Source organism: Triturus cristatus, chromosome 1_2 (genome assembly GCF_964204655.1).
Source record: "Triturus cristatus chromosome 1_2, aTriCri1.1, whole genome shotgun sequence".
NCBI lineage: Eukaryota > Metazoa > Chordata > Amphibia > Caudata > Salamandridae > Triturus > Triturus cristatus.
In genome coordinates, this window is record NC_140580.1 from 756,695,857 (window position 1) to 756,932,909 (window position 237,053).

The 237,053-nt window shown below is 46.6% G+C and overlaps 1 protein-coding gene across 4 annotated transcripts; it reads left to right on the forward strand.

The window, feature by feature from the left end:
- The first annotated feature begins 5,679 nt into the window (after window positions 1–5,679).
- On the forward strand, window positions 5,680–220,338 carry MTG1 (mitochondrial ribosome associated GTPase 1). Of its 4 annotated transcripts, none has more exons than XM_085608706.1 (12): window positions 5,680–5,791; window positions 77,130–77,255; window positions 90,821–90,885; window positions 110,795–110,899; window positions 128,615–128,695; window positions 143,883–143,939; window positions 144,728–144,818; window positions 173,823–173,884; window positions 174,606–174,702; window positions 207,167–207,248; window positions 216,504–216,616; window positions 219,675–220,338. In XM_085608706.1, exons 2-12 carry the CDS (start codon window positions 77,153–77,155, stop codon window positions 219,770–219,772), a joined length of 954 nt encoding a protein of 317 aa, XP_085464832.1. In that variant the 5' UTR covers window positions 5,680–5,791; window positions 77,130–77,152; the 3' UTR covers window positions 219,773–220,338. The 4 variants fall into 4 exon arrangements, with proteins under 4 accessions (XP_085464832.1, XP_085464834.1, XP_085464831.1 ...); XM_085608708.1 differs by lacking the exon at window positions 5,680–5,791 and adding an exon at window positions 70,354–70,732; XM_085608705.1 differs by lacking the exon at window positions 5,680–5,791 and adding an exon at window positions 70,364–70,469.
- The last annotated feature ends 16,715 nt before the right edge of the window (window positions 220,339–237,053 follow it).

Here is a 237,053-nt window from a genome sequence, read left to right on the forward strand (position 1 = left end):
CGTTAAAGACGACTTGGGGGGATTGGTGGGGAGGAGGCAGTGGTTCAAGGGAGCGTGATATGAAGGCGTGATGTGTCCATGCTTTTTTAATTTAAGAAAAAAAGTTCCTCTACTCTTTCTGAAGAGACAACCGCTCAGGATGGTAATTCCGACATTTAAAATGCTTCAGCTAAAGTGCAAGGTGGGGAGTCTCCTGTGCTGTGAAACCGAGGGAGGGGCAGACAGCAAAACAAGCCTTCTTTCCTGGGTGCCTGCTGGCCTGAAATGTAATGTGCTCAACTGATTAGTCGGAAAATGTAAAGGGTGCTTGGAAGCCCGGTATTGGCTTTAATTGACGGAATCACTTGAGGCTTCCTGATGACACAGATTTATTATTTTTGAGTGATATTGCAAGAGAGATGCCAGCTGATCAGTGAAGTGTGTACTTCTAGTGGACAGTTAAAAAGAAAATCTGCTCTATACAGTCTGAGTATTAGTAAAATCTTTATTTTGGAAAGCACTTTTTTATCTTAAAAGTTTTGGACATTTTGTATCAGCCTATCTTTTATTGTGTATAATGCAAGTTTACAATAATGACATATATTCACAGTGCTTTGTGTCACAGACTGGGACCTCCTAGCCAGGAGCCTTGTCAACTCCCCCCCTTCCCAGCTTCATTGGGGTGGGGCTCTCGATGGGCCTCTTCTGTCTGCAACTCTGTAAACAAAGACTCATAATTAAAATGGAATGATGGGAGGGCGAGTAGATGAAGGGATGGATGGGTGAATGAGTGAATGAATGAAAGGATGGGTGTAATGATGGATAAGTGAAAGGGAGGAAGGATGACTGGATGGATGAGTAAAAAGATAAATGGTTGGATAGATAAGTGAAAGGTTGGATGGATGATGAACAGGTAAATGTGTAAATGGATGAGTGGATGGATGGAGCAAAAAGGCTAGGTGGATGGCTAGGTGGATGGACAGGCTAAAAGGGTGGATGGATGGATGAGTGAAAGGATGGATAGATGAGTAAAAGGGGGGCAGATGAATGACTGGATGAAAGGGTGGATGGATGGGTGAATGGGTGGATCGCTGAGTGAAAGGATGGATGAATGGGTGAGTGAGTGGGTGAAAGGATAGATGGATGAGTGAAAGTGTGTATGGATGGATGGATGGATAGAAGGGTGTGTGAGTGAAAATATGGATGAATAAATGCATGGGTAAATGAGTGTAAGGATGGATGAGTGAATGGGAGGGTGGGTGGATTGAAGGGTTAATGATTGGCTGTGTGGATGAGTGAAAGACTGAATGGAAGGAGGATGAGACAAAGACTGGATGGACGAGAGAATGAAAGGCTGGATGACTGAAAGGGTAAATGAATTGATTGATGGGTGGAGGGATGAATAGATGGAGTGAAAGACTGGATGAATGGACAGAGTGAAAGGGTGAATGTATGGACAGAGTGAAAGAATGGATGGATGAGTGAAAGGATTGATGATAGATAGATGAGTGAAAGGATTGATGGATGGATAAATGAGTGAAAGGATGGATGTGAGAATGGATGAGTGAAAGAATGGACGGATGAGTGAAAGGATGGATGAATAAAAGGATGAATGGATGAGTGAATAGGTAGGTGGATGGTAGATAGATGTGTGAATAAAATGGAATATGGATGGGTGAGTGAAAAGGTGGGAGGATAAATGCATGAATGAATAAGGGAAAGAATGGCTATAAGGATAGATGAGTGTATGGGAGGATGGATGAATGGATGGATTGGTGAATGGATGGACAGACAGAAGGATGACAAACAAACGGATGGACAGTAAGATGGACAGGCGGATGGACGGATGGATGAGTGAAAGGGTGGATGGATGGAGGGTGAGAGAAAGGATAGATGGATGGATGAATGAGTGAGTGAAAGGATGGATAAGTGAAAAGGTAAACGGATGGATCGATAAGTGGATGGATGAATGGATGAAGTGAAAGTCTGGGTGGATGTATGGATGGAGTGAAAGGATGGATGGATGAGTGAAAGGATGGATGGATGAGTGAAAGGGTAGATGGATGGATAGATGGGTGGATGAGTGAAAATATGGATGAATGAGTGAAAGGGAGGGTAGATGAGTGGCTGGATGAAAGGGTGGACAGATGGATGAGTAAAAGGATGAATGGATGGATAGATGAGTGAAAGGGTGTGTGGATGAGTGAGTTACTGGATGGGTGAGTGAAAGGGTAAATGGATGGATGGATAAGTGGATGGAAGGGTCAAATGGTGAATGACAGGATGGATGGCTGAATGAATGAAAGAAGGGTGGGTGATTGGATGAGTAAAAGGGAGGATGGATAGATGGATGGAGTGAAAGGATGGATGGATAAGTGAAAGTGTGGGTGGATGGATGACTGAAAGGATGTATGGATTAATGGATGGAGGAAAGGGGATGGATAAGTGAAAGGATGGATGTCTGAGTGAAAGGATGAATGGATGGATATGTTTGATGGATAGATTTGAAGATGGCTGGATATGGTTTGGATATGGATGGGCAGGCAGAAATGGATAGATGGAATGGTGAAAGACTAAAAGTTGGATGAAAGACTAAATAGATGACAGCATGTACAGGTGAAATGGTGCATATCAGCAAGTGGATTGACGGATGAAAGGATGAATGAATGGATTTCTGATGCAAGAGACAAGCAACCTCTTCTATGGAGGGTCACAATGACTTGTTTCACTTGATTTGTGCCATGAGAGCTTTGGTTCAAAGTTGGAGGTATTTTAATTTTCTGGCTACTCCCTTGCTCCTAGCACTACACATACACAAGTCACTATTCTACCCTGCACCAACCAGGATTCCATTCTATGTCTCTCTGGTTACACACAAAAACCTCTGCAGATAATTAACTAATAGAGGTTTCATAACGTATGATTGTGCATTACCTACTGCTTAACTTAACGTGCATATATTTTTCTTTTAAGCTGTGCATTATTTTATATGTAGTTACCTAAAGGAGAAAGACTAAAAAAACTGAATATTTCGTTTTTGTAGCCACCGCTTTTGACATTGCCCGCATACTCACTCATCCCACCCCATTGCACATACCATCTTAGTTCCTATACTTTTTTTAATGCACCTCGACTGCTTGGAGGGGACAAATATTCTACCAGGGTGGTCTCTGAGTAAAGGCCAGCTCTGGAGGCAGTCACTCTGTGCTTCCTATATCTGGATGGGGATTCCTGCTTATCTCATAGGGCACTGTTTGAGCATTTTGTGTTGGCTGTTTGTTTCTGGTGTAGATTGTCTTTGTGCTTTTGTGATTTTCCTGAGCCAGTGCTGGGTGCAGCTTCCAGTGTTTGGCCTGCCACCAGTTTGGGAGTGTGTTGGAGTAGAATTGGTGAGGAGGAAATGTAAAATCTCCAGCCAGTTCTGTTTTTTTTTATTTAGAGAAATTGTTTTTCAGTTCACCGTACATATTAACAAGCATTTACAATGCAATGGTCTCGGCATTGTTAAAGTTAGAGCTATTGGTATTGCTCATGACATTATTTTTGTTTATGTTTTTGTTTTTAAAACATTTAAAGAAACGGCATTGTTATTTACAATGTCAATAGCAAGACTACAATTTCTGAAATACACCGATTTGTTAAAGAAAGACCGGGGTGTGAAAGGGGTCTGAAAGGGGTGCTCTGGGTCATCAAGTGAACCTAACAAGACAAGGGCGAAGCCAACAGGGCAGGTTGCGCACATGCACAATGGAAAGCCAGGGCAAAGTAGGCATAACACAAAACACAGTAGGCGGTGCATTGGAATATAAGACGGGCAGGTCAAAGGTTCAAATGGCTGGCAGGGGACAAGTTGGGTAGAGGGACATCAGACAGCCAGGGTTCAAGCGTTCAGTGGACACAGACACTGAGGGGAAGGTATGGCATGAGTCCATAAGGACTAGGGTCATAGCTTCAAGTCACTTGGACGAAACTTCTCCAGCCTGGGATCGACTTTAACAAAACATTGTTTCCATTGTGTTAAGCCCATTGATTCAAAGGAACGGACCTAGGTCTTTATTTATAGAGTGTTAAATTAAAGTTCGGGGGTAGAAAACAGGTATCCCGGTGGGCATGGAGTTATCGAGTGACTAGACAGTGATGGCAGCTGACCAGAGAGCAGGCGGGGGGCAGGCACATAAAGCAAGCTGGAAAGGGCATAATTACATAAAATTAACAAGATATAGGGAAACCGAGTGATATGGCCAGAAGCACACTTAAAAGAGTAAGACGGAGCAGACACAGAACAGGCAGGGAGGGCTTCTAGCAAGTAAGATACGGGAAAATAAAGGAGACAAGGAGGGCCGGCAGGATTTGACGTAGATAACACAGAAGACAAGCGAGGAACAGGTACATCGATATATATGAACGGCATACAGAGCAGGGATGGTGACATATGAACACAGAGCAGGCGGGTAGGGTGCGATCGGCACTGTATGGTTTAACTCACCAACAGTCACCTCACTCAGCAGCAGCAGCATTGGTAGGAACGTCGTAGGGACGGCCATGCCTGGGATCCTTGCTTCAGTCTGCCGTGCCTCCGCTGTGGCCTCCTCTCACCAGGAGACTCTGCTCCTTGTACATCTGTAATCAACCGTGTGTTGAAGTTTGGGCTTTTTTGTAAATGTAAAACAGAAATGGCCCCTCAGTGTCGCAACAGGAATGGAAAATCTTTGGTATATACACAAGTCTTATACAGTGGAACATGGCCTATAGCATTTAAAGACGTTGCAAGGAATCAGCCCTTTGCGGCTCAGGGCTTGAAAGGATGATCTGAACGAAGGAGCACAGGCTCTTTTGACACACATGGTCAGGGTACTTCTCTATGGAGTGAAGACTGGTAAAGCTATACGCACCTCCATGTACGAACCTGCACAGGATTATGGAAGCAATGCTGTGGCCGTGATTAGGCAACAGGACATTAAAATTGAGATATTCTGAGAGTAAACCCGCTCTTTTCCATGTAAGTTTCCTTTGGTGAAAAGACAGGGTGCAGCGTCGGCTGTCAGAGGACATGCGGTCCAGGGGCTCACATGCGGACTTATACAACCCGAGGACCAGGATTCGCACCCAGGCTCCTCCACTGCCTGCAAACGTGTGACCGTAGGCAGATCATGTATTCTCCCTGTTTGTCAATGCAATTGTTAATGTGTGAAATGCAACTGAATGGGGTGAATTCCCCTGTAGATTTAAACGATTTTAGCTGGTCTCTCGTCTCCCAATGAAAGAAGCACAGCGCTCCGATGCCTCCGAGTTAGTAACTCGCTTCATTTTATTTGAAAAGAATATTGGTAACAAACACGCGCTACCCCTAAGCAACCAGGATGCATGCCCCAGGGCAGGCCCCGTGTTCCCTGGCTCGAGCTATGAGTATGCCCGAGGAGGGGGGCTTCGAGCTCTCATTTCCTCCCCCTGCAGGCTGCCAATCAGCCCACAATGCCCGCACATCCAGTCTGTGGGAAGGTGGCCGTTGAAATCTGCATTCCTTTTCTCTCACACAGCGTGCAAGGCCGAAATGTGCATTCAGCACAGCGGAGAGTCCCGGGGGAGCAGCTGACCTCTTAACACCAGCCAAGTGGCCAATTAGCTGCTAAAATGATGTTCCTCTTTAGTTGTGTAGATCAGGGGAGGGGGGCGAGGGGGCTGTTCCACAGGTGATCTAAGCCAGCAGTCAAGAGGCTGGGCTGAGGGGAAAAGCTGGAAGAGGACGCAGCGCGTGGAATTCGGAGTTGGTCGTATCCGGCTGCGAGACTTGCCGACATAACTCTAGCCAAAGGTAGTTCGGTGGGCTAAAGCGCTTGCTCCAGCATAACGTGTTTAAATCCTTGCGGAGGGAGGTTGGCTCTGTTTTGTGCCCTTCGAAGTTTGTAAGATGCTTTCTTTTCAGCTTTCAAGATCTCAAACAACCCGTGGAATAAAATGTGAGGTAGTATTGAACACTTGCAAATGTGTTTGATAAAACAGATATCGTCTACTCCGCGTGATTCACCGCACTCCTCTTGTCCGGACTGGCGCTCCTATGTGTCGACTGGTCGCCATTTCAGTTTGCTCTCAGATTGTAAAATTGCAGAACGGGAGTATTTCGCAAAGCAGCTCACGCACAAAAATAATTTACATTATTTTGGTTAGAAAAGATAGTGTCTCCCCCAAACGAATATAGGTATTGAAGAATTTATGAACGCCAAAAAGGAGCTGTGCGTTGAGGAATAAACATTTTAAAAACAAACGCAACAGGTAGCTCCCTGAAAAAGTAGGACGTTTCTCGATTGGACATCAAACTCACGAGTTCTTCTTCTAGAAGTAGTAAAATTGTATCCACGATCTCCCTTCCCTTAAACGTATCCTAGGTTTCTCCGAAATGCAAACGGTCAATATGAAGGGGAGAAATGCTCGTGCTTGCTAAAATGAACCAATTATGTAAATTAATCAAGGAGTCCTCTCCCCTGCCTCCCTGAAGTCAGAAGGCGCTGAGCAGGGGGCTGCCGGGAAATAAATAAAAGTTATAGACTTACGGCTCGCGCAACTGTTGTCTTTGCCAGCGCGAGCTCCGCCAACGGGGGCCAGGAGCAGAGTGCCGGTGATCAGGCTAGGTCGACGGATGCCTCCTCCTTCCCGGGGCTTTAATCCCCCTTTGTCCGCGTGTCTGGGTATTTCATGGAGCTCAGGGCTTCGGGGCCCTCCCGCTCCTGGAGCAGAAAGAAAGCGCAGAGCTCGGAGGCTCGCCGTCTCCTCCCCCTTCTAGCTGAGCGAGATGTTGTTGAGATTGAGAGCAGATGGGGCTGGTCCCGGGCAGCGGGAGCCCCCTTGGTGAGCTTCCTGCTCTGGATTTGGAGGGGGTGAGGGAATCACGTGTTGCAGGCATAAGAGTCTGAAGGAACACTGCGAGTGTTATATTAAAAAGTTTATGGATTAAACTGGTCGCTTTGCAAACAGTCAGGATGCTTCTGCATCCCGTAAGTGGCAACAATTAACCAGCGTCCTTACAGAAAACGAGCCGAGCCTAGCCTAGCACTTGGATACCCTGAGCTTTAAGCACTACTAATTATTATTAATGACGAAACAGCTTGCCTTTCCTATAGGTCCCGTCTTTCAGATGGAGATGTGCTCCGTAATGTTGCACAGTAACACTCAAAACAACCACAGCACTGACCAAAAATATCATGGAAACTCGTGTGAATATAAAATGGACGAAGTCTATTCGATTTCAGAATCTGTCACATTCTACATAGCAGGGAGCACAGACAACCAAAGCCGATCGCTGAAGATTAGCCATAAAAGTTAAACAATTCATTTGGCGCACGAGTGCCAACCTCTGGACCTCATTACGCACACACCTGAGAAGCCAGCAAAAACAAATAGCCTGCAAGAGTTTGAAAACGTTCCTTTCTCGACAAGCACACCACCGCCTTTCTCCGAGGCAGAGCAGAAATGCCTTGGAGAAACGCAGCGTCCTTTTCGGATTCGGGGGCGTGTTTTGCTGTTATCTCCTCTTGACATTGGCTGGAGGAGATAATTAGACTTTCTGCAAAAAACACGCCCCCCGATCCGAAAAGGACGGGGCCTGATCAGAGTGACGGGACCTCTTCTCCAATGGCTGGCCAGCATTGAAGAGGCCAGCCAATGGAGAACAGGGGAGAAGAGGGGCGGGTTCAAGCCCCTCTTCTCCAAGTCATTAAATCTCGGATCGAGACTGCGCAAGCGCAGCCTTCGAGCCGAGACCTAAAAACAAAACTATGCGTCCCAGAACGCAACATTTTTACAATTTAAAGGTGCCACTTGTGCATTGCATCTACCTGGCAACTATGTACACACATAGTTCACCCAATATCTAAACGTTTATTCAGGGTAGGTGTGGTCCTAGGATGAGAAAAGAGACGAACCAAAACCACGTTCGTAAAGAACTCACATCAAGTAAAAGGAATAGGAAGGGCCTCAAATAAGATGCGTGTTTAATGCTGGTTTCGAGACCCTTACATTAACAAGCATTGGCAAAGCTAATAGGTTTTGCCTACGCAAAATCTATTGGCTTTGTCAATGTTTTATCTTACATGTTGAACAGCAGTTGATCTGCTGAGCAACATGGCTTGAAGTGGACTAAAAAACAATATGACATGGCGAGCATTGACTGCGTCACTGTTATTTTTTTTTTTTTACTTATAAGACTATAAGACATATGTGATGTTGCACAGCAGCTCACTGCTGCTCTACATGAACAAAAGAGCGCATCGACAAAGCCGATAGATTTTGCATAGGTGGAATTTATGCCTCTGCCAGTCTTCTTTTTTTAAATAAAAGAGATGCAGCTCACATACATATATAACCTGGTTTTACATGTGAACAGAAGTTATTTGGTGCACCAGAGTGCATCAGATAATGATGAACTCTAGTAAGAGGGTTCTCGCTGTGAAAATGTTTAATTTGTGGCAACTGTGGCTAACTGTGCACATCTTAGGTTTGAGTTGGGGTTGTATAGGTGTTAGGTATTATAAAACAAAGATTTACCCAATATTCCTCACTTTCAGTCATAAAAAGTGTGTTTCAGTAAGTAAAAGTTCACAATCTCACCTTAACCAAACTGCAAGTTACAGTGTTGACTGCACTTGTCATATTTTGCCTAGATGCCTTTATTTATGTATCTGGTTTAGCACATCTATACCGCAGCTCTGTGCTGACTCTGCTAGGTGCTCTCATCCAAGGATACTCAAGCACACACCTCGCAACCAGCACGCTACACACACATTTCAATTGAACACACAAACGCTTGACACAGGCTGCCGAGTTCAATTCGCTTGTAGGTTTACAAGTGTAAGACAATAAACACAGGGGTGCTGAGTAAAACTGAAACCAAACTCTTACTGACCTGGTCAATTAGGGAGAAGTAGAAGGAATAAATAGCTGTTTGGCCAGTTAAAAGCGGCGCTGCTGATTTATACTGTCAAATGGCTCATTATAACAAACAAATAGGTGTTCTCTTTTAGAAGAACTTTAAGGCTGTTATCAGTTCTGGATTTCATCCTTTAAATGGAGGCCTATAAAAAAGGTTTCAACTAGGTGCAGTCTGATTAGTTCTTACTAAAAATATAACATTTTAAAGCACTGTAAGCACTTAAATACAGAGGGGCAGATTTACAAGCCCCTTGCGACACTTTTACGCCGAAGCATTGCTGGAGTTGCGTCGTGCTTGCGACACGACTCCAGCAATGCGTTGCTTTTACGCCAATAGATGCGTCACACATCTATCAATCCTTGTGCCACGGTGCGCAGCATTGTAAAATGTGACGCATCCATGGTGGCACAAGGTTTTTTTTGCGTGACCCAAATTAACTGGCGCATCTCTGCTGAAATGCAGAGATGCGTCAGTTCTTGTAAACGCACCTTCGGTCAGCTGCCTTTTCCTTGAGGGGAACGGCTTTCTTTTTTCCTGCTTTCTTCAGCCGTGAGGGGAACGGCTTACCTGTATGGATGTCCTGCCGTGAGGGGAACGGCTTATCAGCGTGAATCTCCTGCCGCGAGGGGAGCGGCTCTGGGTCCCAGGCATTCCATCTCCCAGCAGGCGTGGGCAGTCGCCTGCCGTTGACGTCATCCAGAGCGCCAGGAGGTGCGATAAGAAGCTCCTTGGCCTCCCGCAGCGTGGGACATGTGCGGGCGGCGCCCGGGCCAAGGGCGGGCCCGTCCTTGTCAGGAAGAGGCAGGGCCACCCCTCTTGCATTTTGGGGCCCAGGCCTTCGTCCTCCACTAGAGTCAGCTGAAAGGTACTGTGAGATTTTTCTTTAACTGCCCTTGCATTTGCAGTTGATATTTCCCCCCACATTGACATTTGGAACTGGTATGTTCCGTGGCCAAGTTGACTGGGCATAACATTAATAATTACCTTCTATTCCAGCGTGGTGTGATTGGATCCTCTGGGACTTGCTTATACCTATAACCGGGACATTGTACAACGCACTTTATTGACAGTAACTTGTTCATATGCCCATTTGCTGCTAAATACATTAAGCACATCGCACTTTTGTCCTTTGGGGCCAGGTCTTGTTAGCCTCAGTACTTTGTACCTTCTGGTCTTTCTTTACACACCCTTCTGCTCCCAAACATATTAAGCACGTTTCAATTTTGTCCTCAGGGGCAAGGTTTTGTTTGGCTTCTGACTAACTCTGAAATCCAGTTGATTGGTTATTTGTCAACCTGATTCTTGGGTCTGTGTTTACCTAGTTTCCTTTTTAGGTCTCGCCTGGCTATCGCATAAGCGATCGCACAGCGAGACTTATGTAGCGGCTTCAGAAAATGCTCCCAAAGGCTTCCCAGGCGGATCGGGTGGCGGTTACGCCCACAACCACGCGCATTCCATTTGCCACCAGCTACTTCCTGTGCGTGCGCCGCCTCACGCATTCAGAGAGATTTAGTAAGGGGCACAAGACCTTAGGAATGTGGTTTATGGCCAGTGCATGTGAGGCATTCAAGCGCGAAGCTGGCATCTGGCATCGGACTTGAAAGCAGCAGATTGCTTTTGCCAGCGCGCGCTCGGCCTCACTTCCTGCATCCCCTCTTACAACAATTAACTTTCGTTATAACTCACACCCCATATGCTCGTTCCCTCCCACCCTTCCTTTGATGTCCGCTTTTCTTGTTGTTTACAAACCACGCCACACACTGCTGCACGCCACGCACTGCTGCACACCGCACACTGCTGCATGCCGCACACTACCGCATGCCACACACTGCTGCATTACACACTGCTGCATTACACACTAGTGCACGCCGCACACTGTTGCACGCCTCACACTGTTGCACGCCTCACACTGCTGCACACCACACACTGCTGCACGCCACACACTGCTGCACACCACACACTGCTGCACGCCACACACTGCTGCACGCCACACACTGCTGCATGCCTCACATTGCTGCACGCCGCACACTGCTGCACGCCTCACACTGCTGCACGCCGCACACTGCTGCATGCCACACACTGCTGCACGCCACACTGCTGCACGCCACACACTGCTGCATGCCACACACTGCTGCATGCAGCACACTGCTGCACGCCGCACACTGCTGCACGCCGCACACTGCTACACGAAACACTGCTGTACGCCTCACACTGCTGCACGCCACACACTGCTGCACGCCACACACTGCTGCATGCCACACACTGCTGCACGCCACACACTGCTGCATGCCTCACATTGCTGCACGCCGCACACTGCTGCACGCCTCACACTGCTGCACGCCGCACACTGCTGCATGCCACACACTGCTGCACGCCACACTGCTGCACGCCACACACTGCTGCATGCCGCTGCACGCCACACACTGCTGCACGCCACACACTGCTGCACGCCTCACACTGCTGCACGCCACACACTGCTGCACGCCGCACACTGCTGCACTCCACACACTGCTTTTATGCAAGTGTATGCTACTTACATTGTAGATGACAATGCCTTTTATTTGTTTTAAAACCAAAACATAAATAAAAGGCATTGTAATTTTACAATGCAAATAGCTCAAACTCGTATAAATGCGAGACCTATTGCATTGCAAATGCTTGTTGTATTATTGTATGATTGTTTCTCCTCTTGCTTTGGATATGGGGAAGCGTGACTGTGCACCCAAAAAAAAATCCTTCGGTGTTAATACCGGCCCCACTCCCCCAAACTTCAATTGATAGGCTTCAGAGAGCTATCGGGGTAGTCTAGACTGAAATCGATAGTCCAGAGTCTATCCTTAGCCCACTAAAATCCTTACCTGGACCAAGCGAGACTTTGTTATCACCCTTACAACCCTCCCCAGCAAAACCAAAAACCCGTAAAGGTAGAATTAACACTACTTTACCTAAAGCCGTGAGGTGAAAAACGGGCAATGGGACAGGTTCAAATAAAAAGACCAGTCCAGAAATTAGCCTGAGGGTGAATCAGTCAGACTGGTAAGAGTGGTAGAACCCCCCTCAAACTCTTATAAAAATTCTGACTGCCCTTCATGGGTGAGGAACTTGATAGTGGAACTAGAGGCACAGATGAGAGCCATTGTTAAAGAAGAATTAGCGCTCCACCTTGGGAACAGAGCTAGCGGCCAGATGTCTGCCCTGTGTGTACTGGGAAACCCTCTGGTTAATATTTTGCCGGCTCCAGTGGAGAAGAAAGACTGTAGCTCACAGATGGACAAAGTAGGGCAACCTCCACTAGCTAGAGGTGGCACTTCCACCATTCCATCATGCCCAGTCCCTATGAGTGCTGTCAAGACAGGGGCTCCTAGCGCTGCTCAAGAGGGTAATGTTCACTCTCCTGGTGAGGAACCCGGTACATACCGTGCTCAAATAAGGAGGGACATTCCTAGCACCAGGGGTTCTAGCACGCAGAGTGCGAGTTCCCATCCTGATCAAATGATAGATAGGGAAGTGCCTATCTCAGGAGATAATGTGAACGCAGGTCCAGTCCCCCCGGCCCTGCCAATAATCGATTTACCCCCAGCCTCACTCCCTTATGTTACAGTTTTAACTGGTGTACCTAAAATAAAAACTGCACAGAAAGAACCACAGCTGGAATTGAGAAACAAGTGCCTTTTCTGGCTCACCAGGCATGGACAGTTCCCCTATGATAGGGCGGGTGAGATACTACTAGTTCGAAGAGTGGGTTGGGTTGGCAAGAACCCTAAGACAATCAAAGGAGATGGTATAGTTATTAATTTCAGTAATCCCCGGGAAGTTCGAATTTTGGCTGACCAGTCTCCCAGCTTTCATGCACCGCCTACAGGGATCCAACTACACACCTTGGCCTTTTTCTATTCCTGTAACTACCCATCACCATGAACCCCTTGCACTAGAGCTCCAACTACACACCTTGGCCTTTTTGTATTCCTGTTACTACCCATCACCATGGACCCCTTGCACTAGAGCTCCAACACATTGGTTACAACCCCATCCTACATTTGGCCAGTCCTGCAGAATACAGTATAATGTTGCAGTAGCAAATAGGTTTGGGGCACTTGAAGGGGTAGATTGACTTTCAACCCCATCTGATCCCTCTTCTACACAGGGGCTAGGGGGGACCGAAAGAGTGCCTAATCCGAAAATCACTGGGATGCAGTCCCTAAACATTGCTGGTGCGACACAAGATGCTTCAGGTGTACCTCATCATGAATCTCACCTGGGACTCCAATGCTCAATAGGTGCTGCCTTAGATGTATCAAATAATCAAGCCCCTCTTACCTCTGAATTTATAATCCCATCTATGGACAGGAACAGATCCTTAGTGGAAGTGGGAGTACCAGACTCCGAGATCGAGCCAGACATCACACAAACTCCGAACACCTCTGGTCCTATTGTGGGTGATGCCACCTCGAACTTGGGCCTCCAGCTGAGGGTACTGACGTGGAACATTGCCGGTATTAAAAACAAACTTCAAAATCCTGATTGGATACAATTTGTACAAAATCATGATGTGTGTATGTTCCAGGGGACCTGGGCTAGAGAGGACTCTGTCATGAGGGGCTTTGCAACTTATAATGTGCTAGCAACTAGGGGAGGTAGAGGTAGACTATCGGGAGGGTTAGGCACGTGGGTCGCTACACAGCTGGACTGTACTGTTGAACAGTTGAATACCTCTTCGGATGATATCCAGTGTACCCTCCTTACTTGTAATGCTGGGATTAAAATTGCATTTATTAACATCTATTCCCGTCCGGTAACCTTTGCCCAGGAATCCCAGACCATAGACATACTTACCACATTCATTGAGCTAGTTCCCCCGAATACTAGGATGGTGATAGGAGGTGATTTTAATTGTCAGTTTGAGCCCCTAGCCCTCCCTACTGACTCTTCGCTCACTGCAGAGGATTCTCTTTGGCTAATTCCTGAACCGCAGATTCCTCCGGTGGGAGCTTGGACCCCCTTGGTACTACAGATCAATGCAGTCACACTAACTCATGCACTGAGTACTAAGTCAGACCAACCAGGAAAATCTACTTTTAATAGACCGGGATAAGCATCACTATTGGACTATATTCTGGTGGAAGCAAGTATATGGCATTGGGTAGTCGACTTCGCTGTCTGGCCAAGACACAACAGCGACCATAATGCTCTGGTACTCGATCTTAAGCTTCAGGAACTTCATAGTCCCCCAATCACTAGCCCCCTCTCTGGTACCAACCTATCTTTAGACAATAATAGAAGGAGAATTAGGTGGGAAACCCTGAAGCAGTCACCAGGCAAGGCTGCTGCCCCGTATTTCCCTAATTATTCCACCTTTATTGGTAATGGAGAAGGCTGCACAGAACCTCAACTCTCCTGGTACTATCGCTCAACTTATGGCTATCCATGCGGACCTGACCACTAGCCTGACCAACATCTTTAATCCCCTGATACACTCTAAAGGCAAGAGGACCCCTAAATCCACTTGGTTTAACAACTCCTGCCGAGTGGCAAAGGGTTCCCTCATTGACGCCATAAAATTAAAAGACAGATCTCTGATAAAAACTAGGAGGGCCTTATAAAGTGATAGTCTGAAGTTAGCCAAAACGGAGTGGGAGTCTGAAAGATGGGATGCAATTAAACAGGCTCTCACTAATTAGACATGAGGGCGTTTTGGACCCTGGTTCGAACAGTTAGTTCCTCAGAGAGCTCACCTATTGAGCCGAATATTGCTGCAGACGCTTGGAAACTTCTCTTCCAATTGTTGTATTCCACCCAGGACATTATAGAGCCCATAGGGGGAATCTTGCCAACTGTTGCGGGGAATCCCCTCGAAGACGATGTAGGGTTTACCCTGACTGAAGTGCTGAGTGCAATTGGGAAGCTCCCCCTTGAAAAGGCCCCTGGATTAGATAAGATTCCTGGGGATCTATTTCGGGATCAGCCCAATATCTGGGGCCCATATCTATGTGTAATTTTTAATGTCATATTAAATGGCATGAAAATCCTGGATACTTGGTTAGGGGCAGAAATCTTCCCAGTGTACAAGAAGGGCTCTCCCCTCCTGCCCACTAATTACAGGCCAATAAGCCTGATTGAGTTAACTCAGAAGTTATTTGCCAGGATTCTCCTGGAGCGCCTCCAGTCCTGGGTGGACGAGCGTAAGATTCTGAGTGCGTACCAGGCAGGCTTTCGTAAAAATATTTCTACCATTGACCAAATCTTTAGGCTCCAATTATTATATTGGAAGAAGGTGACTATAGAGGGTGGGAGCCTCTATTTGATCTTTTTTGTTCCTAAATCAGCCTTCGATGTGGTGCCTCGTGACAAACTTTGGGCAGCTCTAGAACAACTGGGCATTCCGCCCTATTTGCTCTCTTTGATCAAGCTACTGCACACTGGAAATTTTACCCAGGTGAGATATGGGAAATATGGGGAATTGACCCCACGCTTCCCAGTGAATAGGGGTGTAAGGCAGGGGTGGGTTTTGGCCCCCACACTGTTCTGTCTTTTTATTAATGCCCTGGTGGACCAACTAAATGAGGTAGCCAACATCGATACCCCAAAGCTCGCCCGTGGCAAGGTGCCAGCAATGATGTTTGCGGATGACACCTTGTTACTATCTAAATCGCCCACGGGCATCCAAAGGACCCTTGACAGCTTCTCTTTATTTTGCAAAAATAGGGGCTTAGAGATTAACACACTAAAATCCAAATACATGGTATTTAACCCTAGTAAAACATCTCGACCTAATCCTACCCTAAATGGTATCCAGCTAGAGAGGGTAACTGTCTTCGACTATCAGGGTGTTACGCTGACAGAAACCTTTGGGTGGGGCCCACAGCAAGAAAAGGTAGGCTTAAGGTTAGCACAGATGGCCGGGGGAATAGCAAAATTATACAGTAACTCAACTTCTAAACAACCGGGTCCGTTGACTGAGATATATAAAGTCCAAATCAGGAGTGCTATAATGTATGGGGCAGAACTTTGGGGACACCTCCCTGTAGGTGGACTGGTTAAAACCGAGAACACGTTTATGCGACAGCTCTTGGGCCTACCGCAAAGCACCCCTCTTATCCCCCTACGTATGGACCTCGGGATTAGACCCATAGATGAGGAGATCGGACTGCGACCCTTGACTCTTTGGCGTAGACTATGGGCGACTCCCGAGCTAATAGCCTACCAGTCGGAACTCAAGGCGATCTTGGGGCTCCCAGGGGCGAGAAAACTATCCTGGTTTGCGCACATAAAAGATCTGTGCCTTAGACTAGGCTGGCCGAACCTATGGACCCACCCTGAGGAAGTGTGCCCAACAATATCAAGGCTCGAACTGGTCAAAAGTTACAGACAGTTTAGATTTCACTGAAATTCAAGGGAGTACAAAATCAGGCCGTTTAACCTCTGACTTCCACAATTTTAAAGATCAGTATTTATTTGAGGCCTTTCTTGACAATGTTCATCTGTTTATGGCAAGGAAACTCTATGCCCAGTTTAGATTGGGTTGCTTGCCGGTCCATGCACTTACAAACAAATGGTCAAAAGCTTCCCCTGTTGGATGTCCTGCCTGCAATAGCCAAGAAGAGACACCCATTCATGTTTTCTTTCTCTTGTCCAGGATATAACGAACCCAGGAGGTATTGGCTCTAACCAATATGCAGGAACCTGGGGTATGGACAGTCACGGGAGGCCTTTAGAGTTTTGAGAACCGACACTCATCCCCCGATTGTTTTTGCTGTGTCCCGTTTCCTTAACTCTATGTGGCATAGGCGCCGTACGTTTTTAATCTCCCCCCGCACATGATAAATGTCCCTTCGCCATTTCCTACTGTTTTGATCTTACTAATACATGAAATCATTGTTTAATTCGCCTTTTAAACTTTTATATCTTTTTAACGGTTCAATTTACTGTACATGGCTTTATTCTGTAATGTTTATTGATGTTTTTATTGCCCAAATTCAGTGATGTATGCATTTTATTTTTTGCTTTTATGGTCTATAAAACTTGGAAAATGGAAATGGTAAATGTAGCCCAGAATCTTTATGCATATTTTGCGTCACCTTATCTTTTACTGAATGAAGACTATCTTATTCCATGTGTAATGCATTTCTACTGTTTATGGCTATATGACTTCATTCTTTGTTAAACGGGCGTTAAACCCTCTCGCACAGCTTGTGGCATGTTTCATCATTGGCTCTGCTTCTAATTTGAAATAAACATCCACAGTGTAAGCATGTGCTAAAATGTCAAGTTGGTTCAAAAGATGGATAACTTAAAAAGGAAAAACTGGAGTATATTACTAAAACAACAACCACAATGCAAAACAAAATCCTGAAACATAGAACGAGAAGAGCTTGATGTGGGCCAGAATATTTCAGCAGCCAGATGAGATAAATGTACCTACAGTAAAATTAAAGAATGTTGTGAAAACCCGGCACGGCTGTCGCAGTCTTGGACTTCCATAGGTCTCCCGGCACTTTAGATTGTTTCCGTTGCCTCTTCAGTTGATTTTGCCGGCTTAATCTGAAAATGTTGAATTGAAGTTTACCCATTTCGACCCCGCCATCTTTCCCTGAGTGCAGCCGGTGTCTCGCATGTTTTTTTTGCTCGAGCACCACCCAAGGAGAGGGTTTTGGTGAAATACTTGCATTTTTAATACTCTTTTTTTCTGCGCCTCCTCCTTTAGTGGTGTTACCCTCGGCTGTGCTTTCAACCGCTGTATAGATGGTTCACCATAAAGATGTTCTGCCCTCCTCGAGATCAAGAAGATCCCTCCTGGACCAGCAGTGGAATTACTACAGCAGGAATACCGGGGATGCTGCTGATCGCCTCCCCTGGAGGCACCATGATGCTAAGATGATGTTAAGAAAACTGCTGAGAGCAATAATTTTCCATTTTTTGGTACGTGTCCAGTTTTCATTAACATGTCATAATTAATGGAGTTGGTGACTTGTAGCTGAAATGAGTTCTAAACATAATATTGTACTTCTTTCTAATAAGTGAGCGCTGCTGGCGTTTAAAAGCACACTAAATCAGACACAGCACTAAAAATGTATTTGCTCTCCCAACCCCCCCCCGACACCCGCATTAGCATGAGCACGAGTTACATTACACAACATTCATTTTGGTAGGCACGGGGAGATTAAGGGGCATATGCTCAAGGAGTTATCGCCATCTTATCGCAGCCAAAGTCGCGATAAATTTATCGCACCATTCACAAGCTGGTGCTAACAGCCGATATCACTAGTTTTCCGGCGATAGCATCCTCAAAAAACATCGCCACGGATGACCCTGGCAACTATCGCTAATGAGATGCAGAGTAGGCGTTCCCGAGCAAAAAGCCACGACAACACCACACTGCAACATTTCCAACGACCAGCCAGATCTGCGGTAAGAAAACAAAACATGCGATAAGGCGCGTTAGCAACAGGAAATTACCACCTTCTCTGACCTGATGTAAAGTCGGACAACAACTGGCAGCAGCCAAGGGAGCACAGCCCAGAGCCACACCTGAAGAACAACAGATACCATGGAGCCAACCATCATGCAGCTCGGAGCCCCAACAGGGCCACAACACCCACTGCCACCCAAGCATTAGTCAGACTAAAATTAGGCATGATAGCTCCTTTGTCTCAATACCCAAGGCGGAAGGACATCCGACCTTGGTCTCCATTGCGCCCGGCAACCCCTGAGTAAGATACCATACCAGACTCGTACAAATTCCACACCACGAACTGCGCTAATGAAAGAGCAACGTGTCCACACCCCACACACACACTAGTCCCTGCTCGAGGTACACCTGCATGGCATGCCCCCAACACATTGCCAAAAAACAACCCATACATCCAAACTGTGAACACACATACGACTCATTTCTCCGAGCTGTGGCATATCATCCACAGAACTGCCGCCGGTCTGAGGAGTGCCGGTGATACAAGACCAACAAACGCAATGGCAGGCAATCCCGGGCAGATGCACAACCCCTGTCACGTGGAACCGTACCGTGCATGGATGCTGCATCTGCTGGGAGCTCTGCCAATGGTAGTTTTGTGAATCAGTTACAGTCTGAGTTTCCGGCTTGCGTACGTCACATGCGTCCAGCCCTGGTTCCACTGTCGATCATGCACATTCGAATGGCCCATGGAGGTCTGCCTATCCAACACAACGGTAACCAAACTGGTTTATGACTTGTGTGTGCGCCCCCTGTTGGCCCACGAACAGAAGTGCAACCGGGATAGGCGTGCATGGGATGCCCTGATCTGTGGCGTTTGCGCTGGCAGTAGTAGATGGGAGATTGCACAAGTCATCGTGTGCAGTGACCACATCGAGGCACTCCCTTTATTGGGCTGTGTTGCGGATCGGTGAAACTGCGTGGTCGGAGCACATCTGTCCAGACCAGGGAATGGATTGGCTCTCTGTCTTGTTCCTTGAATTTGAGAACGACGTACTTCTGGAACTTATTGCCTATGAAGCAGCGCTCGCATTCATGGACGAGTAACTACCTTCCTGCAGCCACAACTGATTGACACCCAGAGCACAGGTCACAACACCGTGTTGCATTGTGGAGGAATGGTCCCATAGGCCACAACAACAGTGGACATGTCTGCATTCGCTCGGACTCAGAATACATGTGCGTGCACCTACACGAGCTTGTCACACACCTGTGCAAGGTGAGGCAGACCCATGGGCGGAGCTGCACAGCGTCATTTGGCAACGTTCCTAAATCTGACATACTGCTGGAGGGAGACTACACACATGGCAATGTAGCACGACATGTGACCTTGTTGGTCCCTGTCACCTGCTCACTGTCAGCATAGCACACTGTCGGCGCAGTCCGGTGGTACAGCTCCATGCAGATCCTATGGGCTGTGAGTCGTGTCCCCTGACACGGGGCTATGAGCAGACGCCTTACATCACATGATTCGACCAGCAAGGCAAGGTGGGCTGAGACCGTTGCCAAACGTAAGGATATGTGTTCATTTTTGCCTCAAGTAGATTGAAAGAAAGTGGAGTTTTCCGCTTCCAGGTTGGAGGCGCGCACTAATATACTGAGACCTTTGAAGGTCTACTTCAAGTTAATTGTTTACAAAGAAGAAGTTCTTTCAAAGTTGCAATCCTGTTTGAAATCAGTATTTATTTTCATTTAAATTTCATTTAGATTTCATTACTTGTCTTTCGCAAATTCATTCTTTGCTGAAATATATTTACATTGCAATTTCACAATCACCCAATGCATTTCGGGTCGATAAGATGACCCTTCCTCAGGGGTCTGTAAATGGAAAAGACAAGAAAATCTTCAGGGCTATTCAGCCTGTTCGAACACTTAATTAATACAATGCAGGTTCAACGCTCTGATTATTGCACAACAGTTTGTTCAAACGTATCTCACTAGTCATGAATATCACGCATTTCTAAATTAAATGCCCTTCAAATATTGTGCTGAACTGTCTAACTCAAAAGTGCCTTCTACTGGTGGCCTTTTATACAATAATCAAGTTTAAAGAACCACCTGTGAACTAACAAAATATTATGACTTAAAACAATAGACTATGTCTTAGTGTGTATTCTATTCTCAGTGTATTGACATCACAGACCAATTATGAAAAAACACTGGTCTCTTATCACAGAAGAACCGGATCTTCAACCATTGGTAGCAAATCAAATTACATTTGCGTACAAAAGATCCAAAAATCTGAAAGAACTAATGAAGAGTCAATACACTGAGAATAAGAAGATCACACATAAAGGAATGAGAAGATGTGAAAATTGCATACATTGCAACAATGTGATAATTGGCCAACATTTTACCCATCCCATGACTGGGAAAAGGATTCCCTTATCACACTCAAGTACTTGTGATACCAAAGGAGTAATTTATGGAATAAAATGTCCTTGTGGCAAATTATATATAGGACAAACGGAACGCAAGATAAAAACAAGAATAACAGAACACAAAAGTAACATAAGGAATAAGAACCAAAAGTCGACATTGGCTACACACTGGATAGAAGCAGGTCATAACATCACACAGTTAAGATTCACTATATTGGAAGTGATTAAGCCACACCCAACCATGGATGCGCATAAACAAAGATTGAGAGCGGAATATTTTTGGATCAGAAAAATGGACAGTATGCAACCGAAAGGAATTAATGACAGGATAGAATTATCATGCTTTCTCTGAACAATTGTTGAGTGAAAAGTTATTGTACCCCTGCATAAACTCTACATCGTCATCCCAATCCAATATGGCTGAACCCATAATAACCATTTCACATTTTCACTTTAATACTGTACTTCTCATTCGCTCTATATGCGGATCATTTATATTTTATTTTTATTTTATTTCAGTTCATTTATTCACGTTAGATTTTCGTTCTTTAACTGTCCGAGTTTTTTTCACGAGCATGTTTAAATATTAGGGCGTCTAGTATTCGTAATATGCGATTAAGCATTTAGATCTATATCGCTTAAAAACTTAGTAAAATGGCAGTTACATTTATTTATCTTTGGTATACTAACAGGGACCAATAGCGATATGACAGTGCGTTTGGACCAATCAGGTTATACTTAAAGAGCAGAGACATGCTAACTTTCACAAACTCGATTCCGATTGGAAGACTTATACGCGGCAGCTTTTTCACACGGAAGTAAGTGTCGCAGTAGACACGCGAGGAGAGCACCGTTATGTTATGTAGTTTAACAATCATACATTTATGAGTTGGTGTTTTTACATATAAGTTACCGTATATCAGGATATTACAGAACATGTATGATTTGAAAGTACTGGTCTAAGTAATTCACAGTATGAGCATCAGAATACACACTAGGACAGAGTCTATTGTTTTAAGTCATAATATTTCGTTAGTTCACAGGTGGTTCTTTAAACTTGATTTTTGTATAAAAGGACACCAGTACAAGGCACTTTTGAGTTAGACAGTTCAGCACAATATTTGAAGGGCATTTAATTTAGAAATGCGTGATATTCATGACTAGTGAGATACGTTTGAACAAACTGTTGTGCAATAATCAGAGCGTTGAACCAGCATTGTATTAATTAAGTGTTCGAACAGGCTGAATAGCCCTGAAGATTTTCTTGTCTTTTCCATTTACAGACCCCTGAGGAAGGGTCATCTTATCGACCCGAAATGCATTGGGTGATTGTGAAATTGCAATGTAAATATATTTCAGCAAAGAATGAATTTGCGAAAAACAAGTAATGAAATCTAAATGAAATTTAAATGAAAATAAATACTGATTTCAAACAGGATTGCAACTTTGAAAGAACTTCTTCTTTGTAAACAATTAACTTGAAGTAGACCTTCAAAGGTCTCAGTATATTAGTGCGCGCCTCCAACCTGGAAGCGGAAAACTCCACTTTCTTTCAATCTACTTGATTTACAGACAGTGTTCCGAGACAAAACACTGGGAGGAAGCAGCACATAATAAAAAGGAAAAAATCAGATGAAAATAGTTGACACGAGTGCCAGATGGATAAATAAAAGAGTTTCATTTTTGCCTCCCCAGTTCTTGCACCTCAACACGTTCCCATTCTGCCTGTAAGTGTCTTAAGCATTTGTCGGCCTGTCGTGGCTCATTACTTGCCCGCACTGACACGCACATGCTAATAAAGTCTACGCAACTGCAACAGTGTACAACTGTGATGAGTGTTGATTTGTATGACAAATCCTGTGCCTCAATGTGCATTGTCCGTACACAGGGAGAGACAGACTGCCCCTGGTACAAAGATGGTAAATCCCTATTGGCAGCTCCACCTCTGTGAGCCAGACATTGTGTTTGGGTTCGTTGCTGGTAGACCTGTGCTCTTACATGTCTTCAGCAATGTGAGTATGGTGTCCAATTTCTTGCCATGTGGATCAACATGATCCATGAAAACAGACTGTGTCCACACTGATGTGTTTGAGTAGGTCATGCGAGGAGATGTTCTGTAGCCACATGTGATGGGGGACACTACAACAGACGGGCTACCGATTCTGACATTTACACACACAGACCCATATAATACATGGACGTGGGGCTACGTTGTGGGATGCAATATTGTTGTTCATGTGCAATGAGGCCACAGCTAGTTCACACTTTCACATTCATCTAAATGTCCATGTGGTCAGGAACAGATGTAGTGAGGGCTTCAATTTATATACGTACATTGCTAAGTTAGCACAACCGCGTTAGATGTTAGAAAGCCATCTTGCCACTTTCGCTGCTTTAGCACACGACACTGCAGTTACATGTTATTATTTGAGAAATGCTTGCTCGCCTTTTCTTCACATGAGAACTGTCTGTTGTTCACATCCCTAACAGTGAGCTGCGAACTTGGTCTGAACATTGTGTCAAGAAACAGTCTGGGTCGCTAGACGGTGAATGTTTTTGGGTTCAGGTTGATCGGACCACTATTTAGCCATAACACGCACGCAGCTGCAAATACCTGAGAGTCGAGCGCTTTTAATATTTCAGGCTGCTTGCTTGATTCATGCATTCGGAAGAAGAGCTTTCCCAGGAGCAGAGTATACCTGATCGTGTGATGTGATTCCACTAAGCTGATCTTTACGGTATGGGGTTCCCCATTCAAGCCTAGAGACCTTCTATCAGTCTAATAATATTAGTTTACTGGCGAAAGGAAGGTGGCTGTAATCCACTGTCATTTTATTATGATTTCTCCTTTCATTTTCTATGGTATTGTAACTATGCTGATGGTTTTGATTTTAATCATGTGTCTGCTTATGTTAGCCAAAGTACTGCATCTTAGGACACAAGGTTTATAAAATAAACTCTTTAAACTTTACAGTGTCTCTGTTTACTCTTGTTGTGGACTGATATGAGAATAATAACGAACAGGTATTTCTGATTCCCACCATTCCTGAGAATACACTAAGTCGCTTGTTCTGGGTTGTCTATACATTGGGACCGCCGAGATAAAATCGGATAACGAATGGGACACTGATGCTGGTCGGATAGGGGTTCTGGGTTCTGAGGTGAGTTTTTGGTACACCACAATTCACTGAGGTCCTGGTTTCCTGCGCATAGTTCTGTGCATGAGCAGAATCCCTGCAACATGGCACACCTAACGTTTGGTCTATTGATTTGAAACGCCTTCGTAGTGCTTATATTAGTCCACGACTCCCTCACTCTTGTTTCCGGATAACGGGAGTGACGGATTTAAACCTACCTGTTACTCGACTAATAGGTTCTTTCAGGCTTGATCATTAAAAAGGTTTCTTCAATATCTGAACCCTAGTGCTACTGATTAAAGTCGTTGTTAATCTTTTGTGTGTTCTTATGGCAGTTGAGATTGCTGCACATAGCCGTACACCTCTGCGACGTCATTTGACGACGTATGGGGTGCCGGACGATGGGATAGCTGTTATTTTTGTGGTGAGCGCTGATGCGTCTTTCCCTTACGAGTTGTTTTACTCTTGGGTGACTTTGCCGGTGGTGAATGCAGACGATGATACGTTTCATTCCTATACTCCCACGCAGCTACCTGCAAACTATACGCAATATAGGACACAAGAAATTCCTATTTCTGCCTGGCAGCATAACATTTGGTTTAATGGCGCCCTTCCGCATGCGGTTACACCGGCTAGAATGGGCCCTTTGTCAACTCCAGGGGCCACATGGCTGGTGCTGGCCGGATTTACGCCTCATCCCCGCTATCTAACGGTAGCGGTGGCTGAGTTGCATGTACTTCACACAGCCCTTATTATAGTGCATAGGGCTTTAGTGCAGTACGTGTCACGCAACGTGCAGGTGGGGGCACCTGCTGTTGCTGGACAACCTGCTGAACACCACGCAGTGGTCATTAGTCCTGTTATGGTTAATTCGGTAATGGGCAAGCGCCCCCAAAATAAGGATGACTTACCTTATTGGCTTGCTGAGAAATTTGACCAACTGGAAGCGGTTTTTCCGCATACTACTCCTGTGGAGAAACACAGGATACTCACCATTAGTTTGCCGAAAGACTTAGTCCCAGATATGGCCGATTGTGACAACTGGGGCAAGGTCTTTGCCGCGACATACTCGAAGTGCTTCGGCGCTCCATCTATGTCTGTGCTACCCTCCGTCATAAAACGTGTTCAAGATAATCACGGGGCGGAGGCTGCTGTAGAATTAGGAATGCGGCTTGTCGGGGTGTGCAATGTGGTTGCTTCCATGGTTATGGGCAACCTCAAAGGCGATGCTATGCAGTTCCAAGTGGCTAATAAATTGGACCGCGTGGACAAACTCAACAGGCCTAAGGAGTTCGCTAAGATTATTGCGGAAGCCTATAGAACTATAGGCCGCAGTGCCTCGGGTGTTAAATCAACTGTAATAATTCCTGATTTGATACAGCAAACTAAGGTGAGCTCGTCTGGTAAAGACGAACGCCCAAATTTTCCCAAACAAAATTGGAGGGCAAAGAAACAGGGGAAGCAGCAACAGAAACAGGGGTCTCGTCCTGCCTCACACGTAGAGTCGACTAGTGAACGCACATATGATCTGCGCGATCGCTCTAGTATTAAGTCACCTGATAGATTTCAGGTTTCTGAACAACGTTCTCCTCGTTCTTCACAGGAAACATCGGCTTCACAGTCCGGTGGCGGAGACCGTGGGAAAGGACGGGGTGCCCAAGGACGTGAGCAACCCCGTCAGACTGACAGTAAAGGCAAGCAGGACGAGTCTGCACGTCAACGACCCCCGTTTCAAAAGAAGAAGGTTGCTGCGCTAACAGCGAGGTATGCCACAGATAGTGCGGACGCAGCTTCAGAACCTGACATGGGCACTAACGCTGCTCGACAGCGCGGCGGAAGTAACAGTAGTGCGACAAGCACTGCGTCCATATCTGGTGGCGACAGCAACTGACACGTTCATTACTGTAGAAACTGCTGACACTAGAGTGGCTCCCCCGACAGACTATATAATATAGTCCTCTTAATTGAAGGTGACATACAACGTACAATTCAGGGGATTTTTTGGGATAATCTGACCTCTTCGTACGATATTCTATTGGCAGAGGCAGACTGGCCCCCGGCTTTCATTTTAGATGCTCCTAGAGGGGGGGAGGTGATCCTCCTGTCCTTTGCGCACACAGTGCCAAAGGACCAAGCTAAGAAGTTCGCCGAGGAGTGGGCTCTGGTGCTAGCACCGGCTTTGTATCGCACTCAGGTAGGCTGGGATAAATTGTCCCCCAGCCATGAGATTCCGTTGCGGTCCATGCCCCAGCCACAACCCCAATATCCCATGCGTCGTGAAGCAAGACCTCACGTCGCGGCAATCCTTGAACAATTGGAATATCAAGGTGTTATTGAAACATGTGTGTCACCAATGAATAATCCTTTATTCACTGTGACGAAGCCTGATGGGTCGTACCGCCTAGTTTTAGATTACCGGCATTTAAACTCTCATTGCCGGACATACGCAGTACAGAATACCCACAGTTCTGCTCTCGTCGATAGTCTTTTGAGAAAACGGTTTAAGACCACACTTGACATTTCCAATGGCTTTTATGGCCATAACCTGTCCTCTCTTAGTAGTCAGTGGACAGCGTTTACTTCGGGCGGCAAACAAAAACATTTTAAAAGATTACCCATGGGCTATAAAAACAGCCCTGGCGTCTTTGCCGCTCGTGTAGTCTTTCTGTTAGAGAGCATTGACCCTGATGCGTACTCGTATGTGGATGATAGTTATCTCACAGATGACGAGTTGTGGCCGCATCTGAGTCGCGTTGATCGCATTATTGTTTTGTTTGCAGACTTCGGTTACAAATTCAACTTTGCGAAGTCTCACATTGCAGAGTATACAGTGTTGTTTTTGGGATACGAACTCAACAATGAGGGTCGAGGATTGGCTCCGCACTTCCTAGAGAAGTGTGCATGCCTGCGTGCTCCTACAACACTGAAAAAAATACAATCTTTGCTGGGCTTTCTGAATTTCGGTCGCACGTACATTTCTGATTATGCCCAGCGTATCAAGCCGCTTTATGCCTTGGTACAACCTACTTTTTCCTAATCTTGCTGGCTGACAGAGCATTCAGCTATTTTGCAATCTTTGCAAGCTGATCTTCTTGCTTCAAAATACTTACTGACGCGTGATAACCGCACTAACCTGGTAATAAGAATTGTACCCGACGCAGTGGGTTTCACGTACTTAACGTTCAATGAGGGCGACACCGTCCCCATTGCCTACAAATCACACCTATACACTTCGGCTGAACTGCGTTTTTCCTCTGTCAAGAAAGTTTTGACGGCAGTACAGATGGCGATTCTTAAAGAACGAGCGCTGTCGCATGGAAAACGCATGTTGGTTGTCACACCATATCCTGCCCTTGAGGCAGTGACCAAAGCGAGTGTACCAAATTCTAAAGCTTTGCATCCTCGGTGGATACAATGGGCCACTTCCTTGACATCGCCCGATGTCACCTATATCTTTGACGCCTCATTACAGACTCAGGAGTACTTACAGTATGAATTTGTTCATCCGGCTCCTCTGTCTTTGCGCCCGCTCGAAGATTACCATTGTGTCATTTACACTGACGGTTCTGCGCAACCGGCGACTGGATCGAAGCATGCCTATTCAGCGGCCTGCGCAATTGTGGTGGGTACTTTCGTGAATGGTGAATTCCAATCTGATGTCGTGCATACGCAGTCATTGGGTGATTGTACCGCACAGTTGGCAGAGCTCCGTGCTCTGGTTCTCGCACTGGAGTTTGCTGATTCTCGGGTCACTACTCTTATAGTGAGTGACTCGTTTTATTGTGTTCAATCTTACAACGACAATCTACATTTTTGGTCTCAAAATGAATATCGTGATTCCAAAGGTAGCACAATTAAGCATAAAATGCTTTGGGTTCGAGTGGCAGAACTTAAAGAACATCTGCCTCTCGTGAATGTTATTCACACTCTCGGTCACCAACGAGTTGGTGTCCATGCTGTCGGCAACAGCTTAGCTGACGAAGCATCAAAAACAGCAGTGGCGACATACTTAGTGGCAGCAGTTACAAGATCCAAAAGTAAGATCGATGATGACATATTGCCAGCTATTGCTGCTACAGAGAAGGGAACTAATTACCCGAGAGGTTTCCCTTCTCGTTACCATTATCACTTAAGTCCTGATAACGTCCCGTTAGTGAGGATTAACGACGTTGGTGACAGATTAATTCCCAACGCGGACAGCAGACCATCGTTGATATTAGCGGCGTCTGCCCATGCCAGCGTTGCAGCTACTGTATCTCTGTTACAACAACGCTACTGGTGGTGCGGTTTATATAAACAAGCTCGCGCTTATGTTCTTGACTGTGACATTTGCCAGCAGATTAAACCTTCAACTGCTGCGCGCCCACCACAAACTCAGTTGTACATATCTAATAAACGACACGGGTGTGTTTATCTAGATCACTGCGGTCCATTCACCTCTGATACTGCGTACAAGTACATCTTGGTTGCAGTGGATTCGTGCACATGTTTTCTGTGGGTATGGCCACAAAGGAGTGCTGATGCCCGTACTGTCATCAGGGATTTGCGTGTCTTTGTGGAAAGCTTTGCGTGTGGTACCTTTCATTCTGATCAGGGCCCTGCGTTCGCCTCTAAGGCGTACAAAGAAGCCATGAGAAATTTGGGGGTCCAAGTCAAATTTTCGTCTCCCTACCGACCTGAGGGTAATAGTGTGGTGGAGCGAATGAACCGTGACTTAAAGCAATCTTTGACAGCTAGGGTTTTAGGCACTGGCCGGAACTGGCTAGCCCATCTGTATAACATCCAACGTGCACTTAATAATCTCCCTAGAAGGTCTCTGGGTGGGCGGACCCCATACATGATGCTCTTTGGCATACGAATGTTTGTCCCGGACCTTGATGGTCTAGACATGGCGGCGTCAGCCACACCCTTTGACGTAGATGATCACTGTGCTGTATTGCAGACTCTACAAGAAGCCAGAGACAGTCTAGCGAAGGAACACGTGCCCTCCACATCGGATTCTGCGCTTCAGATTCCGGTAGTCGGCTGGCTACCTCGAGTTGGTGATCTGGTCCGTGAGAAGGTGGAGAACAAGAAGGAGTTCGGCCCCTCTTATCGTGCACCGGTTCCAGTGCTTGGCGTGCAGGGTACACGAACAGGCATTTTACCTCCACTTCCTGGTCGCAAGGATAACAGGTACATCTCTATTGACAATGTCAAGCTACAGCGAGTGGCCAATTCTTCTTAGTATGACTCCAGCGGTTTCTTGCCCTGCGATGCTGAGAAATTCTGTTTTGGCCCCAGCTTCTACCACCTTGCCTGATGTTGCCATCGAGACGCATACAGTTACTGGACCTTTGTTGCCACCAACAGCCGGTGGTCTACCTGAAGATACTGAGTATGCTTATCCTGCAAATGTACCGTTGCCTGTTTTACAATCCACCGCAGTTAACCAGTCAGGCTTCTCCTTTGACACTAATTCAATGACTTCCATTGCCCCATCAAAAGTTTCAATTTTTGCTGTCTGGTTTAAAAGACATTTTTTAATTGCCCCTTGGACTTACATTTGGCTGGTGCTCATATCTATTTTTTTGTTTATGTCCATTGGATTTGTGGTGGTGTTTTTTCGTCTTGTAAATGGACACTACCTGAAAGAAAGATCTACAATTAGACTAATTGATGGAACTTTGGCCCCCCACTCCTCATCACATATCATGAAAAGGGACCAGACTTTTGTGAATATTACTGCCTGGCCTGTGCTGGATGGGATTGCGTGGGATGCTGTTAAATTTCAAATTCATGGTCCCACTGAAGTAATCAATGTGCCAAATGTATTTCGTGTTTCTATGGGTGATGTAGTTAAGCAAAGCATCCGCTCGGATGATTGGGATGTTCAAGCCATAGAAGCACTGTTTTCTGATTTGAAATATTATGCTGCGTTTGAAGCTGAGGATTTGTATTTAGATACTGCTAATTATGATGAGCAGTTTTGCTATCAACATTATGGCAATCATTTCCTTCACAAAGCCAATACGTTTATAAATTTTGTAAATTATACGCAATGGGAACACTGTCCAGCGCCTAGGCTGGGCAGCTCCACCACGTTAGCGAACAAATTCACATATTTCTCTGATTTCAGTGTGTCGAATCCTGCCTCCTTTTACTTTAAAGTGGCAGCTGAGTCTGCCTCGAAAGTTAGGCTGACACACACGAAATTGTTATATTCCAAATCCTTTATGGATGATTTGGCAATCCGAGCTTATGATCTGTGGAAAGCTACTATTGATCTTAAATCGGATTGGGGTTCTAAACCGTGGCAGGTACAGGGAACAGAAGCTTTGCATCGTGCCTGCCTCATCCCGAACCACGTTATTTTTGAATTCGTCAATTTTTCAGACCACCTGTTTTGGATTGGCTACTTCTAAAAAATTAAATTCTCCCTCTACTTCGGATCTGGGTGCTTATCCTAATTGGGATAATCATACGGATCTGTCCCTTGTGCGTTGCAGTCATACATTTCTAACACATCCTTCAATATTTCCAAATTAAATCCGAAGGGATGGTTAATATGGCAAACGAGCTCAGATTCCTGTCAACATCGGTTTCTGGATACTGTAACTACCTACTCAGTAGGGAAGTTATGCCAATCTTGGCTGCAACATTCCACCTTAGCATCTGTTAAACTTCATTTATCACAATTACACGACAAAATAGATTTGAATGATTTTGTTAAGGGTCCTGCGGTTGGCAGGTCCAAAAGATGGGTATATGCTGTTTATAACGAAGTTTGGAAGCTATCACAAATTGAAGCTGCATCCAGATTACGAGCTATTGATCAAGCCAATATGGAGAAGGTATTGGCTGTTATAGATAATAGCATTAACACCCTGTCTTCTAGAATTTATACGTTAGATAATATCGTTTCATCTGTTGTTGACATTGTGCAGGATGATGTGTCTGTTTTATATCATGGTTAAAATCAATTGCGTTCTATAATGCAGTTTGCATGGACATTGCAAACGTTAAAGGCTGGGAAAGTCCCTTGGGATTACATGAATACTTCATCTTTGTTCCTTCCTTTTAATTTAACTGCAAAACAACAGTTCATGTCCATGAAGGATGCAACATACTCATTGCTGCACATTGAAAAGTTAGAACCTTTGCCTTTCTCTGTTGCCGAATTAAACTTCGCTGTGTGGCTTAACCACAGGTTAATCACATTACCATTTCCCCTGTTTAAATTCGGTTCCTGCATGAAACATTATGCGCTAGGCAGATATGAACAACTAGGTACTGCCTTCCTGCATGAAGTTTGGTCACTCCCATTCACGTACAGGTGCGTGAGGGACGGTAAAGAGGTTTACTTAAAAGGTGAAGAATGCACTTCCACTCAGGATCACTCTGTGGTGTGTCGGCACATTCGATTGCATGGTGCATGTAATGTGCACGCTCCTAATTTAGCTTGTGTCCTGAAAGGGATTCCAGTGCCAGTCATAACGCCGTCATTTACGGTGCTGGCTAACAGTAGTTATTTGCTATTAAATAATGAAGCTTGCTGTGGGATGTTAGTTGGAATTCCCTACATAGTGACTGTATCACAGAGAGTAGTCTGCTGTAACAACGTCCTTTTCCCAACCCCGCATGGATGGCTCGATGTATCCATCTGGCCTTCCATTCCAACCTTGAAAGCAGAGTTCAACAAGATGAGCAGAATAAGGGCTCTATTGTCTCAAAAAGAAGTCGCGTTGACTTCATCCCGGGAAACATTTGTCCTTCACGTAGAAAACACGCGCACAGAGGTGCAAGCGCTTTTGAATACTGATCTCCCACTTCATTTTGGTGCCCTGATTCAGACTATCTTTGATGCCTCGTCAACAAGTGGCCTGGCACAGTTTTTCAAAATTATGGGTTCCATCCTCGTGAGCTACCTCCAAACTATTTTTGGTGTGATCCCGGCATTTTTTCATTCTTTTTTTTCTAGCGTCTTCGGAGGTCTCCCGTTGATTCTCGCCCTCGTGGCTGGGGTACTGTTGTTGGTCTGCTTACTACGCAATGGATGCACAATTTGTGTCACACGACAGCCTGTCCCGGCTGCTCCATCTTCATAACCGGATGCTTGAATACTATGGAACACTACCACTGGCAACATTGAGCTTAGCCTATGGATTGTCCTTCCGGTTTCCCTACTTTACTTGCGTACAACCTGTCTTTCATTGCCTAGAGTGTCCGTTCCAATGGGCTCTGGATTTGTGCTTGTCAAACTCGGTGTCTCCCGCCCCGGATTATGATCGACTAATGAGCCCCTTAGTGGCTCACGAGTTGGACTGTTCTGGTGTCAGGATTATGGCCTGTGGAGCAGCACATGGAGTCCTAGGGAATTGGGACATCGGGAAGGCTGCAGATGACTTCCTGGCAAGAAGTTATCTTGAAGAACACGCCAGTTGTCCTCTGATGGTACTAGAGGCTCCAGTTGTCGAAGAACATGTGTGTTCATTCCCCTTGCTGAACTGGATGCCAGATAATTTTGCAGGACGTTCCAATGATTTCCTCTTGGAAGCCGTTGCTACTTATTGTGCTTATACATTGATGGATTAACTTGGATGTCATCCAACATTCCTCTGGAATAACTTTTGCCTTTTCGTTCGACATCCATCGATAATGTTTTTTTTTTCCTTTAAATGGTTTTTTATCTCTTTTTTCTCTTTGAACATTCACTGCCCTTATATGGATTCCCAATTTGTGCCCTTAGTTCCGTTCTATCGAACTTGAACTCTGCGTTCCTTAATTGTACCCCTATTGGTTAGTGGTCCGATCAAGGGGGAGTGTAGTGAGGGCTGCAATTTATATATGTACATTGCTAAGTTAGCACAACCGCGTTAGATGTTAGAAAGCCATCTTGACACTTTTGCTGCTTTTGCACACGACACTGCAGTTACATGTTATTATTTGAGAAATGCTTGCTCGCCTTTTCTTCACATGAGAACTGTCTGTCGTTCACATCCCTAACAGTGAGCTGCGACCTTGGTCTGAACATTGTGTAAAGAAACAGTCTGGGTCGCTAGACGGTGAATGTTTTTGGGTTCAGGTTAATCGGCCCACTATTTAGCCATAACACATAAGCTGCAAATACCTGAGAGTCGAGCACTTTTAATATTGCAGGGTGCTTGCTTGATTCATGCATTCGGAAGAAGAGCTTTCCCAGGAGCAGAGTATACCTGATCCTGTGATGTGATTCCACTAAGCTGATCTTTACGGTATGGGGTTCCCCATTCAAGCCTAGAGACCTTCTATTAGTCTAATAATAATAATATTAGTTTACTGGCGAAAGGAAGGTGGCTGTAATCCACTGTCATTTTATTATGATTTCTCCGTTCATTTTCTATGGTATTGTAATTATGCTGATGGTTTTGATTTTAATAATTTGTCTGCTTATTTTAGCCAAAGTACTGCATCTTAGGACACGAGGTTTATAAAATAAACTCTTTAATTTACCGTGTCTCTGTTTACTCTTGTTATGGACTGATATGAGAATAATAACGAACAGATATTTCTGATTCCCACCATTCCTGAGAATACACTAAGTCGCTTGTTCTGGGTTGTCTATACATTGGGACCGCCGAGATAAAATCGGATAACGAATGGGACACTGATGCTGGTCGGATAGGGGTTCTGGGTTCTGAGGTGAGTTTTTGGTACACCACAATCCACTGAGGTCCTGGTTTCCTGCGCATAGTCTGTGCATGAGAAGAATCTCTGCAACACAGACATGCGCATTGATGACATTTACCAGGGTGTACCTTATTTTGTGCAATCAATGTCCTTACATTCATCCATTCGTGCACACGTGAGTGAACATAGACAGGCCACATCTGTGTGATTTAGAATGTTTTATTCACATTCTGGGGAGTGTCGGAGCTGGAGGGGTACATGACCAGTTCAAGCACACATTACGTGGTTGCCCAGTGGTGGGCCAACCAGAGTCCTTGGGGGTATGCAAAGTTAATTTGGAGCGGAAGAGTTCAGTCCTCAGCCGGATTGCTGTGTCATTGGTACACAAGCAGATATGGCAGTCCATGTCGGGGTCCAGGTGAATGTCGCAGAGTGTTCTGGTGGACAATGGGAGGTGTTGTTCCAGGGCATGATGAATTGGGCTGCACCAGGCAGGGACAGGCCATGTGGCGGCTACGGATGCTACTTCCTCCTTCCTCACACAGTCATTGCCCTCCACATCTTACTCCTCTGTGACGTCTTCTGTGTGCGGTGTGTCAGGTGTGTGTGTTGGTATTATGGCTGCATCACCGTGTGCCACTGACACATCAGGGGGCGGAGGTGGTAGGGCTGCATCACTGTGTGCCAATGACACATCAGGGGGCGGAGATGTGTGTGTTGAATTTCCAGCAGCAGTTATCTGTGACAGGCTCTGTGGCAGGAATGGCAAGATGAGGATCTGCGAGGCATGGAAGATCCCAGCTACATCTCGCTGGTGTTCAGCCGTGGCAGCCCTACTTCCAGGCTGCATCGGCTCCATGGTCTCCATTGTCCTCCGCATCTGTGCCAACTCTGTGCTGTCATCGCTGGAGCCTGTCTGACTAGACAGTTCTTGTATCCGAGTAATGGCCCAAGCAAGGTCAGCCAAGGATTTCTGGTGAGCATGGTGCGGACAGTGGGTGTCTGTTAGGGACTGGAAGTGGTCCCTGATGGGACTCAGGCACCCACATATGGCATCGAGTTTGGCTGCCATGAGGTCGAACCCCACCCGCAGATGATCAGCCATCTTCTCCTGGCACCCTAACACACGACATTGGAATTCCATGTGTTGGTCGTGGGGGTCCTGGGAGCTAGCCGTGGTGGTGTGTGCTTCCTGCTGTGTGGTCTGTGCTGGGTGTGGGTTCACCGCGATGCAGCTGGGCTGCCCTGCTCCTGGGGGTGGTGTGCAGATGCTGTCCACGAGCCGTTGGAGGGTGTCTGGGCAAATGTGCAAGGTGTCCTTGTAAGGATGCCGAAGCCAGACTCATGGTATAAAGGGAAATCAGGCAGGACAGAGGTTATCTGGTTGGATACCGTTTAATGTCTATGAGCCACAGTGTATAGGATGCAGTCTGCAGTTATGGAAAAACGAACTGAAATAACCGTAGCCTTGGTTATTAATCACCACAGTCTCAGGCTTCACTCAGATTAGTCACGCTATCCTTCCTGTCTGTCCTCTCTCCTCGGGGTTGTGCTGGCCTTCCCGTCTTTCCTCTCTTGTCCGCACGCTTCTCGGGGGAACTCCAATACCGGGGAAGCCCAAAAGGAAGAAAGAAACACTCAGTTTAGGTCCTACTCTCTGTTCTCTTAAATGATTGTGCCACCGTCACCAGAACGTCGTGGGGATGGGTAAAACAAGAAATAGGAAAGGATTATTAAGGGTGAGAGGGGTGTGAGGGGACTTGCGGGTTCCAGTCGAGTGCGGCTGTGCTCCCTCCTTTCAGACACCCCAACAGCCCCACCAAAAAGACCCTCGGAGCGGCACTTGCCTGTGGCCACGACCCGGGAACAGGGCCGTGGCAGTTGGACCCGGGGCGTCCTCTCCCTCTCGTGGGCCGCCGGGCTTATCCGCGTTGTACTCTTTCTTTCCTGTTGTCGTGGTCTTCGTGGCTCCGTCGTCAGGTTCTCCGGCCGTCTCAGGTCCTACTCTCCTCCCTGGATTGTCGTAAACGCCTCCGTCCTTCCTCTCGCACACCTTGGTCTCTTCTCCTCGCGTCGTCCGTTGCTCCGTTGTCCTCTCTCCTCGGCTGGGCTCTTCCTTCGCGCTGCTCCCGACGCCCTCCTTCCTGGTTCCGCCCCTCTTAATGTCCATTGGCTGATGCGTGTTGACGTCGCGCGTTCCGAGCGCAACTAGAACGCAGGCTGTGTCCGGCGGCGTTTCACCGTCTATGTCCGTTTCGTCCACCTTCCGCCTGGCTGCGCCGTCCTCCTCCTTACAGTCCTCTTCATCATCACTATAGAGATGTGTGATCTGCTCTGCAGGAGCTGTGGACTGTCCCTCTGCAATGTAACTGGGGGATGCAGGTTAACAATGTGTTCCATGTATGTTGACGCATTGGAGATGTTTACATTCAGACTGCATGACAGTGTACATTTTGGCTGTTGTGGTGAAGCTGGCTATTTGATGGGAGACAGTGGACATTTCGACTGCATGATGGATGTGAGTTTGTACTCGTACATCATCTCACAGTGTCATGCAATGCCAGATGTGATTGGCCATGTACTACGCACAGGTGGCACCAGTTGTGTCCTCTGTCCTGTGGTGTAAGGGTTGCACTTTGTAAGACATTGTCATCAATGTTGGTGTACGGTGCTTGCTGTGTGTGTGCTGCATTGTTGGCGAGTCTCCCCTGCTGCTCTGATTGTGCGGCCCCTTATCCCTTTGAGTCGGTGTGCCTTTGACTTGTGTGCTTTTCGGGTTCTGGGATGTTTGCATCTTGGGTCATTTGTGCTCTGGTACGGTTTTGGTACTCTTGTGCATTGTTTGTCTGCAGATATGTTTTTGACGTCATGGGTTGTTGGTGCACGTGGATGTGTCAGAGTGTGACCTGCTCCTTTATGGATGTGGCCCACAGTGGGCCACCTCAAAGTCGTCTTGTGTACCATGTCATGTATTGTGGCAGCAGCCATGCTATCTGTCATGCAGTGTCACTTGCATTGTCCGTGTGGCTCACAGAGCCGCTGCTTTTCTGGATTCAGCACATATGCATGGATAGGTTGTGGCATGGTGATATGGAGGGGGGCCCATTTGTGCACATTGTGGATGGGGGAGTACTTGGTGTTTCTATGTGTGCTGCAGTGCGCCAAGGGTATCAGGGACATGTTCCACACTCATTGTGGGTGTGCAGTGTGCTGCTCATTATTGTGCAAGTGTGCCATTGTGCCCATCTCCCCCCGTCCACCCAGTCCCTGGTCGTTACTCACCCTGTTGCTGTTGGGTCTGGTCATATCGAGCTGTGTCAAGGCCCCCAACTCCTGCCACCGTCTCCACACTGATGGCTGTGGCCACCATTTCCTCCAGCTCATCCAGCTCCTCCTGTGGCACAAGACTCCCACCTCCAGTCGCCTTTGCTGCCTTCCTGTTGGCAGCGAGTTTCTCCTTGGTTTGGTTGTGCACTTCATGCCAGCGCCTCTTGACCTCCTCCATTGACCTCCTCGATACTCCGACTGCATTCACTTTGGTGACGATGGACTGCCATATTTCCGTTTGTGTTTCCAATGACGCAGTGGAGGTGACGGACAGTTGTTGGTAGTGTTCTATCACCTCCGTGACGATGATCCGGTCTTCCTGCGGCATGAACCCCGTCTTCCTCTTCCTTTTCTCCTTGCCCTTCCCCGGCTCCGGGGTTCCTGGCTGGTCCTCCGTGGGGCTTGTGGAGTTCGGGTTGTCCTCTGCACTCGGTCCGGGTGCATCCATGGTGCTACGCAGTTGGATTTGGTATTGTTTTTTTTGTTGTTGCTTTTATAGTGCATTTTCCCACATGATGCGTGGGAATTGCAGGCCTGTGGCTGGTTGTCGCTGATTTTGTTATCGCGATTTGGGGCATTGCAACTTTTTTCGCGTTGGGGTTTCTCATTTTTGCGGGGTCACGTTGATTTTAGCCCGGACATTTGACGCGTTATCGTGAGCCTATCGCATGGTAACGCCGACTTGTGAATTCCACGTTACCACAGTGTTAATTTCCCGCGATAGACTGTGATGTGAAGAGTTGCGTTAAGCTACTTTTGCGATGAATATTACACGTTCTTGAGAATATCCCCCTAAGTGGTTTGCCCAGTGTCGCAGGGCACACCGACGTGCGGCTCGAACCTAGTTCCACAGCTCTAAAGTAGGGAGTTCTGGCCATTACGCCACACCCTCTCCCACACTCAAAGTGGCTGATCGGCATTTCTAAAGAGTGATGATGTTGTCGGACTACGGAATGGTACCTTCACATACTCCTTATTTCGCATCCCCTTATTAGACCTCGTTCCATTTTATGCTAATCTGCTTCCCTAGAACATCATCCGTGGGACTGATCCTGAGACATTCATACACAAATCAGAGACACTGCTCCTCTCCCTCAAATTGCCAGAAGAAGCAGATCGACACTTTTGTCACTGTAACAATGATGGCCCCCGGGGGAAGTAAGGTCGCAGGCCAGTCTTCCCCCGGGGATTTTCGCGCAGAAGGGACAAAGCTGGGGGTCAAGGGGTGGAGTTGGGGAGGGGTATATGGGTGCAGGGGAGGAAGAATCTTCCTCTTCTTGTATCCAGCACCATCGGGGAAGGTAGTAAGGTTAATTTGGAGTGTAGTGTTTTTTCTGGTAGTGCAGGCCTAGGGAGTTTAGGGCTCGGTGGCCAGTTGGACGATTGGTCGCTATGCGGAGGCGTGACTGTCTGATTCCTATCGGACACGTGCTTTACCAATATGATGTCGGCTGAAGAGGCAGATGTCGTGTGAGAGGCTCTGCGCGTTCTGGGTCGCGCTGGGCAAGAAGACCTTCTCCAGACCGGAATTTTGGAGCAGGTGTGGGTCGGGATGTCCCAGAACCCACGGTCTGCATCTGTGGGTGTGGCTGCAGCAATGCTGGCTTGCATGGAGGAGCCACCACCGGTTTCTCGAGGTACGTCGGGCCGGGGTCTTGACGAAGAAGGAGCCCGCGAAGTGCGGAGGCAGGAGTTGGAGCCTCCCTGCGAGGCTGAGCGAGGACGCAGCAGTTTCAGACGAGCTGCCGCTCGAGGCGGGCAGGCCTGGGGGACTCCAAATGCGGCAGGATCTCTCTAGGCGGGGGGACGGGGAAGTGGGCAGGCTGGTGCCGGGGCCGGCGGGGGGACGAATTTGGACACGGAGGGTGGGGGGGCCTTGAGGGAGTTGAGGAATCACATGTTTTTAACTTGTCCAGGCATGGGTCAGGTCTTGGACACGAGGTGGGTAAATGGGAGGACGCTCCCATTGATCTCTCTTGCGGGGCGCTGGCACGAACTGAGCAGCAGGGTGGGGGCAGCGTTTTTTTTTCTCACCCAAGTGTGGTGAGGGCCCTGGGAGAGATGGGGCTGGGGACCGGTTTCTTGGTGAGGGATGAGCCTGGTAGGGAGGCAGGTGGGGGCCCTTGCACCCCGCCTCTTTTGCCTAGATGGAAGGGTATTGATGGAAGGGTATGTCCCTGGAGGACAAGATAAGGGACCAGCGGAGGCTAATTCAAGAGACTGAAGCCCGGTGGGGGGAGCTTTGCGCGGCCAGGAAAAGGGGCGTCGGTAATGCCCGGGCAGGGGGGCCCCCCCCACGTCTGAGGAGGAAGCTTGGGCTGACCAGGAGGCGCAGGGGGTGGACCCCAAGGGCAAGTGGGTGTGGGTGGAGAAAGGCAGTCACTCCCGGTCAGGGGCAGGGACAGCCAGGACGGCTATGAGACCCGATGGTGCTGGGGCCTTTCCAGGTTGGAGCAGCCTGGGGGGGGGTGCCAAGCCGGCGGCAATTGGCAGAATGGCGGGGGGCCGGCGGGGCGCAAGATGGCCCGAGACGCAGGCCGGAAGCAGCAGGGGGGTCCGTGGCAGCCTTCCCTCCATCGAGGGAGCGGGCAACGGCTGTGTGTGCAGAGGGATGTGGTGGTGCGCGTGCTAAGAAAATCAAAGGTTTGAAGAGAGCGGTGCGTGAAGTGTTGTTGACACCTGCGGAGTTGGAGCCTGAGTTGGTGCTGGACTATGGTGCTGAGAGTGATGAGCTGGAGGAGGGGGAATTGCGGGATGACGAGGACGTGACAGGCAGACCTGGCGGGTGGTGGAGAGAAGGCAACCATACTATTTGGTGTTTTGCAGGATGCAAGTGCAGTGAAAGGCAAGTTGAGGTTGGACAACCTGAAAAAGAGCGTCGCCAAAGGAAAGGAGGGAGAGACGCAAACAAACTTGACAGGTGAGGGTGCTTCGTGGGCTGCTTGGGACGGCGGTCCAAAAGTGGGGAGGAAAAAAGCTTGCCGGTCGGTAGGTGTGGGAGAGGGATCAGTGAGGGACACAAAGGTGCTGTCACTCATCGCAGTAGCACCAGCGACGGGGACTAAGGAGGCTGGGGCAAAGAAGTTGGTGGTGGCAAGTGTCCAGACCGACAAGACAGAAGAGATAGACGGGAAGGCCGAAAAGGTGGAGGACAAATACCCCCAAAAAATTCCTTACATGGGATTGGCTATGCCGCTGGGGTCCCACTTATCGGAAAAAATGTGGGGTAGAATTTGGAAACATGAATATGTGGATGTATTCAAATTCTTGCAAAGGGAGATCCAGGCGAAAGAGGGCTCTAAGGAATTGGAATGGGAACTCACGAGGAGATCAAGGGTTCCGGTAAACATGGAGAATTGGACTTCGGCCTTTCTAATATATGCGAGCATATATTGCGAGAACCATCTGGACAAGGCCATAGCGTTGCTGAAATACATGGATATCATCAGGAAGGCGCAGATGCATTTCTGTGGGTTTGCTTGGTTGAGTTATGACGAGGAGTTTAGGGCAAGGATTAGTGTCAACCCGGACAAGCCATGGGGAGAAGTTGACCAGGAATTGTGGATGCAGTGAATGTCATCCACGCAGTCATCCGCATCCACACACACAGCAAGTGCCTGCCGGTGACATATCGGTCTTTTCCGACGCGTTACGCCCAGGTAGGGGCGGGAGGAGGTAATGTTAGTTCAGGGGGCACAGGTGCACCACCTAAGCAAGGAGGGGAGAACACATTGTAAGTTTAAGCATGAATGCTCCAAATGCGCGGGCAGACACGCGCTCACGCAGTGTTTTACCTTGGTCATGCCATCAGAACAATGGCATGCCACGAAGGGCAGGAGACAGGCTGGACCAAAGGGCTCCTACCCCAGTTAAGATCGAGGCCATGGGCCCGTGGCTCTCGATGTACCCGGACAAAGAAGCTGCGCTGAAGCTTCAGTGGGAGTTTACTGAGGGTTTCTGGGTGGGGTACCAGGGCCCTAGAGAAAGGAGGTGGGCGGATAATTTGAAATCAGCCAAAGAATTGCCAGAGGTGGTGGCAGCCAAATTGAAGAAGGAGGCTGAAGAAGGCAGAATAGCTGGCACATTTGTCGATTGGCCTGTAGATGACTTGATTATTTCACCTCTAGGGGTGGTTCCTAAGAAAGAGCCAGGCGAGTATAGGATGATACATCAGCTATCCTGGCCGGAGGGGAAGTCTGTTAACGACTTCATTGCAGAAGAGGACTCGAGGTTGCTGTATGCCTCAGTGGACGATGCAGTCCATCTAGTGCGGGTGTGTGGCCAGGGAGCTGAAATGGCGAAATGTGATGTGAAATCTGCTTTTCGTTTACTGCCTATGTCAGGAAGCCGAGAGCACAAGCGCTGGAATCGCGCGCCTGCATTGCCTACAAGTCCCAGCCTGCCCCCGGTGCGGGAGGGGAGGAGTCACGCCTACAAAACCGAAGAGACGCCCCATGGACGCTGTGCGTAATTCAAGGAAGCACGTCCGTCGTTGAGCCAGTGGGAGAAGCGTCCTCGCCTTCGCGTTATCCCGGAGAAGACGAATCAGAATGCGTGGAACCTGCATCCGATAGAAGTCGCGGAGAAGAAACGAGCGAGTCGGAGACAGGGCCGTGGGTTCTCCGTCGAAGGAAGACGCCGTTCGGAGGAGGCTCCCAGAGTACAGATAAGTGCAACATTCTCCTGGACAGGAGAGAACCGAGTCAGACCCTAAGGGTCCGTCCCGGGCCCAAGAACGAGCAGCTGGAGTCTAAGTTGCTTAAGGTTACCGTGCCTGTGAGCGGGTAACAGGATTCCTAGTGTTTAGTTTTTCTTGTTTCCATAGCGCTAGGGTGAGTGTTAGAGGTGTTTAAAGTCGTACTGTGCCGACCCTCACTTTACTCCTTACACTCCACCGATCCCCTTTGTTTCCGGCAGTAAAAAGGAATTTCGAAAGGATAGGTGGGGTGGCGAGACTTTTTGACACCAGTGAGGTTCTACTCACTACGAGACTTCGTAACTTACTCTCTGGTCAGTACAGGGAGCCGTTCAGATTTATTATTTTGTCATGTTGAGTCTCTAAAGGTACGGATAGAGGGGGCCCTCTTTCCGGACGAGAGAAAGTGTATTAGTTAATTAACGTTTATGCTCTTGCCTCTGCTATTTCCTCATGTTGTGGACTGCTTGTTAACGCTCAGGTTCAAACTATATCCTCAGAATATACCTATGCTTTCATGAAAGAAAAAAGATGTGTGAGAGTAATCTAATGTTGGCATAGGCGGAAAGGCGGTGTCTTTCCAGAGGGTTAGCCCACAGAATGGGTCTGAGGTTAGCGAGAAGGAATGAGAGTAGCATTACAGAGATATAGGTATTGCTTTGTGTATTTTTTCGTTACAGGTTCTACTCCCCGCTGTTCCCTTCCTTCCCTTCCCTCACTTGATCGCTCTATACCTCCGTGCCTTTAGTGCAGGAGTTGGGGATATCAAGAGGTGGATCCCATATGGCATCGCTCGAATCCTGAGGAGTACTGGACCGTGGACGGATCGTGACAGCCTATACACCCTGCGGATTTCTCATAACTGGGGATGCAGTTTGCAGGGGCCCGTATACAAAGTCTTGCCTATGGGTTGTGCAGTCTCATGCGCGCTGTTGGAGATGTTTAGCACATTCTTGCAGTGGGCTTTTATGGAGATCAGCAGGCACCGGGAAGTATCTCATTACCTAGATGATTTTCTTTTCATCGGCAGAGAACATTCAGGAGACTGTCGGCAGGCGTTGCCACAGTTTCAGGACATGGCACAATGTTTTGGGGTTCCCCTGGCGCCTGAGAAAACATCTGGGCCCAGTTGTAGGTTGACCTTTCTGGGCATCAAATTGGACTGTGGCTGGCTCGGTTACCCACAGGAAAGGTGGTGGACATACAGGCTTACCTGCTATGGGTGATTGGGGAGAAGAAGATTAATTTGAGGGCGGTGCAACAACTCATGGGTTTCCTGAATTTTGCTTGCCGGGTGGTGAGAACTAGACAGACGTTCTGCAGACGCCTCGGCATGGCCATGTCGGGAGCGGTGCTAACACACCACAGGGTCCAGATCTCAATGGGGGTTTGAGCGGATTTGAGAGTATGGCTGACATTTTTGTCTGATTTTAATGAGGTGTCCTTGGACTTTGTTGAAGACAGAACGATTTGGCAGGTTCAAATTTTCTCCGATGCGACTTGGGCCTCTGGCTTTGGCATCTTTTGGGATGGTCGTTGGTGCGCGAAGGAGTGGCAAGCCCATTGGGTGAAGCAAGGGAGGAGCATAGCGTTTCTTGAGTTTTTCCCATTGTTGGTGTGAATTTTGGAATAGGTTGGTGGTGTTTCATGTGGACAACATGACGATAGTCGAACTAGCCAACAAGCAGAGAGCGAAGGACTTCAGGGTTTTGAGGTTGCTGCGTAGTTCCATGCTAAAATGCTTGCAATTGAATGTGGTGTTTCAGGCGAAGCATGTCCCAGGGGCGAGTAATGACATTGCGGATGCTTTGTCTCGTTCGCAGTGGCTGCATTTCCGACGACTGGCACCTGGAGCGGAACCATGCAAGACAGAGCAGGCATCTGGGCCTGGGGCGAGTGAGGGTGATAGGCCTGGTTGAGAAATATATAGCGGATACTACGTGACGCAGCTACAGGCTGGCTTTGTCGGAATTTGGATCCTTAATGGGCTGGAACGTGGATACGAGGTTGTGTGGTTGGCTCAGGGACCAAGACGGTCACCTGGATCATTGGACATTCATTCATATATTGGGCAGCAAGATATGAAGATCAGCAGGAATACGGCCATAACTTGGGTCCGAAGAGCAGCCATCACGAGGTACATTGGTGGGGAAAAGGAGGGATGCGTTGGGGGGCACTCTTGCCCTGGCTGACGAAGATGATTTCTCAAAGAGGTTGCCCTGACCTGTTGGTCCTGCATTTGGGCGAGAATGACTTGATTCGGTTGTCGGGTTTGGGGATCCTACAGCTGATAGCAAGAGACCTGGAAGTCATGAAAAGCAGGAGGGCGGGGATATGCATAGTGTGGACAGAATATGTGCCACGGAAAATTTGGAAAGGGGCAGTGAAACCTGCGGCAGCGGAAAAAGCTCGCAGGGAACTCAACAGAGCGATGAGGGTTTTTTGTGCGACAAAGGACATCAAAGTAATTGCACATGCGGGGCTCCGGTTGGAGGAGCCGCTACTGTTCAGGGACGACGGTGTGCACCTTTCACGACTGGGGAATATATATTATATGATGGAGATGCGTGATGTGATCAGCAAATTGTGGAATGAGTCTATCTGGTGTCGCAGGGATGTCAGAGAGTGAGGCCGAAAGGTGCACAGGACGAAAGGGGGGGCAGGTAACCACCCTAAAGGGCAGTAGTTTGGAGGGGTGGGGGAGTCACTGACGGGCACACCCACCCCTCGGGGGAGGGTGAATGATGGGGGTGCAGGATGCATGAGTGCGATGGCAGATGATACAGGGGAGGATGGTCGAAGATAAGTGAAGAAGTGGATGGAGAACTGAACTGAACTGAAACGTGGAGTGGAATGTGCAGAGAGTTTTGGAGCAATGTGAAATGAATTGAGTGAATGAAAGGTTGATGTTGGGGATTGTTATGGTTAATTAATGTTTATTGGTTAAGTATTGTGTTATACAGCCTTGTCCTAATAAATGGCCTTTTACGCTACAACAACAGCGTGGAGTGGTTTATTGCGCGACGATGGCCCCCGAGGGAAGTAAGGTAGCAGATCAGTCTTCCCCCGGGTATTTCTCGCACAGGAAGGAAAAAGCTGGGGGTCAAGGGGTGGAGTTGGGGAGGGGTAAAAGGGTGCAGGGGAGGAAGGATCTTCCTCTTCCTGTATCCAGCACCATCGGAGAGGGTAGTAAGGTTAATTTGGACCACCCGCCCACCCTACAGAACTGGGTTTGGAAGTGTCGGGTTGGTTGGAGCATGCCAGTTTAGGACAGGTTGTAGGTTGGTGGGCAGTACTTTGGAGGGGTGGGGGAGTCACTGACGGGCACACCCACACCTCGGGGGGGAAGGGTGAATTATGGGGGTGCGGGATGCATGAGTGCGATGGCAGGTGATACAGGGGAGGATGTTCGAAGATAGGTGAAGAAGTGGATGGAGAACTGAAAGGGGTCATGGAGTGGAATGTGAAGAGAGTTTTGGAGCAATGTGAAAGGAATTGAGTGAATGAAAGGTTGAAGTTGGGGATTGTTATGGTTAATTGATGTTTATTGGTTAAGTATTGTGTTATACAGCCTTGTCCTAATAAATGGCCTTCTACGCTTCAACAACAGGGTGGAGTGGTTTATTGCGTGTTTCATTAGTGGCTGTTAAACAGCTGCATTACTGAATATCTTGGAGTGGGATTAACTTGGACCCACTCAAACTTCATGTTTGAAGGTAGCTGTAATGCAACTGAGGGAATGCGACGCTGCTATCTATGCGCACCTGATCCAGCGGCACACCAACAGCAGATACTCCAACACCATATATTCACCTGGGCCCATCAATAATACTTACACTCTAATTCATTTGGCTAACTGCTGGGGGGTGTTTTGTTTATCAATGATCAATAAGTTCTTTCCATTTGGTCAAATTAGTTGGACCTAGTTGATGGTGACGATGCACATATCCTACCTTGCAAATAATTCATAATAATAATAAATGCAGACTCAGGAAGTTTTCAAAACCTTTATCTAAAGTTTAAATGTGAGTGAACCATTCAAATACACCACGGACACCTTGAATCATTAGGAAGGAAGATACAAACAATTCAAAACACTCTCACGAATTCATTAGATTGACTTTGCTCAGAAAAGAGAGGATCGAGACAGCAGTACATAAGAAAAATATACGAATCATATAGTTACCACAGATGGTGTGAAGACCAACCCCCTGGCCAAAGGGCTGGTAAGAGTCCCCTGGGAAAGATCAGGCGACAAAGGCTTCAGGACAGAACTTTGGACAGGACAGTAGACCTCACTAGAACTGACGACTCGCCGCACCCCTCTCTGACACTCTCTCCCTCCTCGAGATTCTTCCACGATCTTCTTTCTAATCAATGTGCTTTATATCTTTATTGAGTCTTCTTCAGCATCTCAGCATCATCAATAACTCCAACAGCATCTTCCCTCTCAGCATTCTCTCAGGATCTCTCACACCCCAACTAACTAAACTACCTTAGTCATACCTTTTGGGATTCATCTACCACCCCTAAAGTGGCAATATCGCAAAAATGCGATTTCTGATTGGACAGGCAAGGGGCGTTTTGGTCATCACACCATGGTGGCATAGCACTTTCTTTTTTCCCAAACCCATCCCTTTATTAATATTCATTTTATTTTATTCCCACCTGAGTTTATCCACAATTGAAACATTTTTAATAATAATGTTTATATGATTTCATTCTCTGCACTTCAGACATCCGAGTTTCCCAGGGTTTAGCAGGCTATGGCCTTGGATGTGGTCCAATCATGGGATCATTCTTCCAGGGGAAGTAGAGGTCACACATGCACAGACGGCGTTCACTCAAATACTCGGGTTGTGGCAAGAAGGCCCAAAATACGAAGTAATAAAAGGTCAAAAGAGACAATATTAATTCAAGAAATAAATGGTTTTACTGTATACCATCTACATCTACTCTATTCCCATTTATTTATTTAATACTTTCCCTGCATTAGTTCTTAGTAAATAAAGCGTTTTCTAAATAGCAAAGCAGATGCCATGCATGTGGGTCTTGAAGTCGCCATGTTAGTGCATTCTGCTCATGTGCAAGAAATTCCCTCCAAAACTTGTTATATGTCATGTTATGTAGATGCAATTGACGCATGCGCAGTAAAGTTCTCCCTGTTAGAGCTGCGCTTTTAGTCTACGATCCGTATTAATGGTTAATAAACACATAGGCAAGCTTGACTGTCTTATTTATGTAACTGTAATGTGCAAAGATTAATCACAAAACTCAATTAGTAATTTCATGTTAGTATATTAATAAGTTAAACAAGTGAATTGAATTTGAGCAAGTCTCATATAAACGAGTCCTTGCTCCATCACACCTGTTTGCGGCTACCCAGGCTACGTTTGATGGCTTACTGGGGTGCTGCGGCACACAGATTGGGTACCGCTGGGTGTGTGCATTACATTTTCCATTGAGTTACCTGCAAGTGAAAAGCCAACCAAACAGTTGTACAATATTCATCTCTTTTTGAGCTACACCCCTGACCCCCACTCGTTGTACTCATGGCACAGTTCCCATATTTTTTTATGCAGTTTGATGACTGTGTTTTAAATCTTTTTGTCTCTAACATGTTTGAAAGAGTTAGCTACTGGTATAGGGCGTAGTGTGAAACTTGGCGAGGGAGAGAAAGACGTCAGAGATGATGATAGGAAACGCAAAAAAATTGAGAAAAAGAAACAGTGAAAGAGAGTGAACAGGCAGTAGACTCAATCAAGCAATCATTATTTTTAAAGTGCGGCTTGTCACCTGAGAGGGTATCCAGGCACTTGCTGTAGGTCTTATTCGAAGAGCCAGGTCTTGAGCCCCTTCCGCGAGTCGGTCAGCGAGGATGAGGTACGGAGGTGGAGGGTGTTCCAGGCTTTGGTGGAGAGGAAGGAGTACTCTCCGGCGCGCCAGTGGCGTATATGAGGGATCTGCATGAGGGCGAGGTGTGTGGAGTGGAGGTTCCTGTGGGGCGGAGTAAGTGCAGACGATGGTTCAAGTAGGTGGGTCATAGGTCATGAAGGGCTTTGTAGGCGTGAGTCAGGAGCTTGAAATGGCATCTGTTCTGGACCGGGAGCCAGTAGAGGTCTTTCAGGTGCTGGGTGATGTGGATTCTCTTGGGCAATTTGAGGATCAGTCTGGCAGCTGCGTTCTGGATCGTCTGGAGTCTTTGCATGAGTTCGGTGGTGGTGCCTGCATAAAGTGCGTTGCAGTAGTGCAGTAAGCTGGTGATGAGGGAATGTGTAACTATCTTCCTGGTGGTGATGGGGAGCCACTTAAAGATTTTGCAGAGCATTTAGAAGCATGCTGAGGAGACGGCGTTGACCTGGCGTTCCATGGAGAGTTCTCTGTCTAGGATGATGCCGTGGTTACGAGCATATTCTTTCGGTGTGGGGGTGGGGGTGAGTTTGATGGCCACCAGGAGTCGTTCCAGAGAGTCTTTGTTGAGCTTGAGGAAGTTGTCCTTCATTTATGCTGGAATGTTCTTCAAACAGTTGTGGAAGTTAGACTTTGTTGTGGTGGAGTCAGCAGAGAGTGATAGGACAATCTGTGTGTTTTCGGCGTTGGAAATGATGTTAATGTCATGCGATCCGATGATGTCTGCGAGTGGTGTCATGCAGATGTTTAGATGTTGGGGTGAGGGATGAGCCTTGGGGAACACCACAGATGTTGTGCTTGGCTTGTAATGTGAAGGGAGGGAGGCGGACTTTCTGGGTGCAACCTGTGAGAAAGGATGCCAGCCATCTGAGCGCGTTGTCTGACATATTAATCTGGCGTAGGCGATCGATGAGTGTGTGGCGGGAGACCTCATCGAAGGCGGCGGAGAGGTCAAGCAGGATCAGGACAGCTGATTCTCCTCTGTCGAGTAGGGTGCAGATGTCAACTGGTGCGGCAATCAGAGCTGTCTTAGTGCTGTGGTTGGTTCTGAATCCTGATTGGGAGGGGTCTAGTAGGTTGTTTCTCTCCAGGTGTTTGGTGAGTTAGAGGTTGATGGCCTTCTTCAGGACTTTGCCGGGGAACAGGAGCAGGGAGAGGGGGGGGTTGTAGTTCTGGAGATCGTTGGGGTCTGCAGAGGGTTTCTTGAGGAGGGGTCTGACCTTGGTATTTCCAGGCATCATCAAAGGTGTCCATGGTTAGAGAGGCGTTGATGATGGTAGTGATTTGGCGGATGATCTTGTCGCTTCTGAGACTGAAGAGTCGATGGGTGCTCTTGTGAGGATGGAGTTCATACGGGTGGTTGTGTTCAGTGAGCTGAGTTGCTTCCATGCAGTGAGCGAGTGGTTGGCGGTGGTGCTTGATTGGAGACTGAGGAGGTTGGAGGGTTGGGGATCGAATTTCTTATAGATGGTTGCTATTTTGTTGTGGAAGTGGTCGCCGAGGGAGTCGCAGAGTTACTGTGGTGAGGGGATCAAGTTTGCCGTGGCTGACAGGCAAGTGAACTCTCTGATGATGGTGAATAGTTCCTTAGTTTGGTTGGCACTGGTGTTGATCCTATCAGTCAGAGCCTCCCTCTTTTCCGCTTTGATCTGTTGATGGTAGTCGTTGAGGGCTACTTTGAAGGTGGCTCTGTTGGTGTGCTTCCTGCTGGTGCGCCATCTTCTTTCAAGTTGTTTGCACCTGCGTTTTAGTGTGCTGAGTTCCGGGGTGTTCCAGCTGGCGTGTTTGGAGAGTCTATGTGTTTTGGCTGGTTTGGTGGGAGTGACTTTGACTGTGGCGGTGGTGATCCAGTCGTTGAAGTTCTGTACTACGTGGCCCCAAGCTGATGGTATCCAAGTTTGTTGGTGATGAGGTGCTGAGGGCGAGTCAAATCTTGCTGAGTGACCTTAGACCAGCTTCTGAATGGGGTGCTGGGTCGGTTGGGAGTGGTGTAGGTATGTCCAGCAATGGAGTGGTTGGACCAGGTGAGTTCCAAAGAGTGGCTGTAACTGTTTCTGTTGCTTGACGTGAAGATGGGGTCCAGCGTGTGTCCTGCTTTGTGCAACTAGCTGCTTGAGGCCGATGTTGTCCAGTCTTTCTAGGAGGTCGGTGGAGTCATCTAGGTGGAAGTTGAGGTCTCCCAGGAAGATGCAGTGTTCGGGTTCGATGGCGAGTGGGGTGATGAATTCAGCGATGGCATTGCTGAGTCCAATCCATGGTCCTGGTGGTCTGTATACGAGGGTGCCTTTGATTTTTGTTTTGTAAACAAACTTTATCAGGCATTTAGATACATATCTCAAACAAATAGAGGGAAAAGGGGGGGCTTTTTAATAATAATCAATCTTATTATTATCAAAGGTCCAGCATACATGCCCATCAATAAGTGAAAACAAAAGGTATGCAGTTCATAAAATTAAAGCAAGGTGTGTTAGAGTCACTGGGGTACAAGGGTGATACTGTGAGAAAAATGAAGTGAAGGACAGGAGGGAAGGTTACTCCTTTTTGGAAAAGAAGACCCTCACACACCCAACAAGCGGGTGTCTTGCTTCATCACCGGGTCTTTGCTCCTTATCTGGCCGGCAGGTGCAATGCCCGATCAGGCACCCATTGGGGCCTTCCTATCGGAGATCTTTATTTCCAACGCCGACGAGTGAGGTGTGTGTGGGGAAAAAAAGGGTTAATAATAATAGTGAGTGTAGGTGCAAGTAAAGTGAAAGAAAGTGTACTAAAACAGGGGTAGGTGATCCACTTCAAACAATTTTAATAAAGCATGGTCACCATCCTGATTGAAACCAAAAATAATCCGCACATCTCTCACCTTTAAGTGTGTGAGTAAATATGCTTAAGGGATTAAGGGGTCAACATGTTTCTTGCCTTGTGATGTATTAAAATGGCAATTCTTCAGGACCAGGGAAAAGATACGGCTACCTACACCTTTTTGATGGTGGCCACACCCTCTAAGAGGTATTATGGGTGGACACACATACAGCACCCTAAAAATGTGTGGTACCTTGGGTCAAAAAACACAACCTGCGGAAAAAGAAAAATTACTAATAAAAGCATAATAATACAACTCAATCCACGATATCAGGTTAATTCCAGACAATTGGTAGTGTCAAAAGATACAACCGTGACATGCATGGAAGTGAGCAATGTTTGTAGGACTTGCTAAGGGCTTACAGCAGCACAGATTTGATAAACCAATTCAGGGACTAGTTCGAGAATTGTTGGGTTAAAGGACCAAGAATAGTTTGCAAAACTCACCCTGATAGGTTGTGCTGGAATCGAGGCCAGGGTAAGAGAGCACTAAATTTTAGTGTCCTGCAGTATGGAGAGAAAATGAGGTACAACACTGGTGAGGGACACAGACAACACACAAAAAAACTTAGAAGGTAACAGAGCCTCCGTTGTTTAAACTTCAAGGTGTGTTGGAGTGCCCAGGAAGCGATCAACCGCTAAGCCTCTTAGGAGGCCCAAGCAACTCACGTGATTGATGATGCAATGTCACTCAAGGGTAAAGCACCTTGCGCTCTGTAACAAGCCCGTGGGACAAGGCACCCAAAGGAGTTGAGTCGCTCATATCTTAGAACGGCAAGTGGTGTTTCATAGCGTGAAACCTATACTGTTCTACACCCAATCAATCAAAGAATAGAAAAGAGCGATAGTATCTAGCCATTAATCGTGGTGTAATCAGGTAACCACTAGCCTACATGTAAACCTTGTACGTACAAGGGCAACCTCTGTTCATCAATGTATCGAAAAATGCAATGAAAAGCCTGTGGTAGGCGAACTGTGCGAGGTGCACACAAAGTGGGCTACTATTGGTAAGCGTAAAAAGGAATAAAATACAATACAATGTAACACGCCTGATCGTAGGCAAAAAGTACGTCTCTTTACTCACGATTCCGTAAATATGGAAACACCGTACACCTAGAACCTCACCAGCCACTGCAGTCTGGTGTTCGCAAATCCGGGCAGTTCCTAGTTATGGGAGCCACACCGGCGTGGCGCGCGGGTACGTAGGGAGCGGGAACATCCGGTGGAGACAGGCGTGCTCCTGCGGTCGCAACTAGACCGCTAACCTCGATGATGTGTATAGAAAGGCGCGCGTGCGTGGTTGTGATGGCAACATGTGCGCAGGGAGATAAACATATCGCTCGAGTGATCAGGACGGAAACGGAGCAACTTATTAGTTGTGTAATCGCAGTATTGCCAGGAGGGAGGGAGAAAACACTGGTTTGAATAGTGGCAATCAGATCAATATAGAATTCCCAGACTAAAACATGGCATGATAGATATCGTCGAGAACTGGCACCGTTGAGTGTGGATCAAACTAAAGCAGAAGGCTATTTCATAGTGCGGTGCCAATATGCTCCATTGAGCTGGAGTCCACATGAATCACTCATAAAATATTCAGGTAAGCATGCTCCATGGAATGTCCTCGTTGAGGCCAGTGGTGTCTGCAGCCAATCTAAGTACCCACCGCTGTTCGAGTCTAAAGAGGGCTTTTTTTGACATGTATGGGTGAGATTCTAAGACAACCCATTGAAACGAGTTAGGGGCATGATGCTCAAGGTGATAGTGGGATGTATTTTGGTATTGGTTTTGGCGCACCTGAAACTACTTTTATGTTCCAACATGCGGGTTTTAACTGTATGAGTGGTCATACCTATATAAGGTAGACCACATGGACATGTCATCATATAAATGCAGTTTGATGAATTGCAATTGGTGTGTTTGCAGATATTCCAAGTCAATCCGTTAGAGAATACCAATTCTTTACTGATGCGTGTCTGGGGACACATAGAACACGACCCACAGGGATAATGACCCTTCACTGGAGGAAGATCCCACAACATTCTTTGAGACCTAGTGGTGGATTTCTTTTCCAAAAAGGAGTAACCTTCACTCCTGTCCTTCACTTCATTTTTCTCACAGTATCACCCTTGTACCCCAGTGACTCTAACACACCTTGCGTTAATTTTAGGAACTGCATACCTTTTGTTTTCATTTAGATACATATACCAGTACAGTATAAACATTAGAATGAGCATGTGAACTAATGTAGATCCTCTGTTAATAGACATGTAGCTTATCACTGCTGTACAGACAGCCATAGTTAGTCAATAGTTCTTCTGGAGATTCATTTACGACAAAGTTCACATCTCACGTTGACAAGTAGTGCAATTACCCAAAAAACTACCCCCCCACCCTCTACCAATTGGCAACCCCACCCACTCTACCCGCCCCCCTCCCCCTAGGCGTGCCATGGATTACTATGCTCAGGTAACCTTCCTAGGTCCACTCTCTTGTAATCTCCGCCCGTCATCGTGGCATCCGTGGGCTCCAGACAATTGCCAGTAAAGGAGCACCCTGCCACGTCCTCTCTCCCCTCCCATGCATCCACCCAATGCAGTTTACAAACTGTCTAACTGTGGGGCGTCCCTATTACTCTCAACTGCGATGTCATTTAGCTGCTTAAGGTGCAGCGTCAGAGCTTCCCAAGCCCTGGCTGCGTCCTGCGTCTTCTCTCTCCCATTATGCCATGTATCCCTTAGCCATGCCGTTTCCTCACAACCTGCCCAGCGCTCAAACTCCCTTCTCCATCTGCCTATGCTAGGACCTCCCCTTGCCTTCCAATGACTCATGATATCCTGCTTTGCTAGTATCAGTGAAAAGCAGTTAGAAAGGGAGAGCACTCCGGTACGTATAGTACACCAATTTTTAGCGAAGTTTTGAAGAAGTTTGAAAACAGCGGTGCAAATGGGATAGTCACGAAATTCAAACCACGCAGTACCTTTCAAGCTCCAGTGTCCCATAAGATGTTGGACACCTTCGAGATCATGGTCAAAAAGGATATACAAAACTTGAACCTGCATTCAACTAAACACCAAAATCTCACGAAAAAAGAAAGAATCACTCTGAGAATTATTGCAAACAACCCTGACATCACTATTCAACCTGCTGACAAGGGAGGAGCAATTGTCATAATGGATACAGGCTTTTATTGTCAACAAGTCAATAATCACGTGAATGACCAGTCTATATACTTACCCCTACAAACAGACCCAACGTCGCAACTTGAGATTATCTTGCAAGACATCTTGAAAAAAGCATACGATTTGGGATGGATTGATGAATTGACCACACAGTTCCTTACTACACCGGATCCTCGCAGACCCCACCTGTACATGTTGCCCAAAATACACAAGAATCTGCAGCAACCACCCTTCAGACCTATTGTCTCAGGATGTGGGTCTATATTTGATAACATCGGTAAATATCTGGACCATTACCTTCAGAAGTTCGTGCAAAACTGGTGGTCATACATCAGAGATACCACGGATTTTCTTGCAAAACTTGAGTTAATTCAACCCAATATACAACCATCTTGGCTACTGTGCACCATAGACGTGGTGGCACTTTATACTTCGATTCCACACTCCACAGGCATGGAGGCAGTTGAATGGGCCATCCTACAACGTGAAGACATTGACATAGAAAAAGTCTTTATCTTACAACTATTACATTTTTGCCTTCACCACAGTTATTTCAAATGGAATGAGAAATTTTACGCCCAACTCTCGGGAACCTCTATGGGTTTTCCGGGGGCCCCATCGTACGCCAACATCTTCATGGCAATGTTTGAACAGGAACATATCATGGACATCCCCCAATGGTGGTCAAACATTTACACATATTGCCGTTATATTGACGACATCTTTTTGATTTGGACCAACTCACAACAATCACTTGAACAAATGATAAACTCTCTCAACTCACATAATCCCAGGATTCAATTTACCCACAAAATTGACAGACAGTCTATTCAATACCTTGACGTCACCATCAGCAAAAAACAAGATGGGCATGGATTGATAACAACAGTTTACACTAAACCAACGGATCGCAACAATGCACTACAATACTCCAGTTTCCATCCTAGTAATCTCATCAACAATTTACCTTACTCCCAGTTTATAAGAATTAAACGCATCTGCTCAGAAACACAGGACTGCACAGCAAAAATCAATGAATATAAAGGGAAATACCAGGAGTGCGGTTATCCTCTCGCTATTCTTGATACATGCGCACAAAGAGCATTGACAAAATCCCGCGGAGCACTTCTTACACCTAGTAAGAAATCCAACAAATCAAACTCAGTGTTCATTTCCAAATATTCCACCAGCTCTATTGCCATCAAAAAAATCATCAATAAACGATGGGAACTACTAGCCAACGAGACTGATTTCAACAATATCTTTCAGGAATTACCTCTGCACGCCTACACCAGGGGCAAAAACTTTCGGGAATTATTAGCCCCCACGAAAAAATCACACATAACAACTACCAAAAAAGGCACCTTGAAATGTCAAAACTGCTCACATTGCAATAACATCATCCCAGGGAACATCTTAAAACATCCAACCACGGGCAAGGATGTGTCACTTAGACATACTAGTGACTGCAACACCATGAATGTGATATATGGGATCAAATGCCCATGTGGCAAACTGTACATTGGGAAAACTGAGCGAAAAATGAAAGTCCGTCTCACAGAGCACAAAAGTCGAATTCGAACAATGAACAAAAATTCACCTCTGGCGACCCATTGGCACGAAGCGAACCACTCAATATCCCAGCTCAGATTTCAAATTATTGAACATGTTGAACTACAACATGGAGTTAATACTCACCTTAGACTTCTGCAGAGGGAGGTTTACTGGATCAAGCTTCTGGACACCATGACACCAAAAGGTCTTAATGACAGGCTAGATATGTCATGTTTTATTTAAATCTAATCATTATCACCATATACATGAGCCCCATGTGGCCTCCCGAAATAAAGACGGTATTTCATGCACTATAGTACCATTGAAACAACACATCGCGTCACGCACACACAGCTTATCACTACACCACTGCTTTTTCTAGAGATCTCATTTACTATTTTTTAGAACGTATTATCTCCTGCTTTTCATTTGATCTTTGTGATCCTCATTATTTGCCGACTTGCACCTGCATACCCACAAGCCCACATGAACTCCCACTGATCTCTGACGAGGTTTACTCTATCCGCTTTTCTCTTCTACTGGGATTAGCTCACTTCATGTTTACACATTTAGCCCTAGCGACTTGAAGTACCACGTTTGAACATGCTGTTGACCGTTCGCTTTTCCCCTTTCAATCGTCTGATATCTTGTCTTCTTTGCCTGCTTTTTAGTATGGCTGGCTGTTGAGTAAATTTTTTATTATCATTATTATTCTTATGATAACATTCTTCAAACCCCTCAGTGTTACATCCAGTTACACGTTAACATTATCCTATTCCAAAATGGCGCTGTCGTTAGTCCGGCTACAGCATCCGACTTCTAGTAGTCTCTTGTCTCTGTTTAGCTCACCCGGTTGTCTTCCGGGTCTCACGCTTGAAATAGAAGTCCCGACTCGTGTTTGCTCACTTGCTTATCCAGTGTGGAGACTGTTGGTTTCTCTTCCCCTCGGTTACTTTTTAAGGTAAGGGTTCATTCATGGATTTCCGATGGAGACACTTTTCCACTTCTATCTCGGCCGTAACTCAAAATTCATTCTTCTCTCTTTTCCCCTTAGCAACACACGTACCTCCATCTAGAGGTAAGAGTTCCACTCTTTCTGATCGTATTTGTATATGTTTACGCTAGCCTCAGCTTGCAAAGGTTGCGCTACTCTCATTCGCTAAACACAACCCGTTGTTCATTATCTTTTCAGAAATACGAATTTCCACTCACCAAGGTAAGCGATAGTCTTTCAGACACTTATCGCCAGTACCTTCGCAGATTCGTCTGCATTAGCTGTTGCTGACACTCTCACAATGTTGTTTCTTTCAGACCATATCAAATTCACCACATTAACAGGTAACTCACAGAGTGACGTCAGTACATTTTCAGTTCAACAGAGATTGAGCCACTTTACACTTTATTCATTAGCATATGGTTTACCTTATATCTTTCAGATTGGCCCCTGACGAAGGAACCGGCTGGTTCCGAAATGCATTGGGCAATGATACTGTTGTTGTGTTAAAATGTTGATACATTTCTATATGCTTATAACATGCAATTCATGTTACATATGATTTTTGTATGAAACCACGTTTTTCATGTAAACAATGAACGTAATGCTTTTTGAAACAAATTGTAAATACTTTTCGGTTGACTAGCGTTCAAAACGCGAAATGTTTCAGACAAGCTGATGATTTTCTTTTTGTGAATTAAAAGCATAAATTGTTTTGAAAAAAGGTACAGTGTCAGACTAGACACTTTGTGAACAGTGCTCAGTTACATACAGGCTCTCACCCTGTCAGTATTTGTACTTTTGCTAGTATCAGTACCAGGTCCTGAAATTTACTGGTGACTTTGCTCTTGGCAGTGTGTGGGAATCTGTGGAGTAAGAAGTATCCTGGATTCAAGTGCACCTCCTTTTCAGTAATTTAGGCTAATTTCTCCTACGCCTCTCTCCAGTAATGTTCTATCTCCGGGCAATTCCAAAACATTTGAAGGAACTCTGCGCCTATTTCTCCACATCTGGGGCAAGTAAGTATTAAAATACTTATTGAGGTGCCCTGGGTGAGGTACGCTCTATGGAAGATGTAAAAATTTACCAGCTGGAACATAGCATTTCTGGAGTCCTTACTAACCCTCTCCGTGAGCTCTAACCACGCTTTGTCCTCTATGGGCTCCCTTAAATCCTCCTCCCACTTCTGTTTCAGCCCCCGAAGCGGTAGGAACATCACCTTGCTCGGCCTCCGGTATAAACAGGTAACTGCTTTAAATATCCCCGCTGCTGACACCACATATTGACACCCTTCATTTAAAGGATGTTCAGTCAGTTCGCTCCCCCAGTGTTTACGGATTGCGGCTGTCAGTGCCACATGAAGCAAGAAGTCCCCCCAGGTATCTCATTGTTCTCACTAAAAATGTCAAACGGTAATAACATGCCATGTTCGTATAACTGCCCCATAGTGAGCACTCCAGCTTCCTCCCACAACTCTAACCTCCTCCAATCTGCCCCATGCGGTAGTGCCATGCAATACTTCAGAGGTATCTCAGGCATGTATGGACGCCTCATTTTAGTCCTCTGCAAGCTACGGACTCAACACTTATGGGCCACCCGCAGTTCCGATGACATATCCCTTTCTCGCAACACCATTCTAGCCAGGAATTCTGGCGCTGGACACCCATCACCATTCTGCACTGTTCCCCGGAGCTGGCTAGCCACTCATTTTGTCAGCCATTGTAGTTGAGCTGCATTATAGTAATATTCAAAATCTGGCACCGCTAGCCCCCCTTCTGCTTTGGGCCGCTTCAAGGTCTTTAAGGCCACTTGCCTCCGCCAAGTTCCCAACAAGAAATCTGTCACCAACGCCCAGAGCTGCTGAAACGTCTCCACAGGGATCCACACTGGAAGCACCCCAAACACATATAGGAGCCTCGGGAGAGTCACCATCTTTAGTAGGGAAGCCCTGCCCGCTAACGACAAGGGGAGTGTGCCCCAAAAGTCAAAACTGACTTTTGTCCCCGTATGACCTTTCCCACATTTCCCTCTGAGAGATCTGCCCTGTTGTGGTATATTCGCACCCCAATATATGGGCTACATCTCCCCTCCCCATTCAATCCCCTCCCCCGTTTGCGGTTTCTCACGTCCCTGCATGATAGGAAATAGACATGACTTATTCCAGCTCACCTTGAGGCCTGTTACTCTTTCCAAAGATTACAGCAGGTCTTTGGCTCCCTCAAGGTCCGTTCCCGTATTGCTGAGAAACAGAATCAGATCGTCTGGTGGATGCGTTCCTCTACGTTTAGCCCGCAGTACCAATTTCTAGTCCTGGCTTTGGCTGCTAGCGGCTCCATAGCTATCGCACACAGTAAGGGTGATAGCAGGCACCCCTGTCTCGTCCCTCCTTTCACCTCGTATCTGTCCGATATAAGCTTTCCTGTCAGAACCCGAGCTGTGGAGTCTCTATACAATAGGACAGTCCATGCTTCAAACTCCTGCCCTAACCCAAAGGCTCGCATCACGCTAAATAAATATTGTTGTTCAAGACTGTCGAAAGCCTTTTCAATGTCGATTGTTAGGAAAGTAGCCTCCTCTTTATAATGAGAGTCTGCTCCCATCACTCGTAGCAACCTTCGCACATTCATTGCCGTATTGCGTGTCGGTATGAAGCCAGTTTGATCCCAGTGTATGAGACCCGTCATATGTGGCAATAGTAGAGTGGCCAGTATCCTACTCAGGATTTTATTATCAAGATTGAGCATAGACAGAGGTCGATATGCCGTCTTGTTCCAAGCTTGCTTGCCTGGCTTTAATAAGGGAACGATCAGCGCCTCCCTAGTGATCCCCGAAAGTTTCCCCTCTTGTTTTGCCTGATTATATAAAGCAATCAATTGGGGTCCTAGAAGGTCTATTTATGTCGCATAGAATTCTATGGGCAACCCGTCCGTACCCTGCGTCTTGTTCCTGGCCATGGTCTTAAGAGCGCTTCTAACATCGCTAAGCTCTATCTTCCTCCCCAAGACCTCTGATTCTTCTTCATCTAGTGTTGGTAATTCAACATCCTCAATAAAGTCGACAAGTTCTTCAGTTGTAGGGGAGGCTTTACTCCTATAAAGGGCAGTATAATAGTCACAGAAATGCTGGTTAATATCCTGATGGTGGTGCCATACTTCTCCTTGGTCCCCTCTTAGCTGGATTGGCCAGCCAAGCCAGTAGGGCCCTAGGCTTGTCCCTCTCGGAATGCGCCCTTGCCCTATGATTCTTATCATCAAAACAGCGCAACCTTTCTACATGTCAAGCCACCTCCTTCCTGGCCTCCAGGAGCTCCCTCTGAGCAGCTACATTCTCTGGCCTGTCGCGATGAATGCAACGCAACCTTTGCTCTACTTGTAGTGTGTCCTGCAAAAGAGTTCTCCTTACCCCCACAGCCGCCGAAATGCATATATCCCTGAGCACCACTTCAAACGCTTCCCACTCCGTTGTGAGTGTCGAGGCCTTCACTGCGTTCTCTGCAAAGTAATGTTCAATAACTGTGCAGATCTCAGCCTGGTACACCTGAGCCTCCAAATTCACCGGCCTAAAACACCAAGTGGGAATCCTCACTCTAGCCCTCGACCAGCTAAAACAGACCAGCAAGGGATTATGGTCCAAGAATGTGCGTTCCAAATACTCGCTGTTCCGTACACACCCATGTACATCAGGCGTGCACAAAACGGTGTCCAATCGGACATGCAGTTCAATCATGGGAGATAAGAAAGAATAGTCCCATTAACCCTGGGTGTTTTGCCCTCCAAGAATCCACCAATCCCCATTGTTGTTGCCAGTCACTGCGCGCCCTCACAGCTATATAAGCAGGGGAGTTATGGAGCGTGGGATGGGGATGGGATTCGGTCGAGCCCCACATCCTGAACACTATTGTAATCCCCTCCAAGGAGCACTGATCCCGTCAGTACCTGAGCCAGTGATCTTGAAAGGTCCGCTAAGAATGAAGCCTGATCTACATTCGGGGCATATATGCTCCTGATCGAGACATCTCTCCCGTCTAATTTACCCAACACCACTGCATACCTCCCTTCTGGATCTATAAATTCTCTGGTATACTGGAAGGAGACCCCAGCTCGCACCCACACCAACCTCCCCTGGCAAAAGCCGATAAACCGAAAAACTTGCGTAAAATAATTGCCCTCGCCAGCGACGCTTCAAAGCAGCCCCCTCTCTTACATTGATATGGGTCTCTTGTAATAATGCCATCTGTGCCCCCTTACGCACCAGGAGTGCATGCACCTTGTGTCTCTGTCATGGAGTTCATCCCACGGACGTTCCAGGAGATACACTTATAATCTATGTTGGATCCTATGGGAAAAGCATTGAGCCAGATCTATCAAAACATCTTCTCCGGACACGCTGGATCCCCAGTGAACATTCCCAAAACAAGTAAACTACCCACCTCTCCTTCCCCAGGACAGGTAGAAATGACCCCCCTCCCATCCAAACTTTGCAACAATAATGTGTATACGGGTGTAGTGACTGTCGTCCCATCTCTGTACCCCCTCCACCCGGACCCCCTGCAAACAAAAGTCTGCAACATTGTTCACTGAAACCTCCCCCCCTCCATATAGCCCCGTGTATAGATTCCTAGGAAAGGCTATAGTTCGCCAACAGTTGTGGTCTCTGATCCCTGGATCAACAAAGTCATCCCAACTCATCTGTGTGAGGTGTCACAACAGGCAACTCCGTTTCCGATTCCGACGCAGCACTCAGTATTGGAGAGCTCACGGATCCACAATCCTCCCCATCACTCCTTGCTGATCTAGGACTGGATCCGGCTTGACTGAGCTCCATCAGCGCCCTGATGACCTTGCTCCGCTCGACTCGGGCCTCCATCGGGGTTGGGACTCTCAATGGACTACGACTCGCTCCACCATCTCCTGCAATCGATTTTGGCGAGCTACCACCCGATCTCTGTTCCGGTACAGTATTTAGCCAGTCCCAGGCATCCTGTGAGATCTGAAAGAATAATGTGCCCTTGGGTTCCACGACCCGCAGCTTGGCCGGAAACAGCATGACATAGGGGAACTGAAGTTTTTGTAATTTCCTCTTTACTGCTAGGAACGTAGACCTTTGCGGTTGTACTTCCCTGGTAAAATCCGGAAATATCATCATCCTGCTGTTTCCGATTTGCAGTTCCGGCAGCTGCCTAGCCTTCTTGAGGATATGGTCCCTATCTCTGAAATGGAGTAGGTGAGCAATAATTGATCTGCGCGGCGCTCCAGGCTTGAAAGGTCTGGCTGGCACCCTATGTGCCCTTTCAATGGCGTAAAATCGAAACAGTCTTTCAGGTGCTACATCTTTCTGGATCCAGTCCTCCAAATACTCCACTACATCGTCCCCTTCTTTCTTTTCGGGCTCTCCGATTATGCGCGTTATTGTGGCGAGACCTCCCTTCGCTGTCTTCAGCACGGAACTCCAGGATCTTGACTTTCGCCGCCACCTCCGTGAGAGATTTCTTTAGCTCCGTAACCTCCGAGGGAATATCTGCAATTATTTTCTCTGTGCCAGTGACCCGCTCTACTAGTCGACGATGATCATCCTTCAAGAGGCCAAGGTCAGTACCAATAGAGTATATTTTAGTCTCAAGCGCTTCTCGGGACGCCGTGATAGCTTCCATTATATCGGCTAGTGTGGGCCTCGTGAAGGACCCATCCTTCACAAGGTCCCTCCTCGTCATCAGTTTGGGTGCCCCCACTTCCTGCAGTCGCAGTGCTCTGGCCCCTTCGTTTGGTGACTTTCCCCATGGTCGTCGTCCACCCATGACGTCTATACTTGGGGCCATTACAACCTATGTACAAGTCGCCTCTGTTGTGGTCCCCTCCTGAAGCCAAATTCTTGGTGGCCTCGACTACTAGGGTGCCTTTGATGGTGGTGTTATCGTCAGTGCAGAGCTGGATGTTCATGTATTCCATGATTGGCGTGGTTTGGTTGTTGGTGCAGGTGATTGATTCCTTGTGTATGATGGCGATGCCACCTCCGTGTCTGTTGGTGCAGTTGCCGCTTTTCATCTTGAAGCCAATGGGTGTTGCCATAGCGATGTCCACGGTCGATGTTGGGGTGAACTAGGTCTCTGTGATGAAGGTTATGTCGGGGTGAGAGTGGAGATGGTGACACAGATTTCTGTGGCATGTTTTCATGGAGATCTGGCATTTAGCAGGAGACATCTGAGCTGATCCAGCAGGGTCTTGGCTGGCGCTGATGGCATTGTGCTGGTTCCTGTGGGGGTGATCGGTCCTGGAGTGGAGGTGAAGCGGCATTGGAGACAAGTGAACGGTCCTGCTGTGAAGTGGGGAGATGCAAGGCCGCAGTTATTATTGTGTCCGGGGTCTAGTGTACGAGGCTTGGCGGCGGAGGACCTGTGTGAGTCCAGAGGACCAGGGTTCCTGGCACTGTGTGCGGTCCAGGCGTGGAAGGGCGCAGATGGACTTGCCAGTTCCGAGTTGCAGCGTCCAGCAAGTAGGTCATGGGAGGGGCGCTGGGGAGGCGGGAGGGCGGGAAAATAGCAGGAACGGCGAGGATGGCAAAAAGTCAGGTAAGGCTCCTAGGGGACAGGAGACCTTGATGCTGGTCCAGGAAGGCAGAGGGAACCTATCAGGTAGGCTGTGGTCGCTGGCAGTTGTCAGCATTCAGGGGAGAGCTGGTCTGGACACATAGAATGCATGTGTATCTGGTTTAGTACATCGCCACCAGTCTATTCGATATTGTTCAATCATACATACACTTATCTAAGTTACATACAGCTTCCATTCATAACCCCAAGCCTGAGTAAGTAAAGTGCCACAGAAATAAAAACAGTATCAAATCTTGAATAAACATCTTGTCATATTACATCATAGGTACTCAATGGGCTATACAAGTATAAAATTGGTGACCAGTTAAAAACCTTTGTTTTCTTTTGTTAAAAATTGATGAATAACATCACAGATTAAAAAATGAGATCAACAAATTGTTTATCACTAATAAACAGAGAGAACACAACAGACATTAACCTCTATCTTCATCACATGCTAATTTGTGCAATTCAACAACACGGACACATGATTGTAAGGTTCCTCATCTAATCTTTCCGTATCTGCCACAAATTTAGCAACGTATATGGCGTTGACACGTTTCGGAAGTTTAATGCTGGTTTTGACCACCTTCATCAAGACAACAGAATATCTCTCACGTGTAAATAACAATAATTAAAACCCCATAAAAGCATTAACTTTTCATGTAGAGTTAGTTAGACTGTTGTCAAAATTCCAATGCAAAAGATAGTTCAGTCCAAAGGTTAAACTTTTACGCATGGACCCTCTTGTCATCCACTTGGCCAGTCTCTTTTACTCCAAGGATAATTCCTCCTTAGTTGTCGGAGTCAGTTTAAAATAATATAGCTCACCACCAATGTTTATAAGCCAGTTGACTCACAACGAGGGGGCTATTCCTTCCTTTACCTCCAAGTAGCTAGTCTTTGGCATACCGAGTGTACATGTCCGCAGGTCTCCTTAATTGGGTTATTACAAGTGTAAGCCAATAAACGCGTGGGTGTTGAGTAAAATTGAAAACAAACTCTTACTGACCTGCCCAATTAGGGAGAAGTAGAAGGAATAAATAGCTTCTCAGCCAGCTAAGAGTAGTGCTGCTTCTAGTTTTCACATTTAAACAGTGATACAAAAAAAGATGGCCGGCGCTGCTTTGGAACGCATAATGGAAATGCATTTTTTTAATTGTGCTTTTGAAAGGAGTGCCAGCCATCTTATATGCTGATCTTCTTGATTCTAGCAGAGAATGTAGTGAAGGGCTAGAGCGCCGACATGGAAGCTGGGGAACAGGGTTTGAGTCTCTGCGGGAGGCAAAACATCCTGAAATTCAGGGCAAATGACTTAAACCAACTGGTGCTCATTTAAAGCACTCCGATATCCCTATATTAAATTCATGAATAAAGGAACGAACAGTAGGAGTTGGTTGGGAAACAGCTGGCTCATGAAATGCATTTAGAAGAAAAAAGTTCCAACAACCAACGCGGATGGGAATGAGTAGTTAGGCCACGGAAAACTGATAAGAGAAACACAGAAGGGAGAAAAGCTTACAACCAATAGAAATGGAGGAAAGCAAACTGGAAAGCATAAGGACCAATAAAAAGTAAAGGTGCAATGTAAGTCCCTTTTAAGACACATTAAAAACAATAGATTTCACAAGCACAGCACAGACGAAATCTGAAAATGGCAATTACAGAACAGTAATTATTCCACAAAAACATCGTTTTTCTTAGATGAGTAGTAGGCAGTACATTAACTAGAGACACAGATCAGCGAAGTAGTTAGTGGTCTCATACCAACCAATCCAATTAATGCAGATTTATATAGAGCAAACTCGACCCGAAGGTATTGGAGCGCTTTACACGAGCACCGGTTACGTTACACTCTCCCCCATTCCCACAGGGTTTACTAACATTAATCCTTTTCGGCCAGTCTAGGTTATCACCCAACCAATATTTTATCTGGCCTGTATTTTTAAGTCTAGGCTCGTAAAAAAATACTGGTAAAATCAGCAAAAGTCAGTATTTTTCCATTTTAAACATGCATTCAAAATAAAGTCTGTATTTTTCCCATTTTAAACATGCATTCAAAATAAAGTCAGTATTTTTCCCATTTTAAAAATGCATTCAAAACAGCAAATAGTTTAACAAATAACTTTGATTATTTTATGCCTGGCTGTGTAATCTATTCTTCACAACTACCGCTAAAATAAACAGAATGGCATATTTAGAAATAAGACATCAGAATTTATACTAAATCGTTCATTCCAGAAACTCTAGACGTTAGGAAACGGCTGATATTTTATCGAAAGGCACTCTTAACGACTTCGCAGCTTAGACGCTCCCATTTGTAGAGTGCCACTCGGCCTCTACCATACAATGTAGACACACATACACGCATCCTCCACCCCTCGAGGCGGGCTCGCCTCGAGGGTATAAATAAAAGTATCGGAAGACCGCTCGGGGTCTTTCCGGTTTAACCAACACACTGACTCACCGTCTCTGTATTGCGGCGTTCCTGTCCCCATACACGTGGCCTATCCTGGGTCACCACATTGGCGACGAGGCCGGAGGTCCCGCTGCGTGCTGCCTACTCGTCCTGCTGCCCGCGGCGTCATCGGAGCCCACAAGCGTCGCTCCTTCATCATCGGCGCTTCCCGCCTGTCGCGCTCCGGACCGGAGTGCCGCCTGCTGTTCCGGCCTGTTCCAGCCCTCCGCGAAGCAAGCGTGGTGGCCGAAGGATCCCCCGAGCTGACGGCCGGTGAGGCGCTGCATGGACGCGCTGAACGCGCATCACCCTCCCCCACCTCCCCCGGCTCTGCATTCATCAGCGAGGCCCGGGAAGTGCCCCGCCCGCTGCACCTCGTGGAGCGCCTGCTGCCTGCCGTGACGCCCCGGGCTCCTGACTGGCTGTGGCCTGGCCGCGTGGTGGGTGTTCCCTCCCCCAACAAGCACTGGCGAGTGCAAGGGGACCGGTGGAGGAGGAAGGCAATTCCAGACTGGAATGTGGAAAAATTAACAGAGGACTAACACGTCCTGCCAGCAACAAGCATTGGCTGCTGCAAGAGGGTTCTTCCACTGTCCCTCATCAAGCATTGGCAGCTGCAACTCCTATTTCTGGCCCTGGTGATCCCTGCGGATGCGGAGCGTCGCTGGCTACCTTCAAGAGACGCAGGGGGACGCCGCTGACATCTGCGAGGTCGGAGTGAGTACGCCTGCCCCACGCGCCCCCTGCCGCTCGCCCACCCGCCAGCCGGCTCGTGCGTGGGAGGTCAGAAGCTGTGTACCTGCAACTCGCGATGGGCGACCAACCGGGGGCCGGAGGGGGCGCCGCGCCGGCCCAGGCAGCTGCACCTGCTGGAGGGGGACGCCAAGCAGTTGACCCACCCCGTCACAATGCGACGACCAACCCGCTCCCGCCATTCAGCGAGATGGTGGATCCGGCCACTGCTGCACCCCGTTGGAGGGCATGGGTCGGTCAACTGAACAACTACTTCACGGGGACCCGTGAGACGGATGGAACTGTTAAGCGCTCCCTGTTGATTTTCTATGGGGGGTCCGAAATCTATGATCTCTTCGAGACCCTGCCGAACACGGGCAATGCGGATGACTACGACGGCGCGGTGGCGGCCCTCAACGGCTATTTCGATCCACAGCTAAACCTGGACTTCGAAAAATTCAAATTTCGACGGTCACTACAATTGGAAGATGAGTCCATCGACATGTTCCACGCGCGCCTGCGGAAACGGGCGGCCACCTGTGGGTTTGCCGATCACCGGGAAGAGATACGGAGCCAAATCATCCTTGGATGCAAGTCGAAACTGCTCCGGAAACTGATACTGCGCCAGCCGGGGATCACGCTCGATCAGATCCTGGTGCTTGCCCGTTCGCACGAACTTTCAGACGTCAGGGCGGAAGAGATGGCTGCGGCCCTACACAAGCCTGCCCCGGTGCAGACCGCCACCAGAACCCCCCAGATCAAGGAGGAGCGCGTGGATGCTATTCGGAGGAGGCCGACACCTGCGCCTGGGAGAACACGACCGCCACCCGGAGGGCCCTGCGGGAATTGCGGGGAGGACCACCTCCCCACAGCCACGTGTGGAGCGAAAGGGCGCGAGTGCTCCCGCTGCGGGAGATTGAACCACTACGCAAAAGTCTGCCGCAGTAGCCAGCCACGGCCTACCCCAAGGAAGCCGCGGGGTTTCACGCAAAGGGTCCGCCAACTGTCGATCGCGGGGTCCGAGGAGGCAGAAAAGGAAGCGCCGCACCAGACCAACCTCGACTTGGAAGAAGATGACGACGAGATCTACTACGTATCGTTTGTAGGCCAGTCCGGGAGCCGGCGGAGGCCGCCTCCCATGTGCTCGGTCAGAATAATGGACACTACCCTTCAGGCGCTCATAGACACCGGAGCGACAGTGAATGTCATGGACTCCCAACAATTCGAGGCCCTGGAACACCGACCTCCGCTACTCCCGACCAGAGCGAGAATCTACGCATATGGAGGAGTCGACCCCCTTCCCCTGAGGGGCACGTTTGAAGCGCCAGTCACGAGTGGGTCACTCACCACCATGGCCCGGTTTCATGTGACAGAAGGGAAAAGGGGCACCCTTTTAAGCTGCCACACGGCCGAAGACTTGGGCCTCGTGTTCTTCACGAACGAAGTGCACGAAGCACACGCGGAGGACATTCTAAGTGAGTTTCCTGAGCTGTTCACAGGTCTGGGGAAGCTGAAAGGAAAGCAATTCAAGCTTCACATAGACCCCACGGTCAGGCCGGTAGCACTGAGACACCGACGAGTACCCTACAACCTGAGGCCCCAAGTAGAAGCTGAACTGGCAAAACTTGAAGCGCTGGGAGTCATCGAGAAGGTTTCAGGTCCCACGCCCTGGGTGTCCCCGTTGGTGGTCGCCCCCAAACCGAAGCAGCCCGGGGCAATCAGGCTGTGCGTCGACATGCGGCTACCCAACGCAGCAGTCAAGAGGGAGCGCCACGTCACGCCGACCATGGATGATGTCGTTGCTGATCTTAATGGGGCCAGGTGGTTTTCCAAACTAGACCTCAACGCGGGTTACCACCAGTTGGAGCTGGAACCGAGCAGCAGATACATCACGACGTTTGCGACGCATGTGGGCCTGAGAAGGTACAAGCGCCTCAGCTTCGGGGTATCGTCGGCCGCAGAGGTATTCCAGAATGCCATCAAGGAAACCCTGTCTGGTCTAACCGGGGTGATCAACCTGAGTGACGACATCCTCGTGTTCTCCTGCACCCTTGAGGATCACCACGCACAATTAAGAGCCACACTCCAGCGGCTCAGGGACCATGGCCTCACTCTACACAAAGAGAAGTGTGTGTTTTATCAGGAATCCATCGATTTCTTTGGTTACACCTTCACACGAGACGGCCTAAAAGTAGACCCCAAGAAAGCGATCGCCCTGAGGTCAGCCAGCATACCCAAATCACCAACAGAAGTGAGGAGTTTTCTTGGCATGGCAACTTATTGCGGGAGATTCATCCCGAACCTGGCGGCATTGTCAGAACCCCTCCGTGCCCTCACGAGAAGTGACCAGCCCTGGCGGTGGACCGTGGAGGCCAATGCGGCGTTTGCGAAGATCAAGGCGGCCCTACAGGACAAAACGGTCATGGCGTACTTCCGCCCGGGGAAGCCGACGGAGCTTGTCGTGGATGCCAGTCCGGTGGGCCTCGGAGCGGTGTTGCTCCAGGAACACGACAAGGGCACATGGAAGCCGGTCGCATATGCCAGTCGGGCACTGTCTGACACCGAGACGCGGTACGCCCAGATTGAAAGGGAGGCCCTCGCGATCAAGTGGGCCTGCCAGCATTTCCATCTGTATCTGTTCGGACAGGACTTTACAGTAGTCACGGACCACAAACCGCTGGTCCCACTGTTTGGAGGCACCACACGGTTAGCCCCGCCACGGATTGAACGCTGGGCGGTACAACTGCAGCAATACCGATTCACAGTGGTCTTCCGTTCCGGAGCGCACAATCCGGCTGACTACCTGTCCCGGCACCCTGAAGACCTTCCCCCTGAGTGCGTCCCCGCGGACGTCGGGTACTCCGACGCCTACGTGAAGATGATTGGCAGAGATGCCTGCCCGGACGCGATGACCCTGGAGGAAGTTGGCCGGGTGACTGAACAGGATGGAACCCTGACTAAAGTCAAGGAAGCCCTGGCGTCCCACAACTGGAAAAGGTTTCTAGAAGGCAACCAGGTGCTCACGGAGGAGGAGAAACATGCCCAGCAGCGGATGTGGCAAGTCCGCCACGAGCTGAGTGTGGGAGAATGCGGCACAGTGCTACGAGGCCACCTGCTGGTTGTTCCCTGCGCACTTCAGGAGAGGTGTCTGCGCTTGGCGCATGAGGGCCATCAGGGGATGGCGAAGACCAAGGCCCGCCTGAGACACAAGGTCTGGTTCCCGGCCATGGACGTGAAGGTCGAGGAGCTGGTACGAAGATGCAGAGCATGTACGATCACAGGAGCGGACTCACCAGCCACGCCGGTCATCACGGAGGAACCGTGTCCTCGCCCATGGTGCCATGTGAGTGTGGACTTCGGCAGCTTCCCGGATGGGAGGCAGATGCTGGTGATGGTGGACGCGTATACGAAATTCCCGGTGGTGGAGGTGGTGGAGTCCACGTCGTTCCAACACATCCGGATGGCTCTGGAGAGGACCTTCGCCATGCTGGGGAACCCGGAGGTGGTCCGGTCGGACAACGGCCCACCCTTCCAGGGCCAGGAGTTCAGGGACTACATGGCACAACGTGCGATCCGGCACAGGCGAATCACTCCTCTGTGGCCTCAAGCGAACGGCGATGTTGAGAGACTGATGCGTACACTGAACAGAGCTCTTCGCATTGCCGTCGAGCAGGGGCAGGATGCGGAAGCAGCACTAACTAAGTTCCTTGATGCGTATCGGCATACACCGCACTGTACTACGAAGTGTGCCCCAGCACATCTCCTGTTTAAAGAAGCACCACGAGATGGAATACCGACGGATCCATCCTGGAGCCCACCGGCACGGGATGATGTTGCAGTACAGGAGAGGAGAGAGAGAGCTAACAACAAAGCCAGTGAACACCGGAGAGCCCGCGAACACCGCATAGTGGTTGGAGACAGGGTCATAGTGAAAGACCGACATCCGGGATGGAAGTTCAGGACGCCTTTTGAACCAGAGGTGTGGACGGTGCTATCGGCAAAAGGAACGATGATAACAGCCGGAAGAGGCGATGTGAGGGTGACCAGGAACGCATCGTACTTCAAGAGAGTCGGAGAGGAACTGGCGGGAGAGCCATCGCGTGAAGACGCGAGTGAGGAGCCGTTTGACTTCCCGGAGCGAGCCGACACCCCGGAGAGGGCGTCCCCGAGGCAATGGGGGGGGCACTCCGCCAGGAGCCTCCGGTCGGACCCCGACTGACCGTCAGGAGAGTCAAACCCGAGCGGAAGAGCATGACCCCCGGGGCCAGGGTGAGAGCGGTGTGTCCCACAGGGGAGTAGGCTCCAGGCTGCGCAATAACCCAGCTCCAAGTCAAAGACTCCGAGACTATGTTTGCCCCTCGCCTTGAGAGAGACTTTCGAAATGAAGGACACTATCTAAAATGTTGGAGGGATGTAGAGTGCCACTCGGCCTCTACCATACAATGTAGACACACATACACGCATCCTCCACCCCTCGAGGCGGGCTCGCCTCGAGGGTATAAATAAAAGTATCGGAAGACCGCTCGGGGTCTTTCCGGTTTAACCAACACACTGACTCACCGTCTCTGTATTGCGGCGTTCCTGTCCCCATACACGTGGCCTATCCTGGGTCACCACACCATTGACCGCTCGGTTACAGGACGGTGAGCAGTGTCGACCCTATTAATATTCCGCTCTTGTATCTGTGGTGCCGTAAATGTGAGCTAGGTGCAACCCTGCTGCAACCTAGCCACATCGATGTATGGGTGGAGCGTGTTTAGAACTTTTTTTGGGACATGTTTCCTCTTCTTTCTTGATGGATCCAGGCATCTTTCTTCCTGTCTGAGCAAGGGATAGTGTGGTCCGGGGCTTCGCGTGACATAAAATCGAAGGTTTCCGAGAGTACCCGGACTCATTAATGTGAAGGGTATGCATTGGACGAGGAACAGTTGGCGGCAATTGTGCAGTTTAACAGTTTCGACTTTGTCACGTGGGGAAAGTAGTGTCTGAGCTATGTGGGTAGAGGTTGTGCTTAAACCTGTTATTTTATAACTAGGGTGGCATTTAACATATCCTGTTATTTTTCAGCCAGCGCGGAAGCATATAGCATGTCACTGAGGAGTTCCGTGACCCTATAGACTTAGAGGAACGAGGCTGAAAGCCGAGTTCCTTTATAAAGTCACGTAAGTCAGAGGTGACTTGTAAATATCCTTATAGAGATGGGCGAGCCACGCAAAGCTCGAGCCGGAAGTCTTGCTCAACTCGAGGTGGTTTTTGAGCCTCGAGCACCTAACGACGAGACGCTTTCATTTGGTTTCTCACTCTCTCTACCCAGGCTGTGTCTTTAGGGCCAGTGCTGCCGACTTTAAAACTAGGAAACCAGGTTCCAGTCTCGGTGTTGGCAAAACGTGTGATTCTGGGCAAATTCCTTAATATACCTGAGCAATGAACGTCACCTCGTGTAATTAAACTTTTTGGTGAAATAAAATATTTGCCCAAGATAACAAAATTAAAGCGGTGAAGCAACGATTTATACAGCTTTAATACTTTCACTCAGTACAAATAAGCCAGGAAATGACTATCTTTCTTTATGTTAAGGTTTTTTGCAGTTTTTACATAGCGTGAACTCGGCCCACACGCCAAACAGGAGTGCTTTATATGAGCACCAGTTACATTATTGTGTATGGAAGCACTTGCAACTATTGAGTTCAGAATACCAGTTGTACAAAAACCTTTTGTGCTTGATTTAATAGACTATATAATGTTGCTCTGTTATAATATGGGCCACATACAGGTTTTACATGACAATTGTCTTACCTCTTAGTGCACTAATCGTTTGTTTAAAAACTATTGCTTTTAGTAAGTACTTCTCAGTGCAGTGCAATGATGTGATGTATTATTAACCTTAAAGCTTCACATGGTCTAGAAATACACATTTTGAATAGTGAAGCGACTGTATCTTATTTTACCTGATGCTTGTTGTGTGACTTACATAGCAAACATTTTCAGGGCTCGACTTGGGCACGGGCTCAAATATCGGAGTCAGATCCTTGGTTCGGCTCTTCCGGCAAGTGTATCGGCTTGCCAACCTCTATATCCTTATAATGTACGGAAAGGTACTTTATTCGAGAGCAGAATAAGGAAAAGCTATGTTTTGTTTTCATTTTTTAACATCCACCTTTAATTATGCCCCATGACCTGCCTTTCCCCTTGACTGTTGGCTCTGGCAGCAGGCATTGTAATGTTAGAACTCGACTGTGATCACATCACCCCCATCCTTCTGGAACTCCATTGGCTGCCCTTGCTGGGTGGCACCATCTTTAAAACCATCTGCATCACTTACAAAACTATCACGACCAGCACCCCCCTTTATCTTGTAGACAAGCTCATCATTGCTGGTGGATCTTGGTGCGCAAGGGGCTACGACACCACCGGAATGCACACTAAAAAGTATAAAAAAAAGAAGAAAAAAAGCAAGATAGCATTGCCTTTTCCATCAAGGAGCTGGAACAACATCCCCTTATACATCAGGACCGCCCAGCTCTGCTCCAATTTAGAAGAGAGATGAAGGCTCACCTCTTTCAAGAACAATACTTCTCAATGCATTAACTAACCACAGCCCAGCTTCCTCTCCTCTTACTTCTTGACTTTATGCTTGTCCTTGACCATGAACAGGGTTTCCCTGCCTTTTGGCTAGGTTTGCACTATAGAAATACCACATACATACATACAAACTGTAATAAATTATTACAGTTGAGTGGCTATTTTCTCTTATTATTATCACAAGACGCTTGTAATAAGAAAATTAGAGATGGTCTTTTATACAGGGATGGCAGGCTCCCATGTATTTTAAGGTAATCATGCAAGCCTAAACACTCTTCTAGTAGCTGGCTGAAAAAAGATTGCTTGAATTGTCACTTTCGACATGTGAGTCCATTTGGCACAACGGCATTAGCTCTGACGTGAGTGTTAACTGTGCAGCCTCTAGGTATACTGGTGGTGCAGTTTTCTTGCTGTGTAATTTGGTTGCAACGTACTGAGGCTCCTACCTATAAACAAGTTGATGCAACCTGGCGGTCATTGTTTTGCTGGACTGCACATGCAGTCAGATGTGCCAGTTGCAGTAGCTTTGGCAATCTCTCTCCTACCATCTCCTGCTTGACACCAGAGTCGACAGCTGCTCTGTATCACCTCTTGGGAGCTGTGTGAAAGAGTGGTCTTAAGCCACAGTAGTCGTGATCCTCCAGTGCTTCACATCTTTCTACTGCAGACATGGAGGATCTTTAGATTCATAGTGTCAAACACTACAAAAAGAGTAAGGACAAAGCACTGTCCAGAGCCTTTTAGGTCTTTTATGATCATTTTCATAGGGATCGATTTTGATGCTGCACCAAACTACTGCTCTAATTACTGAAGGTGGAGTTGACTTATCATGTTTCCTTAGAGTTTAACGAATATCTGTGTTTAAAGAATCTTCTCCAGTGATGTAAGGACGTAGCTCAGTTATGCGCTGGACATGGCATCTGTGGCTGCGCTGACTTTCCTCAACAAGGGGGGACTAAGCGGTTCTTGAGATTATCGGGACCGTTGCATGAAGCTTGGCTTTCAGTTACAAGTTTGGCTTTGGAAAGTTGTGAAGACAGTCGTGGTCTTTCGAAGATTTGAATATCGCAGATTTTAGAAGGAGAAACATATGGTCTCATCACCTGGAAAGTCTTGCCAATTGCGTCTAATGAGACTATTGTCAACTTGCAGAACGAGGAGGCTCAGAGGATGTTGTCACATCTGCACTGGTTCGAGAACACCAGAGGGTTGCGAAAGCAGTGTGTGATACGGTAATTTGGTCAAAGTGGTATGCCAGTTTTTGACCGCAGCTCTACTGAGGGGCAGCAGTAGAAGGCACTGACGAAGCTGGAGTTTTTTAATAGCTTTTGAAGAATACTTTTGAGAAGTCCTCAGTGTGCGACTGCAAGCGCAGAGGGATCTGTCGTACTCTCCTTAGGTCGAGTTGGAACTGGGAAGGCTAAACATGGACCAGTACTGGAGAAGAAAGGAAAATGGGTAGAGTGGTTAAGCTTATCATTAACTGCTGTCATTCATATCAGTGTATTTATCCATTTGAACTCAAGTACAGTAGTGATTTTAGAGTTGTATATAATGGTATTTTTATTAGCTTCACAAAAATGTTCAAGACTCACTAACTTACTGTGCTATAAAACAATATAGTATAGCTAGTGTATAAAACAAGTTACAACACACCAATGAGCTTTACTCTGTAATAAATCCAAGAATAACGGCAGAAGATCATATTAACTCGTTAGCTGTTGCAAACAGTTCTCAGAAATGTTAAATGTTGTTTGAGAGTCACTTGGATAATTCCCACTTTTTTAGATCGAGCCTGGGCAGCGCACGCGCTGCTCTGTGAGGCATGCTGCGTTCAGGAAGGGACTTGGAGCTTCGCCCATCTTTTTAATTAGCTCCTGTTACTGTCGTTTCTAAATGGTTGCTTCTGATTAGTTAATAGGTTTCATAGTCCCACCTTAGTTACGCCTTGTCTTCATTTGTAACCTCCCATTCAGGCTGGACTTTTTACTTGTGGTGTTGCACAGTATGTTTATTTAGTCAGTGGCACTATTTTCTTTAATTATTTAGTCCTACTGCAAACACGTCATGCTTTCGTGCACGAGGCACCTTCAGGTTCGAGAACAGCAGCCACTCATTTCTTAAGTTATGTGCGAGTGCCGAAATTAATACTGATCGCAGCCCCTCATCTCTGTCCCCCCCATGTTGTTCCTACTTACATATCAAGTGCTTTACTTAATTGTGTTTTTAACAGCAGTCCGCGGGGCCCCAGTGGGTTCCGGACTTGCTGCAATGCTGGGCTCATTATCACCCCCACCCTGTCCTCGCATACATGTCGCAGCCGTCTGCTTTTTTTAGTTCTGCATACCAGCGCGGCCGCTGACTCCTGCCCCCACCCCACCAATTGGTATTTGAAGGCTTTGTGAAAGTTGGAAGAAAAGAAAACTATACTTATGCACTGCTGTAATTAAGACATTCACTCCTAACGTCTTAATTGTAGCAGTGCATAACTATAGTTTTATTATCTCCTAACGCATTGGTTTCATGGTCGTGACAACATCACACAGGCTGCATGGGGTGCAGATCTAACTTTTGCAATGCAATAGGTCTCGCTTTGCGAGAGTTTAAGCTATTGGTATTGTAAATAACAATGCCTTTAATTTTCTCTTTCCTAAAAAACAACACATAAAAAGGAATTGTAATTTACAATGCCAATAGCTGAAACCTTCGCAAATGCGAGACCTATTGTTTTGCAAATGCTTGTTTGTTCTTTACCAAGCAAGTGATACTGGGGATTTTATTGTATCCCAGGAACCAATCAAGTTTATGACTAGAAATCTACCTACAGTACTTGCATATTTAAAATAAATGAACATCACCCATCATATTTAAAATCATTAGAATATAAGTGCTTGTTCATCTTAGCCAGCATGATTAACCCACAGAAGTTTTGCATACCTGTGCAGTGGGCCCTCCTACATAATGTTCATGCATCTCAGTTGTGCACCCAAGCTACAGGCGCAGTTTTTTTAAATCATATCAGACATCCGAGTGCTTAAAAACCCTTTGTTTGTTCAAAACACTATTTAAAAGGAAAGGTTCAATTTTCTTGGAGAGTGAATACTATTAAAAATATTTTGCTTTTGGATAGGATCTATTTAATGTAGCTTTTAAACATGCAGGTGCAGCTGAAGTGTGTTAATTCAAATATGAGTCGGGTCCAAATTTAGATTTGAGTTAAGTTTTCATGCTCTTAAGTACATTAATCTGCAATTACTATTAAAGAGGCATGTAATGTTAAGTTACAGTAGTTATAGATTTAGTTCCAGTTTTAGTTCCAGTTTGAATAACTTACTTTCTTCGCCTAACGTAGTCTTTATGGTAGAAGTTAGGAATTTATGACAAAAAATAAATAAAGCCAGCAGTGCTCAATCTCTGTACCGTATTTTTGCATCTATTAGTTATACATCTCTCTACTGGAGGGAAGGTCATCTACTGTTAATTTACTGTAGGGTGCAATGGCGATTTTAGGTCCCTAGGCTTTAAAGGAAGGCTAATGAAAATACTATCTCCATGCGCTCAGTGAGAATGAAATATTATAGGCATCATGCAGTGGTAGTCTTGGACCTTTTCGATAGATATAAAATGAAAATGAGCTCAAGAAAAACATTCTTTTTTCACTATGAAGTTGTGCTTGGAACTAATGTAGATCTATTAACCCAAAATGTTTTAGATTTTCCATGTGAACACGTTCTTCATCCTTCAAAATGTGTTTTTTCCAAACCATTCAGCAAAACGTTCTCTAGAGAGGTCTCTGTCATTTCTTTGCTGGGTCTACTGCTTTTAAAAAAAAAAAAAAATAGGACAATATTTTTTTGATTCTTACACCTGTTGCTAGAAAAACGTTTTTCACTGAGCAAACGGACTGACTGTGGAATATTGGAAGCTGTTTTACAGATGGCCAAATGCCTACTGTCCAGGAGGAATAGAGTCCATTTTGCACTAGGTAGTAACCCGTGTGGATCTCATTCCCTTCCTGTTTTCCAAGATATGCAAGGTACTTTTAAATAGAACAAGTTATATTTTCTTGGAACCATTACTGATGCTTAACGGATGAAGTTGTTGATTCTCAAGTAGGTTAAGCAGCCTTCACAAATCTCTTCAGGTACTGCTTGGTAATTAGTGCATACTTGCTGTCATATGTCATGGCTGAATACTTCATTCACCCTCCCTCAGTGAAAAATCCAGCATTAGAAATCTCTAAACACCTGTGGGTTCACAGATTTCACTGCCTTCCTCTGCCATGTGATGTTTGTCTTCCCCAAAATGTTGTCAAGATGGCATATTTCGACTGAGTTTTAATACCCTCTGATGTGAAATGCGACATTTTGAATGGCAGTTACTGATAACAAGGAGATACTGTTTGGAGAGGTGTTTTTTAACGTGTACCAACTAAATAAAGCACTTGAGTAGGACCACGGTTGCGCATAAATCAGATTAAACCACCTGAAGGATTTTCTATGAAGCAGGAGAATGGATTAACATAAGCATGCCGTTTTTGGAAGACACCTCCTGGGCAATCATTGTTACAGGTTAGTAACCTGTTTTTCAGTATATGTCACCTTGTGAGCATATGCGGTTATAGATTATAGTTCTGTCTCTATTGCCACTGACAGCAGATTTTTCAAACTTTGATTTCTTTATTGATTGATTTCTGTTTTTTGTCGTCCTTTTCACCTTAGGTTTCTCTCAGTTACCCTAAGTGATGCGTCTACAACAGCTCCTGCGTCAGGCAGGGGAGTTTAGGCAAACATTTAACTTTGCAGGCCGGGACATGGCACACTGGTTCCCAGGACATATGTCGAGAGGTAAGTGAGAGTTGGCCTTTTGTACCATGCTAACAGCAAATGTATTGTATTGTATAGGAAAAAAATCAAGGTCCTGTGGTAGTGGGGGGCTTTTAAGGAGCCACCTGCATTAGTGTCATGCATATGCATGGAGGTCTTTGTCAGACAGACACCTAAAAGTAATCAGCAAACAATGTCATAGACAGTCAAGAGCATCCTCTAAGTATCATGGGACATATATTTCATTCTGTTTGCATGACACCAGGGCAGCAGCAAATCCTCACTTTAAAATCACTACCTGGTCAGGTAAGACATGTAGGGCTTTTGCAAAAGAATTTCATACTGAACTCGGTCCATCAATTTCCAGCCTGAGTAGGCTTGTCCAAAACTGTTACAGAAATATTTTGAACATAGCCAGCCTTCTTCCCCCATAAATCATGTAGTGAAAGTCAGCAAAGCTGTTTGCTACATGGCGCACTGCTACATAAATAGTGAAAAATGCACTGAGGTCGAAGGAGACCCTGCTGAAAGTCTCAAGTGCCTTCACAGTTTAGTGTCGTTAGTACAGCTCAGATGACAAACTTCAAAATCAAATAATGGTAACATTCGACATGTAGTTGATCACCGTAGATTGTTTTCAAACTACTCACAAATGTCAGCAAGGGGTTTAGTAAATGAGGTCGCAGATCATCATCTGCTCCTGAACTCCCCTACAATTTGTGAGACGAGTTGCATCAAATTTGCCTCCTCCTCCCTTGGCAACATCAGATAACTTAGAAAACATTAATTTTCAGTTTGAACTAGTTTTTATTTGTTCCACAGTCCCCTAAATCACAAGGCCAACTCATAAAACAAACATCGACAAAGCCAATAGGTGCAGATGTTTAAAGTTGAGTGGCAACCTTTTTTCTTTGCCAGCACTAGTTGCCAATGCCATTGGCTTCTGCCAGAAGGCAAAATGGTTGCCAGTGCATGATGACGCATGTGCCTGCATGCCGGCAAGATTGGAATGGGATTCTTTACTCTAAGAAATAAAATTTCAATGATGGCTGCCATCTTGGAATGGTAAATTATAAATGGCAAAATGGCGAGCGGTGCATGACTAAATGTGCGCAAGGATTGCCATCTTAGAATGTTTTTTCTGATACAAACAAGGCATTGAGTGACTGCTTCCATGTCTGGACATACACAGTCACTCACCGGTGGCCATATTGCCAATTTTAATCTACCGTAATAAAATGGCCAACTGCCATTTTACAAAGGTAAATTAAAAACAAGAAAAAGATGCAGGAGCCACAAAAACAGAAGCAAGCAGCCTGAAATCACGTTGCTACTGTTGGGTCCTTATATAAAAGATACAATTTGAAAAATAAATAAATCCAGCCAGTGATCAAGGGAGAGGCAGAGAAGTAACGAACAAGCTTGGAGGAAGAGATGAAGCACATAATAGAGAACATGGCAGAGGGATCTGAGGGATTACAGCTGGATGAAGGAGAGAACAAGTAAAGACATGCACTCCCATGGAGCATTAAAAAAATTAAATAAATAGTTCCTTGATGTGAGTAATGGAAGGATACAACTCATCCAGTCAGAAACTAGACTGAGGAGGAACACCATAGAATCAGGAGCATGGAACTTAGATAGACAAGAAAGCCATCTAATCATGATCAAGGGGCTGTCCCAAAGCCCACTTTATAGTGATTACCTAGGCCTGAAAGATTGTGTGGGCATTCATGTGAACCTTCTCAATTTTTTATTTTGCCTTTAAATTTTTATAATAGTAAATCAACACAATGCTTTGCATGATTTTACATCACAAGACTGTTGTGATAATCTTTAGTAATTAACCCCAAATGTATTGTATTTTATTCAGTAGGTCTTTGATAACACCGAGCTGGAGCTTACTGTAGAGAAGAGCTAAAAATAAAAGCAGCCACACGTTTCCAGTGAAATTGAAATGTTTTGTAGTGGTTACAGATAAAAGATGTGCACTTTCAGACACTGGTACTTGTATTGTTGGTAAATGTTTGAAGAGCAACCTACAGACTGGTTAGAATGAACAACCAAATGTGTTTTCAATGATGCACACACTTTTAATTGTAGCTTTGTGTAAATAAAGAAACAAATTAGATTTCACAGCCACTGCTGCATGAATTGTCAGTATGATACATAAATAGATAGATATGTTACTTATGTTGTATTTAATGGGACTATAAAATAATGCTTCTTGATTGTGCTGTAGTGCAAGAATTGAGTTCCAAGTTAGTGGTTTTATAAATGTAAATAGTGTAAAATAGGAAGATCAAAAGTGAGGCAGCTACATGGGCTGAAAGGCTAGCAGACTGCACAACCATTTGCCAGACACCCCAACTGTTTAGCAGACAAGGAGGCTGACTGAGTGGCAGGCAGGCTGACTAAATGCCTGGCAGACGGGCTACCTGACTTCTGGCAGGAGGGCAGGCTGCATAGCAGAAGGGCAGGCAGGCTGCCTTACTGCCTGGCAGACATGCAGGCTGCCTTACTGCCTGGCGGATGTGCAGATTGTGGGTAAACCATGACTCTAAAACTGTGTTTTTCAACACTCCTGAAGAGGCCTGGGCTTGGCTCTCTGCAATGCGGCCCCTAATAGTGAATCGCCCACCGGGTTTGCACCCAAACACTTCACCCACTTACAAAGACCGTGGATCAGCGGGGGCACTGGAGAAGGGGCACCGGGGGCGGATTACAACGATGTCATGGGCCTGCCTGATCGGTACAGATCCTGCGGAGCCCACGAGACAAGTGAAGGGCCTGCCGGAGTGGTTGATGGGGCTGGGACTAAGTGACTCGTGGAGGGTTTGGAATCCTGGGCGGCACGAACCTGTGCCTCGGCAGCACACGGCTCGCTATCCTGTATAGACTACCTCTCCCTTCCGGCTTCTGACCTCTTGCGCACTACAGGTTCCAAATATTCCCTTGTGGGATTTCAGACCATCCTCCGGTGATGACCTGGTTCAGTGCCCCATGAGTGGGGGACCCAACCCATCTGGCGCCTTGACGTGTGGTTCCTAGCTAATGAACAGTTTGCAGAATATCTGGCTGAGGAACTGAAAACATTCCTAGCTCTAAATCAGGGTACTGTGTTCTCTGCCAGGATGCTCTGGGGTGCTTGTAAGCCCCACTGAGGGGTGTCGCCCGTTCCTTTGTGAAAGGGATGGACCATGAGAAACGTAGCCGCATTATGGAACTAGAAACTTCAATACTGTTGCGTGAATGGGATGGCCTAGGTGGACTGACAGACTTGACACGACGCAGCCTTGCCCCAGTTGTGCCTTGAGGCAGCTTGCAGGTGCTACATGGCTTTCACAAGGAGGGTTTACGAATGGGGGAACAAGTCCAGTAAGCTGTTGCACTGGTAAGCCACGAAAGATACAGAGACGAGTGGTGCCTGTGATCACGGATGAGGCGAGGCAGGCATGGAGGACATGCAGGGGATAGTCGCAGTATTCGCTCGATACTATGAAGCACTTAATGCAGCTCAGGCGTGCCCAAACTGCGATTCAACCTTTGAAGCCTTGTTGCTGACCCTGGTCACTGACCTCCTGATGTACAACTTGACTGAAGCAGACAGAACGACCCTAGAGCAGACAATGACATTTGAGGAGGTGGGTGTAGCCTTGACAGACCTAAACTCCGGGAAGACAATGGGACCGGATGGCTGCCCGGTGTAATACTACCGAAAGCTCCAAACGGACATCCTTCCGCCCCTCCTGAACATATTTATCAAAGCGAGTACCAGTGACTCATTGTTCCCAGATGTGGGCTTGGCAACGCAGGTCATCATACCCAAACTGGGCCGCCCTCAGGCCCGTTGTGCATCATAGCAACCCATCTCCCTCATCAACAAGGAGGTCAAGAAGTATGCAAAACTCCTAGCCAACCACTTTCTGCGGGTTGTACCCCTGCTGGTTGACCCTGACTAATGTGCCTTTATACCCCTTCACAGAACTTGACACTGTATCCAAGGGTACACCTGGCGTTGGTCCCCATCAAGGTCCTAGGGTTTACTTGCTTACCAAGTGTGTACCTTTTAATTGCAATAGGATGCCTGAAGGGAGGGGAGAACACATATATCACGGGGAGCTCTCCCTCCTTGACCATCCTGCGGTGACTGGTATCATGTACGGGGACCCAACCCGAGCTCCCTCCCAAAGGGTTACTCGGAGTATGGAGGGCGGCGCAAGATAGACTGGTTGCAATCGAAAACTCACCCTTGAAACCCCCCTCTGGGAGGGTAATGGCTGGCCCAGGTCTAGAGCTTGGAAGGCTTCAAAGGTTGAATCAGTATAGATATATCGAAGCTTGAGGATGTGTGGGACCTAAGCCATGTTAACACCTGCTATGCTACGATTTCCAAATGCCCACTTCCCAGCTCTTTCGGTACCTACAACTTCGTCATGCGCTGAGTTAGTACCAAGAAAGCTTAGAGGAGGTCCCAGAGAATAACCCACAGGATGGACGCCTGCTCATGAGCCACCTGGGACGAGGCAACACCAGAGTTCTATATATGTTGGAGCCCCTGAAGGAGAAATGGGAGGGGCGGGTGGGAACAGTGGACGTAGCAGACTTATGCGACGCCAGTATGACCCCCATGCCTTAGTGATATCTGCACGGCTCTGGCTGGTGCAATTAAAATTCCTGCCTCAGGCATACCTCACACCCTTCTTTTTATAGAAGGCCGGTAACCGTACCTCCCCTGCATGCAATAGGTGCCAAGACCCACTGGGGGACATTTACCATATGGTGTGGTCGTGCTCGGTTATACAATCATACTGTAACACTATCATGAGGGCCTTATCCGCTGTAGTGGGGACACACATTGAGGCACACCCCAAGATCGCACTACTGGACATACTGGAGGATATGGGAGGGCTCAGGGGTGAAAGGACTGTGGTGGGTATAGGCACTATAGTGGCCAAAAGACCTTGCCAGGCAATGGAGCTTGCAGGCTACTTCTTCTTTAACAGCGTGGACAAATCGCATGGACTGATGCGCCAAAATGGAGGGAACAGTATGCACAGGCAGGGCATGTCCATATAAATATGAGACCGTTTGGAGGAAATGATTGACACACTATGGTATGGATAGTGAAGAGTGGAGCTGATTGGCTCCGAAGGTCAGATACTGAATGGAGATGCGAGGGATGGGGAAGGGGCATGCACAGTACCCAGGATGTTTACCAAAGAAGAACAACTGTATTTGTTTTAATTGTCGTTGATGTGAATAGAAACAATTACAAAAATTCTATTAAAAAATACATTAGACTCCTTGACTTCCTGTCTTGGTGTGGTAGGCTCCAAACAATAAAAACAATGGTGTCTCCTATGGTTAATTTTCTGAGAAAACATAGACTCACTTAGAAAACTTGGATTTAATGCAGTGTTGGTTTGGCCTACTTCTTGAGTTATCAAAGTGCATATTTAATTAAGTAGGGAATGCATTGGCTATCCCTTAGTGGACTTGCTCCTTCCACAGCGTAGCGCCGTCGGGTAGCTATTGCTGCTGTCCCCTTCTGCTTCTGCTGGTGTTACTGACCGGAGGTCCGGAGTTCGAGACCCTCCTCCATCCGCAGGCTCCTGCCTGCGCCTCATCCCTGGTGGTCCAGTGGTAGAGCGTCACTGCTCTGCTGCCTAACTGTCCTCCAGTCCCTCTTTCTGTTGTTTCTGTCCCTCGTTCTGCTTTCCATTTTTGCTTTTCTGCCTCTGGCTTTGCTTATTATTATTTTTTCTTCCTTTTTTCATGTCCTCTCGCTCGTTGCCCCTGCCGCTGGGATCCCTGCGGCCCTGCTCCCACTAGTGTCTCTTCCTGCTCCCGCATTTACTGCATCCCTGCTGTCCAGCCCTCCCGCAGCACTACTTAATGGTGGCTGCGCCGCTGGTGCGCCAAAGGTAAGCCCGTCTGTGCCTGGACCGCACCCAGCGCCAGGGACCCTGCTTCTCAAACACCCCAATGCTATGACACCAACAACCTCCTCTTCCTCAACCCTGGATGCCAAGCCGCCTGCCATCTAGCATCACCGAAGCAGACCCTTGGACCCTACGCCTGTCAGAACTACAATCACACCTTCAGCCGTGCCAACACACCAGCTCCTCTCACCGCCCAGCCAACCAACAGTGCACCCATCCGGCTCAACTGCATCTCTTGCGGTCCCTCCACAAACACGCCACAGAAATCTGAGACCTCCTTGACACCACCTCTCCTGACATCGCTTTGTTCATAGAAACATGGACCAACCCCTGCTCCGGACCGGACATCGCCATCCCCGATGGTTACAAGATCACCTGCAAGGACCGCCCCAACCACGCAGGAGGAGGCATCGCTATTGTCCAGAAAAGCACACTCCAATTGACGACGCACTCCAACGACGACCATGGAGCACCTCCATTTCCAGATCCGGACCAACCCAAACAAACCCAAACACCAGCCCTCAACCCCCCCTTCACCAACACCATTGTAGACCTCATCACTCCCCAGGCTCTTGCATCCACCGACTAAATCCTACTTGGAGACCTCAACTTCCATCTGTACAACCCCAGTGACCATAACGCCGCCTCCCTTCTGGAGAACGTCACCAATATCGGACTCCAGCAGCTAGTCACCGCACCGACCCACACAGTTGGACACACGCTCGACCCAGTCTTCTACGCCAGTGGTAACATCAGCTATAGCCACACCACCGAACTCTCCTGGACCGACCATCACTGCGTGCATCTCGCCTTCGCCACACCCACAGTACACCACTGTCATCAAGGCCACCAAACAACTTCTTGTCAACTCCCTCAGCACAACCACTCCGCCAATGCCCACGGACTCCAACACCGCAGCACGCAACCGATGGATCTCCAACTGCGCAAACACCCTGGCACCCCTCAAGAAAAGACCAGGCAAAGAACACTCCAAGAAGGCCAGATGGTTCACTTCTGCCCTCTATGAGTCCAGACACACCTGCAGATGTCTCGAGAAATGATAGAGGAACAACAAGACCCCAGAAACTAATGCAATTTTCAAATCCGCTGTCTACACACACCACCTCCTCCTGAAAACCATTAAGAAAATAGCCCTACAAGACAGAATCAATGCCAACTCACACAACAGCAAAGAACTCTTCGCCATCGTCAAGGAGTTCTCCAGGCCCAACAGCGAGACCACAGATTTTCTCTCCCTCCCAAGACCACTGCAACAAACTCAGCACCTTATTCCACCACAAGATCAGGTAGATCTACGACAGCTTCGACACCCTGGACCTGGCCACCACGCCCGCCACCATTGCACCCAAACAAACCGCACCCAAACAGACTGTTCTCTGCTGGACCCCGCCCACAACAGAGGACATGCTCAAGAACATGAACAGCAACCACTCAGGAGACTTGACGGATCCCTGGCGTACCATATCTTCCACTGAGCAGCCGCCATCGCCCTCCAGCTCTGCCACACCATCAACGTCTTCTTCAAAACCACCACCTTCCCCGATGACTGGAAACAATCCAAGATAAACCTCCTGCTGAAGAAGCAATCCTCAGACCTGACAGACCTCAAGAACTTCATACCGATCTCCCTCCTCCCCTTCCAGGCCAAGGTCATAGAGAAGGCCATCAACGGCCAACTCTCCGAGTTCATGGAAGTAAACCACCTCCCAATCCGGCATCCGAAGCAACCACAGCACAGAGACTGCACTCCTTGCTGCCACTGACGAAATCCGCTCCCTCCTCGACTGGGGCGAGACCTCCTCCTATTAGACCTCTCGGCCTCCTTCGAAACCGTCTCCCATTGCACCCTAATCATGAGACTCCCTGACGCCGGCATCCGCAACAAGGCTTTGGACTGGATTCACTCCTTCTTCACCGGCCAGGCCAACATGCCAGATTACCACTGTTCCTCTCAGAACCCAAGGGAGACCAGCTGTGGAGTACCCCACGGTTTATCCCTGAGCCCGACGCTCTTCAACGTCTTCATGGCTCCCCTCGCAGCCCTCACCGGAAGCCACAGACTTAACATTGTCTCCTACACCAACGACACCCAGCTGATCCTCTCCCTCACCAATGACCCCACAATCGCCGGAACCAACTTCCGCAGTGCAATGAAGGCCGTTGCTACCTGGATGAAAGACAGGTGCCTCAAACTCAACTCAGATAAGACCGAAGTACTCATCCTGGGACCCAGCCCCTCTTTAAACTTGACAGAAAATTGGAACCAAAACTTCAAGAATCTTCCTTGCTATTTTTATTTCAGAACATCAGAATAAAAATAGATAGCAAAAGTGTTTTGGCAAGAATTGCAGAGAATAGAATCTTGATGATTAATGACTTCTACTGCGAGGGCAGACCTATGTCATTTGCAGAACTACAGAACGAAATTAAACTGCAGGGTCTTGACATTTCTCAGTTTTTATATTTTTTGTTAAAGATGTTTGTTTTGAAGCTTAGCCCTTTTACAAAACCAAATGTTCTAGATTTTCCTACAATACTCTCTAAACAGGGTCGCTTGTTTACTGAGTTTATTAACATATGGTTGTACAGTCCTCTAAACTTCAAAATGCAGGCTAAGTGGGACACACGAGTGGAGGATTTGGAGGATCACCAACATCAGCAGACCAATTGCCCTGAATATGGATCGCCTCTTTTATGGCTAACATTTCACTCATATTGGCGCAAACTAATTTTATGACCATGAAAGTCATTCTAGACTCCTACATTTCTCAAACTTGGGTTGATTTAATCGTACTTCTGATGGCACTATGGCACTGTGAAGGGAGATTTACCTCATATTTTCTTTCTATGTCTCATGATACATCCTATTTGGGATGGAATAGAACAGGGATTGACAACTTTTTCTGTAGTGAGAGATACTTCTGATCAGTGAAAATCACTGTGAACTACTGAAGACCCAGCCACTCGCACATTGTTACCAGTGGCGTAACGATAATTGAGGGGGCCCCCCTGCAAGGCACGTGGAGGGACCCCCTCCTGGACTCTATCAGGACCTCCCCGGTCGAAGTGCAGTGCTGAGGGGGCCCTCTGGAGCTTAGGGCCCCCCCCCGCACTGCGGGGGATGCGGGGGCCTGTGTTACGCCCCTGATTGTTACCAGACTCTCCCATGCCCAGCTTAATTGACTTGAAAACTAATGTCCATAGAGCCAGATAGAATGGTTTGAACCATAAACTTTGACTAGCGGCCCCATGACAGGGCTGCCATGCGTGTCAGTGAGAGTGTGGTCTTTGGGTATGTATGAAAATGAGTGCGTGTGAATGGGATATATGTACTTGACACAGGACATACATTTCCCCAAATGTGGCACAGTTACATGTATAATACAAAGAAACAAGCATTTATTTTAAATGGGTAAAATTTAAAGTGCAGAAAAATGTTCTGCAAAAATGTTAATAAGAATGAACATTTTTCTGTTCTTTTAATTTCTCTCACTTAAAAAAAATGCCTGTATTGTTTTGTTATAAATATGACACCATGCCTATTAGACACTAGGAGCAACATACCTGCTTGTGTACTTGCAACACTTTGAAATGGGAGAGAATTAAACTGAAGAGTTAACACTACGTTTATATGGATTCCATAAAACTCATCATTTAAATTTTAGCCCATTTCAAAGTGTCACATTTACAAATAGCAGGCATCTTGCATCCAATGGCCTGCATACCTGGTGCCATATTTATAACAAAAAATACAGCAATATGTATAAATGGGAGTAATTTAAAGTGATGAAACCTGCTTCATAAAATTTTAAAACGTAATTAAAAGTGGAGAAAAACATTGACCCTGTTTCATGGAAATATTTTACTTCACTTTAAATTTCTCGCATTTAAAAAATGATTGTATTTTTCATTTATAAATTTGTCACAGTATCAACTGGCCACTGGGAGCAGGCAACCTGCTGTTTGTAAATGCAACACTTTGAAATGGGAGACAATTAAAAGAAATAGTTAACTTAATCTTTAAGGCAACTTTTCATTTTAATTTCCTCCCATTTAGAAACATTCTGGACATTTTTTTGTTCTCACCCTCCAATATTGAGTCAAAAAGGACATTTATTTAAGATTTAAATACCCGTGTGCTTCAATTCTTCACGTCGGTGCCATAGGCCATAAATCTAACTCTAGCACTGCTTATTATCAGGCCCTGTTATCTGCACCCTGAACATAATAATGTAAAACAAACAGAGCCTTCTCCTAACTTCAAAAGGAAAACGACTGGTTGGAGACAGCTGTAGAAGAAGATTACATAGAGAAGGTATTTCATGTAAAATTAATACTTAATCTGACTGTGGCCTACTTGAGTATACATTCTCTTTAAACACCACCATGCTTATTGATCTGCTTTTACTTATGAGTCAAGACCGTTCTTATCAGCTTGGAAGATGCCAAGTGGCATCTCCATCCGTACTTGGTGGGCGGGGACTTGCTGCATGAGTGGTGTAGCTAATTTTGTATTGAATTATTCAGATTAGGTGAATAGTAGGAGATCACTGTGAAATATGCTGGACCTCTATCTGCCTAAATTTCGACTTCCCTGAATCACATGGGCGGACATATGCCTAGAGATCGTTGCATGACAAACTTCCCCTCTTGAGAAACCGGCCTCCTCTGTGATGCTGTCCTAGTGAGAGTCAAATATACCACCTAGTGTACTTGAGATTTGTTTATCTTCATTTTCTTTTACAACTTCTTTGCTCCATTATAATTTACGATGGAATTCACGTAGAAGAATGATGTTCTTTCCGTTGGCTTTGAGTACGTCACAGGTCTTCTTTTACACATGTGGTTTAACCATCCTCCGATTTCCTCAGAAATCAAATCTTTTTTCTTGTAGCAGTATATGATAAACATTGGAGGAAACCTTTCTTACATGAAGGCTATCTTAAAATATGATGATTCTTTGGCATTTGTTGTATGTCTTGATAATGTAATGAAACGTTTGAAATTAAAATATTAAAGAATTTAGCCCAACACCACCCCTCTTCCCTCTTCTGTGATCTTCCAAGGATTTCCTCCCCTATCATTCATATTTCCCTTCCTTTACTTCATCTTTCTGCTATATTCTTACTTTCTTCATCCTTCTTTTTTTACCTTTTTAGTATTCCATTTTTCCATTCATCTCATCCACACCTTATTTCATTCTTTCCTTTATCTCTTTCCTACCTTTCTCATGCTCCTTTTCCCATTCATCTCATCCACATTTTATTTCCATCTTCACCTTCTTTAGACTCCATATCCATAGATCACAAACATATCCTAGACCAGTGGACTAGCGGAGGGCAGTGTGAGAGGCCATTCTCTTTAAAATACATTACTTCCATTGAAATGAATGTGACTGTTGTAACTATCTGCAATTAATGAGAGACGTTCTCAGGTAGAAATCCTGATTGGGGTGTCTCCTTTCATCTTTGCAGGGTCGATAAAATGTCCATGATTTATGTGGCTTTAACGACAGTGATACCTAACATGAGTATTTCAAATATGACATCTGCTCCATGCAGACTTACACTATGCCACAAAGTTGTTGAATGCCGGCTTCTTTATTTGCTTAAATATGGTTTGTTAAACACCCTCCCTGTTGTTTTTATGAGCAAAATGTTTTAAAATTAGATCACAGTTTTCAAGATAAAATGTGGCTTGTTGACAGTAGAGAAGCCTAGTTTGACTCTACTAAGCATACCCTCAAGGCTGCCTGGTGCACCCAGCACTCGCACGCAGAAGGAAGGCATTCTTTACGAATAGGATGGAGAATGAACAGAAGAACAACCACAGCGGTTCTATCTGGTCTTAATCTGGTTGGTCTGCAAACATTTTCAATTGTGCTAGGGAATTTTTCCTACTCACTTGGCTGATTTCACCATTTCCAGGTTGACAACATTTTCTTGCATGCCACCTCTGTTTAGGAACATCAATGCTAGAGGGAGACAAAAGAGAGTACAGTATCCCACTTTGGCCACAGTGAATGCCTGCATTTGGTGCAGTATATATCGTGTGGCAGAAGTTCCCGCCTGGGGCTTGAGGTGTGTAGGCCATGCAACCCCACCAGAAACATTCTTTGCCCTCCATCAGAGGGAAGAGCAGTTTTTCGTGATGCCTTCCCCTTCATCTACTTCAGTCTCCAACCTGACCGGTCATCTACTTGCTGCCTGTCCAGTTGTTGTTTTGCATTTCTGGAGGAGCCAATCCTACTTTTTCTTTGTAAAGATTGATGTAAGGCTCAAAATCTCACAGTTGAATACATTTTGATGTGGTAGTTGCGTTTCGGAAAGTCATGGCTCGCAGTATAACAGGATTTTTCAAAAAAGGCTACCTCCTTGCAGCAAGACATATTTACGCTTGTAAATAACTAAATTCTACACATTAGCTATTTTTTTATTCTTAGTGATCTGAGTTAAACTTAGATCCATGTCTTTGGCCGTCCAATCAGTCTTAAACAGTAGTGTAATATTTTCCCTCCTAGTTTTGTGGACTAGTCCAGAAAAAAACAGTTAAGGTCGAATCCTGTGAGGTCAACCTGGAGTGAACAACTAGGGGTGAATGCTGCACAGGGGGCAACAGAGATTTAATGCGGTAGGGGGAGAACACTGCTTTTCTCAGTTCTAGTAAACAAGGTGGGAAAAACTGAGTTTTAACTGGGGTTAACCAGGTTGGGACAGAGGGTGAGAGAGGTTTTGTATGGTTATTCATCTCTTTAAGGATTTTGTAATACCCCTGCAATCTTCCAAGCGGTATCACTGAGTAATAATGATGAATCAGGGATCTCTTGTACCTGAACGTGCTGATGTGTAGAAGGATTCCACATGACAATTTGCGGTGCCCACATGTATGATCTATTTGTCTACTTTTCAAGAATGCATTTCGACTAGAAATGCTCCACATAGTGCTAGTATGTATCAGTACAATAAGAATAGCTGGATGATTGATGTCCATAAAAACAGGATAGTACATATATTTAGCACACATTCCAATACACAGAATATCAATGACAAATTAGTGCGATGTTAAACCTATTCTTGTTGGGTGATCTATTCCTTAAGAGTTGTTTTGAACGGTAGCGAATGAGTGACTTTCCGCTGGAGTAGAGTGCCACTGTAGTTGCCCCACTAACTGAAAGGATTGTAATCCAGAGGCACACATGGAAGTTAGAATGCTGCTAAGAGGTTTTTTTGTGGCGATGCGTAGGGTTCGAGTGGTAACCTAACGTTACTGGGTTTCTGAAAGAAGGCTCGCGAGCAGATGTTTTCCCGAACAACAAAACAGAGTTGCACTGAAGGTTTGTTGAGGGTCTCAACAAACCTTTGTTGCATCTATGTGACTCCAACATAACATAACTAAAGAATTGGTCTTTTTCATTTCTATCTCACTGGTAAAAGTGCCTCGGGGCACACCAAGGCGACCTTTGCGTGTCAGCATATGTGTTATACTAATGACCTATAATTTAACATTTGGTGCCATATTAACATACATAATTGTATTGTTACCCCACAGGAGGCCCTGATCCTTGACCGCTCCTGAGGTATAATTAGCTAGTCATTCACTATTTTCCTTCTCCCCCCACAGGTCTTACACAGATGAAGGCCAACCTCAAGGATGTGGACTGTCTGATTGAGGTGCATGATGCTAGGATATCCTTTTATTCTTGATATGGTGCTCCAGCAGTCAGGTAAACCACAAAGAGTGCTGTAATGTCAAAGTTGATAGTGCTGCAACCCAATTTGCATAAGAGACATGTCCGGTTCTTAGGAGTGTTTTGCTTTTGTCCTTGGAGACCGACTTTGTTAGGGAGCATGTCACTATTGCTGTATCTCATCTTAGCTTGGCTCCTCTTGGCCCCCACAGCACAGTTGCTTACAAATTTGATTATTGCAAAATAAGAGGTACAATGCTCCAGATAACGTTTGAGTTGTGAGATATTTTACTCCCCGTTTTCTAAAAGGTAGCGTAACTAGAAAAAAATTAATATTTTGCATTCACTGCTTTTAAAACTATGAAAACTGTAAATCATTCATTTTTAAATATTATGTAGTTTAACACTGTTAAAAATTGTACAAAATTAAAACTGCTCATTGTGTGTGTGTGTGCGTTTTTGAAAACTGAATTGCTGCACAAGTTTGTAGATGATCGCTATGTTCATTTAAATTTGTTCATGGATAGGCTTGAGGCAAGATTATTGAGGATGAAAGAGGGGAGCTGTTAGACCTGTCAGCCCTTTGGGTGGTCCCTCCTCATCATTATTTATTTTGTCCCACTTTTGCCTCAAACCCTGTTAGTATTTTTCCTTTTTGGGAACCACCAGACTTTTTAGTATTGATGCAGATTCAGGGAGCCATTTTATCTACCCCTGGAACTTCTGTCTGAGGGCCTGGAGCACAAAATGGTGGCCACCCATTGTCACCTGTGACATCACTGGAACCTACTAGAACCTTCTGCAACATTCTGGAACCCTGTGACAGTTGGAGGCGGTTTGGAATGTTGGGAAGCTAAGCCAGAGTTGACAGTTGGAGCTGGCAGTTGGCACCTGACAGGTGAAGAGAGAGCAGCAGAAACCTGAAGGAGGAAGGAGTGAGGCAGCAGGGGTGGAAACTTGTGCCTGGAGTGGGGTCCATAAACCCACCCTTGATACTAGTCCCTACTGACTGAGCCCAGCCTGGAGCCCTGTGTGGGAGAAAGCAAGAAAAACCATCTTAAGGACCTGGACAGCAGGAACAGGCCTTAAAAGTAAAGAACAGCAAGTTCCTGACCTGGTTACTGGTAACTACCCTACCTGAAGTCCGACGTTGAGAAGCCTAGAGACCTGGGGCCGGAGGTGAAGAAGCGGCGCTGACTGGAAAGCAGACGTCGTACCCGGAGCCACCAGAGGTTGAGAGAGGGCGCCGACGGAGGTCGTGGAGAGTACCAGAGGTCGTGGAGGAAGACACCTGAGGTCGAGTGTGCGGCGTCGACGGAGGAGTGAAGTCCGCCCTCCGGAGTCGCCAGAGACCGAGGTGAAGCGTGCCGGAGGTCGGGAGTGGAGATCGCACTCCGGAGTCGCCGGAACCTGAGGAGAATCGTGCCGGAGGTCGGGAGTGGAGGTCGCACTCCGGAGTCGCCGGAACCTGAGGAAAGGCGCACCGGAGGTCGGGAGTGGAGATCGCACTCCGGAGCCGTCGGAAGTCGACACCGAGCCAAGACTGCCCGACGTCGTCGAACCGGAGATCGACATCGAGCCGAGGCCGCCGACATCGAACCGGAGCCGCCTACCGACGTCGTCAAGAACTGACATTGCGCCGAGGCCGCCGACATCGAACCGGAGCCGCCTCACGGCGTCGACACGACTCCAGCGGCGTCGGAGCTTCATAAAAAGGGCAGTAAGTGGAATAGAGGGCGCCTAAGGCCCTGTGGAGCCCTGAGAGACTATCCTAGGGGCTAGAGAGGTGCTGGAACCAGCTTGATTGTGCCAGGGGTGAGCTGAGACTAATACAGAGGGGTTGTGTAGTGTGGGAGAGACAGATCTCTAGATTCCCCCTTGATCTACCTCAGTTTAGGCCTCAGCCTTGTCCAAGCCAGGGAGTATACCCCTCAGGCCATCCAAATCTCTACAAGCTGGGATTGGGTCAAATCACCCCATAGTACCTCAGGAATGTGAACTGATTTTCAAGTGTCACTGTTGGCTTTTATTATTTATTGAGAGCACTGTATTTATTGTATTCATCCTATTTATTGCCTCACAGTATTTATTGTTTCACAGTATTTATTGTCGCACAATATTTATTGTCTCGCAGTATTTATTGCCTCATAATATTTAATTGCCTGTTATGTAATGTACTTATATTTATGCCTTGATTATTTATGATCTACCTTATTTATTGAATCGTTAAGACAGTATGTATTATTATTTATTTAATCAGCAACTAAGAGAAAAGAAGATAAAGAGATATATTTTCAGTATAATTTTTAAGGTGTAGTGTCGTTTTTGGAACGGATGCACGCATGGTTATTGTGTGGGTATAACGTATGCTTAACACGGTGCCTTCCTTCCCGCTCGAGCCAAGCTACCACAGTGTGTCTGGGAGAACACCACCACCACCCTTCCGGTGTGGGAGTGGGTTTTTCTAACAGGAGCTATTAAAGATCTCTTATCAGTATAAAAAAATGAAAGTATCAGCTTCAGCTACATTGAGTAGCAGCTATTTTGTGGAGGCTGTAGTCTGTGAGTGGGTATTTTGTAGGAGTTATTTGGTAGCCAACTTATGACTGGGTAGAGGTTTGGCCTAATAGACGGCTGTGACACTGGTTGGTGAGTGCAATTCATCCATCATTGAGTGGCGGCCAGTAATTTTGGCAGGGAGGTGGGCAGGGCGTACCACATGCACACACATACACTCACTCACCCATGCATTCACAAACGCGCACATAACACACCCATTCAAACACTCGCTCACAACAAATTCATACATTTATACATACACAAATGCAAGCATCAAACACTCAAATACATAAAACGTACCTGTCCTCCTGCTCCCTGAGAGAAAAGCTTCAGAGGTCCCAAGAGGGTTGGAACTGCTGCCTTCTCTCAGGGAGGCAGTAGTCCCTCACTCCTCACAGAGTGGGATGGGTTCAGTGAGACTTGCTGTCCCCACCCCACCGTGTGATGTGGTGTCACTGATTGACACTTGGCCCTGGGTACTTTAAGGCTTACAACTGAAGTGCTCAGGTCCAAAGCAATCAGTGATGCACCGCCTCGTCAAGAAGGGGAGGAGGGCCTCGCTGCACTTTTGCCAGGCGGAGGAGGTCATGCACGCAGGGTTGTGAGGTCCTCGTCCTGACAAAGTTCTGCTCAGGCAGCCAGGAGCCTGCGCATGCCTAGCTCCTGGCTGCCTGACCTGAACAAGGAGCGTGTCTGTTAGGCTAGCCTTTTCTCAGACGGATAGACATTCTTCTTCTCAGGAAAACGGTGAGGGGGCGTGGCCCATTTGCCCATATGGACCGGCGGTGGCTGGCTGTATTGTACAACTCCAGTCATTTTCTAAATATTTATTTTGCTAACACAAATATATATAACACAGTTGTTCAATTAAAGAAGTTCAGCTGGCCCCTGAACCCGAACCATGATATCTCATTGTTTGGCGTTTGCAGTTTGTACATAATCATATTTTCTAAGATAAAAGCCCACTAATGTACTAAACACAACTCCGGAATCGGTAAAGCTTTACCAACTCTTAAAATGGGTTGTGAAATGGATAGCAAATTGTTATTTGGAAGGGGTGTGTGTAGGGGTCGGTGGTTTGTGTCCCTTCCAAATAGTGATTCCTACCCATTGTATCAATGGTTTAAGACTGAAATAGCTGGGTAAACCATTGAAAGGTTACTGACCCCCAATTGGGGTGGTGACTGATTCACAAAAGGTAAGCTGTCCCTTTGATTCCAGTACCTTCTGAATCTTGCAAAAGGTTTCAAAGGGAGCAGCCAGTGGTCCAGGGGAATGCTGCAAACTCTTGACGAAACTTTACAAAAAATGAAACTTCTTTAACTTTAAGGAAAACTGGCTGCTTTCCAAAAATGTTTCTTTATTAAAAATCAGTCACATACGTGGTGGCCTGTTGACCCTTGTGCAGGCCACTATCCTTGTGAAAGCCACCAATCGGAGTCACAGTTTTCAACCTACCTAATGAATATTAAGGAGGTAGTTCTGAATGTGACCTATTCCGATTCGGGATTTTGGAAATCGATATATTGGTACATAGGTTGGTATGCAAATAGCACACTGGTCTAAAAAATATTGGTCGCAAATGGTGGCCAGTTTTTACCACCATTGTATTAGTACATCAGGCCTTAAGTCACTGAAACAGCATATGTGCCTTATTGTCAATGATAAGCTGAAAGTTGGACACCAAGGGGCAACATTCTTCTCTTCATTTTTGTATTTATTTTATGAAGCACAGCATCTTATATGAACTTTCAAGTGCCGAATACAGCACGCTCAAAGCAGAGGAGCAGCTCAATTAACTGTGCGACCACAGAACGGTGACCCTTTAAAAATAATAGATGGATTTTTAAACAACAACCCACGACCACAGACCTTTGTCAAACAGTCCTCAATAGTAAAATGACTTCTAAGAACACAATGAAACATAACCAGAATCATGACAGCACTGTTCCTGCTTAATTGGACAGGGGAAGGGCAAACACACGTTTCTGATTTCAAAAGTAGAGCTTAATAATCTTAACGAATGTGGGCCTAAATTAAACCTATAAGAGAACCTGACTCTCTCATTAAGCTGCTTATGACGTCCACTAGACTTTTTCATGGTAACTGCAGGACAGTATTATTAAAGACACAGAGTTCAAGTTGGGTTAAGTCTGCTACTGAGTGACAAAAGCAACAGAAGATATTTAGGAATGTTCTTACTTTAAACCAAGGGGACAAGATAATTCTGTTGTGAGTTACATAATAAACTACACCACATGCTAGGTGAATACAATTCGACTTCAAGAAAGAAAAACAAAATATATGCCAAAAGAGAGAGAGGTGTGTGTGTGTGTGTGTGTGTGTATATATGTATATATGTATGTGTGTATAAATGTATATGTGGGTGTATATATATATGTGCTGGGCACTTGCTTTTTACTTCTGATACACAGATTAATGCAATAAAGCACCTTTTCTTTTAATACTCCAAGATCGTGGTCTGCACCTTTGTTTGAGCTGGCGAATCGGCGATAAAGGACTGTGGTGAATTTTTATATTACCTACTGGCGGTCGCCAGTAGGTAGTTATAGTTAGGACCTATTTTCCATAGGAAATCCGCAGCATTCTATTCCCAATAACTTTGGCGCCGATTGACGAATCTTTGCGAAATTTTCAAAACTTTTGGCCAGCTCCCGTCCGCTCCTATCCTGAAAGTCTCGAGATGATTCATGTAGCAGGGGCCGAGAAAAAAGGGGGGTCCCAAAACGTGTTTTCCCCATGCAATTTCCCATAGGACCTTTAGCCGCAGCTACAGCCCAAACTGCTGAATGGAATTACACTAAATTTGGCAAAGAGGTAGTCCTCAGTTCAGACTCGTGCCTTTTGCTTAAATGGTGTCAATCTGTTCAGTAGTTCCTGAGAAAATTACAGTTAAAGGTACATATAAATCTATGGCCGCGCTGGATCCGCGAACCCTGAGCGCACCCTCCCGATCACGCGCTGAATGCTAATTGGCTGTCAAGTGGTTGTCAACCTTCGAAACCAGGAACTGTTGGCAGCCATTTTGTGCCTCGGTAGAAGCAAGGCTGAAGAAGTCTGTGGAATAAGTGTGTAAAACGTATAAAGGGGGCAGGGTAGAAATACCCTGACCCTCTAGACCGGCTTAGGGGGTCCCAGAAGGACTCCCAGGGCCCCCCCAATTTTTTTAATTTACTTTAAAAACCGCAAAGTGCGCGCAGGGTGCGCGGATCCTGCTGTAAAAAAACTAAAAATAAAACAGAGCTTTTTTTATAATTAGCCCCCGGGGGCAAAATTCTTCAATTTAAAGGGGGCCCAGAGGGGCCCCGGGGACCGCCAACCCCCCTGGGGCTACGAAATAAATTGGGAGGAGCTCAAAAGCCCCTCCCGGTATAATTTGTGGGGGGGGGGGCTCAACGGCACCCCAAACCCCAGGGACCACCACCCCCTGGGGCTTTATGTATTGAGGGAGGGGGGCTGCGTGGCCCCCCTCCTGGAGCCCTCAAGGGCCCTGGGGACCGCCACCCTCCAGGGCTGGCTCCTTCAGTGTCCTGGGGTGCCCCCCCCAAGGACACTGTTGTTTGCTATGAGAGGGCGGGAGTCTCCCGCCCTCCCATAGCAAACTTGGTTTGGATTTTGAAAGAGAGAGCAGGGAAACCTACTTCCAGGCCCCATGGCCCCCAAACTTCACGGGGTGGTGCGAACCTACGCGGGCCGCCGTGATTTAACATCAGCGCTCCAACTTGCCCACAAGTTTAGGCCGCACTCCCCCAGATCTTAGAAACGCCACTCCACCAGGGATGATTTTCACAAATCTTTATTCGCAGAGCCACACACACAGCCCCAACTGGTGTCTGTCCCTACGCGTTTCGGTGCACCTGCACCTTAATCATGGGAGAGGGAGACAGGTAAAATTCGGATTGGAACATCACACCATTGTCCCACCTAGCATCCACTTTCCAGTGAGTGGTATGCCGGGAAATGAAGTCCACTGTGTATATATATATATATATATATATATATATATATACACACACATACATACATACATACATACTGCCAGATCGCTGGCGGTGCGTGCATGGAAAACAGCGCCACCGCTAGTGCTTCAAATATCCAAAACAGTCCCCCCCCAAACCCTTTACAATAAACGGAGCTGGCAGTTGTGTTTCTATAGGGAAAGCATTCTTTGGTTTGCTTATAACATTGCCTTCGTTAGACGAATTTTGACAAAACTTAACAAAAATAGAAAAAAGTCTTATCCACCTCTGCTCCTTCCTGAAAGGTTTTGGGGGTGAACAGTCGCTTGGAGACCGAGAAAGGGGGAGTCCCAAAACACGTTTTCCCCATTCATTTTTCCATAAGAATATTGAACAGCGATACTGCTGTACAGAATTACCCCAAATTTGGCGTAAAACTATTTTATTTTATTTGATTGGCTGCCACATCATCGGCAACGATGTGGCGGCAGCCATCTTAGGACTTGGGACACAGTCCTGAGTGCTGGAAAAAAGTTAAGAAAAGATATAAAGGGGCAGGGTAGGGATACCCTGCCAACGTAGGCTTGGTGGGAAGGAGGGTCACAGAGGCAAAAATGATTTTTTGCCACAAATTAAATGCCATGGGGTCCCTTTTCTGAGTCTCTTCAGACCCCGGGGACCCCATCCCCCCAGGCAATAACAAAATAGGGGCTGTGGGTGGCACAGGTATGCACCGGGGCACCCACCAAACATTGAAAAAATGTCTGTCTCCATTCCTAGGGGAGCTAGTAGGGGGCCTCGGGCTCCCCCTATGGCCTACAACAAAATGAAACTAGTGTGTGCCCCAGGTGCACCCAATATAAAATGAGAAAGTGGCCACAATGGTGACTGGGAAGTTGGCGGGGGCCCTGGGGTTCCCCTCGCACCCAAACATAAAAGAAAGTGTACGTACCCAGGTGGGCACCTGGGTACCCAAAACAAAATTATTTTAAAAAAAATTGAATAATAGGCAATTTACTACTCACTGCTTCCCTAAGGAGCACCCCATAATGCCCTGTGAGAACTTTTTGTTTATATTGTTTGGGGCTTAATGGTGCCCATAAAAGAGGGAGGGCCACCATCAAGCCTTTTTGTAATGTTGTGAGGAGCTGCAGGGAGTGCAGCAGCCCCCCAGTAATCAACAAGATTAAAAGGGCATTATAGTTAGGAGAACATTTCCGTTAAAACATACAGTTTTAAACTAACAAAACCAATGAAATTCATCAGTTCTACTTTTCTCCAGTAACTTTAACTCATGCCCTAAAGTAACTATAACTCTCGCACTCAGCATTCACTGATAATAACCTCACATATTACGTCACTCATGACTTGTTCTGTGACATCATTGATAACATCTAATATTAAAACCCTTTGACAGTATATCATTACAAAACATTAACCATTGCAGAATAGGTCAGTCAGCCCACATGAACTAGGTGTTTCTAGTTCTGAACGCCCATTTTACATTTACCATTGAACAGCTCTAGCCTTGAGTGCAGAGCGGAACAGGAGAATACTCTCTGCTGCTCACTGTTGATAAAGCATTCATAAATGTTGGTTCCAAATTATGGTTAGGTGAACCAAATGTCTTCTGCTGCTAGGTGCTAAATGACTGAAGAGCCAAATAAAAAATAAGAAGAGGATAGTGATGAAATAACAAATTTATCTGAGATCCATAGTTCGATTCTGCTCTGTGGTTGAATTTGGCTCCAGATTTAGTGATTGCTGTAAAAGGAACACAATGATCTTAATCATTTTGCATCTGCCAGCCTGCTTGGACCACCCAGTCACACTTGCTTCGCTATTTATTTAATTTTTTTTACAAAAAGAAGACAAAGACAGCGTTTGCCTATCCATTGATTTCCGACTGAGACCCATCTTGGTTGTTTATCGGAGCAAGGAAGTCTGTGCATATGAGTACTGCAGAAGAGTGACGTCTGGAAGGAAGTTGGACAGGGCGACCTGTAGCTGAGTCCACAGTGCAGGGTGAACCTCTCTGCTGACTGGTGTACTGAAAGCGTACTGGAAGGCTAAGATGCAGGGCTGCTGGAACAAACCTGAGCCATGCTGCACGAAACCCTCTTGGATTTTCACACTCAAAATCTCAGAGCAAAAACCACTGCAGACCTGATGTGCGCTGCATGCCTAGGATTTGTGTCAGGAACAATAGGTTTTAAACAATGAGTGTAACAGATCCTGAAGAAATTATGTGCAAGAATAAATTAGCATAATTGCTGAAGTTAAATCAACTAAGTACCACTTGGTCTCACCTCTACTGGATGCCCTAAAAGCATGCTTACCCAAACAATGATAGTTACTTTTTTTTTTGTTTAGTTTTTTTGTTCTCATAAAATCGTCCTTATGAAGAGGTTAGATCCATAGTAGATAAGGCCGCTGTAGAAGGTGCATGATGTAATGAAGTATTTAGACAAACAACATAAAAAAACATTAATGCCACAGTTCCAGTCCTAGAGTGGAAACTGATCACACTTAGTTCCAAAGTCACAAGAGCCAAGCATTCACTACTAAAAGTGGACAACAAATTAAAGTATATCAGAAAAGGCTGGAGCTATGTAAAGTACTGGATGACGTGGCAACATAATTTATTGCATTCCAGCAGCGTTAGTCTGTTAGTGGATAACATACTAAAACCAACATTATAATGCTGTATAGAAGAGTGGACCACAGTGAAGGTGTCTAAAGCCCAGCAGAAGTTGAGAATGATGACCATGGGGGTGGGAGGCATTGATGCAGTTTTAGATGGAAAACGTGGGCCCAGGTTATAAAGAGGTGTTGAGGAAGTTTTCTACTGCATTTAACGTGTAAACAAGAAGGCCACTGCAGAAAACGAGAGAGGGGTCACTGTACAGTGGTCTGCAATCAGTATGGTCATGCTGCTCATAGTGTGTAGGAAAAAGATTGTGTATGAAGGAAACTTGATTATTATCGTCTGATACTTAAGCCCTGAGATACAAGAACAATGGAAAGCTCTGGGAGCCATCAGGTAGCAACCCATGGGAACTGCTATTGATCCAAGAGTCTGTGCTGTATCCAACCAAACTCCACCTAAAATATAAGTTAATGGCTAGTCTAGGCGATATTGCTCTGGGCTATTTAGCCAAAAGCCAAAACTAGATAACTGAAGATGTGAACTGTGGCTCTCTTCGTGACTTTCTTGCATCCACGATGACTATTTACAGTTGTTTCAACACCATTACACCAATAGCTCCACATAGCTATTTGTGAGAAGTTTCTTTGCCCTCATAGACCTAAAAATCTTTACCCAGTAGGTCACAGCCTGGACAATCCTATTAATCAATGGTGTTGAGACAACTTGCAAATAAGGCTGTTATGTTTAAAATTGACTGGTTGTTGTTCAGATGTTAATTTGTCTGTTTCACTTTTGCGTACAATGTTTGTTTATCTCTATGTTTGAGCACTGTATTTATATGTTAAATGTTGTAGGTAGTCTGTCTTTTTTTGAGGACATGCCTTAACAATGTTCAATAATGTTTGAAAAAAAACACAAATAGAAGTAAATAAAACACTTGAACGAATAAATGGTCTAAGTCTGTTTAATTATTAAACAGCCTCAATAAATCATCGGTCAAGAACTTGATTTGATATAAAGTTGTATGGGTCCGTCCTTGCCACTTCCGGGCCACACCCCCTTTTTCTATCAAACTGTTGACAATAATGGCAGATTTCACAGAACTTGCCAATGACGATTTCTTGGTTCAGACAATTCTAACAACCCATAGCATCTTAGACACCCCACTGACACAATCAATAAGACAATCAGATGATTGGGCCAAACTTCTGAACTCGGAGAAATAATTTACACCCCCCTCCTCACACAGGCCAATAATCAGTGGCGGCTCCTCCTCTATGGCGGAGGAGCGTCGCCCCACTGCTTTTAAGCAATGCGAGAAATAAAAACATAAAATGATAATAACTTTCAGTTATCATTTTATGTTTGTGCTGCTTCGCGGGCGGGGCTGCACTGCTCTCGGAGCAGGGCAGGGGAGGAGTTGTTTGCCCTCTCCTAAGCGCACAATGACTGTTTGATCAGCCCTCCCGGGCCACCCAAACCAGCCATGCACACTTTCCCCGTTCTCTATGCAGGCTGCATTACAGCCTGCATGGAGAACATGTCCACCCCTCCAGCCCCTGACTGAGCGCCGTGTCACGGCACTCAGACCAATTACAGCGCTGCAGTGTTGTGATTGGCTTAGGGGAGGGAGCCTGGGCGCCTGTTTCTTGTTCTTGAAGTCGGAGGCAGGAGAAGGAGCAGAGACGTGGGACCCGGCATAAAGGTATGTTTTTTTTTTTAATGCTCCCTCCCGCAATCACGCCCCCCCCCCCCCCCCACCCGCAAGCCATGCTGGCCGCCACAGGCAATAATTATTTATTATGTTCGGGGTAACTGCACCCGTCTGGTTTGATTATTACTAATGCACCAAGACTCTTCCTTGACAATAAGGTATTTAAGAAGGACTGGTCCCTGATTGTGTGGCTCTGCACCAGGGATTGGCCCATTCTTGTAATCAGCGAATTGCAGATGCAAACCTTGAAAAAGTCCAGATTCTTGAAACGTAATAAAAAGCTACTGTTTTGGTTGTGCTACAAAAAACACACAAAAGAAACCAATTAGACTGGCAAAGACCATGAAGAGTCTTTAATGACAACCAAAATACAGAAGTTTAAGAAAGATCACACTCACATTACATTTCCCATATGACCAAGTTGTTATGTGACTCTTGTCATCCATCAATATCTCTCCTATGAGGCATGCTTCTGTAGTCCTTAGTTTACTCTAAGAATCGGAAGGCGTTATTGCAGAGAGACTAAGCCCCCCCCCACGAGCTTACATGTTTGGGTGGTCTAATCTTACGAATTCCATAATATCGTATCCTCCTTTTCCGAGGGTTGCGCTAACATAAAGACCACAAATCCCATGAAACCAAGGCCGTCATGTGACTCTTGGTACCTAATTAACATAAAGTCGATGTTTCCCATGAGGCCTGGCGTGTCTCCATGAATCGTAAGGGGTTAATGCAGGCACCGGCTACTTAAACCAGATGCAGCGCAATGGCCGGTTCCCTCTGACCTGGCGTCGGGTTGCTGATATCTTGAGTAAGCTTGGCTGGGAAGTGAGTTACGGCGATGGACACCTGCACGGCTTTGGGTTAAAAACGATCTGTACAATTCATTTAATTAATTCATTTATGTCCACACATTAATCACTAGACACCATATACTGCGCTAGTGTATCTAGTCATGTATAGCAGCTTAATTGGTTTTCCGCATTGCATTTCGGCTTTGGTCAAAAGCAAGGCATAGCACTGTTTAAATGCATGATTGACAGATGGCTTGTAGACAGGACAAGACAGCACACCCTTGTTAGAACTGGTTTGTTCTCTGTAAACGCACTAACTTCTACATGGTAGGACTGCATAAATTATTCAAACTATGAGGTCTCACCTACGGTCTGTTGAACAGACAAGAACATAGTGGTAAACGCAGGTCTTAGTATTTTCTACATGCATTAATGATGGGTGACTGTTTTTTGTGCACGCATGTTAGAAATGGGGGCTCTAGTTGACAATGGTTTGCACCTTTGTCCAAATAGGGACCCTTGCTTCTAGTCAGGGTAAGTGAGTTACGCCCTTAGACAACCCCTGCTCACCCCTTTGGTAGCTTGGCAGGAGCAGGCAGGCTCATTTCAGAGGCAGTGTTTAAAGCATTTGTGCACACATACAGTAATACAGTGATAACACTACAAATGGACACCACACCAGTTTAGATAAATAGGTAATCTTTATCTAAACTAAACAAAACCAAAATGACAAAAATCCAACGTACAATAATCAAAAATATGCACTTGAAAATGCATTTCCTACAGTTAGTAGCTCCATCCGGTGGTACCGCAGTGCTGAAAACAACCAACAATTTTGGTCCACCGCGTCAGTGCAGACCTGCGTCAGTGTCAGAAGCCTTGTAACCAGTACCTTTGGTTCCAGCCGACCACGTGTGTAGAGGACCGTGCAGCAGGCAGTGCACTCACGTCGTGGTTCTGGCAGCGGCTCGGTGACGGTCAACCAGCGTGTGGGTGAGACCGGGGTGGCAGTACAAAGTGGAGTGGGGCGAAGTGGGTCAGTGCTCGCTGTGGTGCTGACAGGTCACAGTTAAGGCAGTGGTGCCGGTTGATTGGAACTGGTGCCGGTGGGCCGTGGCTGCGGTGTGGGATGAAGAGGTGCTTCGTGTAGCTTACGAGCAGGCCCCCAGACCACGGTGCAGAGCAAGGCTGCGATGTCAGCTGGCAACTGCGTTATTGGTGAGACCAGGGCGGCAAAGTGAAGCGAGGTGGTGCAAGCAGAGGCTTGGCGGCGGTCGTTGGTGAGACCAGGGTTGTGGTGTGAAGTGCTGCGGTGCCCTTTGCAGTGCCTTCAGGTCATGGAACGCCGGCAGTCTTGGTGGCGGTATTCGGTTGCGGTTTCCCTCTTTGGCAACTGAGACACACGGTACCCAGAGGAAGGGGAAGTCTTTGCTGTTCCTGAGACTTCTTGAACAGGGGGCAAGCTCTACTTCAAGCCCTTGGAGCTACACAGTAGAAAAAGTTGCAGAAAGTTCAGTTCAGTCCTTTCTCTGCCCAAGACCGAAGCAGCTACTGAAGGCAAACACAGAAAAGCACACAGTAAAGTGGTAGTGTCTCCTCACAGCTTCCCCAGCTCTTCTTCTTGGCAGGTTCCTTGATCCAAGCGGGTTCTAAAGTCCTGGGGTCTGGGACCCAGTATTTATACCACATTTCCCTTTGTTCTCTTGTGGCAGAGAGTGTCTGTGCTCAGTCCAAACCAGTTCTGTCCTTTCTGGCCCAGCTTCCTGGCAGGAGGTGGAGACAGCATTGTCCAAGGTAGACCAGGCCTATTCAGGTGCAAGGTAATCTCCTCCCACTACTCTAAATGCAGCCTAGGTCTATTCAGCCCAGCCCTGAGAGGCAGAACACACCTCAACCCCCCTGTGGCTGTTTGAAGAGAATGCACATCCCCAGCCCCTGTCAAACCAAAGCCAGACAGTCAATCTACAAACCACACACACAGGATGGCTAAGCAAGAAAAGGCTAAGCAAGAAAATACCCACTTTCTAAAAGTGGTATTTTCAAACACACCACATAAAAATCATCTTTACTAAAACATGCCTTTTTACATTCTGAGTTCAGGTATACTAAACTCCATTTCTCGATCTTGTCCCAGTAGGAAGTTATACTTGTAAGATATTACAAAGTATCTCCCATTATATCCTATGGGACAGATAGCCTTTCAATAGTGAAAAACAAAATACACTGTATTTCACTAGCAGGACATGTCACACACACCAGTACATGTCCTATCTTTCATATATACTGCACCCTGCCCATAGTGGTACCTTAGGTCTACCTGAGGGGTGCCTTGCATGTAAGAAAAGGGAAGGGTAGGGGCCTGGCAAGTGGGTGTACTTGCCAGGTCGAGATGGCAGTCACAGCTGCGCTCAGACACTGCCCTGCAGGTCTGAGAACCCATTAAAGGGCTGCTTGGGTGTGTGCCACAACCAGTGCTGCAGGCCCACTAGCAGTATTTGATTTACAGGCCCTGGACACACACATTGCACTGTACTAGAGACTTAAAAGTAAATCAAGTAAGCCAATCATGGAAACATCAATCTATAAACACAATTTACATCGGGAGCACTTGCACTCTGGCACAGCAGTGGAAAAATGCCCAAAGCATTTAGACCAGCAAAACGAAATCCAGCACACAGCAAAAATACAGGAGGCAGAGGCAAAAAGACAGGGGAAAACCACAACAAGGATTCCAGGTCTAACACGTGTCCCCTCCAGCTCTCTAAGGTGTAAGAATCTGGACAGACCATGACGATTGTGGTGTGCTGTATCAGGGCGGTGTTCCAACGTAAAGTCCATCCCCTGTAGGGAAATGGACCATCTCAACAGTTTTGGGTTCTCACCCCTCATTTGCATCAACCATCTGAGGGGCCTGTGGTCGGTCTGAACCTGGAAGTGAGTCCCAAACAAATAGGGCCTCAGCTTCTTCGGTGCCCAGACCACAGCAAAATCCTCACGCTCATTTGTACTCCACTTCTGTTCCCGGGGAAGTAACCTCCTACTAATAAAGGCTACAGGTTGGTTTAAGCCCTCATCATTTAGTTGTGAGAGAACAGCCCGCACACCATGCTCAGAAGCATCTGTCTGCACCACTAATTGTTTTGAGAAGTTGGGCGCCCTGAGCACGGGCGCCGTGCACATGGCAGATTTCAGTGCTTCAAAAACTTTGACAGGTGTCAGTCCAGTTCACCTTCCTGGACTGCTTCCTGGAAGTCAGCTCTGTCAAGGGGGCAACAATGGTGCCATATCCCTTGACAAACCTCCTGTAGTACCCGGTGAGACCTAAAAATGCTCTCAGCTCTGTCTGGGTCTTGGGGGGTTCCCATGACAGGATGGTGTCAATCTTAGGCAGTAGGCACATGGCCGCTTCCTACCTGGTACTCTAAGTATACCACCGATCTGGCACTTGCTGGTCTTGATCGTGAGGCCTGACAGGAGGTCAGGGAGAGGCTCAGTCTCTTTTATTCCATCATCTGTCGCTAGGAGCATGTTCACTTTAGACCTCTCAAAGTGAGGTTTAAGGCGGTTCACATGTAGGACTTGCAAAGGGTTCCTGGTAGGCTGCAAGTCCGCCAGGTAGGTGACTTCACTTGTGCACTTCACCACCTCAAAAGGCCCAGTGCACTTGTCCTGGGGAGCACAAGGCTCTACTGGGGTCATGACCCACACTTTCTAGCCAGGTTTAAATTCAATCAGAGTGGCATTCTGATCATCCCAGCATTTCATCTCCTCCTGGCTGGCTTCCAGATTCGCCCGAGTGAGTTGCTGATGCTCTTAGTCTGGTTTCTGAACGCCAGCATGTAGCTATATACATCCTGGGGAGGCTTACTGGGAGCTTTTTCCCAGCCTTCTTTGACCTGACTCAGAGGTCACCTTACAGAATGCCCATACATGAGCTCAAATGGACTGAACCTTGGGTACTTTTGCGGTACCTTTCTGTAAGCAAATAGCAGGCATGGTAAGAGGACGTCCCACTTAGGCCTCATGGATTCTGTAAGACCCTTAACCATGCCTTTAAGGGTCCGGTTGAATCTCTCAACCAGCCCATTCCCTTGGGAATAGTAAGGAGTGGTGAACTTGTAGGTAGTCCCACGCTCCTTCCATAAGGACATCATATACTTTTATATGAAGTTTGTATCCCGGTCAGAGACCACCTCTCTGGGAACCTCACACGGGAAAAGATCCCCATCAATGCCCGGCTCACCAAAAGTGCCGTCATGGTCCTGAGAGAGAGAGGGATAGCCTTGGGGTACAGGGTGGCATGGTACAGCAATGCCAGGATGAACCTGTTGCCCATGGCTGTCTTGGGATCCAGAAGCCTCACAATGTGAATACCAACTCTCTCTAAGGGGGTGCTGACCAGAGGAAAAGGTTGGAGAGGAGCCTTACACTTCTTCCCACTCTTACCAATTGCCTGGCAAGACCTGCAATGAGCGTCACAGTGCTTGTTCATTTGGGGCCAAAGGAAGTGGGTGACAATCCTTTCAAAGGTCTTGTCCTGCCCCAAATGCCCTGCCAGAGGCACATAATGAGCCAGACCCAGTAGGAAGGCTCCGAAGTGCTGGGGTAGCACCAGCACACAGGCTGGTCCAGGCTCAGCAACCTTAGGCTTGCTATACAGGAAACCATTCTCCCAGTAAATCCAATGTGATCCAGACTAATCACCTGCTGCCTGGTTTTCAGCCTACTGCCGCAAACCAATAAGAGAAGGGCATTTCTGCTGCTCCTTACAGAATTTCTCCCTGTAGGGGCCCCCTTCCTGCTGCCAATGGGTCAGCTCAAGCAGGTCCCCCAGTTCGGCCACTTGCTCCCCTGTAGGCTCCAGGGCATTCACCTCAAGGTCTGCCTCCTCCTGTACTGTGGGAACGTCAGGGCCCTGTTTCCTGCGCCTCCTGCCTCTTCTCTTTCTGGCAGACACCTGGGCCACTCTTTCAGGCTCCAGGTCCTCTTGATTGCCCTTACTGCCATTGACCGAGTGGTAACACACGCCAACTGAGGCAGACCCAACATCTCCAGATGAGACCTGTGTTCCACCTTCTCCCAAGGGGCACTGTCCACGTTGTTACCAAGCAGACAGTCAAAAGGCATGGCTGGTCTCACAACTACTTTCAAGGTACCTGAGGACCCCCCTCAAAGGGATCCTGTGCCACTGCAGAGGGAGGCACTCTGGGTTGTCAGTAGATACTACTGGGTGAAGTACATTGGGGATCACCTGCTCCTCGGACACCAGCAGACAACTGACAGCTGTCACAGTGGCCCGGTGTTCCTCAGAGTCTGTATCCTACGGCCATTATTGGTCACCCACTGCCCGTATTTCTTAGTGTTTGCAGGCAGGTGGGTCCTTGGGCCATCTCCCGGTCCCCTAGTAAAACAATGGTCAATTCTGCTGGCTCCCACCCTTCCTGTGGGCCCAACTTCTCCACCAATGCTACATTAGTCAATAGTCAACCCACGGGGCGATGCACCAGTGGGTGCAGGTGTAGACTTAGGACACTTAGAATCCCCAATGAAGTGACCCACCTTGATCACAGGCAAAAGATTTGGGGGGACCCTTCTCTGCAGGCTTCCCTGAAGAGACCCATGGCTTCTTACCACTGGGAGGCTGGGAAGCTTTTCCTTGGGAATTACTTTAGGGCTCTTTTTGGAACTTCTTTTGTTTTACCCTTGTCCTCCCAATATTCTGCTGGGGACCCTGCCCACCCTTGGCTGAGTCTCCCACTTACCCCTTGTGGATCCTCGTGCTGACCCAGCGGTAAACCTCCACAGCAAGCTTCCTTAGGTCCGTCAGCTTACTGTCAATCAAGTGCTGGTGTAGCTCTGGAAAACTATTAGCAGACAAGTGTTCCCATGCCATCAAATCATAGAGCCCCTGAAAATCCGATATCTGGCTATCCTCCACCCAACCATTCAGTGCTCTGCAAAAGGAAACAACATACTCACACTAAGTTTTTGACTCTAGTTTCTTCCAGGCCCTGAACGTCTGCCTATACATTTCTGGGGTCAATCCATACCTTCTGATCAAGGCCTCCTTCATGGGAGCATAAATCATGTTATCCTCCTCAGGCGAGGCTAGCAAGATGTCCCTCCCTTCTGCAGATCTGTGAAGTGGATCTACATCCTCACTCCCCAGTCTCTCTCAGGGACTCTGTGGGACCTCATTACTTCATCATACCCCTTGAACCACTGACTAATGTTATCACTAAGCACAAAATCCTTGATCACCTCCTTGAGAATATGCACCCTCTCCTCCAGATACACTGAAGACAAGCTGCCACCATTGGAACTGAACTCCACACTCTTCTCTCATGCTCTAAGAGCATCCTCTTTACCTCCAAGACAGGTTTCTGCCTCTCTAACTCCCAAGTTCTTGTCCCTCATGTCACTCTCCTTCCCCAACCTGAGCTTTGCGAGCTCCATCTGATGCGCGCTGCTTCTCTCTCAGTCCTCCAGCTCCTCTGGAGACATCCCCCATTGAAGATACACTGCTGCCCTCTCTGGAAAGCACCCTCCCTCCAGGAAGAACAAATAATCCATCCTGCTGTTTATCTAAATTCTCTGCCTCCACCATAGGCTCTTTGGTATGCCCACTGGCATTCCTTGATTCTAACCAGGCCCTCAGAGGCTTTTGGTTTTCCACCTTTCTGGTGAGGCCTCTCACTGAGATTTTAAATTTCTTGCAGGTAGATTTCAATTGTGGCACAGTGTAGGTTTCCACCCTATCCTCTTCAAACTCAATATCCACAGATGCCATTAGTGCTGGTTTAGACATCATGAAACTTGGCAGTTCACAAGTTGCAGAAAAGTCCAAAAAGAAAACAAATCACCAAATAGTTTGTGGTTACGTAATTATCTGCACTATACTAGTAGTGTACACCACTCACTGTATGTAAGGCACAAATGCAAGTCCTAATCCAACCGCTGTCACCAATGTTCGAAATGGGGATCTCTAGTTGGCAATGGTTTGCACCTTTGTCCAAATAGGGGTCCTTGCTTCTAGTCAGGGTAAGGGAATTACGCCCTTAGGCAACCCCTGCTTACCCGCTTGGTAGCTTGGCACGAGCAGGCAGGCTTATCTCAGAGGCAGTGTGTAAAGCATTTGTGCACACATGCAATACAGTGAAATCACTGCAAATAGCCACCCCACCAGTTTAGAAAAATAGGAAATCTTTATCTAAACCAAACAAGATCAAAACAATAAAAGTCCAACATACAATAATCCATCATCTAGATACTGAATTCGATGAAACCTCCCACCTCGGAGCTGAATTAGTAACATCTTGTGTATCTTGGGGGAGCTTGGTTTAGAAGAAGAGTCTCGTTGGCTTTGATACCTCAGATGTATAAGATCCTACGCCTATATGTACCCAGCAAAAATACTCCTTACCTTTATATCTTTAGGAATTCTGTTTTAGGGGGAAAGAAAGTAGTACAGTCAGTTGCTTCTGGTAAACCATCCCCATTCCTTCACCAATGAGCATTCGGGTAGGAAGATCTGAAGACACAAAAGATATTGAGAAGATGAGCCTGGGTAGGAATCCAAAGGGGTGCCATGGGCCCATAACCAAGCATTTGGGGGCATATGGAAGTTTCCTGTCCGCACAAATGCAGTGTGCCAACACATATTTTCATGTTAACAACCTGACTAGTCTAGAGAAGAAAAAGTGCCAAGTTTACTCCAATGGGTATTGTGCGCCTCAGCCTATAATATTTCCTTTAGGAAGCATTAGAAAATGTCACCTCTCTCTTTTTAAATAGAAGCATTGGAAATAGAGAAGATGGTGCATGCAGTATTTAGATAAATCAGATCTCTCTCTCTCTCTCTCTCTCTCTCTCTCTCTCTCTCTCTCTCTCTCTCTCTCTTTCTCTCTTTCTCTCTTTCTCTCTCTCTCTCTCTTTCTCTCTCTCTCTTTCTCTCTTTCTCTCTTTCTCTTTTTCTCTCTCTCATATATATATATATATATATATATGTATATGTATATATCCCCCTTTTTGGCTTCTTACAGTAGGCACACAGCACTGTCATCTTAGGTGGGTTAGCTATAAGCAAATAGTTAACTACATTCTACTTTTATCCTGAAATGGTAACACATACAGGTTGGACAGGTAAGATTACCAAAGACAGTATTTCTTGTGACTGAAGATTTAATATTGTTATTCTTAACTTGAATCACATTCCGCTATCAGGGCGAAACCCGCTGTTTCAGGAGAGCCTGGGAACCAAACCGCATTTGTTGCTGCTCAACAAAATGGACCTAGCAGATCTAACAGAGAAGCAGGTAATAACCATCTTAATCCTATCTCAAGATATGACTGTCTTCAATCCTGCAACTCTCTTCCCCCGCTTGACCTGATCCCAAAAATTGTCATTTTTATTATTGTTTTCAGATATGAATATTTCACTTCTACAAAATATGATGATTTCACAACTAAGAAATGTCCTTGCACTCAAGACCGGGTAATCCCACTCCTGCCTAAAGACATTACAATTTTATTCCTGTCCGAATGTAGGTTTTCATATCTTTTGTCCCAATATAGAACTCTCCTACTCTCATCAAGAAGCATGGGAATCTTGTTCCTACCCCAAGTCATGCCAATCTCACCCATCTCCCGAGACCTATGTAGAATGGATGCATAGCAATATTGATGTTTCAACAGCATTTAACTATAGAATCTTAGCAATTGCCAGAGACAGAACATACAGAGGCGTTCCAATACAAATGTTTAATCTCACATACAAAAATTTGTTTTGTTATTTTTGGAGATGCTTTTGTATGCTGCGATGTAATGTCTTTTCTTGGGTATCATTTTAAATGGTGTAGGATACGTCCAAATCCAGTAAAGTCAGAGGGGGCATATTATGTTTTTTTCTAATGAACCAGTTTTTGAAATACCAGGGTCTTCCTTGCCCAGGATGATGTAAATGTGAAAGATTACCCTTTCCTGTGGGCCCTGTTGTGAACGTTAGCAGCATTTCCTCATTATTGTAGTTGGGATGTTAGGGGAATAGCAGGTATTATTTTAGAATGATGCACAGGCGTCAAATATGTCATCATTGCAACTTTACACTTGAGAAGTCACATTGAAGTTACAATGCTTGGACTTAAAATTTGAGGCAGTCTGATGAAGACAGAGGTTATTACATTATGAGAAATGAGACTGTCAAAGCTAGTTATAGCAACTTTGGCCGTGTACTTCCCTTTGAACAAGAACAGTTCTAGGAGAGGGGAGGGGGCTGCTAGTGAACTTCAGTGTTTTTTTGGCCAGTTTTTTATAAGGGAAGGTCATTACCTTTATGGAAACTGTGATTTGCATTAGTTTGTATAGAAGTAGAGCAATTATAAAAGTGATTTGGTCTACTTAATCAGCGTTGGTGGTACATTATTGAAAGAACTCTTGTGAGCAGATTATCTTCAGCACTTTCCTTACATTTGTCTCCTGCCTAACTTGTCACCTAGGGGATTCCTATCCTGAAACTCAGACCATTGGCGTACATGACTTCCATCAAAATGCCGTACTACAGGGATTATGCACTGAATGAAAATTCAAGAATCAGAAACTATGTAGGGATTACGGCTCCAACTACATTCCTAGAACATACTAGAGGGCCTTCCTTGAAATTGGAGCAGTGGCTGGAAAGATTTCAAGCATTTGTCAAATCTATTGGTTGGGACATTTATGTTGGGGAAAAAAGTGGCAAGTCGTGTTAGGTGTAATGGTGAAGATTTTGTTAATATTTTTCTAATTTACAGTAGATTGTAGAGGAGTTGGATGAATTTGATGCAGCAATACGTATGTTAGATGAAAAATAATGCTTGTAGGAAAAACAAGTAGTGGAAAAGCACAGCTTTTTGCAAAGTGGTATTAAGTAGAATTGTATGTGGTAGTATAGGGAGGGATTGCTGCTTACCTGCTATTATCAGGAGTTTTTTTGATGAGATGATAAAGGACCATTTTGTTAAAATAACAAGCAATCTTTAAAAAATCATAAAAACTTCTAAAGGTAAAGGTATACTGATAAAAAAAGATTTTGACATTTCAACGAGATGACAGAATGCCTTGGAATATTACTGATTTTAGAGAGCTTGTGTCTTCACTTTACAGTTTGTGAGTGTTGTTTTGGGATATGTCTGGGAGAAAGTTGGGATAAGACACTGTTTACCCTTGGTATTACCAAGTACTATGGAACCAGCTTTTAGTTTCTGCAGTCCACTCTAAAGGTGGCTTAGCTGTTTTACTGTCCTCAGTTTGGATTGGCTTTAAAATCGAATATCCCAAATTGGATACACTAGGAAGTTGGCATAAAGACTTACAACTTTCTTACTGGTTTATCTTCTTGGTTCAGGGATGGATCACTAGGAAGGGGACTGGACACATCTCAGGAAGGAGATGGGGCTGATAAGGGAATCATACAGAGTGGGGCGGGAGCAGAGAATTAACCTTTTGATGGAGAGATAGATTGCTGTGGCCGACATCCAGGTGTGAACTCTAGTCACTCCCATGACCTGTTTTGTGGGACAGTCAGCTTTGGAGTCTTTCCTACTGTGACAGACTGCCTTTCAAGAGGAACGGGAAAAAAGAAAAGTGTCCACTACAAAAGAAGCAGAACCCAAACATAAAAATTCAAAGACTCAGACCCCAAATCAAATTTAGTGTCTGGAAATTGACTATAAGAAGGGAGGGAGGATTAAGACCCCAAACTTTGTCATCAGACCAGCAGCAAGACGAGCTATGTGATTAGGGGAAACTCTGCAAGAATTTTGCCTGTGACCAGGACTGAGTGCAAGGTCTGATAGTGCCCCTACTGGATGAGGGAATCCAAGACCACCTGCAGTGACGCTTGGAGCACCAGCGCCTGTCTCATTGCCGAGACTAGTGTGCCCTGTGAGGAAGAGGAGCGTTTTGGAGGGAGCGAGGTCCAGTAGGGACCCCCAGTGAGAGGACTCCCCGAACAAGGTGTGAGGAAACCACTGTGCGGTCATTGCCCGTATGTAGGAATGATCAGGCGACCCCCTGCAGATTGCTGCCATGGACAGAGCTGTGTATTGAAGGCCATACTGGAACTGCCAAACCTATACTGCCTCATTGCAGTGACCTCTTAGGCCAAAGGGGGCCACCGTTGAAGGTATTGTTGCCAGCGTGTTAAGACTCATGTCCGCCCTAGCAACGACCCTATATGCCAGGAGGGGCTGCCGCGGTGTGGGCGATTGCATCGGAGGAGTCTGTGCCTTGGCTGAAATGTGCCGCTGCCGGTAAGAGCATTGCAAGATGTTTGAGCCTTTGCACAGAAGATTGCGGCTGTGACCAGCGGGCTGATCCTGCCCACCAACACCTGCCCCTGACTTACCCCTTCAAGAACCGTGAATGAGGCCGCAGAAGACATCTTACCCTCTCTGGGATTCACTCTGGAGCTGGAGGATCGAATTCCCCTCCCACAACCCCTCCCCTCCCCCTACCCCCGTGTGAGTAAGATTGACTTACCTCTTCTTTGCAGGTTGGGAGTATCTCCAATTTCTGGGCAAAGCCAGTAGCACCGCTTGAGGGAGAGAGCCTGTGCCTGCCGCATGTGCCATCAGCAGCTCAAATTCTTCTAACAGGATCAAGACTGGTGAGCGCTCGCGGACAGGGCATTCGCTGCCCTGCTGAATGCTTTCATACTCCAGGAGCAGGGAAGGCTTGAACTGAGCCTGTGAGGCACCGGACTCACTGCTGACAGTGCTGCGGTACCACTGACACTTTTGACTAATTTCTAAAGAGTTAAATGGCACTTAAGAGTACAACCCACTAGTTAGCATTCCCTGGATGCAGCAACCAGTAAATGGTGGATAACGCCTACCACATTACAAGGAAGAGGGTGGGTCGGGGATTGTCTAACAAATGCTAGAGTCTGACCTTAGGGGATTATATTTTTGCTTACAAATGTCATTATTGCTTTGTGATTGTAGAGTTAGAAATAAAACACATCATTTTCTTATAAAAGCAGGTATTTGACTGGAGATTTATTTATTGACTGTACTCTGTACCCTTTGAGTTATGAGTCGTGTTCACTCGAGGGAGCCTTTGACTGTTTGTCCACAGCAACCACAGAGAGTGAAGTGTAGAAGAGGTGTTTGGCCCAGTTGGTCAGGATCCCTAGTGAAACATCAAGAGGAAAATTCCTAAACCACCACGCTTAGACTCAGTAGCCCCTGAGTGCCCTGTGGCCCTCTAAATGGGGTTCTGACTGTCAGTTAGTTGCCTTAAGGTATAACTAAAAATGTTAATAGGTGCAATTGGAATTAAAACAGGCTGCAGTGATCTCCTGAAACCTTCCAGTATGTCATGTTTAAGGCTGCAGTGACTGTAGATCTAAAGTACAAGTTCTGCAGTCTTTGGGAACATGCCTAGAATTCATATTTCATTTTTCTTGTCCATATGCTTTACTGAGAATAAGATTGAAAGGTGTATTTTGATTGTGGGCCTTTTTTGTGTATAATTTTAGTAATGATAGGTGCCTGACTTCCACATTTGGCCTCAAGAGTATGCATATATGTCGTAGAGATGTGGCCCGATTCCCAAAAACAATGGTAACCACATATGGTAAGATATCTGATCCCATGTGGGCACTCATGTTGGGTAAATGTCCTTGACATTGAATATCATAGCACATCATGCAGTGCATCTCTCTGCAGATGCTGAGGAGTGTCGCTCCATGTGTCAGAGGGAGCAGCTGGGTTAGGCTGATAGCATGAGGTGATTCCTGGATTGCAGTCAGATGTTGATGGCGGAATCATTCACTTTTTAGTACTGCACTGTGCCATGTTGGGCCGGTGAGTTAATGTGTCAGTTCTGCCTCCTGTCATCTACTTGTCACTGCACTGAGCAGCTGCTGCAACATTCTGAGTTTATCTCTCAATAGGTAATGGTGTCAGCAGTTATAGCCATTTGAGAGATGTGTGTTGCTGGTGGGTATCTTTGAGGCAGGTGGGTGGCTGAGGTGAGGTCTCCAGGTGGTCTGGTAAACAGGGGTTTGCTGTTTGTGTTTGTTGTTCAGAAACATTTTTAGTTCTTTCTTACACTATTTGCGCCAAGGAATAGTAGGCCTTGTTGAGTAATAAGGAATCTGAGGGCCAGTGTGCCATTGCATCCCTTCCCTCCTTTATCAGATGTGATGTTTATGGAGGTGTCTTTGAAGATGACAACACTGAGTCTTTGGATTACCCCAGCTGCTTAGCAGGTTGATGCAACAATGAGAAATAAAAAACCAAGCAGGAGTGGACCTCTGGCCATCTTGTTAAATGGTTAGCCATGCATCACCACCCTCCTACTCTTACCATAGCACATGGCAATCTGTGGACCCTAGAAAGACTTTACAGTTTTTACTGGGACGTGTACATCAGACTTCTAGTTAAAAATGTGGGCAACTTATTCTTGTCCAAACAGATGACTTTCTTTGTTTTTTTAATAAACATTTTTATTGACATTTTACATTGTATAATCTTCGATGCATTACTGAAATATTGATAGCGTGTACATGGTGTGGAGTACTCGCAGTAGTGGGTTACCCTTTACATTGGTTATTAGATTACACCTCACTCTCATTAAGTACAGAAATATAGGGAGTCACATTTCACATCAAAAATATTCTCATCTCAGCTGTTAGTCACTATCTTCTGACCACAAGACTTCCTGCGGGGGTTTGCAAAGATTGCCCCGGAAGGCATTCCATTTCCCCCACACCCATGTCCATTTTTCGGGGCATCCCCTGTGTATGTAAACTGATTTTTCTATTATCATTGTATCGTCCATATCATGACACCATTGGTAATGCCTAGGGGCCAGTCTTGAGCCTCAGTTCTGCGCTATGCTTCGTGTGCATAACTGCCTCCAAATAGGATGCGACCGCCGGGCATTGCCAGAGTGTGTGCCAAAATGTGCCTAGTGCTCCGCACTGTCTCAGGTAGAGTGGTGTGTTGGTATTGCCTATTCTGTGTAGAAGTGTTCGTGTACAGTATGTGCAGTGTAGAATCTTTAATTGTATTAGCTTCAGTTTAGAGGGAATCGCAACCTCTTTTGGGGACGCAATTGATTCCTGCCAATCTGCCTCATCTAGTTCTCCCACGTCTGCCTCCCATTTCACCTTAAGGGCCGTCGTGGGGTCCGGCTGATTATTTATTATTTTCCGGTACGTTTGGGAAATGGCTTTCTTACTCAAGTGGTCTGTCAGTGTCTGTCTTCCAGGGGTGATGCCTCCGGCAATTGCCTGCCTGGTGGAATGGCAGTCAGAAGTGCATGTCTAATCTGCATATATCTAAAAGTTTCTACCCGTGCAAGGCCGTAGGTGACTTGTAACTGGGTGAATGAGACAATCTCTCCTTTTTTCCACATATCTCCCACCGTTGATATCCCTATCAGGTTCCATTTTCTAAATCCCTTGGCATTTCTCAGTTTGCCTAATTTCCGGGTGTCCCATAATGGTGTAGCCTGTGTTATGGTCCCCTCCCAGCCGAGTGTTCGCTGTGCCTCGAGCCATACATGAATTGCATGTGCCGTTGGGCCCGTCAGCGCCGTCTTTCTCGAGTTAATGTACAATGCCCCCATAACTCCTTCAGCTTCAAGGAGATGTCAGTCCATGCGAAACGCTGGTTCTTCCTGCGGTGCATGAAGCCACTGGTTTATTACAATGAGCTGTGATGCCCAGTAGTATACTTTTATATTGGGGAGGGTGATACCTCCGTCATACCAGCTCTTCACAAGCTTATGCATGGCTACATGGGCAGGTCTCCCGTCCCATAACAGATTGGTCACTTCGGCGTTTATTGCTGTGAAGTATGCCGGGGAAACTGGGAACGGTGTGTTTTGTAAGGCATATAGGAATCTGGGAAGTGCCATCATCTTAAAAAGAGCTGCTCTCCCCAATAGCGTGAGTGGAAGCGCTTGCCAGTGTTTGACATCCCGGCGGAAACGCACTAGTGGTTGTGCGAGGTTTTCTTCGATGAAGTGCGCCGCTTGATGTGTTATGTATATCCCAAGATATTTAAATTCCCTGTCAGCTATCTGAATTTTACAGTTGCGCGGGAGCCGCGGCGGGGTACCATGGAGTATGTAGAGGAGCGATTTTGCCCAGTTTATAGTATATCCCAAGACTCTTCCATAGGCGCAGCCTATATCTAATAGGCTATTAATGAAGCGTGAAGGGGATGCCAAGTACAGCAATACGTCATATACATACAGTGATATGCGATCTTCCCAGCCCATGTCCCATTTTAGCCCCTGGATGATCGGAGCTTGCTGTATTCATGCCGCCAGCGGCTCCAGCACTATGGCAAACAGGAGCAGTGACAGGGGGCATCCTTGTCTTGTCCCCCTACCCAGAGGGAAGTCTGCTGAGATGAGTCCGTTTGCCACCACTTGTGCCAAGGGTTTTTTATCGAGCAGCTGCACCCATTTGCAGAACTTAGGGCCGAAACCCATGTGGCGGAGGACCGCGAAGAGAAAAGGCCATTCGACCATGTCGAATGCCTTACGCGCATCCAGGGACAGAATAAGTGCATCTTCTGCAATAGTGGACCTGCGCGCCATGACACTTTGTAGTCGACTGAGGTTCAGCGCTGTGTTGCGGTTTGGCTTTATCCGGATTGGTCCAGATGGATCACTGTTGCAAGATATGGCTGCAGTCTCATGGCCAGTGTTTTCGCAAGTATTTTAGCTTCTGCATTTATTAAGGATATAGGCCTATAGGACATGCATTTCTGTGGCGGTTTGCCCGGTTTATGTATTGTAACTATTGTCGCTAGGCGCTGATCCCTAGGCAGCTCCCCATTTTCCAAACTATCTGTGTACATATTAAGTAGGTGTGGTACGAGCTGATTGGCTGCCCTTTTGTAAAATTCTATGGGAATACCATTGGGTCCGATGGCCTTTCCCGTATGCAGTGCGCCTATTGCCAGCACAAGCTCGTCTGGAGTCAGATCCACTTCCAGTGCCTGAGTTGCGTCGCTGGACAGTTTGTGCATTTGTATGTCCTTTAGAAAGGCTAAGTTGTCTGCGATAGTGTTTATGGCTATGAGGCTGTATACTTTCTCATAGTGGGCCGCAAGTGCGTCGACAATGTACTGTGGGTCTGAGGTCGTGGTCCTATTTTCCAATCTAAGTTGTGCAATCCATCGACTGGCTGTTTCCTTTCTATCCAGCCAAGCTAAAAGCTTACCGGCTTTATCTCCAAGCTCGTAGATAGTATGTTGTGTGCTGTTGAGTTTGTATTTCGCGTCCTCCCATGCATAGGCCCTGTATTCCTGTTGCGCCAAATGTAGCCTATGTGTCGTGTCATCATTGGTGTCCGCGGTATGGTCGGCTTCTGCCAGAGAAACCCCTTGTTCTAGAGTCTCGAGCTCCAGTTTTTGTGTCTTTTTGTGCCGTGTAACTAGTGAAATCGCCTGGCCCCGCAATACAGTTTTATATACCTCCCACAGCACCGTTGAAGAGGACACCAAGTGTTCGTTTTCTGCGAAATATTGCTCCATGGCTTTGAGCAGACCTTTACCAATCGTACGATTTTTAAGATATCCGGGGTTAAATGGAAATAGTCGGTGTTGTCCTGGAGTGTAGGATGTGTAAGTAAGGAGCACTGGTGAGTGGTCTGAGATGCCCCTATGTAAATGCTTTATATCTGATACCCTCTCCAGCCCCGCTGCTAATATAAATATATAATCTATTCTTGAGAGACTATTATGCACTCCTGAGTGAAAGGTATATTGTCGCTCCTGTGGGTACCTGGCTCTCCAGACTTCAATGAGACCGACAGCGTTAATAAAGTCTACTAATGCAAGATTAACACCGCTGGGATCTCTGGGAGGTTTTCTATTTATTGATGCGTCAATTGTGGCGTTAAAGTCGCCCCCCACAATGAGTGCCCCCTGCGGGAGTGATAACAAGAAGTGCCCCAGGGCCAGAAAGGTTGACTGATGCAGCAGTGGTGGGGCATAGACTGATACCAGATTATATGGTCGTCCTTCCCATTTGCATCATATTGCTGCAAATCGTCCTTGGTCATCTGTCCGGGATCCTGTTATTATCAGCAGGAAGCGTTTACTGACCAGGATCCCCACCCCCGGGAGCCGGAGGTAAATTCTGAGTGCGCTGCCATTTTGGAGCCCCATCGATTCAGGGCCTTGCATGCCGAGCCTATCAAATGCGATTCCTGTAGCAGCGCAACTGCCGGGCCCTTGTGTTTGATGTACTGGAGGACCAGCCCCCTTTTGATCTGATCGCCCAGCCCATTTACATTCCAGGATAATACGGTGAAAGGAGGTGGCATCGCCCTAGAATTTAGAGGCTGAATATTTGAGACGTCCGTGAGCATATCTGTTCATATGTGTCAACATCTGTACTGGAGTAGAGAGTGCCCTGCAGTGTCCATGTCATAGCAACCCAAACTATAACCTATTTAACTACCCCCCCTCCCGGCCACCCGCCACCCCAATTTAGCAGAGTGCTTAATCCCCAGAACTTTGTACTTGCGTAAGGGGGTAGAGCCCTCCAGCGATTTCTCGAGGCTCCTCCCATCAAATCTGTACTTTACCACGGCCATTTGTTGCTAACTCAATCTCACTGCAGCTATACCAAGTATCACAGGGAAACATTAGTTCACATGTTCAGTCAGTTGGTGGCGTTCTCGCAGCGAAATATGATGTTGTCGAGTCTTTGCGCCCTTGCCTCTAGGGGATTTCCCCCCCACTCTATCTCACGGTCCGTCGGTTGTGATCTCACTCTGAGTTCTCATCTGCATTCTGTGGCGTACCTTCTGAGGCGGCCGTCTCTCCCATATTTGATGATCCCGATGGTATGGCAGGGTGCCACTGTCTCTGTCATTTGGGCCCTGCAGCCGGGTGCCACCCCTCCAGCCTTTCGTGGGCCTCCTCCGGTGCTGCAAAGAACCAGGTTTTCTCCTCTGCCTCTACTCTCAGTTTCGCGGGGAAAAGCATTGCATATTTAAGTTCCTGGTTACGCAGTTCTTTCTTGACTTCTGAGAAACTACGCCGCATCTTGGCCACCGCTGCCGTGTAGTCCGGATAGAGTGTTACAGTGCAGTTTTCAACCTGTATTGGGGGGGCAGCACAAGCCACCTGCAGGATCGTATCCTGGTCTCGGAAATTGAATATGCGTGCTAGTATGGGCCTGGGTGGGGCGCCCGGTTGGGGTCTTGCACCAGGCACTCGGTGGGCCCTTTCCACGGAGTAAAAGCTGGACAGTCCGCGTGGCTGCAGTTGAATCTTGATGAGGTCTTCTACGAAGAGATCTAGGGCCAGTGCCCGGACACTTTCCGGCACCCCGACCAGGCGAATGTTATTACGACTTGAGCGTCCCTCCTGATTGTCCTGCCTGTCCGCCATTTGCTTGGTTGTCAGTTCTAGTTTGCGAACTTGTCGCTGTGTCTGTGGTGAGTGATGCTGTGGTAGTTTCAACTTCCGCTACCCTCGTGCTCATCTTGGAAACATCCGCGCGCAGCAACGTGATGTCTGTGGAGATAGTGCTTATGGACATTTGCATCTGATGTAGGGTGGTCATTACGTCCTGCAAGGTGACCTCCCCAGGCTTCGTGATCTGTGGACCCTCTCCGCTGTCTATGGGTGTCTTTGTCGTGACCGACTGGTCTTTGTGGTAGGCATACTTATCCAGCTTGTTGCTTTGCACCACGCTCTGGCCTCGTCCTCCCATAGTGTCTTAACACATCAGTCTGTGCCACCCGGCACTCGGGGAGGGGGTGGGGGGAGCTGTAATCGCCGCTGCCTGCCTGCGGGAGTGGTGTCCATACGCGGCCTTTCGGTTTTCCTGCTCCCCCTATCTGTAAGAAACATTAGTTAGTTAGATTCCTCACCTTAGAATATCCCCAGGCGTCAGACTTGATCCGGAAGATTTTTCATCAGCATTACCCCTTGCGCCTCGCTAGGCGTCGTCTGCGGCTCCGCGTCCGTCGTCGGCGTCGTGCGCCGGAATGACGTCGTCGGAGTACTTAGACGCCGCCCTCGCGCGCTGACGTCAGTTCTTCTTTTTTCCGTGCCAGTAAGCGCCGATCCGGGAGAGCTACCCCTTTAGTCAATTTTTGACTAACTTTTTCGACTCTTTTTGGTCACTTTTCGACTCTGGTGCCGGTAGGATGCCTGGTTTCAAGGCCTGCGACGACTGTCACCGACTGATGTCGGTGACCGATCATCACCGCCGGTGCCTGTACTGCTTGGGCCTCGACCACGACGCGGAGTCGTGCTCCGATTGTATGGCCCTGACCTCGAAAGCTAGGCGGGAGCGGTCCCGCAAGCTTCTCGAGCTTCGCCACTCGGCTCCGCGCCCCTCTCGATCCCGGTCCAGGAGGAGGTCCAAGAATCGGTCGCGGAGCCGCACTCGACATCGTCGCTCGTCTGGCTCGAAGTCTTTGGGTAAGTCGAAGCACTCCAAGAAGTCCAAGAGGCGACACCGCTCTTCGGACTCCCCTCGCCGGTCGCGCGACTCGGCCGAGGGTCCGGGTGGTTCCACCCCCGCGGCTCCGCGGGAGCCGCAGGCGCCGCGCAAGTCCCCATACCCACCGGTCCCTGGGACTGACGCGACGCCGGCGGAGGTCAGTGCCTTCCTCTCGGCCATGAGGAGCCTGGCCCGCCGTCGACGCCCGGTGGCGCACCTTCGGGCCCCGCGGACTCGACTGGGCGACCTCGCGTGCCGGCGGCTCCGGCCCCGGCGCCGTTGGAGGCTCCGGCCCCAACGCCGCAGGTCCCCGAGGGGCCCGAGCCTGGGCCCCCGTCGATGCCGGTCGACCTCGTTACGCCTCCGACGCCGACACCGGTACCACCGCCAACTCCGGTCGACGTCGATCCCCGGTTCAGCCCCTCTCCGGTCCCGACGCCGATGCGGCGCCGCCCGACGCCGCCTCCGACGCCGCTAGAGACACATATTGTCTATCGACCGGCTCCGATCATTCCTCCTGTTTACCAGGAATCGGATGACGGGGGCGAATGGGAGGGGTCTGAGGACCCTATGGCCCTTCAGGGGCAACTTTCTCAGGACTGGACAGATGAACTGAGGGAGGCCAGTGGATTGGTTACCTCACCGGACACTGGATTCATCTCTCCTCCGACTGTGGCTTCGGAGGAGGGTGCAGCTTTTTCTGTGGTGCTGCGCAAGGCGGCCGCAGCCCTTGGGCTTGAGCTGCCTGCCGTGGCTGTGAGGACTAACATCCTCACTGAGGTGCTTCAGTGTGCCGCATGCTCCACTGAGCCTCTGCTGCAATTCAATGAGGCCCTCACTGACGTTCTGCAGGGCACCTGGTCCAAGCCCTCCACAGTCCCTCCTGTGGATAGGAACGTTGCCAGGTGCCACCGCCCTGCTCCGGGTGACCCCAGTTTTCTGTCCCAACACCCCACCCCCGAGAGTCTGGTTATCCAGGCCTCTACCTCCCAATCCTCCTTCCCGTCCGCTCCGGGATTCCAAGAGACTAGAACAGTTCGGTAAGAAGCTGTTCTCCTCGCTCATTTTGGGCCTGCGGTCTTTGAACACCGCCTGTCTCTTGGACCGTTATTCCCACTCTCTGTGGGATACGGTGGAGGACGTGCTGCCACTGTGCCCGGAGGAGGCCCGGGCGCGGCTTTCCTCGGCTCTGGCCGATGGGAGAGATGCAGCGTGCCATGCAATCCGATGTGGACTCGACACTACGGACTCGCTGGGTAGGGCGATTTCTACCACCGTGGCGCTTCGACGTCACGCCTGGCTGCGGTCCACGTCCTTTTCAGGGGATGTCCAGAGCACACTCATGGACATGCCTTTTGATGGCGCTCGCCTTTTTGGTGAGAAAGCGGACAGTGCGCTGGCTCGCTTCAAGGACTCCCGGGCTACGGCCACGTCCTTGGGCCTCTCGGCTCCGCGGCCACAAACTTCTGCTTTTCGCTCTTTTCGTGGCCAAGGAAGGGGCACCTCCTCACGTCCGCCTAGCCACCGGCCGCAGAACCAGCCTGCACGCGGTCGCGGACGTGGTTTCCGCCGAGGCGGTACTGGAGGACGACGCGGTCAGTCCACATCCACCCCGGCAGCATCCGCCTCAAAGCCTTCCTAGTCCGAGCTTTCAGGCCCATTCCACGCCAGTGGGAGGCCGGGTTCTCCATCACCTGCTCCACTGGCGTACCATTACTTCGGACAGGTGGGTGCTGCAAATCGTCCGAAGGGGCTACTCCCTCCCCTTCGAGACGACCCCTCCAGCCATGCCACCGCAGCACCACCGTATCTCGGGGGATCATTTGAGTCTTCTACAAGAGGAAGTTTCGGCCCTCTTGGCCAAGGAGGCCGTCGAGCGCGTTCCGAGCCCAGAAGTAGGTCGTGGTTGTTATTCCCACTACTTTCTGGTTCCCAAGGAGGGCAAAGGAGGCCTACGCCCTATCTTGGACCTCAGGAACGTCAATGCCTTCCTCAGGAAGGAACGGTTCAAAATGTTGACTTTGGCTCAGGTTCTAGCTGCCCTAGACCCTGGAGACTGGATGGTAGCGTTGGACTTGCAGGACGCATATTTCCATATCCCCTTCCTGCCGGCCGACCGGCGTTACCTGCGGTTCACGGTGGGTCAGGAGCACTTTCAGTTCACCGTGCTCCCCTTCGGCCTTACCAGTGCCCCTTAGTTGTTCACGAAAGTGATGGCGGTGGTCGCAGCTCATCTGCGCAGATCAGGGGTTCCAGTCTTCCCCTATCTCGATGACTGGTTGTTGAAGGCGGGCTCGCCCCAGACAGTCGTCTCCCACCTCCAGACTACGGCGGATCTCCTGCATTTGCTAGGGTTTTCCATCAACGTGCCAAAGTCACACCTGAGCCCCTCTCAGAAGCTCCTCTTCATCGGAGCGGTTCTCGATTCGGCGCAGTTCCGGGTTCATCCACCGGAACAGCGTGTCCGGGATATACAGGCCCTGATTCCCATCTTTCGGCCTCTATCCTGGGTTTCGGTTAGGCTAGTTTTGCGGCTTCTGGGGCTGATGGCCTCCTGCATCCTACTAGTGCATCACGCCAGGCGGCGCATGCGGGCTCTGCAGTGGGACCTGAAGTTTCAGTGGGCCCAGCATCATGGCAACCTGTCCGACCATGTCTTGATCTCGGAGGGCACTGCACAGCAGTTGCAGTGGTGGCTCACGGACCGCGATTGGGTCACGGGCAAGAGCCTCTCCCTACCCCTAACGGAGCATGTCGTAGTGACGGATGCGTCCCTCCTGGGATGGGGTGGCCATATGGGAGAGGCGGAGATCAGAGGCCTCTGGTCTCCGGCGGAGTCTCGCCTCCACATCAACTTGTTGGAGCTGAGAGCGATCCGACTTGCACTGAAAGCCTTCCTTCCCTCTGTCCGGGGAAGTGTCGTGCAGGTGTTCACGGACAACACCACCGCCATGTGGTATTGCAACAAACAGGGAGGGGTGGGGTCGTGGACCCTTTGTCAGGAGGCTCTGCGCCTCTGGACATGGCTGGAACACCAGGGCATCACTCAGGTGGTTCAACATCTGGCGGGCTCTCTGAACGCCAGAGCAGACGAACTCAGCCGCCGGTGCATGATGGATCACGAATGGCGTCTGAACTCCGAGGTGGCGCAAGGTCTCTTTCAGCAGTGGGGAGAGCCTTGGTTAGATCTATTCGCCACCGACGAGAACGCGCAATGTCAGCAGTTCTGCGCGTTGGAATTTCCAAGGCGGCACTCGCTCGGCAACGCTTTTCGTCGCGAGTGGAGTTGCGGTCTGTTGTACGCCTTTCCGCCTATACCACTTCTGCCCAGAGTGCTGAAGAAGATCAGGCGCGACCGGGCCCAAGTCATCTTGGTGGCTCCGGATTGAGCACGAAGGTACTGGTATCCCGAGCTACTCAGTATGTTGACCGATCCTCCGATACGTCTGCCCCTTCGGGAGGATCTTCTGTCGCAGCAGCAGGGGCCGGTCCTCCATTCGAACCTGTCCAGCCTCCACCTCCATGCGTGGAGATTGAGCGGCGGCAGTTGATGCCATTTGACTTGCCTCCTGAAGTCTGTGATGTCATTCTGGCAGCCAGGCGTCCCTCCACAAAGACGGTATACGCCTGCTGGTGGAACAAATTTGTGGCATGGTGCACAGCAAAGGCTGTGGATCCCCTTTCCGCCCCTCTTTCTGAGGTTCTCCTCTTTCTTCTTTCTTTGGCCCGGCAGGGCTCTGCTCTGGGCACCTTGAAAGGTTATCTTGCTGCCCTCTCTGCCTTCTTACGGCTTCCTGATCAGCCCTCTCTTTTCAAGTCCCCTGTAGTGTCACGCTTTCTTAAAGGCATTACTCACACGTTCCCTCCTGTCCCTTTCGTAATGCCTCAGTGGGACTTGAATCTTGTCTTAACATTTCTGATGTGCGCTCCCTTTGAGCCTCTTCACAATTGTCCTCTTCGTCTTCTAACTCTTAAGACTGCTTTCCTGGTAGCCATCACCTCGGCTAGACGGGTGAGTGAGCTCCAGGCTCTATCGTCCAAGCCTCCTTTTCTATCTGTTCATCCGGACAAGGTTGTCCTTCGGCCTCGTCCTTCCTTTCTACCGAAAGTGGTGACCCCCTTTCATCTTGGGCAATCTGTCACCTTGCCCACCTTCTTTCCACCTCTGCATCCTTCCAAAGAGGAAGAGCGGCTCCACCGTCTGGACCCAAAACGTGCGCTCTCCTTTTATTTGGACCGCACAAAACATTTCCGAGTGGACGACCAGCGTTTCGTTGGCTACGTGGGTGCAAAGAAGGGAAAAGCTGTGCACAAACGGACCATCTCCCGGTGGGTCGTTTTGTGTATAAAAATCTGTTATTCCTTGGCAAAAAAGGACCCTCCTGTTGGGCTGCGAGCCCATTCTACTCTGGCCACGGCGGCTACTACTGCTTTGGGACGGGGAGTCCCTTTGCAGGACATCTGTCAGGCGGCGACGTGGGCTTCGCTGCACACGTTTGCCAGGCACTATTGCCTAGACAGCCAAGTCCGGCGGGATGGCTTCTTTGGCCGTTCTGTCCTCCAGGACTTTCTGGTGTGATCTTGGTTCGCAGACCCACCACCGGGGTTGGTATTGCTTGGGTATCTATTCTAAGGTGAGGAATCTAACTAACGTGTTTCTTTCAGATGAACAAGTTACTTACCTTCGGTAACGATGTTTCTGTAAGAAACATTAGTTAGTTAGATTCCTCACCGACCCACCCATCCTCCCCGTTATGCGAACTGACATCTAGGGTTAAGGCTATCCCTTTCAGGGCCCTAGATTTTTTGGCACCAGTGTCGGTCTCTTGCATGGCTCTGCGTTCCTGGCGCGGAAAGCTATGTACAAGAACTGACTTCAGCGTGCGAGGGCGGCGTCTAAGTACTCCGACGTCATTTCGGCGCACGACGCCGACGACGGACGCGGAGCCGCAGACGACGGCTAGTGACGCGCAAGGGGTATTGCTGACGAAAAATCTTCCGGATCCAGTCTGACGCCTGGGGATATTCTAAGGTGAGGAATCTAACTAACTAATGTTTCTTACAGATACATCGTTACCGAAGGTAAGTAACTTGTTCTTTTGCCTCTTACCGAGCAGGTTATGCCCCGGGTGTAGTATCTGGACCTCGCTCAGGTGCCAATGCCGCCTCGCCGCTTCCACCCGGAATCATCCGGGTATTTTACTGCACCGTGCATGTTAAGTGGGCGCTTTTAGTGTTGCCCACACTCCCTGGCCTGCTTCAGGCCCTTAACATAGTGGTTCACCTCCCTGCAGTGTCCCGGCTAGTGGTACCTTGTGTGGGAAGTGCGGCTGTATGGCTGTCTACTGATGAGCCATGGGTACAAGAGAGTTTATGGCTCAGGGAGCTGGGTTTACGTTGCGGTGAATTCACCCACCTCTGTGTATTCTGTGTTACTCCTGGGCAATCTGGACGCCGCAGATCTCCGCGTGGTATTCGCAACTGGTGCTCCCTTCGGATTTGGTCCTCATCTGTGTCCACGTTATCTATACGGCCCCTCCAGAGAAGAACGTTCTTGGCCTGGGCCCCCGGAGCGGCTGTCCGTTGCCTTCCTCCTTTTTTGTCCCCTCCAGCAAGGGTGGTACCCGGGAGTCGTTCCCGATCTGGACTGCTGCTTAAGTGATCTGTACGCCGCGTCGTGCTGCCTGTCTCCCGGATGTCTTGATATCTTCCGCGGTTTCAGGAATTCAAGTCAGTTTCGTCGGCTCCTCGGGAGGTGATCAATTCACGGGAGGCCCCGGCGTCTCTGTGGCGTCCAGACCACGGCCTCGCCACACAGTCTAAGTCTCTGTCGGTTGGCAGTACAGAGTCCAGACTTTCATCGATCGTGCGCTGGATGGTCCGGTACCACCTCCTGTGCTTGGATTGCGGTAGGCCGTCGGATTTATGACAGAATCAGTTGGGAGAATTGCCGTTGATCGCTGAGCTCTCCTAGGCTGCGGCCATCTTCGTTGGCTGCTAGCCACGCCCCCGATGACTTTCTTCTCTCTTATTAAAAACGAAAGCTTATATTATTCGAGTCCTCAAATATGTTGATATTAGTTCTATTGCCTGTCGATAATGCCCTAGCTTGAAACTTGAAAACTTACTTCTAGTACAAAATACAGATATATCCTAAGAAATTTTAATGTTTATAGGTGGGTTGGGATGAGAGGGAAATTCTTTTCTTGTCTCATCTGTTTCTGGCACTTTGACACCTGTGCTGTGAGAGAGACAGAGGCACTGCTTACATTTTCTGTCGAAGTGGAAGTGCACTGAATGGAGCAAGTGCTCTGCATGTGCTTTTACCTCTGCCCTGATGTTACAAGAGGGTCAGTGGTTCTACCAGCACTACCACTTAGTCAATGTACTAATCCTGATAGTAGATGAAGGTGAATAATTTGGGAGCACATTTGTTTTTACTGGAAACCATGTCACAGTTTGATTACCTCTGCCGGATTTTGGTAGCCCTTGAGTGAGAATATGTGCAGTATGTAATTCTGAAATGCATATATTTATCTGTCTTTGTCCTGGCATTTCAGAGAACAATGAATCAGCTGGAGCATCAAGGCACCAAGAAAGTGATTTTCACGAATTGTGTCAACGACGAAAACATTGACAAGGTAAGTGAAGGTGAAGCCCTATTATAAGATGTTCTCACTGTTGAATGTTCTGTTTGTGTTCGAGTGCATATCCCCTAGACACTGTTTAGGGCCCTGTGACTCTTATTTGGGAAGAGAGATTTATTTTGAGGTTTGTTTCTTTGAGACCTGGTACGTTTGTTCTAACCTGGAAACTTGTCTGGTGCTCTCTACTTCTCCTTTCTCCCCTCCCCTAAGCCATCCTGTGACCTTCTCCTCCCACATGTCTTGCTACACTCCCATCGTGATCCTTGCAAAAGTTTGCCACCTTCCTTGTTGTATTGCCTTGTAATTCTTTCGTAAACTCTCCGAAGAGGCTCTATACATGGTGAACTCCTCTCTCCGTGCCATATGACCCTGAGACTGTACACTGAGGCCTTGAATCTGACTTCCTCCTAGCTAACCTTCAGTTAACTCTCTTAGGGCCAGGCAACACTTTTCTCAGGGAGATGAACCTTCCCCAACCCTCATTGCGATACACTTCACCCTCCCTTAGGGTTTCATAACATCATATGCGCTTCCCTTGGGGGCTACTATGGTTCTTTCCTGGTCCACTTGACACTTATGTTGGCCCTCATGACTCTTCTTTAGGTTTTTACAACTCATCTGTGGTGTCGCTAGGCTCGCTGTAGCATATACAAGGGTCTCTATCTGGTCTTAGACTAAAACATTCTGTCTCTTCTTTTGGCTCTGTGATTCTTCATTGTGGACCACACACTTAGTCCTGTGCTTCTGTTTTTGTGTTCTGCGAATCCTGTTTTACCCTTGGATTCCTTTTTAGGTTATGCAAGTTTTCCTTATGACTCCTTGACTATTCTAAAAGTTTTCTTCCCCTCCTTTGAGGTGCGCAGTGACTAGGATACTTTGCCAGTATCTATTGTGTTTTTTTCCTTTACCATGAACACACAATGCTGATTTGTGGTTCTCTGTAACTAATAATGAAAGCCTTGTGACTTTCCTCAAGGCCCTATAAGTACGTGAGGCCCTACGACTGTCTATTGGACTTTCTTTTTATACCTGGGTGCATGGTGTCACAGTATAAGCTTAAAACCCTGCATGTCTGGAATTTTGAACACTTAAATTACCTATGGGTCTCGAGTTCCTGTATGTATGGAATTATGCAGCTGGGGAATCAGTGTCCTGAGCCGTGTACCCATTCACCATTTGGGAGTCGTGGGCTCAGAGAATCTGCATCTCAAGGGTCCTAAAATCTGATTCCCTGTACACATTAGGATGTGCTATCAGGCCTTTCACTCCCTGCAGTCCTGAGCTACAAGTCCTTGGACCTTTTGTGTTCTGAGTGTCTGTTTCCTCATCTTGTGAATACTCCCCGAGGCATCAGTCTGTATGCAGAGAATTATCAGCAGTACCTCTGCGCACTGGTAGGTGGCGTCCTGCAGCTCTGCTCCAATACATTCCAATTTGCAAGTGACATGTGGAGCTGCATAGAAGTGCCATCTATGCATGCGGACATAATTTCCTTTGTTTTCGTGTCCTCAGATGTGGATCTAGAGATTCTCCCAGGTCTTTTGGCGACAGTTTTACTCCCAAATTATCCAGTGTGCAAGTGAAATCTCACCTCCTAAAATGACAAGATTCAAACTATGCAGAAACCGTCTCAACAAATATCTGTGACTGAACAACATGAAGTCTGATTGTGGTGCCTGGGGTAAGACCTGGACTCCAAGACCTGTGGTGACTGCGCCCAGATGAACCCAAAAAACAATTTGTGAATGCGATGCCAAACTCTACGTCACCAAGCACAAGAAGACTCTGTGCCATGATCGGTCGAAGTCTAAAGGAAGATCCTGCTTCTGCTCCCAAAGTTATTCCTGCAGCAAGATCTCTTCGGGGTCAAAGTTGTCGTGCAAATTGAAGAACAAAAAGAAATCCTAGCATGAAATGGCTCTCTTCTGCCAATCGTGAATTTCAGAGTGGCCACTAAGATGTTTACGTGCCTCTCGGTCTCTTTCCTTATTTCCATCGGAACCAGTTTCATCCCTGGCCCGACACATCCTGACTTTCCAGGTCCGAGGCTATGCTGTGGATCTTTGGCGCTTTATTGGTTCCCTCTGGCACGCCAGTGGGCCCCAGTGAACGTTAGGGGCGTCCAGTTAGACTTCCGCTGACAGATACGCTCTTGGCACTGTCTATGTCCCTTTGAACCACATTGGGTCCAGCACCAACTTCGTTGCCAGCTGCAGCGTTACTAAACTGCGCAAACACCGTTCACATTGATTGTAATATTGACGCTATTGATGCCAAATAAGGTTATACAGCTTATAATACTATTCAACTGCAAACGGAATTAACCATGACCTTAACTGAAGTCACTCTGTGCGCCATCCAGTATGCAAACTAATGTCTATCATTTGTTACTTTTTCTTTTGTCGCCCTAGGTGGGAAGGGAATGCTCACTGTGCCACTGGATTCAAGCTAGCCTGGCTGATGAGGGGTGACGCCCCAAAACCGGTCCCAGAATGCTTGTTTCTGGTCCAGGGTAGACCTGACTTGGCAGTTGAGGCTGGACTGTTCCCATGAGGAACAAGGTCAAGACTGATTTTCATATGGCTGGGTTCAGACTGGGGTGGCATGGTGAGCAAAAGAGAGATGGATTAAACCCAGATATTTGTGACTGGGGATGAATGTTTGCATTGTTTCAACATTCCGTCCACCATTTGTACCTTTTGCTTTTCCCAAACACAATGAGGCAGCTGGGTGCCACGAGTGGGAACTGGGGTACCAAAATCAAAACCAATAAAAAATTAAAAAATAAACATGTGATGCAAGGCTGCAATGTAATGAAGTCGAGTGGAGTGACCTGCTCATTAGTTAGTCACAAAATCCCAGCTGGAGCACTCTGTAATACAGCGTGCGGACTTTTCAGCATTCCTGATTGCTTGTGTTGCCGCAAGAAGGTACAGGGATGCCACCAACATGGTGCTGACTTTTCCTTGACTGCAGGAGGTGTAGCAGTCCCCTAAGAAGATTGTCACAAACACTGACCCTAATTCTCCTGGGGTCATATGCAAATGACCCTAGGAGTGGTTTCAATTGTTTCTTAAGCACTCTGAGCTAGAGCTTCATGCTTATAACTTCAGGAGTGCAGGGATCCCTATAGGTCGTATTATGGCTGCTTTATGTGACCGGAATCAAGTACAAAAAGATTTGACACATGTTGTCTTTAAATTTAAATGCCTTCTTAACATGTTGATGATAGACAGTGCAGTGCTTATGCTTATTTAAGTAGTTGTATGATGGAATCATGCAGGCATTTATCCTGTACGCCGTTACAATCCAGTCAGTACCCTGGATGCGACGTTACCACGCCTCAACTTTAGCACGCAAGTCGTTACGACGACTTGCTTTAGGGGGTGCTGGACTTTGCAATAATAATATAAATTTCTATTCCAACTCCAGTCTGCGCAACAGTAGGGAAGGTTTTGGACTTAAAAATCCAACACAAGTCCAACAACGCACCCCCTACAGCAAGTCGTTGTAATGAATTACATGCTAAAGTAATGCGCTGTAACGTATCATGCAGGGTACCAACCTCGTTCTAAATGCAGGTCGTTGTAAAGACTGCGGGGTAAATGATGTTTCCCTATTTAAGTTAATGCATGTAAAGATGATTATTTACTCTGTTGCGTAAACCAAGGCTCTGGCTTAGTGCTACAATGACTTACCCACCCATGAATGCCTGAACTTGGTTCAGTGCATCAACGTTTGAGAGTAAAGGTCTCTCTTTTTTTTAATTTTTTTATTTTATTTTATAAAATTTTCCAAATCATATTCAAACAAAAATACAATCACCTCATATTAACTAATATCATCCTGACATACATAAACATATATCTCAGCAGAGGTCTAGTTGCAGTTTTTGCAATTTTCAATGGACTGGATGGGGAACAAAATATGACAATAGGAAATGATAATACCCCTATCAACCCCAAACAAAATTATACATAAACCAAAAATAAATAGTTCACGTCCCTGACAGCGTGCAATCCTAGTTTGTGTCACTAGGCTTCAGTGTTTGAATATGAACTCTGCATGGACCCATTGTTCGCGGTATCCGGTCCTAGCTCTGAGCCTCAGCCGATTCAGTATGGTTAAGAAGGTAGACACGCAGTGGTTCCCAAATGTCTCTGGGCTGTGCATTCGGGGGAAGTTCCTCTGCATATATCGATAAATTGTCTCTGCAATATGCCAGATCCTTCATCCAAAGATCAATCTTCGGCCAACGTCTACCACCCCATGTAATCGCCACTCTCCTCTTTGCCAACAACAAAGCCAGGCGCACAAACAGGCCTTTAACACCCTTGACATGCGGCACACAACACAGCAAACAAATAAGTGGAGTGCATTGTATCTCCATCGCGACCATCTCTCTTAAGCGACTCACAACCTCTTCCCAAAATGCCCACACCCTTGAGCACCCCCGGTGTGTAATAAACTTGATGTATGTATTTAAAATGTACAATTCTCAAATTGCCATTCATGCTTATCGTTCCAGTCAAGCCACAAACATATTTCCAATCATCTTCTGATATTGGTGAGGGCAAACATTCAGACCAGCGTTCACAACTCTGATCTGGAGCGGCCACTCTCTCTCGAGTCCTATCAACTTATGTAATTTCGATATTATCTTCTTATTGTTGGGGGTGGTGAGGGCAAACTGCAAGGATAGCAGTGCGGGGGGCTCCTGGGGGTAGCTGGTGTAGTGCAATCTGACCGCATGTCTCAGGCGATGCACCGCGAACCGAAAGAGGAGTGACTGGTTACTGACATACTGCAAATCCTCTTGTGTGAGAAAGAGGCCGCTCGGATACACATCCTCATGCAGCAGTCGAAGAGACGGCTTCTCATGTGTCACAGACAGAGCAGCGTGGTGCTCCAAATACAATGATGGGGCATATAGCGGCAATTTCCTCGCCATTTGGCCTAACCGCCACCAGGCATGTATGGTAGTGTCCACCATGTTAATTTCCCTTTTTGGAGTGCCTCGACTCCTGTGAGTGACTACACTATGCAGTGGATCAGGCGCAGCGTCTCCTTCCTCCACTGCAACATGTGGAGTGAAGGCATGTGGTCAGTACCAGTAGCATATGTATTGAGCCTGTGCGCTTAAATAATACACATAAAAATCTGGAGCATCGAACCCACCTTGCGTATTACCCTTCGCACTGTACTCTCGCATGTTTGCCACCCCAGGCCAGTCTAATCAAAAGACTCCTCAGATTTTTTAAAAACCTCATCGTTAGAACTATGGGGATGTTGACAAAAAGATAAAGAAACTGCGGGAGTACCACCATCTTTACTAGCGCAATACGATCCGCCAGAGATAATGGCAACCCAATCCAGCCATCAATCTGTTTTTCCAGGTGCACGCAGGCTTTTCCATAGTTTTCCCTAATTACTACCTCTGGGTCACGGTGTAACCAGATTCCTAAATATTTCACAGGATCCTTGGTCCATACTAGTGGGAATTCCAGGTCGGGGCATATGGTCGACACAGTCAAAGGTATTACGAACGATTTATCCCAGTTAACATATAACCCCGATAGACGACTAAACCTAATATACTCCCGGAGCAATTGTGCCAAGTACTTGGATGGTTCCCGAACAAACAGAACCATGTCATCCGCGTACATGGAAATAGATACTGGCCGATAATTAAAGTTAAGTGCAGTCTCTCTGTGTCGTTGCCGAATCACACACGCCAGCGGTTCCAACAGTAGTGCAAAGAGGAGAGGCGAGAGCGGGCAGCCCTGGCGCGTGCCCCTCTCTATTTGGAACGACTCCGAAGTATAACCACCAACACGCGCCCTTGCACTCGGCTCTGTATATAACACCGTGATCCATCGCATAAACAAGGTAGGGAACCCCATGCAGCGAAGAACATAATGTAGATATCGCCACTCGATCGAGTCAAGCGCTTTGGCTGCGTCGAGCAACACCGCAGCCGCCTGCAACGATGGCTCCAATATATGAAACATAGAGAAAATGGTCCGTAGGTTATGAGACGTGGATCTGTCAGGTATGAAACCTGACTGATCCGGCAGAACCAATAGTCGCATCAGGGGCTGCAGCCTGATCGCTAGTATTTTTGCTAGTATCTTCGCGTCCACATTGATCAGGGACAGTGGGCGATACGAATCACATATTTCCGTCGGTTTATCTTTCTTAAGCAGTGTGATCATTAACGCTGCTCTTAGGGATGGTGGCAGCTTCCCCGACTCGTGGGCCTCTGCATACATTTCCAATAACTGTGGCGCGAGGATATCTGCATATTGTTTGTAAAATTCAACCGTAAGCCCGTCTGGCCCAGGTGCCTTGCCATTAGCTAAACCTGCGATTTTAATATCACGCTCACCTATAGGTGTACATAGGTATTCTCTGTGAGCATTTGACAGCCAGGCGCAGGAAATATCATCGAGATACTCCTCGATTTCTGCTTCCGCCACATTACCCCCGAGTAAAAACATCTGAATTGTTCTAATATATCTCTCAGCTCCCAATGTTCCTCCCCTTGATCATCTACTATTCTATCGATACGCGGTTGGTCTATTCGTTCTTTTATCTTTAACGCTAAGGTGCGCCCAGGTCTGCCTGCCTCACCATACCGTCTAGCCACATACCTACGTGATATATATTTAATCTCTGTATCTGCTAACTCCTCATAATCCTTAAGCGACTGCTGTATCTCAGCCAGCGTGCCCGCGGCCGGGTGCGACTCATATCTACGTTCCAACTCAATGAGCTTGGCCTTGGTGCGTTCTAATTGCGTGCGTATATCTCTCAATATACCTGCAGTCGTACTAATGCATACTCCTCTAATGGTCACTTTAAACGCTTCCCATAGAGTGGCAGGCTCCGTCACCGTGCCCGTATTAATCTCGAAGTACTGAGTAATGGCGTCCCTGACCGTCTTTTCGTATATGGGATCTAACAGCGCCTCAGAACGCAGACGCGATGTGGACGGAGGGCGCATATTAGTCAGAAATATCACCTCCAGGAGAACGGGACTATGATCAGATAGTGTCCTGGCGAGTGGGGTTGGATTTATCCAAATCCACATTCAAATATGTATTTAAATCTCCACCCCAAAATATAGGGGCTTCTGGCCATTCCCGCAATTTTCCACATATACGTGCTACGCATTCAACATCATCAACAATGGGTCCATACATATTAACTAATATAATCATCCGACCACTAATCCGACCACACACCATCGCACATCTGCCCTCCTCATCAACAAACAAATGCAACGGCTGAAACTCCACACCACGCTTAATCAATATCATGACCCCTCTTGCATACGATGAATACGAAGCTGATAATCGAAAGCATGCCCATCTGTTCGCAATCCCTTCAGCCGCATATTTAGTTAAATGTGACTCTTGTAAGAATACAATGTGGACCTCATGGCGATTTAAATATGCTAAAACCTGCCGCACCCTCCTAGGCGAATTAAGGCCTCTCACGTTCCAACTCATTAATCTACATTGATTCATCTGTGGTCCATAGTTAGCTCTGTCCAATTACTACACACATTTTTCCATAAGGTCAAGAACGTGAAGTAAACAAAATCAGAACACAACAAAACTACCCAAGCTACTTTCCCTACCCCCCCTCCCACTCTATCCTCCCAATCAGGCTGAGATTGTGACTCTCCTCACACCCCTTGAGCAACACCTTTCATCTCCTTGTTACCCCAATTGCTAGAAGGGGAACACCCACTGCAGGGTGAGGCTCGGCACGTGAACTCGCACCGAGATGCGGTTGCCAGAATCAGTAGGTACCCCCCGCCTATCTCAAAGTCAATATTAATCTCAATCACATAACATTCAGCACATCCAGGGCTGCAATCGCATATAAAGAGCGATAGAACAAGACTGGAGACAGGAGAAATATAAAAGCCTAGCAGGCCCAAGGCCTCCCCTCCCTCGCTATGCGACTGTAACAATCCGACATCATCCATAGCAGCAACTGGGTGGTGTAGCTTATCATTTCCATATAATATCTGCGCAGCCCCCACAGCCTTTTCCTACCGGAATCTCTTGTAGGCCATACGACCCGCAAGAATGCCAACAACTTCCACCGGACTCCCTTGTTGTCCATACCACCCCTAAGCATGCCAACACCCAGAGCACTGGCAATGCACTGTCTCCAGACAGGGAAAGTAAAAAGGTAGACCTGGCAGGTAAATGCGCCTCTGTTCTCTCTGCGACACGTTGGCTCATGGCAAACTCTGTTGGGTGGTTTGCTTTCCTGGTACAATAGGGCTCACTAGGATGAAAGGGAAGAGCTTCTTCAGCATTTCCCGAACCAGTATAAAAAGAAGGGACGACCTTGTGGCAGAGGGCAAGCTCATTTCCAGCATCAGTATTCGGTGTTCCCTCGATGCTGCTGACATTGCAGCCAGCGTGATAAGTTCAAGTTTCCTTCTTTAGCGCTGCGCATGGCTGCATGTTTCTAGCTTAAAACCAGAGGTCCAGCAACGCCTGCTCAACCTGCCCTTCAATGGAGAGCACCTCTTTGGATCACATGTTGACCAGATGCTTGAAAAGATAAAGAAGGAACCTGATACTGCAAAAGCCATGGGAGCATTGCAAACACCTACCTGTGGTTTATTTCGATGTTTTCAGTACTGTGGAGATTCCAAGACCACCTGAGGCATCCACCTCTTTTCAAAGGCAGCAAACACAGCATACCTCTCCCTGGGGCTGCATCAGAGGAGGTTACAGGGGCAATAGCTCTAGAGACAAAGGCAGGGTCACCAAGGGGGCTGCTCTTGCAAAGAAGTGACTCGCTTTTGCATCCCCCAAACACACAACTGCAGTTGGCGGACGACTACAGGGGTTTCTGCCTCGGTGGGTGGAAATCACTTCAGATCAATGGGCCCTCAATATAAAACCGTGGTTACTGTTTGGTGTTCACAAACACACCACCAAACATTCCTCCCTGCAAACACACCCTTTCCTAGAATATTAGCGCCTCCTTCCATGAGGAAGTGGAGGCACGTATTCACAGGAAGGGCAATAGAGCTTGTGCCACTTCCCTACCTTGGCAGGGGAGTATACTCCCTGTACTTTCTCATTCCTGAGAAGAACAAGTCTCAGGCCCATACTCAACCTGATGCCCCTCAAAAAATACATCCTGGCAGAGCTCTTCCACATGGTAGCACTCCAAGATGTCATCCCTCTATTATAGCAAGGCGACTTTGTGACCACCCTCTACCTGAAGGATGCCTACTTCCACATCACGATCCACTCTGCACTTTGCCAGTTCCGACGCTTCGTGGCAAGTGGCCAGCATGATCAGTTCAAAGTGCTGCCCCTCGGGTCATCACAGCTCTCATGGTGTTCACATATTGTCTGGCCGCGGTAGCCCCTCATCTCAGGAGGAACACTGTCCATGTCTTCCCCTACGTAGATGACTGGCTGATCAAAAGCGCAACTGAATGGCAGCGCTTGTATCACACACAGGCCACCATAGACCTACTTTGCGGTCTAGGTTTTACCATCAATACAACAAAGTCCCGGCTCCAGCCTGTTCAAGACTAGCTTTTCTTGTGGTCGATACCCAACTCTGTCACTGGGAAATCCTACAACAGCCCTGCAAGAGTGCAAGCTTTCCAATCACTATTCCCCCTTTTTCAGACACATTGTCAAGTAATGGTCAGGAAGGTCAGGCAAATCCTTGTCATGATGGCCTCTTGTATTGCCATAGTTCCTCATGCCAGGTTACACATGCACCTGTTGCAGGTGTGCTTAGCTGCACAGTGGTCACAAATAGAGGGTCACTGGGAGAATATACAGTTGATAGGGATGCACTCCTTGCTCTCTGCAGTGGTGGAACAGCAACCACCTGTTGCACGGTCGGCCCTTTCTCTAGCCAGTTTCTCAGATGACAATCCCAACAGACACTTCCCTCACCGGGTGGGGTGCACACTTGAAGGATTTGACCATTCATGGCAGATGGACTCCCCATCAACAGGTTCTCTACATCAACTTCCATCCAGTTAGCCCTTAAGGCGTTCCTCTGCCACATCCAGCACAATGTAGTCATCATTCGCACAGATAACATGACCGCCATGTTTTACCTGCAGAAGTAGGGCAACATTCATTCTCCATAGCTGTCTGCTGCTGACTCCACCACAGAGTCTTTCTACTAGTGAAGTACGTGCAGGTAGTGGGCAACAATTTTAAAGACCTGCTCAGCAGGATGCAGCAACAAGTCCACGAGTGGGAACTCCACCCACAAGCCCCACTCCTGTATTTCCATTGGTGGGGGTTCCCCTACAGAGACCTCTTTGCTACTTCTGAAAATTCAAAATGCTAAATTGTACCTCCAGGTACCCACAGTCCATGGGCAATGCACTATGAATGAACCAGTCAGGGATATTTGCGTATGCTTTTCTGCCTCTCTCACTTCTTTCCCTCATGGTTCGGAAGCATCGAGAAACATCCTTTACTCTCCTACTTGTGGCCTTCACCTGGGCCAGACATCCCTGGCTCATCACCCTCCGTGATCTCTCTCTAGTGCCTCATGAGAAGCTGCCCAACAGGCCAGACCTTCTTACGCAGAGCCACAGCACGCTAAGACACCTGAACCCCAAGCAACTAAATCTTGCAACCTGGCTTCTGAGGTCTTAAAACCTGGATACCTCAACCTACCTGCAGAGTGTATGTCCATCCTGAGCTACTCGGCCAAATGGAAAAGATTTGTGCACTACTGTATTCCTATGCACATCAAGACTCTCCAGACAGTGGAACAAGTGGTCCAAGACATTGTCTGTTACCTGCTTCACTTGCAGGGAGGACCTGGCCTGGCATTTTGGGCTAGACTGTTTTCATAGGGACTAGGGTCATGACTGATTTGCATATGGCTGGGTTCAAACTGGAATGGCATGGGGTGCAACAAAAAAACCGATGGATTTAGGCCCAGATCTCTGTACTGGGGTGAATGTATGACATTGTTCTGCATTCTGTCCATCAATTGTTCTTTTTGCATTTGTCACCCCAAGTGGGACGGGTATGCCCAGACGTGGGTACCATGCTCTCAATGTTACTGGAGTCAAGCTATCCTGGCTGATGTGGGTGAAACCCCGAAAACGGTCCTAGGAAGCTTGTGACCTGGCCTGGCAGTTCGGGCTGGACTGTTCCCATAATTCACTTCTGAAACCTCAAATCTTTCACAAAAAGAAAACGAGTAACAGAGCATTCTCGGGCATGGCCGCGAAGATTTGGAATTCCCTTCCACCGGAAGTTCGCCGAATCCCATCCACCTCTTCCTTCAAAAACGAAGTGAAAAAAATTTGAATGCTGAAATTCCTGCCATAAAGTCCTGGCTCAGTTGCCTCAATACTGCTCTCTTCTCTGATGATATGACTTTCCAGTTCACAGTTTCACTCCTGGGTTTAGCAGTTGGAACAGGCCATTCCACACCTTTGTATGTTATTTATGGAATGTCTCTCTCCCTTCGTTTGATCGCTATCTGTTACTTTTGTGTAATCTGGTGTTTTAATAGGATTGGCAGTCTACTACTGTTACTATGGACATTGCCTATGCCTTTCTGTTGTTGAAACGGTCCTATCTGGTTCTCAAATGTTCTGAATCATTTTGTTGTCGTGCCCTCGTCTTGAACCTAGTGGTAATGTGTATCTTGAACCTATTTGTAATGTTTTGCTCTTGTCACACCTTGGTATTCTACCTACCTCAACTGTGAAGCGCTCTGATACCCTCCTGGGTCTTGTTCGCGCTATACAAAACTTTATGAATAAATAAATAGGTAGCAGTGTTAAGACTGATTTGCATATGGCTGGGTTCTAAACTGGAATGGCGTGGGAAGCAAAACAACGATGGATTTAGGCCCAGATCTCTGTACTGGGGTGAATGTATGACATTGTTCTGCATTCTGTCCATCAATTGTTCTTTTTGCAGTTGTCACCCTTAGTGGGATGGGTATGCCCAGACGTGGATCCTATGCTCTCAGTGCCACTGGAGTCAAGCTATCCTGGCTGATGAAGGGTGAAACCCCAAAACCATTCCTAGGATGCTTGTTTCCCGTCCAGGGAGAACTTGGCCTGGCAGTTTGGGCTGGACTGTTCGCATAAGGAGCAGGGTCAAGACTTATTTGCATATGGCTGGGTTCAAACTGGAATGGCATGGGGAGCCCAAAAATGATGGATTTAGGGCCCAGATCTCTGTACTGAGGTGAATGAAAGACTTGTTCTGCATTCTGTCCATCAATTGTTCTTTTTGCTACTGTATTCCTAGGCACATCAAGACTCCCTAGGCAGTGGTCCAAGACATTTTCTGTTACCTGCGTCTCTTGCAAATATCGGGCTTCACTTAGACCTCCATTACACTTAATTTAGCTGCAGTTGCTGCTTCCTTTCAGAACAGGGAACACATATAACTCTTCAGGCTTCCTGTTATTAAAGTCTTTATGGGAGGACTTAAGAGTCATTTCACCCAGAGTGCCTCCTCCTTTCACCCATTCCCTGGACAGATCCTTTCTTGGAAGGTAGCTTTCCTAGTGTCAGTCACCTCCCTCAGACATGTGAGGGAGCTTCTGGCTCTTACATTTGTTGAACATTTTTTCTAAGTTTACACCAAATCCAGATTTCTCCCGAAGGTGGTCTCTTCTTTCCACCTCAATCTGTTGAACTCCTAGTGTTTTACCCTCGTCCGCAGTCCATGTAGAGAGGGTTTTTCATACACTAGGTATCAAAAAAGCCCTCATGTATTAAATTGATAGTTCAAAACACCTCCGTAACACACAGCAGCTTGTTGCCTCTTTTTCCAAACCACACATGGGTTATGCTCCCTCTAAAGCATGAATAGCAATTCTTATTGGTCAATTGTAAACAGACCTGTTATTCCAAGGCTAAAATACCTTTGCCTTTTCCTCTCAGAACCCACTCTGCCTGCAAAAAGGGACCTTTATGGGCTTTCTCTGTAATATTCCAATAGCTTGCATCTGCAAAGTAGCTACCTGGTAGACTCCCCACACTGTAATCAAGCATTACTGTGTGGATGTTTTAGCATGCCAACAAGCTAACATTGGCCAGGCTGTCCATAGCACACTTTTCCAATCTTCTACAATTTCCTCCGGCTAGCTCCCGATTGCTCCCGCTTAGGGGAGGGCTACTTAACAGTCTATGTGCAACATGTGTATCTAGAGCTACATATGCCACAAGCGGAAAATGTTACTTACCCTGTAAGCATCTGTTAGTGGCATGTAGTGCTGTAGATTCACATGCACCCACCCTCCTCCGCAGAAGGCTTTGGCTGTTGCAAATACCTTTCCTTCTCCTTTCTATGCACGGTCATCTTCGTTATCTCTACTCTTCATTTCCATCTTTATCTGCCATGCATTACCAGCAATGGGTGGAGTCACTATACCTACCTTGTGACCCAAAACCTTCTTCAAAGAAAAACACATTACACAAGTCTGAGCACAGTACTAGGTGGCAGAAGTATGCACTGCATGTGAATCTACAGCACTACGTGGCACAAGCAGATACTTAAATGGTTAAGTAACATTTTCCTTATGTCTAAAAGTGTTTATTTCAACAGTCTCATCCTGCTGCTTTGCACATGAATCATAACCACACAGAATAGTCTTAAAACAGCACTAATGCATATCACTAACAATGAGAATAGTGTAAACATTTTTAACATGGGTGAAATGTCATTTAGCAACCCACAACACCAAAGGCTACTTCTGTATGTTATACCATGAGAGCATGGACTAGCTAACTTGCATCTAGAGTTTCTTGGGATTCAGCACAGTGCACAACTGTTTACAAAAAAAAGCTGCAGTTATCAAAAAGCCAGGAGAAAGCGTTCCCTACAATGGAAAACACACATCATCTGTTCTCATCTCTGCTCTAAATTGCTTTGGTATAAGCTCTCAGCACAGGAAGGGATGGTGCAGCAGTATGGTAGTCTGGCAGCCTCTGGCAGGATCTTGTGCGATAATCTTGCTCAAAGTCCTCTCTGAACCAGTGGCCACTTCATGGGGTTTTTATAGTATTGGCCACAGACCTTTATCCTACTTGGGGTAATTTTAATGCCATACCTAACCTTTATGCATCAATATGATAGTCTTAAGACGAATCAGTAGGAACCATTATGACAAAAGAATGTCAATTTAGGCTACATTGTTTGTTATATTCGTTGTCTGACCTTGACAAAAAGATAACAGGGAACTTGTCCAAAACTGTTGTCACTTTAGGTGTTTTTTCAAAGTCGTAGTCTTGATGATTTGACACTTTCATAGGTTCTTCAAAAGATAAGGGCAGACAGTATGTAGGTCAAAGGTAGACAGACTAATGATCGGGCAAATAATGGAGTCTTGGACTGCTCAAAATTAAGTCTGGCCTTGAGGTCTTTACAATAACTTTAATGGTTTTACTAGTAATGCAATAGTGAATCCTAAAATGTAGTTTTTGTTATTAAGGTGGTGACACTCTGACAAAGCCAAAAGTCTTGACTTTATATACTGACTCTCCTCATAATGTGTTAACTTGACAAAGCATAAGGTGGTTATTATTATTTATGAGATCACCCCTTAACAAAGCCAATAGGCCTGCTTCATTTAACACCCTTTTATATTGTGATTTTGCATCTGTTATGGGTAGGTGGTACTGCAACTATGGGGTTTAAGACCCACTTAGGGGTGTAATGTGATATGAGAGTGTCACCAAAGGTGCTTCCATCTACCGGAATGTATACATTTTTAAGTTAATGTGTGGTGCTTAGTAGTGTGTGTGCGCAGTAAAATTTCTTTTCTTTTTTTAAAGTAAAAGCACTGAGTGGACAAAAATGTATTGAGTTTTGTTGTTACATGTCAGTGCATTCCAATTGTTAGCCCACACCACCTTCCCTGAGTAGGCCTTGGACTGCTATGCATCGCTACCCTGAGAGAGTCATGTTTTGCAATGGAGTGATTGGTTCGCAGTAAATAGACAATTGGGGACTTATTACTTGAGCAGGATTCTCATCCTTTGCAGCTAGAAGCCCAATTTCTTACATTCTTCCATTAACTGATTTACTAGGAATTGCTTGAATGTCCTCTTATTTGGGTAATTACATACAGAACATATGTACTTTGGTCTGCTTAGTTTCTGTCTGTGCTTCTTGTTTTTCAGGTGGTTCCCATGGCCACAGAAGTGATCCAGTCCAGTAATCGGTTCCAGCGGACTGAGGTCAGCTCAGAGAAATGTAAACATGGGTTTGTGTACAGAATTTGTGTCAGGGGTGGGGGGGACATAATCACTTTGCTCTGGACATTCTCTTCATAGGTCTCAGCCCTTATCACTACAGGTTCCGCGTTCTCTTTTACTTTAATTTAAGCTTTGTTTCAATGTGTGTGCTAGTATGTCTCTCTCGTTTGCTCTCCGCCTTAGACTGTGGACAATCTTAAGTTGGAAAAATGAACTCTGTGTCCAGTTCCTTGCTTCCACATTCAAATTCGTTGTAACACGTTTCCTTTGCTTTCAGGCTTGATTTCCCAGTTGTCTCCAAAAATTGGTGTGGTTTCTGGTATTTCTTTTTCCTGCCAACCTTGCAATTGCTTGCTGACTCTGCTGTCCCTCTTTCTGCTAAACAGTGCCTCCTGCTCTCTATCTTCATTTGCCTCTCTGCTTTTTTACTCTTCCTCTTTCTGTAACTCCCTGCCTTTCTATTTCTTATTTTGTACCTTGATCTCATTCTTTGCTTCTCCCTCTCCTGATGTCAACCTTGCTCTCTTACTCTCTGCCTTGTTTGTTCTCTATTCTGTTTTTGCCACTTTCTCACTATCTCCCACTCTGTTTTACTTTTTTTTATATCTTCTTACTTTGATTTCTCACTCTCATCACCGATCTTACTGTCTTTCACTCTCCTTCTTGTTCCTTCTCACGCTCTACCTTTGTCTTCTCCCACTCTTTTGTGTCTCTGCATGTTGAATAGATTTTTTCTGAGGGCGTTATAATTTGAACTTTCTTTGTTCCAGACCCTGGGCTATTGTATCATGGTGATCGGAGTGCCAAATGTGGGGAAGTCATCAGTGATTAACGCCATACGAAGGCAGCATCTCAAAAAGGGTACGGACAAGATTAGTAAGATCTATTCTAAGATACAGAAATCGAAGTCACTTCCTTGCAAGCTGATCATTCCTCCCACAAATCCTAGTGTCAGTCTCATCCTTAGCATTCTCAGGTCTTAAACTAGGGTGCAAAAAAGCCAGCATTAGGAAAGCATTGAAGATCCCAGACGCGCCATGCACAACAAAAACAATAGGAGATCACTTATTTGTGTTTGGGTCTGAGATAACTACTATCATAAATGTCTCCCTATAACAAGGAATGATTTTCAATGTTTTAAAAAATTGAATAATCACCCTGCTCCAGAAAATTCACTATCCCACTAGAACAGTCTTATCGCCTAACCCCCTTTGTTAGCAAGATCCCAGAGGGCAAGGTTACTCCACAAGTGCAAGACTTCACAGAGTCAAACTCAATTTTACATGACAGGTTCTCTGGATTCAGGCCAGACAAAGTGATGCAAATTATTAAATCAGTGATATCCAGGAGCACCTGCTATCATCATTAGACTTGGAAAATTCTGAAGTATTGCTCGTCACTGACGTGTCAGCGACATATGATACGATGGCCGGCGAAGCATTATTGGACTGGGTAATAAAACCATCCGGATTCTCTGGCATGGCACTCCAGTAGAGCAATTTCTTCTTTTCAAATCACAGCCAGCAACTCAGATTGTCTCATCACCATCAACAGTAAAACCCATCACATTTGATGTTGCAAAGGGATCTCTGCTGTCACCCCTTTTGTTCAACATCTACATGAAGTGATTCGTCCAGTTGTTATCATAATATGACGTAGAGTTCCAAATAAACAATGAGGGCACCAACTTCATAACTGGGTAGAGTATCACAGTGGGCAATGTGAAGACATATATGCCTGCCTGAATCAAGCTTATTACTAGATGAAGAAGAGTTATGGCTGCCTGAAGGGGTCAAAAGAGAAATCCTTGAAGGCAGATATACATAGGACGATAACCTTCTCTTAATCTCACTAGAAGAACTAGGTCTCTCACCTTAATCCACCAAAACAGTGAACAATTGTATAGTATGGTTCAAATGAGAATTTTAATTTAGCTGTCTTATCTTGGTGGTAACCAAAAATATCAATTTGAACCTTGAGCTGCCGAGAAACTTCTGCCACTGCTCCATCTGCCTTAATGTACTGAGCTGTCGAGGCCTTTGCTGTTATCAAGCCTTGCCGTCTGCACTGTTCTCTATGGTGGAACCACAAAGAAAAACAGATGTAAACTCCAGTTACTGCAAAACCAAGACGCTAGATTATGTTTCAATGTAAAGAAATCATCACACATTCAACCAGCTCTTAAAGACGGCATTGTCTTCTAGTAGACACACAATGAATAATGGTCAAAACTCTGTGCACCATCTTCATAGCTTGCATTTGTCAACGCCCAGAATACTTTAAATTATTGTTTTTGAACTGCACTCCAAGTCCCAAGCTGTGAGCCAGTAGCACAAGCTTGCTAGTTCAGGCCAAGTTTAATAAAGGAGCCCTGATAGCCAGCCACTTTTCTGAGATACCTTCGCCGACCATTCCTAAACACATTCAGACTATCCCCCACAGGCTAAAGTCCAATTAAGTTGAGAACAACTCACCTCAAAGTGCAGACTTTTTAGTGATTAGGGCTATGAAATGACAATACATCATAAGTGAGTAATTGTCCAAGAAAAATCAACAGACATTTCAGGATCCCTCATGACTTCAGAACTAGGCTCTGATGGGATGCTGGTGTGATGGTTTAGAAGTGTTAATACATGTGATGCTGGAGGGCACTGAGTAGCTACAGTTTGTTGCTGTGTACCCCACACCACAGTATTGGATCTAACTTGGAGAACCTAAAAGAAAATTACTGATTCACAGATTTTGATAGGCCAATGGGCAATCAAGTGCCTCTATTACCCATGGCACTCCACATGTTTAGGCCCTCTGAGCCCTAATAGTCAAATTTTTGTTGGAGAAATATGCCCTAGCAGCTACAGCTGAAGGAGATGTGGCCTAGCAGCTAGAGCAAACGACTTTAGAACCTGAGGGTGCAGATTCGAACCCAGGCCCAGAGCTTGACACCACCTCATGTATGATAGACAAATCACTTAATCTCCCTGTGCATAAAAAATGTGAAATGTTGTGTTTGAATTGTATTTATGTAATCCCCACTGGATGTACCCGATTGTGCAAATAATCTATCATTCCCCCAAGTAATGTACAGTGCATTGATGCTTCTAAGCTACGTTTTCGCTATATAAATTCCAGTGCATGCAGATCTGTTCTTAAAATTATGCTGTATTACAATTATCTCCCAAACCTTGATTTGGAACTAAGATGTGTTATTGTGGGATAAAATTGTGGTACAAGGCTAATGCCGCTCTTCCAGTTGACACCGTGTTCCACCACATAATTATTTCTGAACTTTCATCAGTGAAGGCACCACAGATGCAATCTTATAATATAAAAGGCTTTAGTTATTAATTTATTAAGAATTTTTTATTTAGCCCATACACGGCCAGAGAGGATCAGAGACCTTTGCAGAGGTGGCTATACAAAAAAACCTTCAGAAAAACATCAAAGGCTAGACAAAGCCCTGTATGGATATGGATTTGAAAAAGAGAGAACGGGTCATGCACACAATATAGAATAGATGTGAGACATCAATTAAAACAGTTCAAAGTTAAAATATCAAAAGAAAATCATTGAAGGCCAAACATTGAGTAAGTGCACAGAATGTCCAGACTAATTGCAGAGGTCAGTGTTCATGGAAAGAAATCAAACAGAGCAGGACGTAATGAAAGCAAGAAGTGCAAAAGCACTCGGTATCAACATAAGGTAATAGAACAATTGAAACCCAGTAGGACCATAGTTGTTGATTCATACCGGCAGGTATTTACGGGAATCAGTTTATTGAAATGCAGCAGGAGAATTATAAGTATTTACCAGGATTGCTGAGGACAACTGGCAGTTTTGCAGCATAGACAACTTCCATATTCACATGCTGTGCATATTCCGCCACCTAGTGGTTGGAGTCGGAAAGTTCTTTGCTTTTTTTTTCCTTTGAATTTTAGGTCTCGCCTGAGTCAGCGCTTTAGCGCTGCTCTGGCGAGAGTTTTAGTAAGCCGGTTTGTTTTGGAAGTGCTAATTAGTGGCTTTTGTCAGGCCTCCAGCTACAGTGTATGTGCGCCGGGCGCACGCACCATTTGTCAGCCTGCGTGCTCACTTTCGCGGCTGCTTTGATGTTCTCAGTGAGCCGCGCGGCCACTGAGAACATCAAAGCGGCCGCGAAAGTGCACACCATTTGCCAGCCTGCGTGCCTCTCTCCGCCTTAGTGCGCGCGATGTGCCCTACCCCCTCCCTTATCCCACTTCCTGCTTGTTTTAGACTTCCTTTATGTTTTAGTCCCCAGGTTGTCCGTTTGGTTTTGTTTTATCTTTTTAACTGACACTTAAGGTTTTAGTGCAATATTTAGTGCAAGGGGCTGTCATAAACACCTCTATTGTGTTCCAACAACTGTACAAACTGTGATATCAGTGGTGATTTTAAGGATGCATTGATAGTTCTCCGGGTGCTATCCATAACGACTTTCCTTCTTTTTGATCAGTAGGACTGTAAATGAAATGGCAGTGAGTTCCTTTTTTGAAGTCCATTGTTTCCCTTAACATGTGTTATTTGCCTTTGCGCCGCCACCCCAGTGCACGTTACCTGATTTTATGGTAGCCTGGAGGGCCCTGCTGCCAGACAGCTTCCCAGCATCGCGTGCCTGCGGTGAAAAACATATCGCTCGCCTCTGCTCTCATGTAGGAGAATGAATCCTTTGACGTATTAGGCAGACGTAATTCACTCCTCCGTTTTAAGCCCTAGCTGTATACACGCATTCTTGCATTTAGATGCAAAACATTTGTGTTTCGGCGGGAGGCTTTTTAAACTATGGCAATAGCCGACTTTAAAATCCTAAACACTCTCAAGTGCAAAATGCACTTCTGAGTTTTTATTATTCCATCACAAAGCGTTGTAAGTTACGCATTCAGTGGCGTTAACTGGCTGTTTTATCTTTCAGTAAATCTGAATACCCGAGTGTTTATCAAGGTTAATTATTTCCTGGCCATTAGCACGCCAATTACCAATGCTACATCTTTGCCGTGCGACATACTAACATACAATATATAGCGCATTGGACCATCTGTCTGGTCTCTAGACGCTGTGTGGTTTGGTGTGAACCAATGTTTTCCTGTGAAAAAAACATTGCGATGATGTCACAGGGTGCTTACTTTGTGTTTCCTGCCAAATGAGTAGGCCGATCCTTCACTGTGGAGAAGCGTCATTTACGACCACCTTTGAAGGCACTATTTCACCGCATTAACCTTTTGTTGTCCCTTAATGGCCTAATGTTTTTGTACAAAGCAGGAGGGGGTGTTCGCCGCAGCAATTAAAACACTCTAAGCAGCCCCCTGTTGTCAATGAAAGACAATTGGATCCCCAGCTGGCCTTTTCATCAAGCCTCGGACAGGCGTCTCTGATTACAGATAGTTTACAACCCACTTGAGCAGAATTAATAGTTGAGCGCCTGGTTAATTCAGACCAAATACATAAATCGACTTCAGCATTAAAAACAAGCATTGGCATAGCCAATAGGTCTCGCCTTTGGGACCTTATAAGTGTTTAGTCATGCAACAGTTGATGTTGTTGCACGAAGGCTATTGTGCTGGATAACTAAGCACTTATAAGGTCCCAAAGGCGAGACCTATTGGCTATGCCAATGCTTGTTTTGCTGGGTGGTTGTGAAACCCAATCCCTCTTGGTCAGGCTACAACCCCCTTTGTGTGTGTGCAAGCTCTCAGATTATTTTTTCTGCCATGGAGATCGGAGGTGCACTGAAGACGTCTGAAAAAAATACAGCAGCAGACGCAGACAAGAAATAAAGTCCACCAGAAACTCCAAGGAGAGAGGTGATACCAAGGAAGGTAGCATGAGGGGGAAAACTCTAAGCAAGGCAGCTTCTATGGCGCTGCTCACTTTGTTCCTCATGCAAGTAAATAAGTAAACTTTTCTCTAGCAGAATACATTCTCCAGGTATTTGGGAGATGTTTCTGCGGGGAGCTGAGGGTTCATCCGGAAAGAAGGTAAGATTTTGCTCTTTAAATGTAATATAGGAGCAAAAGCATGGGTGAATTGCTCCACGTACTAGCAAAAAACTTAAATAACGCAGCTCAGCCGCATTTTAATTACAAGGTTGGAAAATACCAACACATCTATCAGGATGTGCCTATGGCGATGTGTCAATGTACTGTTTACTCACTTCCTATGCGTTTTTTACATTGTTTGATAACAACTTTCATAGTTTTAATGATACGTTGGAAACGCACAAAAGTGCCTCTTCCATACAGCACTGCTAAATACTCAGATTTGCGCGCTATGCTTACAAGGGTTTAAGATAAACAAAGAAAAACATGTTTTTTTTTCTTAAATTAACAGGAGACTTTATACATTTTTTAAACAATGTTCAGACCTCCACGGGAGGGTTAACTCCCAGAGGTTTCTCAAACCACGTACAAAAGATTGTACTTCACAGACATTAAAGATCCGGGCACAGCACTTCCAATGCGGCACCAGATGCGGCTTCCAAGCACAGGGAAGTAAAGGTCATAACAAGCATTTGCAATGCAATAGGTCTCGCATTTGTGAGAGTAAGAGCTATTGCCGTAGTAAATGACAATGTTTTTTACTTGTGTGTTTTGGTTTGGAGTGGATGTATATGGTGTGGAGTCAAATTATGTGGGTTACATTGGAATTGTTAGTTGTGGAATTGTGTGGCGTGTAGTGTATTTGTATAGTTGAATTATGTGGTGGATAGATGGATTGAGAGCTGCAGAGAATAGATAGAAAGGAAGATAGAGAGGCATAGGAAGTTTGTGCACGAAGTGGTGAATGAGCTTGAAATAGACAGGGGAGCAGAAAGACTGTGTGAGAAAGAAGTGAAGAGCAGGTCACAGACGCATAAAGAGGGAGCGCAAAATCAATTTCACGTAAAAATCAAACCAATATTCTGATGTTCGAGGCATGTGGGCTGCTGAATTCATATCTGTGCATAGATCGCCGCCTAGTGTTGGGTCCGGATGTTTGCACGTTGTTGTCCTGGAAGAGTCTTCGAAGTATCCTTGGATAGGTGACTCCTCCCCTGGACTACAGTGCGCATGGGCATCCCCTCCATCCTCAGATTGTTTTTTTCCGCCATTGGGTTCGGATGTGCTATCTTAGCTCAAGTTAGGAAAAAATGTTGTCGAGGCCAAAAGGCCTTTAGTTCGCGTCGGTACTGTTTATCGATCGGTTTTCGATACCACCTTGTTAGTTTACTAACTTTCAGGACCGACTTTTTTCGCATTTACCTGTCCATCGACTACTTCGACGATGGAATCGAGGACGCCATTCAAGAGGTGTCCGGTGTGCAATGCGAAGTACCCCCACATCGACGTCCATCCGGTGTGCAACAAATGCCTTTCGCCGGACCACGACGAATCGACATGCATGGCCTGTGCCCGGTTCCGTTCCAAAAAGACTCTACGGAATCGACGAGCGGCGAGACTCGAAGCGCAGCACGCGGCACCGGCACCAGCGGACATCTTCAACGAGGCCGAAGATGTCGAAGAACTGGAAGTCCTACCCTCCAGTCCCGTTTCCGAACACGACTCCGGATCGGACGAAGTCGACGAATCACTCTTCCACAGAGGTGAAGACGACACCGAGGTAGGAGACGACGAGGAGGCCTTAGGGGCCGAAGAGAGTAGCTCCAATGATGAACAAGGCCTACCTGTTCAGACCGAAGAAAGCCCAGTGCCACAGTCTATGGCTCCGGTCGAGGGATCGCCTTCGGGCCTTACCCGAGACCCATCCCGCAGTTCTTCGGCCCCGCCCTCGGGCCCGGCCTCGGACATTAAGCAGCAGCCATTACTGCCTAAACCGGCTGGTTTCACTTCGACAAAACCGAAACCGAAAGCTGCACCGGTTCAAACGAAACCGAAACCGAAAGTGGCGCTAGTCTGATCGAGGCCTCCCACGCCTTCGACGCCAGTGCAACGCGTCGGCACCGAGCGCACCAAGAGAGACTTCGGTGCCGAACTTGAAGCGGGCGACGTCGGAGTCGACGTACGGAAAAAGGCCTTCGGCGCCAACAAACCTGCTCAACTCCCGACGCCACCGACACCGAGGACCGCACTGCCTGCTACGTCTCGCATCGCTCCCTCGACAACACCAAAGCCTCACGCATCGAAAACGTCGACGGTCATTTCCACACCTCGACTCGATGAACCACCGGCGCCGAAAAAGTCCACGGCTGCCTCTACGAACCTGGTCGGTGCAAAAGCCTCAAAGGCGCTCCAAACGCGACCCTTTGCGGCACAAAGCAGCAAAACCAAGACTGCCCTCCAGGACCCGTCGGGTTCCGGACCGATCGACGCTCCGGCAGCCTCTTCGGTGCCAGCCAACATTACCTTTGGCTTGCCTCCGTCCACAATCCCGAAAATATTCCAACTCAGGACACGGGTCACCCAGTCCACGATTACACCTGCCGAGACGTCTCCGGCACATGTCATCGACGCCAACACTGGCAGAATGATTCTCCACGAGCGGAGAATAACTTCGGAACCACCGTTGGACCCTTTCAGGATCCCACTAAAAAGGAAGCTGCCTGTAGAATCAGAACCTGCCCTTTATGAACCTTTCCACTCATCCTACCAGGAACCACAGTTATTCTCTCCCACACACTCCGACACGGATGCGTTGGAGGACTACATGGAGGACCAAACCCCCTACCGTGGAGACATGGACCCTGATGACCAGCAGGACCCTGATCACACTTGGGGCGACCCAGTAGACCCAGGTGCACCTCTCGATGCACAGGACCCACAACTCTATGGGGCAAAAACATCTCCCACAGAGGATACTGCAGCCTTCAACGCTCTTATTGAACGTGCTGCCAATAACCATGGGGTGCAGCTTCACTCTGACACCATCGAAGATGACTTTCTTATGGACACTTTCGTATCCTCAGAACGGCATGTAAAGACTCTGCCCATGTTGAAAGGAGTCCTCAAACCAGCCAAGGACATTTTCAAGGAACCCACCAGGGCACGAGTGATAAACCCCAGGATTGATAAGAAATACCGATCAGCACCTGGGGACCCTACTTACATCAGAGGCCAATTACCACTAGACTCCATTGTCGTAGCGAATGCTCGCAAGAGGGCACACTCGCAAACGACAGGTGACGCTCCTCCCCCGGACAAAGAGTCCAAGGTGTTAGAGACCTCTGGCAAGCGAGTTGCCGCCCAAGCTGCCAACATATGGCGCATAGCCAACACTCAAGCGCTCCTTGCTCGCTATGATAGAGCGCACTATGACACACTGGAGCAACTATTCCAACATCTCCCTGACCAGTTCAAGGAAGGCGCAGAAATTCTCATCAGAGAAGGACAGCTACTCACGAATGCTTCCATCAAGTGTGCACTAGATGCCGCTGACACAGCTGCCAGGGCCATAAACACAAGCGTCATGCTGCGACGCCATGCCTGGTTACGAATCTCTGGATTCAAGCCTGAGGTACAAAATAATATACTCAACCAGCCTGTCAACCCCGACTATTTATTCGGGCCGGAGGTTGACACCACCCTTGAAAAGATCAAAAAGGACACGGACACTGCAAAGTCCATGGGCGCCCTCCAAACTCAGTCCTTTCGGAGCGGCTCCTTTCGTCGCCCCGGAAACAAGGGAGCAGGTAGAGGACAGGGGTCACAACAAACGTATAACAAAGGCAATACACAGACCACGTACGATAAAAACACCCGAGGTGGATATCGTGGCTCCAGTACAAAGGGCAGAGGACGCGGCTACGGCAACACCAGGTCCTCCCCCAAAAACAAGCAGTGACGCCCTCTCCCTTCCTCCCGACCACATAACACCTGTCGGGGGAAGGCTACAAAGGTTCCTGTCCACGTGGAACTCCATCACCACGGACAGGTGGGTCAAAGATATTGTCAAATACGGTTACTGTCTAGAGTTAACCTCCACTCCACCCATAATACCGCCAAGAAACCGTCCTATGTCCTCAGAGCACTTAACGCTCTTACAGCAGGAGGTGCAAAGTATGCTTCTAAAAGGCGCTATAGAGGTCGTACCTGTCCACGAGCAGGGTACGGGAGTGTACTCCCTCTACTTCTTGATACCAAAAAAGGACGGGTCACTCAGACCTATATTAGACCTAAGACCCCTGAACCAGTACATTCTTTCAGAGCACTTTCACATGCTCACTCTCCAGCAAGTCCTTCCGCTTCTCAAGCAGGGAGACTTCCTAGCCACGCTGGACCTCAAGGATGTGTATTTCCACATCCCCATTCACCCCTCACACAAAAAATACCTCAGGTTTACTGTTCAGGGTCAGCATTACCAGTTCAAAGTCCTTCCCTTCGGCGTGACAACAGCGCCCAGGGTTTTCACGAAGTGCCTAGCTACGGTGGCAGCACATCTACGGAGGCAGCACATACACGTCTACCCCTACCTGGACGACTGGCTCGTTCAAGCGAAGTCAGCCCAGCAATGTGCCAGCCACATGTCCCGCACCATTCACCTTCTTCACAGTCTGGGATTCTCACTAAATTACCCAAAGTCCCATCTCCAGCCCGCACACGTACAACAGTACCTAGGTGCGACTATAGACACTCTGGCGGCCACAGCTCAGCCAAATTTAGTGAGGATCAACAGCATGCAACTGCTGATCTCCAAGTTCAAACCCAAACACTCACTTCAAGCGCGAGTGTTCATGCAGTTGATAGGCATGATGGCCTCCTGCATCTTCATAGTCCCACACGCGAGATTACATATGCGCCCGCTTCAGGAGTGCCTAGCACGTCAGTGGAATCAGGCTCAAGGACAGCTAAAAGACCTAGTGTTGGTGAGCGGTCGGGCATACAACTCTCTGCATTGGTGGACTCCACAAAACCTTTGCAAGGGCCGACCGTTCCAAGAGCCTGTTCCACAAATAGTACTGACAGCGGACGCGTCTCTCCAGGGATGGGGAGCTCATGTACTCCACTACACAGTGCAGGGACTATGGACGACACAACAGAAGAAGATGCACATCAACCTTCTGGAACTGATGGCAATCTTCCTGGCCATGAAGGCATTCAAAGTACATCTGTGCAACAAGGTCGTGTTGATCCGGACGGACAACATGACCGCAATGTACTACATACAGAAGCAGGGAGGAACGCACTCTCCACAGTTGTCTCATCTGGCTCAGAGCATGTGGAAGTGGGCCATTCAGAGGAACATGTTCCTCATGGCGGAACACCTCCCCGGCAAGGACAACCAGATGGCGGATCTGCTCAGCAGACACAGCCACCAGATGCACGAGTGGGAGTTACACCCATCAGTACTCCAGCCATACTTCCAGCAGTGGGGTCATCCGGAGATAGACCTGTTCGCCACAAGCGAAAACGCAAAATGCCAAAGCTTTGCCGCCAGGTTCCCACATCCGCAGTCGCAGGGCAATGCGATATGGATGAACTGGTCCGGCAGATTTGCGTACGCTTTTCCCCCAGCGCCGTTGATACCGCTGGTGGCTCGCAAACTCAGACAACACTCCCTGACACTCGTCCTAGTTGCTCCTACGTGGGCACGCCAGCCATGGTACACCACCTTCCTCGAACTTTCCGTGGTGCCGCATCAAAGGCTGCGGATCAAACCCGCTCATTTGACGCAGAACCATGGAGAGATTCAGCACCCAGATCCGCAACAGCTGAACCTGGCAATCTGGCTCCTGAAGTCCTAGAGTTTGGCTATCTCAACCTGCCACCTGACTGTATGGACATCATCAAGGAGGCCAGAAGACCCACTACAAGAGCTTGCTATGCAGCCAAATGGAAAAGGTTCGTCATTTATTGCAGTAATAATGACATTAACCCGCTGGACGCATCCATCCAAAACATCATTTGCTACCTATTACACCTATACCGATGCAATCTGGCGTACACCTCTATACGTGTCCATTTGACCGCAATATCAGCCTATCTGCAAACCAGGCAGCACCTCTCTCTATTCAGAGTGCCTGCCATCAAAGCATTCTTGGAAGGACTCAAACGAGTCATTCCACCTAGTCACCCACCGGCTCCAATGTGGAACCTCAACCTGGTCCTCACACGCCTAATGGGTCCACCCTTTGAACCTCTACACTCATGCGAGATTCAATTCCTCACCTGGAAAGTAGCTTTCCTGGTAGCGATCACTTCCTTAAGAAGAGTTAGTGAACTCCAGGCACTAACCGTTCAAGAGCCATTTATACAGGTTCATGCCAACAGGGTCGTACTACGTACCAACCCAAAATTCATGCCCAAAGTAATATCGCAGTTCCACATGAATCAGACTATCGAACTGCCCGTTTTCTTCCAAAACCCGCAAACTGTCGCAGAAAGGGCACTCCATACACTAGATGTACGAAGGGCCCTCATGTACTACATCGACAGGACTAAACCCTTCAGGAAGACAAAACAACTGTTCGTTGCCTTTGCTCCGCACCACAAAGGTAACGCCATCTCCAAAGCAGGGATAGCCAGATGGATAGTTAAGTGTATTCAAATCTGTTATCAAAAGGCAAAACGCACATTAACTATTCCACCACGAGCCCACTCAACACGTAAGTTAGGGGCTTCCATGGCTTTTCTAGGAAATATTCCCCTGCATGATATATGCAGAGCAGCCACATGGTCCACTACACACACTTTTACTAAACACTATTGTGTAGATGTGCAGTCAAAACAGCAGGCAGCTGTAGGACAGGCTGTTCTAAAAACTCTTTTTCAGACCGCTGCAGCTGGCACGGGTAGCCGCCGCTAATAGAGGGCACTGCTATACATTCTATGCACAGATATGAATTCAGCAGCCCACATGCCTCGAACTGAATATGCTACTTACCAGTATGCATCTGTTCTTGGCATGTAGGGCTGCTGACATTCATATCGCCCTCCCTCCTCCCCGGCGCCTGTCGCAGCTGCAGCTCTCAGAATTACTGTAAAGCATGGTCATCACTTTCTGTATCTACTCCATCACTGCCACAATGGCGAAAAACAATCTGAGGATGGAGGGGATGCCCATGCGCACTGTAGTCCAGGGGAGGAGTCACCTATCCAAGGATACTTCGAAGACTCTTCCAGGACAACAACGTGCAAACATCCGGACCCAACACTAGGCGGCGATCTATGCACAGATATGAATGTCAGCAGCCCTACATGCCAAGAACAGATGCATACTGGTAAGTAGCATATTCATTACCAGCCAAGTGAGGTTTTGCAACACTGCATGCCTTCAGATGTGTTATTTGAGTTTTAATAAAGATTAAACCCTCTATAATCCTTGTCAAATTAAAGTTCACAGAAAAAAACAGATTCCATATCCTCCAGTAGATTGCGCCCGTCCCATGCTTTGAACTGAGAACATAAATGAATTGGCGTTTACATGGTGTGGGACACTGGCTCCCCGATGTTAGCTTTTGACACACGTTGTCGTTTTCTGCAGGGAGCACCCTCCACTATCAACAATAATGAGGAAATACAGCACGGAGCAGCCGGCACAGCAGTGCCTTCACGTTTCATATGAGGGGGGGGGGGGGGGGTGCAACTGCAGTATGCAATAATCAGCCCCTTACGAGGTCTGTCAGCCTGACACGCACGTCTCACATCTGGCTACTTACATGCCTTACAGCTGCTGACCAACTTCTAAAAAGAAAAGTAATGGCGTTGTAAATGACAATGTCTTTTTACCCCCTGTTGACCCCCGCATACAGACATACATAGAAACTGCACTACAAACTGGCACACATGCATGCACATGCTGAGAAACACACGCACCCCGTGCGACAGACACTAATACATAGAGGCACACGGGTGCACCGAAGCACATGATCACACACGCAGGCACACTGAGTCAAAGGCACACTGAAGCTTTGGGTCTGAATGGCTGAAGCCCGGTTCCGCTACAGACATGACAGTCTACTTGTTGAAAATGCGAGTTATATAAGTATATTAAAAGAAAGTTGTAAGTATTAAAAATTAAAAAAGTGTCTAAAGTGACCCACGGATTTTTACTGGAGCGCTCTATTGAGACAGCGTTTTCCTTGCTTGACTTTTCAGGACAGCAAGCTTTGTCACCTTGGCTTTGATGGAATTAATGTGGAATTGATCCTCAGCTGGCTTGTATTCGCGTTTTGTTTTCTTGATTGTTTCACTTTAAAAACATTGCGCTTTCCCTCAAGGCTGCAATTTCTTAGTAACAGCGTGCTGCTGCGTTTTCGGCCTCGAGAGATCATCTTCGGTGCTTGGAAAAAAAAATGTGCTTTGAGTGGGAGAATCAAAACAGTGCTTTTAAAATGCAAACGTTTCACGACAAAAATTGTAAGACGCGTAGTTAATAAAATATATTATTTTTCACCAGATTTAATTTGAAATGGAAAGTACCTGCACCTCACAGCACTATGGAAGTATATTTAATGGGAGACTACAGGCACTTTTCAGGAAATCGGTACTCTAAAAAGTGAGTACCTGAATATATATATATATATATATATATATATATATATATATATATTACCTACTGGCGGTCGCCAGTAGGTAGTTATAGTTAGGACCACGTTTCCATAGGAAATCCGCAACATTCTATTTTGAATAACTTTGGCGCCGGTTGACGAATCCTCGCAAATTTTTCAAAATAGGTGGGGCGCTACGCTCCGCTCCTACCCTGAAAGTCTCGGGGGGATTCGTCAAGCGGGGGCTGAGATAAAAGGGGGGTCCCAAAACGCGTTTTTCCCATGCATTTTTCCATAGGACCTTTAGACACAGCTACAGCCCGAACGGCTGAACAGAATTACTTGAAATTTGGCAGAGAGGTAGTCCTCAGGTCAAGGAAGTGCCTTTTGTAGGTTTGGTGTAAATCTGTTCAGTAGATTCTGAGAAAATAGCCTTTAAATCAATATATATATCTGAGCCAGCTTACGGTGCGCTTACGGTACGCTTACCGTACGCGTACGGTGGCGTGCGCGAGCGCGATTCTGATTGGCCCTTAGATCTTAGTAAACATTCGAATCGGTCGAAACCAGGAAGCGGCGGCCGCCATTTTCTCTCTCGCACTCTGAGGGGGGAGCTGATAAACAAATGCCAAAAACATATAAAGGGGCTGTTTAGACAGCGCCCATGCACATAACCATGTTAGTTGAGTCTTCAAAGATCCCCCAAGGCAAAAAACGGTAATTGTTTATTTTTCAAAAATTTCGCCGATTACGCTTACCGTACGCTTACCGTACGCGTACGGTAAAAAATTAATATAAAATAAAAAAACCCACTCTCTCCACCCAGTGTGCAAATGGTGGCCGAAGGCCACCATTTGCGGATGGCATATAAGAGCACAGCATTTTTCCCCAAAAATTTCAACAGATTACCTATCACAAGGAAGCGCATAATATGTCCTCCATGTGCGCACGGTGCGCGAAGCGCATCGTGCGTACATGGCCCATCTAGCGTAACGTGGGCACGCGGTGCGCGTAGCGCACCGCGTGCCCACCGTGCGTGCACGGCACTAACTGCGTAAAGTGGGCGCGCGGTGCACGAAGCGCACCGCGTGCTCACTGTGCGCGCACGGTGCGCGAAGCGCACCGTGCGCGCACGGAACGAACTGCGTTAAGTGGGCGCGCACGCCACGAATGGCGTAAAGTAACGTAGCATTTAAAAAACCGTACAAATTCACTGAAAAAACCATAGGTTTCACACACGTTATAGTTAGGAATTAGCATTTAAAAAACCTTGCAAATTCACTGAAAAAACCATAGGTTTCACACATGTTATAGTTAGCGGAAATTTTACTGATAAAAAACCAATGAAATTCCCCCGTTATAGTTAGTGCAGGAAACTATAACTCACGCGACCGCAATCTTCTGCTGATGACATATGTGTCTTTATAAAAAAAAAATATTTGTAATATATGTATAGCTAAAAATTTATGGAAGAAGACATGGGCAAATAAGTGTCTAAATACAGTATTAGCATCAGCAGAGGATTGCGGTCGCGTGAGTTATAGTTTCCTGCACTAACTATAACGGGGGAATTTCATTGGTTTTTTATCAGTAAAATTTCCGCTAACTATAACATGTGTGAAACCTATGGTTTTTTCAGTGAATATATATATATATATATATATATATATATATATATATATATATATATATATATATATAAGCTCTGCAGAACACTGAATGCCATACGAGGTAACCCATGCTGGGCTATACAAGAGAAGCTGCAGGGAGGCAGAGGCGTGCACGCATGCGTTTGCAAATGACTAATGTGCAATGATATGGTAGTGACTTTATTTCAAAGAATACTTCTATTGAAGGGTGAGGGAAGACGGAGGTAAGAGGGTGGGGAGGGGTTGTCAAGCTTGAACTAGGGGAGAAAGAGCAACATTCAGAGGCAGGTGCAAGCGGGGAGCGACTATATGGATGTGGCATAACAACCAAAGCTGCCAACTCAGGAACTGGGTATCCTGGTTCGAATCTTGACGTCGGCTCAACATCCTGGGATTCTGGTCAAATCATTTAAAATAATCTCCACATGAATGAATGTGCCCTTGTGTAATGTAACTGGTGCTCATGTAAAGCGTTTCAATACGCACTCTTAGTTACTGTTTCCACAGGTAAACAGTAACCAAGTTACCCAAGTAACTAGGTACGTTCTAATCTTACTGACCTAGTTGTGTCATTCACCAGTGTAAACAAATCCTCGGTTAAAGATTTCACGCCCCAGTTTTCTTATAGTTAAGAAGTTGTTAGAATCAAGTAATCTGCAGTAAGTGCTAACACCTCCCTTTAAAGGAGCCTTACAGTGAATGACGTCACAATAGATCTCTAAACCTCAGATGACATCACGAAACAATAGAACATTCCAGAAGCCTATTGTTGCTGTTCATTTTTTTAATCTAAACTCGAGGGCCCCTTTAACCAATATTTCACAGATGTATGCAGCGCAGCCGTCTCTGCAAATAAACATGCTTGCCTTCTTTCCAAACTCACTTTTGCTCTTTTTATTCGCATCAGAAAGATGAAAGGGTGCGTTGGCTTTGTTGGGATTCAAAATGGCTACACCACAGATGAGAGTACTGCCCTGGGCGCTTAATTCAACAGGGGCTGACAGATCAAAGCACTTCACAGCAGTAAAACACTGCGCACCAAGTTGGAAAAGTACCAGTGTTTAGTTGTAAACTCGGGAAACGGGTAATCTGATGTCAGGGAGTGGGGCGGAAGACCGACCTTACCCCCTAAAAAAAAAAAGCTGGGATTTGCAATGCAATAGGTCTCGGAATTGCGAGATTTTGAGCTATTGGCAATGTAAATGAAATTGCCTTTTATTGATGTGTTTAAAAAACCTGCAATAATAAAAGGCATTGTCATTCACAATACCAATAGGTCAAAGTTTTCGAAAAGCGAGACCTATTGCATTGAAAATGCTTGTTTGTTGTAACTAGCACAAAATGATGATGTAATTAACTGCCACTAGTGAAATGCATAACTGGTTTCTACTTGAACAATTGATTATTAGAGATTAATCTGAGGAATCTATTTCACTTTCTTTCTGATTAACCTCTAACCGTCTCAAAACTGGAATTAATCAAAACTGAAAAGCAAATCCAAACCTGTGAATCTAGAGTGATTAAGTGCAAGTCCTGGAATCTAAAGTCAGCACTGCCAGACAAAATCTGACAGACTGCAGAGCTGAGACCAACCAGTTCATTTTGGTTTTTTCAGATTACTGACGTTCCCCGAGTGTTCCGATTTCTTTTTCTAACTCCGTGTACATAAGTTGTCTTAGAGTCTGCACTACAAATAAACAATAACCCATAATTTCATAGGCAACACTTTTGTGAACATCAACAAATGTGCAACTCACACAGCCTGTAAACCACAAATTACATTAGGCTTCCCTCAAGCGGTTTCTCTACAATGCCCTTGTGTGGTTTACTCGCGTCCATCTACGTCACCAGCCCGCACTGCATAAAGGTGGCATCCTTTATCCGAAGGAAAAAAGTTGTGTTCTTTAAAAGCTAAAGGCAGCATAACTAGTTGTGGCAGTTAATGTTCAATGATAACCTCAACGGGTGAGCTGCCGAAGGATGTTTTTCTTTGGTTTACTGCCGCTATGGAGTCTAAGTGGTAGTACAATGCGTGACTCCTCTCTACGCTAAATACATACAAGTTAATATTAAATTAGTCCATCCATGAGGCGATACGAGAGCGTAACTAACGCTAGACAAGCTAATTGTTTCAAAATACAGATGCAGCCACCTTCTAAACAAGCATTTACAACGCAATAGGTTTCGCATTTGCGAGAGTCTGACCTATTGGCATTGTAAAGAACAATGCCTTTTATTCATTGTCATTTACAATGGCAATAGCTCAGAGTGTTGCAAATGCAAGACCTATTGCATTTCAAATGCTTGATACTACAGTGACAGCGGAGAGTCCCGGGCGGATCATGTCCTAGTCCTGGGACCGGTGAAATAAGCCGCGGCTGCTGTCTGCTCTCAAAGGAAGTGAGCTCGGGTCTGAGCGCTGTGCCAGGCCCAGCTCTACTGCTCAGCACCGGGGTTAAAAATTTATTTCCTGGAATGTAAAGAAGAGATATGGGCGAGGTGCTCTCCACAAGCAGTGGTTGGGGGTGGTGGGTGAGGAGTTGGGCTATTTGTATTCTGTTCCGCAACTGCAGAAATACGCAGATTAACCTTATGAGGCCAGGGAGACCTCTCACCCCAAAGCAGCCAGGATAAAAGCAGCGTCCTTGTATGCCCCCACTTCCCATCGCAGCATTTCCCGAGCTTACGTTAGTGAAGCTTATGTTAGTGCAGACTAATAACACCTCATGAGCCTGAAGACAAACAAGTCAGCAGAAAGAAGAATGGATAAACGGCAATGCAGCAGAAGAAACAGAAGAACAAGCATTGGCCGCACGCGCGCCTCGCGCTTATAGTTAAAAAAAATGAAAAACAAGACAAGCCCGGCAGAGCGTGGCGCGCGCGCGCTTGGGGGCGGGGAAGCGGACCCTTTGAAGTGCTCCCAAAAGGCGGATTGCATGGCGGCACGATGCGCGTGATTGTGCGCGTGCTAGCCATGCAATCCGCTTTTTGGGAGCACTTTTCAAACCCGCTTTCTATAGTCTCGCTTTGCGATCGCTTACGCAATAGCAAGGTCGAGACCTAAAAACCCCGCACCCCACTCCACTTCACAGCGGACACAAGGCACTCAGAGGATCATAAAAGGGGCCTACATGTCCACACAAGGACCCTATAAATCTTGGGCTTATCTCCAGTAAGCGCATTCCTTAGCTGCTTGCAAAACTCAGGCAGGAGTAAGGTTCTAGTAGCAAACATAGGATGTTTTGTTGGAAATTCCCAAAGCTACATATAGCACCCACAATGACACGACCCATGTGCCTAAAAAATACACTAACAAGGGAGAACATTGCAACATTATGCATTCTTTACAGCAACTCAATGATTCAATTCACGGCAAAGCATTTAACTTTTAAAAATCAACAGCTCACAACTAGCCTATGCTTGTGCCTCAAACACGCATTAACACAAGTGCGAGTGCAATATTTACCGCAGCCACAGGGTAAAATAATGGCCTTACAATAATGAAACTAAGTTTCATAAAACAACTAGTAATATATGCAGACAATCTACTTGTTGTTTCAATAGGCCACAAAACTTTATAAACAACTTGTTCTACAGAAGGCACGCACAGTTACAAAAAAAAAAAAAAAAGTCTTTCTGCATAGCATTTGCAACAGACAGTGTGATAAAAGAACCTTGTACTACAATGTACAAATACACGCACTATTGCAGCATTTCCTAGTGAGCCACTACAAACTCTAAAGTTGCAATTGTAGGTTGATTTTGTATATTAACCTTCTTATACAAAAAAACACCTAACACCCGGGTGCACTGGGTTAAAGACAAATGCAGTTTTACCACACCCCCAGTAAAATATGGGCTAGGCTTATTTGTACACAAGTACATATGGCCATTTACATATCCCTATAAAAATTACCCCATAAAAGGCGGGGTAATCAAACTCATGGGTCTATATTTATTGTGCACCCAACAAATAAGTATGTCGCTACTACAGATCAAATATTTGGATGCACCCCCAAATACCAATGCACAATAAAGGAAAAATATCAAGGGATAGTTATATATATATTTATATACACATTGGTGCAAATTATATATAAGTACGTAAATGGAGGTATGTAAATATATACGTATATTTATACATATACTTAGAGGGGAAAACCTCATTGAGTAGGTATGTACTCGTATATAGCTGTATATATATTATATATACATATATATACACATCCTTAACCAATTACACACACCGCATCATGCCCGTTTTTAGGTCTCGTCTGAGCCAGCGCATGCGCTGCTCTGCCGAGACATTTAGTGAGTGGGCTTTAAGCCGACCACAGCTTTTTGTGTGGCCTAGAGCGTGCGGTTACGCGCACAGTAACGCGCATTCCTCGCATTGCTCGATCAGGCGCCATCTGGCTTTCCTCTCGCTTGCTCTCCCAAGCGCGCGCTTCAACTCTCCTCCCCTCCTCCACCACAGAGCGCGTTTCGCGGCCGCGCGTCTTGCTTGCTTTGATTTAAGCTTCATTACTTCACGCGCAGCCAATGCTTTTTTTTTATTACATCCTGTCCTCCACCCCCTTTGCACCATCCACTTGCTGTTCTGTTTCCTGTATACCCTCGTTCTCGCGCATCTTGCTTGCTTTGATTTAAACTTCAATACTTCACACGCGGCCAATGCTTGTTGTTATTACATCCTGTCCCCCACCCCCTGTGCACCATCCACTTGCTGCTCTGTTTCCTGTCTACCCTTGTTCTCTGCCTCGACGTCACCACCTTTATTTGCTGCATCCCTCACCGTCACTAATTCCTCTTTGGATGGACTTCGCTCTTCAGTGCCACCGCCTTCACTCTGCCCTGCTCCCTTTCTCCTTGCTCCCTTCATCTCCCCGCCCCTTCCCTGTGTTCGGGACTTTTACTTGTCGCCCAATAAATCCATCGGAGTCCTTTCAGTTAACTCCCTCCTTTCTCCCCAGAGAGAAGCCAGGCTGTTGCCCCCCCCCGTGTCCACCTTGCCTGATGGCCGGGCCCCACCCCTCCGTCATTAATGAGATCAGCTCCACTGAGCAGGCCATTCAGGGGGCTGCATGGAGCCTGAACGGGGCTCCTGCCGAGCCGCCCTTTTTCCTGACCCATTCACACGAGAAAAGTGTTGCTTGGAGCCTAGTCTCTGTGATATTTAATTGAATAGTTTGTTTATATACTCTATAATTTAAATATATTGAATTTAAATAAACTTCTGTATTTACTTCACCTTCTCCTACCATGACGAGTTTCAGTTTTGAACAAGCTATCAATAGATCAGTTACATAAATGGGTAGCCATCTAATTAGGTATATAAAAAGGTATAATATAGGAAAGCCCAGAAAGGTACCCTGCCAGGAGCTACAATGTTTAATAGCTCAGCAACTTACACAGACTTAGTAATGGGGCCCACAGAACACAGGCACAGCATCACTCAGCACCACCACAGCATCACTCAGCACCACCACAGCAGCAACACTCAGCACCACCACAGCATCACTCAGCATCACCACAGCCTCACTCAGCGCCACCACAGCATAACTCAGCGCCACCACAACATCACTCAGCATCACCACAGCATCACTCAGCACCACCACAGCATCACTCAGCACCACCACAGCATCACTCAGCACCACCACAGCATCACTCAGCGCCACCACAGCATCACTCAGCGTCACCACAGCATTACTCAGCGCCACCACAGCATCACTCCGGGCCACCACAACATCACTCAGAGCCACCACAGCATCACTCAGGGCCACCACAGTATCACTCAGGGCCACCACAGCATCACGCAGAGCCACCACAGCATCTCTCAGCACCACCACAGCATCACTCGGCACCACCACAGCATCACTCAGAAACAGGCAGAAACAAGTTGCCAGCATTGCAAGAACAAAAGAAAACTGAGGAAATGTTTTATTGTAAATACTTTTTTTTCTGTTACAACAGCTATTAACCTGCATAATAGCAGAATAAAGACATTAGAGGGTGCACCTTCCAAGCCTCCTTGCTAAGTAATAACTAAGTAATAAAGGGTGCACAAAGTCTACACAGAGCATGCACAAATGTTACTGTATCTCTCGATTGCACTTTATCACACAAGTGCTCAAAACCACTAAGGGCAAGTATTAGCATACTGAAAAATGGGAGCCATTCGTAAACAGATTGACCAAAGACCCACTGTGCACGATACAAATTAAGGGCCATAACCAAGAGGCAAAAGACAGGGGCCTTGGATGTATCATGGATACAGAAAAAGCACATCCATCAACCACAACCCAAATCAATCCTCCTACCACTCAAATACCTTCAACCCATCAGAAAAAAGAAAACGGAGGTGGCCCCAAAACAAACATACATGTATGTAAACATACCCATAGCACACAGACATATGTACATGCCTATACATGTACATGTCAACATCTTCCGTACACAAGGTGGGTTAAGTACTTTAAAAAACATAATATATATACATACATACATGTGTATGCCGGTATATCTGTGTGTGTGTGTGTGTGTGTGTGTGTGTGTGTGTGTATATATAATATATTATATATATATATATATATATATATATTTTTTTTTGTATGGTTATAGGTACAAACTAAAGTGCACAGCCTTACTATACAAACACACTGTACATATAACAAAGTAAGCCTTCTTTCCTCTCCCCTTAATTTGCACATAAAAACATGGACCGGTCACATAATCATATGCTACCGTCCACATCCTGGCAATACCATAAACAGGGAGGGGTAAAAGCTGACTTTAACATGTCAGCAGCATACATATAGCGTTTTGTCACTACCAAAAGCAGGCATCATACAAAGGGATACATACACACATAAGGCAACAAAGCCCCAAAAACCCTTAAGCCACAAAAAAATACAAACAATTTCAAGCAATATACAAACAAGAGCTAGTGGTTGGTAAAGACCATATAAAAATAGCACTCACAAAATAAAGAAACAAGCATTGGCATAGCCAATAGGTCTCACTTTTAGGACCTTCTAAGTATTTAGTTATGCAGCACAATATACTTGGTGCAACCGCATCAACCGTTGCGTGGCTAAACACTTATAAGGTCCCAAAGGCGAGACCTATTGGCTATGCCAATGCTTGGTGTGGGTGTGTGTGTGCGGTTGTGGTTGTGTGTGTGGTTGTGGTTGTGTGTGTGGTTGTGTGTGGTTGTGTGTGGGTGTGTGGATGTGTGGTTGTGTGTGTGTGGTTTGTGTGTGTGTGGTTGTGTGTGTCTGTGTGGTTGTGTGTGTGTGGTTGTATGTGTGGTTATGTGTGGTTGTGTGTGTGGTTGTGTGTGGTTGCGGATGTGTGTGTGTGTGTGGTTGTGTGTTGGTGCGGTTGTGGGTGCAGGTGTGTGTGTGTGTGTGTGTGTGTGTGTGTGTGTGTGTGTGGTTGTGTGTGTGATTTTGTGGTTTTGTGTGTGTGGTTGGGTGTGGTTGTGGTTGTGTGTGGGTGTGTGTGTGGTTGTGCGTGTGGTTGTGTGTGTGACAGTAATACTAAAAGCATATCAAAATAAAGGAACACAAACATCGAGTTTGTGGAAAGAGAAAGCACATTGTAAGTCAAACGGGCGCAGCAAAGCATTAACACAACAACATGTTCTTTGATGTTTGATTTTCTTTGAATGAGAACATCAAAGGGCCGCCGCGAAAGTGATCGCAGGCAAAAGTGAAAGTGATCGCGGGCGCTTAATGAGCATGATGAGGTTTGCCATATGGTGCCTCTGCTCCTAAGCGCGCGCCTGCGCACATGCACTGTAGCTCTAGGCTGGCCATGGTAGTATTTTTTGAGCCCTCACTAAAAGTCTCGCCAGCCCAGCGCATGCGCTGGGTCAGGCGAGACCTAAAAACAAATTACGCTTAGCCTAAATAAGGATGAATGGGCCTTCGAAATATAACTATTTCATTATACATCTGGTTAACCGCTAATGAACAACTAAACAAGGGGTTTTCGTATCACATCTATAAATATTTAACACACTTTTATACAAATATGTATAAAAGTGTGTATATACGTGTATACTTTCCTAAAAAGTAGAGCTATATGGATACCTACTATGTAATACACAATGGTGGAACACATTCTCTCAAGAAGAACAAGTAATACACCACAAAATTACACTTCACTCCCTCCAAAATCGCTAAATACAGTTACAAAATCAATGCACAGTATGTGAAGCTAGATGACGTCTATGCTGCAAAACAAAACTAGTTATTTACCTGTAAGAATAGTTTTGCAGCATAGACTCTTCTAGATTCACATATGAACCTCCCTCCTCCCCTGTGAAGGAGTAAAAATTAACAATTAATAAAATAATTACAAAAAAAAGGAGGAAAAGGACTCGAGATTTAGGGCCATATGTAGAAAGCAAAATTGCGATCGCAAACGCCGAAATTCGCCGAATTTTGGCGTTTGCGATCGCAATTTTGCTAAGTGGTATGTAGGAATGCAAATCTGCGTGCAAAATAAGGAATCGCTAAATTTGCGATTCCTTATTTTGCAATTGCATTTAAGGAATCGCAAATTTTGCGATTCCTTAAATGCAATGTAAGAAGCACCAAAAAAGTGCAATTTGGCCTTAAGGAATCGCAAATTACCACCAACTACAGGTTGGTGGTAATTTGCGATTTCTTTCAAAAATGCATATTTTTGCATTTTTCAAAGTGGCATGTGGTGCACACACATGTCCTCAGGGCATGAATGTGTGCCACATGTGCACCCATGCTCATTTCAGGGGTGCAACAGGATGTCCTTTTGACACCCTGGCACACTTGAAATTGCATTCTCAATTTGCGATTCTCTAATTGAGAATCGCTAATTGAGAATGTCTTCCCATTCATTCCTATGGGCCTCTAGGCCCATAGGAATGAATGGGGAGGTATTCCTTAATTGCGAATTGCAATTTGCAATTAAGGAATATGTAGGATTCGCAAAATTATTTGCTAATCCTACCTACATTCCGTTTTGCAATTCTCTAATTGCGATTCCCTAAAAATTGCAATTAGAGAATCGCAAAACACGTTCTACCTACATATGGCCCATAGTCCCTAAATAAACATAGTACATAAGTACTTTATAAGGACTAACAAATAGCAAAAAAGCTATACATCTCCTCTCGAAATATTACATATGGTCTATATAACAACTAAACAATACCAAATGTGCTACATCTGTCCTATTGGAACAGCATGTGACCTTTTTAATAAAAAAAAAAAATGCCACTTCAAGCTACCTACATAGCGCGCACACACACAAATAAAGGACACATTTATAATTAAAAAAAAAAAGCATAAGTTACTATGCTTTTCATACTAATCCAAAAAATATATACCGAAACGTATATAAAACACACTAGTATAGCTTGGAAAACAAAAGAAATTACAAATCACCTTTTAAAAGGTCAACAAGTGTCCCTGCACTCTCAGCTAATTAAACATATTAAAAAAATATTAAACGTAATCAACAAACAGACACAATTGTGAGGCAAAAAAGGGAAAGAATTGTCTGAGAGATTGCACACACAAAGGGGGTTGTAGCCTGACCAAGAGGATCAGGTTTCACAACCACCCAGCAAAAGGAAAAAAAATGCAAAGCACTTTCGGACTCAAAGCATTAGATGGCGTAATATGCATAGTATGTGACTCTAGAAGAGTATATGCTGCAAAACTATTCTTACAGGTAAGTAACTAGTTTCGTTTTGCAACAGCGCGGGTAAGCCAGACTCTAACACAACATCCTAAACAAGTGCAGTGCGAAAAGCACTTTGCAGCAGGTGTACAACACAAGGGAAGGAGGTAGATGCTTAGCATATAGAGAAGATGGTGGGAAGAGTTGGTCTAAGAATACATTTTTGCGTTCTTGTTTGAATCGTGAAAGAGAATATAGTGAGAATAGCAGGTGCTGTGACATTCCAGATTCTGGGCATTTATACTAAGAAAGATTGTTTCAAAATGTGTTTTTGTTGAACACAAGTGTTTTAAGGAGAGTGATTGTCAAACCGTGTTGGCGAGAGTCCCTGGAAATCTTATTTGGCAGACTTTGAGAATGTTCCCAGTGAAACAGTTTAAGCACCAAGTATGAAAGTTTGTAAAGCAATTTGCCTTTATTGGGTTACTAAACTATGAGATTATTGAATGGGTTTGATAAAAGTGTATTTATCTCTCCCAGAGGACAGGAGTAATGCTGGTCAAAAAGGCTTTGATTGGGACAGGTGAAGTTTTAGGATACCAACGTGTACTACATTTCCATAATCAAGTCTTGAAAATACCAGTGCTTGGATCTTATTCTTGAGGTGATGCTCCCAAAGGAAATGTTTGCTCCTCGGGATCAGTCTCAATTGATGCTTGCCACAGCAAGCCATGCTGTCCATATGTTTCTGGCAATTGTACTTAGTCAAGTGAATTGCAAAGGTTTATGTCTTTCATTTATCAGTGGGGATCAGCCTGAGATAATGGTGGAGTCAAACCATTCATTTTTAGTACAGCACATGATTGGGGTGAAATAACTAGGAGTTTGCAATGACAAGCAGTCATTTTGGATTGTTTCTTGGTAAGGGTATTGGTGGGAAAAGTGATAGAGGAAGAAGAGACATTCAGATGTAGCTATGGATCATTGTCGTATTGATAATGTAAGATGGCTGAATCTCAGATGTAACCCAAGGGTTCAAGAATGATATTAAAGAGAGATGTAGCTAAAAGGTTATGTCCGTGGAACTCCATGTGTACCAGAATTAGGGTCGGAAAAGGAACTATCAATTTTGATTGTTTGTGATCTGATAGAAAGATAGGATTTTACACCAGTTCAGATTGCTGCCTTCAAGCCCAGGCGATCTTTTACCATGTGTACAAAGATGACACGATTGATGGTATTGAAGGCTGCTCACTAGGTCTAAAATAATTAGCAAGGATGAATCGCTGTTGTCCAGAATGCACAGGGCATCTTCGATTTTTATTATTACTTATTTATTTTTTGCATGATATTGATTTCAGTGCTGCAGCTCCCTGTAAAGTCAGAATGAAAGTAATTAAAAAGATTCTTGTCCTATACACATTTTACACAGGCACGTTTTCTAAATTTTAATGAGAAATTATACAATCCTAATAGGCTGATAATTGTTCAAGTTTAACACATTTACAGAGGGTTTTTAAGAGAATTGACATTTGATCCATTTTTAAGCAGATTGGAAAAACTTGAAATGGAGAGAACGATAAATTAAAAAGGTTCAATCATTAGGGTATAAGGTTAGTATGCATCTCTTTGTTCAGGTTCAAAGGTAATAGGTCGATCACATTTTTAGAGGCTATAAAGATCCATATGTGAGATCTCTGAAATGAGACCAGGTGTTTTCAGAGATTTTCTGTGTAGTGCAGGCTGGAATAAAGTAGAGTGCTGACAAAGGCTCCTCAATCGCTTTGACCTTAAAATAAAAAAATATGACTGAATTTGTCGCATTTCAATTAAGGTTCATTTGATGGCACAGGATCCGTGCCAACGTTGACAGTTTCGTAGAGCTCCTTGGGGGCGATTTCTGCATGTTCACTTTGCAGCTTAATGAAGTAAGAGTCCGGTTTGAATGATGTGATTGTGTTTTTTGTATGATCTTCTGGCCGCATGAAGGTGTTCCAAATCAAACCTGGGCGGGTTTAGGCACCATGAACGTTCAATTTTCCTGAATAGTTTTTTTCTCCTTGTTGAGTTCTGTGGTATAGCAGTGTGGGGACTTTTTCTGTTTATTTATTTTATCACTGTGTGAGGCATTGTCATTTAGAATCCCAGTCTTGGCTTGATTCAATTGTTGGTGGCATCGTAGTGAGTCCTAGAAAACTGGGGTGGGGCTGTGATGACTCTATGATCATGGGAATTAGACAATGACCAGAGCAATCCACCACAATCGAGTCCTTGCTTAAGACACCGACTGCTTTGGCACTAATGAGGTCCTCGATGGCCCCTTTGATGTGGGTTGCTTTAAAACAATACTGAATCAAGTAATTTCTGTGCAGGAAGGTATCAAAAGAGAATGATATGATGAGCTGTCAGAGGGATTACCTCAGTGAAGATTCAAATCACAGGTAAAAGTGCGATTATCCTCAGTATACCATCTCTATTGATGTCCCTCTTCTGTAGCGGGCACAAAGCTTCTTCCAAACCCCGCAGTGCCACCCATCTCATAAAATGACTATTGTCTGTAGGGGTGCTTGATTCTTATAGACCGACTCCCTGACCCTATTGTTTGGGGTCAAGAACGACACATTTTATGATTTTGTTGCCTCTGGACAAGTAGACCCAAACCGTTGCAGCACAAACACTTTGGCTGTCAACTCGCAGGATGCAATATGATTGTGGGAAATATGATTATCTTATACTAAACAAAGATATGCATCCACAGGTATAAGATCGCAATTTGTGGTATATAGTTTACTGAGGTAAAGCCTTTACTATTGGAGTAAGTGCTCTAAGGCAATACAGTGAGCTGTGATCTCAGCTTGCTACTGACAGTGATTCCAATACAACCTTATGTCCACATTTACAAACTTGAACAGTTTGTGGCTATTTATAATGCTTCCACAATACTCCTTGGTTACACAAATGCTTGCAGAAGAAGAAAAGCAAAATTGGGGATTGTTTTCAACATACAATTTGCCCAAGCAAAATTTGTAATTAAAAAAAGGGTTGAATGTCTGAAGCAACTTCGCTAAACGATTGTCCAATATTATAAAAACGGTGTCAGTACTATTTCTCTACAACATCAGTTAAATAAGCATATTTAATGTATGCTTGTATTAAAAAAACAAGCATTGGCATAGCCAATAGGTCTCGCCTTTGGGACCTTATAAGTGTTTAGCCATGCAACAGTTGCATAACTAAACACTTATAAGGTCCCAAAAGCGAGACCTATTGGCTATGCCAATGCTTGTTTCAACTGCTGTAATCTATTGAAGCCTCACAGAGAACAGCAAAGCGGCCATGCGCCGCGAAAGTGATCGCGATCGCGATCAAACATCAAAGGAGCCGCGCGGCCGCGAAAGTGAAAGTAATCACGGTAAAGCGCGACGCGCGCGCCCGCGCACATGCACTGTAGCTCTAGGCTGGCCTGGTAGCACTTTTTGGAGCCCTCACAAAATGTCTCGCCAGACCAGCGCATGCGCTGGGTCAGGCGAGACCTAATAAATAGTGTAGCAACAGTGTAAAACCATTAAGAGCAACACGGTGTGCAACACGTAAAAAAAAAAAATACACCAGGGGCCTCATTCTTAAAACAAAACAAAAAAAAAAAGCCACGAAGCTGCACTTGCAGTTCCATGGCCTTGCATTGGCACAGATTTACGACGAAATTCATAAACTTAGTGAAGTAGTCCTAGAAATAAGACTCCTAGCAAACGTTTAGGAAATCCATTTTGGCACAATCAGATATACACATGTACATTTGCTCATGCAAAATTTGCAACTCAAGTGTGGATCTGCTTTCTCCTTGTTTTTGTCTAGTGGGATATATATGTTACACTGTGAAACTTTGTTCCCTATGCCCCACCTTATATTTTAGAGGGGATGCTTCCTTCCAACACTGGCAGTGGTTTTACTCCTCACATTGTTGTGAGTAGATTTCCAACCTTTGTTTTGGCATTACCAAGCCAAGTTTACTATTTGTACCTATTATATGTACTGTGCAGGGTAAATGGGGGATATATTCTCTAGGCAATGCTGGTTAATTAAACAAAGACATCACTTTTCCATCTTTTACAGGAAAAGCTTCCAGGGTTGGTGCAATGCCGGGTATTACCAGGGCAGTGCTTTCTAGGATCCAGGTAGGTGACAGCTCCCTCAAGGAAGTGCCATAAGACTCTGCTCCTTCGCTGCCCTCATGTGGTCCCTACACTTCCACCAACCCACATTCAGGCTGAGTACACCAACTGCCTCTCATCAAAGCTTACAACTCTGCTGATGCAGAATGGCTCATGCCTTTTGCTTTGAACTGCCCCCAAATTGATGCTCCACCCCTCATTGCAACCATCTATGGTCTGTATCCTCATAGCATCTGTTCAGGTCCTGCCTTACTGCACCCATCCAGCTTCCATTCCTCTCACTACACACATACAAATGTTTTCCCCTCTCTATATCCATCCATGCCACTCAGGTTTTGTCCCCCTCATGCAAGCATCCAGGTTATGTTGGCTTAGGAATGCATTTTTTTGACTGTGGGCTCATTAGCCAGAGCTATGCTCTTCCTGTGTTATTTATTCTGTCAGAGTTATGTCCTATCTTGCTGTTAGTGCGTCACAGCTGTACTTGTATTTGCTGTCATTTTATAGGTCAGAACTGTGTATTTTTCTAGCTACGGTATTTGTCTGTGCTGTGTTTGCCCTGTGTCTGTTCTTGCAGCGGAATGTTGACATAGAACAATATGCATGTAAGCGAATGCTGCACGTTTCTTTACTGTCACGTTTTAGCTCGTCATGTATGTGTGTCTCAGAGCTTCAAGAATTAGCCTTTATAGATGGGAACTCTTGTGTTTTTTTTACTTCACAGGTGTGTGATAAGCCCCCCATATATCTGTTGGATACCCCAGGGATCCTCACTCCCCAGGTGGAGACCATTGAGAATGGCATGAAACTGGCGTTATGTGGTAAGTGACGACATTAATGCTTCATTAATATGCCATGTATTGGCTTCTTGCATTGTGTGTTAAGTGACCTCTTTAATGCTTCACATAGTGGCTTTACTTCACTTGCTAAATAGGAGCCTGTGTTACCCTGCTAAGTGATTAAAAGCTGTGCTGGAGAGTGTCTGTCTGTGTAATGGAATGTGCATCATTAGAAGGACACGGCACGACCAGTCTACCAACCAAGATGGCCACTTCTCAGCCTGTCCTCCTCCATACTTTTGTCCTCCCTTAGTCCAAGCTCCTGTCTATTTAACTGTACCTGACTGGGGGACTGCGTATTGGTGACTTCAAACACATTCTCCACACTGGGGGCTCCAGAAAGGCCCAGAGCTCAAGTGTGGCTGTCCTTGCTGTGAGGGGAATGTGTTGGCAGGCCAATCAAGGAAGTTAATCCCCTTCTTGTCATTCTGCCAGCCAGAAAGGTGTAGACACGTTTCCACACAGTTTGTGGTGCACCCAGCAGATGTCATATGGCTGTCCCTTGTGCAGCTAGGTCTGCCTGATGACCAGCAAGGCCCTTCATACGGTGCTCTGCTTCATAGGTGCTATAAAACAGCGAACCTAGTGTCTATTAGTCAGTCCTCCAGCTGGCAGACAGGCCTTTAGCCCTGGCCTGTCCATCAACTCACTTGTGCTGATCCTGGTGATTTCTCAAGGACAGCACTTGGGGTCTGGTGAATTGGTAATCATGATGCCTTTGAGTTGGTCACTCCCACTCGCTGGCAGAACTGAACCCTGACATCTGGCGAGGTCAATCCTTGGCTCATTTTTATACATCTTGGAGGGAGGCAGCAGGAGCCTTGTGAAAAGACAGCCTTTGTGCCACTGAGAGATACTCTTCGACTTGGCTGATACCCCTCCATGGATCTGTAGGCAGCTCAACTTAATTCCCTGATGTCCTCTTAAACAGGAAACTTAGTGTTCGAGGCATATGAGCTGCAGATTATACACTGTGCATAGATCGCCATCTGGTGTTGGGCCCGGATGTTTGCAGTTTGTTTTTCCTCTTGGAAAGTCTTTGGGAGTCACGAGGTGGGTGACTCCTCCTCTGGTTAGTATTGCGCATGGGCTTCGGCTCCATCCTCAGATTATTTTTTTCCGCCATCGGGCTCGGATGTAAAACTTCGCGCTCCAGTTCCGAACTTCCCAGTTCACCGATCGACGCACAAATCCTCGCTCATCGAGCTTCTTCAACGATATAAATCATCTTACTCATCTTCTCTTCGGCACTTCTTCGATTCCAGTGGTCGACGGCGGCCTTCGGGCCTATTCCGGCTCCGGCCTCGGCTGATGGATAGAACTCCCTTCAAGAAGTGCCCTCGATGTGGGTCCAAGTTTCCCCACACCGATCTCCATGAGGTGTGCAACCTCTGCCTCTCCCCAGAACACGAGGCCCGAGACTGTCCCGCCTGCAAGTCTTTTCGCTCAAAAAAGACCATTCGAGATCGACGGGCTAGACGCAACATGGCGCACTCCTCGACCTCCGCTCCAGTCGACATCTTCGGAGATGACGTCGAAGCTCCGGGACAGCAGGACATAGAACAGGAGAACGACGACCTCGTCAGCGCTTCCGAGGCCGACGACTCAGATGTGGAGGACATCACCCCGGCGCAGCGGGTCGTGAGTACAATTCCCCCTCCCACGTCGATACCGAAAAAGGCTTCGGTCACACCTTCGCCTCCGGGCCTAGGCAAGACCAAGGACGCTGCTTCTCACACCCCACCTTCGGGCCCGGTAAAGAAGCCTATTAAGCCTTCCGGCAGCTCGGGCTCGAGCCAGCCGGCTACAGGTGCCGAGAAACACCCTTCGGCACCGAAGAAAAAGATCGGCCTCCAATTCCACACCGAACCTGGCACCGAAGTCTTCGGTGCCGAAACCTGCTCCTCCGGCACCGCCCAAACATCACAAGACCCTCTGCACCAACACTCCCGTGCCGAGATCTCCTTCGGCACCAACCAAAAAGACGGAGGTTCCCAGGAAGCACGGCTTCGATAAACCTAAAAAAACGTCGGCCCCAAAACCTTAGGCGCCGACCGAACAACCAGTGTCACAGGAGCTCTTCACGCCGGATCCTTTGCAAAAAACCCTCACCAAGGATCCAAAAACCGGACACTTGACATTTTCTTCCAAAAAGAGACACTTGGACAAGCCGGCTCCACCTCCACCTCCAAAGAGAAAGGACATTGCTACCTCTCCTTTCAGGGTGCCTTCCCCACCTCCTCCACCCCCTCCACCTCATCGTTCCCCCACCTTGTCTCCTGTCCCAGACGATTTGGGGGACCCACCTGACAAAGAGTCCAAGCTCCTAGATGCGTCAGGGAAGCGCACTGCGTCACAAGCGGCCAATATATGGTGTATTGCCAATACGCAAGCACTGTTGGCCCGATACGACAGGGCGCATTATGATGAGCTAGAGACCATCATGCACCATCTCCCTGAAAAGTACAAGACTAGGGCTAATGAACTTATTCAAGAGGGAAAAACAATACCTCGATACGATGTGCCCTAGATGCAGCGGATACAGCCTCCAGGGCCATAAACACCAGTGTTCTTCTCCGTCGCCATGCCTGCCTCAGGGTTTAAACCAGAGGTTCAAGCCTCTATATTAAATCACCCATTCGACCAAGATCATCTATTTGGCCCTATAGTGGATGAAGCCCTGGAAAAAAGATACAGACACGGTGAAATCCATGGGAGCCCTACAAACACAGACTCCCAGGCGCTCCTTTCGCCGTTCATCCTTTCGGGGCACGGGCAGAGGCTACTCCTCGGACAGTGCGTCCACGTCCTATAAATCCCCTCCTCAGTCTACCTTCACGAAGGGTTATCAAAGAGGCGGATACAGAGGCAATAATAATAAGGGCAGAGGCACGACAAATACCGCCCGCTCTACCACATCTCCTGCCCAATGACTTTCCCCCGCTCCCTCCAGACCATTCCACTCCGGTCGGAGGCAGACTACAACATTTCCTTCACGTCTGGGAGACAATCACCTCAGACAGATGGGTGACACAAATTATTCAGTCAGGGTATTGCCTAGAATTAACATCTACACCCCCCAACATTCCACCCAGGCACCGCCCTATGTCGCAAGAACATACTGCGCTACTAACACAAGAGGTGATCTCCCTCCTGCAAAAAGGAGCAATAGAGCAGGTCCCCATAAATCAACAACATTTAGGGGTCTACTCCCTGTACTTTCTAATTCCAAAGACGGACGAGACCCTACGACCTATCTTAGATCTCAGACCTCTAAACACCGACATTCATTCAGACCATTTTCACATGGTAACCCTCCAACAGGTTCTTCCACTTCTCTCCCAGAACGATTTTCTCACCACTCTGGACTTGAAAGACGCGTACTTTCACATCCCAGTACATCAGTCTCACAGAAAGTACCTCAGGTTTGTTGTGGACGGACAACACTACCAGTTCAAGGTGCTCCCGTTCGGGGTAACAACAGCACCAAGGGTTTTCACCAAGTGCCTGGCAGTAGTGGCTGCACACCTCAGAAGACAGCACATTCACGTCTTCCCCTATCTGGACGATTGGCTGATAAAGGCCATGTCCTACCAACAATGTGTGCAACATACCGCCGCTACGGTCCAACTACTTCACCAGCTAGGTTTCACGGTGAACCATCAAAAATCCCACCTGGTACCATCACACACAAAACAATACCTCGGTGCCACCATAGACACCTCAAAAGCCATAGCCTATCCCAATCCTGCCAGGATGCAAAAATACAGGCGCTGCGTCAAAAATTCCTATCTCAACACTCTCTCCCAGCAAGAGTGTTTATGCAGCTCATAGGGATGATGGCCTCTTGCATCTTTATAGTGCCCCATGCAAGACTCCAAATGCGTCCACTCCAAGAGTGCTTGGCGCGCCAGTGGAACCAGGCCCAGGGAAAACTGACAGATCTGGTGTTGGTAGACGGTCGCACCCATCGCTATCTGCAGTGGTGGAACACCACAAACCTTTCCAGAGGTCGACCGTTCCTGGACCCGGTCCCACAAATAATCCTAACGGCAGATGCATCGCTCTCCGGCTGGGTAGCTCATCTGTTACATCTCACAGCACAGGGTACATGGACGCCACAACAGAAGTTACTCCACATCAACCATCTGGAGTTACTGGCGTTCTTCCTCGCCCTAAAATCCTTCCAGGCGCAGATCTCAGGCAAGGCAGTCCTCATTCGCACAGACAACATGACTGCCATGTACTACATTCAAAAACACGGGGGCACACACTCTCCACAGCTCTCTCAGTTAGCTTAGAGCAAATGGAGATGGGCAATTCCACAAAAGATTTTTCTCCTAGCCCAACATGTCCCAGGAGTACAAAACACCGTAGCAGATCTGCTGAGCAGACAGACACAGCAGATCCACGAGTGGGAACTTCACCCACAAGTTCTTCACCCGTTCTTTCAGAAGTGGGGGCATCCACACATAGACCTATTCGCCACCCACGAAAACAAAAAATGCCCAAGCTTCGCCGCCAGATATCCACACCCATTGTCCAAAGGCAATGCGATATGGATGAACTGGTCAAACAAATTTGCATACGCTTTTCCACCTCTCCCACTAATTCCATTAGTGGTGCGGAAGCTACAACAGCATTCCCTAACTCTAATCCTAGTAGCTCCAACATGGGCCAGACAACCGTGGTACACCACACTGCTGGAACTCTCAGTAGTACCACACCAAAAGCTATTCCTCTCGCCATGCCTCCTAACCCAGAACCATGGAGAGATCAGGCACCCGGACCCAGTTCAGCTCAACCTTGCGATCTGGCTCCTGAGGTCCTAGAATTTGGATACCTTAACCTTCCCCCTGATTGCATGAACATTATCAGGGAAGCTAGACGCCCTACTACTAGGGCATGCTATGCGGCAAAGTGGAAAAGATTTGTTGTTTATTGCCACAACAACGCAATCAATCCTTTAAATGTATCCATACAGCACATTATATGTTACTTACTCCATTTACAAAGGTGTAACCTAGCATATACCTCCATTCGGTTACACCTCGCTGCAATTGCTGCCTATTTACAAAATAGGTAGCACATCTCACTTTTCAAAGTGCCTGCCATCAAAGCCTTTATGGAAGGCCTTAAAAGAGTAATTCCATCCAGAATGCCACCCTCACCTGTTTGGAATTTGAATATAGTCCTCACACGGTTAATGGGACCCCCTTTTGAACCATTACATAAGTGCGAGCTGCAATTCCTCACATGGAAAACAGCTTTTCTAGTGGCCATCACTTCCCTCAGAAGAGTTAGTGAAATTCAAGCCCTCACTATACAGGAACCTTTTCTTCAGATGCATCACAACAAAGTTGTACTCCGCACCAATCCCAAATTTCTACCTAAAGTCATTTCTCCATTCCATCTAAACCAGTCGGTAGAATTACCAGTCTATTTCTCGCAACCCCAAACAGTTGCGGAAAGAGCCTTACACACACTGGATGTTAAAAGGGCTTTACTTTACTACATCCAGAGAACACAACCTTTCAGAAAAACCAAACAGCTATTTGTTTCCTTCTCTCCACCACACAAAGGCAACCCTATTTCCAAATCAGGGATAGCTAGGTGGATTGTAAAATGCATACCGATTTGCTACCACAAAGCAAAACAAACGCTATCGGTTCCCCCTAAAGCCCACTCTACAAGGAAGATAGGGGCTTCTATGGCTTTCCTAGGGAACATACCGCTAGATGACAACTGCAAAGCAGCGACATGGTCAACACCGCACACCTTCACAAAACATTACTGTGTAGATGTGCAAACCAAGCAACAAGCTAGTGTGGGCCAAGCTGTACTAAAAACACTGTTTCAAACTACTGCAACGGATGCCGGTGGTCGCCGCTAGGGTTGGGTACTGCTATATAATCAATGCACAGTGTATAATCTGCAGCTCATATGCCTCCAACGGAATATGCTACTTACCAGTATGCGTCTGTTCTTGGCATGTAGAGCTGCAGATCTATACACGCCCACCCGCCTCCCCGGCTACCTGTATCCGTTCCAGTCTTATCTTATTTAGATACAATACACATGGGTTTCTTTACTGTTACCACTACGCTCCATCTTTCCCTGCTGGCGAAAAACAATCTGAGGATGGAGCTGAAGCCCATGCGCAATACTAACCAGAGGAGGAGTCACCCATCTCGTGACTCCCAAAGACTTTCCAAGAGGAAAAACAAACTGCAAACATCCGGGCCCAACACCAGATGGCGATCTATGCACAGTGTATAGATCTGCAGCTCTACATGCCAAGAACAGATGGATACCGGTAAGTAGCATATTCCTTTTAAAGTAGCAGCACTGGTCACTTTAATGCACATGGGTTACTTTAATAAACGTTTCCTTCTTGGGAATGCAAATGCAGGGACAAAGGTCTGCTGTCCCTTTCAGACTGATCCATTCCTGCAGTTCCAGCCAATCATAGAGGGCTGCAAAGTGGGACTTGCTTAATTAATGTTCACTAGGCAGCCCTTTTTTCAACCCCCCCACACAAATGTGCGATCCGCAATTCAAACAAAGCTTGTATAGATCGAATCACAAGTTACTTCCTATTCACAAACCAGTCAGTGTACAAAAATTGCACATCCCAGGTTTGCTAATGAGATTAGTACATTAGGTCCATACTCCTTTGTGGCCCCCTCACGATCAGAAATTCCTTTATTTAAGTGCAAAACACAACCTTAAAAAGTGCATTATTCCAATTAAAACCATGAATAAGATATACAAATAACCGTACATATAAAAACATGTAATTTTTTTATCAGAATACAGTGAATTTATATTCAGTAAAAACAAGAAAGTGATGGTAGAAATTAATAGATCACTCAAACTGCAAAGTCCTACGTGACTGTGCAGCAAATCTAAAAAATATCCTCCATAAAGACAACAGTCAACATCCACCAGTTGCTGTAGGAAGCATATAGTTGATCTACACTGTCTAAAATTGTGTGCTCTGATAAATGAAATTAAAAATTATTTCGCTTATTTTTTTTGATAGAATTCATTCATTTATTCATTCATTCATTCATGAAAATGTAACATCGTCTGAGCAGATCTTCCATCACAAGGACAATGGCACATGCTAACACTTTTCTGAAAGCCCAAAGGGAAGCAAAGTAGGCACATAACAGTGTCATCCCTAAAGCGGAATAATAAGGATCTTTCCAAGCACCAACAGGCATTAGACAAATATTGCGCCATCGCACTCTCTATGCTCTAGTGAGAGTTAGCTAAAACTGAAGACTTTTTACTTTCCATTGAGAGCTTTTGTAAACCGGCATAGTTTAATACTAGCACTTTCACACGCTTTGTATCTAGTCTTCTGCTGGAGGGTTCAGTGAAGGCATGAGGCAGCCCTATCTTGTGAGGTTTTTTCACATATGCTAACCACGGACTTCTAAGGCCCTTATTGCACACTAGGCAATCTTTAATGATGGTTTGTTTCCGGTCCAGGGAAGACATGGCTTGGCAGTTTGGGCTGGACTGTTCCCATGAGGCACAGGGTCAGACTGATTTGCATATGGCCATGTCTGAACTGGGGTGGCGGAGTGAGCTAAAGAATGATGACAGATTAAATCCAGATCAGTTGACTGGGGGTGAGTGTTTGATTTGCTCTAACGCTCCGTCCATCATCCCCTTTGGTAAGGCTAAAGAGAGTACCAACTTCTCTAGATAACTTCAGCCTACAATGTGTAATATTAGGTACCAAAGAGCCTAGTGATTCAAAAATAATCCCAAGACAAGAAAAAATACTAGTTCTATCTAAGCGATTAGTACTAACTCCAAGAGTAGAAACTTGAGTTTGATTGAGGCCACAGGCCATAATGTATAATTTCAAAAAGTTTATGAGACGATCAAGATCGACCATAAATTGAGTGAAAGCAGTGACTAGCAGATGTAAAGCTTTCGGAGTTCAGTTCTTCAACATTGAATCTTCATCGTATAGCAGTGTGGGGAGCAATGCACTATCAACTTTGGGAACATCAGAGGTAATACCAGTTAAATAGGGGTTAAGCTTAATAAAATAGAATATCAAAAGTAATGGTGCCAGTACGCAACCCTGCCTGACGCTTTGAGAAATTTCGATTTCACTAGAGAGTTCACCATTTGCCCCAAATCTTATTCTGCTTTTATGTTCTCGTGTAGGGTTGCTTAAAATGTACAAGCGCTTCATCTATTCTCATGAATAGAAGGAGTCTCCACAGATTTGAGCTATTTATGCAATCAAATGCTGAGGACAAATCCATAAAGGCAAGATATATTGGGGATTATTTAGCTAATGTATACTTTCAAATAATTAGGTTTAGGTTCAGACATTGCTCAATTGTTCCCACACTTTTCCTGAAGCCATACTGATGTATCAATACGTGAAATAGGGTAATAGCAGCTGGGATCAGACCAATCACCTTTTTTTAAATATTGGCACTATGATTGAAGTTTACCATGAGCCCGGTAACTGGGATCATGCAAGGTTGTTAAAAACATTTGTCAATAAAGACGCCCACAAATCAATATTGCACTTTATCAAATCTATAGGGACTCCATCAGGCCCAGTGCCTTCTCACTGACATTCTGCTGGATAAACTCAACTTCTTCGTACAGTGACATCAATATGCCCTGATGCTTGCTGCTAATCATACTAAACTGCCTGGTAGGTGCTGTGACAGAATATGTTTTAGAAAATTGGGCCACCCATGCTTCACTAGAAATGTGACAACCGATCAGGGTGACAGTCTGGTTTAAAGTTCGCATAGCAGTCACTGCAGACCAGAAGGGCTTAAAGTCCCTCACAGACTCTGCTTGAATTAATTTGTCCCATTGCTGGGTAGACACCTCATTCTGCCTCTTTGTAATGACATCTTTAAACTACTTACGTGAAGTGGATACGGTGAGTGGGTCCCAAGGATCAGCAGTAAGAGCCCTACACAGCTGTTGATTGGCTTTCGAACAATCAATATTAAACCACCTTGCGACTGCACAGTTAGATCTGTTAGGTCTTACAAGAGCTTTTTTAATGCAAGCACAAGGACAAAAAAAGAGCAAGCTACTAAGTCTCTACTGTCCTCATTCTCCAAGCATTGCATAGTCCGCTCCTGGTTATCTCTTTTTAAGGTTTCACGGAATTGGACTGGGCTAGGGAGTCTCTATGCCAGCCAAAGGACATCAGAAGATGGTTGCAGTTTACTAATCCAATTAACTGCATTGGATACCTTCCCGAAGGATAGAGACTGCTGCTTTTATGGGTTTATGGTCACCAAAATGTGAGTGTAAAATGACTCCATAAACTAGTAGATTAATTAAGTCACTAGGAATGAAAATGTCATTGAATTTTGAGGTAAACCTCTACCCATATACATAGGCAATCCCATTTCGCTAGTGCCACCTCGAGCAATAATGTTACTCAGATCATCGGAGGCCACGAAGGCCTCAGATTCTTTGCCTCTATGATCTAATAGCAAAATCAGAGTCCCGTGGCCGGGACGTACGTGCACTCATAAGAACGCTGGCAGGCCTAGCCCCTTCTTCTGGGCTCGCAATAGCTTCTGGGGGTTGTTTTCCACCCTCACCGACAACAGCAGTGAAATTGGAGTCCCTTGCCCTCAGGTCTCTGTGTGCTCAAAAGCGTACTGGCTGGCCTCCCTCACTCTGCCTTGGCTCGCAATGGCTTCTGGCGGTTGTGCCCCCCCCCCGTACAGACAACAGCAGCAAAGTCCAGGGTGGCCCCCTCATCTGTTGACCATGACACGGCATGATTGCTGTAAACATCTGGCTCTAGCTATGCAGTTGTATTTAGTTCCAAATGCCATTTGCTCCATACCACCACGGAAGTGACAGAGCAGATCCACATATAATCGCCAACCATCCATTCCGATTTTTTCCCCTTTCTGCACCATCAGATGCGGAGCATAGAACAAATTGTCTGAGAAGGTGTGCTGATTCCTAACTTGGGTGTTTTTTCTAAATGTAAAGAGGCCACTCCACAGAATGGGGAGGTGGAAAGCAAATGAGGAATCTGCAGTTAGATAGATTATCCACCAGAAAGAGCGTTACCAGAGGTAAGTAGCTAGTTCTTCTGAAGGATACTTCTAACCAATGATTTTTCACCTTTTGAACAGATACCAAAGCAGTACCTCCCATAGATGGAGAGTCTGTGGAAAAAATCTAAAAGCCCTGAAGAACTGACCATGAGAAATGTTCTTCCCCCTTGACCTGCCTGTCAAAGTAGTAATGCCTTGTGAACTTACGTGCCGACGTCCAGGTCACAGATTTGTCCCTTGTGTCACTTCCTTTTTAGAGGCTTTGGCCCTGGTGGAATTGGCGCTCATACCTCATGGGACTGCTTTTTGGCCTGGGTCCTCGTCGGCACTGTCTTGACTTTTTTCACACCTGAAACAATGAATCGTCTATCCAATGGTCTTTTGTGCCATCAGTATAAAAGCTGGACACCCTGGTAGTATCAAAGCAATGGAGCCTCTCTTCCCCTTTCAAGGGGTGAGGTGGAACAAAGGATGCAGGCAAAGTGATTGACTGCCCAACATGGAAGGGCATCACCACTCTTGAAAGGAAGACTCCCCTAGTCCTTAGTACAGCGGTTCCTATTTTGAGTTCCGTGGCACCCTGGTGCGCTGCCAAAACTAGCCAGTGGCTCCGCGAGCACACAGCAAGACAGGCAATATCAATCACTCTTTCACAGTACACCTCAACCCCGAGCTGCATCATACATCCTGGTTGCAAGTTTGACGTATAGTTCCTTTAAAGCTCAAACATGATGAGAGAGTGAATTTTAGTGTTGATTAAGAAAGGCTTGTACGTGTCTTGTAGAGAGGGAATGTGGACTACGTTTCCCGAGACGCCTTTAAGCTAACATCGAGGCTTAGACCAGCACCGAAACGACCACTAAGATTTCTGCAAAACATAGTCTTTAAAGTGTCTCCCTAGAATGAGCTGTGATATTGAAAGAATCTACTTTTCCCAGATTCTTGTGGGGTGCCAGGAGAGGTCCATCGAGCTTGCTCAGCCAGCCCTGATACGCGCGCCCGAAAGATACCAGCTATCATTACACTGCCTGCCACACCCTGGGAGAGCGAGTGGGTGCGCCTGACAGGCGTTTCATCTGCCAAAGCGCGAGGGACGCTTCTACCGAAGCCTTAGCAAAAGTGACCGACAGCAGGAATAAGTCAGTGCCATGCCCTGCCAACAAGTGAGGGAGAAAGGTCACACGCTGGCTGTGCCCACCAGGAGGGAGGATCATGAGCCCCCAAGGCCTGGACTCCTCGCGGCGAGGCCCCTGCCTGTACCAGGCAGCACAGGGGACAGCCTACTCATGGCTACCTGGGGCATGGATGTTGACAAAGGTGTCCCTGTGGCATTCTTTGTTTGCCAGTTGGCAAACCCACATGGGCACCACAGTGCCCAGTGCTACTTCATCAGCCAGGCATTCAGTCTGCACAGTGCAAAGTAGGGTTATGCATACCCCAGTGCTTAAGAGTTTCCAATGTATTGTTTATTTAATTTTGGTACATTTATTATTATAATATCTTCAACTGCTTTATCCCAGTTATTTTCAGGGTGAAAAATGGAAGTACTCCCACCGCCAAAATGAGTGACATAATGGTGACCCACTGCCAATAGGTCAAGAGCTCCAAGCCGCGTGTCAAAAATGTTCAGGAATCACTACCTTAGTACCAACGTTTCTGGAAAGAAACTGGTGTAGTTCTCAGGGTTCAGTCTAGCACCTGGGGATATTCGAAAGGTGAGGAATCTGTGGTTGTAGAATATCCACCAGAGAGAGCGTTACCAAAGTTAAGTAACTTGTTCCTAAAGTCGCTGAATGTTAGATCTTGGTGTACTACAAAGTAACATTTGTGATAGGAGGATGCACTATAGAGGGCTTGTGGATCCCACTGAGTTTAATTTTGGTTGTTTTCTTTGCCTTTATCTGCCAAGAGGCATAACTCATCTACCAGCACTTTTGCAGTGGCACAAATACATTCAAGCAGAGCATACGTACAAGGACCAAATACAGTAGTGGTCACTTGTTGACATATTTTCCTGAGAGCGAATTCTATTCACTGGATTTATGATAACTTCTCCTACAGCCCACTCCTTTCATGCGGTGCAAACCTGTGTCCAACACAAGATTGCTCAACTTCTTTACAAACCAGGTTTTCTACATCTTTTATTGAAATCTAAGTAAGTCTGATCCATCACACCACGTTGTACCCTCCCACCCCCCAATCCGCAAATCCACATACTGGATTAATGTGTTGTACATACTTTTTTAGCGACACTGTACTGAACCTGCCAAGTTCATATACATTACTAGTAGCAATAGATTCTGCAGTCACCATCCTTATCAACATCTTCAGTAATTGGCAGTCTAGCCTTTACAGTACATTTTATCATAAACAGTTATGATCAACATAAAAATTTAGAAATTAAACCTGAGATACCGGAGGTGTAGGTTGACAGGCCCCACCTTGGACATAACAATACCGCACATGATAAGGTTCACAAGCCAAAGAGACTCACTGTCTTTGAGCTGTTGGATAGCCCCCCACCCACCCACAGCATATAGTACTCCAACTGATGCCATACAATCAGCATTTTCTGGCCGCATCCATCGGACGTGCTTTCTTCGAAAGAGCCCTCTTGCCTTTTTATTTCTTTATTACGGTTCTTTTTTTTCTTTGGTGGGTAATACACTTAGGGGTGGAGGGTGGGTTAGAGGTTAATAACTGTTATGGCCTGGCACTTTCTTATTGGAAATAATGTTGCCTGCCGAGGGGAAACCGCAGTTATGTGCTAAGATTAATTGCACCAGTAGCCTGGTCTCCACTTGCAGCATCCTCGCTACTTGTTGCCTTTATATAGCAATTTACTGAATGTGCTTCTCTGTACCTTTACTCTCTGTAAAACTCTAATAAAATGATTTGAAAGTAAAAAAAAAAAGTAAACATTTCAACCTAATGTTAATAAGCTTCAATATGCATACTTAAAAAGTCTTTAAAACCAGCAACAAGGGATAGGTGCAGCTTTACATCACAAAACTAAGAAGACACCATGTTAAGTAACTACAGTCAAGACAAAATATATGTTAGCATGTGTATTGCACCACGGCTTTCCAGGTAAACTGGGCTTCAGTAGAACGGTTGTATTTTATAGATTTACAGAGAATCAAATGATCTGCATCCCTATCTTAGCATATCCTAGCACCATCCTAAAGGAAAATAGTTATAGCTTCTAGTTTCGAGTAAGCATAAAGATTACTCCACAAGACGTGATGAGAAATTTCAAGGGTGTAATTATCACATATACAGTATTAAGATTATATTAGCAGTAATGGGGAGACAGCCCAACCTCATGTATATGTGATATCTCATTTAAAAAAGTAATCTGTCTTCACTTAGTTATGGCCTCGGAATAGCACACCTTAAGGCACAATTAGCTTCTAAGCAAATTCTCTCTCCTTTTTTACCTGCTATGCATTTCTCTGCACATCTATCTTTCTAGGGACAATCAGTTCTGGAGGGCCCTGTTGATAGTGAAGGCCTATATATTTCACCTGGGTATTGTTGTAGTAGAACCAGAGAAGCTTAACTTGCATTAAGTGAGAATTTACATTTGCAGATGGGTGCACAATGTTTCAGATTGTGGATTTAAGCATAGCCAGACCTGACATATTAGTGGTTTTATGGTTTCAATCTGTTCAGAACTCTTCAGGCTTAGTACAAACTTCAAGTAGATTATAAGTGTCCCCTGGTCTACCGCCAACGCGGCTGTTCTACTGTGAGATTAGAACAGTTGCAATTGTATCACCGCTGGGATCTAATTTAGCATGATAGGCTTTGAGGGGCTGCTCCAGACTAGCCACGAATTTGCAAATAATTTACCACCAGGTATGAGCCTATATGGGTATGCTGCCTCACAGTGTTACCAACACAAATTTGCAGGTTTTCAAAAAAGAGGATGCCTACAGAAAAGTATAATATTACAGTCTGTTAGACTAATTATATAATAGGATGGGGACGGGTCGGACAAAAGCACCATATTTTTTTCATGTGATCTGTATTGCAAACACTTTAGATTTCTGGTAGGATCCACATGATCAAGACCATGGATCACGAGTTATGAGTGATATTCCATGTAGAAGCGTTGACCGACAGTGTACAGCTGTCAGATAGTGCTGTATTACAAATAACAATACCGGATCAGCACAGACTACTCTTATGTTATTTAAAGTGTTATTTCTGTGTTTAAGTGAGAGGTATCATAGGGGGTCAATTGGATATATATATATAGGATATTTTGGCAACCGAGGTAGAAATTGACCACTCTTTAATTTTCAAAGACTTACCTTTACATTTTACCCCTAGTGAGGTTAATTCTGCCATTAACTCAAGTCAGGGGGGGAAGGCTTCGGGGCCTGACGGGATACTAGTAGATTTCTTTAAATTTATTGTAGAATTTTGGGGCCCACTATTAACGCAGGTTTTTAATGCATGCTGCTCTCAAGGCTTCTTACCGACCTGGTACAATTCCATAATTGTGCCTATTTTTAAAAAAGGTGACAGGGCAAACCCAGCCAGTTACCGCACAATTTCATTGCTGGACTCTACAGTTAAGATCATGGGACGAGTCCTGCTAGATAGGTTACAGCTATGGGCGGAAGAGAAGTCAATATTAAGCGATCTTCAATATGGCTTACGTAAGGGTATGGGCACAATAGAACAGGGTCTAAACTTGCACATTTTGATAGACAAGTACGCAAAGGCTAAAAGGGAAAGTTTATACCTAACATTTGTCGACTTAACAGCGGCATTTGATTGTGTCATGCATGAGAAGCCTTGGTCAGTTTTAGAGAGAATTGGAGTAGATGCTGTAATAGTCACTTTTTTAAGGCAGCTATACCTGGGGGCGAGGGCCAGGGTCCGGTATGGAAGGGGGGGGCGAGTGCTCTAAGCACTTCAAAGTGATGAGGGGCATAAGACAAGGGTGCATTTTAGCCCCATTTCTCTTCTCATTATACATAAACGACTTAGAAACCACTGTGGTCAAGGAGTGCAAGGATCTACCAACTGCATCGACCCGTCCTATCCCAGCACTCATGTATGCGGATGACGCGGTCCTCATGGCTTGCACTCCGATCGCACTCCAAAAGGTAGTCAATACGTTTGTCAATTTTATGTCAGGTTTGGGCTTTACTGTTAACTGTTCCAAAACCTTCACAATGAACTTTGGGGTCGGACTAAAAAAGAAGACAAAAACCCTTTTTATACATTCCAAGCCTATAGATAGCGCTAAAACTTTTTCCTATTTATTTTGAGCAATCAGGTTCCTGGTCCCAGGCGATTAAGGCTAGAAGACTTTTATTTACTAAATCACTGATGGCTTTGCTAATTTTTAGCAGACAATTAGGTAAACGCTCTCCTGCCGAAATGCTACAGATTTATTGAGCAAAAAGTGTGGCTATCGCCACTTATGGAGTAGGAATCTGGGGTTATGCAGGGGCAAACATACTGCAATCTGCTGTAAACAAGTTTCTCAGGTCGCTCCTGGCTGTCCCAGACAGCACATCAACCTATATATACCATCAATAATTCGGCATGGCTTATTTGGAGGACATAATTAAGATTCAGCCAGTCCTCTTGTGGCACAAAGTCTGGAGCTCAGAGGAGACGGTTTTTAACCGCCATATTCTAAAAGATGCTTTGGCGATGGACGGAGTAAATCGGATAAGATAGTTAGAATACATAAAAATGTTCTTGACTAAATTAGGCCGTCCTGAATATTACAAAGACCCACAAACACTGAGCAACGTGTCCAGGAAATACCTCAAAGCAAGTTGTATACATCATCTGGGCGAAATCAGAAACACTTTAGAACTAAAGAAATCTACTTTTCAAACGTATTACATGACCCTAGCAACTACTGCTATACAACCGTATATCGTATTAACAACTAATGATTATGATAGGTTTCTGTTAACCCGTTTTAGATTGAACATTTTATACAGATCTTAAAGTTTTCCTGCACCAAATGATTGGTCAAGAGTTTTAAGCAAATGTCCGTGTGATGATGTCTCGACACAATCGACAATACACCTAATGTTCTTTTACAAATTTTATTCAAACCCAAGAAGAAAGTGGATTATTCCAGTACTTAAAAGATACGGTCTGAGACAATGCCACTCAGCATTTCGTTTTCTGCAATGCTAGATAATGAATTTGCCATTACCTCTGTTACTGCAATCTTAAAATATGTTTTTAAATATTGCAAATCTATTTTGATATAATTTTTTAAACATTTTATTGATATAAGAAATTGGAATTTTAAATTTGTTTTGATCTGTGTACATGAACTTTTAAGGTCCACTTCATCAGTTACCGAATAAAGAAATTTGATTTGATATATATATATATATTACCTACTGGCGGTCGCCAGTAGGTAGTTATAGTTGGGCCCTATTTTCCATAGGAAAAGCGTTTTTTGTTTTCCCAATAACTTTGGCGCCGGTTGACGAATCTTCGCGAAATTGTCAAAACTTATGGCCCGCTCCGGTCAGCTCCTATCTTGAAAGTTTTGGGGTGATTCGGCAAGGGGGGGCCAAGAAAAAAGGGGATCCCAAGACGTGTTTTCTCCATGTTAATACCCATAGGAATTTTTAGACACGACTACAGCCCGAACTGCTGAATGGATTTACACCAAATTCGGTAAGAAGGTAGCCCTTGGTTCAGAAAGAGACCTTTTTTTTAAATGGTGTAAATTCGTTCAGTAGTTTCTGAGAAATTCAAAAAATAAAAGTTTCGATGTCTATGGCTGCGGTGGATCCGTGCACCCTCCCGATCATGAGCTGCATTCTAATTGTCTGCCAATACTTCAAACCAGGAAGTGTTGGCAGCCATCTTGTGCCTCGATAGAACCGAGGCACAAGAAAACAGTAAAACAAACGAGCAAAACAAGAAAAGGGGGCAGGGTAGAAACACCCTGACTCCCTAGGCCTGCTTAGGGGGTCCCACAACCACCCCCAGGGCCCAGAAAAGCATTTTAAAAAAAAAAAGTAAAAATTGCGAGATACGCGGAGGATCCGCGGATCCGGCCGCGAGAATAAAAAAAACGTAGCGCTTCGTTATTAAATAGCCCCCGGGTTGGCCAAGTCCCGGGGGCTTGTCAAAAAATATTTGCGGGGGCCCAGGGGGACCGCCACCCCCAGGGCTTCTTTTAAAAAAAAACCTGTAATGAGGGGGGCTCCCGGGGATTACCACCTCCCCGGGGCACTAATATGTAAATTTGGGGGTCCGTTAAGGACCCCCGAGCCCCGGGGACCACCACCTCTCCGGGGCTGTGTAGACATTGGAAGTGGGGCCCCCTCCTGGAGCCTGTGATGGCCCTGGGGACTGCCACCCCCCAGAGCCGGCTCCTGCAGTGTCCCGGGGTGCCCACCCCAGGGACACTGTTGTTTGCTATCACAGGGCGGGAGTTGCGATGCAGAGAGGTGTTCAGAGGCCACGCCCCTTTTACACCTCTCTGCAATGCAGCTCTTTGGCGCTTACTGGAGGTACCTGGTGAGCTAGTTGGACCCCAGAGACGCTCAGGATTCAAGGGGACTTTATCCCCCAACTCAAAACGCGCCATGGGGTGCGTTTGCACAGTGGTGAAGGAAGGGGGCGGGGCCTGCGGTGACATGTGTGCAAACACACCCAGTGGCGTGTTTTCAGTTGGGGAATTAATTCCTCTTCAATCCTTAGGGTCCCTGGGGGCCAACTAGCCTGCCACTTACCTCCAGTAAGCGCCACTGCGCTGCGTTGCAGAGAGGTGACCCAGGCCATGCCCCTTTTTACACCACGCTGCAACGCAGCTCTGTGGTGCTTACTGGAGGTAAGTGGTGGGCTAGTTGGCCCCCAGGGACCCTCAGGACTCAAGGGGACTTTATCCCACAACTAAAAACAGCCACAGGGCGTGTTTGCACACATGTCACCTCAAGCCCCCCCTCCCTTCACCAGTGTGTAGACGTGCCCGCGTGGCGCGTTTTAAGAGGTAGTTTTAATCCCCCTGCCCTATTATGTACTAGGGTCTTACAGAGGAGGTCATGCTAATCACAGGGGTACCCCAACGCATAGTGTTCCCTAGTGTATGTAGGTGTTTTCATTGTATTCCAAGTGTCTTTTAGCATAGCACTGGCTCTAGGCCTGGTTAGTCAGAGTAAGTTACCACCAGAACCCGTCTGAAAAAGTTGTGGGCACAGGATGATTTTGCAACAAGGCCTCTTTCTGCTCCTCTGTTGGTTCTTTCTGCACATGTCTTGCTTCTTCTTGCACTTTTCTTCGTCTTTGTGGACTCCTGTTGCTTCTTTCTGATTTCCTTTTTTTTTCTTTCTGTGCGTTGTTTCTTCTTTCATCACATGTCCTACCTCTGTAGGCATAGTTAGAAACTAGCATTTAAAAATCCTTTGAAATTCACTGAAAAAACCATAGGTTTCAGACACGTTATAGTTAGAAATTAACATTTAAAAAACCTTTAAAATTCACTGAAAAAACCATAGGTTTTACGGAAAGTTATAGTTAGTTGGACATTTCACTCGTACAAAACCATAGAAATTCCCCTGTTCTAGTTAGTTCAGCTAACTATAACTCGCGCCCCCGCAATGCACTGCTGATGACGTCACATATTACATCACTCATGAAATGGTCAGTGACATCACTTCTGACATCACTGATGACATCTCAAATGACATCACTGATGACATCACTCATGTGATAATTTGATGCATCTTCTCACACCCTAATATAACCTTTGATACACCCACTCTAAATTGCAGACTGCCATTCTCGAAACCATAGACACCCCAACACTAATAACTATATACCCACTCACTGATTCTTAGGTTTACACACTAAATATATAACTTTCCCTAAAACCTATGGTTTTTTCAGTGAAAAAAAAGAAAGAAATATATATATATATATATATATATATATATATTTTTTTTTTTTATCTACTGGCGGTCGCCAGTAGATAGTTATAGTTAGGACCGTGTTTCATTAGGAAATCTGAAAATTCTATTTTGAATAACTTTGGCGCCGGTTGACGAATCCTCGCAAAATTTTCAAAACTAATGGGGCGCTCCGCTCAGCTCCTACCCTGAAAGTCTCGGGGTGATTCGTCAAGCGGGGGCCGAGAAAAAAGGGGGGTCCCAATACGTGTTTTCCCCATGCATTTTTTCATAGGACCTTTAGTCGAAGGTACAGCCCGAAGGGTTGAACAGAATTACTTGAAATTTGGCAGAGAGGTAGTCCTCAGGTCAGGCATGTGCCTTTTGCATGTATTCAGTATTTCCTGAGAAAATTGCAGTTAAAGCACATAAATATCTATAGGCGCGCACCCTAACGTGCGCGAGCGTAATTCTGATTGGTGGTTACATGTCAGTCAACGTTCGAATCTGTCGAAATCAGGAAGTGTCGGTCGCCATTTTGTTTGTTGTGGGTGCGAGAGTGAAAAATAGAGGTGGCGAATGTGAAGAGGGGGCAGGGTAGAGAGTTCCTGACCCCCTAGCCTTTGTCAGGAGGTCCCTAAAGGACCCCGAAGGGTGAAAAACCTTTAAAAAAAAACATACATAACTTAGCATTTAAAAAAAGTACAAATTCACTTAAAAAACCATAGGTTTCACACACGTTATAGTTAGGAATTAGCATTTAAAAAACCTTGCAAATTCACTTTAAAAAACCATAGGTTTCACACATGTTATAGTTAGGTGGACAATTCACTCATAAAGAACCAATGAAATTCCCCCGTTATAGTTAGGTCAGATAACTATAACTCACGCGACCGCCACTCTATCACAAGGATGATGTCATCAGTGATGTCATGAGTGATGCCACTGACCATGTCATGAGTGATGTAATATGTGACGTCATGAGCACAGGATTGCGGGTGCGCGAGTTATAGTTACCTGACCTAACTATAACGGGGGAATTTCATTGTTTTTTTACGAGTGAAATGTCCACCTAACTATAACATGTGTGAAACCTATGGTTTTTTAAGTGAATATATATATATCAATCAAGAAACTGGCTCTATATATACTGCACCAAAGTGAGGTACAGTGTGTATAGAGTCCAAGGGTTTGGCAGAGGTTAAAGTTAGATAGAACCTTACTCTCTAAAGTGGTAGCTTGGTCAAGCAGTAAGGCAATAGAGGACAGTGTTAAGCATTTGATGTACACACTCAGTCAGCAAATGAATTCACACACTCAAGAACTGAACTCTAGGTCAATTGTTTTTGTATACAAAATATACTGGTGTTTTATTTCTAGAACCAAGCAAGCCTGGTACAGGTAAGCATATAAATACTTAGCAGTAGTAAATTACTTGTATGAACACAAATCAAAATTGCAGTATAACTTTTGCTGGTTTTGGTTACAGATTTAAGTAAGCAGTTTGCAACACATTGCAGGTATAGTACATTCAAATGAATGGGCTTTTTAAGTAAAATGCAGTTAATTACTTTTCAGATTACGTTTACTAACACAGGGTTGGATCCCAGATTCAGCCCCGGGACATTTCCTGAAAACAGGTGAGTAAATGCGTTTTTGTTAGAGGTACGATTTTTAAAGAATATTATTGTATTTCAAAAGTTGACACTTAAACACTTTTTCACATAGAATCACCAATGTTATCCTATGGGAGGAAATTCACTTAGCAGGTAAGTTACTTTTGCGTTACTTTTGTAATCCAGTGCTGGACTCCTAGATTCAGCACTGGGACATCTACTTAAAACAGGTAAGTAATTACGTGTTTGTAGTTTGTACGATTTTTAAAGAAAATTCTTGCATTTCAAAAGTTGACACTGAGAAACATTTTCACAAAGAACCCCCAATGTTATCCTATGGAAGGAAATTCAATTCACAGGTAAGTTACTTTTTAGTTACTTTTCTTACTCAGTGCTGGACACCTGGGTTCTGCGCTGGGACCTTTCCTGCAAACAGTTGAGAAAATTCGGTTAGGTTATTTGTGCGATTTTTAAGGAATATTCTTAGTTTTCAAAAGTCGACAGAAACTTTTTGGGAGAAAAAGTGTCAATGTTATTCTATGAGGAAAAAGGGCTTATCGGTTTCCAGGTAGGTAATCGGACTTTTGAATTAGGGTTCTGGGCTTAGACTCGGGGGTCTCTCAGTGTCAGTGATGCACTGTTGTTGCACCTCCAGTGGCACTAGTGCAGCCGGGTGCAGAGTGTTGAGGCCCAATGTTATCCTATGGAGGATAGGGGGGCTCTGGATGGTGGCGGCTGGTAAGTAGGCCACGGGGTTGTGGGAGCAAAGCTCCTAGGGTTAAGCTCAGGGCAAGTTGGGGACCAGGTTAGCACAAAAGGGGCACCCTCAGCGGCACTAGGGCGGCTGAGTGCAGGGTGCTGTTTTGAGGTCGGGTGTCCTGTTGATTTCAATGGAGATTCTCCGGGACAAAGAAACACTGCAGGCTCGGGGACGAGGATCTTCCAGGAGTGACCACCACTTCGAGGGGTAAGTTGGGATGTAGAGGGATGGTTAGGCACCACTGGGTTGGGCACACAAGGCCGTGGGGCGTCGGGTGCAGGGGTGCCTTTGGACGTCAGATTTCTGGTCGCGGTAGGGGGGGTCCTCTGGATTGAGGCTGCAGGCATCATCTGGAGGCTTGAGGCAGGTCAGGGGTCGCCAGATCTCGGGTCAGGATCGCCAGGGTACCTCCTCGTGGTGTTTGTTCACTCCAACATGGGCCGGGCTCGGCAGGTGCAGAGTGTGCTGGATTCGCGGTTTCTGGCTGGCACCAGAAGCTGCAGTTTAAACACGTCCGGTGTTCACAGGAAAAACAGCTTGGAAAGTGAATGCTGTTGGTCCTCCGGGGTTTTTGAGGTTGCTGGCCGCTGGACACGCCAGGGTTTCGCAGGAGCAGGTTCGAGGGGAGACAGGCCTGTAGGGCTGGGGCCAGGTCAGTTGGCGTCGTCCTCTTGTTAGCTCTGCACGGCTTCTCGTCCTTCCTCTTTCTTGTGGTTGCTTTATCTGAGGGAGGAAGGTTCAGGGTGCCCCTAAATACTAAATTTAGGGGTGTTACAGGTATGTAAAGGGCAAGGACCAATGGGTCCCTTCCCTGGATTGGGTACACCCCCTATTCTGCTACTCTCCAGTGGGAGGGGGGCAGGAGCCTGTCCCTGGTTGGCTGGGTCCCCCCATCCTCAAGATGGCAGGGACTCACAGTTGTGCTTCACCTCGCCTCCCCCACCTTAGGGGTGGAGTTGGCAGAGTTGCACACCTCTCTTCCTCACTTGTTTTTCCCGCCGGCTCTTCCGCCCAAAGTGGGGGGTAGAACCAGTGGGGACCAGTTGCTGAAAGCAGCAAATGGTCTGGAGAGGCTCACAAAGGTGGCATGACTTTGAAGCTTCTCCTTCGTGAACCCTGCCCATCCTGGGGGAGGAGACTTGGCACCTCGTCCCAGGATGTGCATTGTTTCAGGCCCCCGAGAGCAGCAGGCTCTCGACCCAGGGGTCCAGAAACATGTCTCGTGGTGGCAGCCTGCGCAGCCACTCAGTCAGGTCACTGGTAGTTGGTTGTTTTTCAGGGGGCATCTCTAAGATGCCCTCTGTGGTGCATTTTACATTAAATCCCACACTGGCATCAGTGTGGGTTTAATGTGCTGAGAAGTTTGATACTAAACTTTCCAGTCTTCAGTGTAGCCATTATGGTGCTGTGGAGTTCGTAATGACAACCTCCCAGCACCATATACTCTTAATGGCAGCACTGCACTTACATGGCCCAGGAATGGACCTGGGCACTGTAGGGGTACAGGGCTCATACACCTGTACCCTCACCACTGGCATAGGGCACCCAGCTAGAGGGGTGACTGATGTATGCCAGGGCAGTGGTTTGTGGGCATGGCACACAGGGATGTGTGCCATGTCGACTCTTTGTTTTGTTCTGCACCCAGACACTCAGCCTGCAAAGGCAGTGTGTGTGTGTCAGGGTACAGGGCCTCTAAGGGTGGCACAATAGGTGCTGCAGTCCTTAGGGGCCTTCTCTGGTTACAGTGCCCTGGGTACCTATGGTACAATTTACCAGGGGCTGACATGTGGCCAGAGATGCCAATTGGATTTTGTTTTGGGGAAAGAACACAGGCCCTGGGGTCCTGATTTTCAGGGCCCCAGAGCACATCAAGTCAAAGAGCATCAGTAGTCTGGCAACAAAAAAAGGGGGGGTTTTACTGCAACAGAAACCCACTTTCTCGTATATATATATACATATATTACCTACTGGCGGTCGCCAGTAGGTAGTTATAGTTAGGACCCCTTTTCCATAGGAAATCCGCAACATTCTATTTTGAATAACTTTGGCGCCGGTCGACGAATCCTCGCGAATTTCTCAAAATAGGTGGGGCGCTACGCTCCGCTCCTACCCTGAAAGTCTCGGGAGGATTCGTCAAGCGGGGGCTGAGATAAAAGGGGGGTCCCAAAACGCGTTTTTCCCATGCATTTTTCCATAGGACCTTTAGACAGGGCTACAGCCCGAACGGCTGAACAGAATTACTTGAAATTTGGCAGAGAGGTAGTCCTCAGGTCAAGGAAGTGCCTTTTGTAGGTTTGGTGTAAATCTGTTCAGTAGATTCTGAGAAAATAGCCTTTAAATCAATATATATATCTGAGCCAGCTTACGGTACGCTTACCGTAAGCTTACCGTACGCGTACGGTGGCGTGCGCGAGCGCGATTCTGATTGGCTCATAGATCTTAGTAAACATTCGAATCGGCCGAAACCAGGAAGCGGCGGCCGCCATTTTCTCTCTCACACTGAGAGTTAGGATGTAAAAAAAAAACAATACACATGTAAAGGAGCTGTTTTGACAGCTCACACACACATAGCCATGATGAGGGAGTCCCCCAAGACCCCCCCAAGGCCAAAAACGCCATCTTTATTTTTTTCGCTAATTTCGCCGATTACGCTTACCGTACGCGTACGGTAAAAAATGTAAAAAAAAAACACTATCCACACTCTCCCCACCCCCTGTGCTTTTGGTGGCCACAGGCCACCAAATGTGCAGCGCTTATCAGTAGTGCGAAAAACCACAATATTTTTAACAAAAATAATCAAAGAAAAAATTATCCACACTCTCTCCACCCCGTGTGCAAATGGTGCCCGAAGGGCACCATTTGTGCATGGCTTATAAGCACCGTAAGCACAGTAAGCACCGCGTGCTTACTGCACCGTGCGCGCACGGAACGAACTGCGTTAAGTGGGCGCGCACGCCACGAATGGCGTAAAGTAACTTAGCATTTAAAAAACCGTACAAATTCACTGAAAAGACCATAGGTTTCACACACGTTATAGTTAGGAATTAGCATTTAAAAAACCTTGCAAATTCACTGAAAACAACCGAAATTAAATATGAAGCAAAAGCGACACATATATATATATATATATTCACTGAAAAAACCATAGGTTTCACACATGTTATAGTTAGCGGAAATTTTACTGATAAAAAAACCAGTGAAATTCCCCCGTTATAGTTAGTGCAGGCAACTATAACTCACGCGACCGCAATCTTCTGCTGATGACATATGTGTCTTTATGAAAAAAAAATATTTGTAATATATGTATAGCTAAAAATGTATGGAAGAAGACATGGGCAAATAAGTGTCTAAATACAGTATTAGCATCAGCAGAGGATTGCGGTCGCGTGAGTTATAGTTGCCTGCACTAACTATAACGGGGGAATTTCACTGGTTTTTTATCAGTAAAATTTCCGCTAACTATAACATGTGTGAAACCTATGGTTTTTTCAGTGAATATATATATATATATGTGTCGCTTTTGCTTCATATTTAATTTCGGTTGTTTGCTAGAAAATTAACATTACCTTTACATTCTGTATGTTTCAAGTTTGAACTTCTATAGATGAAGACATAGACTGGCAAACCTGTATTATTTACCAGCAAAGAACTACTGAAGGCCTGAAGTGTCCCTTGAATGCATTATGACCTTTAGATAAATCTCAGCCATATAAGAACTTTCTTAACACAAGCAATGAATTTTGCAAATTGAACAGACTCCCTGTGGCTCTCTACCGCAAAGAAGCCATAACTGTTGAGGATTTAATCAAGCATCAAGCCAGTTATCATAAATCGTGTCACGGAAATTTCAACAAGTTGGTAAGATCTCAGAAAAAAAGAGATTTGGAAGACGCAGCACCATCCAATGAAGGTGCAGAAGAAAAGTGACGAAGGGATCGCCTGTCACAGACAAACAAGATCTGCATCTTATGCCCAGCAAGTGAGAGTGACCTTCATGAGTTCATGACACTTGGTGCTGATAAGAATATGAGATATATGGCCACTGACCTACAGGATACTGCTGTTGTAGCGAGAATAGCTGCTGGAGATGTTGCAATAGATGGCGTGTACCACCTGAATTGCCTCACCGTATTCCGGAATCGTCATCTATCACTCATGAGAAAAAGAAAAAATGCTGATGGAGATCAGATGGAAGAAAAGAAGATAAAGGTGCAGGCTTTCATTGAACTTATCAACTTCATAAAAAACTCAGTAGAAGACTATGTTTTCTACTTCAATCTGTCTGAGTTGCTTCACAAGTATGCAGATCGTCTTATGGCACCTAGAGTTGAGAAGGAGGACAACAAAGTTTGCTTCAGGAAAACAGATTCTGGCTACTTTCCACAGGGCCAAATGGAGAGTGATGGATAGCATGTTGTGCTTATGTTCGACCAAGACATGAAGCAAATGCTGAAACATGCTTTGACAGATTATAAAGGCGATGCAGCCATATTGGCAAAAGCCGCCAATATCATTCGAGAAGACATCTTGGAATCTGAGGGATTTCACTTCGATGCCACCTACCCACCAAACTGTTGAAATAACTCAGTGCCAACGACATTGCAAATATTTTTTTCAATGTTGTTGAATGGGTCTGGCATCAACATCCTTGTACGAATCCAAGGAAATTCTTACTCTCTCCTAAACAATCATGTTCAAATGCAAGAAGACAACAAAATCTGTGGTACAGTCTCGCCATTCTTTGTCATTTGAACCAACACTTCCATTGTACATAGGGCTGAATGTGCACACCCTGACATGGTCAAGTAAATTGATAACTCATCTGCACCGTTTGGGTATTAGCATCAGTTACCACTGCGCTCTTCAAGTGGAGAATCAGCTACCAGTGGCTGTTTCCCAGAAAGCAGAGAAAGAAGGAGTTGTGTGCCCATCGTAGCTTCGAACTGGGCTTCTCACAGTTGATAGACAATCTGGATCACAACCCTTCAAGCACCACTGCCAAGGGTTCTTTTCATGGCACAGGGATCAGCATGTTTCAGACACCATCAATCTCAAACCCAGGACAGACCAGAGGAGCAATCACTTTTTCTTCAGAGGCTGAGAAAAATAACTTATCTTTGCCTGACTGCTTAACTACTGTACCAGCAGTAGCTCTGAAAGAATCTACAGATGATTTGCCAAACATTAACATGCCAAAGGTGGTCGTGGGCGATATGGTGGAAGCAATGAAGCATGAGAAACTGTGGATTGAATCATCTCTCCAACTGATTGAGAAGACGAAGCTAGAAAAATGGAGACAGTCTGGCATGGTCAGCCTATCCTGCTTTCCATCAGACAGAGCCATTTTTCAATGAAGAGCCTGCTCTTTCACAGCTTCTGCCTCTCTTCTATGAAAAGTTGCCTTCAGCAATCATGATCAAGCATGGCATTGATGTTGCTCGTCAGTCAACAGGGTTCCTCAATCACATGCAGATCCCAGTAGTTGCTATGAATGTTCCTCTGTTATCGCTGCCAAAGTACATACAGTGGAAACGGGCCAAGACATACAGAAAAGACAAGTTTGTTTTGCTGTTCAGTAGCCTCCACATAGTTAGCTGTATGGAAAATCATTGGTGACTATCTGGAAGGCTCTGAGTGGACAAACGCTCTGGCACAAGCAGGACTTGCCTCGTCAGAAACAGCGGATTCTTTTCTCAGTTACTCACATATCAATCGGACGAGGCATTGTTACCAGGCATGTGCTGTTGTTCTGAAGAAACTTCACAGAGATGCATTTCTTACATCATAGTCGGCAGACACTGAGGAATCAGTAGAAGTATGGAGACAGGAAATGGTCAGAAAGAGCCCGACATTCCAGAAATGGGATACCAACTTCAGGCTTGAACTCCTTGGTCTCCTCCTTGTCAGAGCTCACCTAGAAGCCTACTTTGTTTTGTATGTAGAGTTACTGAAAGCCCTGGTCCATGGTTCCCTGCCCTGGACCATCAGAATTACGCCTACTGGATACCTATCCATATACGAGACATGAAGAACTTGCTTCCGTCCATCTTGGAAGAATGTATTAAACGTGGCCTCTGGACTGTTCGTACGACAACAAATAAGTTCTCAGCCATGCCTATTGCTCAATCTCATGAACAGAAGAATGAGCTGGCCAATGGGTCAGGTGGGGCAGTTGGACTCACTGAAAACCAGTCTGCATTCAGAAAGTGGATGCTAGTAGGTCCTAAACAAGCACATCTGCTCACAGAGTTTGAAAACTGTTGCAGCCTGGAAAATGCAAAGCATTGTCACCATGAAGAAGGCCTCACAACACAGAAGAGCTTCAAGCAACAGGTGCTGAGCCTTACAGAGAATATTTGGGAAATAGGCAATCCATTTCTAAATGTAACTGAAGAACTGCTGACTTTGGATTCTCATGGTGTCCTCAACCAGTCTGTAGTGATACAGTGCATACGATCGAAGTGGTTGACGAGCAACAGTGCAAACACTACAGCAAGTCAGTCCTCATTGACTGTGAAAGGTCTATTCGTGACCCAATTAAGAAGGACTCCCTCAGACTGTTCAAGCCTCCTGCCCCGGAAATCCACGGCAAACAAGCATACAAGATTTCAAGTCTGAAGACAGATGTCAACCTCTTCTCAAGACTACATCGTCGCACAACATCGGGAGTGTGATATGAATACTTTCTTCAGTCATGAAAACCCCCCATTTACACCATCTCTATCTGATAAACGCAAGCTTTGTTTTGGGATTAAATTTGACCTAATGACATGTTTGGTAAAGACATCATAGAAAGAAGCTCCAGACCTACTTGATACATTTAATGACATTGAAGATGCAATTGTGTTTTTGGTCAGCTTGGAAGAATTGGATAAAGAAGAGCTATCAACAGAGTAAATGTTCGGCATAATGCTCCTGAGCTGGTGTCTTTAGAAGAAACAGCTGAGACAAATGTGCCAGCTTCCTTTGATGTGAAAGTGTTAGATGGTGCTGCTGTTGTGCACCTCCTCGTTAACTGCAGGTGTCAGGACTCTTGAAGACTATATCATTGATATTTTCAAACCTTACATAGTGCAGCAGCTTGATAGCTTGAGATGGGTGGGCATCTTCTGGGACAGGTATGTCAAAGGCAGCATCAAATACACTGTCAGAGAGAAAAGAGGGAAAGGAAAGCAAAGAAAGGTTGCAAGTCAAAACAAGATTCCAGGGCAGTGCACAACTTTGTGTGTGATGCAGACAACAAACAGTTGTTCACATTCCTGACTGAGAATATCTAGAACAGTGAATTCCCCCCTGGCAAGGAAGTACTAATACTATATGGAGTTAGCATTTTGGTCAGAGTCAATAACCTATCCATGCCAGCCTCTAACCACAAAGAGGCAGATACAAGACTGGTCTTGCATCACAACATGCTCTGCAACAAGGCTATGTGTCTTGTTTTATCCGCACTGTGGACATTGATGTCGTAGTGAAACTGTCAGAAATGTTTCACTAGTGGAGGAGTCAAGATGGCGACCGGGACGGCAGCGTAGACCCCCGGCTCCGTGAGCCTCCGCATCCCGCACGGATATCCTGCCTGAGATCCTCAACTTGTGCTACGTGGTCGTGTTTCTGAAGGAGAGGGGCTCCCGACTGTGTGACTCCGAGGTTTCTAGCCGTGCTATCGCCGGAGAAAACTGCATCTGAACTTTGCGGCCTGTGCGGCCCTGGAGCCGGGACATCGAGTGGACGCCGTGGCCGGGTGGCAGTGCGACAACAGCGGCCGGTGGTGACTGGGTGGAGTCGGTCCACCGGAGCGGTGCCAAACTCGGCCTACATTTCGGCGTGGTCACTTCTACTGCCCAGTGTAGCTGACCGAGTGCATGACCGGGGGTGCAAATCTTAGATCCTCCGGTGGCTGCCCCTGCCTTGCTGGTGAGCTGCCCGGCCGCCGTCCGTATCCTGCCCCGATCATTGCGGGCCGCCCCCGGATTTCTACGGGAGCTGGTCCGTGGTGGGGACGACTGTTGCCCGTGACCACGGATAGTTTTTTGCCTGCCCCCGGAACCCGGTCACCCGCGACGTGGACATCGCGGCGCCTGTCCTGGGGTCCCGGCCCCGGTGAGGGTCGGGCATACTTGGCGGCCATCTTGGGTCGATGAAGCCTACCATCCTGTCCGCTGGGCCGCAGCGGGCCTGTGAGCGTACGATTTTTGGGAGTGTGGCGGCGAGATCACAGAGAGCTGAGCTGGGGTACGTCGACCTCCTCGAGGCTCTTGGTACTCTTCACTCCTCCTTGGTTCATGGTTTCGTGATCTTGGGGAGTAAGCTCGATGGTGTGGCGTCGGAGTTGGGGCAGTGGCGGCCCGCCTGTCCGCACGAACACAGAGTCTACCCACACTGCGCGCAGGAGGACGCTGTGGCGGCCCCCCCTGAGGTTAGTACACGACTGGACGCCCCGGCCAGTATGCTACAGTGTGTTTGACCTTCTGAGGGCCTGATCTGTCCCGGAGGCGTTGGACCTGAGTGGGATGTGGTGGCCCCATCCCGTGCATGCCCTCCTGCGACCCAGAGACAACTCCAGCAACTAATGTCTCTTTTGGCTGCTTCTGCCTTCCTGAACCTTGCGTGCAGTGCAGATCCTAGGGCAGCACTTGGAAGCCTGTTTCCTCACGCGGCGGACTGTGTTGATGCTCAGAGACTTCCACCCCACCTGTGTGCGTCGCTTCTCTGTCGTTGTTGGACATTCCTCTGCCTAGGAACATTGGGTATGGTGCTGGGTCGAGGGGTTGGCATGGGCAGAATTCCACTGAGTGGTCAGGGATGAGGCTGGCCCCTCGGGGGTGGTCGCCTAGTGGACGGGCGGGCTTGGGGTGGTGTGCTCTCCTGACATGGCTACTGGCACAATAGACGCATAATGCTCCCCATCGTGGTTTGAGAAGATTGTTTCTGTGCTGTTCCTTGTTCACTTTAGGGGAACCTTACCGTGCGGGAGGGAGAAGCCGGGGGTCTGTTATGAAGGCCCTCCTCCAGTTTATAAATACTTTCTCTACCCCCCCGTCAGGTGGGGGTTCTTTCCTACTTCTTTTTCCCTATTCTCCTACATTTCGGGTCTGGTTCCAGGGCGACAGGCACACTGCTGTGGGGGGGGGCCGTACTCATCTGCAGAGGTGCAGGGTGGGGGGTTGGGGGAGGGGACTCTGTATTCCTTCATCTTTTTTCCATGGCCTCCTTTTTCTTCTCTGATTCTTTTTGTCTTTCTTTTTCTGGGATCAGCGTGATACACCTCCTTTTGCTATGCCTCGTTGCCGTTCCATGTGTTCACAACTTCCGGGGTGTTCTTGGGGAGTTCTGGCGGGGGACTGCGGGCGCAGCTGTAGACTATGTTTTTCTCCATCCTGATGTTCTTGTGTTTGCGCCATTGACCGAATAGATTGCTGTAAATCGCTAACGTTCATTACTCTGCATATCCGTGATCGTTGTTTTAAAATTGCTTGTCACCTGATCCTTCTGCCTTGTTTCATCATAAAATGAAAACCTTTTCCTCCTGGTGCCCTACTTACGCTGTTCACAGTATTAGCAGTACGATTTTGCTCCCTGAAGTGCTGCCTGTGTTTATACGTGTCGTTATTGCTCTGATTGCTTAGTGGCCGGCCCCGGGGGGTTGTAGGCCCATACTTGTTCTTATTGAACTGTCAATAAAGGTTTTCAAAAAAAAAAAAAAAAAAAAAAAAGTTACAAGACTTGTTTCCCAAGGCCAGTATCTGGGTAGCATTTAGTATATGGAGGAATGTTTTCTACAACCACATTAATGTCATTGCTCAGACCTTGGGAAAGGAGAATTCCACAGCATTGCCGGTGTTTCACAGTTTCGCTTGATGTGACACTGTCCCTGCATTTCTTGGAAAAGGGGAGAAATCATGATGGATGACCTGGAAATCTTATCTGGAAGTTTCGCCAATATTGCCTGGAATCCATTCATAGAAGTGGACATTCAGAGTGACAGCGTCCAAATTCTTGAACACTTCACCATAATTTTGTACCAGAGAACAAGCCAACTGGAGTCAGTGAAGGAAGCCTGCAGGGAAATGTTTTGTCAGCAAAGCAAGACCATGGAAGCCATCCCACTAACACAGCCTGCTCTTCTTGAACATACAAAGAATGCTGTTTACTAAGCAGGGATCTGGTTCACATGTGACATGCATCAGCAGGAGCTACCCACTCTGAAGGGAGGAGGGTGGAAAATAGACAAGGACAGTCAGTGCCGGACCCTAATGTAGACATATGGTGTACTTCTTAAGTGTGGCTGCAGAGCTGCAGCTGGTTGCACTGGCAAGTCTGCTAGCAAGAAGGCACTGTGGACCTGCACTGAACTTTGCAAGTGCATTGTATCAGAAACTGAGCTCACAAAAGGATTTTTTAGGAAAGTTTATTACATTTGATTTATTTTTTATGTTCATTTAACACAGTAGAAATCAGCAATTAAATGAGTTCTATATATGAGGTCTTGTTTTACTTTTTCTTCATGTCCTTTTCTGAAGTCAATAACAGAAGTATTAATGCTTTCCCTGTTCCTCAGTGCCTGTTGTGCAGCCCGACTTGTGAGAAATGTCATGTGATAGGATTCATGAGCACTGATTGCGTGGATCCTACCAAAAACTATTAGCATTTGACCAAACAAAATTCTACACACATTACAGTGCTTTTGTCCAACCTGTCCCCTTGATCTTGCTAAGGGACTTCACTATAGGGGCTGTTGATTATCTTATGTCCTCAATACCTTTACCCAGAACCATTACTTTTGTTTTGCTAATGTTGATTAGCCTGTAGTTAAACTGAATTCGTCATTTAATTGCAACCATTTTCTTTTCTAGATCTTCCATGTCTAACATTTGTATTTCAGGTGGAATGCAGCTGGTTTTGAACCAGCTTCTTCGCAATGGAAGAAATTGCTGGGTGTGTAGGCCTGTGACCACACATAGATACTGCAAATGTTATTCTTTGATCACAAAAAATCTGAATGGGTCCTGAAATTGCCATGGTTTGTTGCTTGTAAGGACTTTGCAGACATTATTTTGAAATGTGGTTCTGCTTTCTATTGTCACCTCTTAGGAACAATTCTGGACCACTTGGTGGGAGAGGAGATCCTGGCAGATTACCTTCTTTACACGCTCAACAAGTTCAAGCAGTTCGGGTGAGTGGTAGCAACCACAGATGTCTCACGTACATTCTCCCTTCATTGAGTGCATTAATCTTCAATTACTTGGAGTCCTACTCTTCCCCAGGATTTTGGTCAGCTAATTAAGTTCTGCCACTGAATTATACATTACTCCTCTCTCTGTCACTGCACCCCTCATATGGACTCAGACTTTATGTTTTTTTAAGTTTCAAAAAACCTTTATTCAGCATAGGATAGCAGTACACAGCATAATACCTACAACGACAAGTGGCCGGCAGCGTGTTATAAGAAATGAAAGACAGTGGTGTACACAGCGGTTCGCCTACAACCCGATAAGGGCCGGCCGCGTCACGGTAATCGCAGATATGCAGTATGATAGCCCAACGGGGACTGCAGCATTAACAATCTGAACAGAACAACCTAAATAAACCCCGCCTTGCTAGCCTCACAGTGAGAGTAATCAAAAGGAAAAGTCAACATTCCGCATCGCCTCCTTAAGTGTCTAGAGTGCTAAAGCCCAGTCTTAACTGTGGGGGGAAGGGGGGGGGGGGGGGCAGGCAAGTAGGACTTCAAGGGCCCCCATATGTCCCGGGGCCGGGATGCCGATGGCAGGAGATCAGAGTACAGGGCAAGCTGGTCCTGCCAAAGAATCATTGTCTGCATCCAATCTTTGAATTTCGGCGCCCTCCCTCTGCCCCACCTGCAGGCCACCCTCCATTTGGCAAGAAGGAAACAGATAGAGGCAAACCTCCTATGTGCCACAGGGAGCTTCTCAGTGTAACCCAGTACGCCCATCAGTGGAGACAACGGCAGCGGGTCCAGCAGCATCTTCCCGACGGCATCAAATACCTGCACCCAATAATCCTGAAGGGCCGGGCAGCTCCAGGCCAAATGCAGCACGTCGGCGCCGTCTGCGCGGCACCTGTCGCACCTGGCATCGGCCCGCAGCCCAAACCGCTTCAGACGAGCAGGCGTATAATAGTATCTCTGCACATATTTAAAGTGCGTAATGCGCAGCCGGCTGCTAGCGGACACCTTCTCTATCTGCGCACAACAATAGTGCCATTCCTGGTCCGAGATTTCCTGTCCCAAGTCCTGAGACCAACGAGCTCGGGCATCACCCTGTGGCGCGCCAACTTCAGCGAATAGTGATTTATAAAGAGTGGAGACCAAGTGGGACGCAGTCTGTGCCCCCATGAGTGTATGGATCTGGGGAAGCACCGGTGGCTCCTGCGGGTACCCCGGGGTGCAGGCTCGCATTCCCTCCCGCAAGCACGCATACAAAAATGTTTCCATAGCATCAGTGGGAGGTTCCTGACATAGCTGCTGAAGGGTGACAAATTTCCCGTTAGGGTAGATGTCTCCCCACGTGCTGATCCCCCGCCGTTTTTGAAATTTGTGGAAGATGCCCTCCCGAAGGAGGGACAGCTGGGGGTGATACACCAGCGGCATCCGGGGGGAGTAGATCACTGGGGCCTACAGTTTACGCGCAATCCACCCCCAAGCCCGCACCGTACAGTCTATGGTTGTGGGGTCCCGTACGCGCGTCGAGATGGGCTGCAGGAGCGCCCCCTCCAGCAGGACAGGTTCAGCCAGCCAGTGCTCCACAGCCATATGGGCCGTGTATTTCGGCCCCCTAAACCAGTAATGCGCATAGTGCGCCTGAGCGCACATATAATACAATTCAAAGTTAGGCAGTTCGAGGCCCCCGGCCGCATACGGACTGGCCAACGTGTCCCACTTTATCCGTGGCTGTTTGCCGCCCCATACGAGGCGCAAGAGTGTCGTTTGCAGCGCAGAAAAGAAAGGTCGGCCCGGGAAGTAGGGTATGTTCAGGAAGAAGTAAAGAAATTTAGGCAATACCACCATCTTAACTAACGAGATCCTGTCCGCGATTGAGAGAGGCAAGGCAATCCATCGAGTAATCGTGTCAGAGAGCGTGTCCATGGCACGCCCATAATTATCACAAATCACTTCCTCTCGGTCCAGAGCAACATTCACCCCAAGGTATCGGACAGTGTCAGTGCACCATTCCAGCGGAAAGTCCATCCCAAAGGGAACAACCGCCGGAGTGAGCGGGAGTATTTGAGACTTCGCCCAGTTGATCCGTATGCCAGACAGCCCACCAAAGCGAACAAACTCACGCAACAGCGGGTTCAGATTATGTTTCGGGTCCTTGACATAGGGGGTGACATCATCCGCATAGAGCGAAATCAAGATGGGGCGCAGCAGGCATCGCAATGCCTTCTCCTGATGGTATTGGCGCACCTTCGCCGCTAGCGGCTCCATCACCAGGGCGAACAACAGTGGCGATAACGGGCAGCCCTGCCTAGTGCCGCGCGTCAGCAGGAAGGGTCTAGAGGCAAGACCGTTGATTTGTACCCTAGCCGCCGGGGCAGCGTAGAGAAGTTGAATCCAAGCCGAGAAACCCACCGGAAACCCCATATTGCGCAGGACGGCGTGCAAGTATGCCCACTCTACAGAGTCAAACGCCTTGGTGGCGTCCTAAACACAGCCGCCAAGGGCAGCCGCGGGTCCACCTGCTGTATGATCGAAAAGAGGGTGCGAAGGCTGTGGGACGTGGACCTCCCGGGAATAAATCCCGTTTGGTCTGGTAAGACCAGCCCATCCATCAGGAGGTTCAATCTATTGGCTAGCATTTTGGTAAGTATTTTGGTGTCAACGTTTATGAGGGACAGGGGCCGATACGAGTCACAGCTGTTGGGCAGCTTACCCGGCTTCAGGATTGATATAATTAGGGCTTATCTCATTGTGGGTGGCAGCTCCTGAAGCTCCAGAGCCTCCGCATAAACCGCCTGCAGGATGGGGCCAAGCAAATCAAAATATTGCTTATAAAAGTCGCTCGGGAGGCCATCGGGCTCGGGCGCCGTCCCAGATCGCAACTGGAAAACAGCCTCCCTCAGTTCATCATTGGTAAATGGCGCACAAAGGAATTCTCTCTGGTTGTCAGCTAAATACCCTAGTGTAATATCGCTAAAAAAGAGTGGGAGGTCCGCTTCATTGGTGCCTTTGGAGCGATAGAGGTCAGCATAGAAGTCGGTGAAGGTCTGTAAAATCAAGGCACCATCTTTGTGGTTGTTGCCCTCCCTATCCTCCACATCCAGTATGTGGTTGGCATGCCTAGGCAGTCGGATGTCCTGCGCTAAGGCCTTACCGGGCCTGCCACCCTCCCCGTATCGCCTCGCCTGAGCATACTTCCCCCTGAACTTCACCTCCCTGTCAGCTGTATCAGCGTATTCTGTCATCAGTTCCCTCAGTTTGGCTCTCCCCTCCCTCCCGCCCTGCCGCCAGATGTCTGCCTCCAACCTCTTACGGCCGTCCTCCAAACGACAGAGCCGTCGACGAATATCCCTCAGTACCCCAAAGCTCTTGGCCATACAGACGCCACGTATGGTCACTTTGAATGCTTCCCAAAGCGTGCTCACTCGCTTCACTGACCCATTGTTCCTATCAAAGAAATCGGTTATAGCTTCCTCTAATTCTTTCTTAAATACCTCGTCTAGTAGTGCCTCCGGCGCTAGTCTCCAACTTCTGGAGCCTGCCTGAGAGCCCGGAATAGTAAGAGTGAGGCATACCGGAGAGTGGTCAGACAGTGTGCGGGCCAAATGATAGACCGCCTGCACCCAGGTGCAGACCCCCCTGGACCCCAGCCAGTAATCCAACCTCGACCACGAGGCATGTATGGTTGAGTGGAAGGTCCCCTCCCTTATTTCTGCGTGCCTGTGTCCCCACAAATCCACTAGTCCTTCGCCTTCTATTAGACCCCGCAGTGCCCCCTGGCTACGCGTGTAGTGGTGGGGTAAGTGTGTAGACCGGTCATTGGCAGGATCACTGACCGTGTTAAAATCCCCCGCCCATAGGACATGAGTGGCTCCCACCTCCAATATCTTCCCCCACAGGGCGTTCAGGACGTCAGGACTGTCAGTGTTAGGGCCGTAATAATTAACAATGATCACCAAATGTGTTTGAGTGCCCCACATCATGCAGTATCTGCCCTCGCCATCGCTTCTCATTCCACCACACCGGAAGGGCGTCCCTCGTCTGATCAGGATGGCCGTGCCTCGTGCGTATGTGGAATATGCGGAAAACACCTGTTGGCTGCGGGGATCAGTGTGCGTTTCCTGGAGGGCAGCTATACTAATGTCATGTCTGTCAAGGTAAGAAAGTATCTGTCTTTTCTTCCTGGGATCGCGCAGCCCCCGCACATTCCATGACAAAAGCTTGATCACGTCTCTATGAGTCCCCACCATAAGGCATGAACAGCTGCAAAGATGCATGTTCCCTCAAGCCGCGACCATGGCGGAGCATCCTCCCGGCCCCAGTAATGAAAGGCGGACGTGCCTTCAGCAGTGTAGCGCAGCGTGGACCCATATACACTTCAGGGCTCTGTGTACAACAACAGACTCTCAATTCCCCGTGATGTCTTCCCAGCGGTAACCCCCCCCCCTCCCCCCCTCCCCCCATCCCTCCCACAACAGCGCCCCAATCGCGCCGGGATCCCAAAACCCTCCCCCCTCCCTTGTAACATTGAACATATGTAAAACTTGAAACAGTCCAAGTTCAGAACTCCTGTAACCTTATTAGACGTAGGTGCAGGGGACCGACTTTAGGGGGGCGCTGGCGTGCCTCTCAAACCCTCGCGTCCCGCCGAACCGCGGAACTTCCTAGGCCTCTCCTTTGGATCTGAGGTGGAGGAGACCCAGAGTGGAGGGTGCCCAACCTAAAGAGGAAAGACCCCTGCAAGCTCAGTCTTAAGGGTGCCCGTAGGTCTGGGCAGCGGATCTATAAACAGTATAGGCTGCGCACTAGCGCGGCAGCAACCAGACCCACACACACCACACAGTTCGACACCAGGCATAGTCACTTATCTGACGGTGGCAGCGCAGGCACAGGAGCATCTCCCCTCCGCCGCAGGCACGATATGCAGCAGGAGCAGCCTCCGCCTCCGGACGTGATCAGGCCCTTCAAAGCATATTCAGGGGTCCGGCTCCCCGCCGCAGCGCAGCAGCGTGCCAACAGCTCTCCTCAAGGCTGGCCGCAGCCACCCGCAGCCGAGGGCAGCAATTGTCAATTGGTCCCCTAGGGAGACTGCGGTCCTGAGCGGGTCACCGTGTTAGCGTGAACGGGAGAGGCACGACGGAGAGATCCCAGGAACTCCTCCACCTGCCGCGGACTGGTGCAAAGTATCGTGCGGTCGCGGTGCTTTATCCGTAGCTTGGCTGGGTAAAGCAGGGCGTATTCAATGTTTTCTTTGCGCAACTTCTGCTTCACCTGGATGTATTTCCTCCTCGCTTCTTGCACCGCCATGGTGAAGTCAGGGTAAATGGAGAACGAATTGCCCTCGTATCGCAAGTCTGGGATGTCTCGAGCCTTCCGTAAGGCTGCATCCCGGTCGCTATAATTTAGCAGTCGTGCAACTATGGGTCTTGGCGGTGCACCCACTGGAGGCCGAGGACCCAATGATCTGTGCGCGCGTTCTACTATTAGGTGCGCCGAGAAGGAGGATGCCCCCATAGTGGAGGTCAGCAGCCGCTCAACGTAGTCCTCCATGCGCCCCGTGGCTGTGGTCTCCGGAATACCTATCAGGCGGTTGTTGTTTCTTCGACTTCGCGCCTCTAAGTCCTCGTTTTTGGCAGCAATCACTTTTAGCAGCCTGTCCATTTGCGACATCTGGGTGGCCATCGCAGCAGAGGTATCCTCAGTGGTCGAGATCCGTTTCTCCGCCTCCTTGAGCTGCTCCTCGTGTTTATCCACTTTCAGCACTAAGAAATCGAGCCGGGTGTTCATAGTGTCCATTTTCCCGGAGAGGGCATTAAGGCTCTGTTGCTTTGCTATGAGCATAGTTTTGAGTTCGTCACTGGGGTTGGGCTCGGTCAGAGTCACCTGCGACGGGCCAGGCTCGCCCGCATCGTCAGTAGCGGAGCGAGTGGCCGCCTTCTTTTGTTCGAAGGGCAGTTTAGACTGCCGCGCGTCTGTCTTCCCCATTACGCCGCTCCCACGTGTATCCACAAAGCACAGGTAGCCCTCAGTCGCCACCCAGCAGTTGGTCACCACCAGAGCACCAGCAGCCTGCCGGCAGTATTACTCGTGAACTCCAGTGTCGCCGGCAGCCGCCGCACTGTATGACAAGGGCAGACCTCCAGGCAATGGCCCCTCGGACCTATATGGCGCAGGGGCGGGCGTTCTATCACGGCAAAGCATCCAGCATAATCAGGCCAAATACTCCGTGTGATCCTCTAGTGCGCCGCAGACTCTCAGTTCACACAGTGGGCTCGTATGGCACTTCACCCTCCACCGTTGTTTCGCCTCCACGGCCGCAGTCAGGCGCCCTTCTCGCCATCCGGACATTGAAGCACAGCGCCGCCCTTCGCCTCCAGGCCGCAGCAGTCAGCCGGCCCTCCGGGACAACCCGCCCAGCGTCGCTCCCGCAAGCTCTCACCTCGCGGGTGCTGCAGCGCTGATCCAACCACAGCTCCCCAGGTACCTCCTCGGAGGGGGACGGGAATCTCCAGGCCCCAGAGCGGCCCCGCCGCAACCCCCGCTCACGATAGGGGGCTGCCCGGGACAGCAGGCGTTGCAAGGGTCCTCAATTTACCGGCAGCAAGGAGTGCCGTCTCGCTCCCTCCGCCCCCGCTCCAGCGAGATCAGGTCACAGAGCGCCCAGCAGAGCTCCGGGCCCAGCACCTCGTGGGCGACCCGGGGCTCGCGTAGCCACAACGGCCGCCACGCGTCTCCAGCAGGAAGGGCCGCTCCGCCCCCCCGGCCACAGCCAGCGCAATATCTTCAGAGGGGGTGCAGCAATCGGCGCGAAACTCGCGTCGAGTGTTCTGCCTAGCATCCGCGATCCATACGCGGGCTCACAAGCGGAGAGCGAGGGGTCCATGGGCAAATAATTAATGTGTAGTCAGGTCGGGCAGCCGGAGCCTCACAACAGCGTGGCCATCTTGGTCCGGCGCCACCTAGCGCCCCGGACTCAGACTTTTTCTCTATATTCCTTTGCATTGGTTGTCCTTTATGGTTTACTGTGTTTTTGTAATCACAAATCCTGTCTCACTTGTCTATTCCCTGGCTCATTTTTTTTAATCGTTTTTAGGTCTCGTCTGGCGTAGGCTGCGCACATGCACAGTCTCGCTGGCGAGATTTAATGATTTTGGGTATTTTCTGTGAAGGGCATTAAGCCCCGCCCCTCTTTTCCATTGGCTGGCGTCACCGTTTACGCTAAAGGGTGGCCAGCCATTGGAAAAGAGCTGGTAGTGACGTTCTCGTTCGGCTTTTTGAGCCGTCCCATTTGGACGGGCTCTTCTGCCTTCCGTGCGTCGCAAAAGGTTCCTCCTGATTAATGCTCCCGGCACATCTCTTCTGCATATGTATTGGAACGGAGCTTCTCCAAGTGCTTCCAGGGTCAGTGCCGCCCCCCCCCCACCCACCCCCCCTTAACTGGCTGTCTCATCACCATTTTCAATCTTTTTCAGCTGGGGGAAAAATAAAACGACGTTGATCAAAGTAGTTAAATGCCCCCCCTCCCCTCCCCTACCTTTTGATTGCCTTTTGTTTATCACCGGGTTAGGAGTTAGCTGAGTGGACTTTTCCAAGCACGCTCCTTGGACTTTGCCATATTGTTGTTTTGTGTTTATCTAACTTTATAAAAAAATGTTTTCGGAATTAATCAAGCATAAGAAAGAAAATAAAAAAGGTTCCATCACAATATTTTTTTAAATAAAAATAATACCTCCATAAAAGTAAACATAATATTAACAATTGTAGACACATAATTTCCTTTAAAATACGATTTGGGCTAGATGTGTATGTTCTAAGATTCAGTTTTAGTTTTGTTGAGCGTTGGGAGGGTCCATCATTCATGAGAAGCCAAACCCCCAGTGACTTATGCTGCCCCTTTACTCCTTCTACAATGTTAAGAGAAAGCATATAATACTCTTGACGCAGGCGCATATGGTTTGTCGTTGTATTTTCTATTACTTATTTAAATAAAATATACTTAACCAAAACCCAAGGGGCTAAATGTGTGCAATGTGGCAAAACTGCTTGGAAGAGGCCACCTAGCTGTTGAAAGCGTTGTTTACTTGTGTAAAGCATTTGTTTCATGCAATCTGCGCGAAAGTTAAAAAAAAACATTATTGCTAAACTGTGGTAATAAACTTGAAATCGACCTCTTCACTATAATGCTAAATGTGGGTGTATGTGCATTTAATTGCACACTTGCCAAATTGCCACATTTAATTTTCATTGTCATTGTGCAAATAAATGTATTACCTAGTGACAGTCACCAGCTTGTAGTTATGGTTCAGTCGGTCTTTCACTGAAAAGCATTTTCATGACAAGATTATTATAACTTGTGACCCATATTCTGATTTGCATGCCCTAGTAAGGCAACTGACTGCTTGGCACCCAGTACCGTACGTATACAAGAAGAGTGACAGGGTATGGGTCTCAGGCTCTATATCCGTGATTGTCCAGCAGGCTCGAAAATAATGACGTTGAGCGCCATATGTGAGAAACTGACCTTCTTGTTGTCCCAATTGCTCAGCCACGGAGGGGGAAGGGGAAAAGCTGGCCATCTAGAAGCAAGTCCATCAAAGTAGTACTACTAGCATCATCCAAGAGATAACGGTCGAGACCCGTGTGGTGGCCCTGAAATCTGGGGAGCCCCTGAAGGTGGATGGCTGGAGCATATAGGGCTATGATTTAGTAGCAAGGAGACTTTTAGAGTAGCACCTCAGTGCTACTTTCAGAAGGCGGGGCATCTTGTGAAGGGTGCAAGAGATTACAGAGGGTGGGTTTTTTCCAGTTGGCACCCTTAGTCAACAAGACGTAAAGGTACCTTCCTGCCAGCCCGCAGAAGAGCCACTGTCGTTGTGCTGCCAGATAATAATAAAGAAATTGGTCAGCCGGGATCCAAAGCATTGCACTCTGCATTTTCTTCTGTTATATTGCTGTTTAGCGCCTGATTGTGGTTGCCCTCTCTATTTCTCTCCTTTATCGCCCCTCATGAAACATGAAACACTACGAATCATTTTCCTGAATATTAATTTGACCCATCTCTCAGCTTTGAATGCTAATGCTATATGTCCTGTGCTTCAAGCCTGTACATTTTCTCGTGCCTTTGCAAGATGGTGAGTTTCTGTCTTCTGCAATGTTTGCTTGTTTCCTGCTGGGACAGTCATCTGATGGCGAGTTTGCGAGAACCTTGGGTTCTTTTGCTTTTTACTTTGTCACTTCCATTGTCTGCAGCTATGTGGAGCGCTATGGGCTGGAGGCACCTTCTGATGACATCGAGAGTGTTCTGAAAAGGATTGCCATCAAGCTTGGTAAAACACAAAAAGTGAAGGCCATCACTGGAGTTGGTGAGTGCTTCCTTTCCACCATACTATTATTTGTCTCTAGGCTGAGTTGCATCTCCCAAATGCACTGTAATCCGAGAACAGGGTGCGTGTCATAAACCAACCCCAATATAGTCAGTGTCCAACTCACTGCAACTGAAGCACAGGCTGCTACTTCCAATCTAGCTTCACTGCATCTTTAGTACAGGCTAAGTTTTGCAGTCCAACTGCTGAGAGTTGGTTTGTGCATATAGGGCACCGCACAATGAACAATGATGATTAGTTGCACTGCACCCAAATTAAATGAGGATGTTTTGCATTGTGCTTTACTGAGGAACTAAATCAGGGCATGGAAAGAGTGGATGATTGTTGCTGTCAGGGAAGACGGCATGGCTCCACAAGGTGAGTGAGCGAAAGCCAAAGTCAGACCACATTTCTCACATTTAAAAGACTCATGGAGGCATAGAACACCAGCACAGTTACAGTAATAGTTCCATCCAGTTGGGTTAAGCCAGAGCTCATTAAGTACAAGACAGTGACTCGGTGTCTAGCTACATCCTGTGCTCTCACCATAGATTATGCTCGTAGAACACAGTCTGTATTTCATTAGAGATTATGAGGGGCCATAGATACTGCTATTTCATTCACATGTGCCTTATACCTCTCACTGACCTAAAGTAAGAAATCAGCGTCTTAGCTAATACTGACCCAGGGCAGGAAATGAAATGATATTTACCTAACTCCCTTTTTTGAGGCACTGACTCTCTAACTTCACACTCTGCATTTAAGCAGCTTCTTCCCTAAATGGTTCCTCTATATGGTGCTACACTTATCAGGACAAATCCTAGGCCAAGTCCTGAGATGTCACTGCTCTTTCTGTGGGGTTCCCTCTCCATCCGCTAATGTTATACAGCTATTCTTTCTATTATACCTGTGAGGCAAACAACAAGCCTATAGGTTCCTCTTTTTATACAATTTGTTACTCACTCCAACTGATAAATACTGAAAGCCATTCTTATCATCATAGAGCTTGTCACTCACTCTATGCCTTGCAGCACTTTACACCAATTCAAAGTCTTGGGAATGACCCGCATTGGGCCCTTGGCACTTTTATCACCACTGCATTGCACCATTGAAACAGGCTACCAGTTTCTTTTTGTTTTTTATTGTTAGAGTTTTATATAGCGCAAACTAGACCCGAAGATATTGGGTATCAGACCGCTTTACATAGCACCAGTTGCGTTACACAAGGACACATTAATTTTTTGTTAGGCACCGGGAGATTAAGTGATTTTCCCAGAATCACAGGATGTTGAGCGTCGCCGAGTCTCGAAACCCGGTTCCCCAGCTTTGGCGTCGACCGCTCTAGCTGTAAGGCTACATCCTCTCCCCAGTTGGTAGCTGATCTACCTTGTCATGCTAATACATTCACTTTCCTTAGCTGGAAACTTGTGAAACATCCGTTTCCAGCAGTTCATGACACAGATACATATGCACAAAATTGAAGCCCAAGTGCATGCGTGGCCATACTATGCCCACAAACAATTTAACTTGCCTACCCAGTGGTTCAAAACATTGTACCTTCACAACAATTTCCTTCTCACGCTCACATTCTTCCCTTTCTTTTAAATTTGGGACTGAGGCTTTATCTCTTTTCCTCACCAGTTTGAAACAGGTGAGCAGCATATCATAGCTCTTCAATTGCTATTGCATTTACTTTTTTTGTTGTATACTTTTCAGAGCATTCTTACTCGATTACCCTTATACTATAATTCCACTGAGTGCATCTTGTCTTGTCTCACTGCAATTTTGATCTGAGATTCCCACAGTGACCTCCAAAAGGCATTGCTTGATATTCTCTCAGATGACTCTCCCCAGGTTACAACCTTTAACATGGTGTATCCTTTAACTAGGCACATCCCAAGGCACGTCTCGTCTTTTTCTTGGCTTTCTTCAAAGACGCCTTCCAGAAATCTTCCCTGGGTATTGCCTTAGGTGCTTGTACGGAGCTGAGAATGTTCTTATCCAAATTCATTGCCTGCAGCCAATAAACCTTCCATTGTCTTTGACATGGTTCTTTGAGGTGCTCGCACAGGGATCACAAGAGCCGACCCACTGTACACTTGAAGCCTTTTTCTGTACGTAAGCCAAGAACTTTTCAAGGATATCCCAGGTTATTTCCAGATCTCCCAGGTTATTTCCATATTTTTCAAAGATGCCCTTCAGGGCCTTTCATTCAGTCAGCAATTGCCTTAAAATTCCTAGCTGCCGAGGAATGTCTGGGTTTTTCTCTCCCACTTATTGTAGCTGCTCTGAACAGGTGTTTTTCTGCCTTTAACCAGGGCCATGCCATAATAATATCATAGGACCCTAGATAGACTCATCCAGGGTCATGTCTTGAGGTGCTCTTTCAGACGTTTCTCTGATTTTCTTTTCTCTTCACAGTACCCTTATGAGGTTTTTACCTTAACCAGTCTGAGAACTCTGTGGAGGTTCCTTTCAGGAATCTTTAATTGGACCTCGCCAGAAGTACCTGACAGGACTCACACCAGTGTCTTTCCTTCTGAAAGACCCTTTTTCTCTGAATGCCCTTTAGACCCGTGCAGCTCCCTGGTCTCCCTGGCCTTCGGGGACCGTAGATATGTTCCTGCCAAAGTTACCTTACGGATCTCATTCAGCATGCGTCCCCTGCAGTGTCATGTGTGGTACTTCTCCGTGATCCAAGAGCACCATTCCAGGGCTCCTATTTTTCAGGTGTGTAGATGGTGCCTTTTGGAACTGTCCCACAGATAGTAAATGAAACATCCAACTGACTGTACACAGTTGCACAAACCAGTTTAAAAACCGCCTTTGGTTTCTACTTGGAAGTGAGCTTTAAAATGTAGAATTTATTTGACAGAAGCAGCCTGACATTGCAAGGAGAAATGTCATACAAATCGGCTGCACAACAGGACAGAGTTGGTAGACGCCCTGGTAAAGACACCACCTTCACCAGGACTGAGTGTCATGCTGCAGAAGGAGACTGTGCAATGATCTCTGTTAAATACTGATGCACTTTATCTATTTTTGCTCTTCCCTCTAGGGAACGTGAACATTACAGTGCCAAACTACAGCGTGGCTGCATATGACTTCATCAGAACCTTTCGGAAGGGTGTCCTGGGGAAGGTGATGCTGGACTGAGAAAATTGAAGACAAACGAGCACAGCTTTGTCCATTCTTCAAATCTCAAATCTTGTCCATACGCGATACGTGCACATAACAAGGACAGGAAGTGGTCAGTGGAACCTGCTGAGAATTGGGAATGGCTTCATCAATAAGACTGAACTGCCTGTGTGGAGCAGATTTCCTCAGATACACTACAAAATAATGCAACATTTATGAAACAGCCTCTCCTGAACTGAAGCTTAATATGGAGTGACTGTTGTCCTACACTGAAGATTTAACTGAAAGTGAGTGGTCAAGGCCTGCCTGGGATAATTAATGGAGGATCTTGTAATCGACCATGACTGCCTGCAAAGACAATTTCTGGATTACCTTCTGCGATCCGCTGTAATCCTCTTAATGGACTATGGAAAGAAGACACGCTCATGGACATTTGAGACAGTGATGTCTGGGATGGGTGGTCAAATAAAAATGATTTGTTATTGAACTGTATTTTCTTGTGGATGCGTGTCATAGGCACTTGTATTTATTTCACATCAGCTGGATCTGGATTCATTTATTAAAACGTGTTGTAGAGCAAATCATCTGGTAGTGCTGGCAGTCTTGACTATTGCATTGATATTGGACTTTTAGTGTGATTCAGATCTGGTTGGACTGGTGTATCTGGAGACTGGTGTATGGGTCAATTATACCTGTCATCTACAGGAACCTGAGTTGAGATTTGATTGGATACACAATATAGGCAGTTGATTTATTGAATTCATGGCTCAGTTTTATTTAAGGGCAGAGGATCTTTTGAAGTGGCAAAACAGACTATCCATACTGCAAATGTCAACTCCACAATATTACATTGTACAACCTGCTTATGTGTAAATGTACTTGTATTTAAGCATATGCTTGTGAAGCTATTAAATGAGGCAGTTGGTTACATTTTTACATTGCCAGGCTGAGTGAACAAACTATTGATCCACAATCTAAACCAACAACAGCATCTCATCTGACCAGCACCACCATCAGCAAAACCCACCTGCACACATTCCAGAAAACATTCAGCATTTTCAAATATAGGTGTCTTTTTTTCATTGCTATTGCAACACATCTAATTTAGTAATTTGATGACATACCTTTTCACTGTTTTAGGAAATCATCCTGAACAGACTCTTTGGAATTATTTTTAAAAGCAGCCCCACTTAACAAAAACAATTCCAGACTATCCTGCTCCTATGAGTCATGGAATGAGTTGCTGTTTGGACATTTCATCTTTTATTTTTCTACTCCCACTTCCTTATGTGTTCATTGCATGGATGCCTGACTGTAGACATACATGCTTAAATACACTTGCTTAGCATACTCCTGCCATCTAGTGTTGGAGACATTCAAGTAGTTGTTTTAAAAAATATATATATATTTACGAAGTAGTCTCTTGACTAAAAAGATGAGGTGTGACTTAAATTGGCGCACATTGCTCATGGGCACCGAGTTTGTCATGTCCTGAACACATTCTTGTTGGCTCTGCTCAGTTACTCTTCTGTCCCATTGCGTCGGTTTCTAGCTCTGGTACTTCACCTCACCAATGTGCAAACACCTTTTGACACCGAAAACCAATGTCAATAACCCAGGCTATCAACAGCGTCTTGCCCTTTGGGAGCCCAGATCCGCCTCCAGGCCTTATTCACGAGAGAATGCTCAGTGAGTGACAAAATGTTCAATGTGCATCGCCTTTAGATTCACGAGACCCTGAGGTACCAGAGGGAATGGTGCTGAGCAAACAGGAAGACATACCAGCAGAGCACCTTGGACACCCCGATATCTTGAGAGAAGAACACCCCCTCCACCCTCCAGCAAAGCCCTTCTAGCCTCCCAGTCATGTAACCGACACCCAGTCCAGAGCCAGTGGCCTTTACCGAGTCTGACAACGAGGAAATACCGGCTTTTACACAAAGACTGCACTCAGGATCCGGACTACGCCTTCAGACCTTGGGACCCATATCGCCAAGCCATGGTTCCAAAAGAAGTGCCAAATTGCGTTAAATTGGACCATTTGGTAAATATGTGGACCATTTCTTCAAAGATTTTGTGACCAATACCTTAAGCTATATCAGAGACAGTAGTGTTGTAAACAAAATTGAAGATATTCCACTTGACAAACTCACTTAGATCCTGGTATGTTTAGACATCGAGTCCCTCTATACAATTATCCCTCAAACTGAGTGTAATATGGTGATCTCTGATCTCCAGGATACACACCCTCAACCTGCTGGGAATCCCCAAAATTCATAATATCTTTACTAGATGGTGCCTTGAAAAAGAACTATTTTGAGTTTGATGGAACAGATTTCTTACAAATTAAAGGTACTTCTATGGAGGCCTCTTTTGCCCCTAATTGTACCATTCTTTTTATGGACAATATTGAACGTCAGTACATTTACGATGAAAAGAAAAATCCCTTTCGTACAAATGTTCATCTGTAGAAATGTTTCATTGACAACCTTTTTATGATCTGCACTGGGTGTAAGGACTTTGTGGGAATTTTTGACTTTGGTTAATGGATTGTCTCGTGAGCTACATTTCACTGACACTTTCGATCAAACCCCATTTGACTTTGTGGATCTTATAATTTGTGTAGCTGTTAAATTAGGCACTAAACTATTTGAAAATCAACTGAGCGTAACACCTTACTCTACTACATCAGTAACCATCCAAAGGCTGTTAGAGATGGTTCACCTTTTCGCCAGTTCTTACTCAGCCATAGGAAGTGCAAATAGAAAAATATTACTTCATGCAGGCCGACATTTTGAATGATAAACTATTGGCCAAATGACACCTATGTATATTTTTAAAGAGATCAGTGAAGCAAGATTGGCACTCACGATGTGACTACCTCTTGACTTCTAGAGATAAAAAGGTGTCTGACTGGATAATGTGTGTCACCACATTTTGTCCCAGGAGCAACACCTTGACTAAAATAATCTTAAAGAATGGCATTTGATAACTTCAATCGGTCTGCAAGTGAGGTTCCCATGTTCTCATTTCGTAACGGGAGAAACTTACATGACCATCTAGTGCATGCCAACATCCCCCAACCTACATAATGGGATGCATTGGCTATTGGGATTTATTTGGGCCACTACTGCATTGTTTGCCACTATACTTGCAGCAGTTGCATTATGTGCCGATACACTAAACAGCAAAGAATTTGTCCATGGGGGAGTTAGACATGCACTGACAGATAACTTAAATTGTAATATCATATATGCATTCTGGTGCCCTGTGGAATAGTCTATATATGTCATATGTCACAAAGAGTAAAGACATGCTATGTTAGCATTGTAGCAGTACCCGATACAAAATTAAGACCGCTCCCTTGGTTAATGATTTTGTGAATTTGAACCACACCGACGAGGACCTTCTATGGCAGGTAGTCGAGGTAATCAAGAGACCCCCGAGAGGGTGACGGGGGTGATAACCAAACGATGTTGAACAATGCTGAATCAAGATGGATGTGTTTAAGTGCGACAGCATCACTAAGAGTCATAACTCTCTGCAAGAATGCAATTCAATTATTATGCTATAATTTCATTTATTTCACCCCATCTGGATTGCATGCATTATGTTCTTCCACAGTCAAGATAGTTATCTTTGTTCCTAAATCATTATAAATGTAATTACACCCACTTATGTTATGTATATGGAATTTTGAGGTCCTTTGCTTAAGCTTTCCAGTCTCTGGATTGAATACATGTTTGCACTTCTCTAAATACACTACACTTGTTTGCTTTATATATAACTGTGTGAGCACCTAGCACCTTTATACTAACTAAACAATTAATGTTTATACTTTTGCAAAGGGTGTTGTATTTTCTGTCAATTGGTTTTTAGTGATTCCGAAATATTGGGAGGGATAACATTTTGTGAATATAAATTTGAATTATTTACAGTTTGTCCACATGGGACCATTGTTTTCTATGTGTTATTGGCCCTGGTTCCAGGTGCTTTTTGAAAGGGCAAGCCCCTGTTTCTGTATAACGCCGAGGCAGAGCACTGCTGCTCAGGTAGTCAGGCACAGATGCTGCGAAAAGCCAAGCTAAGAGCCACCGCGATCTCCGGGCTCCAGTTGGCACTGGCAGAACGTTCCAGAGCCAAGCAAGCCTCCACCCAATGACTTCGACACCCATAAGCCGTCGAGCACGAACGACTCCAAATCCACCAAGCACCATCGGCCCCATCTGAAGCCAGCACCCAAGGCTCCATTGGCGCTGATGCACAAGACCCTGTCGATATCGAAACCAAACTTGACGCCAAAAGTGAATTCGGCCTCAAGGTCTCTGTAGGCACACTAAGACTAGGCAGTCGATGCTGTGCTCCGAACAGAGGCGCCTGTTCATCTACCAAGTTACAGGCAAAATCACAGTGAAACTACCTCTTCTTAAACCTCTTCCTCAAAAGAGTAGACTGGCCTTCGATGGTGAACTTTCTTCCCCCCCGACCCCCCCTAACCCCCCCCCCCCGAGTCCGCACCAAAGAAACATGAGGACAGAGCCACCAGTCCTCTTTCTCTGTGATAGAGCGTGCATCCACCACCACGCCCTAGCACACCACCCCCACTGCCTCCATTGGGATCCCCCTTTCATACTTAGTCAGGTAGCCCTTATGGTCCCTTCATCCCTTACGACCAGCCCTCAGGATATGGCCCCACTGATGACACCATGGCCTGTCATGAGGTGATTCAGAGGGATGCAGCCTCTCACAAGGTGGACATACATGTCACCCAGGAAGAGGACAACTTCCTTGTCGACTCTCCCAAAATCTAAGTAGGCTGTCCAATTCCTCCACATGCTGAAGGGTGTGTTATAATTTGCTCCCGACAATTTTAAGGAGCCTGTCAAAACATGGGTATTAACCCAGAGGGTTGAGAAAAAAGTTCAAGCTCTCTCCTAGTGATTCAACATACATTAAGGCACAGGTTCCACCCAACTCTCCGGTGGTCTACACGTCCACAAACATTTCTCCGCCGAGGCCACCGGTGATGCTCACCCTCCAGACAAGGAGAGTAAAAAGATTGATGAAGCGGGGAAGACGGTGGTAGTTAATGCAGCAATCATAGGCTTACTAACCAGCTCAATGGCAAATCTGTCACAGTATGATAGTGTGCAGTGAGACGAGATGCAAGATCTCCTTAATCATCTCCAGGAACAGTACAGAAATTGGAGGGCGGAGATAGTGTCTGAGTGCAAAGTCTTCTTTAACACCAGCATCTGCTGTGTGTTAGATGCCGCATACATAGCCTCTAAAGACATCAATAAAATTGTATTCGGAGGCACCATGGCTGGGTACATATTTCCAAGTTTCAAACCCGAGGTCCAGTGGCATCTCATCAACCTCCAACTAGACAGAGAGCTCCTTCTTGGGCCCTAGATCGACGCGATGCTGGGAAAAAATGTAGAAAGATACAGAGACAGCAAATTTCATGGGGGTGCTCAGACAACCACATATATATGGGCTTTGTTCATAAGCAGCAGCCTGGTGGTGGTGGGGGATAGGGCAAAGCCTAACTTGTGTAGCCTACTGCACTCCTACCAAAGGTAGAAGCATTCCTTCCCCCAGCAGGCATGAAGGGAGTACAATAAGGACTCCTACAGAGGTTACAGGGGTAGGTGTAAAGGTGGCTCCAGCAAAGCAGCTGTGACATCCAAACAATGACCTGCCAAGTCTCACTCCCCCACCCCAATCACATGTCATCTGTCAGGGGAAGATAGACAATTTTCTCTCTCTGGGAGGAAATCCAGTCCTGCAAGTGGGTCTTAGCTGTCGTACAACACAGCAGTTGGCTCAAACTGCACACAGCACCTTGCAATATCGTACCCTGCACACACGTTGGCCTCATAGAACATTTATTCTTCCTTCAGAAAGAAGTGCACACACTCCTATAGAAGGGCGCCATAGAGGGTGTGCCCCAGTATCCCCAATGGAGCAGCTTCTACTCTCTACTTTCTCATACCCATAAAGGATGGCTCTCTCAGGCCTATCGACTGAGGCCACTCAATCCTTCATCCTATCTGAACATATGCGTATGACAACTTTGCAGATGTCTCCTCCTCCAACAGGGCGAGTTCATGATGGCACTTGATCTTAAGGACGCCTATTTCCACGTCTCCATTCACCCTGCTCATCAACGGTACTTTCTGTTTGTGGGAAGTGGACAACCTTATCAGTTTAAAATCCTTAGCAGTCACAAAGGATCCCAAGGGTGCTTGCGAACTTTGTAGCCATGGTGGCTGCACATTTGCGAAGGTAGGGCATTCATGTGTTTTCTTACCGCGGTGATTGGCTGATCAAGAGCTGCAGCAGCAAGCTGCAATGTCTAGCACACACTGAAATAGCAGTCTCCCTGCTCCCCAGCCTACGGTTAACCATTGGCTGTTACCAAGTCCTCCTAGAGCCTCGGCAGACACAATACTTTCAAGGGTTCGTATTGTACGCAGTTGCACAAAAGGCTTAGCCCAGTGAGCAAAAAGTCACAGCTTTGCATCAACTGCTACTTCTTTTCCAGGCGAATTGTCAGATCACAGTGCACACTGTAATGTGCTTTCTAGGACTGACAGCTTCCCTCATCACCACTACTCTACATGCAAGATTTCCCAGGCCCCACCTCCAAATTTCCCTTGTGGTTTAGCAGTCTCAACCTGAGGCTGTAGGCAAAGGCTCAGCACTCTCTACAATAGTGGAACAGCAACAACTTGTTGCATGGCAGGCTTTTTGCAGATCGAGTACCGAAAGTGACCATCACTAAAGAAGCCTCTCTCCCACACTGTGGGGCAAGCATCTCAAGGGAGTGTGGCCTTCTTAACAGCAGTGTTGCCACATCAGCAACCTTAGGTGCTAGCCATTCACTTTACTCCGAAAGCCTTCTTACAGGTCATTCGGGACAAAATAGTCCTCATGGAGACAGACAACATGACCGCCATGTACTGTAGCGTCTTCGCCCAGCCTGGGTGCCCACCAATGACTATGCCATACACAGAGCTTAATATTGCACGTCTTTATTCATCTGCATATAACAGCGAACTCAACATTCTAAAACAAGTTTTCATTGAATTCCGCTCTGACACCTACGTCACAGCTCTACGGAGTCCATTAGGAACCAAAAGGATCCCGTCATAAAACCCACAAGACACTACATCTCCCCCTCTGTTAAATAAAAAATGTACAAATCAGTATATCTATATGTATGTAGAATTACATCTCCTCAGTCAACCTTCTTGCCACTTTAATTATTCAACCTGATCTGGTTATTGGAAGCTGGGAGCTGTAATTTTTAGTGTCCGAGATTTCCAAAGACGGTAAAGAGATAACAGCAGCCACTTTTTTCAGATACAGTCTTTCCTTCACCATTTCGATCAGAAGACCGCTCACTCAAATGCCAAAAGTGAGAAGAGTCTCTGGTAACAAACTTTCCAGGATTCTGGGCAGCCACCATGTGCCCCTTAGTGGACACTACATGAAAAGATTCAGCATCATTAACGCATCAAATTTCCTCCTTCGCATTTGTCGGCCACTCGTTAGATCTCCTCTCTTAAACTCAATGTTCTTTGCATATCGCCTCTTGTCTGCATTGGCTTTCATTTTCTGCTTGTTAACCAAGTCCTTTGAACAAGTTGTGTTCTCATTTCCTTCTCTTTTGTTGGTCCATTGAGATAACTTGGTTGCCATTGCTCTCCCGAGCATCAAATTTGCAGGACTTTCACCTGTGGTCAAGTGAGGTGTTGTACGATTGGCTTGTATAGAGGCATTCAATACAGCTTTTAAACCGAGCCTATCAAGAGTTACATGCTGAATTGCTTCTTTACCGTACTCGTAAAAAGCTCAACGAGTCTGTTGGCCTGTGGCCATAAAGGTGTAATCTTTATGTTCAGATGCTCCAGAACATCCTTAAATTCACCACTGTTCAAAGGCTGGTCATTATCAGATTTCAAAATGGCTGTAACGCCCCATGTCACAAAGATGCCATCTAATCTCTCAATGACTCGCTCATCAGTTGTGGCTGAGAGATATTCTATTAATTGAACGTGTGAGTACTCGTACACAGTTACCATCAGATGATTTCCATTATCGAGTGGACCATAGAAGTTGATGGCTATTCTTTCCCATGCATGCTTAGGGAGCTCTGACAATGTTAAGAGTATGTTGAGTAATATTTGTAGAAAAGAAGTTGCATAGATGACAGGCCTTGAGTTACTTTTCAACCCTCTAATCTAAATATGGAAACCAAACTGTTTCGGAGAGCTCTTTTGGTGGCAACAATACCACGATGTCCTTCATGAGCTACTTCAATTATTTTCTACCCTCATAGTATAACTCCTTCCTGATTTATGGACAGCTCATCTTTAACGTTTTTGTATTTTTGGTATTCACCATCATTGATGATAGGTTGAGTGTGTCAGTTCCATGACTGACATGTAATTATATCTTTCAACTTCAGCATGTCACTATCATGACTCGTGGCACTGGCAATCTCGGGTAATGATATAGCAGGTAGCGTATTTGATTTTACAATTAAATTAATGTAGGCTTCAGCTGTCTTGGTTGGTGTACCCTGAACTTGTACAGGCACTCTAGAAAAGTTGTCAGCAGGGTTTTGAACCTTCCCTGGACGATGCACAATGGTGTAATTATACTCTTGTAATCGTAGTCCCCATCCTTCAATGCAATAAGGCATCTTGGCTTTTGGATTGCCAAAGATAGTCTGTAAAGTTTGATGATCAGTTCTCAGCATAAAAAGCTTTCCGTACAGAAAAACATGGAAATGTTCACAAGCTCATAACACGGCAACCCTCTACTGGCATATGCCACAATATGCCTTCGAGCATTTGGGTATCCGCTGTGCTGTGCAAGGATACCGTCTAACCCACCTGGGCTAGCGTCAACCACATCCTCTGTATGAAGCTGTGGATTGATATAGGCCTTTTCGGCAGCAGCAGTTTCAATGGCTTCTTTGATTTTCTTGAAACTCATGTGACCACTTGATTGAAACATTTTTCTTTGTTTACTCATAATAGAGCACTTATAGTAGCAAATTCTTTCATGGATCTCCAACAGTAACTGTCCATGCCAAGAAATTAACGTATCACAAACCTCTTGTGAGGGGATCAGCGTTTGACGGGGCTTGTACTTTTGCAGGATCAGGTGTCATACCCTCATCTGAAACAATTTGCCAAAAGGACTTCAACTTGGTTTTGTGGAACTCCCACTTGTCTGCATTCAAAGTCAAACCTGCATCAGTGAGTAAATGACATACTTGTAAGAGAGCTTTATCATGCTCAATCAATCAGGGAATTGTAAGAGCGCTACTCACCCGTGAGGGTCTCAAGGCGCTGAGGGGGGGGGGGGGGGGTCTGCTGATCTGTTTAGCCAAAGAGCCAGGTCTTGAGGGTCTTCCTGAAGGTGTTCAGGGAGGGGGCGCGTCTAATGTCTGCCGGTAGCTCGTTCCAAGTCTTGGCTGAAATGTGAGAGAAGGATCTTCCGCCTGCTCTGGCTCTGTGGTTGCACGGGGTTTCGGCCAGTGTGAGGTTGGAAGATCGGAGGTTTCTTTTGGGTACGTGGAAGTTGATTCTGTCGTTGAGGTATTTGGGTCTATTGTTGTGTAGGCATTTGTAGGCGTGAGTGAGGATTTTGAAAGGGACTCTTTTCTCCACTGGGAGCCATTGGAGAGTTAGTACGTGTTGGCTGATGTGTTCGTGTCGGAGGATGCCGAGGACGAGTCTGGCGGCGGTGTTCTGTATTGTCTGGAGTTTGCGGAGTAGGGACTTGATGCCGGCGTAGAGGGCATTTCCATAGTCCAGTCTGCTGGTGATGAGTGCGTGGGTGACTGTATTCCTTGACTCAGGGGGGATCCACTTGAAGGTCATGCGGAGGGTGTTAAGGCAGCTGGAGGTGACGGCGTTGACCTGTCGGTTCATGGTGAGTGATGAGTCGAGTACGATGCCGAGGTTCTTGGCATGGTCTGATGGGGTAGGTGGGCTTCCGAGGGCGGTCGGCCACTAGGTGCTGTCCCATGCAGAAGGGGTGGTACCGAGGACGAGGACTTCTTTCTTCTCAGCGTTGAGCTTCAAGCAGCTGTTTGTCATCCAGACAGCGACGTCTTGCATTCCTTTCTGGAAGTTGAGTTTGGCAGTGGTGGGGTCTTTGGTGAGGGAGGGTGTTGTCAGCGCAGGATACGATGAGGCTGTGTTGTCGGACGATGGCTGCGAGGGGGCCATGTAGTTGTTGATTGGGGTGGGGCTCAGTGATGAACCCTGTGGGACTCCGCAGGTGATTTTCGTGAGGTTGGAGAGGAAGGGTGGGAGCCTGATCCTTTGGCTTCTTCCGGTGAGGAATGATCGGATCCAGTCCAGGTCTGTTCCTTGTATGCCTGCTTCGTGTAGTCTGGCGACTAGTGTGCGGTGGGAGACGGTGTCGAAGGCCACTGATAGGTCGAGTAGGATGAGGGCTGCGGAGTGGCCTTGGTCCAGGAGGGTGCGGATGTCGTCTGTGGCAGCAAGTAGGGCGGTCTCTGTGCTTCGCTTGCTTCGGAATCCGGATTGGGATGGGTCGAGGACTAGTTCTCTTCAATGAATCGTGTCAGTTTCCTGTTGACTGTTTTCTCTGCAACTTTGGTTGTGAAGGGGAGGAGCGAGATGGGCCGATAGTTCTTGAGGTCGGTGGGGTCAGCTGTGGGCTTCTTGAGCAGGGCGTCTGACTTCTTCGCGCTTCCAGTCGTCTGGGAAGGTGCCTGTTTTGAAGATGGTGTTGATGATTGCTCCTTCTGTGTAGCACCAAAAATCAACTTGTCATCACTATAATTGAATGCATTCACAACAGGCTGTATGCACATCAAATGACGTCTTGGAAACGTTCAGCAGCCGATGGCACACCAAACCAGACCAATATGTATAGAAAAGGTTGTAATATACCTGCAATCTTCTTTGAGTGTCAACTAATGATAACCTATCTTTAAATCAAGGTGAGAGAAGACCTTTGCACCATTTAATTGCGCTATTATGTCAGCAGTGTGTGGACCTGGATTTTGTTCATGTTAAATTGCCTTGTTTGCTTGCCACATGTGAATGCATATAGCTCCTTCACTGTCCTTTTTAGGCACTACCACTATGGGAGTAACCCATGGTGTCAGACCAGTTGAATGCTCAATAATGTCATGCTTAAGTAACGATTCAAGTTTTTTTAACAACTTCTTGTAAATGCAAAGCAATTCGTCAATGTCTCTGAGCAACAAGAACGGACATCTTCGTTAATACGCAACTTTACTTTCATAATCGTAAGCTTTTCTAACCCATGAAACAACAAAGAGAATGGGCTTGATATTTTGTAGTAAGACAGAAATCAGTCCCGTATCAGAAACTGAGCAGACAGGCACCTGATACTGTACCTTGAATCACATGGATGAGTGCTTGCACCTTCGTTTTCTTGTGTTTCATTGTTGCTACAAATGAACCTTGACTATTTATGAGCGGCGATGTGCCCCATGTGTACACTGTGGTTTCCAATGGTGTAATTCATGGCAATGGAGATAATTCATCATTGATGAAAGGTATTATGCAACCATTTATTTTCAAAGTAATCTTCGGAAAATGTTTGTATGACTTTGGTGCTTTGGCATGTTGACTTTTCTTTGACACTTTTTCCTCGCATGCAGCCAGTCCAACATGCGCACGTTTCTCTGAAGTAAACATTGACATGGCACAACCATCTTCCTCAATTTCAATCGAAATTGAGGCGGAAGAACTGTTTGATTTAGATAACTATCAGCTTCGTTCGGTGTCAATTTGCCTCAATTGATGCCTCCGCTTGTCCTTGTGGATGTGCATCGAACTTTGCTTCTGGATTGTTCTGGCCGGCATTTTGTCGTCGCGCCGTGACACACTTACTTTTTCCTTTGCTTTACAAACAGTCACACACTGGTTTCCTTTCCTACAGCCTTTACATATCTTTCCACTGACGGGACATTTACCTTTGTGTGGACACAAAATCCACATATATAATAGACTTTTGTTTTTTATGTGTAGACATCACTTGGTGTCCCTCACTCTTTTGCTTTGGCTTATTTTTTATACTCATGAATGATTCACTTTGCTGCCTCCATGTCAGCAGCTTTCTTGCAGCAAGACCCTCAGCTCTGGCAGCCATCAACACACACTTCAGACTAAGAGTTTCTCTCAGTATTCTTCTTCTGAATTAATCTGACAAGCATCGATCAATGACTCTGACGCATCGCTTCTTCATCATTAAATTAATTAAACTTTCAATGTTTGATGAGTGTATACAGTCTCTCCACAAATGTATCAAGGGTTTCACCAACTTTTGGCCTTTTGTGACTGAAAATGTATCTTTTGTAATCAGCGTGTGGTATTGCATTGAACTTCAGTTTCAGTGTTTCTTCAATCTGACTGCATGATTTCTTTGTCGGTTTGCAGCATTTGCTTTATGAATTCTTTCACACCATCACCAGCAAGATTTTTGAGATACTTGATAGTATTTTTGTTATCAGTCTCTTCAAGTCCATCAATGAAATCCTCAAATGTCTCTATCAAAGCAGTCCATCTATTGCCAATATTTTTCTTTTTGGTGGAATTGAAAGGTGGTAGTGGTTTTAGAAACGCAAAAGTGTTGTAGATCAGTGTGGAACTTAATGACACCGCTGGTGGGTCACTGTGACTTAGTTTAAGCAACTCATCTGTGAGATTTTGCGACGTGCTGGCCTCTGGATCATCTTTAATGATAGCTGGAAATGTGACTTTCTTCGCTGCCGTCAGAGAAATTTCAGTATTCCAAGAGTCGCTCTCAGCTTTTTATTCTTCGAAGCCCTGTGAAGTTGTTCTCAGCCCCACTCAGCAGTTTTGTGACTGAACTGCTTTGTGTATGGACGGTTCCGTAAGTACAACCCCGAGCACTTCTCCTTGACCCAACTTTACAGTGTGCTGTGAGGATTCTCTTTAGTTTGTTCGGTAAGTAATTTATTCCTTCTGAATGTTAATTTGAATTTTCTAACACCTGGTTGACCTCCGCCTTGCAGCGTTTTTGTTCGCAGCATCATTTTGCAAGTTATGATTATCAGCGCCTGTGCATCGTAAACGGATTCAGTCCGCCTTCAGCTTTAACACTTGGTATAATTAACAACTTTATCTGTCCCGGCAGCACAGTACCTTTATGTATGGCCTGACCACCAAGTACTTTATCATCGACGTGTAGATTATTTGAAACACTTTCATTGTTTTCACCTGCTTTACAGCAGCTGGAGCTGTGTTTTGACTCCACATGTATGAAACGATGATTCTGTATTTCGCCAGCAATACACGTCATACGCACAAGCAGTTTGCTTGGACCACAGCAAACTCTCTGGGAGAGCGCAGTCATTCTTCGAGTAACTTATCCTCTATCTCATCACCAGTTGTTGCGTCCTACCCAGCCTGGGTACCCGCCCAGGACTGTGCCATACATGTAGCTTAATATTGCATGTCTTTATTCATCTGCCTGTAACTGAGAACTCAACATTCTAAAACAAGTTTTCATTGCATTCTGCTCTGACACCTATGTCACAGCTCTGCAGAGTCAATTAGGAGGCAAAAGGGCTACGTTACAAAACTTAGAAGATACTACATGTACTACTTCCAGAAGCAGGGCAGCAGCCACCCCTTCACCTGTCTCACCTAGCCCAGAGGATTAGGCATTGGGCACACCACCACAACATTCACCTCATGGCAAACCATCTTGTAGGGGTCAACAACAGCTTTGCAGATCATCTCACACCAACAAGTCAGAATGTGAACTCCAATCTCAGGTCTTACACAGGTACATCCAATATTAGGGAACCCCAAAGATAGGACCTGTTTGTCACCCAACAAAATACTCAAACTTCGCCTCCAGGTACCCACAGTACATGGGCTGGGCAATGCACTGTCCTGTAATATTTGCCTACACTTTTCCACCTCCCTCTGCATCCCTTACATGCTAAGAAAACAGAGTAAAACATCATTAACCCTCATTCTGGTAGGCCCAACCTGGGCAGGATGCACTGGTGCTCCATAATCCTGTAACTGTTCATCAGATCTCCCAAGAGTAGTGTTCTAAGGATAACTGTTTAGATACAGTCATGCATGATTAACATTAATAGGGTTTCATGGATGGCAGATGTTCTTTTGATGTTTTAAGTTTTTAGTTCTGTTTCGAATATTTTGGAAAATATGCTTTATTGGTACGCATCAGTGCTCAATATATGTGATCTGCAGCTATCTAAGTCCTTTCTTCTATTAAACAGTGATTTGCCGATACGACCCGAATGGTTAGGCGCTGGATGCACCTGGTGCACATACGTGAACTCCTGTTAGGACGGTTTTGATAAAATGTGCTATGAGTACATAAAAGATAGCAATGATATTAATTGGTAATTTACAATGTAGCTCGACTGTGGCACACGGAGGTGTTTATGCATATGTTTAAGTATGATATAAATGTCAGCATTATGGAATAGCGTGAATGTGTTGTTTTTATATTGTGGCGTTGGTTAATGCTATTCTGCACATGACATTTGCATTTCTGATGTTCACATCTAAAGCTTTTGTATGGATACGTGTTGTCAGTCATGTTTAAAAAATAAAATGCCAATAGATATTTAAACAAAAATCAGAGCTCACAAGAGACTCTCACCCAGCCTGGACCTTCTCCCTCAGAGGCAAGGTCGAGTGACTCATCGAACATCTCAAGCTTGCTATTTGCCTCCTGAGGTCCTAGAGATCGGTTACCTCAACCTTCCCCATGAACGCATTCCATCTTAAAGGAAGCCCAGCGGCCCACAACATGGGTGTGGTATGCAGCAAAATTGAAAATGTGTGTTCACCATTGTATTTCCAAATTTTAGATTCCTTTAAGCCTACTGTACAGGACAATATCACCTAACGTTTGCAAAAACGTGGCCTTGCCTACACCTTAATTCGCCTATACTTTGTGGCCTACATGCAGAAAAAGGGAACACTCGTCCAGAATCCCAGTTGTTAAGGACTTCGAGGATCTCAAGAGCGTGAAACCCCCTATAGTGCTTCACTCTCCTGCATGGAATCTCAATGTAGTCCTCACCAGGCTCAGGTTTCAACTTTTAAACTTTTGCTGAGAGTCCCTCTCATAGAAGGTGCCTTCCTGGTGGCTATTACTTGGCTTAGAAACATTAGTGACCTGCAAACGCTCCCCCTACAAGAACCCTTCATCCAGTTTCAAAAGGACAGGGTTGTTCTTAGAAACAGTCCTAAGTTACTTTATAAGGTGGTATTACCCTTTCACCATAACCAAACTATAGAGCTCCTAGTCATCTTCCCGCAGATTCCTTTACCAAGAGAACACTGCACTCATTAGATGTCAGAAGAGCTCTTATTTACTGTATTGTAGGACCAAGCCATTCCGTAAAACATATTAGATCTTGGTCTCTTATGTGAAGCCTCAGAGAGGTCAGCCCATCTCCAAGGCAGGCATACCCAGGTGGAACATGTTTTATCCTTTAAGCATTTGCTTGTAGTACATTAGATTCACATGCACCAGCCAAACTCCTTGAAAGCCTGTGTCTTTTGCAGATCTCCTACTTACTATGTTTCACCGCACATTTCATTTTACACAGCGTACACACAGTAACAGTCCATACATATACTTACCTGCTGTGCCAAAACAATCTAACATGGAATTAGTGCACATGTGCAATGTACTTCAAGAGGAGGAGTCTCACCACATCTTGTTACTTAAGAGACTTCTTTAAAAAACAACCTGCAAACGTCCAAGTCCAACACTACATGGCAAGAGCATGCTAGGCATATGAATCTACAGTACTACATGTTATAAATCGATGCTTACAGGGTAAGTGGCATTTCTTTTATTGTCTATAGAAGCTGGTTAATAAAAACTTATTTTCAAATAAGTAACATTGTAAACCAAACAGAGCAATGAGGAGACAATTGTTTTAAGCACCAAGAAAACTGTCCTGGACTTCATAATGTTCACAGACTAGGAAAACCAAATACGTAAAAAAAAAACATGTAAAAAGAAATGAATTTTGGCGGCTCAATTTTGGAACATGTAGCAGCAGAGATGAGAATCATTTTGCTGTACATTGTAGTGAAATATGCCCTTTTAATCCGCCCAGATTTTGCGCTTTTTATTCACTCCGTATTTGACCTTGCCTGTGAGTGAGTCTCAGTACTCGGGTCTCACCCACGGTAATCACATGGAAAATGGACTGTGTGTGTTTACTTCCATTGTTCGCTTTTTAAGATAAGGCCACTGCAATGCAGCTAAAGGGGCACTTGGCTGGTTACACGTGAACACGTATGCACAGGCACATGAGCTGCACGTGTGAGACTACTGTTGTGCGCAGCCAGGAAATTTCACACAGGTAGCTTGGTGCATAAGGAGCTCGGTATGGTTAGATGTTGACTTGTGGCAGGCCTTATAAAATGAATGGGCTCTCATAGGTAATATAAACATAAGGGGAAATCTGCTTTAATGTGCTATTTTGCTTCCTTTAGGCCTTCAAAGTCCAGTGGGGTATCAAACAGGCACGCCAAGTTCAATATGCAGGTCCCAAGAACCTAAATGTACATCTTATAGGTCATCCACAATTGTGACATTTCCCTGGCTCAGCTCAGGATCAGATTCCTGGACTTTTGTCACACTGCTGGATAAAGTTAATCACTCTGTCCGGCAGAGGGAACAGAGACTTCCTCACACAAAAAAGATCAATTAAAAGTGCTTCACTCAGCTCGTGAGGAGGAAGGGGTATGGAGAAAAATCAGCATCTGATAATTAGCTGTCGCACTGTACCAGGGATGGTACAGCCCAGGCCCTCTGAACACAGGAGGGCGCTGGGATATCTGGATCCAATACAGGAAAGGGATCCTCTTTGAAGTTTTGGTGGCAAAGTCCGTGGTAGTGATGTCAGCTGTCGGTGAAGCTGAGGCTACTAGAGGAGATGTATGTAGAAACCACTTGACGGGGCATTCTTGGATTGTCCCACCATGCTGTGCAGGAGGGGTTGTGCAGGAGTGGATGGGTTATGTTGTACCATAAGGACTGGCCAGGGGTGCCTGTTATCTAAAACCTTCCACCCTCACTTGAAAACTCTTGCACCAGGGAAGAGACAAACTTGGACTCTGGAATTTGATGGCAGCAACACTAAGAATGGTTGAAAGGATAAGCCCCTGATGCTCTAATAGATTAAGGACTCTGCTTACAGCTGACCCCAGGACCAGTGGATCTTTCCAAAAGCAGT

What these genes read in the sequence shown, in the direction of transcription:
- MTG1 (XM_085608706.1), top strand. Translation starts at nt 77,153, where the DNA reads ATGCGTCTACAACAGCTCCTGCGTCAGGCAGGGGAGTTTAGGCAAACA. An exon ending in ACGACGAAAACATTGACAAG is followed by an intron (nt 128,696 to 143,882) that starts GTAAGTGAAGGT and finishes CTTGTTTTTCAG; the next exon opens with GTGGTTCCCATGGCCACAGA. An exon ending in CAGTGCTTTCTAGGATCCAG is followed by an intron (nt 173,885 to 174,605) that starts GTAGGTGACAGC and finishes TTTACTTCACAG; the next exon opens with GTGTGTGATAAGCCCCCCAT.